General features: G+C 42.9%; 3 protein-coding genes and 1 long non-coding RNA gene across 6 annotated transcripts; all 4 read right to left on the bottom strand.

The window, feature by feature from the left end:
• Positions 1-12,061: 12,061 nt before the first annotated feature.
• On the bottom strand, positions 12,062-14,773 carry LOC128814933 (uncharacterized). Its single transcript, XR_008439509.1, has 3 exons — positions 14,731-14,773; positions 14,199-14,301; positions 12,062-12,159 (listed from the first exon to the last, which is right to left on the bottom strand). It is a non-coding gene; the product is annotated as an uncharacterized LOC128814933 (long non-coding RNA).
• A 17,849-nt stretch (positions 14,774-32,622) lies between these two features.
• Positions 32,623-43,078, bottom strand: LOC128814869 (kazal-type serine protease inhibitor domain-containing protein 1-like). The gene is made up of 4 exons (XM_053991160.1): positions 42,161-43,078; positions 36,576-36,736; positions 35,731-35,875; positions 32,623-34,372 (listed from the first exon to the last, which is right to left on the bottom strand). The coding sequence occupies exons 1-4, from the start codon at positions 42,615-42,617 to the stop codon at positions 34,227-34,229; spliced, it is 909 nt and encodes a 302-aa protein (XP_053847135.1). The 5' UTR covers positions 42,618-43,078; the 3' UTR covers positions 32,623-34,226.
• A 9,168-nt stretch (positions 43,079-52,246) lies between these two features.
• Positions 52,247-72,636, bottom strand: GABRP (gamma-aminobutyric acid type A receptor subunit pi). Its single transcript, XM_053991294.1, is given in 10 exon segments — positions 52,247-52,561; positions 53,464-53,657; positions 54,191-54,343; positions 55,571-55,708; positions 58,016-58,098; positions 58,942-59,159; positions 61,012-61,079; positions 63,524-63,630; positions 64,937-65,032; positions 72,552-72,636. Coding segments are annotated over 9 exon segments (1,338 nt in total). The 5' UTR covers positions 64,999-65,032; positions 72,552-72,636.
• A 5,181-nt stretch (positions 72,637-77,817) lies between these two features.
• Positions 77,818-268,428, bottom strand: KCNIP1 (potassium voltage-gated channel interacting protein 1). 3 transcript variants are annotated; one of them, XM_053991147.1, is made up of 8 exons: positions 268,196-268,428; positions 96,631-96,755; positions 90,453-90,522; positions 88,945-89,015; positions 87,215-87,322; positions 86,185-86,289; positions 85,553-85,615; positions 77,818-78,183 (listed from the first exon to the last, which is right to left on the bottom strand). In XM_053991147.1, exons 1-8 carry the CDS (start codon positions 268,254-268,256, stop codon positions 78,052-78,054), a joined length of 735 nt encoding a protein of 244 aa, XP_053847122.1. In that variant the 5' UTR covers positions 268,257-268,428; the 3' UTR covers positions 77,818-78,051. The 3 variants fall into 3 exon arrangements, with proteins under 3 accessions (XP_053847122.1, XP_053847125.1, XP_053847123.1); XM_053991148.1 differs by lacking the exon at positions 77,818-78,183 and adding an exon at positions 78,760-83,299; XM_053991150.1 differs by lacking the exons at positions 86,185-86,289; positions 87,215-87,322.
• Between the last annotated feature and the right edge of the window lie 19,930 nt (positions 268,429-288,358).

The raw sequence follows: 288,358 nt of genomic DNA, 5'->3' as shown, positions 1-288,358 counted from the left end.
CTAAGCAGCTTGGCCTTGAAAAAATAAACTAATGTCAACAGCTTGAAAGCTTCTGAAGAATCAGATTTCTTCAAAATATCTGTACCAGCCCTACTGTAGATTCCTAAAGGAAAGCTGCTCATCTCTCATGGCTCACCTTACCTGGAAGGAAAGTTCCTAACAGCACTGACCTCTCACCTGGGTCTTTATGAGGGATCCTAGAACTGCAGATGACAAGCCAAATATTCCCTGAGGAGAAGAATGACCCAAGGCAGGTTGGTTTGCCACATGATCTCGCTGAAAGATGCTGATTTCTTGTGCAACACAAAAAAAGGGAAACAATAGAGAGGCAACGGGTTCATTTTCCTTTTCCTGGAGAAGAAACACCGCCTGGTACCCTCTAACACCATACCTGTATGCCCTTTGGCTTTTCAACACTAGAGTCAATCACATAAGCAAAAGTAGCCTTTGTATTTTATTATTTTTTAAGTATTTTCCCAGTTAAACTTGATATTTGAAAACACTTCACAGCTTTTCCTAATGGTACTATAAAATGGGATGAAAAGTACAAATAGTTCAAATATTTAGTAGAAAAAGAAAAAAAAGAGACCAGAGTGCAAGTATTATCAAGATGTTTGGATGAGCCACGAACTGCCACACAAATAGAAACAGAAGTGCTTGCTGGAGGCTCTGTCCTTAACTGACCAAATGCAGTTTCTGCAGAGATTTCTGTGCAGACCTTTCCTGGTACAGTTATTGTCACACAGGTGGAAAAGGAAGGAAGTAGGTGTGACATCTCACCTGCCTTAGAGGAGTCTTTTATCTTTATTCATATCTTCATTCATAATGAAGCATTTTACAGTGATGTGGATGTTTTCTCCATCTGACACTCCAGATTGCAAAACAGAGGAAGTAGCTGAAGCCTCATTTCTATCTCAAACCCTAAAATGTTTCTCATCCTATATACTGGATGTGACTGCTGCTCTGAAGAAAAGAATTCTTAAGAGCTCACATCCACTGACTCTCTCTCCTCTGGAGTGCAAGTGATGCATTGCTGGTCAGGTGACAACAGCTTAACAAAAGACACAAAGGTTTCTGCACATGCTGCTCCATGAACACTTGAACACTGCTCTTTCCATACAGTTACTTGTAAATAATTCTAAAAAGCATGAAAAAAAACCCCAATTAATAGACCATAATAGGAATACAAACTGTCCAATCCTATTTAACTAAAAAAACAGGAGTAGTGATATGAGAATAAAAGCTAAAAGGAGGAACTGCATGTCCTTTGCAATTCTGGATTAACCCACAACTTACAACTGTAACAAAACCCCCAAGTGATGGACAGTGTATTTAACACTCACTTTTTTGTAAGGTCAAAGCCAACTGACCTTGAGGTCACAAAGGGTGAAAGTTTGCACTTTATCTACTCAATTTCACTTTTGTTTCACATGTAAGAATAGAAATCATCAGTGCATGAAGCAACCTGGGAAGATTGCTACTTAGGTAGCAAGTATTTTCTCAGGGAAAAAAAAATTCAATGAACCTAAGTTAGTGCTGTGGAACAATTCCTATTTAAGAATGCTGCCAGACAAATACATATTCCCCTTCATAAATCTAAACTGACAACACTGTTCTAAAGGAAAATCTAGAAGATCATCCAGAGGACTGTTTTTGTAATACACTAATTGCTGGTAACTAAATTCAATTCAAAATTAATTTTGAAGGAGAGGTAACAATGGATCAGGTGAAATCACACAACCCACCCTTTCAGCAGTGCTGGACAGTGCACATCACAAACCCAGGACCCAAACAGAATGGTGGATAACTCACCCAGTATCATCGAGAATTTTCTAACCTCCTGGGATTTTACTGTATTGTTCTTTGCATAATTTTTCTCTTTGAATTACACAAATATGCAATAAGCAATTTAATAATTAACTTGAATCATAAAAATTGCTGTAGTCTAATATTAAAAAATTATTCACTCTGCTCTGAACTCTGATGGTTAATTTATTTATTGCAAGGTCTGTTAAATTAATTCATTAAGCTTCTTAAATAATGAAGATACAAGGCCAATGTACAGCAACAAAACCAATATATTTTAGATGAGTAAGTCAAGTTAGCCTGGGTTGCTGGGGTTGTTTTTTCCCCAATATGCCCTGTTTGCTACTTATTCTTTCTTGCTAAGCTGGTTTTGGGAAATGCAGTACAAGTCAAAATGTCCAGCAGTTAGAGGTTACTCAGAGACGAGAATCTGCTTGAGGTGAAATATATGAATTTTGAAACAAAGAGCATAATCAACATAAAAAATACAAACAATTTAATAAATACAAAGTTATATTTAGTGATGTGGGCAGCAAACATAAACAGTGTCAGAACAACCAAGTCTGGCCATCAAAGACAGAGTAGAGGCTGGAAAGCCACAAAACAGAAACACATGTGAAAGCTGAATCCAAAACAACAGTTGCAAAGCAGAAAGAGGAATTCTCTTAGGTCTACTTGTACCAGAAAAAAATTATTAAGCAATGCAATAGTTCCTCTGTCCTAGAAAAATCTGAAACACACTTGCATTCAAAATAAGATGTAAAATGCTGAAAGACTGATTCTCTTAACATTTACTGCCAAACAGCATTCCCTAACTATCCATTACTGAGACAGGTAACCAAATTAACCAAAGGGGTGGCTATCACTCACATGCCAAGGAATTATAACAGAATATTAATTTACACAAGCACTTAAAAGTCAATTAATATTATGCATATTTTGCATATAAAACATATATCAAAAGGTCACTTAATTACAGATGCAATCTCCACGTGTGGAATTACTGACAGGTGACTTAGACTAGTTTTGCAAACAAACTATCCACCTTATTTCACAGGCAGTTTCATGTTCTGTCAGCAGAAACACTTGAATTTTTCTGAAAGCAAATCAATGCACAAACTCAACTGCATTCCTCTTCAAAACACACTTGTGATATAGAAAAGTCTTTTCCTTCTTGTCCTTTAAGCATGCAGCAGGTTTTTATGTGGTTAAATTGCTGTACTAAATTGTCTGAAATGTAACTCTGAGAAAAATTCATCCTGTTTGCAGCATTTTGTGACACACTGTACCACTATTTTATCAGCATTTTTTTGTCACCACAGCTTCTCTCTCCTCCTGCCACCAGCTCAGTTCATGCTGGGCACTTGCTATTAGAAAAACAGTATTCTCTCTCACATCACAAATTATATTCATATCCAAATAACTCAATAATTTATTTGCCAAACATTTAAATCATCAATAATTTGGAGTGGAAGTTGGATTAGATTTTAAGTCGGCAAGTGATGGAATCAATTCTGAAATGTTTAAGTATTAGTTTACAAATATTGCTTATAGCTTAATAGCATCATAGACGTAACTTCACACAGATATTGGCTCTAGACAGTAATTATACCCTCAGCCTAATGTTGCAGTTAATGGACATACACATTTCAGTGATAATTGCAATCCCTGAACATGATAATGCGCCTTTATTAGCAGCTACAAAATAAAGCTCAGCAACAGTCAAGAGAAGAACTGAACTGTGCTTATTATTTATTGTTAGTATTGCCTGATTCGTGTTATAATATTCTAAAATAAAATAGTGTGGCATTTAAGCCAGTGCTTTAATTGCAAACATGCGAGTAAAGAATATCTCTATAACGATTCATGCAGGTTTAGTTGTCATGAGCAAGGAGTCCAAAGGTAACAAGTGAGAGAGACAAAGGTGTAAGTGACAAAACAGCAAATACACTGCAATTCAGGGGAGAAAAAAAGAAAAGGAGGTTTTAACGACTTAAATGTTTTAAACATCATTGTAATAGAAGGAGGAAGGCAGGACTACATCATGTAAAATTGGAGAAAAGAGAAAGCAGAATAAAAAATTGCCCAAGCAAAGGCAGAAGGGAATGTGCTGTACAGTCCATGAAGAAAAGCATCAATTCACACATAAAACAACCACATAAAAAATGATGGAATTGAGGACATGTAAAATGAAGAACACTTTACAACTCAACCTAATGAGGAACCCAGTGTTTATGATTCCACAAAGTTCTGAGTGTTTGTCTCTATGTCCTGACAGTGTGTTTGCTGTACAGAATTTCCAGGTAATGGAGAAATTCAATAAAGAAATTTCCAAAAGTAGTTAAAGGACCAACATTTTGATTTAAAGTTTGCCAAGGTTTTGTTACTAAGAATTACTTATTTTGACTTCGGTATTACTAACACTTACCTTCCATTTAATTCAGCATGGGCTGTTAAGTGAATTTGGATTTTTCATGGTGGGCACTACTCAGTGCTTCCCTGCCATCCTGTAGCTGGAAAAGCACAAACCTTTTGTGTCTGATAAAGCACAGGCTGGGTTGGGCTGTTCCTTCCTGCACACACCCACAGCAGAAGGCTCTGGGTGCCTCTCGAGGAGAGGAATTGTGCAACAGCTGCTGGAGCTTTCCATCAGCCCCAGAGGATCCCAGACCCACCAAAGCCAATCCTGACTTTCTTTTCCTATGTAAATTGCAGGGAGATTGGATGAGAACAGTGTGGGAGCTATGAAACAGACCAAAAATGAAATTTGGTCCAGTGAATGGAAAAATACCAGTGACAATATTTTTCTTTTGAAACCGTTTTTTATTCTTCCTAGAATATGCCACAGCAATAAGTTGTATCCAATTCTCGCTGTAATATTTCCTTAACAAACTCTAAATGTTAAACTTAAATGAGAGGCATTTCATGCAATCTGAAATATATTCAGTTCAATTAAAAATAATTGATGCATAGTGAAATAATTCTTCCCAAAGCTGCTGTAAGATCTTCAAAAAATAGAGCTACTTAATAATTTTCATCTCCTACAGGCTAGAGAGAAGCATTATTGCATATTAAAATTGGAGTGTGGTTTTCCCAGAGGTAAAAGAAAGTTATTAAAACAACCTATTTATTGTTGATATAACTATCCATTTGTGCTACACAAAAAGTAACAATTTCAGTACATTAAAAGAAAAGCTAATTAAGGCATAATTAGTATTTTCTATGTTTTGATAATTAAGGGTTAGTTGGCGATTTCTTTTCAAATTTCTATTTGAGGTAACCCCAACCATGACTTTAATGAGCAGCTAACACTATTGAATCCCTGATGGCTGAGGAGTTTAGTGACCACTACTACATTACTTTCATTTATCACTGCCTCTTTACGTATAAATTAAAGTAGCCCTGTAGCTATGTTGATCTACTTTATATCAATTTCTTCATCCATATCAGCTGAATATGTATGGCATTAACCTCATTTACTAGTTTGGAAAAGCTGAATTAAAATGAGATCTAATTTCTAGTGCACAGAACAATTTCAAAACTGCCTGATAATTCCCAGCACCTGTCAGTGTTGGATCTTCACCTCGCAGTAATGAAATAAAACAGTGTATGTATTTTACAGCCAGGAAAGGATAATCATTCATAAGGGTTAAGATGTCATTAATCATGGAGATGCCAGGGCCCAGAGCTTTTGCTGAGCCACTCGCAGCTTAACCCCTCCACGCGCAAGGATCCCACTGAAGGCAGTGGGACTGCTGCAGGTATCTGCTCTCGTATTGCACAGAGGAAGAGTGGTCACACACTGCACAATAAGTGTATTTCTCTTTTGTGCTAGGTCATGCTTTGTGTCTGCAGGCAATGTAATCAAAGAGATATACACATACTGAAGAAATCTCAAAATAACAAGTCAAGAGAATGCCCCTTCCAGGTGAGAGGACAAGCCTGTGTTCAGTGCTTGGGTGACACGTGGCTATACACGTCTGGCTTTCAGCTGCTGCAAACACAACCCAGCAAGAAAGCTTTTTTCCCCCCTCCCCTCTAAACACACTGTAGTCTAAATTCTAAACCCTTGAGATACTTTTTTATGATACTGCAGATCTGCCAAGTCGAACAGCCCAGGTTCCCAGACTGTGTGACCGACACCCCTCCGGTGCCAGGTGGGTGACTGCATCTCTCCATGTGTCTGTGAGGCTGCTCCCCAGAAACCCTGCAGCCAGGATTTTCACTCCTGCTCTCCCACCTTGGGTCCCCATCACTGCTATTTAAAGCTGGGGCAAAATAAAACCACGGCTTGCTGGAACACCCCTTTTCCAGGGATCTTCACTTCCCGAGGGTTCTCTCAGGCTGCAGTACCCGGGATTAGCCACCCCAGGACTTCTCTGAACTCATTCAGGGCTACCGCTGGCTGAGAAAGATCCGAGCAGGGAACCGTTAATCGCTTCACAGTAAAGAGCCTGCCTAAGTGCATTTTAATAAAAAAATTAACAGACAAAACAAACACCTCCCTCGCACACGCAGCTACCTGATAGGATTACGGCGACATTTCCAGATCGCCGCGCTCGCCCCCGCTGAGCTCCGGTCCAACAGCGCCGCGCGCTGGGCTCGGCCCCGCGGCCGGGGCACGGCGGGGACGGGCACAGAACAGCGGCATCACCGAGCTCCGCACCGTGTGCACCCGGCAGCCACAGCAACCTCCTCGTGTGTTGCTTCCTCACTGCACTGTTCACTAAATGATTCTGTTTTCAATCACAAAATATTAAACGACTAAAAGCATTCCCCCAGAAAAAACAAAATGCAAAGGAACTAACAATAAAAAGAACTTTCTGCCTCTATGCCTATCATTTCCATGAACTAGAACTATTTTTTACTTCCCAAATAACTCCTAATGCAATCTCGTGAGAAAAATCTTCACCCAAAGCAATCTCTTTTTCTAGTCACTGTGACAGTGTACATGTGGAAACTGAACTGTTACAAGAGTCAGAACTCCCAAGTATGAAGGCACCTTAAACTTGTTTCAAGTTTATGTTTCTAAGTAAACTGAAGAAATTTCAGTAACTACTACCTTCACTCAGTTGCATTTCCTTTGATACATTAATCGGCAAGACTTACCAGTTTTATTGACCTTCAGCAATATCTTACGGGCAGTTAGGGTAAGTCCCAGCCAAACCCTGCCCACCCCACAGGCTGCTGATCTATCTAGTCTGTCCCAGGAGAACCGGGAATAGCTGCACATTAAACTGTTCCAGGGAAGACTACAAACCCCTCCTTTTGCTTTTTCCCCCTCTGAGGGCAAATGTCTGCTTAGCAGCACTGCTTTTCCAGACAACTTTCTTCCTCCTACCCTGCCAGCATCCAAACCAGCAATACACCAAACAGTGACACGGTGAAAACTAAGTCATGCCAGCATTAAAACAAAGTATGTACTGATAGACAATTGATAGACCAGTATTAACAGTCCTGTATGGTACCAGAGAATCCAGTCCAGGATTCAACAGAAATGTAATATGTATATATACATTCAAAGGTCTGTCTGTTCCAAAGCCAGTCAATCTTGATGCATCATTTTTGTACTGCAATGGTTATGGCACTAAAAGTGTATCACAGCATCACGGAAGAAATCTCCGAGGTTTTGCTCTCCTTCCTCAGACAGTAAGCCCCAGTGGGCTGGTTAATAAGAAGGCATTCATTTACCTAGCCACTTCTCTTTTCTTATGATGAGTTTCTTTTTATTACATGCACATGCTTAAGAATATGAGTTAACTATTGAACAAAATTTGCATATTTATATAGAAGGTCTGTTCTACATTTCCTTTAGACTCTTCACCATTGTCTAACTATTTTCTGTTTGTCTGTATGCAAGCATATGAGCAAAGAAAATCATTACAACATGGCTGAAGCATGCAAAATTTCCATTATCCATTCTGTAAATAAAGCAATCCAAGGAATCCTGAAGATTTATATAAATGTGTATTAACTTAGTCATTTGATGTATGTCTGACTTTTCTGCTTCCAAGTGTGAGCCTGTTTATTGCCAGTTTGCAGAGAGGTGCCAGCAGGACCCGTATGTGAGGATTTACAGCCGTGGGGGCAGCGTGCCATCTGCTGCTCTCCAAGCTGCTACAGCAGCACCGGCACAGCAGCACCCAGTGCTGCCTTCTGCTGCCTCTGAGCTGCAGAGTGCACTCAGCCTGCCCGATTGTAAATGATTACAAAAGCACCAAAACAGGGAGCTGAGATGCCTTCACACACAGCATTTGTTAGACAAGCTGGCAATTACTGTGCTCCACACCAAGGGAATCTAGCCCTGCAGATGAGGGGCTGCTGTACCAGGCCTGATAGAACAAAACAAAAATTTGACTGTGAACTAAAGGATACTGGTAAATAATGTAATCAAACCATTGAAAAAAAAAAATCACTTTGAAAATGCATTTGCAATGAACTCTAGTGGTCAAGAGTGGGGCTGGAATTCGGGAACATCCTTTGAATGGTCACACACCAGGAGAGCCTTGAAGAACTCCTTCTGTCCCAGCGTGGTTCCATAGGAGCACATGCCAGGGGCAAAAGCAGTGTATGAAATATGATTTTCACCAGTTTTATTCATGTCCACTGATGGGGTGGGGGAAAAACAGAGACAATGAATCAACACAAAACTGTTTTCTTAAATTCACCCTACAGTATTTCATCACATCCTTATAGTACAGTTTATTTCTTTCTGTTCCAAGTGTTCTTCAATAAATCAGTTGAAAACATTAGTCAGCATTTTCCGCAGTAATTAACTATTTCACCCTCCCTATACAGTGCAGTGGCAGAGCCAGGCTTGTGGTCACTCACAGCACACTGCTGAGCTGGCAAAGGGTCAGCTTGGACATTTTTCCTACTGATAACAAAGCTCCAGGTGCTTAAATATAAATAATGCACTGTCCATTTTTGCTTGCTGCTCCATACACACATAAATGCTTCCTCCAGCTCTCACTAAGGATGGATATAAAAAGCTTGGGATACAATCTCCTACCCAGCCCCTCAGAACACACTGTACAGTGATGGGGCCTCTTCAGGCAGTTACACCCCCACCAGGCAGGATAACAGGTGAAACAGAAACCCTCAATATCGGATAAAGGGAAAAGAGTAATTATAATGGTATAATAAAATAGTTTAGGAATAAATTAATAAAAAAATATTATAATAAAGAGAAATTACAGATCAGAATGACAACTACTGTAGAGCCACACTGCCTTTGAAGTACCATCAGTAGGAATTTTGTTCATGAAAATACCTGGAGCACCACTACACTTTTATGGGGTACCTCCTGTTTCTTAGCAGTAGAGAAGTCCACCAGATTTTAAAAGAACAAGTCAGCTTTGATAACCTAAAGGAACACATTGCTTTAATGGAAAACTAAATCAGTATAGTGCAAAACTTTCTTTTTAATAGTAAGTAATAAAGTTGAAGTACATTTCAAACCTGAAGAGGTAAAAATATTCTGGAGACTGGACTGGACTGTCCATCAGAAAGCAAGGAAGTTGTGCTACACAAGTGAAGCCAAACCTCAGTCACTGTCACAATTCTTGCTAAAGATTTGCTTGAGGCTCCAACAGAATTCTTTCTCACGATCAATTGATCTCATCTTACTGACACTCTCTTTATAACATCTACATTATGACTGTCCCCTACAGTTAAGGTGAATTAACAGCTGCTTCTTCAAAAATGCATCTTACTTTTCCTTCTCCGTATTTAAAATGCAGAAAAGGCAAGTAATGTGAGAAATACAGTGGAAATCACATAAATGAATACCGGTCAAAAGAACAGAACTATTAAAAGAATAAATCTTGTGTACCCAGCTGAGAAATATAACACAATATAGCAGAACCCAGCTAAATGTTTGAAATAAAAATTGAAATGTAAAGTAACCTAAAATTGTTTAATGAACATTGCTGCTAAAATATTAACTCCTTGCATGCCAAAACTCCAAAGCATACATGGTAGGAAGCTGTAAGAGATGGTCAGAAGTTTCCCTCATTTGCCTCACGATCGTCGCAAGGACAGACACTCAGACCCTGAAGACCCTGACAGCAGTTCTGGCCTGGTTGAGGTGGATGCTTGCCAAGTGATTGTTTGCATGTGTGTTTGCTGTGCACTGCTTTGAGCAGGGACTGGCAAGTAGCAGCTTGCTCTGTACACTTACACCTCCTTCACAGAGCAAGGCGTCTCATCACAATAGCCTATGGATTTCCTCATCTCTTGGCCAGATGCCACTCGCTTTAGAGAAAGACTATAAAATAAAGTAACTTTCTGAGGTAACTTTGGTGATTTCCCAGAGAATGAAGACGAATCTATTGGCTGGACCACAAGGATTTCGTCTCTCTATTGGTAGCTATACCCCCCTCCCTTATCTCTCTCCTTTACTTTGTTTTCTTTATATCTCTCTCTCTCCTCTGTCACATAATTGTTGTTGTTGGCACTCAATAAAAGTGCACTGATGTGATTAAACTGAAAGTCTCCTTTGCTGTGTGTCTTTTGCGCTCTGAGATCGGCTGTTGTATTGTGTTTGATTATGTTCGTTTGTATTATTGTGGTTACTCAAGTTTTGAAAATGGTTTGCCCCTGTTGCTCCCCCATATCCCTTTGGTCCCACCCTTGTCACTCCTCCCTAAGCCTGCCCCTTGATCAGCAGAATTGCTGAGTCATTCCCGTGTCCCCTCCCTGGTGCCCTGTCCATCACTCGGCAGCCCATTCCCACCACCTGGAAACTTCCATCAGGGGCGTCGAGTGATTGGATCGGGACCAGGGACCCCTCCCCGACCTTCCCCTAATAGGTTGTCTTCCCTATCCGTTTCCCCGAAAGTCACTCCCCAGTTTAACCCCATTGGCTGTTCTCCCCTTTCACTCCCCCCTTTATAGTCACTGCAGAGGCCCTATCGAGGCTCTCATCGGTCGGCTTGAGTTAGGTGTTGTTGGAGCTCTAGGAGTTATCGATAAAACCTGACGTTTGCCCCCGAGGAGAGTCAGCCTCATTCCTCAGTGGTCTCGCCGTCCCTTCGCTCCTCCGGAGGCACTCCTTGCAAGCCCTTCGGGGAACCCAAAGGGAGTGCCTTCTGCCGTCGTCGTGTTGCCCGGCCGGGCCACTCGAGCGGTATCCAAGTGGACACGACGGCAATCGGTAAAACAAACCATCACGACCCCGCTTGTACTAGTGGATCATGACATTAAATTGGCGTCACAGACAGGATTCCTGCTAGACAGAAGAGGTGCAGGTTCTGTGTAGTCTGTAACAGGGGAAGGATGTTTCACTCCAGCCACACCTAGCCCACCACTCCAAAAAAGTGAGCAGTGTCTAGAAAGCAAGGGAGGTTGTGGATGCCAGCCTGGTCAGGGAGAGAGAAACGGCAATCGTTTCTCACAGTGGCTTGTGAGAATTTTTAGGGAGCTGTAGGAATGTAATAATTTGTTAGTCTAAACAATCTGCAGGTGGTGTTTTTCCACCTTGCTTTTCTGTTCCTCTCAAGGACGGTGTGTGAGAAAGATATTTTTATTAATTAACCAGACAAATAGAATGTATTGTGTCAATCTATTTAAGCCAAAGTTTCCATTCCATAAAGGCCTTCCTTTCTTCCTTTTTATGCCGCGTCCTCATCTGTTCTTGTGTCATTCTTGGTGCAAGGGTGACAGGGGGTGACTTGAATTTCCTGCAAACTGCACATGCCTACGTGAAAAAGCACACACACTCGCTTCAAGGCTCTGTTTTCAGAAATTCACAAAGGATCTCCTAGTGCAAAAGGTGAGACTATTTTGTTTTGTTTTTGTTGTGTGTACGAATTTTGACTCCTTGGTGTAGCGAATTTGCACTGAAGGAGTACCTCCCAAGCAGCTTCAGTCTCTGCACCCACACAGGGAAGTGAAGGAAGACACAGCGAAAGCTGTGTGGTTGTGTAACTTGAATCTATACCTCCCTGTAGTAGTTTTCTGGTCCCTTCACAAAATAACTGAAAGTCCCCTTTGCTGTGTGTCTTTTGCACTCTGAGATCAGCAAAATGAACCATCAAGAACCCTGCTTGTACTAGTGGATTGTGACAGAATCCTGAATAGATGAACAGTAAGTGCTTCCCTCTCTCTCCATCCAGTCATCTTCACCCAGCTGAGCTCAAGAGCTTTTGTGGGTGACATATATTGGCAGGTTCGTTTCTGCACAGACTGTTTGAGTTAAAATGTTGTGGTTTACAACAAGTATTTACCTTTCAGCTGTGCTGAAGCTGGGCTGTCACACTCTGATCCAAGAACCACAGAATTGTCAGTTCTACTTCTTCATTTTTGTACTGGGGTAACTGAGCGTCCATCAAAGAAACTATCTGGAAAACTCTTAATGACACAAACAAACATTTTCAGGAAGAATTCTGAAATGAAAGTATATTGCCACAGCAAATCTCTTTAGGAACCCATCGGCTATTTTTGTTGACCCAGCTTTAAAGTTCTTCTAAGATTTTGTGACAGCTGCAGCTGGTCTGTAAGCTATACAGACAGATTGGCCCCAACAGACACCGCCTGGACCAGCCCAGCTCGCTAGGGAACAGGAGTGAACCAGTGCCCGGGTAAGACAATGATAGGCTGGATTCAAACTCAAACAGGGGACCCTGGCCAATCCCTTTGAACCATGAATGCACCCATTCCATTGGCCAGTGAGCTTGGTGGAGCTAAAACTCCAACCAATCAAGTGCATAAGTGTGGGAAATTTGAAGCCCCTCTAAAAGGGAGGCCCAACAATGAACCCCGGCCACATGTGCTCTTGTCGCATGCCTGTCTCCAACATCAGCAACAAGATTTCATTTTATTTAGATGCTAATTATGCTAATTGGCCATGATTAAACATAAACATCAACATAATGTTTTTCTAATTACTTTGTAATTTGAAATTTCCTCAGATGTATGTGTTATACCGTGGTGAATTTGTAAAAGTGCTTTTTTTTTTTTTCTTGGAGCATCCCTTTCATACTGAAAGAAACAGAAGTTTGAGAAATAGGGGTCTCAAACTGCAGGTGCAGAAGAGCATTTTGGATTCCCAGGACACTGAAGCTCTTGTACTCAGAAATAAATTTACATATGTACCATATAGTGCAGCATCACCGTCACTCCCCCCTCCCTCCACTTCTGTCTGTCCTAAAACATCTGAACAAATGATTTTTCTGCCCTAAATCCTTACCTGGTAAATATTTCCATACTATCAGGATTGAGTTCAAAGAATCAATTTCAGTCTGTGTCAGCCAAGAAACTTTAATTAATTTTTAAAAGGAATATTCCTTTACTTAACCTCACGAGTTCTTCTGCTATCTATTCCTTGAAATCCAAATTCCCTAGCAATTAAAAAAAATAATTCTCACTTTTTTGCCAGGTCTGATATATACAGCCACAGGATTAGAAGTCAGTAGCTATTTCATCTGTAAACCTGTATATTAAAACCTTTCACTTTTAATAAAAAAATAGTGGAAGATTGCTAACACCACGGAACCCCAGGGTAGATTAGGAAGGAAAGAAACAAAGGAGAAAATGTAAAGCTTTTTTTCCACTTCTAAGTTGCATGTCATTTTTCATGTGTTAGCTAGTGGATGGAAAAGAACAGGATCAAACATGCACAAGGATTAAGAAAGTTTTTGCTACAAGAAATTGGTCATTCACAAAAATCCCCTGCTCATTGCAAAAGGAAGACTCTATTATGCACAATTTTAAATCTAGAGCCTTTCTTATTCCAAGCTCTAGTCTAAAAAAAAAGGCTAAATTTCCAGTTGTTCACCAGCAGCTCCTCTGCACTTCTTCACCCACAATAATTAAAGGAAGTACTACAGAAAACAGCAACCAGAACTCACAAGTAATAAAATTTACTCTTGTGGAACACACAAATGAAAGCCCTTCACCCCTTCTGCCAAGGCTCTGGAGAGATTACAGACTTAATTACCCCAAAATGTTACAGAGAGGATGAGGGAACTGCTCAAGGAGAAAAACACCTTACCTTGGCCTGATTTGACAGTGCTACCTTACCACAAGAATTTGTCTTTCTTCTTGGTTTCTCCTAGTTCAATAAAATAATTCTTTTAGCAAATACTGAAATGGTAGGGCCCAGAAAAACTGAGATACAATTAAATTAAGAAAAACATTAAAAAAAAAGACAAGCTCAGAATTTATGCAGCCCAAACTTTATGGCAAGACATAGAGAGATGGCAGAGAGATGGAGAGACAGCAAGAGAGATGTGGAAGAAAGAAGACTGGAATTTTTGTCTTTGAACATTTTTTGATCACTGGAGCTTAATTCGCTGCCACGTAATCCATATAAGCACAGAATTCATCAAGTCAGAAAAAATTAGGGGCAATTATGTGAGCAATTTATGTTCAATAATGAAAAGCCTCACCTCCTTCAAAGGAGCACACAAACACCGGCATGTCCTTCAAAGAGGTGTCAGGAAACGAGGCAGCTCTTTTACAAGGCTTTGCTGAAGGTCTTGAATAATCAATCTAAGAAAAGTAAGGGCAGAACAATGTTCCTTTTTTGCTAAAACTAGATGGATATTTGGCAGATTAATCATTTGACACCAGAAATGAAAAGTATGGCCCAGCACTAAATGCAGGTCTCATCAGGTTCCTAACTTGCCTCATTTTTTTCCTTCAAGGTTGTTCCCCTTTCTGGATGGACAGGTCTGAGCACTTCCTCAGGTTAAGATGGAGGCAAAAGAAACTCACGAGCATAAATACAAGTGGTTGTTCATTTTACTTTAAGAGTTCTGGTGACTGTGATGAGAGAACTGATGAGTACAGTACTGGGCGAGTCCCTGCACTAAGAGTTTCCTGTGTCTCTATGTATTTTTTTCAGAGAAGAAAGGCTAAGAAATATTTCTCATGAAAGGCTTTACCAGCATCCCTTGCAGAAGAAAAAAACATGTTTACCAGATCCATTTCCTGAGTCAGTTCTGAGTGAACCATTCCTGTTACACAATGGTCCACAATGCCCTGTGGGGGAAAAAGACAGGATTGCTCAAACATCAGGCTTTGTAGTTACCATTTTCCAGAATTAAAAGAATCAGATTGTATTTAATATTTTCCAACATTTCTAGAATGAAGAGGAATTGTTAGGCTGAGACTTCCTAAGATGTTTAGAATGCTTTCATGCCAAATTCTATCAACATTAATGGAACTAGATCTTCACATTTCCTAATTATCTCTGAAAAAACCCTCTCATCATAAATTTTAAGAATTGTCTGATAACAAAAATACATCTGAAAACAGACTCCAAGGAACTGGAATCTAGAAATTCACTTCTACACTTTTCTCAGATGTCTCAGAGGTTCAGTATTCTAACACTTGAAAGGCAAGCTGCATGAAATTCGAACCATTAGAAAAAAATAAGCTGTGCACAGATGAAAAAGATCAGAGGGCACTCTCAAAAATACATGCTACCTATAAAAAAAATTAATTATCTTCCCTCCACAGTAGTTTACAAAGCATCGGTCTGAACTGAATGATACATTCCGTCATTGAGAACTTCTGTCTAAAAAGTGATGTAGGGGGTGTTCAATATTCCATGTGAGGATACAATTTCATCATCAGGTCTTAAGACCCTTGGAATGTTTTAAAATCAGATACAATGCAGAATTGTGCAATTAATTAACAACATTTAACTGTCTTCATTCAGCTATGCCAAAGCTCTTATAGAACAATTAAATCTGCTCCTTGCTAAAACAACTAAAACCAGTTGCCTCAAAATCAAATAGGTCTTGCCATTTAATCCGAGGAAGATCTCTATGTACTTTTACAGCTGCAGTTTGCAGCCTCAGCTTTCCTGGTGTCCAAAACACCAAGCCATACTTTTCAATATTTTCCTGCTATTTGCTGCAATCACACTCCCTTTTACAACTCTGAAGATCGCCCAGAGTTCAACTAATGAAAAATCTGGCTATTTACCAAGAGGCCTCGCTTTTCACTGTCCTCTGTTTTGTACTGCCACTTGCATCAAAGCACATAAGGAGAGACCATTTAGGGTCAAAAGTTACATTGCTGCCCTATCTGCCTTTTACATTTCACATTCTGTGAACAGTCCACTGGAATGTTCCTTAGATCACACAAACATGCAAAAAGGGAAAATGCACCCTTCCCTTCACTAGGTGTGGAGCACTGTATGCTGAATTATGAAGGGAGCTGGGAAAAGAACTGTAGACCTGGCTGTTAATCCCTTTCCCAATATTAAATCACACTCAAATTCACACTGGATGAACCTCAATCCGAAATGCTAATGTATTTGAAACTTCTATATGCTAATTATTACATATAGTAGTATTGCTTAGGGATTATTTCTTCAGTTTTTATATAAAATTTAATTCACTAGATCTATAGTTTAATTTTCTTTTCTGCAGAAATTCTTAATTTAACTAAAGAAATGTCTTACGAAACTATGTTTTGTATTTAAATCACTGTTTTTAATGAGCTGCACACTGAAGAGTCTCACTGCAATCATTTTAATAATAAATGCAAACTCCAATTACAGTACATTCATAAAAATAACTGCAAAACGGTGGAGAAGTGTACTTTAGTTTGTTTTTAATAAACAGATTATTGCAACTTATCTTTTATTAGACATTCCCAAAGTAATTCAAAAAGTACATTAACTTGAACAGTATTACAAACAAAGTAAGACTGAAAAGCAAATGAGAACCTCACTGGCAAGAAACAAAAACTGTTAACTTTGTACTTCCTTGTTGAGTTACCAGGATCACCAACACATATACACATGGATCTGGATCATGCTGCAAGTAATTTGCCAAATAGCTTAAATTTTCCCATTGCTTTTTCTCATCAGAAGTGGAGAAAGGCTTAACCTTCACACAGACATGTATCATAAATGTGTTTCTACAGGAGCTGAAGAAAAATGAAGGCATTAAACAGAATGGCCTGACAACAAGGGCTGCTATTTACAACCACACTATAAAGGAGCGCTCTGAAAAAGAATACCAAGAAAAACCCATGACAGCACTATGAATTCTGTGAGGCATCAAACCCCACAACCTCACACAGGCAGCAAACCCACCCTGGTCCTTCCCCATGGGACAATCTGTTTCAAGCAATGCATTTCACACTTTTTCCACTCCAGTGTGAAACCAAGGAACATAACATGCCAGTAACTATAAATGAAGACATCCAAACAAAAAAAACTAAAAAAAATGGCAGAAGTGAACAATTGTTTCTTACCACCAAAACTTTTTTTTTTTGTATCATCATCTCATCTTTTTTTGGTATCATCTCATCATCATCAGCTCATCTTTGAAGATGAGCTGATTTTTCAGCACATTAAGCGATCCTAATTTTGTAATTTTAGAAATGACAAGAGCTTGACAAAAAGAACCAGTTTGGGTTGATAAGCTATATAGTTCAGAATGTAATTTCCTGTAATGAGTCATTTTAAGATTAACAATGCAAGTTTTCTATAAAGAATATGAGCTTAACAGTTCTAATAGAAACTTAAGCCACGGATTTTTTTTTTAAAGAATTCCTATGGTTAGTACAATAATTAACATTAAATCATTAAATAGAGGTAAGCATTTAGCAACACAAAGTACATTATATACACAGTCATTATTCTAGGACACGTGACAGCAGTTTTTGAATTCATAGAACACCTGCAGGTAAAACAGTAATAATTCTTTCTGGTCCCATACAGTAGGCACTCATTCTTTCACTCTGGAACAGCAGCTCTCATAGCCAACGGTATTCAAGTTTCTACAGACAAGAATCCCTATGAATGTTCTCAATTCAGTCTTCATCTTCCCACCGGGTAATAGACTTTGCAGTGGTAGAAATCCTGCTCTAACTAGCTTCAACAGCTGAAAGGTGATTCCTAATTGTGTCAACAGAGATTGTCCAGCAGTCAGATAGATGCTGGCTGCTTTAACTGATTTGGGAGTAGAAATAGACCTGAACAAGAAGTAGCATTTTTGATCACAAAGAACAGGAACTTTTTCTAAGAAACAGATTTACATGCTAATGGAAAACATTAGGTACTGTTCCCCCCGCCCCCCCACACTTGTCATATTCTCATAACACTCAAGAGTAAGCTGAACAAAATTCTGTGGGTAGTTCTAGTCCCACCTCTTCAGCTCCCTGAAGTCCCAGGCATCTCTCCTAGCAGCCTGTCAAAGTACCAAGAACCAGAAATGCTGGAGGCCCAGCTCTGCAGCAGCCCACCAGGCAGGCAGCAATGGAGCCAAGCAAACTGGCAGGAAACCAGGGAGGCTCATAATCGAAGCTTTGCTGACACGGAAAAATTCCCACAAATGTTTTGACTTTAAACACTTGCTGACTGAAAACACTCTATTAAGAAAGTTCAACCAGCTCTACCCAAGAGCAACTTGACAGGCATAACTCCTGAATTGCCACAGTTGAGGGAAAAAAAATTAAACTTAGTGGTCCTTTTATGCGCCATGCCTTGTACTCAAGTATTTCAATAAATGCCAAAAATGACCTCTCTCACGCTGCCAGAGTCTTGCTGCTATCAGTGGAGCAAAGCCACAAGGCATGCCGGGCACATTCCTGACACCTCAGTGGGTGTCTCCCGAAGCCCTTTCCCGTCCCCGCTTCCTTTCCCCGTCGTTCGAGGCCGTTTCAATGGCTGATGTTCATCTCGGACAAGTTCTGCAGCCTCTGGTTTTCGGGTAAGAAGTAGCGCAGGAGCCCAGCACTGCCTTCAGGGAGCAGCGGCACGGAGGAGCAGGTGGGGCTGCTTCCCTCCGGCGTGGAGCCGCCGTGCTCCCAACAGAGAGGAGAGCGCTGGGAGCGGGGCGATGGGAGCACAGGAGCGCCGTCGGTCCCAGCCCCCCACGGCATCCCCGCCCCCGCAGCACAGCCGGGGCATCCCGTGGCCCCTGCCCCGCACCACCTGAGCGCAGAACCGCGGACCTCAGCACCGCCCTCCCCCCGAGCTCTGGCCCGTCCCCACGGACGCCCCGCACCGCCCGGCGCGCCCCAGCGACCGGCCCAGGTCCCGCCGGAACACCCACCTGGACGCGCAACGCGTCCTTCCGAGAGGCGCACCCTTCCGACCGGCGCATCCTTCCGAGCAGGCACCCTTCGGAGCGGTGCATCCTTCCGAGCGGGCGGGCCCTGCGGGGGCAGCGGCAGAGCCGGGGCTGGCCGGGGGTGCGCAGTGTGCGGGCCGGGCGGGGCGGACACGGGCGAAGGCGGTGGGGACACGGGCGGTGCCAGCTCCTTCCGGACCAGTGCGGCTGGAGCTTCGCGATGATAAAGGACCTGAGCAGTTGATGTTTCCCTGTGGGCTTTATTGCCCACATTGCAAAGATTCCCATGTGAAGCCCGGTAGCCCCAAAGAAGGGGCCCACACTGGAAGAATGTTTCTGGAAATGGAAATTGCTTTAGACCTGTAAGGAAAACATGAACTGGCTGTATTTGTTGCTGTATCTTCAAAAGTGAGGTCAAGAAACAATTATTATGACAATTTAATCAGGATAGGAAGAATGGTTTCTTTGTACATGAACTATCACAGTTGAATCACTGAACCATGTGCTTTTATACAAAAAGTCTTCATTAATTATTTGTCTGAAGGAAAATTATGGAAATGGGGTAAATAAATAAATAGTTCAAGAACAGAGTCTGTAGATAGCACTCACACAAAAGTGTGAGTGAGAGCTGGGCCATCGTAGTGTTATGGACAAATTCAATTGGGGAGGCTAATTATAGATAAATCAATTAACAAGAATTTATTAAGCAAGCGGTATTAAGCAAAAAACAGCGCTGGGCGGCCGGGGAGTTTCCACTCTGCCACGGCGTACCTTCCCCCTTTGACCTTTTTGTTTTTATAGTCCCCCCTTTTTTTCGGTTGACGTATTTTCTCTCGATGTACTCTGCGCCGGTGCAATGGGTTGCTAGGGGGTCCTTTTTCTCTCTGCCCTTGGTGGTCATAGGGATGAAGGCTCCTTATCTTCTTTGTCGGTTGTCCTTGGCCTAAAAGTTAGCTTGTATATAGTTAGTTACACAGTCTTCTGTGCTAGCTGCATTTGCACAATTCTTAAGCAGAATACTTGTTGTTTATCAAGCCCCCCCCCCCTTTTTTTCTCCTCTTTCTCTTCTCACAGTCTGAAATTCTCTATTCAGTTTAAATTCTTATCTTCTTTCAATGTTCGTTTTGATGAACAAAGACCTTTTTATTACAATCCCTCCTCTTTCTCTTTACCAATTTGTTCATTAAAACGCTTTAACTCTTGGTGGCTTAAGAGCAGGGTTTCATCTACTTCTGAGTCCCTGGGCAATGCTTCGTACCTCTCCCTAATAAGCATTAGATGAGCTGCCTCTAGTCTTCCTTTTACAATGTCTATGATTTTATTAAAAATGCAAGGTCTGAAAGTCAAACCTAGTAACAACAATATCACAGGACCTGCAATTCCCCATATACAGAATTTCTCCTTGAGTGCCATACCATGGAACTTTGCATCCTTTAGGATAGCATGAGACCTGTAAAAATTTATCTGGATGGGTGACAGCCCAGGCAGTTGCTATGGTTTCACAGCCCCAATATCCACACAGATATTCCCCAGGGTAATTACCATATCCCCTCCCAGGATTGGAACTAGGACACCAATAGATAGCGTGGAAGTCAGGTTTACTCCATCCCCACACAGAGTTCACCAAGTCCTCATTAGTAACTAAAAAAGTAGGAGCTACAGTGGTGGCATTTTGCTTAACAACTTTCCCTTGGTCTATTTTGGTCAGAGTCCAATTAAATGGCTGGTGTGCATAGTCCCCTTGTACAGGCCAGGTACAACATATAACTAATATGTACAGAATTTGCCAGCAAGGGTGGAGTCCAAACTTCCCCAGAACTTGATTATCATTATTTCCCCCTTCCCACTGTTTGGTTTGACATGTTATTGCCGGGCTCACCTTTACCCTTGGGAGATCAGTATCCTTGAGGCAGTTCTTGAAATACCTTTGAATTGTCCCAGTTTGAGGGCTCTTTCCTCCACTGCTTCTTATCCCTCTGCCTCGCTCGCCGACCCGGTTGCTTCGAGCCGCGAGGTGTACCATCTTCTCGGCAGCAAGGATATTCTTCAGGAGGACCCTTACTCTGTTTTTGCTGCCTCTTTTTGAATGATTCCCAATTCTTATCCTTCACTTGCGGTGAATTACACTGAATTCCAGGTAAAGTCTTCTGGCAATTCTCTTTTATAATTTGAACAATTAGGGGAATTGGTTCATTAGAGTGGTAACAACAATTTTCAGGCCTAGCCCCCTTAGTAAACACCTCCCACCACTCTTGGGATTCCCTTGGTAGGGTCCCGTTCTCTTCTCTAATCTCTAGGACTGACTTTGTCAGTTCTCTTTCTAATTGGTAACACCCTTTACAAATACCCCTAGGAGGGGTACCTCTATAACTATGGACCCACCACCGTTCCTGGCAGATTTTACAAATATAGCATACAAAAGGGTAACAATCACAATCCTTATTTGTACAATAGACTCTAAAATCATCAGTTATAGGATATCCATAATCCAATATCTCACTATACCAGCTGGTTTGTACAATTTTTACTGAGTCCATTAAGTCAGTTTAAATGTGACCTTAAGATCTCCGGGTTGGCTGGTTATTCTCCAGGGGTCTTCGGCAGCAGCAGCAGTAATCGGTCCCTTTATTCGGCTCCCATGTGTCCATCCCTTCTCGGCGGTTCTGACTGCAGTTTCTGTAGTAAGTAAAACAACATAGGGGCCTTCCCAGTTTGGGATTAGTGAGGTTTCTTTCCAGGTTTTTATTAACACCTTATCACCTGGTTTTATATTATAAAAGGGCCTTTTTAAATCAGGAAGACTGAAAACCGGTGCATTTACTAATTCTGCCTTGAGGTCCTGTAGTTTTTCCTCATCTTCCCAAGTCCACTTAAGCAAGCCTTCTTTTGTTAGTTTCTCATATAGGAATTTTACTTTCCCGCTAAATCCCTCTATCCATTGTCTACAGTACCCAAACAGTCCTAACAGCTGTCTAACCTCCCGCTTTGTCCTTGGCCCTGGCATAGCTAAGATTCCCTTAACCCTTTCTGGGTCTAGTTTCTTCGTTCCTTGACTCAGTCTATGTCCGAGATACTTCACCTCTTTTTCCACAAATTGTAATTTGGATTTTGACACTTTGAGTCCTTTCAGGCTTAGAAAATTGAGTAATCTTATACTCTCTTCCCTGACAATTTCCTCTTCTTTCCCAGCTACTAACAAGTCATCTACATACTGAATCAGGACAGCCCCTTCTCCCAACTGAAAATCTGTAAGCAGCTGCTCCAGTGCCTGGCCAAATAAATTAGGGGACCCTGTAAACCCTTGTGGAAGTACCGTCCAACGGAGTTGTTGTTTCCTGTGGGTGTCTGGGTCTTCCCATTCAAAGGCAAAATAGTCCCTACAACTTTCTTTAAGGGGACATGCCCAAAATGCATCCTTTAAATCTATAACACTATACCACTGATTTTTGGGGCCTAACTGACTTAATAAAGTATGAGGGTTAGTTACTACAGGGAATCTTTCTACAGTCCTTTTGTTAATTTCTCGTAAATCATGTACCAAACCGTATTTCCCATCGGATTTTTTTTAACAGGAAGGATAGGAGTATTAAAAGGGGACATGCAGGGTTCTAATAACCCTTGTGCTTTTAATCTTTCAATTTCAGGTTTGACCCCTTTCCTTCCTTCATTTGGAATTGGGTACTGCTTAACTCTAACTGGGACTTCAGGATTTCTTAATATTATCTCAAAAGGTTTTATGTCCAATCGGCCTGCTTTTTCTGGGGTATACCACACTTCAGGGTTAATTTTCTGTTCGTCCTCTACCCGAAGAGGACATAATTTAATATTTAGCTTCTTGTCATTTATGTCGATTCCAATTCCTAATTCAATCATCAAATCTCGTCCCAGTAAGTTATAGTCAGCCTCTGGAACTAACAACAGTGACCCTATACCTATTTTGGAGCTGGTTTCAAAAATCATGTCTTTGATTACAGGCACTTTAAAGGCTTCCCCTTTTGCCCCGACTACCTGTATTGTTTCTCTTGATCATTTATACCCTGAGGGAAGGGTTTGAACCGTTATCTCTCAGCTCCTGAGTCCACAAGAAACTCATATTCTTGCTGCTGGGGACCAATTTTTAGTTTTACCAGGGGCTCTGTTTTTTCCTGGGTCCCCAGCAAATAGAGCCCCTGACCCCCTCAATCTTCCTTGAATTGCTTTTCATCTGCCAACCTTTTTCTGCATTCCCGCCGAAAATGCCCTCTCTTACCACAATAAAAGCAGCTTCCTTGTCCACTCTCCTTTTCTCTTCTCCCTTCTTCTACCTTCTGGCCCTTCGGCTTACTTCCCTGGAACTGACTAAGCGTTCCCCTCTGCCCTTCACGTACCACAGCCATCATCACTCTTGCTTGTTTCCTATGTCCTTCCTCCTCTCTCCGTACATACACTTTCTGAGCTTCCCGCAACAATTCATCCAGGCCTCTACCATGCCAATCCTCAATCTTTTCCAATTTTCTCCTAATATCAGGCCAGGCTCTGGCCACGAACTGGGTCTTTAACAACATCTGTCCTTCCGGAGTGTCAGGGTTTGCTCCGGAGTACAGCTGAAAAGATCTCCGGAGCCGTCCTAACCATTCCGTGGGGTCCTCATCTTTCTTTTGACTCTCACAAAAAGCTTTATTCACATTCTGCCCCTTAGGGACTGATTCTCTGATCCCCTGGATAAGAATTGTTCTTAAGTCTGCCATATGTGTCCTATGCAGGGGATCCTGCTTATCCCAATTAGGACGCTGTAAAGGCCATTTAGTATCTGCTTGGGGTCCTGCCTGATGGTCTCTATCCCAAATTCTCAGACCGGCCGTCCTGATCATCCCTCGCTCCTCAGATGTGAATAAAATCCCCAGTATTGACTGCATTTTGTCCCACTTATACACGTTGGGCCCCAGAAACTGATCCACCCACTCTGCAACTCCGAGGGGGTCTTCCAATAGATGTCCCATTTCTTTCTTGAACTCCCTCACATCTCCTGAATTAAGAGGTACCTCCACATAACCTATTCCCAGAATTTGGGCTGGTTGTCCCTGCTGACCAGCATTAGGATTAGGGATCATTCCCAAAGCTACTTCCCTTAATGGATATAGAGCTTGCCTTTCCCTCTCACTTTTCCCCCTTGTTAGGCTACGAGTAACAAACGATTTTCCTCAGGGACCGGTTCCAGGATTTCTACTTCCTGGTTTTCAAAATCCCCCCCTTGATCTAAATTGGGGTAGACTACTGGTCGTGCTGGTGGAGGTGGAGGAGGGGGAGGTATGTATGGTAGAGGGGGTGCAGTTGGAACCTCCTCAGGCTTTTTATTTTTCTTTTTTGTTTTCTCCCTGGGTGCTTAAGGCAAAAAGTTTTGCTCTTGTTTCCCCCACTATCCAGAGAGCAGCGTACTTGCTCTCTTCCATATCAAAAGGTTCTTTAGAATTTACATAAATGTTTAATGCCTGGCAAATCCAGTCCTCGAATCTTCCAAACACTGGCCAAAATAAATTATCACCACAGATTTGTTTCCCTCCCCATACTTCCATACAATAATGTATCATTTTTGCCCTATCCTTCCCTTTTCTTGAAGGGTATTAATCCCAAGATTTTATTATTAAACCTAACGGACTGTCAGGTGGTATCTGGGAACTTTACCGGGGTCCCCGTCCCCATGGAATCAGAGGGCTTGCTTTTCCTCTGTCCCATCTTCCAGGACACCTTCACACACACACACACTCGCGGCCCCCTGTTCGTGGCCCAGCCCCTCTCGGGGTCTGGAAACCGCACTACTTAGAGGTCCACACTTGCCTCGTCCTAAAAGGACGTCTCGTACGTTATGTCCTGGGATCCCAACCCCAACTGAGCGGATTCCCACTTTTATACTCATGCTGTCCTGCGTCTTCACCCAGGCTTCATGCACAAAGATTACGGGGTTACCGGTATCCCTTTTGCTTAATACCGAATTTAGGTTCGTCGGTAAGGGCCCGAGAAGGAAAAGCCTGCACCAGGGCCGCTGAAAAGGCAGCGGGGCGCCTCCCTGATTAGGAATTCCTGCCCGTTTGCCCTTATCCGAGTCACGGCACCAAATTTGTTATGGACAAATTCAATTGGGGAGGCTAATTATAGATAAATCAATTAACAAGAATTTATTAAGCGGTATTAAGCAAAAAACAGCGCTGGGCGGCCGGGGAATTTCCACTCTGCCATGGCGCACCTTCCCCCTTTGACCTTTTTGTTTTTATAGTCCCCCCTTTTTTTTGGTTGACGTATTTTCTCTCGATGTACTCTGCGCCGGTGCAATTGGTTGCTAGGGGGTCCTTTTTCTCTCTGCCCTTGGTGGTCATAGGGATGAAGGCTCCTTATCTTCTTTGCCGGTTGTCCTTGGCCTAAAAGTTAGCTTGTATATAGTTAGTTACACAGTCTTCTGTGCTAGCTGCATTTGCACAATTCTTAAGCAGAATACTTGTTGTTTATCAAGCCCCCCCCTCCTTTTTTTCTCCTCTTTCTCTTCTCACAGTCTGAAATTCTCTATTCAGTTTAAATTCTTATCTTCTTTCAATGTTCGTTTTGATGAACAAAGACCTTTTTATTACAGTAGCATGGGTCCCCGCTGGGTAATAATTAGCATAGACTCCATGATTCCAGAAAATTTATCAATCACTTTATTATATTATACTATACTATACTTCTGGTAGTCTGTTATTTTACAGTTGGTTCTTCTGTAGTAGGTTTTAATATTCCTTGTTATAAGTTTGTAGTGGTTCAGTCTCTGTACCCCATTTGGCTTCCCTAATGGTTCAGTCCTGAGTTGTTTACCACAGTTTTCTCTGCCAAAATGTATGTCAATCCACATGTCAATCCACCTGCATACCTCCCTTATTCCCTTGTCTCACCACTGTCTGTCAAAGACAGCACACTCCTTTGGTTCTGGAGTGTTCCCTGTCTTTCATCCCTTCCTCAGGGCAGAATTGGGTTGTGGGGCTTGCTCCCTTCGCATGTTGGCTTCGATTGGGGAGCCCTTACCCTGCACCCCTCCCCTAATGCCCTCCTATTGGTCAAAGGTTGTGTCCTCCCCGTATTCCCCCCCCCCCCCCCCCCGCCACCTCTATAAAAGTAGCCCCTTCAGGTTCAGATTTGGTTCACTTGCTCTGACCCGACTCTGACATTAAACGTTTGGAGATTCAGACAAGTGTCCTTCCCTTACTCCTTTGCCTCGGTTTCCTCGTGCTCCGTGCCTCTGCTGTGCTACCCATGCCGCAGCAATCTCCGCCACCCGCAACAGTCTCGGCAGAGGCTCGGGGGCGGCCATGCGCATGTCTGCCCTGCGGCCACAAGCGGGACAGCGAGCCGGCGAACCTCCAACGCGTGGCTGCCGAGAGCCAGGCGCATATACTATTAAGAAAAAACCCGTTGCTCTTGCGGGCAGTCCAACACAACTTTGACCAGATCGGTCAATTGAATCCAAACACCATCACCAGTGGCCAATCAAGAAATCACCCTTTGGTAAACAAATCTCCGTAACACATTCCACATGCTCACAACTACAGGTGCAGCAAGTGAAGATAAGAATTGTTTCTCATTCTTTTCTCTGATCTCCTCACAGCCTTCCCCAGGACAATGCCTGGGAAAGTTGTGCCTGTTGCTCTCTGTGGAGAGAGCTGTGGCAACAATTCACCCTTTTGTGTTTAAAGAAAAAAAGTGGTGTTTGTAGTCCTCTGCAGGGCCCTTTGCAGGAAGGAGAACAAACACAGCTCGAGAGGTTCCCCCAGCAATTTGCTGGTTGTCAATCAGAACTTCAATCAGATGCTGACTTAGAATGGTCAGGGAGATAATTTACCTGTAGAATATCTGCTTCTATCATATCATTAAGATAAGGTTTACAATATTAGAAAACCAAACAACAATGCAATGAATGATCATTGTTTCAAAGTCCAAACAGCTGAGTTTCAGGAGAAGGTCTATTGTCTGGAGATGTTGATCTTTTACATCCCTGAATGTCCTTCTTGGTCCTGAAACAGAGAACTGCTGAATCCTGAAACAGAGAACAGCTGAAGAAGGTTACTAACAACTGTTAGAAATTAAGCAGATAATGCACATGATCAATAACATGTGTGACATTATATAATTATCAGGCACTATGACACTGACTGTCATCCCAGAGTCTGCAACAGCTGATGAACCTCAAATTAGTGGAGTTGGAAATCACCTCCAGATCATGATTTTCCAAACTCCCTTTGAAAGTAGGCTCAGCTGTCATATATATGTGTGGTCAAGTTGCCAAGCCAAATGACTGGAATCCTTTGGATGCAGAAAACATCTGGGTTGATTGTCAATCCTCCCCATCCAGGTAGAGTCAGAGCCTGGCCACAGCCAAAGCTCTAATTGGAGGGTTTTCAGGATTACCTTTTCTGTGTAAAACTGTTATCAAATTCAGAGGTACTGAGAAAATCTCTGGAATGCCGTGGCCACAGCCTTTAATTCAACCATTTGAGCCGAGGTTGACTCGTGGCCTTCCAGTACATTGAGCAGTCAGTGAAGACGATAGCTCTTTCTACCTTTTTTTTTTTTTTTTTTCATCTTCAGAAGGCCAGCGCGGCAGCAGGCCATAGGACCCGGCCCCGGTGGGCGGGCCAGGGACCCAGACCTGGTGGGCGGGGTGGGTCGGCCCCGCTGCCAAGCCCAGATTCATTCGGCTTGTTCCCTTCCCCCAGCTTTGCACGGGTATCACTTGGGGCCCCTGGATCTGGGGCCCCTGGGACAGCCTGTGCCCATCCCCAGGGCGATTCTCTTCCGCCCTCTCCTTCACTGCCCGCCCCCACCACACTGCCAATGTCTCGGCACTCTCCCCAGCATTTCGCCCTTCTCCTACCCCTCCCGGGCACGGACCAAGCCACAGCCTCTCAGGAACCCGCTCCTCCCGCCCTGCGAACGAGAGCGGGACACACGGGGTGCCCAAGGCACGGCAGGGAAGGTGCTCGTTCCAGGGCAATGTTGATCTTCAGATTCCGCGGCACGGTCAGGCCGGCGCCCAGCTGCGAGGGCGTACCCCTACTGAGGGACAGGGTGAGGCAGCTGGGAGCGGCAAGGCGGGCTGGGAAACTTCTTCAGCGCCACAGCTCACGTCCTAGATGGGAGCCGGGCTGACTGGAAGCAGTGGAGCCGGCGGGGGGGCATCCACGACCAGCGCTACGGGTACCAGTGCCAATGAAGCGGCTGCCGGCTGCGGTGCAGCGGAGCTGGATGTGCTCTCCAGCGCGGGAGGGCCGGCCACCGTCGCGGAACCGACTGCCTCCCTTGGCGGCGGCGGAGGCGGCTCCGCCCCGTCCTGCGGTGCAGGGAGAAGGACACCCAGCGGCGGGGCCGATCCACACGCCGCACGGGGAGGAGGAGGAGGAGGCCATGGTACCTTTGGCGCTGGCGAAGGCAAAGGGGCAGGAGCGACCGCAGCTCCGGCCGGAGCAATTGCTGACCCTGAAAATGGAGCCGCTGAAGGCATCGGTCCCTCCTGCGCATCCGCCGGGAAGCCCGGAGCGAGCTGCTCTGGCTGCAATGCCGGCTCCCCCCACGGTGCGGCGGAAGGAACCAGCGGGGACTGTCCGGGAAAGGATCGGTCCCCGGCTGGCCGCGGCGGAGAAGTCTGATGGCCACCCGCCCGGGGGAAGTGTTCCTCCAAGCCCGATTGGGATGTGCCCACCGAAGTGGATTCGCTTTCTCATGGGGTCTGGCCCCTTACTACTCTGCAAAGCATTGACCAGATCGGTAGTAGTCAAGGTATTCTCGCACCCCACCTGAGTTTCCCCAAAAGACAGAGACCCAGGCCCGTGGATCCAGGGAGGATTCCTCACCCACGGGGAAACCATGAGTTTTTGCCCAACTGACAAACATGTAGAGAGCCTCTTCTGACACAGGGAGTCTGTGATGACGGTTCAGAAGTTTCCACACTTCAAGGGTTGCCTCTTCTAACATAGAAAATCGAATGCCCAGTTCTGCAGGCATCTCTTCCCAACTGCAAGCCCAAGCCCGGGTTGTAGGCAGTGCTATTCTCGGAAGATCTTTTCCCCGCCTCAGCCTCTAGGCTACGGGGCCAAAATGCGGTCCGAAGGGACAAATCTTCTCCAGAAAGACGCGGGGAAAGGTTAATATTACCTTTCCGGGGAAGCAGAAGGTGTCCGGTTACGAGCGGGCTGCGCGGGGCTCTGCGGGTCCTAGCGGGGGTCCAACAGTGTGCCGGCGAAATCCTGACTAAGTCCCGGCGGGTTCCCAGCGAGGTCGCAGCAGCGTCTCCCATCCGGCGACTCCATCCAACAAACGGCTGCCGGACATGATTTCTGTGAGGGGTCAGCAGATCCCCCCGTATGCAGCCTCGGCTGTGAACTTGGCCAGATCCATTAGAGTCCTGGTTCTTCAGCCTAGGCTCCACCAAGCATCAGGGTTCACCACTTATCATAGCAGGGCATCCCTGACACAGTAATAATTAGCATTGCCTCTATGATTCCAGAAAGCTCATCAATCACTTTATTATATTATACTATCCTATCCTCTTAAGAAAAAACCCGTTGCCCTTGCTGACAGTCCAATACAACTTTGACCAGATTGGTCAATTGAATCCAAACACCATCACCAGTGGCCAATCAAGAAATGACCCTTTGGTAAACAAATCTCCGTAACACATTTCACATGCTCACAACTATAGGTGCAGCAAGTGAAGATAAGAATTGTTTCTCATTCTTTTCTCTGATCTTCTCACAGCTTTCCCCAGGACAATGCCTGGAAAGTTGTGCCTGTGGCTCTCTGTGGAGAGAGCTGTGGCAACACTGGGCTTCCTGCAGGATGAGCCAATTTCCAGCTTGTCTGGAGTGTGTTTGTTCCTGGCCAGAAACGTCTGTCCCCCTGGCCTCGATTTCCTACCCAGGGTGACGGCTGGGCAAGGACAGAAGGGAGAGCAGAAAGCTATTCCACAGGGCAGGCAGGAAGCCCACGCTATGTTCAGCTGCACAGGGCAGCCCTGGCACCTGCTTTAACCATTGCTTGAATCATTCAAATCTCTGGAACACAGATAATTGCCTTTCTATAGCCAATTTCTGTCAGCTATATCCTGATTATTTTAAGGGGAAAAAATGGCTCCAGCTAAAGAATTAATGGATTCCTAGACTAATAGCTGACACAACTTGAACACAGCAAGTAATAATATTAGATTGTGAAAGTATCCCGACCTATGTCAGGGTCCTGCCCAAAGGACCATCTGCAGTGGAATTTCTTTAGTAACTTCTGTACAATTCTTTTCCCTTCACAAGGGAGGGGGAAATGACACAGTGAAGATGCTTGTGTGACAGAAGGAAGCTGTGCCATGAAGTTCAGACGTGCATGTCACAAAGTCTAACAGTCTTCTGTGGAAGCTTGATTAAAGAAGGCTTTAGGTCTGCTTTGCAAAATACAGTACCAGGACTAATACATCATTTTCAGCTCAAGCCTGCCTCATTTCCTGCTGGGTGGAATAAACCTCACTTCTTGAACTTGCTTGTTCCTTTGGGTTATGTGAGCAGATCTGTTGCTACAGGCAATGCATTCACAATGAGATCATTCCAGTCTACTGCTTAAAGAAGACTGAACCTTCTCCATGCTTTTTTAAATGTAATAATAAATCACTTGATTAAAGAATATACACAAAACCACCCATTTGTGTCCCCTCCTACAAAAAAAGAAACTAAGAATTGTTCAAGGTATCAGTGTTCCTTTTTTTTTTTTGCATCACACTGATATTTTTCCTAAAATGCATTTTTCTTACTGAAAGGAATGGCTGCTAATTTACAAGAACTTATTAAATATATATAAAAAATAGATAGAGAAATGCAATGTATTTAATTTAGAATTCTTTGTTCTGGGACTGGTAGCTTTTCTTAAATAGACATACTCCATCAGGACAAACACTTGCTGACCGGTATGTGCTAGAGTTCTGCTGCACATTTTCTCATTCAAACATTCTTTTCTTTCTGTTTTTCATTTTCCATTAACAACAGCAGAAGGCCCTGAAGAATTCTATTTTTTTTTCTATGGGTAATGATTTCAAGATTATTTTCTGTGCTGTATACTATATTATACCAATCTATATTGCCACCATTTAGTGATTACTTTAGTAATCTAATTCATTAATTTGCAATGCAGATTGCAAGTGATCTTGAGGATATATCTGCATATTAAATAGTTCTATAAAAAGTAATCAGTAATTTCTATCAGATAATTTTAAGTTAATATATAGTGGATAAGCAAAAAAGTTATTAACATATCACTAAGAAGACCAGGAAGAGTCCATAAAAACAAAATCAGGACGTAAATATGAAGCCACTTCCTATTCCTAATTAAAACTAATTAATCTTTTTCAATAACACAGTGACACACTTTCTTCTCATAAGCTGACAATACCCCATGAAGCCTGAGATAATTTATTCTTTGGTTGTTTGCTGGACAGAGGTCAATAATACCTCAGGGCAAACACCGTCTATAGTCAATTTCTTAAAGAATTTCAAACTGAAAAGAAAAATCTTCCTGATAGCAAAAAAAAAAAAAAAAAAAAAAAGGGCACAAATAGCACATTAAAAAAAAGAATTTGTGAGGCAGAGTATATGCATTAAAAATCCTACACAGTGTGTGTGTACAGTGCCCTTAAAGGCTCCCTGTCCCCATGAATCCAGCTGGTGGTCAGCTCTGTGTGTGCAGGGATCACTGCACAGGGCTGTGCCTCGGCCCAAGGAGCGTGCTCATACCAAGGCTTTCCCTGCAGATGCCTGAGCTTCTGCTGCCTTAGTTCTGAATGTGTTCAGTAATTTACTGCTGTTCATCGGCCCTCAGCCAGCGGGAACCAGAGGTGTAAGTGCAGGGTTGGTGTTTTCCATTACCCATTAACTCAGAGCCAGCCTTCATATAATTAGTTAACAAAAGCAATTGGAGAAATTTCTCAGGGTGCTCACTCGGCCCTTGGAAGTGCTGTACTTTTGACTCCAACTCCTTTGCTGTCTGGTTCATGGATCAGTTGGAACAATGTTCATGTGTTCTGGTGGTTTGCTGCTCTTTCAGCAGCCTGGCAATGCTGATGGCTCAGGGATAGGGGCAACTTGTTCACAGCCCCAGACAAAGGACAGATCCTGGCTCCTGAGTGCAATTCCTGCGTGTTTGAAGGGCACGCATCGAGCTATAAAGCAGCTGCTGCCTTTAAACTGCAGGAATGCCCACCAACCAGCATCCTGTTCAAGGGGAACATCCCAAACCCTGAAGTTCTCCGAGGCTGCTGGGAGGGAGCCATTGCTGTGGGGAGCAATGCAGGAGCTGTTACAAGAAGGAGCCCAAAGGTGTGCTCAGAGGTTTGAATGCACAAAGAATCTTTTCTGGCTGTGTTTGAGTATTGGCTGTAAAACAGTACTTACTGGCTTTAGACCATGATTGCTTCACGTATCTATTAACAGAACAAACGACGCCGCGCCCCGCTCGCAGAAGGGGGTGGCGCAGGCGGCGAGCGAGCCCCGAGCCCGCTCCCCGCCTCAGCCGCCGGCAGGCACAGGGCAGCGCCTCGGCCGCCGGCTGTGGTCCCTTACTGACAAGAAGGGGCAGGAGAGCGTGCTCCTTTGAAATGCCTTTATTAAAAAGTGACCAGCTCGGGTGGGGGCCCGATACGTTGCGCGCACGCCGCCGCTACTGCTTCCCGGAGTGGCACGGAGAAGGAGGAGGAGGAGGAGTGCAGCTTTGTCCGCTTTGCACGCAGGCAGAGCCGGGGATTCTATCCTCACGGGAGCGGCAGGCTTCCGAAGTCTGAGTTGTGGTTTTGGGTCCTCATTCTAGCCGACATTCTGTTAGAGTGAGAGATTAAAAGGTTCCTGCAGACACTAGAACTAGTTGCTCACCCTTTGCAGTGGCTTAGGTCCTTCAATTTCGTTGTGGCTCACTGTTTTATGTTTTTTTTTGGTGCTGGATTTGGTGTGTTTCTTCATTTGCATACTGCCTTCGATGTCACTTCCTCCTCATAGTCCCAAGTGCCATTTTCTAGGAAGCAGCAGGGGTGAGACCCAACCCGACAGGGAGTGATTTCTAACAGGGGATGAACAACAGGTAATTAACATGGAAGGAACAACAGGTAGTTAACAGGGGATGAACAACAGGCAATTGATTAATAGGCCATTAGGTAACAGTCTATAACCTTTAAGAAATAAGCAATTTCTTATTCATAACATTATCACATAAGAGTGGACCCACGACGAAGGATTGAGGCAAAGGAAAGAGGGAAGGACCCTTGCTCGAGTCTCCGAGCAGTTTCTCCCCAGCGCAGGGAGCAGCACAGGTGACACAGTATTACAGCTCGAAGGGAACGCAGAGGCAAAGGGCGTGAGGTAGAGAAAAACAGCGGCTTTTAAAGGGGGGTCTGTCCCCAGGGGTGGGGCAGCCTAACAACAAATCAAGGGTTAGATAGGAGGAGTATGGGGTGGATATATGTAAACATAAAACCAATAGGGAAGGAGAAGGGGAGAGTGCATGCTTAATATACCAGTGAGTGAAAGGAAATAGCATAACTGACAACGAAGCTTCTAGATAAATGGGTGTAGCAAATAATGACAGACAAGCTGCAGGGGCAGGATTTGGAGGATGGACAGGGAGGGATCTGGAAATAAGGGAGGTATACACCAGGATTGATATGGGGAAAGGTAGGAAAGCAGGTGGAAAACAACTTTGGGGAGAGACTATTAGGAAAACTGAACAGGGGTGAATAGGAACAAACCGTTACAATTATTTTAAACAATTTCTTAAACATAAACTTCAAAATCCCACTACCACAAACATAATCATCCCCCAAAAGACCGATAATTCACCTTTGATGAGACATGGAAAATTTCAAATGAGAAGGAAAATCCTGCTGAAACTTACAAGAAAGCATCAACTAAGGAGATTAAAGACTGTTTTGCAGCCTCCACACTTACTTAGGCTTATTGCCATGTTAACAATCTCTTGATATTTCTTAGTACTTTACAGAAAAAAAAGAAAATTGATACAAAATAAAAATTTTGTTTAACTATTGGCATTTTTGCTCAACAAATTAGAATGTGTGAAAGAAATTACAAGATAATTTAAAAATGAATATAACATTGCATCCCTTTGGCATACTTAGTAGAAAGGTCCATGCTTAAGCATTTTATTTAATAGTCTAAATATATGATGTTACAACTGTTCTTACTTCTGGTGAGTAGCATGATACACTTCATCCAAAGCTGCATTTCAGGAAGGTGGATACACAAATGAGTATGTGTGTTATCAGAGGAGCCATTTACGGAGCAGAGACTACTGGTAAATATAACAGTGTGAAAGGACTTGGACAAGAGATGTATAAAATTATTATTCAGAATTGTTTTCATTATCATAGTTCCCAGATTCATATTCTTCATCATCTTCCTCATCAGAGTTGTCATAATACTCCTGGTATTCAATGCTGTAGCTTGCGCTTCTACTGCCAGCAGTAAATGCAAATGCAGGAGACGGGGCTGCAAGATGTAATTGAATCCAGATTAAATTAGCTGAAGATAGGAACACAGAGGAAGGCATGGGTTTAGATTTGTACAGCAAGCTCAGATTTTCTGAATCCTTGTTATCTATGAAAAGGACAGGGGTTTTAGCCGACAGCTTGACCTCATACCACTGAAGGTCATGAGCAAGTTTCTATATCGAATCATGGAATCCCGGAACAGATTGGTTTGAAATGGATCTTAGACCTCATCTTGTTCCACTCCCTGCCATGGATAGGGACGCTTCCTCTAGACCAGGTTGCTCCAAGTCCCGTCCAACTTGGCTTTGGACACTTCAGGGAGGGGGCAGCCACAGCTTCTTTGAAAAACCTGTGTCAGTGCTTCACCACGCTCTGAGTAAAGAATTTCTTCCTAACATCTAATCTAAATCTTGTCTATTTTAGTTTAAAACTATTCTCCCTTGTCCAACCACTATCTGCCTTTATAAAAGTCCCTCTCCCTCTCTCTAGTACTCCCCCTTTAGGGATTGGAAAGGTGCTGGGATCTCTCCAGAGCCTTCTCTTCCCCAGGCTTAACACCAGCAGCTTGCTCAGCCTGTCTCTAGAGCAGAGGTGCTCCAGCACTTGGAGCATCTCCATGGCCTTCTCTGGACCCACTCTAACAGGTCCACATCTTTCCTGTGCTGAGGACATGTTGAAAATGCATTTAATTCCTAATACCAATAAACTATGGTATCAGTCTTCTGCAACTCCTGTGCATCTGCAAATATTCCCAGACAAAATAAAGCTTTGAAAGTGACTTATAGAAACTGGACAAGTGACAAACTCCCCTAGACCAGGAGGTAAATATGACGATGCATCTTTATCCTGAATTTGCCAGGAAAAAGAGTTCTCCATGGAGGAAGAAGGTTATTGTTCTGCAGGACTGGGCCCAAAGCAAACCAATAGCAAAGCTATTTCTTACATCTTTTGAACCACTCTCATTAAGGAACAACTGTTTGCTTCCTAATTTTATGAAAAATAAACAGCTAAGCAAACCTGCCATGATTCAAAGACTCCCTCAGTTACCCTAGATGTTGTTCTGGGTCCTGCTAACATTAAAGGACTTCTCTGGGATAAGGACAGTGGAATAATGTGTCTTAGCTGTATGGCTCCAATCCACAGCTTTCTGTTTTCTGGAAGCCGGTATAATTTGCAGCAAAATATTACTATATAAATCGTTAGGGGATAAAGTAAAATAAAAGCACAGAGAAGAGTGAAAATATGGGCAGTTTTGGATAATTTCTCCTATACTTCATTTTCATTCCAACAACCCCATCCTTTGCATCCTGCTTGTATGCATTTTTATTTTTTTTACATCCAAATAAAAAAAATTACCATCAATGACTTTCAATCTTGCAGAGGCATATGTTGCACCATGCTTATTTTTGGTGTGGCAGATATAAATGCCTTCATCTGATTTTTTGAGGCCTTGAATCTGCAGCCAGCCTGTCACACCATACTTCTGAGGCCCACCTCTTGCCTTGGAGAAGAAAAGAAATGGTTGAAATTAAGTAGCTAGGAGTCCCTATGATATTTCTCAAAATAATTGTGGATTGATTAAATATCATTACAGCTTTTGCTCTTTTTTTTTAATGCCATCATGCTTTGATTCTGCTTATTGTTGCTGCCTTGTGTTTTACCTTCTTGCTGCTCTGCACCTCTGAGTTCATGCTTCCCCATCTCTGCTCTTTCACCTTCACTACCCTGCACGGTGCTCACCTTCCTGCTCCTCTTCACGCCACTCTTCCCCGTGCTTCTTCTGTCCCTGTCCCAGAACCAGTTGCTGCTTCTTCAAAGCATTCCACCTATGCTCAAGCTCAGGATGAGATGGGAAGTGAGTCTGGGGGAGTTGTTAGGGCCAAGGGGGCCTGCCCAAGCTGACACTCAGCAGCCAGGTTTTATGGGTTGGCACGACATTCCATGGGCACTTTCACACTTCATGACAGTTTCAGCTGGCTTGGAGTAAAGCCTCCTAAAGAGGCATAAGTGGTACCCTGGCTGTTGTTCCTTCTGCTGGGACTGCCGAAGCACTGACAGAAATCATCATTCTTTGCATAGTCACAGGGCCCCTACTGAGAATCTATTTATTGCAACAGTGTTGTGTTCTGTAGGAGGAATTCACAGATTAACCACCCTGCTCCTGCTCCCAAACTTTATGCAAAGGTAAATTCAAGTTTTACCTGAACGGACACATGGGTGTCATCTCCTGGCAGAAACATTTTGTTCCCCTTTTTTTTCCATTCAAGCTGTGGCATAGGATAGGCTGACACCTCACAGCCAAAAATGACATCATTGCCAGTGTAATTCTGGGCATCCTGAGGTGGCATAGAAATAACAGGAGCTGCAAAGAACCAACAGGGTGCTTTAGGAAACAGTACACAAAGAATACAAACACAAAAGGTTTGTTAACATTAATCCCTGCTTTACAGGATACCATCAGATTGTGTTTACCTTTTGGGTCTCACACAGTGTGAAGAGCCACGTGATTGTAAGCATCTTTTAAAGCTCAGAAAACCTTGTGTCTGTACTTTCTAAAAAATGCTTAGGCAGGTCTGGTTTCCCCCTTGCAGGTGATCGTGGAACCCAAGCTGAAATCGAGGGCTTAATTTTGCCCCATGAGCTGTCATTGTGGACCAGGCTCGGGCCCCCCCAGCAGAGCCGCCAGCGCCCGACCTGGGCTTCAGAGGAAACCACAGGAAATTCTGCAGCACATGAGTCACAGAGCGATTTGATTGTGTGACAGCTCTGAATGTGTCACATTTTGGTTAGCTGAAAGCCAAAACACTGCTGTTGCTGGCGTTTTCTGAGTACATCATTGCCTTGAAGCTGCTAAACATTGTCAAGCACTATTACCCACGGAAGTCACAAGTTACAACAGCATTAATGAATTTTACATTTATCCTCAATTGCTACTGATGTCATCCAATATTGGTGTTAGGAATGAAAAAGGATTTTTCATTCAATTATTTCTGTAAGGTTTCATGTAATGCTTATTATACCTGTTACATTTCCACTTGTTTCCTCATGTTCTCGCACTGTCACCCCCTGCAGCGTTTATTGATTGCCTCGGAATTCTGCTTTTTCCCTTTTCCCGAAGCAAAAGCTGCCGGCAGCCACGAGAGGGAGCCAGCCCGGGGCTTGGAGGCACCGGAACCACAACCCATCCCCGGTGTCTCCCCACCTGATCGCGGGCACATCCATCCCCCTGTGGCCGTGTGAACGTCTGCTCATCTCCCGTCTTAGCAGGGGCTGAGGATGTCCGGCGCCAGAGACAAAACAGTGGATTTACTGTCAGCACAGATTTCCTGTGTTGGAGATCTCTGCTTTTTTTTCCCCTGGTCTATTTGTCGACAACAAAAAATGTTTTGCCTTCAAAAACTTTTTTTTTTTTTTTTTTTAATAGACCAGTGCACAAAAAGGAATGCATTTTCTGGGTGATTTGGTTTGTATTGACTTTTTTTTTCCACACATCCCAGATGCTTGAAAATAGAAACTTCAAGTAAATAATTAATATATTTTTACTTGCAATATTTTAATCAGTACCTAGGTGCACCACTTATTCTTTGGCATTTGAAACTAACAACCTGTTCAATGTTTTCAAGCAACAATTTATAACACATTTGTCAATTTTTCAGTATTAGTGTGTGTGCAGAAAATATTAATTGCATCCTGATTAAAATTAATTGCAAACAAATTATACAGAAAACTATCAATATCCCCATTTATAAATGCCTCATTAAACAATCTTACTACTCTCTAAACGTAAGGGTTTTCAAACTAGGAAACTTAAGTCCTTAAATGCTTTTTCTTTCATGAGAACTGTATATTCAGAATTTATTATTTCAAAAATCTGTATTCAAATCAGCATTAACTGAATATCTTGGATGAGATTTATTTTTTTTTTTTTTTTGCCTATGAACTGATCACAGAGGGTCTGATATTAAAATATACTTTTAAATCTTAAAATTAATTGAAACCACACTCCTTTTAATAATATATCCACTATAGTTAAGCCTAAAATGTACAAAAGGAACCAAAAGGCTACACTGACTCACAGGAGTTGTTAAAATTGTTCCCACATAGAGACAGTGTAAAAAACTTTTAAAATAGGCAGATGTTGCCTGTTGAGTATTTTTGTTGTGCTGCTAACTCAGGTGTCCTGTGGATCCCCTGCCAGCACTGACATGTGGCCAAGGACTGGGTCCTGCCTGTGTCACTGTCCCCCAGCCATGTCTCAGCCACCCACAGGAACACATCTGGAGTCTGGAGTACACAAAGGTCTGAATTACAAATCCACATTACAGCTGTCCAGCACTGCCTACCATGCACTAGGATAATTCCACACTAGAAATACCCCTCTTTCCATTAACTGTGAGGAGAATACAGCAGACAGATGGGAAATGTCTGGCCTTGGTCCCAGTCCTGTAGCTGAGTCCAGGGCTGGCCAGGACTGGCATCACCTGAGACCAAACTCACAGCAAGCAGCAGTTCTGATCTAACCAAACTGCCCTTTCTGAATGTCAACACATCACCAGTATTTTCACTGTCCACTCAAACTTCAGAAATAAAATACTACAACCTCACGATATTATTTTGCTGTGTTTTGTGGAAGAAAATTAAAGTAACATTCTGCAATTTAAACAGAAGTTTATAGACTTTATTTTTGAGTGTTTCAGGTTTTGTGTTCAGATGAATTCTCCCATGATATCTGTGTGTATTTTGTTTGCATAACTGATTAGAAACAGAGCTGTACTGTTATGATAACATGTCATTTTGATTCCTGGAGTAGATAAATTTTTGTTGATAGCTAAGGAAAGTGTTCTGGTGTCCTGGCGTCCAGAGCTGAATGGGCAGGAGCTGCTTTTTTCCTTTTACAGTCCCAATCAGTCATGAATTATCCCTCTGTGTTATAGAAGATGTAAACCAGAAGCCAGGCAAAATCAAAATACTGTTTTACCTTTTACAATCAACCTGACATCTCTCCAGACCAATTAATTACATAATGAATAGGATATTTTTTCTCATATTGTATATTATTAATTTTTGCTAATCTATGTCTGATAAGATGGAAATGGCAGAAATTTTTGTGGCTTATTTGTTTTTACTCCAAAATTTACATTTAAAATAAATAATGTGACACAGCTAAATATAAAGAGAATCACTGCTATATTGTTCTGTTAGTTCATTAAATTATCAATGAGAAATGTTTGAAAGTGAATGGGGATGGTTTAAGTGTGGAGAATCTGTATATAATCAATGTACTTAGTAACCTTGGTAAATTATTAGATAAACTGATCAAAACTAGTTTTCAGGAAAAGAAATAATTTTCCATGTTTCTTTAGCGAGCTAGGCCTTTTTTCTTCTCCTTTTTCTAGCAAGAGAAGAAAGATGAAAGGCTGTACTCCTCTGATGAAAGGAGTTTATTGTTATTTATTTATTCATTGGTTGCTGTATACAATTAGTCCATTTGGCATCAAGAGGAAACAGCAGATGCTTTGAAGGAGAAAAAAACAAAACAAAGTACTTTGAGCTGAGTGAAGGTTATATTTATAGCTTGGTACCAAAACCTCACAGTGCTCAGTGTTTTTTTCGCATGCAAATTACCGTCAGGACAGCCCGTGCTGCAGCCTTTGCTGTTCTCAGAGCCAGCTTTCTGCTGCCTTTTGTCACCAGCTGCCCCCGGAGCGGCCGGGATGGAGAGCGGTGCCCTCCCGGCCCGGGCTGGGCTGGGCTGGGGGCTGGGGGCTCCCGGGACAGCTGCGCCCGTGGCGGCCCCTCTGAACCCGCTGCAGCCCCTCCGAACCCCGCCGTGCCCGCTGCAGCCCCTGTGCAGCCCCTCCGAGCCCCGGGCTCCTGCCGGGCTCAAAAGCTTCCGAGCCAGCGTGGGGAGCGGCAGCTCGGTGACAGGAGAAGGGAATCTGTGACCCCGGTCGCTGCCGGCCCAGCACCCTGCCCAGCGCGGGAATGCTCCAGCTGGGCGCTTTCCTCAGCCACAGCCTACTCCTTAACTAAGCTGCGCAGCAGTGACACAGCTGTGAACTTTCCGCAGGCTTCTGTGCAATTCAGTAAGCTGAGCGGTTAGGATAATTCTCTGCATTCCTGGAGAGAGGCTCCAGCTTTTCTGGGGAGCCAGGGAAGCAGTGGGAAAGCGCTGGGGGTGATGTCTGCATGCAGAGCAGAGCAGCCAAGATCCTCCTGCTGGAGGAGCAGCAGTGCGATGCGCCTTGGGGGCTACTGCGGGCTGCTGGATGACACCAGCAATTAAAAATGGTAGTACTTCTAAATTAAAAAAGGTCTCTTGTACGCGGCCAGTTCTGTTAAATTAGTTAGCGGGACCACTGCTTTAAGCCTGTGTGCCTGAGCAGCTGCCACTGCTGCAAAGTTACCGGCACTCGCTAAGGGAGTGGCACTTCTGGCCAAAATCTTGCTGGAGGAGTTATGCCACAAGAACTATTGCTACTGAGTCCCAAACAAAGACTCCTTCCCAAACTAACAGACTTTCAGTTGTACTGCAAGCTGGCGTGCATGTCCCTTTCCTGACAAGCCTCATTTCCTAGGTTAATACCCTGATAGCAAATAAAGGATTCTCTAATAGATCCTTCTCTTGCAGCTAAAGAAAGAGGAAAGAAGCTTGATATTGTTCAGCATTTTTTTTTTTTCAATATCCTTTGTTCATTCAATATAAAACCACAGCATACAGTCTAAGACTGCTAGAGAAAAGCAGGTGAAATATACTGGAGTTACTCACATATGTAGTCCTTTGCCAGAGCAGCAATTTCAGTTTCCTGGAGCTGTGACCCATTTGTGACCCACAGACCTCTTCTACTTACTTGATTTCAGAAAATATTTATTAACTTAAAAACCCACAGTAGTTTCTCATTTAGAAACAAACAAAAGCCTCTTAATATTTTCATTTTATAGTCATGTCTTATGTGATAGATGCCCAGGAGTAATGACTTACAGTACTACAAAGAAAGGGAACAGCATATGAGCAGGGAGCAGGAGTCCCCTGTACGCCCATCTAAGAATCCTTCCACTAACAATGATCAGAGACAACTGTGCACTTTAAGAGCTCTTTAGGGAAATTGTTTCAGCTTGATTCTATTCTACTGTTTGGATTTCTCTTTCATGGGTTAGCTAGATTTTACAATAATTCTGAATTGGATTGTTTTGGACCTTTTTGGTAAAAAGAACAGAGCTGTTAATTAAACTGTATCTTCTATTGCCCCTGTTTCACTGCTTACCATGTATCCTCACAGGTGGATACACACATGCACACGTGTACCTGTGTGTGTATATGTATATACACAGCATATATATATATATAAAATGAGATCTGCTTTACTATCACCACTTTAAAATTCAGTCCTGTTACAATAACAATCATTTGCCCATTCATCTCAGACTATCCTATCTGTTTACCGATTCTCAACTCCACATACCACTTCTGTAGATAAAAAATCCTACTCTGATTATAGCAATCATACTCTGATTATTCAGAACAGACCCAGGCTGTAGACTGATGCATTTTTAGCTACCATGAGATCTAATCCACTAGTCTAATAGAGATGTTTATAACAGACAAGATTAAGTATCAGATGTTGAAACACATGTTTAACACAAAGTAGCATTGTAACAGAATAATGATAATTGTAACAAAAACACAGTATTTGTTCAATGAATTAAGGCTAGAGTAGCTAGTAACACATCTGAAGATAAGAATCAGCTCTTTTTTTCAGTTTGGAAGTGCCTCTGTACACATTACCTGATTCACATGGCCCTTTATGTTTCATGCTGATATTTCTTTTCGCAGCATAATCCTTGTTGAACTGACAGATGTTGTCGTAGGTTTTCCCATCAGGTCCACAGATGCTTTCTTGAGATTTGCACACACACTGGGGTTCAGGGACTTCCCCAAATTTTGCTTCATCAGCATCCAACCTGCACTCGAGGTGATCCCCACATTGCCCATAAAAATGATTGCCCTGGTCCAAGTCACAGATCTGACCTTCCACGTTCCCACATTCCAGACAGCAGCCACAGCGATCCAGCACAGCCCCGGCTGGACAGTCCTTGGGCTCAGAGCAGAGTGCCAAATCACATTTTCCACAACTATCTCCTTCCCTTAGCAGCCTCCACCAGCCTCGGTGGTACAAGGCAGGGAAACTCTGTGAAACCTGTACCAGTGCTACCAGCACTGCTGTAACCATCCGGTACTTCATCTCGAGAGTGTAACAAAAAGCAGAAAAGGTCCTTGGAGTAAAGCCAGGGAGAGGGAAAAAAAGCAAACCAAAATAAAAGCAAGCTAGTGAGAGAAAAACATCACAATCCTGGTTTTGTTTTAGAATATAAGCTGTACTCTGAACACAGGCTTTAAGAAAAAATTAGTATCAGATTCCTAATCTGGAACTGATAATAAAAATGCATCAAAACCCAGCAGCTTTTCCCTAATGCAGTTTGGAATGTAAGTACTGCTTGCACAGAGACCAAACTGCCCCTTCTGACAGCTGAGTTGAGCTCTCTGAAAAGCTGTTTGCTCCATGTCTCATTGAGCCAAATTTGCAAAGCCTTGCATTACTGGAACATTACATTGCAGCTATTGTGGAAAGGGGAACAGGGAAAAGGAGTGTAAAATGAAAAAAAAGTCACTGCTATGAGTGGCCCTCCCCTACATCAGGCAAAATAGATGTTCACAAAAAGATAAGTATGTGTACAAAGTAGCACCCAAAAACCCAGCACCCTGGGGCTTAGCCAATACTCTAGAGACTAGAGCTTGGTGCAACACCATATGTGATCCATTCCTGAACACAGCCAGGGGCTCTGAATTAACACTTTATTTACAGGCTCTATACAAGCAAGTGGCAATCCAAGACAGCTGGAATTGACTTTAAATTCTCAGGTTTATGAAAGTTGCATTAAAGGACCCATTGTTTGTCTCTCCATATATTTTCTGTTGAGTGTTTATGGGTATTTGTGCTTTGCAACACAAAATAATGTGGTCCATGTTTGGCTCGAAGAACACAAGCAAACATGAGCAACCTGCCACAGCTTCAGAAGGAGATTCTGCTGAAGTATTAGATGCTGTGCTCATCCTTTCAAAGCACTTCTTTGCCTTAGTTTCTTAAGACGTGCTTACACTGCAGGTTATGAAGGAAGATGAAAGAGGTAGCTTGGATTTCTTTCCATGCTTTTTCTGTGTCTATATGGCTGCCAGTTCAGGGAGATGGCTTTGCAGGTCGTTTCTCACCAGGTGTTGCACTGTTCTTTCTCCATCTCAGGATTTAGGCATGCACCCTATCTCCTGGCAGAAATCTCCCTTCCTTTGCCCTGCTGCTGATATTTTGTAGCCCACAGGTTGCTGTTACCATTATTCAAACCACGGGCAGCTCACCAGCAATTCATCTTCCTGGCTGTGGGGGTGGAAGTGAAGCACCATGGACATGCAGCCCTGCAAGCACGGCTCAATGCCATGGGTCAAGGATCACCACTACCTACAAAGGAAATATCTGTGGGTGTTAGCTTAAAATAGTCCTACGCACATCACAGTTTGAAGACAAACACATAAAATTAGAACACTGTTAACAAGCTGAAATAAAAGAGAAGTCATGCTGCTTGTGCCTACTTTTCTTTAAATCTTCCACAAGCAGCTTTTCCTCCTCTTTTTTTTTCTTTTTTTTTTTTTTTTTTTTTTTTTTTTTTTTTTTGTTGATGGTGTGTAAATCCTTGCATAAGCTCAGTGAAGGATGCATTTTGTTGTACCAGCCTTCCGCCTTGCATCCTCTGACTGCATTCACAAAGGCAAATCTTTTGAGGTCATAAATTTACTTTTCATCCCAAACATTTCCACGGCTTTTTCTAAATTCAGCTCCCATACCTTCTGCACCATTTGAGATTACCTCTTCCTTTGAGTTAAACAGCAGGCTGCTTCAAAATCACTTCCTTCTGCTGAACAGCACAAAATGCAATTTCCCCCAGCCTACACAGATAATGCTTCTCAAAGCCAGCCTGGAGACACCTGCAGGGCACTGAGTTTTTTCCTCTGATCACTGGGATAATTCATATTCTGTATGTGCAAGTTTTTGCTTTGAACTCTGAATGAGACTGTAAACAAGTAAATTATGTGTGTAATTGATGCTTTTAACATTGAGATTCAGGAAAAAAAGTAACCTCAATTTAATGGGAAATTGATTATTTTGTCTTGTTTGATGTGTTTTATTTCACATTTCTTTATCAAGTCCTAATTGGACATTTAGTTTTGCATTATAGGGTCTAGTCATCACAGTCTATCTCATTATCTGTCTGTACAGCTGTAGGGGATGAGTGCCTATAGGACAAGGATTTGCTAAGGCTCATATGAAGTAAAGGAATGTTTATAGGGGTGAAGCCATATGTGCAAATTGGAGCCAAAGCAGGAAGGAGCTGCAGACCAGCAACACCCCTGGTAAGGGTGAGGTTTATCTGGCATCTCTCAGGAAACCTGGGATCTTAGGGCTGAAAAACAGTGAGTGTATTGCAAGGAAGTACCTCCTGTGAGCTAGCACAGAGGAAACCCATTATAGATATCCTAGAAAGCATTTTTGGCATTTACCTGACTCATGTAATCTGAATTCTTGGTAGGTTCAGACTCTGAATTAAGAACTGGAAGTGCCTGCAGTCTCATTTGAACAGCTGCCACCTGGCAGATGATCTGCAGCTGAGGGTTACTTGGTCACAGATTCCTGAGATCACCTGGAACAAATTGAGGTTAAAGCACTGTAATATGACATGGAGAAATGGCCTGGTAAATCTTTGAATGTTTTTCATTATCAAGCCAGCTCTGACAAGCTGAGGAGAACTCCCCATACTGGGTGGATGTGTGGCAGTCAGAGCAGAGGAGGGGGAGGGAGAGAGAGCAGGTTGAACAGCTGGGTTTGAAGAGGCACATTAACAGTATAGTCCCATCTGCTTCAGGAATAAAACATGCATTATTTCAGGATGTCTCTAATCCCTGAAGCTTGCTTTGGTAGGGAAAAGTGTTGATTTTCAGCACAAACCTTGAATAAACCCTAAGTATATCCCAGAAGGAAACACAAGCAGCAGTGGATGAATGTCACCACTGGAGCTGCAGGACAACCAGGACCGCACCCTGTGCTTTGAGCCAGCAGCCCCCAGGTACTGCCTGCAGGGCAAGGGCACTGGAAGCTCATAGTCCCAGCGAGGGCAGTAGTCTGCAGTGATGGGGAGCTGGCTGTCATCAGCTGGGAAATGACACCTTGGAGAATCATGTCCTGAGCAGGGAGGTGGAGCAGCATTCATGTGCCCTGATCTCAGCAGGAAGGGCTGTGTTGGCTGTGCAGCAATTTCCCCAGCTTTTCCCCAGTATTTCCATATGGCATGATCAGTGCATGTGGAAACACAGGTTGGATGATGGGCAGGGAGGGGACACGGCAAAGCAGCCCAGGGCTGTATTACGCTCAGCTTCGGATTTGTATCACATTGCTCTGGTTTGTATCATAATAGGTAAGGTATGTGGCTGCTGCAATTTGAAATTCTGTTGCTGGTGATTTTTGAGGTATTGCTCCTTCAGACAAAATATAGTTTGGCTCTTTATTCTGTTTTTATTTGTGTCAACATGAGCTTTAAGTAAGTGTAGGTCTCTCAATTCGGCTCCTGCAAGACTTGCAGACCTGGTTCCTACATAGGCACAGGAGTCCTGTAAGGAATAACAGCAAAATACAAAAATCTTCTGCATGTTCCTTCTACCTTCTCTGTCCTGCAATGGTTCCTCTCCTTAAACTGGATCTGGAGTTAAGTTTAGAAACTAGAGTGCTCTGTCTCTCAGGCTGTACTAATTACCTATACTTGAGGTTCCTTAGAAGTAGGAAATCTTGGCTGACTCAGTGGGTTTCTATCCAAGGAATTTTATACTTGTATGATATGCCCAAAAGAAGCATTAAAGAATGTTCAGCCTATTATACTGGGTCATAGCAGGCTACAGGTGGTTGTTGCCAGTGGCTATGTGCATTACCTCCTACTGTACCCATCTCCTAGGAAACTTTTCCCCCCATAGTATCCAGAACTGAGCTTCAGTCAAGGTGCTTAGCTCACCTGAGAGCAGTATTTAATTTTGTTGAAGTGGCAAATGGGGATGACTGATGCTATGTTGCTGGTTCTTCCCAGAAGTGCTGACTGGGGCAGTCCTGGGATCTCCAGACGGGGCCTTTTCTGGGGCCAGTCCAATGTGCTGACACTGCTTTCATCTCACAATTAGTGCTGTAAGCACATGAACTATAAGTTAATCCTACTGTAACATGATTATTAAATCCATTAATCAAAGGCAGGAGATCCATAATTAACTTATTCTCCAGCATCAAGTAAATGATTCTGCTATGAGCTTTAAGAAAGCAATTGTTCCCTAATATGCAAAATATAGTGGAGCTATTAGACTATAATTGTATACTTAAATTATAAATTTTGCATATTTTAATAAGATTTTAATTATTTTCTTTGTAGGTTAAAATGTAGGTTCATTTTTTTAAGTTTTCACATATAATTAAAAAAAAAAAATTAATGTCTGTCCCCTACCTGTAAGATGACCTTTCTCTGAAAGGCTTTGACCAAACTTTTGGTGACTCACCTTGCACCTGTCTCCAACAGTGGCTCACTGTAGATTTCTCCTGTTATGTATTTCATCATATTCATTGTTGGTTACTGCAGACAAATTTTAACTTGAAAAGATGAAAGAAGTGCCTGATAGCAGTGTGCTGGTACCAAATGCTGGGTTTGTTTCAATACAGGCTTACTGACTTGTTGGGGAAGATGAAATAGCAAGGCCCTATAAATATGATGGCCTGGCAAAAGAATCATAGAATACAGATATCGAGATGAAAACAAGGTTTGAAATACCAAACCTTAATCACTGAGCATCTCGAAAACAATAATGCAGCCAAGCTGGAAGCAATCCCCCTTTCTGATAGATCCTAAGGTCAAATGGAATGTCCTGTCTCACCTCCCAATGTATGGTTCATCCCATACCTGTAACCCTCCCCTGAAGTATCAGGTATCTGTAACCCCATTGGCCCAAGTCCTGTCCCAGCCCACCTTGAAGCCCCCTGATAAGGTGTGGCCGAGGGACCGGACGCTCTATCTTGGACCTTCCTGCTGGGACGCCCACCTGGCACCCTCTCTCTCTCTCTCTCTCTCTCTCTCTCTCCCCCCGCTCTCCCTGGGCCTGCCACGAGTTGCGGCTAGCAACTCTAAGCAGGGCCCTTCATCCTTTACAATAAACCATATGCTCTAAAGACCGGGCTTCAGAGATCCTTCACCACCGCCCATCCAAACCGTCCTGGAGCCCAGCAGTCCCCGCACTGACTCCTCTTCCTACATGTTATTTCTTTCCAAAGATATATCAAGGGTTCTTTTCAAGCCTGTGTCTTTTCAGTGTCTCTTCTGTCCTTTAAGTAGACTAAATTTCTGAAAACTCTGCAGTCTTATCCAGAAACACCTGATCCTCCCATCCCAGAACAGAAAGGTGGTGCTGGAAACATCAGCAGCTGTTAATCAAGCATTTCCCTGAAATCATTCTCTTTAGAGGTGAGAGTTGCAGTGAGGAGACTTTCATAGAAAATACCAGGAGGACATTTCAACCATATGCCCTGCCCACATTTCTAGCCTAGTAAATCCAGCCTGCTGCTCTTAACCCTTTTTCTGTACACTTCCATCATGTATTGCCGTATTGAAGCAAAAGCCATCATTGTTCCTCTTCCTGTTGAGAGGAAGCCATGAACTTTTGTCCAGTTTCTGCCTTTGTTTTGGGAATACTTTTCTATGACGTGGGGTTATGGATTGGAGACAGATGCACAACACACTGATCATCATTAGCAAACAGCAATGAGTTTATTATAGCTGCTCTTTTACTGGGGCTTTGAATCTCCCAGGCCCACATAGCTGATTGGATGAGACCTCTCTCCACCCAGCTCTCTTGCCAGTGGTGTGTCTGCATTTAAGTTTGAACAGGGCTGGCTGAGGTCTCTGTTACCTCTTTTCTAGAATGAGCTAGGTCAGCTGAATTGGATTTGTTATGGCCAGATTTGTCTTGTTCAGTTGCAGACTAGCTGTACTGCGACATTTTTCCATTAGCCCTCTATTTTGCACAGACCACAGTACTTTCAGGTGTCATATTTTACTGCAGTTTCATGCAGAGTGTCAAAGGCATTTATGTTTCATTTTTGTGTCAAAGGCAGTTGCTGTGTACATCACCAGTGACATGGGAGTGCTACCAGATACAGCAGAGCTTCAAAGATGCCAGGGCTTGGGGAAAACGCATCAGACCTCAGCCCACAAACCCAGAGAATAAAAGAGCAACACAAGGAAGAGTCTTGCACACGCTGCCAGCTACAAGCAGCAGGACAGAAATGGAGCAGTGGGCAGCAAAGGGTGGGAAATACAGGTAGGGCTCTGGGTGGCACCTACTTACCTCTGCCACCAGGGTGTGGCTGGCATGAAAGTGTCCAGCAACATCCATGTGTGTCCCTTGCTATTCTCAGCCCCTTCTGGGTTCAACATGCAGCAGAATGTTGGAAAACTGGCCTGGCTCCTGCTGCAGACCTGCAACGAATGTGCTCTAAGCATTTGGAGAGGGGCTGGAAGAAAACAAAATAGAAAACCCTGAAGCCACCTGGTTCTGACTTCAGCAATGTTTCAAGGTGCTTTTAGCAGGCAGTCTGAGCAGCAGTGTCATCTCTGGCTGCTGTGGGTGCCTGTCCATCCCTCCCCTGCAGAGGCAGAGATAGGAGGAACACGAGGAGGCTGAAGCTCAAAGTTGACACTGTTGCTGCTACCAGCAAAGTTCTTCAGAGTGGCAAGCACAGTGTTTCCTGGGAAAGTCTAAAGGAAATGGAGATCTCTAAAACTTGCAGACAATGAATACAGAGTAATTTTTCTTGCCAACCTTGATGTTGATGGATAGGACAGTTTGTCTTGTCCAGTTTATATAAGAGCAGCTGATATAAAATTACTTCATAAATGGATATTTATGAGAAGTTTCATTTCAAATAATGTAGTTTTTGCCTCTAGTGGTGCTGTGGTTTAGCCCTATTATTACTGGGAACTAAATCTTTAGGATATTCCAGCTACAAATGTAGGGCCTATCTGTCTACAGAGCAAAGTTAATATTTTTCAAAGCAATGGAAACTTTATAATGGAAAGTCACATTAGCAAAAACTACCTGTCTCTAAAACCAGCCAGGAAATCAGGCACAGAGAAGAAATTTGGGGGATGTTCCTTCAGATGCTCCTGCTTTCTCTCACAGCAATACTGAGTCTTCTCCATGACAGTGAATGCAGAGATATTCTATCTTGGTCTTCCTCTGGGAAAGCGACCAGAAACCAAGCTGTGATATAAACAACATTCTCTCACCTTGTCTCTGCTGCACGTGGATCTTGCATAAACTACTCCTGTCTCTTGAGGGAAATAGGATTCACCCCTGGTGCCAGACCTGAGCCACATCAAAGCAGCAAAATTGTAACAAAAGCTGTGGCTAATGAAAGCAAGCCCTGAGAGCAGCCATCTGCTGAAATCAGGGAATTTTTCAGGTTGGAGAAGGCCTTTCTGGGAAAGCGTCTGTAGCATAAGTCATATGAGGAGCAGCTGAGGGAGCTGGAAAGGGGCTCAGCCTGGAGAAAAAGAGGCTCGGGGGGGACCTCCTGGCTCTGCACAGCTCCTGACAGGAGGGGACAGCAGGGGGGGTCGGGCTCTGCTCCCAGGGAACAGGGACAGGAGGAGAGGGAACGGCCTCAGGCGGGGCCAAGGGAGGCTGTGGTTGGATATTTTGGAAAATTTCTTCACTGGAAAGGTGGTGGCATTGGAACAGTCTGTCCAGGGCAGTGGTGGAGTGCCCATCCCTGAAGGGATTTAAAAGCCATGTGGATGTGGCACTTGGGAACAGGGGCTAGTGGTGGCCTTGGCAGGGCTGGGGGAACAGCTGGACTCAATCATCTTGGAGGGCTTTGTACAAAGAAATTCCTTTTGTTAACATTAATATTTGGTGGCTAGTGTAAAACACATAAGGACATTTTAGTTGGATTTTAAGGAAAGAAACCAATACAGAGAAGAGATAATGATTTTTTTTTAGTAGAGAATCTCTCTGAGGGGTTGTGTTCATATCACAAACATTCACTTTATTGCATTTTATGGAATGGACTTCAAATGCCAGTATATACAAGACAACACTTCATTATTGGAGTTTGTATTTATCCACTTGCCATTGTCAGCCTGTTCCCCTCTGTCTTCTTGTGCTGCTCTTTTTAAAAGTGATGATTTATGAATATGTGAGTTAGATCCCTCAAAGTACAGTGTGGTGAAGTGGTTCAATAAAAAGTTATTAAAGTAAAAAATCTATAGTTTCACATGCTCTGTTCACCTTCTCTAAGAACTCCCAAGAAGAGATCCTTAAGCTAAGCAAACACTGCATGCTGAGACTGTAACATAAGCTACAAACTGTGAGGCCTCACCCAGCCAGAGCTCTGCTGAATGGAGCCACTGCAGGCAATTCCGATTCTGCCCACATAACTGCAGGATTGCCCCCTCTCAGTGATGAAAGCAGCACAGAACAAAAAAGGGTGCAGAATGGGGGAATTTGTCATAAAACGTTCATTTTACAATCAACAAATAAAGACTTCCAGTATTCTTAAGCTACACAGTACTAAACAGCATTTGGTTCTTTAATGTAACTGTGTGGCCACATTTCATTTATCTTTAAAAGAAAATTTTGGCTTCTGCTGGTTGCAGGATAAACAAAGCTGACTTTGGGCAGTTTCCAGAGCCCACTTAGAATATGATTTTTCTCAAAAAAATAACAGTGTTTCAGCCTAAAAGTGAAAGTGTGAGAGTGAAAGGGTGATTTAGACCAGCCTACCCCAACCCTTGCATGTTTTTCACCCAGGAGCACTGTTGACTTGCCACAGCTGCACAGCCATGTAAAGGAAGGGATGCCAAATGGTCACTTGTGCCTATGGCTGGCGAAGGAGTCAGAGCTGCTTGTAGCAGTGAAGGCTGAACCAAACATTCTCCAGGACAAAAAATAATTTGTGAGGAAGATATGGAAAGTAGTAGAATCTGTTCATGTGCAGTACAGCAGGAAGAGTATAAGAGATGGGCTACAAAATAATTTTGCTGCCTCTATTTCATGTTCCCAAATCTCTGAAAAAATGCAGCTCAACAAACAACAACCCTCCATGTGTCTCGGGAATGGAGAACTTCAGCAAGTGAGGGTTATCTCAGTGAGTTACAGATTAAAAGCAGTGAGGCACCACTGTGCAGTACTGAATCACCATCCTGGCACTGCACAACCCAGGACAAAGCAGCGCCATGCACAGGAGCATCCTGCTCTGCTGCACTGCACTGAGCTCCTGCTGCTGCCTCAGGGCTCTCACAGCAACAGAGCAGCTATTGAGACAGCAATCACAGTCCCTCTGTTCTCTCTGGCAAACAAAGAATAACAGTCACGATCTTACACATCCTTTGGGACATCTCAACTTGAAGGTTCCAACCTGCTCCAAGCTACCAAAATAATTCTGCCATCTGTAGTGCTCTGTAGCTGCTAGTGCAGTCCTGCACACCGATCTCCAGCCGGGTGAGGTGTGGAATGAAATGCTGCTATGAGCAGAAGAGCCAAGCACAGCCACTCAGCTGAACAGCTGCTGTCAGAGTCAGTGCTGATGATGCATGCACACCTCACACACTTCTGCTGGGTACCTCAGGAAACACAAGGAAGCTTTTTGTCCACATTGAATTCACTGAGGTTAGGTACCTGGATGCCCACTGGCACAATTCCTCTCCTGCTGAAGTAGGAGAATGAAGCAACTAATTTCTACTAAAAATATAGATAATAAGCCCAATAAAATACATTGACCACCATGAAAAACAAAGGGAAAAGCAATTTGGAGTAGTGGTCCACATTGCCAGGGTTCTGAATTGTGAAATAACCAATAATCCTGCGCATTTTGTTCCTCAAGACACATTTGATTTTCTCATGACTTTTCATGGTCAAATCATGGCAGTTAACATTATCACTGGAAATCTCAATGCTTGTGAAGCTGATTTTCTGTTTATAGCTGGTGATGGAATTTTTTATGATGTTGGTGATATTAACTTCTTCCATTTCTTCAGTCAGTTCATTTGCAGGCCCCTAGGAAACAAGAGTGCACAGTTTTAAGGTCTGTCTTCCCCTGCAGGGGAAGAAGGCCATAACGATAAAGACATAAGAGCATAGCTTCGTATGTGGTCATCCCAATACTCAAACACACCTTTCAGCTGCTGCATAATCCTAGGAGAGCCTGAGGTCCAAGAGATGCCTATTTCCACCACTGTATTTCTAGAGATATTTTTAGATCCTTGAGTAAGTTTTACTATGGGTAATCCAGTATCCATCTCCTACAGGATATCCACCTCTTCCTATCTACACAATAACTTAATGGCTGGGAACTCAGTACTGCACTGAGAAACCTCTTTTTCCCCTGACAGGATCTGGGCCCTTGATGACAACTGGACTACAGTCATACCTGAATATTTAATTTCTCACACTAAAAGCAGAGCCCTTGAACAATTCACTCTCACAATCCCCACAGAACTGTGGGACAGATGTTTGGAAGCATCTTCTGGGAAGGGAGGAAGAAGGGTTCAGCTTTCCTCTGGTAGAGGGAAGTACCTCCTTTATTGGAGCTGTTTGATAGAAGAGTGAAGAGTCGTGTTATACTGGCTCTTCTCTGAGTGCATTTGAAAGGAGCAGTGGTGCTTCCTGCTCACATGAGCTCAGCTCAGGGCTACGGACCCAATCCAGTGCCAGGCCTAAGTGCCTTTCTGGATGTGCTCCTGTGAACCCAAGGCTGCTGCTCAGAAGTCTGCCAGAGACACAGCATTCCTGTGCTATTCATGTGTTTGTTACACACAAAAGTTTAGATTTAGTGCCAGTTAGGAGAAGCATTGTTGATGTATCCATAGCAAGAAGACAATTTGTCTTGTTCAGTTAACGGAGAGCTAATTGCTGCCAGTCCAAGACCACTGGCATTATTAAGGTACGTCGAGCCTTACCTCTTCTGGTACTTTAGCTGCACACTTCTGTGAGGAGCTGTAGTGAGCCACTGCATATTCCACAAGGGCACCAAAGATGAAGCTGAAGCAGATGCCAAGATAAACATCAATGGCCTTAATGAAACAGTTGGTTTTTGAAAGTGAGCTTCGTGAGCCGATCATCAGAGTTGTCATAGAAAGCACTGTTGTAACTCCTTGGAAAACAGAGAGACCGTTTCTTGTGAAAACTTTGGAGAAGTCTTGGCTTACCTTTCTGTTCATGTAGCTCTTTATTGCTAGCTGGTTAAAGCACATCACTTCTTACCAAATCCAAATCATCCATCATAGCAACTGAAATACTTTTGTAGCATTCACTAGCTTCACACAGGCGCTCCCTGCCTTTGGCAGCTTGGCTCCAACAGGCAGTTGGCTCTCTTTTTCATGCTTTCAGTAAAAAATTCCCTCCATCCTGCTTTCTCCAAAGCACACCACAAAGATCCTGTGCCCTGTCCTCTACTCTCTGCAATGGATCTCCTGAGAGCTTCAGCCACACACAGCCCTGCAGGTGGGCACATGTCCCTGCCACAGCATCTCTTCCACACCAGCCCAGCTCTGCCTCAAAGAACAGCAGAAGACAAGCAGACCATTTATCCCTGAGCAGGTAGCTCAAGAAAAGTACCATTTACCCAGACTTTAAAGGCTCCTCTGTCTGCTTAAATCTTCTCCCATTCCTCAGGCAAGAACTCACCAATGCAGGTTCTTGCAGGCACTGAGTCCAGTGTGATCCAAAAAGAAACCCAGGACAACATGACAAGCAGAGTGGAGGGCACATAGGTCTCCAAAATGAAGTAAAGGATGTTTCTTCTCAGTTCAAACTGTAATATCAGTCGTGGGTAACTGCCTGTTTATGAAAGGAAGAGACTTGGTGAATGTGAGGTTCCCAAGGACCCCTGAAGTAAAACTGGGACAGCCCAGCACCAGCCCTTCAGCTGATGGAGCTCAGCAGAGCTTATGCAGGTAACACACCTGACATGGGAGGACACACACAGCACTGACAGGCAAAGAGGCATCTGAACAACCCCATCTGAACAGCACATGCCTTGCAAAGGGGCTCCTGCCCCTGAGCATAGTGGGAATGTTACAGCAGGGCCTCAGCTCCGAGCAGAGCAGGGCTGATGCTCCCACTCTCTCACACTCAGCACAGCATCTTTCCCAACACCTGCTCTGAAGGGCACTGACAGGTTCAGCCTTACCTGATGGCTGAAAAACAGACAAAACATTAGTCTCTTGATGTCAGCAGGCTCTGGCTCACATCCCAAAGCATCCCTGTGCCTTATCATCACAGAGAATGGCTCCCATTTTCATTAGTGATTTGTGATCTTTGATAATGGTATATTTTTGAGCTCTCATCTTTTAAAAACCAATTTGTTGTAAATACTGACATAAGGGTTCTGAGGCTGGATCACTAGTGTTTTCAGGATGTATTTCTGCTCTATAAACAATAATTCCCTTTGAAGTGTAGAAACAAAGTCCATGTTGTTCATGGGCTGTGTAACAAAACAACAAAACATTGTTATTTTTAAAACATTGTCATTCTAAGGAAGTTTTGCCCCCTTTCATACTATCTGTAATTGGAGAAAAGAGTATTTTACACGGATAATGAAAAAGACACTGAATTCTGATCTACAAAAATACGTTATTCCATCATGATAAAATTGTAATTTGCAAACAGATGTATATTTTAAAAATTAATTTTACTCCTCATTACTGTAAACATTGCTCTCTGCAGTATCTCTAGACAGCACACTTGGGTAGAAGGGATGGAGTTTCTTCAGGTATGTGTGGAGGAAAATAGGCAGAAGGAAAAAAAAAAGAATTTAAAATCCATCAAATGAATAGAGTATATTGTAAACTTCCATCTTTCTGTGGATTTCCATCTTACAGAATATCCTGACTGCAGCTAATAGAATGTCAGCACCTTTCTGTTCATCTCTTTTTGTGAGATTAAGATCTGCTAAAGGCTTTACTGGTTCAGGACTGAGTCAAACGATCCTGACCCACAGAAGGAGAGGAGATGGGATGAGGAATATCCAAGAGCTTTTCCTGCTTTTTTCTCTCCTCGATTTACCTGTCTCCTGCTGTGACTTGGAGACCAGGGTGTGGTAGTGCTCCACCGTGTACTGGGAGAGCCGCAGCTTCTCGATGCCCTGCACGGAATTGTTTCCCCTCAGCCAGGTGAAGGTGACATCGTTCTCGTCGTAGCCCCCTGAGGAGAACACAGGCACTGTGTGACTGCTGTGGCCAGGGAGAGCCCAGCTGTGCCCTGCTCTCTGGGGAGCAGAACCCTGAACCCGGCACTGCAGACTGGACAGAGGCCCCTGAGCTGTGTCTGACCACGCAGGGGACATTGGGTGTGCTTCCTTCATTGCCCTTGGTCTGCTGCTCCAAATGTGGACAGGAACACATGCCTCTGGGAATGACACACAATGTGCAAGGCTGCTGAGAGCCTCCTGCAGTTGTTTACATGGGATGCTCATGTTTTCAAAGATAATCCATTGCTGTCATACACAGCTTGATCACACACAATGGGATATTAGTACTGCCGTGGTTAACTCTCAAATACAGTCTCTCTCTTCAGTCTGAGAGGATAGCAGGAGAAACACAGTGGTTAAGAAAGAGAATTCAGATCCCACTGAGCCCCTTACCACAGAGCAGAAGCACATTTCACTGAGTCATCTATTTAAGTGCTTCAGAACATCAGAAAATGCATTTTCAGTTAGTCAGGAGCTTACAGCTGGGACTGCTATGTGGTTATGAACCAGGCTCCTCTGACTGGGTACACATTGTCCAGAAAACCTGTTCAAAAAACCAACCTTTTCTACACATCATTCCTCCTATCCTCAAAGGCATTAAGTTACTGAGGACAAATAAATGCACACAGCATTTAGGTAATACCAAATTCCTGCCTCAAAGCAGTGGGACTCCGTATATGCCATCTGAGTCCATGCCTCCAGGGATGACATAACCTCAGGTTAGACTGAGGGATACCTCAGTCTGAGGGGCAAATCTTGTACTGAGTTGCCAGCCTGACATTCCCTTCAAAAACTTGACTTAATTTAGGAAACAAGTCCATCAGATGCACTGATTTAATTCTTTTATTAAGAGCCCTTCTTTGAGACCATGAGTAGGGATGCTGTGATTCTGATAATAACCCATTTGTCCTGGTAGAAGGAATCAGATGAAGTTGCAGCTCTATTTACATCTAATTGTGTTTTCTTATTAGATACAAATTACCAGAGCTTGGGCGTGATGAACTCCTAAATTAGGTGTCCAGAGCATGAATCCCTGAGTAGAATCCTAAGCATGTGACTTTTCAAAGTTCCTAAGTGGTTTTATAAATCGTGGTTAATCAGGAAAATTTTATAAGTGATAGATTGTTGTTAATTCATCTGGTGTATATTTAAATAACATTATTTCTGGGCACTTATCCTAATGAAATCTCCAGTGGGCAATATGTATGTAATTTCATTGGAATTATACAGCAACTGAGCATGATGTAGGACCCAATCAGTTTTAAACCAGGCCTAAACATGCTCCACTTTAGCAGAAGAGGCCAATCATTATTATTTCAGGAGCTATTCTTTGTAATAAAGTTAACCATGGTGAACTAATATGATTTTAATGTGAAAATAATATGTGCTTCCCTAGGTGCTTCATGCTGCAACCCCAGAAGTTAAAAATCTGGTCTTTTCCATGCTGAGATGGTGGAAGTTTGGTTCTGTGTCATGCAGCAGGAGCTGGCTGCCTGCTCATCACAGGTCTGGAGCAGCAGCACGGCGCTGGCTGAGCTTTGGGGTAACAACACTGCAGCAGCCCACGTTGCCCTGGAGTCTTTCTCAGCCAGCATTGCCATAGGTCAGCTTGTAATCTAACCGAGAGCAGAACTCACTGATAATTCCTGTTCTTGAGACTTCTCAGTCTGAGACTCTTCAGTTGTTGAGGGTCCCATCCTCTGTATCCCCTCCCTAGTGGGGAGGCAGGTATCACAAACCTGGGTTTGGCCTTAATTTCAGCTCATGAATTTGAGAGCCATGTTCAACTCTAATTCTAGTGAGAACCACACTTCCCAATGTCCTTTTACAGTGGAGATTTGGGGGGTGCACGTGTATTAGCTACCTAAAGATGTGAGAATTGTTCCTTCTTGTACTCTATCACAGGAAATTATCCCACAAGTTAGTTTTGAAGAAGCTGTTTGTTCAAAAGAACCTGAATTTTGAAAACCAACCACCATTACTTCATCCTTTCTCTGCAAGACTGAATTATCTACACTTTAATAAATATTCTTCACTACCACTTTTTTGCATAAACTGCATGGTGACAGGAATTTTCTGGGCTGTGGATCACAACACAAACATTTGAAGAATGATGACACAGAAGTTGTTTTCTTTTGGACATTATAATTTGCAGGAATAAAAATCTACTCCAGATAGCCACCGTGCTTAATCCTAATGTTCAAGATGTGTCGTTACTTATGAATAAACAAATTTAGAGTTTTCTATCACATTATACTTACAGCTTTCTAGCTGCAATCGGCACGTTTGTGTGTCCATAGGGTATTTTGAGAGGTCCATGTTACAGGCAACAGTAGTAGTGATTCTGTAGAAAGAGAAAGAACCCTGAAAATTGCAATAAAAGCATGTTTTACACAGCAAACTGAATCACAAAGCTCTGCTCTGGAGAGTAGAGTTAGATTATTGGACCTATGATATGAATTAACTGAGAACCCTCAAGAACAAGCACTCTCAGCAGCCACCCCAATGAAAATGTAGCCCAAGGAGGAATTTTGCGTTGATCTGGTGGGATATAGAGTGAAGATTCACATTTTTTCCCCATTGCTACAATTTGCTCATCTTAAGGAGTCAGCACTTGTGACATGAAGTGCAGTGACTAACTGCACACGTACTCTGGCTTTCTCTGATGTGGAGGTAGGTGAGTTTTACTCCACAGCTGAAGTAACTGAGATCCAGTTAATGCAGGCTAAGGAGAGCACTGTAGGAATTGCTAAGTCAAGTGCTGTGCAGCTTCTTGCAGTTCATGGACAAAAACACTTCTTGGTAAAAAACAGAAGTCATCACTACATGGCACTGGATAAGCAAATGGTTTCCCACTATCAGTTGAACTTTTACTTTGTGATGTCCTCCTTCCATTCCTCCTCTGCCCTCATCTGACTGGATTTTTCCTCAGTGACACCTAAACTCGTGATCTTTCTGAGCAGGCCTCAGGACACAGCATGTATCATGATGGGAGATCCTGATCCTTGACTGGCATTTCCGGAAGCCAGAACAGGGGGAAATGGGGGAAATGGATCACCAGAGAATGATCACAGCTGGCTTGTTGACCCTAAACTCACGGCCTGTGACAGCTGGTACCTGCTCCTGTCCAGGGTAATTCTGGAAATCTATTCTGAGCCAGCAGCAGCAAAGCCAGAGGTCTCTGTACCTTAAGGCATACAAGACAGTGCCATTAGAGAACAGCCTGACGAGGCGGTTGCCCACAGTGACGTCGTGCAGGAAGGACCTTTTTGACTCCACAATGTAGGTGTCTGGCACCCAGAGCAACTCCACCAGGCGAGCATCCAGCGTGAAGCTCTTGTTGCCATGAAAGACCAGCCGAGGGTCTGTCCAGCGCTGCCGCAGGGCGATGGTGGCTGTGTAATCCTGTGGAACAGAGCAGAGCCTGGGGATGCGTGTCCAGGCACCTGCACGACACAGCTGGGGCACACGACACATGTGACAAGGGACAGAACACATCCTTATTCAACCTATCACAGCCAAGCTTCAAGCTTCACTTTCATCACAGTTTTATTCACTCTGTAATATTTCTAACACATTTCCACTCTAAGGTGTGGAGTTTGAGGACTAAAGATTATCCTTACAGTACTTTATATTTTTAATGAGCAGTTATTATAACTGATGCTTTTGTGCCCATTTTGCAGGTAAGAAAACAGATGGGAAGCACACACTTGAGGCCACCACACAAATCATTGACATTACAGATCAGTCATTGCCTAGAGCTGGGAAACTCCACACGTACTATAAATCTGGCCATCAAAGAGGCACTTTGGAGAAAAAAGGGAAGTGAATCCAACCTGTTATGTCACGGAAAAAATATATATATTAAAGAAAACCCCAAACAAGTAAAAAAAAGAAAACTTGTGCCTTCTATTTTAATAGGAATTTTGAGTCTAAGAACACTGGGATTAACTTGAATTTGGCCTGCCAAAATCAACCTGCAGCATTGATTGGAGAATTCTCACAGTCCCCCACCAGAAAAGAATAAGCAGCACCCATTCAGCTCTGAAGCTGATGCTTTGCTGAGCCTTCTGGACACCACAGGCACTGCTGGACTATTCAACTTTCTTCCTCACAAGGGATGCCACAGAGGATTGATTTTTTCTATTTCCACCGGGTCTGATTTCCAGAAGGTGCTGAGTTTTTGACCAGTAGGACTTTTGGAACCACTCTTTTTTCTTGTAAGCCCACATTACTATGGCATCTACACAGTTTTCTTAGGGTGACTATATGATGTGTGTATTCGCAATTGTCTGTTTTGTTTGTGTGGGATATTAAGTTCTGTACCTTTAAGATGAGATTTGAAAGTGACGGGGGGGAAAAGAAGTGTGCAGTTTGTTTTCAGAAACTGCACTTGCTCCCCTGCATTCCTTCTCACAGACTGCATTGTCTGCAGCACAGACAGACAGCAGGACAGAGCTGTCCTTTGCTTTTAGTTAGTTTTTTTACCTAGCTGAGGCAGAGAAGTTCCCTGGACTGTGTGGGGTTGGTTTTTTTGGGTTTGGTTTTTTTTTGTTTTTTGGGTTTTTTTTTTTTTTGTTTTGTTTTGTTTTGTTTTTTTTTGGTTTTTTTTTTTTGTTTTGTTTTTTTGTTTTTGTTTTTGTTTTTGTTTTTTGTTTTTGTTTTTTGTTTTGTTTTGTTTTGTTTTTTTGTTTTTTTTTTCTTTTTCTTGGAACTGTTCAAACCTGCTCTGGACTGAAAACACAGAAAAACACCAGGAGCTCACACCTGTGGTCCACCGGCACCAGGACACAGCATTCCAGTGCCAGAGGGACTGATAGCAGACTGAGTGAGCCGAGCTACAGCCCGTGAAAAGGACTTTCTGAATTTGCCATCTCTTCAGAACAGTAAGAGGCTTTATTGTTTAATATTATTCATTTTTTTAAGCTTGTGAATACTTTGCTTATTAAATAACCAGGTTTTTCCACTTTTCTCCAAGGAAGTATTTTCCTGAACCAGTTGGAGGAAGGGCCACTTGAATCTGCTTTCTAGAGGAACCCCTTTGGGAGTTTCCTCCCAGATTTGCCCTAAACCAGGACAACAGTCTGCAGTCATAAATGAGCTCTTTGTTCATCCCACTGCTGAAAGTGGTCAATATCCCTGAACAGCAAAGCAGTTTCAAAATGACCAGTTCTGTGCTGGGCACACAGCAATACATGTGAAGTCTCTCAGGCATATCCTAATCTTATCTTGTAAAATATAAGGTTTTTTTACTTACCATGTCACTTTCAGATATACTAGAAATACTTGCAATGTCCAGACTCATTGCAATTTGTACAGGTTCTCCTGCAGAAGGAATGAAATGCTTCAGCAGAGAGAAGTGTGGAGGGCACAGTAAAGGCACTCGGGATGCTGTGCAGGGTAGGCACTGTCCTCAGCCTCACTCACTGTCACTAAAACTGTAGAGGCCCAGAGGGTCAAACACAGTTTCAGAGCATTTGGCTCACAAATTCTATGATCCGAAATGCAGTTGTAACTGTTCGGGAGCTGGAGTTCAGTGTTTGGTGATGGTAGCAGGGGGCAAATACCCATTAGCACTGGCTGCAAAGCTCAGCAGTTTAGATCAGCAGCATTTCAGTGGCATTTGCCATTGGACAGGCAGCCAGGGCCACTTTGTCCCTGATCCCAGCCCACACCAGGCACGGAGCAGCTCTGCACAGAGCACTTCCCACATCTCAGGGAGCGCTGGGCAGCCCCGGTTCCTGGGGAGGAGCCACCGAGAGGAGAGAACGTCCCTGATTCCCCAGAGCAGGCACTCCTGAAATGCGGAGGAGCAGCGGTCTCGGCCGGGTCCAGCTCCCACCCGAGAAACATCCGCGAACCGAGAGCCGGCCCCGAGCCGCGAGCGCCAGAAGCCGCCGCGAGAGGGCAGCCCCGGCCGGGACACGGGGACACGGGGACGGGGGGACAGAGAGACACGGGGACGCGGGGACACGGGGACAGGGGGCTAGAGAGACACGGGGACACGGGCACCCCGGGGCACAGGGGTACGGGGACAGGGGGACAGGGGGATACAGAGACACAAGAACACAGAGACACGGGGACAGGGGGACACGGGGACAGGGGGACATGGGGACAGAGAGACACGGGGACACGGGGACGGGGGGACAGAGAGACACGGGGACGCGGGGACACGGGGACAGGGGGATAGAGAGACACGGGGACACGGGCACCCCGGGGCACAGGGGTACGGGGACAGGGGGACAGGGGGATACAGAGACACAAGAACACAGAGACACGGGGACAGGGGGACACGGGGACAGGGGGACAGAGAGACACGGGGACACGGGGACAGAGAAACACGGGGATAGGGGGACACGGGGATAGGGGGACATGGGGACAGAGAGACACGGGGACCCCACGCCAGGCCGGGCTCCGCCGATGCCGCCGATGCCGGGGGAACGTGGGCTCCGAGCGCGGCTCGACGCTTTCCAGCACAGCCCTCTCTGCCTGCGTGACACAGCAGTGCCTTTCCTCGTGGAACTGCTGAAACTCCTGTTCATCATATGAATTACGGTGAGGAATGACCAACGGACACAATTTCTGAAACTCCAGGTGGTTTTGGCTTTGATTGTTTTAAACGGTTCGTAAATATATTTCATTTGCAGAAGATGTGCATTTTTTAAAGCAGCTGTTGTTCACATCTCTGTCTATTCAGAGTCGAGCCCACAGTCCCATTTACTGACCACAGGACACAACTGTGAGGACTCAGCCTCCGGGGAGGTCACACCAGAGTCCTGTCTGGTTTTGTTTAACATTTGCTGCAGATGCAGTGGATCTCTGTTATGTTGTAGAGAAGCATCTGCTCACTGGTGTCACAGGATTTAAAGGAGCTTTTCTAGTCCTGCATCAGGTCAGCCATTCTAGGCAGAGCAAGATGGTAAATTCTGTAGTCTCAGGCGTTTATTACCATGGCCAGAAAAAGGAAGCAGCTCAGGGTTGCCAGTAGCAGCAGGTCCATCTACAATGGGAAATAGCCATGGCCTTGTGAAAGCTGATGGGAAATTTTTCTGTCAAGCAGGGTTTCATTAATGGTTCAGGCACAAAACCAAAATTAATAGAAATAAAAATGGTAATTGCTGTTTCTTAAACTTTCAGTGATACTTTTCAAGTTCTGAATGTCATTCTGAGAAACCTGTTCCTCTGTATGATGACAGGACTCACCTGGAAGGTGGGAGACCTGACACCCAAATTGCTCAATAGCCTCAGATAAGTTCCTAAATTCCTGCCTGCTCCCTACTCCCCAGAGTCTCATTAGGGTTTGAAACAGATTTGTGTCTCAGTGTGAGGTGAAAGCATGTGTCAAAAGTCAATATTCCTGGCAAGAAGAATGGCTTTGTTCCTCTATAGCTGCACAAATAGCTATAATAGCTGTACGTGACCAAAAGGAAAGCAGAAAATCACAAGGGTCAGGCTCTAAACAAAAGCTTGTACAGTTAGAGCAGAAATTAATTATTTAGTCAGGTCTTTCACAGAGATGTTAAAGTTTATAAATTCCCTGCTCTTCACCTCACAGCTGGACCTGTTCCCAAGCCCCACACATACGTGCACCAGCTATTCAAGACAGTAGTGGATGCACAGAAAGGAGGGCAGCCTGGGACACCAACTAATTTCAAAGAAACACAACCTTTGAAACTGCAGCATCCTATAGCAAGGTTAAAGCCTGCTCTCCCCTCCACATGAACGTAATAGACTGATTTTAAATGCTCCCTTGTGTGGAGCCAACATACCACCAAAGTAGGGCCGGAGGTATTTGTTGTACCCCATGGTGAGGTTCTCAAATCCAGGGAGGGACGTTGTGCCCCTGCCATGCAAGCTGGATCCATGACCCAGAGAGCTCCTGGGGACACAAACACCAACTGTTACATGCTGGGCCGGGCACATCTGGTGTGCAACTGCAGCTGCTTCCAGCTTGTGCTCAAACAAGCAAACAAACAGTATAAAATAGTTATTAAAACCAAGTAGATAATTGAAATCACAAACATTTGCTCACATTGCTGTCTTGGCAATGTTATAGCACCTTCAAGAGGTGGGAAAATGGCAAATTGCCTCAACTGATAGCTACAGGTTGAACACACAGTATCTTAAGAATGTTCTTAAAATACCACAGAAAAATCAAGCAAGAGCTGTAGATCACAAGCCTGAGCAATAAACCCCAATCTCCCCTTCCCACTCCTTCTTTTACAGTCTATATAAGGAATATTATTTTCTTTTTTCCTTCCATTTATGACAACCTGAGACAAATCTCCTCCTCTCTAATCTCTAGTTCCCTAAATAAGCTTCATCATCATAACATGTGAGTGTCAGCTTCTACAGCTGCTATCAGGAGTAATACTGGAGGGGAAAGGTGGAGGACTGTGCACTTCACAGACACCCTCTCAGCTCTGTGGGCAGTGCAGCTCCAGCTGCTGGATATACTGAGGGTCCAACTCTAGATTACAATGTCAAAATTTACATTTTGTGGCTGGTCATTGAAGGCAGAAGCTGTGTTATGAGGCTGACAGATCTGCACCCCATACAGACAGTGAGAGGGACAAGGTTTGGACTGTAAAAGGTGAGTGTTAAGGTGCAGGGTGGCACAGCCTCACCTGAGAAAAGTGTAACTGAGTGAAGAGTCAGGAGTTTGTTTGTGCTTTGGGCAGGAGGAGGTAGGAGGCAAAGCCTTTGCTGCTCCCAGTGCCAGGACCCTGCTCTGGGCAGGAAGCAGCCATGGAGTTACAGCTCTCACCAAGGGTTTTTCTTCTGTTTCCTTCACAGCTGGGTTAATAGGGCCTTGGAGCTGCAAGATTTAGATTAAACAGGACCTTACAGCAGAATCAGGTTTTGCACAGTATATATGTTCAACAAATTTGGGACTTGTACATCCAAGGATAGTAATAACAGAGCTGGGAGCCTTGTGGGAAGCATTGCTGGTAAAAAAACTACAACCTGTGCTGGTTCTGAACAGGAAATCAGGGGTTGCACTGTTAATGGGCAATGTAGTTTAGGGACCTATGCAGATTGCTCTCTCCTATACCACATCCCTGACTGCACCCTGCCACCTTTGGATGGGCTGGATAACTGGAAGCGTAGTTTCCTTTTGACCTACGTTATTTATGTGAAACATCATTCAAACGTTCCCTTTAAAACAAAACAAACCCTACACTTACCTTTGGGTTGGAAGGAAAAGACACAGACCAAAGAAGGAAAAATATCTGCAGAACATGTCTGGAGATTTTTTCTGTATTTGCTCTGCTTGTCTGTAAAGAAGAAAAGACAAACAAAGTCTTGTGGTTTAAGAAAAATTATTTTAAGGGAAGGAGACAAGGAGAAGAAATGCTGCACAGTCAGAACCATCACAGAGTGATGTTTAACATACCTGATACGCAGCGGCTCCTGCCCTTTTCCCTGGCTAGTATAATTTTTTAGCATGTTCTATCACTTACCACATAAAAAGCCCCGGTGACAGCTCAGGTCTTGAAGTCCTCAACAAATTCTAGCTCCTCTCCTCTCAGTATGGATGGCAATTAGCTGATGTTGAGAATGGCACCATAGGAATGGATTGATTAAATAGGAAAATGTGTGGGTAGCTCCCAGAACAGACTCTGAAGCCAAGAGAGATCCTGCCCACAGATGGCAGTTTCAGCCTCTTTTAGTCCCAGTCTCCCCTGCCCACCCTCACAGAAGTGCTGTAACTCTGTGCTCCATTGATTGTATGTGGGATAAACCTCTGCTATTAACAGCAACGATGGTAAGCCACTCAGCATGCAGCAGAGCATGAGGTCATTGCACTTCAAAGGGGTTTCGTTGACTTTTCTGGGAGTGGAACCAAGTTTGGCTGCTGGCCCAAGACTCTTCGGGCTTGTGCTGGCCTTGGAGCAGGTGCCACAGTGGCAGCTCTGAGCTGTGCTCTGTTCCACTCCGATCTCCAGCTACCTGCTGGAAGTGCTGCTCCAGTCACACACCTTTTTTTCAGACCTAGCACCTCTCTCATCACACATGGCATTTAGAGCCTCAGCTTCCAATGTGGCTGCACCATAACAACCCAAATATCGTGAGTTTTCTGCTTGGGTTAGATCCTCCCTGTAGTAGCTCCCCACAGCCCAGGGGACACTCTGCCTCCTCAGCCAGATGCACAGCTCCAGTGCTGTGCCATGGGACAAGCAGAGCACCAGGAAATAACAACTTTGCCCACACTGTTGGGCAAACATTCAAAGTACTATGAATGCAGGGCATCCCACTGGAGAAAGGATGGTTTTTTTTCAAAACACAATATGCTCTAATACCAGTCCCACATCTGAATTTCCAACAAAGCTTTGCTCTTCTAGCCCATTCTCTGAAATGGTACTCAGATGTTTCCAGATGCTCTCAAGGGCTCCTCATTATAATGTGAGGATGAAGGACCAGAGAGAGAATAATTTACCCACTCACAGCCATGTTAGAGCACAATTTTGATTGAAAAGAAGGAAGATTGGTCGAGGTTGTTTAAAAACTTGTAGAAAGAAGTTAATTTTACAAATCAGACTTCAGTTAAAGTATGAGACTTCATGAATTTCAGCTGAAGAACCTCTTAAATGAACATCCCATGTTTTGCAAAGGATGACTGTGAAAACAATAAATATACCAAAGACTGGGAGGCAGTGAAATGGAAATCTGTAAGTACTCCTGGGCAAGAGAAAGGTGACACCAGTGCCCAGAGCTGAATATAACCACAGTACTTCTTCACTGCTCAATGTGTCAGTTAATACAATGGCAATTCTGCTGTTATAGGGCAGGAACTTTCATCAGAGATTACCAGTAGTGGGAAGAAATTGTAATAAGGTTGTGTATTTATGTTTCTCTGTCCAGTAAAGGGTTTCATTTTCACAGAAAAATGTAGCCTTAAACACTGTTTGATGACCAAGGGCATAGTCAATACACCAAGAGGCTACAGCAAACACATGGCCACAAAATCCTCAATGAACGTGTCAGAATTTTTCTTCCAAGCTTCCAGGTAACAGGTAAAGCTCAAATAAATGGTGCAGTTCCCCTGGTAATTCAGGATTACTTTCCTTGGTCATCTATGATGGCCATGACAAAGGGAACTGGTTTCCCCTGCAGCCCAGTGCTGGCAGGCACAGCTGGGGAGTTCAGCATTCAGTCTCTGCCCTCACAGTCACTATGTGCCCCGGGGAGGGGAGAAGCAACAGGGACTCGCTGACCTCTCCTAGCAGGAAAGGAGTGATGGACAGGATCGTTTTATTGTGTCTCTACTCTGGCTGAGCACCTGCCACGGCAGCACCTGCCCAGGACAGGAAAGGGGCCAGCAGAGCTGAAGGAAGGGAGTGAGGGTGAAAGGAGCTGCAAGTGACTCATTAACTGAAGGTGTGACAATACTGACTGATAAGCATGTAAAGAAAAAAATAGGAGATGGAGCCTCGAGGAGCACAGCTCAGATACAGTCATTCGTCCTACACTTCTATTAGTCTGTGTGTCTGCAGGGCAGTGAAACACTCCTCACTGCAGGAAGTTTTCGGGGAAAGCCAGCCACATACCCTCCTGAGTACCTCCACAGCCCACATTTACCCAACACATTCATTTTGCTTTGCATGCAGCACAGCAAAAGGTACACTGCAGCTGCATGTCCTTCCATGCCAATATTCAGTTTTCCTCAATAAATACTCAATATCTACAATAAGCACAAGGGTATTTCATCTGGATTGGTTTCCACATTACCCCATTTTTAAAGGCCATTCAGCACCATGTTTCTTAGTGCAATATGGAATTTAATACAGTAGTAAAACAAGCAAGATTTTTTTTAAATTCAGAACAGTTCTCATTTTAAATCACTCAAGCAATAGCATAAATGTGCCCAACTCCTAAGAAAAGAGAAATTAAGGTACACAGAGGTCAAGTTATTTGTCTCAAGTGTCATCAGTAAGACTATCTGTCAAGATGAACGAGCCTTCTGCAGAACACATACCAACAGCTCCTCACTCAGATCATACCAGGCTCACACCTCTCCAAGAAATGCTGAGAGCAGCAGCACTGACAGCCACACGAAGGCACTGCAGCGTTCCCGCTGCTGCTGTCTGAGCCTGGCACTGCAGAGCAACCGCAGCAGCACCCTCCAGATGTGCTCTGCCTTATTTCCCTCCGCATTCTCCACATTACATTCGGATTCACTGTCCCAGACCTTGAGACCCCCCTGCTGGGGCGTGGGACTTGGCCGGGGGCAGACATTGGTCTGCCAAGCACCAGCTTTATTTAACCTAATCCTTCACGCAAGTGACCATCAATAACTGCTAACCTACTTCCTAAAAGACACAGATTAATTGACAGAATATTATAACTCCTTTAAATATTAATGACCTAACAGGGAGACAATTGTACAGGGCCTAGAGACTCTTCCACTATTCGAAATTATGCCCCAGCCTTAAATAAATTAAGTCAATAAGTGTCTTACCATGAATACAAATTCCTGCTTAGGGCTTGCAAATAAAATTATTTAGAGCTGTTCTTTGAGGAAAGATAAGGTGCTTAAACTTGCAAAACAGCAAGGGCGGCCATATTAATTTGTCTTTTGTTTTAAATTAACTGCTTTGTTTTAAACTCAAGGCATTCCTTTTAGAAGGGAGGAGGAAGAATCTGGAAAGTTGTTACATTTCTTATTCTGGGTTGCAGTTTCGGTTCTGCAAAGATGCAGATGTCTGCTCCAAACTCCAAAGGCAGCTCAGGGCCAGGCCAGCTCTGCCCCAGGGGTGCCCAGTGCCATCAGCAGCACATCCCTGCAGCACAGAGCTCCTGCAGGACACAAGGAGGAGTCCTGGCTGGTGGCATTGGCCAGCAATCTGTGCTGCTGCCTTGCTCCCATCGGTGCTGGCAGGATGTGGGCATGGCCACGAGCTCTGAGAAACTCCATCTGGATCCCCGAGGCTGGAGGGAGCTATTTGCCTTGCCCTGAGGTTGAATTTTATTTCAAAAGTGGATGCAATGTTTCTGGTTTTACTTTTCAGTTTGTACATACAAACAGTTCAGAACTGCAAGGTACATATGAAGGACACAATCCAGGATTAAAAAGGAGCCACACTGATTCCACTTGACTGAAACAGAAAGGTTTGTAGAAGAGACCATAGATTCAGCTTATTTCTTTTGCTGTAGATAGAGGGAAATTCCAATGAAAGTTGCACACAGAGACCCTTAAAGACAGAGAATTTTACAAGTGGCTCAAGGAGCTTGCTTCCTCCTTCTCCATGCCTTCTCTTTGCTGCACCAGGTTTGCACAGGTACTTGTTGCATGCCCAAGGGATGTATCAGTCAGCTGCTGAGCTGTTGTTACACAAACCCTCCCAGAAGGAATGCTGCTTGTATGCTGCAGCTTTTACCTACAGCATCTTAATTCCCTTCTGAAGTCCCTGAGGGCTGGGAGAAATTTAATGCAGGTCTCAAAAGTGAGAAATTGACACAAAAAGAGAGTGTGGACAGGGAGAGGGGGTGCAGTCTGCTTGGGAGAGGGGGAGACAAAGCAGTGGCAAGAGTAGTTCTCTCTCTCCTCTCCTTACTGGCCCCCACATCCCCAGGACTGAGAACCCACTGTGGTGCCTGAGCTACCATGGGAACTTCAGGCACCCACTAGCACCTGTGGGGACAATTTCCCAAATCCTGGGTCAGAACTCCCAGCTGCCTCAGTTTCCCCACAGGCCTCACATTTACAGTTGCATGCAGTCACCAGCCCCAAGCTGGACCCCACTGCCCAGTGGCCAATGCTCACCCCTGTACAGCCCACACAGATCCCACCAGCCACCAGCACAGGCCCGTCACATTTAGGGCCACCGAGCTCTTCAGCTCGAGCTGTGGGAAGGTGTACTTGTGCTAAGATGTACTAAGAATGAGTGTCAAAGCAATCTGCAAAAGGTAAGGTGAGAGCAGTGACTTGCCAGCCCCGAGCAGCAGATCACAGCCCCGTGCGAGGGTGGCAGCAATGCTCATCCCTGTCCCAGCCCTGCTGCCACCCCCTGTCCCAGCACCTCAGGGTCCCCGCTCTGTCTCCAGGTGCTGCTGAGCTCAGCTCTGCTGCGATGCAGCCGGGGCTGATCCTCGCTGGGGCAAGGGATCCTGGCAGAGATGATTCCTTAATAGGCTGCTCTGTGTGCTAGCACAGGAACATGGAGGGAGGAATACCTTACCAGCCCTGATCTGGCTTTACAGCCTGCTTGCTGCTTTGGTTCTGCCTCCCAAGAACAGAATTAATTGCTGGGCTAGAAAATGCTAATAAATCAATCAGTTCATAGCACATTTATTTTCTGTAGCTCTGCATTGGGCCCCCAGCAGCTTCAAACAGACGCAACACCCGCTCGTGCTACAGGGAGAGGTGAGGGTAGGGCTCTTGCCAAAGGCTACCTGCAGAAGGGAGCACAGGTAGGGCAAGGTGGGGGCTCAGCATCAGCAGTGACCTGGAGCCAAATACCATCCCAGCAGCTGGCCCACTTCAGCCTTTAAGGTGACTGCCAAGCCAGACCATTATATAACTTATCTTTCTAGATTTTCCAAAATAAATGCCTGAAAGGCTAGAAAGAGGAGGGAGAAAACTGACATTCTGTGAAAATAAATACTGTTTTATACTCCAGACTTAATTACATTGAACTCTGTAACTTGACAATGGTGTCTACAGTAACAGAGAAAAGAAACCACTCAGTCGTTACCAGTATGCTTTTTTTGGGTGAAATGATAAAGCAAACACAGACCTCAAACCAGACTCAGACTGCACAGGAACCACTTTTAGTCAGTGCTTTCCCACCCATGGCCCTCGTCCCAGGCTGCAGTACTGCTCAGCCATCCCCACTGGCTGAGGCCTTTGCCCAGGAATACATAAATCCCTTCCCTTCCCTTCCCTTCCCTTCCCTTCCCTTCCCTTCCCTTCCCTTCCCTTCCCTTCCCTTCCCTTCCCTTCCCTTCCCTTCCCTTCCCTTCCCTTCCCTTCCCTTCCCTTCCCTTCCCTCCCCTCCCCTCCCCACCCCTCCCCTCCCCTCCGGACACACCAGCGCCCAGCCCCATCCCGCATCATTTCTGCTCTTTCCTCCTGCTCTGTAAAAGGGACTTTGGTGTAGCAGGTTCCTACCACAGCTCCCTCAGCTATGGGAGATGCCATTAGTGGGGCTGTATTTTGTCCTGTTATTTACATCATAGATCCAGCATGGCAATTGTTTCTCCCTGCAATTTAAAAACACAAATCCAGCCCTGTCCCTGTTCCTCAAGTGCCAGCCTCACTGCTCATGGAAGGGCAGAGTGGGGGCCGAGCTGCCCCAGCACAGGGGAGCAGGGCTGGGGGTGCCCTCAGCTGCTGTGTTTAAGGAGCAGCCGTGGGCAGCCCTGAGCCCCTCAGAGCCCCTGGGTGCCCCTCAGAGCCCCTGGGTGCCCCTCAGAGCCCCTGGGTGCCCAGCACTCTGCAGCACCCCCCAACACCAGCCACTACCCACGGGGAGGCAGCTCCTGCTCTGAATGCCCTGCAGGTTCCGGCTACTCCTTAAGAAATGCGCGGTGCCCACAGCAAAGTCAGCAAACCTGCTGTGTTCTGAACAAGGCCCACGTGCCAGTGATGCTCATAGCAGAACCAGAACTACATTTCAAGAAAGAGCAAAAATTCTGGACTGATACTGGGGATGTTTTTTTTTCCAATCTGTATTAATTATTTCCATTATGACATTGCCTATGACAACCTGTAAACATTTTATCTATGTGCACATCAGCACCTAGTGTTCATGATTTTAACTCCACTTTAAAGACAAAGAACACAATTTAAATGTAAAAGAAGGTTGGCGTAACCTCTTATCAGATACAGGAATGAGTTTGGGAACTGAGAATTAATTGGACACACAGTTTTAAGTGCTAAGCGTTCCATTATTATCACAGATAAATGCACAATTGTGGTTTTACCTTTGGCCAAAGCGCTTACCTGATATGATGTCATTCCTTTTTCCTCCCTAAGTTGTTAAATAAATATTCCATCCATACAAGTGACTTTGGCTGTCAATTTTAACTACATCAGATTAGGATTTATTGAATAGTTGTGTACTTTTATGTTAATAGGATGAAATACACTCAGAGACAACAAATCAGATCAAGATGTACTTATTAAATGAGCTGCAGTAAGTACTAGTTTCTAGTTTTCATGTTCAAGAGAGAGAAAATTATCTCTACTGATAGTGCCTGCTCTTTGAAACTGTTCTGAACACCATAAACATCAAAAAAAAAAAGCTTAATTAAAGGTTTTCTTTTAGTTTAACTTTCTCCCCAAAGGACCTAGGCCTATATTGTTCTGCCAAGAGAGGGGTGAGGAATATTTTTTAAGGAAAAAAATCCCAAAACACTTTAAATTAATCCATGATTGCTTTATGCTGCTCTGCAAATGAGATGGCAGTGACCAGTGGGATCCATCCCAGGGGCACAGCATTATCTCCACTGAACAGCCACAGTGCATTGGGAGATGAGGTTGCAGCAGGGAGCCCCACAGCTCTCAGCATCTCTCCAAGCACTGCAGCAATATACCCAATTCAAAATCTTTTGGATTCTCATTTTGTCCTGAACAGTCACAGAGTGCAGACACAGACACATCCCAGTGTTTTGCTGTTGAGGTAACTGGATGTTGATTATAGGACAACACTTCCTATTATTATTTTCACTGTCTGAGAATAAGAATTCTTGCTGAGGAGCTCTGGCCAGTGGAAGACTGCAGCTTCATGTTATTCTTGTGGGATATCTGTGCACCCAGCACAGGAGTGAAAGAGCAGATAAATACCTCACCTGAAGCTCTTGTCCTCTGCTGTTACAGGTGAGCACCGGTCCCATGGTGCTTCCCCAGGAGTTCAGGCATGGCAGGCGTGGGAGCTGCTCCTTGGCAGAGTCCCTCAGGCACAGGTTTGTCAGCTGCCAGGTGTGTGTGCTACCTCCCCTGGTAAGGACCTCTTCGAAAAGCTTCCCCAAAGAACGCTTCAGAATTTCAAAGATTAATGTCCAAGGAGCAAGCCTTTCCTGCTTTTGGGTGAAACAAAATGAGGTGTAAAAATCACCGAGGTTCACAAGGGTTTATCCTTCTAAACTTATCAAACAGCGCTGGTAGGTTTGCCAGAAGGAAGACAGCTCTCATTACTTAGCATGGGTTGAGGCGTGGTAGTCTTAAAGATGCCTCAGCAAAAGACAGTGCAGTACAGAAACATATTTTGTGTTTAAAAATAGTCTCCACAGTTGTTAAAAGGGATTAAGCAATGTTTTTTTTTCCTGTATCAGCAAACGGAGCAGTGCAGTCGAAGTAAAAGGGTAACTCTGGGAATGAGGAAATACTGTTTCATCTAATTTACTGCAGCCTGAGGTGAAACATTAACTCAGCTCTGAGCTCTGATTGGGTGTAAATAGCCTGAACAAAAACACTGCTGCACTTGCTTTTGAGGGTATAAACTCAGAGGTCTTCAAAGCTGTGAATGGTATCACAAAACACACCTTTCATTTTACTGAAGCATTCACTGAAAGGTTTACTTTGGAGTAGATTGTTTTGAACACTGTGGAAATAAGGAAAAAGGGAGAAGTTTCCCAAAAAAAACTGTGAAAATATTTTAAAGGGATAAAACCAAATCACTGCAGACTTACCTTCAGGTTTACATCTCAAAGGACAGAAAAAGTCTTTACATCATTTTCCCACAGTTCAGCAGGTGCTACCTGCAGGAATCCCTGCCCCCTGTGTGTGAGGAGCTGGAGTCAGCCCCCCACAGGCTCTGGGCTGGAGTCAGACTGATGTTCCTTTGGCATCTGGGATAGAGCAGGTTTCAGGCCTCTCCTTCTCAGGGTAATCCTCGATCTTGATCTTGACCTGTCTGCCTGTGAATGCAGACACCAAACCAAAAAGGAATCCATAAAAATGGAGGAAAAGATCTGACATTTTCCCTCATGATTATTTAGTTTATGTTTGTTACAGTATAAAGCACCACCAGACCTGGCACAAATAAAATAACCAAAAATTATGGAAACACTTGTGAGCTGATGGAGAATGTGCCCTTGGATATGCGACTGATAATTATCTGACAGGGAGAAAATGTCTGTATCCTTAAAGGCCCTGTAGCCTATTTATTGCTACATCTGTGGTCACGCTACATCATCAGACACCCCTGAGGAAGCTTTGTGTCATCTGGAAAGGTACTGACCAGTATGTCCCCACCGTGGGGACTGGCAGTGCCCTGGCAGAGCCTTGGTATGATTATCACAGGGAATTTTAGTATGCCAGGGCCATATCTCTGCCTGCCAGTGAACTGGGAGATTGGTACAAGAAGGAATAAAGCTGATGTGCTGTTCTGGCCTTGTTATGAGAGGGAAGGAATACCTTATGCACTTATTTATAGTTTGCCTCTGTGCCACATGCAGGCAGTCAGCACTCACATAACAAAGGCTGAGGGGAGAAGCTGCAGCCCTCCAAAACTGCCGTGCAGGTTTGGTTCCAGTCTGGCAACCCTGGTGACCTGTGCTGACATCCAGAGCTGCTGGGCTGTGTCACACGGTGGAATAACAAGTGACAGCAGTGTCCTCAGCTGCCCTCATGGCTCAGATGTCACCCTGGCTGGGGACAACTGGGTCTCTGCAAGGCTCATCCACTGAACATGCTTTGGGAAAATTAAGGGCCACTTTGGGAACACTGCACTCCTCCCTGTGATGTCCTGAAAAGCACAGTCTCGAGACAAATACCTGATGCCATGTCACATTTGCAAGGGAAAATGTAAGTCTAATAAATATTAATTCAATGGGACTTACCACCACATTTTTTCTTGTTGCATTTGATTAAATTTTGAGGAGTTCTGAGCAAATACACAGCCTTTTGTTTTCTGTTTGCCAGGCAGGGACTGTCCAGGGCATGACCAGCATCTGCTCTACAGCAGCAAAACACTTTCACTGGAGACTCCTGTCCTAATCCAAACCCTTTGATCCCCAATGACTTGTAACAGCCTGTATAGCCTGTGACAACAGAATCTGCAGAATGTGTGACATTATCCTTATGCTACAAACATCCATACACATCCATACATCCATACTCATTTGTACACATCCGTACACGTCCACGCACATCTGTACATCCATACACATCTGTACATATCTGTACATCTGTACATATCCACACACATCTGTACACATCCATACACAGCCACACACATCTGTACACATCTGTACATCCGTACACATCCACACACATCCATATACATCCATACATCCACATGCATCTGTACACATCCACACACATCTGTACATCCATGCACATCTGTACACATCTGTACATCCACACACATCCGTACACATCTGTATACACACACATCTGTACACATCTGTACATCTGTACATCCGTACACATCCACACACATCCATACATCCGTACACAACTGTACACATCTGTACACATCCGCACACATCCGTACACATCTGTACATCTGTACACATCCACACACATCCATACGTTCCACACATGCTGACAACACTGGCTGTTTTGCTCAGCTCCATGCAGGGAGTAGGGAGCACTCGGAGGTGTCTCGAGCCACGGGGTGTGTACAGCTTATTCCCCATGGAAGCCTCAGACCATTTGCTTGTTCCCATGTCAGTATCCCAATATCTGAGTGCCAGCTGTCCCCTGGGTTAATTCCCAGCTCTGCCTGTGTGGTGGGTGGAAGCTGAGGGATTGAGAGCTGCCATGCTACTCCTCATTGGCAACAAGGAAGAAACTTGCAGAGCCAGGGACTAGGTGCCCACAGAGTAGAACACAATATCTGGAAAGCACAACCACAGAAGACCAACCAAACACTATTATTGCCACTTCTTTGCCAAGTGAAAAAAAATCTCCAAAAGTCCCAGCACAGGGAGCATGTTTGACCAGCTTGGTCACATTTTTGTGTTCTGTCTACTAACACATACCCAGGCAGGGTTTTGTCCATCCCTTCCAGACTGTGTCAGTGGCATGAGGCACCTCTGGCTCTTCCCCCAGGGCAGCTCCACCCAATGCTGTTGACTTTCTCCAAACAAGGAGATGCCTACAACAAGGCATCTCTTCACTCCATGGACTCCTTCTTGAAGTAAAGGCACAGCTAATGCACAGGGACCCATCCAGTCTGTGAAACACTACCTTAGTTCCCAGCTGTCAAAATACTCTCCCCAGTTCTCTGGCTCCATTCAGCTCCTCCAGGCCTTGCTGGGGCTCTGGGGACACAGGAGCTGGCCAGGTGCTCCCATAGTGTCAGCACAGAGCTCGCCTAAATACTGCAAATTCATACCAAACTCAGAGTAAAGCTGCAGTAAAGGAACAGGCAGCCTTCAACCATGACTTTTATTGTACCTAAAACTACCTGCAGGTCTCTGCAATGTCATACCCATTTCTGCAGTGAAGTCTCTGGGCTGTGCTGAGCAAGGTTGCTCAAGCCCTGGAATGTCCTCTTCACAGGCTGGAACATGATTTCTGGTCCAAATGGGGATTAATGTGCTCTCAGAAAAGGGAATTTTTAAGTTCTGAAATGCTGCTTTTGGACACTTCAAAGCTGCTGAAATCTACAACATATATTCCCATTTTTTATTTATGACATGCACTAAATATTCACTGCTAGAACAGGACAGAAACTAAAACCATTGATATTCTGTTAATTTTATTTCATTGGTGAAATCACTACAAAGTATTGCTGGGATGGAAATCTCTTACCTTCCTTGCATTTCAAAGTATCTCATTTGTTTGTGCACAGCTTGATCATTTGAATACCAAAGGAACCAAAAGCAATTCAGTAACTTGTTTGTAGTAGATGTTCTTCAAGATCTAAGCATTAAGATATCACAGCTTAGTGCAAAATAAAATAAGGCAAATAAAGTGAGATAAATTGTAAAAAGTCTGAAACAAAAATTGAGAAAAAATTAGAAGTATTTTTGCAACTCAGTTTGTCATACACAATATATAGGGTTTTCCAAAAAGTTTTCCTCATCAGTTACAGCACAGACCATGTACCTCCCACCTGTCAATGCTCACCCACCACAATGGGTATTATTCTTCTTAGTTATAACTGGTTGGTGACAAATGCTCTTCCATAACAGCTTGAGCTGTGTGAAGAAAACAAGGTTTTGGTAATTCTTTGTGTTCTGAGTTCTCTAAAATGTAAAAGATTTGTTCAGACAGAAAATGTTGTGCTGACATTTATCTTCGTGTATACTTACGCTGTTATATATTTTCAATTTATATTGATTTATAAGTAAATCAATAAGATAAATAGAACACAAAGGTTGGATCAGTTTCTGTGAAAATGTCAACAAATTCAATTTAACCCTGGGATTGTAAAATCAGTCTTCGATATTTTTTTTAGTCAACATTTTTCAATAACTTATTGTTCTTTTGGTAAATCCTGGATCAGCACTAACATTTCACAGACATTTTAACAAGAAAGTGACTGGACATTACTAGCAGTGGGCCCTTCCCCTGCATCCCTCACAACATCAATGTATTCACTCCTCTGCAATGTAAAGAGCAAACACAGACTCTAAAATGCTGGGGCAGTGTATCCCTGGTGTGCTCCATCAGTCGAGGCAGAGAGAACTAGGGCTGGGTTTGAATATGTCCGGAGGAAAACTGTGCTGCAGGGAAAGGAGCTCACAGCTGCAAGAGCATTCAGGCTCATTCGCATGCTTTGTTATCTGGGTGAGAGCAGTGACCGTCCAGGCCCATATCCTGCAGCCAGACTTCAGAGCAGAGCAGATTCCTGCGAGCAGAACTCTGCAATGGTGCTGTTCCCCTTCTCCATTTCATGGCTGCTGGCTGTGGGTGCAAATCTCAACAAGAAACTTTGGAAGTGTCCCAGGTTCTAAAGGAAACATCCCCCTCTCCCCACCACCAGGAGCCCTGTTCACCCCTTGCAGAAGCTTTTGTCCTGAACAAGGAGTGTGGATCACCCCATACCCCCCAAGCTCCTCACACAGACAGTCTGTGCACACAGACAGGACAGCAGGTGAGTCCCCAGGAGAATGTCCCAGGCAATGTGACAACTCACCCTTCCTGCCGTGGGGCTCCCAGCCAGAGCCCCACAGCAATTCCCAGTCTCTATAAGAACAAATGGAGAAAGAGAGACTTTTCCTCTGCAAGACAACGAGGGAAGTTTTAACAGAACAGGCTCAAAATAACCACATCCACTGGGGCTCTGGAGATTGTCAGTTCAGTACTTCCAACCTCCTGGAGGGTGATGGGGACAGCGGTCCTGTTCATAGAGAACCAGCCTCTTCTGGCCAAGCAGCAGGGGTGGGTCCATCATCAACTCTCCATCACACAGAATTTCTGCTCCTGCAGCTCCCATGCCTGATCCCATACAGTGCAGATCTGATGTGTTGAAAGGACTTCATGTGCCAACATGTTCAGGCCTCCTCCCTTTCCAGTTTGCTGGACCTGCATGGTTAAGCAAAGGTTACAGGATTAATGTCTCAGAAAAAAAAAAAAAAAAAAAGGCTATTATTGGATTCAAAAGTAACTTTGCATGTGCTGAGTTGTGGCACATGCCTGAGGCTCCCCAGCTGTACTCCAGAGTGAGAGATACCCCCTGGGCCAGTGCAGAGTTGCTCCCTCCCCACTGTCCCTCCATCCATCAGGTGCAATGCCCTGGACCCCTGAAGCAGCAGGATGAGATGCTCAGACTGCAATAGTGATGGGCTCAGAATAAAACCAGAGCTGTCCAATATCTTGCTGCAGTAACTCGGGCATCACCAGCCACTTGAACAAATCTCAGCCAAAAAGCGAACAAAAAGCCTACGCACGTGCTTTGAGCCCAAGCCTGCTTTGCCTGACAGCAGCTGGGATACATCCCAGGGAGCGAGAGGTTGAACAGGCAATTAGCACACCTTCTTGCAGAGGGAGCAAGACTTCCAGTCTGGCATTGAACAGAGGGGCCTGCTCTCTCTGGGAGCAGGAGGTGCCAGCGGGAGTGAGTGATGGGCAGGCACTGCAGTGACACCAAGACCACGTTTCACACAGACACCTTTATTTCCATATTTCTGCGTGGATGAATGTTCTTTTTCCTGGGATGTACTGGTAGACAGATAATACCCTACAAAATGGAGTTTAGCAAACATATATATATATATATATATATATATATATATATATGTACACACATATATATAGTCTGGCAAAATTGCTTCTGCATTCCTCAGTGTGTCAGAATGGATGCTTACAATAAACCAAAGCTGAAGGGATACTGATGTTTTGGGTTATTTTTCTTATCTATAACATAAAATAGCGTTTGCAATTTTTTTCAACACGATCGTCTGTTTTCCTGCTTATACTTAAGCAGAATTGCGGAAGAGAAAAGCCATGCCTGTTAGCTTTCAGTTTTCACTACTCTAAGTTACTACCAGTGGTGCAGGTAGAAGAACATTTCTGAACTTTACGCAAGGGCAAACTATCAGTTCAGCATATGCCACCACATCAAATGTAAGAGAACCCCTGAATCAATGATGCAAATAAATCATTGGATTCTTAGCTCACAGCCTCCCCCCACACAGATAAGTTTGAGTCCCAATTTTAAAAGTTTCATTGCAGATTTTTAACCTGACAGTGTCCCTTGAGAAAAAATACATATCTGGTTTAAGAAAGGATGCCCTCCTACAGGTATTTCTTTTTATTATTAAAACCAACATTTTAAAAACCATTCAACAAAATTGAATACAAATTGCCATTGGAGAATAGCATTTGTAACAGTGAAGCTATACATGGCTGATCCATTAACATGGCTTTAGTTATCACAATTTACATTATTTGCACATTTCCTTAGGTCTTTCATGGTACCCTCATAAAGAAGAAGAAAAGTTTGACACACTGCTGCTACCATCTCACCAGAGGCGACCCACAGACACAAGGGTGTTTGTTCTCAACACATATTGCAGTCAGGAAATGCCAATGCCCACGATGCCTGAACCTCAGGTTATTTGTGGCTCAAGCTTTTAGCTTGGCTCATGGTTACTCATAATATTGCATTGCATTCGGAGGAACAGGAAAATAAACAGCCACAGAACAGGCATGGTACTTTTTTTTCTTTTTTTCTTTTTTTTTTTTTTTTTTTTTTTTTTTTTCTTTTTGTATTATCATTTATCACATTCCTATTTGTCAACAGATTGTTACCAAAATGCATGTTAGAAAGGCTTTCTTTTTAAAATGCTGGCATGAAGATGCAAACTAATGTTTGTAACTAGTGAAACAGTCAGAGTCCTGATTCAGACATTATTTAAACATTCATAACTTGCAGGAAATGTGCACAGTTGATAGCACTGCCAGACAATCTGACTGCCTTCTGTTTACTGGCAGGAGGATTGATGAGGGTGGGAGACTGAAGTAGCACAGTGTGTTTTATTTAGAAATCTGTAGCAGTGTTTGTCATAAATATTTCAAGCTCCGTCTATGAGCAAGCAGAGGCTTGGCAAGTTTACAGCAGAGTAACATTCACAGAAAACATGAAAAACAAACCCAAAGCCATTTCCATGCAGAGAGCAGCTCTCTCACAGTCACTGATGTCTCACCTGCTGGCTGGAGCACACCTGGCATGGACAGATGCTGCTGATGGAAAACCCAGAGGCCTTCTATGCACTGGTGCATCCCAGCCTCTGGCTGTAACAGTGGGATCAGGGACAAACACAGGGAAATAATTGCGTTTGCAATGGCAAGGACTCTGCCACAGATAGATTCTGCAATCTGAGTTTTGGGAAAATGCAGCTGTGAGTGACACTTTGCAAGTTCTCCTGTCTCAGCTACTGTGGGCTTCAGGTGAAGCACAGAGCTCAACCCAGGACTGAACATCAGGGGCATGTGGGAGGGGACTGACTCCAGTGGGATCCAAATCAAAGCTCGTTATCCTCTAAGGGCAGATTCAGTGTGGCTCTCAGTATGTCCCTCTCTATCTGATGCACCCTCATTGCTCCTGGCAGTGAAATGCAGGCACAGTGGAGCAGCAAAGGAGATTGTAGAAGTGCAGGGTCAGTACTGGTACCCTGATCAGCAATGCACGTCAGCATGCACTGACAGTGACAGCAGCTGTTTGCTGCTGAGCTGGAGCCACACTCAAGAGAAAACAGTGTCAGCCCTGGTGACAAAGGCAGCTCCCACAGAACTGCTCCCAGCAGGGCCAGGAAACACAGATGAGGCCAAATTCATCACAGTAACTCCAGAAATAAATTTAGCTTCAGGGACTATGGCATCATGCAACTAATAACATTTTCTTTTGAAAAGGGCATATTCCAAACACTTCTGTCTGTATGTGCCATCTCATGAGCACCCTTGAAGCAAGACTATTAGAGGAAAAAGGCACTGTGCTAGCCTGATTCAAATGTTTACTTTCCATTGTCCTGACCATTTCTCCCTCTGCTGAAGTGAACTGCTTAGAATAATAGATTAAGCAGTTTTGGTGGAAGGGAAAACCTGGTAATTATATTAAATGCTGTTATTTGCTAAAGTGATTGTAAGAAGCATCAATAAGGAATGGTGTAAACTGTGTATTATTTCAGCTACAACTGATGTCTTTACGAAGTGCCTGTTAAATAAAGCCTAAATGACCCAACAACTGGAGGAAAGGTATTCTCACAGCAGGGCATCACTCCTGCAAATCCCAGCCCCTCCCTGGAGCTGCTGGATCACTTCTGGGAGGAATTTATTAATGATATTTGTATGAAAGGCAATAAACAAGATAGACTAAGGTGTCATTCCTGCAGACATGTCATTCCTGCATTCACTTGATGCAGCACTTTTGATGACAAGGGAACAACTTAAAGAAATAAAGTTAAGACTACACTGAAGTGTATGGAGGAGCACAGTAAAAGGCGAAAATGCCCCATCTTGGGGAATTTGCATTATCTATATATGATAGATATCTAATATCCTATTATACTAGGACTGACCAGACCTACTTCTGTAATCAGGAATGATTCAATAGATGAAATTTTTATAGAACTAGGGCTACAGAACTGAGGCATTCTGTATATTCTGTATTATAAAAACCTTCCACTTATATAAATTTTTAAATATATCTTCAGTGCTAACAGTTTGTCTGTAATATTGTATGTGATACAATAAAAATAGATGCTTACTGGATGGGAGTGATGCAGCACTATGGCAGGTACTATCCCATCTGTGTAGTTTGAGCAGCTGGAAGAATTGGCTGCTCCCTCCTTCCCTTCACTTCTCAGCCGTTGTCTGCCTGGAGATGGCAATGGCACTCTGGTGGGTCAGCTTTCCTAAAAGGCTTCTTCACAGAAGGCTCTGACATTGCCTAGCTGACAAATCATCCAACCTTGATGTAAAGTCACTACATGACCTTTTCTGTTTTATTAATTAAAAAATCAACCCCCTAAACCAATACTCTAGTTGGCATTAGCAAAGAAATGGGCCTTATACAAGGCGTGCTACCACCTTGTAGGAAAAAAATATGGGGCCTGGGAGCTGATTCTGAGGCTAATAACAATTCAAGAACTCCCAGTGCTGGGCACTTTGTGGGTGCCAAGGTCTGTATGTTGAAACACAGCTGCATCTTTGTTCTCCACTAAGTCAAACAAGAAAGCTTAAATAAGGGGGGGTAAGACCTGACTGTAACATCCAGTGATGAACCTAGAAAGTGTGCGCCAAACTACAGCAAAAGGACCAGAGCATGGCCATGATGCTGCTGAGATGCACAGTGGAGCATCACCTGGTGTCCCTGGGACTCAGCAGGCAGCTGGGACCAGAGCAGGTGTTCTTCTTTCTGTACCAGCCCTGACACACCTGCCTGGTCTCTTGGAAACTTACCATTCCTGAACAAGATTTGTTTTGTCTTTTATATTAATATGTGCAACACATTCTGCTCCTTTCTGACTCACCCTGGCAGGAAGATCACCTGGTTAATATGTTCAGAAAGAACTCCACTAAACTCAGCGTGGTGGCACCAGTGCACGTGAGAGGATAAGCAGGATCTCTGCAGCAACGGGGACACTGGCTACATGGGCTGTCTGTTCAATGTCCCAGCTACACTGACTGTTCATTTTTCCACAGACTGCCCTGGCAGATTCAGGTTTTGTCAAAGCAGATTAACAGCAAAGGCATCCACAGAACATTGTGCCAAACAGAGGTATGGACTGAGCTGTCACTTGCAATAGATGGATGAATAGCTATCAACATGTGTTATCATAGGGAATTAAGCTTTCTAGATTAAAAGCAGGACTTGTGCATAGCAAACAATGCTCTATTATTCATTGAACTTTGAGCAGCAGTTCTCTCTCGTCGGGATTTATTAAAATATTCACATGCTTCCAAAATGAAACAAAAGTCCACCAGCATCTTCCGGGGAAAAGAGGTGGGATCAGTTGCATTCGGTTGTCATTTGGTTGGACATGTCATACAAAATGCTTACACACTGGACATGGCTCAATTGTAAAATCTTTCACCTAGAAAGGAGATCTTTGTTACACAGAAGTCTCAGACTCCTCCAGTGCTCGTCTGGTTACATGACATTCTCAAAGAGCTGTAAGGATCGCATGATATTGTCGTCCTGAAAGCAAGGAGAAGATATTCCCATGAAACCAGCACGGACAAGTACAATTCATAACTCTGCCTCTGCACCAGGGAGTTCTGCAGCTGCTCTGGCAGGCAGCAGCCTTGCTCTGGGAATGTTTTCCCACTCTGTGAGCTGGGGCTCAGTGCCCAGGCCTGATTCAGCACAGCAGCTGGCTTGTGCTTTGGCCCTGGGTTGGTTTGAGGCACACCAAGCACAGGGTCTTCTCCTGAGCCTGATGTCCAGCACAGCTGTGCTGGGCAGGGCACTGGGTTGGTGCCTGTGCTCAACCCTCAGAACCCCTCCTTGACTCCGGGTGTGCAAATGTGCTCTTGGCTAATGTGCTCCACGAGTCCAAATGGAATGGCAGGTTTTGAACCAACTGCCTTGAGGGAGCACTTCCTGCCAAAAATTCCAGTTCAAACCCAAACCACATGCAATCTGTGCAACCTCAACCTCTCTGAGTTTCCTAGAGCCAAATGAGAAAGTTACAGACAGACACAAGGGAAATCCTGGATTACTTCTCCTGAAGTATTGGAATTTTACTTTGAGATAAGAACCAGATTAGTATTCAAAAACATAATGATGGTTTTTCCCCCCAGGAATTCAGTTCAGAACAGCTGTTTGCCTGTAACTGAAAACAATTTTCCACATTGAGTAGCTTAAGAGATCTATTCCACTGCATTCCTCAGTCGTTTTGTGAGGCTGCATCATCCCTGTCACTGCTCACTCAGTAGCAGTAGGAAGCCAATCAACCTCTCCAGGGTCATGTCAGGGCTTCACTGTCCACAAGCCAGAGATGCTGCAATGGCACAGGCAAGCACTGCTGTGCACTGTAGTTTGTTTTTTATAAAGATAAAAAGAATAAATCTTGGTGTTGCAGGGCTTGCTCCTGCCTGCCAGGAAACAGCAGCTGACAGTGCATCAGCCTGCCCAGCTCCCAGTGCCAGGATGGCAGCAGAAGGAACCAAACCCAAACAGGGACAGAGAATTAAACCTCTAACAGTTATGGGTAAAGTAAAGCTGCTTCAATACTGAGACCACTGATCATACACACACCTACAGGCAAGCTACAAACATGCAGAATAATGCACAACACAATTGATTAAATAAAGATGGTGCCAAAAACAAGCCAAACAATCAGGAGGCACCAAGAATGAAGTAACTGAAAAACATTAGCCTTCTATTACGCATCTGCTAAACAAGGATTTGGCTACCTGAAGTCCCTGACTAAGATTTGGATGTGGCCAGAGCCAGATTTGACACCAAAGCAGCAGAAGCCAGCCCAGCCCTCCACAGTGAGCACCTTCCCCTTGCTCAGGGACAGAAGAGCTGTCCAGCTGCAGAACTTGAAAGAATTTTCCAGGCAATCTAAAATGCACAGAAGGGCCAATATGCAATTCAGTGCACCAATATAAACACTCCAAATGGCAGAGGTTACCTTTTACACTGTTATTGTAGTGGTCAAATATTAGAGATATCTCCGAGCAAATATTCACACAGTCAAGGTCTAAGACAATAGACATTAGGCCAATTGCATGTTAACGCAGATGCTTCTTTGTGCCAGTGCTAAAAGTGCCAACAAATCTTAACACAGCCAACCTCATATATGCAATTTGAAAGAGGAGGCTTACTTTCAAAACAGAGGAAAAATTAAAATCATTGCTCTGATGACAGCATTTGCTTTTAATGTTTGACCATGAAAACATCAATTGGTTTTATAACTCAATGTTGTAATTGCAAGAATTTGAGACACCTTTGACTCTGGGCAGTCCCAGCAATGTGCTACATGATAATGACATCTGGGGCAGCACACAAAGACAGCAGCAGACTCTCAAAATGAAGAAAAAAAAACCCAAAAACAAACCAACAAAACCCCAAAACAACTTAAGAAAGTTAAGAGCTTTCTCTACAGTTCTCTGCTTGTCTGTAGAATCAGGCACTCCAGTCCACTCAGTAAAATAAAAGTACTGCACATGAAGACATAATCTCCCATATTCTGCCTCACCCTACCTCGTTATTAAGTCACAGGCTTCACAGGGCATCACAAACTCAGTCTTGAAGCTGTTTTGGTTTTTTGGGGTTTTTTGGTTGTTTTCTTTGTTTGTTTTTTTTTTTTTTTTTTCCCCACAGAGCAAAGAAAACCCAGGATCCTGAGCAGCATCTTGTTTCAAATAGAGTTTATCCAAAGGGAAGCAAATGATGTGACATGAGATAGAACTTTCCTTGCAGTTATAACTTAGTCCTTACCTCCTGACACGATTCAATAAACTCATCTAGAGTTACAACTCCATCTTTGTTTTTATCCATTTTCTGCAAAATAAAATAATGTAAAAATTAGTTTACATTGGTAACACTATTGTTACAGTACAGTATCTTAGTTGATGCAACCTGAATAAAGCTGGGCACTTATCTTAGACCACAGACTAAGTGGCCAGTGGCCAGTGTTGGATTGGCCAACTGCTAAGCACTTGTTTACTCTGGGATTTGGAGCACTTTTGAGGTTATCTCTAACTGATTTCTTGACACACACCAGAACCTCTGTCCTTATTCCATCGTTTATTTATTCACTGCCTGACCAACCCACACCCACATTCCTGTCAGTCCTTAGGGCAACTGAGAGAAGCAGCACAGAAGGCCTGCAACACATGCAGAGGCTTCAGACTTACTGGCCATGGCACATCCCAAGGCAAAGGGTCAGGCTAAGAGACATGGGAGATACCTTTGGAGCCAAGAAATCAGCAGGCATTGCAGTACTAGGCTGAGTGGCTGCTAGGGTTTATTTTGAAATATATAGCGAAGTATAGGCTCAACTTTACAGGAAAGTCTGTCTATCAGTGCCTAGCTCAAGTGTTAAGAAAAACCAATAAAAACCCCGGTACCTGGAAAAACACTTCTACATGCTGCCTTGGTGCATCTTCCTTGAGCACTGGATATGTGTATTTTCCCATCATATCATAAATTGCCTTTACGATATCCATCATTTCCTGCCATGGCAGCATGCCAGCACAAACACAAAAGGGAAATTAAGAGAAATGAAGACCCATTTCTGTCTTGCACTGCCCTATTCTTCACCCTCCTTCTCCTATGACAAACCAGCACCTGGAATGCCCGTGCATGTGCATGGAGACAGATGTACCAGACACACCAACACCTTATAGAAAGAATTGCTTCCCTTTTCCCACACAGTGCCACACGCTCCCAGTGCTCCCTCCCCTCCCCTGGCCTGGCTTTGACACAGCAGGTCCTGGCAGCAAGGGCTGTGCTCAACCCTGTACTGTGGCACCAACCCTGTTCAAAGGGCCTCCTCCAGGGCCAGGGACCCTCACAGCTGGAACTGGGAATCTAGTCCCTCCCCATACCTTGCACAAATTGCCCCACAGCTCCACGACCAGTGGCAGTAACTGCAAACCCTCCAGGGATGCACAATGGGTTTGAGTGGACCAAGTTGTATTTGATGTATATTCAAGGTCACCATGCTCAAAACCAAGACTTCCCGTAACGGGAACAAGCAATACCAGATAAGAAGATACAAACAGATGACAATGCAGGATTTGGTAGCAATGCTGCTTCGGATGACCCCCTCAGTGTCTCCCTGTGCAGAAAGCAAGCCCTTGAGCCTCAGTCACAAAATACTGCCACCATCACCCTCCCCTTCACAAAGCTTATGTGGCTCAGAGCTGTTATCCAGCATTTTACTCCTGGATAACACAATTCATTAAAGGTACCATAATATAGGAAAATATGTCTAGAAAATTATGCAATAAGACCACTATGCACTTTGCTTACACAAACACGAGTCCACTCTGATTTACATTTAATTAGCTCCAAGTATAATTCATTGTGTTCTGCAACAAAACCCAATCAACTCTCCCTTCCAAAATCAACCACATTTGTCAGGAACAGCCCTACCTCCTTGTTTATATAGCCATCCTTATTTATGTCATACAGATTAAACGTCCATCTCAGCTTTTCGTGAACAGTTCCCCGTAGCAAAATGGACAGTGCCATCACAAAATCCTGGTTTGGGGCAGAGAGAGAAGTATGAATTCTCATAACATCCTTTTCTAAGTCACCCTCTTTATACAATGCCAGTCAAAAGATATATTTTTTTTAGGATGGAGCATATGCTTATCAACCTCTTTTGGCTCCCTTTTCCAAAAATGTGTCCTCTCTGACTGAACTCAATGGTTGATGCATTCACTGAGATATCTGGTCTTTAAGAGCACTGCCAGATGCTCCAGTAGTTTTTCTCCTTCCTGCTGTAAGTACCTGTTTCTCAGATTGCCACCACCTGATTAAACACAGCTGGATTGTGCCTGTGGAAGTAGAAGCTGATGCTTTCTTACCTCCTGACCGAGGTGCTGGCAAAGAAGGGAGAGAATCCTATCTGAGAGATAAACTCCTCTGACACAGAGAGCCCTAGATTTTGCTCTCTGGCAAAATCTGCCAGACTGGACCAGATGTGATTCCCACCACTAATTACTCAGTGTGGGACACATAATTTTAATTGGTTTTCTTTGCTTAGGGTAAAGTTACTGCTTCTGATAACTGTGATTTATTAATTATACTGCACTGTGGCTCAGGCACTAGGAATAGCATAGATAGAGGGGATTTTTAGCACAGGCAGAGCTTCAGGATAACAGAGCTATACAGCTCCTGGTAACTCATTTAATAGCTTTAGTCACCTCCATGAGCTCTGCATGGGGCAGTGCAGCACTGCTTAGAAAACCTCTGCTCCTTTTTGCCAAGCCTCTGAGGAATTTGAATTTGTTGATAAAAAAGGGGACAAAAGTCTCATGTTTGACAACCAGTTAAGAGATAGATCTGCCAGGAATGAAAGTTCAGCACTTTCTAGGTTTGCTTTTGTTTGTTTGTTTGTTATTTTAACAGCATTTTCCTGTTCTCAGTCTGTTTAGGTTTCTGAACACCTTCAACTACTGAGGAGCTGCCCCATGCAAACCTCCCACTGCAGCCCTCACCACAGAGACACACAGATACATATAGAAACATCCCCATTTTACATTTAATGAATGGGCACATTTCCCAGTCTTACCTGGAAATTACCAGAGGTTTTGGACATTTGACAGCAAAGGCAAGAGTGCCTATGATTTGTAGTTTTATAGGAGTTTTACAGTCTTCAGAACTATGAAGTTCATCCTCCAGAAATCTATCCCTTTGCTGCACCCCTACAGCTATGGGCTGAGCATGAAGAGAGGTTGTTTGTAGCCACTGCAACAGGCCTTTTAGTTAAAATGTGCATTTAGCTTTCAAGTACCTGAGATCCTTGTTCAACACATCATGCAATGCATGATGACTGCAGAAGGTACAAGATGCAAGTTCTCTATGTCCCTCATCTCATTTAATATAGGACTGTCCTCAGCCACTCCTCTCTGCTGAATAAACCTCTGCACTTTCTCCCTCTGACCCTGACTAGTACAATCTAGATCATTCCTTACTGACATGGAACTGCATCTGTATAAACTAAAGTGAACCAGATTTGAAAACATTGACTGACTTTAGACTGAAACCTCTAATTTTTAATCCAACAAGTCCTACTACTTTGCGATGAAGACTAGACAGAAAAGGTTAAAAACACAAAATTGAAAAAGTGGCATGGAAGGAAGATGCAAATCAATCACCTCGAACTTCACGGAGCCATTCTGTGCAGTGTCGAAGGCATTGAAGAGGTAATGTGCATACATGCTGGCATCTGAAAGGCACAGGGGGCAAGGACTCATCATACACTAATGACTCTAAACAAGTCATGAACTTATTTTCCTTCTGTATACAATTCAACCCTGACGCATTGCCAGGTATTCTATGAACCACTAAATGTTATCATGGACTTACAAAATCCTGGCACCCTCCCTTAAAACAGCCTTGAAGTGCAAAAGCTTTTATTACAGTAGAAACTATTTGGATTTTGGAGCATTACCTGAAAGAATGAGCAGAAAATCCCCACCAACCATGAGTGTCTCCAATTCAAATGGTGGGAAACACAGCAAAAACATAAAAAAATGACTGCAATCTGCAGCATCCTTTCTCTACCTTTTTGTTTTGTGGGAGAAACAGCAGAGACCCCCCAGGGAATGCCCAGCTTCAAAAGGATCTTGCTCCAGTTACTTGAGTTTGACCCATGGCTGCTGGAGAGCAATCTCACCTAGAGGCATATTTTTGTCCTTTTGAATCTTAAACTGGTGGGTTTAGAAAATCACAACAGGAAATCATGCTGACTTCATGCTGAAATTTAATGCAAACCTTTTATAGGTGTATGTCTTTGAGGTCCCACGAGTTGTAAAACATAAGCATGTGTTTTATTTTGACATTTAGTTGAAAAAACACTTGTTAATGACCTTGTTTAAGTAAATGCACATGCACACATACACCCTTGCAGAAAAGTCAGTCATCTTTCCCCAAAGAGAGTGTTCTGCAGCTACTACAGAGTGGGATATTTTGGAAAACCTCAAATCTTTTGCTAAAAAGCCACTTAAATGACTAATTTCTTTCAATTTGAGAACACACATCCCCACAAAACATATCCAATTAGAATATATAGATTCTTGATGTTTTTAAAAGCCAAGAACATGTATTATTTGAGAGATTTAATACAATACCTTAATATGCCCATTCATTACATGGCCCTGTCTTAGTCACATAAACACCAAAAATTATCATTTCAGGTATCCAGGAGTTTACTTATCAACTAAAAACAGCTTTAAGAATTTTAAGGAGGTTTTGATAAATTTTCAGGCCAAAAAGAAGTCTGAGACCCTCCTGTGTAGACACTACATGCCCAGCAGTTCAACAGCAGGGAAGCACAGACACACTGAGGGGAAGCAATTCCATTTTCTGCCAACAGAAAGTCTGAACAGAACAAAGCATCAACCCTCAGTTTCTCTTTTGGACCTGGGGAATGAAGAGATGACATTGAGGGGCAATCTTTATGGGGGTTTTTATATGTGAAATAACTGTTCAAAGGGCCTAAAATTTTATTACCTTGATGTTTGTGTTTCTGTGTAAAACCCCTCAAAGCTTCAGCTTGATTCCCCTTTCTCGCACGGATGACCAGCAGCAGTATTGCAGCCAGCTGGCAGAAGGCAATGTTAGGGCTTCAAGAGCCCTGGCAGGCACAAAGCACTCCACTTACCTCCATGAGGAAAAAACTGTGCATAGATCTGTTTGAATGTTTCTTCATTAACAACCCCACTAGGACATTCCTGTTGGAAAACAAAAGGAAAAAAAGACAGAAAGAGAATCAAGAAAAACACAGGTTTGTAAAGGTTCATTTGCAAAACTCTACAAGCCCAAAGAGAGCAATGAAAGAAATCACCTACCTATTCTCATAGTACTCTGCATGCACAGGCTGTGCAGCTGGAGAAATTAAAGTAATTCAGTCTGCAGTTTCATCCTAAGCATCTCACTAAGCTGGTTCACCATTATTAACATTTCTAAGTGTGTTCTCAGCAGTTTCATTGCTGTTTTTTAATCCTCAGCAGCAGACTGTAGCCAGGCGAACAGTCCATAGCACACTAGTAAGTCCTTACAAACAAACCTCAATAATAAACACACCCCCACCAGCTCAGTGCTGCTATAACATACATTACAGAGCCTTGGACACTGCTACCTAACCATGTGATGTTTTCAGTTAGAGAAAATACTTCCCAGTTAATGGCACTATTCCTCAAATTTGCCTATCAAGCAATTTTGAAAATTAAACCAGAGTAGACCAATAAAATAACCACAGCACTCTGTCCCTGCTGCTAGGAGGTGCTAGAGATGGATTATCTGAGCAGGCTAACTCCCTCTCACCAAACTCACAGAACTGGCACATATAGCCTGGCTTGATGCTTATACTGAGCTGAACGGCAGACTTGGGATCAAGAAAGTTCCTCTGTTCCTGGATTTTACTCACCCCATGCATTCCTCTCTGTGTCATGCTGTGATGCCTGCCTCACTTTAACACAGGTGCTTCAGCCAGGAACTACGCAAAATATAACCCTTTGCACAAGGAACCACCAGCTTTTCATTCTTGGAACATGACTCCTACTACCTTGCCTGATAGTCCCAAACTGCTGTTTAGACAGAGCCAGCAAACAGTCAGTCTGACAACTTTTCTATGGGCCACTCATGATTTTGTAGGTTGCAAGGTTTCTAGTTAGATGAATATTTTTGAACTGTTCCAAAGCTCCTCATAAAACATGTCTGGTTTTCTTATCACAAGAGAAGTGGTTACTTTTTCATCTCTAAAGCAGAAATCATCAAAGGAAGATAATTAAATAGAAGCTAACAGCTACCATAAGAGATTCTCCCAAATATTTCCTAAATATTCATGTTTTCTGAAGCTTGTAAGCTAACATACATTAAATAAATCATCTGATATTTATTTATGGTATCTTTTAATAATTGATCAGACCCAGAACTGTATCCACAGCCATTTTTGGGCAGCAGTGTTCTCCTTGGTCACTGAAGCGCTGTTGCTACAAGATCGCACAGGGTCCTTGCAGAGTATTTCACCAAATTGTCATTCTTTTTAAAACCAAGCCTGGCACAACTGGCCCATCCTTTCCAGCACAGTGCTACATCAAGATTTACTTCCTACTCTCCTCGTCATAGGACAACTCTTATATTATCTAAGAGCCACAACTTCACCTGCTGAAAGATGGTTTGTAGATGAGGGACTGATCATTCTTTTCTCTATGTTTCCCTCAACTGCAGAGTCCCCGAGGTCCCTTCCCTCTGTTTATTACAGAGATGTGCACATGGCTGCCGCTGCTGCTGCCTGTGCTCTCTCACAGGGGCAAGGGCTACCCTGGCAGTTGGGCCATTGGGCCTGCTTAATTTTCTGAATTTCCACGTGATCCTTATTGCTTCTGATGCTCCATCTGGAAGCCAAATGAAAGTTTGCATCACAGCTCTAGGAGTTCTGGGGAGAGGCAGTGCTGACATTGATCAGCCCATTTAGCTCTCTATAACTGGATTGCTTTCAGACACATATGCTACTACCAATTTATTTGCAGTTAATTGATCACAATTTTTGTTTTATAAGGGCCAAATAATGCTCCAGAGGCCTCATTAGTGCTATAGTACTACTTAATTCTGCTGACTCGAAAGAAATCTGTCTTGTGAAACAGAGCAGGTGAGCTTAGTGTCAATTTAAATTCCACTGAAGTTAATAAAGATTCACTCATTCAAGAAAAAATCCTTGTCAGTAAGAAGAACACAGTCCTTCACTGTAGTATTCATAAGGTTTTCTTTTGATAATAGCATTTTAGGTTAACACTTCTCATTTCCTAAACCTAATAATTATTTAAAAATGCCAAACAGTAAACATTTTTTTTTTGGTGTTGTCATCATGCACAGAAAAAAACCCTCATTTTCCCAAGGCTGACTATCAAGCTCTGGCAGCACAAGCTGTGCATCTGAACTTACCCTCTTCTTTTAAATCACTAGATCACAAAGGAGCTGAATCCACATAAAAACCAAACACACCAACCCACAAAACCTAAAGGAAAATAAAACAGCAGTCGCATTTTTCCGCTGCTGGAATCAGAAATAAACTTCACTGATTGCTTTCAGAGATATGCAAAGCAGAGATGCAGGGAGTACAGGGGAGCTGAGCATGCTCTGCCTTTCAGACCCTCCTCAGTTCAGCTGGCCAGAATATGAGGATGAGTACCCAGAGGTAATGTTTTGAAAATTAGAGGTAGTAAATTAGCCAACCACAGACAAACGCACAATCCAGATTTGCATCTCTAAGCTCTCACACATTCCATGTAGTTTGTTGTTCTATGTTCTCCCACTTTGGAGATGTTTTGGGGATTATTAAAGTGTCAGAATATTTCTCCCTTGCTTCTACTGCTCACTTTAACCTCCATAATCCTGCTTAGTTAAAATTACCTTTCATACTACCCTTTGTTACAGATTTGCTAAAATACTCACACTAAAGCAAGGTAAGGATGTCTCCAGCAGCCTCTCAGTCATTTGGGTTGTCTGTTTCCTGATTCAGGAAATTATCCCTTGCAGATAACAAGCATTTCCCCTAACAGCACAAACCTTCCCAAACTGAGCAAAAAAACCTACAAAACCCCCAGTTCTTTTAAATCCATGTACTCGATTCCAAAGAATGCAAGCCATGAAACATGGCCTAAGTAGAAGATCCTGAAATCCTGAATTACCAAGCTCAAATCTCTATATTGTTCGTCACTTCATTAGACATCAATTCATCAATTTTAATAATAAAAATATTTCCTTGCTCTCCTCCCTGTAATTCCATAACTAGCCACCAAACTTTACTCCTCTGGGGGGCAGAAACTTTCTTCTAATTCCAGCCTATGCCTATTCATGGCCATTCTGTTCCTGTGCCAATATTGCTGTTTAGCTCAAACAGTTCTGGTGGTTTTGTAGACAGAAGGTATCACATTTTCTTTTGTTAAGTTGTACCAAGGCAAGACCCACCAGAGGCTCTGATGGATTTGCCTGTAACTTTGCTTTTTTAGAATCCCAACCAAAGAGATGGGACCAAACACCTCATGTTAGTCAGGCTCCAGTCTTACCACAGCTAACACAGAAGTGCAAAGGAGACCATTCACATAAAGTGGGCAGAGACACCTGCTAGATAAATGTGAACTGTTGGTCCTGGAACCAAGAGTTGCTGGAGGGTGGCACCCTCTCACAACTGGAAAAGAAAGCTGAAGGCAAAGAGAGGGGACATTTGGCCAGGCAGCAATAATACAGGCCTGGCTAGCATGCTCAGCTTCTCTGGAGATGAATTTATTGGCAGCCTCTATCACTCTGGGCCAAAAACACCAGGCCAGACTAGTGACACCCTGGGTAAAGACTGAGACGATTTGAAGGGAGGGGGGGAACAGAATTCAGAGACAAAGAAAGAACAGGTTTAAAGGTACTGAGAATTAGGACCCTGGTCAGACAAGCACCAGTCCAGAGGCCAGCCCAGGCTGTGCTGAGCTGCCTTTGGTAGAACACCATCCTGGCTCCTGCACACCAAATCCTCTGCAGCCAGGACCTCCATCCCTCTGTCCCCTACACAAGTTCCTGCAAATGGCTCTGTGATTTTCCAGGTGTTGCCTTGTGATTAAACAGGAACTGTGCAATAATCACTGAGAGCAAACAGTAAGTACAAGCCAGGGAGGAAAATTACTGTATTCCCACAGGGATTTTGAATCTCCAGATGGCACCATAACATTATCCCAATGAACAGACTGTTTGGTACAATAGCAAATACGGTAACAGATGAGCCAGTTTGCCTCCTGTGCATAATTACCCATCCCATTGAAACCAGGATTTGCAGGCTACCAGTGTTAAAGTTGCACTTTCATGTCAATTTAAACCTTACACATGAAACTTTGTTTATATTGTGTGAAGATCAGCTGGATAATAACAGTCTTGGTTTATATCTGGATATATCTTAATATCCACATATAAACCAGGACCTTGCCATCACTGCCAATTAATACCAAGACTTTCAGTGATGTCCTAGGTTTAGGTCACAAGTTAAATGCCCTTGTCTGCCATTATTGCCCTGGGAGGTAATGCCTCTGTAGTGCAAAGTGGTAGCAGAATTGGGAAAGGCAGAGGGTAAATGTCCTGTGTGCTGAGAGTGCTCCAGGTCTGCCTCACTGGTTTGCATCTGGAGCTGCAAATGTCCCCAGCACAGAGCAGAGCTCTTCCACACAGGATTCCCACCTGACAGCAATACAGAAGGCACTGTAGAGATCTTAGCAAAACTGGGTTTAACCTTGTTCTGTAGGCAGTCATGTCATATCAGGGTGTTAATCTGCCAAGTTTTGTCTCAAATCCCTGTGATTTTCTGCTGGCTGGCAAAAGCATAAAGAGATATCAATGTTCAGTTAGGCAACTTTACACATTAAATGACCTTCTGCGTGCAGCAAAGGCTGCAGAAATACGCCACACGCACCAACAAAAATACAGAAAGCTGAGCTGTGCTTTGGCCCACTTAGGTGAGCAGTGAAATAAAGGGTAAAACCACCAGATTCCTTGGAAAAGTCAAATATACACTGGAAATGTAATCTGATCAAATTTCAAAAATCTATCAAAAAGAAAGGCCTTTCTCTAAGTCCTGCAGGTTCTTCAGAATTGCCTGTATTTAAGGTAGCTCAGCTTTCTTTTGACAAGTTTTTACACAATAGACTTGACTGAGAAATGTCAGCATTTTGTTGCAATGGTTTCTAAATGCTGGAGCTGTCCTGCAAGAGAATATAAAAACCATTCTGTGTTCCTTGAGCCAGTTTGATTCTGACCTGTTAATCACCCTTAAAACATGAGCTGGCACAAACCACCTGGGTGACTAAATCCTGACCCTCAGGAAAACATGTAATGAGTACTCATTCTTCAAGGTCCATAAAGCATCTGCTCCATGTAGCCTCAACATTCCCCATCAATTTCTCCTGATTGTGAGGAGCCCCTGGGAGGCAGCAGCAGAGCCAGGCTGAGGCTCAGAAGCTGCAGACTCTGGGCTCCCAGGGAGCCTGGCTGGAACAGTGGCTCACAAGGCTGGGCACGGAGCTGCTCTGCACACTCCGTCATGCCTGCTGGCACTGCTGCCTGCTTGCCCAGAAATCTGCAGCCTCTCTCTGGTCTCCTCAGTCTTAACACACATTCAAGTTTTGATTTCACTTTGGCTCCTGCCACTCTAGCCTTATTCCCTACTTATACAGGACCCTGAAGTCCTAAAGTGCTTGTCGTGGGGACAGGACATTTTCATGCTCATTATCCCAATCGTGGTTTCTGTTCCCTGTCCTCAGTTTGTTTTGTCTTCCTTCCCCCCCCCCCGGCTGGCTGCTGGCTTGCTGCTTGGCTTGCTTGCTGCTTTTGCTTGCAGTTTGTTTTCCCCTAATTTGTCCTAAACCAGGACAACAAGAGCAAGATTTCTGCACCTAGAGAAGGGATGAAATCTCCATCCTGGGCACCTAATCACAAGTGAACAGTACCACTTATATTTGAACATGAAGTGATGACAACAAGGTTTAAATAAGTAGCCATAAAAACATTTTCAGGTTATCTTCAAGTACTGGCACAGATGAGGAAATTGAAGTGCGCTTGCTGACATTTGGGGAACAAGTTTAATGAGAGCATTATGTGCTGAATATTCATTCAAACCCAGTTTTAGGCAGATTGCAGTGTCATAAATATTGGATGGAGAGGCAGATGTGCTCATTTTGCTGTGGTAAGGGAGATCTTATACAAAACTACTAATGCTTTGCAGGGGAACAATACAAAATCGAGCTGAGCAGTTGAGGCTGGTGAGGACATACATATTAGACTGTTCATTGCAGTACTGTTCTTACATTTTTGAATCCTCTGTAAAGAACTTGAAGTTCTCTTTTAGTGAAATTGGTTTGTGCTTCAAGCTGTTCCAGTCCCTCGGGTCTATGGCACACTGTCGTCATTTCTAGTTCATCTTCAATTTTATCTGAAAGAGAACACAGGAAAATATTTATTTTGATTGTTACCTTTGCTCTTTTAACATGATGGAGAGGACAGACTGGATTTCAAGAGCAACAGATCAAAAAGAAGCCACCAACAGAACTGATCTGTGTAACTGTTTTCAACCTCTTGAAAGCAAAATAAAAGACACAGGAGTAAAGCAGTAGCTCACATTTCTTCCTGGGCTGCCAATTAGCTGCCGATTCACAAATCCAAAATGGTGGTGAGAGCAGCAGGGCAGCAGCAGACACATTGCTTCAAAAGGCAACCACAGACATTTCATACCTAAATATTGAGACAGCGTGAAGGAATGGCACTTTCAAAGTACTGGCTTCAGCTTTCTAGCTGTGCAAATATACCTGAGAGAGCAGACATGCTCAGACATATCAGACAATGCCCTTATACTGGGGTTAAACAGTGAGGGAAACTCTTCTGTGTGCTAACCAAAAAGCTTGCTCTAGTGACATTGAAGGTCACTTCAGTCCTAGGAGAAATTCATATTTTGTCCACAGTTGCAGAATCTGGAATCAATTCAGCCTGAATTTAGAAGGACTTTTTGGAGAGAGAGATAAAAAATGAAAAACACTTCTATGCATTTTATTCAAGAGTGTGTTCTTCTACAAGGAAGAAAAATACTATCACATCCTGAATTGCCATAACCTCACTTCATTTTTGATGCATGTTTTCCCCTGCCAAGCCCATCCCCCAGCAGTGTATGCAATGCCCAAATACATAGATATTTAGTGTCTATCAGTTCTCTAAACTTCAAGGACCAGACCCAGCCTTCAGCTGACATGAAAATCCAATCCACATCCAAAAGTTGCTTGGCATAAAAGCAAACACTCCCCTTATTGTCAAAAACTGCACAATTCATATCTTGTAAAAACATTTTAGGTTATTTGGCTCAAGTATAACATAGATATAGATATAGATATAGATATAGATATAGATATAGATATAGATATAATATACATATAATATGTCATTTCTGTTATAAGTCAACAATTTAAATCAAAATTTGCAAGGAAATAGAGTTACTCTGAATAGAGGAAAGGCATGAATTCAGAATCATGAACTCATGAGCAGACTGGCTCAGTGAAAGAACAGACCGGCCCAAAGGTATATTTTCATAAGCTAATTAATTATGCAGAGATATACACACACACACATATATATGTATACATACACAGATTAAATTGAACATTATTAAGGGAGGGCACATGTTAATGGCTCATTTTGTCAGTATTAAGAACTGGTTCAAAATATTGGTGAATTCAGCTATTCTCTTAATCCACCACATCTGCAACATCACAGTCAGCATTTGTAGGCCTTGAACAGATAAAATGTATTCCTAAATCCTGTTCTGAAGGTCCCTTGCAGAGCAGGGGAATAAAGGTGAGAGGCTGTAACAGCAAGGGACAGGAGCAGAGTATCAACTGTTCATGATGAAGAAAAAGGGACTGAAGGCTGGCAAGAGGCCAAAAGAAGCCTGAAGTACACACCTTCCCCACACAGAGGGGAAGAGTCTAGAAATTACAGCTCCTGTTAGAAGAAAGGAAATGTAAAACCATGTCTGCTACAGGAAAAAGTAATTTGAAATAAGGGGGAAAAGCCATTTTCTTTGCAAGAGAATTAATGACACAAAACAAAAGAATGCAGAAGCTGTAAAGAGAGAAAATTGTGAGGAAGAAATTCTTTAAAATGAAGGATGAGAAATGAGTGGTTGAAAAAAGGAGAGAAAATCCACCTCAATAGTCCTCACCCTCCAAAAAGATTTGGGATTTTTTGTTATTTGTTTCCTTTCAGTGCTTGCTCTCAAGTCAGGTCTTTTCAACCTGTTTCTTCCATTCCCTGATACCCTATAAATTAATCACAGAAACCTCAGTGGCAAACCAGGAGGTTGGCACTTCCTCCTCTGCCCTCGCTTTTTATCATGGGCATTGTAGTTCCTTTTATTTGCATTTTCATTATCATCCTGGCTCAGTCCCTCCAGCTCTTCAGAGGTGTCACTGTATGAAATACGAGCTCTTGCATTTATAACAACTACAGTTTTATTAAACTGAAGTTCACTGAGGGTGGTGAGTGGAAGCAGAAGTGTATATACATAAACACATGCAAATTTAAACTTCTGATATGAATGATGTTAAGGTATTTTATCTAATACCACATTCTTCCTCAGTTTTGCCTTGTTTACAGTTTTCTCCTGAGAGATTTGAGTGTAGGAAACAACCTTGCTGCTGGTTTAAAGTTAATTTTCTTCTTCAATTCACTGATGCATGAACAGACCTTGGGACTGACTGCACCCACTGTGAGGGTTGAGTGTGATCACCTCCCCAGCTCAATGACACCTGTACCTGCCTGGTGCTTACAGCATCCTTATCCTTTCCAAGCTGGCAGGACATCCCTGCCCTGCTGATGGAGACAGGCACAGCACTCAGGGGCTGGATGCCATCCAGCTGCTCAGTGAGAGCTTGAAGAGCTCAAACCTTAGCAAAAAAAAAAAAAAAAAAATAGTTTGGTTGGTGATTTTTTTGTTGTTTTTGTTTTTTGGGTTTTTTGAGGGTTTTTTTTTTGTTTGTTTTTGGGTTTGTTTTTTTTTTGTGTGTTATCTGTGCTCACTAATCATGTGGAAGCAATAACTAATGCAGAAGGCTTCTTCTGCTTACAGGTACTGATAAATAGTAATTTATTCTTTTTCTGCTTTTATTTCCAACACTTGTTGAAATCATCCCAGGATCAATCCCTTCCATACCAGATGGCTGCAGTGAGTTGTGTCCTAGGCTGAAGATTGTTTAGCCAGTACAGAGCATTCACTTAGCTGTTTTCCTTACAATGTGTTTTAAAATGGAAGAATGGGATGTAACATTTCTTGAGTTCAGATTTATTTCTGCCCGTATTTTTGTGGCTGCTTTAATAGCAGGATATGAGGTCTGTGTCTGGTAGAATCATCTGTGATAATCTTACTCCTGTGTAGTCCCAGATTAAAACAGTCACTTAGGTTTGTATTTTTGTGCAAAATAGCATCTGTATTTGCTTAGCCCATAGGATATGCACATTTCCTTTCATAATGGAAACCAAACAGTGACTTCACTTTACAAAGAAAAATAATCTTGACACACTTGCAACTACACGTATATTTTAGATTGGTGCTAATGAACAAGACTTTTTCATTTCACTGCTCCCTTCTCAAGAGCAGAGAGCGTATTTTCCTTAAGGCAAATTGATGTTTAAACAGAATACACTTTAGAAGTTACTGAATGAAGCTTGCTTTATTCATCCTTTCATATTTGCTCCAATTTTACCTTTTGTTATCTTTTCAATTTGGGAAGTTCCATACTCAAAGTGCCTGCAAATGGCCCTGCATTTCAGACAACTGTTTGCAATGAAAGGGACCTCAAAGATCGTCTAGTTCCAACTGCCTGCCGCGAGCAGGGACACCTTCCACCAACCCAAAGATCATCTGTGCACCATAAAACAATGGTGTGTTATTCCCCAGCTGCTGCCTCAGCTCTGGGATTGTGCAGCCACGATTCTGAGCCTGCTCATCCTTACTGGCGCCTGCAGCTGCCCCTACACCCCCAGACTGTGCCCAGGGCTGGGTTTGCTGGGCCACACACACTGGGGAAACAAGCATCAAAAAGCACCTAACACCTTCTTCAGGTGCAATCCTGAAGCATTTCCAGCCCACATGCCTGCCAAATGAGCAACAGTGAAGCCTCATACAGTGCTAGGGCTGGCCAAGGACCACCCAGAGTCTAAAACAGTTTAAAGAGTGTAAATGATGATTTTAATAAAAATGTAAATGACGCTGTCCCCTGCATCTGAAGGCTGCAATGTGAAAATGCAGAACACCAATCTCCATGGTTCATGGGAGGACTTTGAAAAGAAGTTGCTCATAATAAATTCACTTTTTGTTAAGGAAAACAGTCAAGGCATAAAGTGCAGCTAATGTGCCCAGTGTTAATTGTAAAACTGACAGGCGTTAGATGAAATGGGTAATTTTACAAATACAGCTGAAGGGGATTAAATTATGTGCAAGAATTATTAGACTGCATCTTACTTTTATTAAACAAACAACAACAACAACAACAAAAAAAGCTATACTTTAGGAGCAAGGACCTCAAGAAAAAATTAACTGTAGTTTACCCACAGTATACTTGAAATTAATCTCCAGACAGTATGTGCTCTTGGGCAGGTCTTGCAGGAGACAGGTCTTGCCTGTGGGAGATCAATTGCAAATATTTGGAAATTTCACGAAGAAGAATAACTCAAGGCCTGAGTGCAAAAGTGTTCATTAGGGCAGGAGCTGGCCAAGAGCTTTGGGGTGTCCCTGGGGCTCTGAGCCTCCCGATCCCCGGCCCCGCTGCCCGGCAGCACAATCCTGTGCTGTGCCCTGTGCTCGCCCCCGGGCACTGTCCCAGCCTTTCAGCGACCCCGCCTGGCACATCCCGCACACCCCTGGAGCCGCGCAGGGACAGAAGTGGCAGCTCAGACTCAGCTATGACCCCGAAAAAGGGGCAAGGAAAATCTGCGCAAAGCAAACAGCAGTTAAAAATGGAACAGAGGTACCTACTGATGTATCAAATATTAAACACAATTAAAGTTGAACACCTATTATTATTATTAAAAATAATTATTAATATTATACTGCCTGGCTGGAGAGATCAGATTCCAAAAGGGACTCTCTCCAGGCAATAAATCAAAAAGAGAGTGGTGTCTCCTTATCCACTCCCTTTTTTCTGATAAGATTTTTTGACTCTTTCAGGTTTATTTTGAGTTAGATTTGATGGCCCTTGTGGGTCTCTTCCAAGTCAGAATATTCTGTGATTTTCACCACTAAACCAGCAACATCAAATTAATTTCACAAACAGCCAAGCTTAGCAGGGTGGTTCTGTCTGTGTGAACCTGCAACACCACCACTTGCTGAGAGAAGATACCTGAAAACCCACCAGCATATAAAATTCTAAGACAAAAATAGCTAACAATAAAAAATATAATTACTAAAAAATAGGTTTTTTAGATTTCTTGCCTAATCCTTACAATGATCTATTCACAATGTATAAATACTGTCCTTTGCCTCTCCTTTATTTAGTTTCACAGCTGTACACAGGGATGCAAAATCAAATTACTGTCTAAAAAAGGAGGCACCAGAATTTTGTGGTACCTCCCAAATGCCTTTTTGGCACACAGCTAAGGTCAGGTACAATGGCTTGCACATGAAATGTGCAATGTGAAATTTTAATTCAGACGTTTCTGCATGAAACACTGTATGAAGTTGACCTGTCATAAGAACTGTTTTTGTTGTGACTGCAACATGTCCCTGCAGTGCACACAAAGGATATGCAGGCAGGAGCCACTGGCATTAAACTGATTTCCCCAGGTAGGAAATGTAGGTTGAGCTGGAACCAAGGCAAGATTATGATTCCAAAGCAGCAAGGAAAAAAAAAAACCATGAGAATGTCAAGCAATCAAACATGATGCTTTTTTAGAAGAACTATCAGAAACTCTTCAGAGCACACATCGTTAAATAGTCGTAATAGACTTCTGAATTATTAATTAAGTAAACCTAATTTTTTTCCTTTTATGGAATAGGTAATTTATTAAAAAAAACTCTGATGAACCAAGAAAATGCATTACAAATGGACTTATTATCTCTGTGAATTATTGCTGTCAGTGTTTCTTTTGTCATTAAAAAGCAAATCAGACACTTCAAGTCCTTGATTTATGAGCGCACCAATTTCTATTTAGACTGGTTTGCTCTAGCTTTGAGTTAGGAAACAGGTTTTGAAAGAACAATAATCAATGAATATATACAATAGGGTGAAATCAAGCAATCAAAAATATTAATTAGTTCAGTGCCTAATTTAAGTACATTTTATCCCTGAGTTATCATGGGGAAAAATAGAATTGTATATTTACATTCATGCAGGTTTTAACTACAATGTTAAACCTAAGGGTTTTTTCTCTCCTCAGAGGCACCTTTTTTGAACAGCTGGGATTACACACACTTGGCACTGGCTGCAGACTTGACAAGAGAACATATAAAACATTCAGAAAAAGAAGGTGAACAGGTACAGAGTGGCACAGAGAAGGTGAACAGGTACTCAGTTTGGCACAGAGACAAACACAAACCACATAAACTCCTTGTAAGGGCACTCTCATTCATGTACAGTGTTTAAGGGCACAATTGCACTGAGGGCCTGGCTGTGCCCTCCCCAAGGCACCCTGAGCAGGGGGAGCACCAAACGCAGATCTGGGGAGATGCAGGAGCAGCCCCAGATGGGGACAGCCAGAGCACTCTTTCAAATTTTATTCCTCGCAAACGTTCACGTAACTATGATACATCCAGAAGCCATCTCCCTCCTGCACCATGTTTGTGGTCAGTTTGTCATAGTCTACTGACAGCACAGCAACTCTTTGCTGTTTTTCTTTCTCAAGTTACCCAGTTCCATATAATTTTACTTCTTCACTGGGGAATTAAGCAGCAAATGATGAGAGCTGTAATACATCCATGCTCATAACCTACACTGGAATTCTGCACAACAGCAATTTCATGCTAAGGATCGTTAAAAAAATAATTAGCTGTTTTTTCTACTTTGACCTTAAATGTTAACTTATGATCAGTTTGTTTGGATTTTGTTGTTTTTTTTAAATGAAGCTTTAGTTAGGGTTTTTAAAACAGAAATATTTATTTTCCCAAGCTGTAAACATGTGGGTTTGCTCACATTTATTAAGGAAATTTGTGTGTGTGTTAGCATACACTTCCTTTCAGAAACAGCAGTGTATGAAACAGAACTTGCCACAGAAATATAAAGCAACAGTGGCAGAATCTAGAAGCAATTTTCCTCTTAAAACAGGTGAACCACTGCATTATGGCAATTCACCTGTGTAAAGACCAGAAAAAGAACAAATTGATTTGGTCCGGCAAAATTGAGGAGAGAAACATCACCATAAATGAGCACTCTGCAGATCCCATCCAAATGAGCCAGTACTTCCCAGAAGATCACTTTTTCCACTTCACAGAACTGTTCAAGTTGAACAGATTGCTCCAAAATGTGAAGCATAATTAAGTAGAACACAAGTACCAATTACGCTCTATTTGCACAGAAGAAACTGCTCAAAAAGTATTGTTCTAACACACATCCAGATGTTTCAGTAAGAGAAAATGTCCTTAAATGTGTGTGGTGCTGTGAGCAAGCTCTCTGCTGACACATGGTGCACACCCGACCAGCTGGGGACAGCTCAGGGCCACCCATTGGGCACAGACTGTACTCTGGAGATGTGCTTGTACGGGCAGCACACCCTCACTTCGGGCATTTAAATGGATCCTGATCTCGGGCAACCAATAGTGCCTGGATGTCTTCTTCGTAAAAACATTCATGTCCCAGTTTCTGGTTTGCCAATAAGCAGAACCAGAAGGGAGGCTTCAGGACATTAAGATAAAAGGACAGTGCCTGAACTCTGCCACCGCCGATGTTCCTTTAAGTGCAGACTACATACTTCTTCCTGACTCACATAAAGCTGCTTTGGTACCTGTACTCAGATTCTTCTCCCAAAGAGCATTTTGAATGCAGAATAAATCAGGTACTGGTTTCTACACATACACACCACTGCCCAGGGTGAGAGCATTCACTTGATGAAACTTTTCATCCAAATAAATGTCAGCCCCTGATGTCAATTAAAAAAAATAGAAAACCCCATCCAATACACTACATTCTTTGGCATTACTAAAAATCCAGTGTGAAAGCAACAAGTTGTTTCGAGATTTCCAACAGTTTATTCCTTACAAGGAATTCCTTTTCTCTTTCCCCAGGACCACACCTAGCTTGTGGTAATGTTCCCAAAAACAGCTGTTTCAGCCAACTGCCTCGGCCACAAATCCTTCCCTATCCTTCATCCCTCAGCTTCCCCCGATGTCTTGCTCCTGGCTAGGAGAGGGTTAACTTTTGCAGCAGGCAGAAGGAGCACACCTAGACCCTGGGGTTATTCCCTCAGGAAGGGACTGATTGGTCAGAGGGGTGTGAATTGTTCCCCTGTCCTGTACACTCTGCTATGAGCATTGTTGTTAGTTTGTTTTCTTATTTCATTGCTATTTCTAGCCAATTGTTCTAATGTCAACCCATGATCTTTACCTTTCTGTCTCCAATTCTCCTCTCCATCCCACTGGAGGGGGAGAGAGGAAGCAAATGAGGGGCACATGGTCTGAGGTGTTTCAGTGGCAGCACCAGAGCAGGGGTGAAACAGACCTCCCTGAACTCCCATGCAAGAGCCAAACCACCAGCTGCTCCAGCCAGGCAGCAAAGCAAAAAAAGGCAGGGAGCTGAAAGCCCAGCAGACAAGATAGAAGAGTTTCAGGAAACAGACAATAGCTTAACAATTTCCTAAACTTGGCCCAGCTAGTGGCACTGGGAACCTTACAACTTTGCTCCTGTGGCAAAAGGTTATTTGGGACAAGCACAAAACTTCCTTCCATTTTTCTGTGTCCTTATTCTCCTTCTCCTGGAAGGCCGATAGGAACAACCACTGTAAGACATTCTACTAGGATGTAAATGCAACCAACTACACACTTGGTGAGTTGCTGTGAAGCCAAAATATTTAGTTATTTAAAACTTTACCATGCTCAGGGTTAGAAGATTTAGATTCCTCTAATCTTCTAAGGATCTTTCTGCTGCTAAAACTCAGTAATTTTCTAACTAGGAAAGGAAGGCCATGAGGTTTAGATCTTTCCAGGCTGGGGTCTGGCTTTGATCAGTCCCCTAAAAGCATTGGCAGACTCAGAGATCTGGTCTGTTTTCGAAATACCACCAACAGAGAGTGATTTGAGACTAATAAACACCAGTGCTTGTAAACACTGGAGGTGTTCTGCCTGACAATGTCTGAGGACTTCTGCGGGCAGAAAACAAATACACAATTAGGAACATGACCAATGCCAGAACCTAGCTTATTAAATTTTCATGCTGACTCTGATTACTTTCATTTAGCAGCACAGATGTTAAACCAGAATGAGGAGATCTAGTGCCCATGAGTACTGGGAAATAGCTGGCAATATGAGCAAGATTTGGAAAAGAGTCATTAGAGCAAATGTTGCACACATGTGCGCTGATCACTCTTACCAGTCAGTTGATTTTAAAGAAGCCACAAAAACATTTGGCTATATTAGATTTCATAATTCTGATTGTTCCATTCTGTTTTAAGGAAGTCACGTAGCAGCTCTAATGCAATCCATAGGAGTGTCATGGCTTGGAATGGGAGGAAAATTCAGAGAAGTGATGCAAAGCTTTTTGTGTAACTGACAGTCTCTTGAACCACTGAGAAGCTGGACACGTCTCTGTGAAACACACATGTTAAAGACAAAAAAACCCGGGAACTCTCTCTTTTCCGGTCGGCAAAGAGGTAACAGGCCCCGGCCCCGGCCCCTGTCTCGGCCAGGCCGGACCGGGTGATCCTGCTGCTGGCCGGGCCTCTTCTCGCTTCCCCGGGCCGCCCGCCAGCCCCCCCACATCGGCCCCGTCCTGCCACGGGCCGGGCTCCCGGCAGCTGCTGGGCAGGAATGGGGGAGGCTGCGGAGCCCAGGCCGGAGCAGGGCTGGCCACGGCTGTGAAGATCTTGCCGTCAGGTCCCCTGCCCCAGAGCGGCTGAGACCAGAGGCAGCTCTGCACCCTGCAGCCCGTGCAGAGTAGCCCTGCAGCTGGAAGTGAATGCAGAGAAAACCAAAGATCAACCATGAGGCCGATCCTGACACAGCCCCAGCCGTGGCTCCTGCCTCAAGTTACCGGCGGGTCAGGTAGGTCCCAGGCGTGATGTTAAGTCTTTCAGTGCTTCAACCCTCCCTCGAGTGAGAGAAAGGAACAAGATGCAAACGTACAAAAAGAATAACATGAAGACATGGAGGTCAGTGAGGAAGAAATTAAGTCTCAGATGGGAGGGAGGAGAAGATACCTTGATCTTGGGGCTGAAATCGTCTTGTAAACTATGGAAGAAACACATATAATGCATGAAACTATGAGGAGATGAAATTGTTCAAACTGATATCAAGCAAAGGCCTCCATGTTAAAGTATGACGATGTTGAAATGGCTGTGATCCCGTGAGAAGTTTGAGCAGAGGAAGAGAGAAGAGTAGTCCTGTGCTTCCAGGAGAAGATGATGAGAACTTTTGCCTTTGAACAGCTCATTTGTCAAACAATACCCCATAAGTTAACATGGCCCATCGACAAGCTGTGGGAAGGCTTGTGAAAATGGGAAGGATTTCATGATAGCAGGGTTCCCTGGGCAGCTGCTATCTCTGACGAAACTGAGAGCCATGAGAGAACTGGTTTTTCCTCTTGTGGGGAAGTCTCCATAACCTTAACAGGAGGTACTTCTCTCCCTCAGTGAGCTGAAGAAAGACTATTTTAGAGGTGGTAAACTGACTGGAGATCTTAGGTTTGGTTTCTTTATATTGTTAGTGGGAAAGAAAAGGTTATGGAGGGAGGAGAAGTGTTCTGAAGGGTTTGTTTTGATTCTCACTACTTTTATTCTTTTAGTCACTATTAATAAAATTTTCTTTATAGCCTCTTAAAGTTGTAAGTCTGCTTTGCCTTTCTCCTAATCCTATCTCACAGCAGGAAGTGAGTGCATTGGTGATCAACTAGCACTGAAACCCACCACACTCTTTAGTGCATTGACTGGGAAATTTTAAAATTGGGGAAATCTTAAATTGGCAAAGCAAAAGCACTACACAAAGGAAATCTGCCAAAGAGCGAGAGGCACAAGGAACAGGTTGAGATGAATGTGCCATCATGGGTAAGCTCATCTCAGAGCTGAACCTTGCACAGAGGAGCCATTTGGGCTTCTTTTGCTTTGGGCTCTGTTATCTGGGTGGGGACCACCAAAGAGAAAAGACAACTAAGACCCACAACCTGTAGTAGGAACTTCTGGCCTAGGAAGTCTAGGGAAGCCTACACCAGTCTGCAGGTACACAGTCCTATTTATTTTAGGGAGGAAGAAAGCTTGAAATATTTTAAATGATGCATGTGAAGAATAAAGAAGAAAAATTTCCTTTTCAGAATGCTTTAGATTTCATCTGGCAATGTCAATACTCCTTTTATTAATCTACATGAAATTTAATTAAGTTTTGGCCTAATCCCAGAATAACAGTGGACAGTGTACTACATTGGCAGTCTCTGTGAGTCTCTCTCAATGTACTACTCAAAGGCAGTCTTTGTGAGCTGCCAGTCCTGCCCTGGCACCTGGGAGCTCTCACTCCTGCCCTGGGGCAGCAGGAGCAGCCCTGAGGTGTGGGCACAGGGCACTGCTGCTCCTCCAGCCCTAGGGACAGGTCTGGCAGCTTCACCTTCACTACAGGACCTTTTGTGCCTAAACCTGTGAGAAATGATGCTCACTTTTAAAATTTCAAAGGTTTTTTAGACTAACAAAATACAACAAAGGATTGAATAAGGAAAATTTACAGCACTGGGAGCGTGGGACTAAACCGCCATGTGCTCACCTGTTGTATTGTGGTTTTTTATCTCTGTTATAGTTCTGTAATGGTTGGTCCCTTCATCCCCCATTTTCTCCCAATGGTTCCACCCCAAGCTTTTCCACCTTTCCCTCAATGCCAATCTCCCTGAAAAGGCTCAGTCATTCCCCTGTCCCCTCCCTGGTACCCTGTCCATCACTTGGCTCCCCGTCCCGCTCTCCCAGAATCTTCCACCTTGGGCATTGAGTGAGTGGACAAGGGCCAGGGGTGCCTCCCTTGAACTTCCCCCATTGGTTTGTGTGTCTGTCTGTCCCTCTGCCTTCCACTCCCCCGAATCCCCCCATTGGCTAATGGGCGTCCATTCCCCTTGGTTACCGCCCCGGTATTTGAGCTGTTGCGGAAGGCTCGGGGGCGCTTTCCGCTGTCAGATACAATGGCATTCGAAGCTCCTCAGAACTTGGATTAAACCTGAGACTTTTTCCCCGACCTTGAGTCGACTCCCTCCTCGGATGCCACCTCTCCTCCTTCCAAGACAGACAGCGAAGAGCTCTGTCTTAGCCGCTCCTGAATCTCATCGAGAAACAGGGGAGCGTCCCCTGCTGCTGACCCTGCCTCAGCCGGGCAGGCGAAGCCAGGGAGCTTCAGGGCAGGCATAGCAGCACTCACCCACAAAATTCCTGCTCCGCCTTTTATACCTATGGTGTTGTGTCAGGTAACCCTAACCCCACCCAGAGTCTGCCAATCAACTCTTCTCTGCCGTCCATTGCTGGAGACTGCTTCCTTGCAACTTCATTGGAGGTCAGGTGTTGCCATGCAGCACCTCCTAGTAACAAGCCTTCCCTCCCCGCGAATGCCTCATGCAAGGGGCATAGGTACACGCCCTCCCTCCACATGTCCTGACTACCAAGGCCATCCCTTAGCAACCATACGGGGGAAAGAGGAGTAGGGAGAGAACAGTGGACATCCAAACAACAAATCACAGTAACATAACTATCCAGCAATAAAACTTCTTAGCATACGCATAATATTCATCCCTTAATTGCGAGAGCCAACCATCGCATTACTCATCTATAACAAATCCCAGTGCTCTCAGGTGCACTCAGCCACAGCAGCCCCTCGCACCAGGTGCAGTGACAGACACCACCACTGGCACTGCCACAGCCACCCATGGGCACATGGCTGCTGCAGGGAGCCAGCGACTGCCACAGTGCTGCTGTCAGGAAGTGTGGTGCACATAAAATGGACAAATTAAATGTTTTACTCTTTCAACTATGTGAAACCTCCTTTTAAGAAAGAAAGAATTAACTTAGGACTTAATTAAGATACATTAAGATTAATTAGGACTTAAATATGATACATTTGGACATGCATCCTCAATTCAAGATTCCCATGTGTGGGTTTAAGAATTGCAGAAGAGGGCTTAATGTAACGTTAGTTATATTCCATTTATATCAACTCTTTATATAGCTATCCCTTTCCAATTGTAAGCGTGTCTAACTCAATTTCTTCAAGAAAAGCAGCCTTATCCTGAAATTTTTGAGGATCCTCTTCAATCAAAAGAAATCTCTCCCTCTACAACCATAAATTTATCAAGCCAAGTGAAATTATTCCAGATTTCAAAACATGACACTTTCAAATAGTTTTCTTGTGGTTCTTGAATGTTTCTGAAAAAAAGGACACAACCACAAAAGCACAGGCAGGTCTGTATCTAGATGAGTGATGCTTCATGTCAGTGAGAATGGGTTCAGCATCAATGGGGGAAGCTGGAGCACAGCTCTCATTTTAAGACTTACTAATAACAGTGTGTCCATGATACTTTGGCAAATCAGTGTAAAAGATGAGCAGTTTTTAACATCTCACCAGAACAAAGCCATCTCTGACACTGCCCTGGGGTTGGTGGAAGGACGTGTCCTCAAAACCCTGATGGGCTTTTCCAGAGTTCACACAGTCAGCTTCAGGTCGCACACTTCTCATTCCTTCCACCTACCTCAGTGCCCCCTTTCCTTCCCTCCCTCCTCCTGCAGGGAGAGGAGAATCTCCTGCCCAAACCATGAACAATTGCTGCTGTGGGGCTGTTCACGTGCTCTCGGGACACTGAGGTGGGCACTGCTCACAGGAGCTCACTGCCGCAATGGGAACAGAAACCATAGCTGACTGCTCCTCACAGGCCAAATGAAAAATTACTAAACACGTCTGTCTGCAAGATTTCAAACACCTTTTGTGTAATGATGATCTAAGTTATCTTTAATGGTACAAGCCAAAAAACTATTTTTTTAACCTGGCCATGTTTCTTTAAAGTGAATGCTGTTTTCATACTATTTAACTTCTACAATTTAAACATGTATGTCAAGCGGGAAAAAGCTCCACACTTATTTTCCTTTCTGCTGCAATAAGAAACCACATTTATTTCATATAAAATTTACCACCATTATTTATTAGCAGGCAAAAAGCTTCTGGGTATAATAAAAATCTGGTACATAAAGCTGCAGCTTGCCTGAGGAGAGGGAGAATTAACTGTAATAAAACTCGTTTAAAGAGCCTCATAGTATCACTTTAGAAATACTAAAAAGAAGAGGGGAGAAGCAAGAAGAAAAATAAAGATTTTTTTTTGGTAAATTACAAAATATTTTCTGTTCTTTCTGCTAAATTGTCATATGAAAAGAAAAGACAAGTTTTCCTCTCTATATTTAAGAGTATACATGGAAGGAATATTTTCTGTTCTACACTTGCTAACATTTTATCTCTTGACAAAGAGCAGTTATGTCTGATGATAATTTCTTCCTGAGTATCAGATTATTACATTCCTATTTTAGAGACTTTTGATGGGCACCACACACAGGAGGGGTCAGCTCTTTAAGTACACCCAACCTTGTGGTTACATGTTGAGGCCAGCTTGCACAGCTTCACTCAGTAAAATAATTCCAGAAACACCTAGAAATGCACTTGTAACGCAATAGCAGGACTGAAGAGACAAAAGATGGAACCTGGGGAGACGTTCAGGACTTGTGTACTCCAGACTGCACACAGGGATAGCACACAGGGACAGCACACGGGGACATCGCTCTTGCCTGGCTGATTGGAGCAGGCAGGGATGCCAATTGCTTTAGTGAGTTATTATCCTTACTGTGTGCATTTTCTATTAGATATTGGCTGTATTTCCCACTATTGGAAAGAAAAATAAACAATCTTCCTGTGAAAATTAAATCCCTTCAGATTATACTTCAGAATTCTGTTTCAGTCTTCAGGAGGTTGGGTCACTTTTTTATTACCTTGTTTTGGAAACACTCTCTCTGCTAAACAAAGTAACCTGCATGGGACTGATGTACAATTCTGCCTGAATCCCTCATCATCCAACAGCTCCTCCTTTCCAAAGTACATCAGAGGAAAGTCTTGCAAGGGAAGAGGCAATAAACAGTGAAAGAACAGAAAGCCAGACTCATCAGGTACAGAGAGTTTGGTCTGTTACAATCAATCACAGACACTGTAATATCTATCAAGCAGCTTGACAGCTGATTCAAGAGCATCGGGAAATCTCTACCCTCCACAGCCAACACTTCCATGATTATAAGTGAAGAGTAACTTGACAGCTACAAGCTCTACAAGGACAAACTCAGCTTCAATGATGCTGCCATTCAGTTTAGAAAATGTTGTGCATGCATTTTTCTTGAACATATTGGCTTTTCCTTAAAACCAACCTCTGCCTTGCAGGCAGTGCAGGTACAAAAGCTTGCACCCTTCTCCCCTCCAGCTGCCTGATGCCTCTACCCCTGCTGCAGCTGGATGGGATGTGGATTCCCATGGAAGAGGGCAGCACCTAGCACCACAACCTGGCTCAAGGAGCTGCACTTCTGCCATGCATGGCCACCTGGATCCTGCAAATGTGCAAGGTGGATTTTAGGCAGCAGTTACAGTCCACAGTCTCTCTTGCAGCTCTAGAAAATGGGTAAAGCATAAGCTCTTCCTCTTCAGAACTATGTTAGATCAGCTTATCATCAGTGCATTTTATCTTGGAAAAAAACAGAAGCCAAACAGAAATTCTTGTAAAAAATAAAACTGAGGATTTCCATCAAGCTTTATTCATCAGTTCAATTCATTTTATTTAAAAACAGTCTACAGAATATTAACAACCTTCTAACAACCTTCTTCCCAGCAGATAAAGTGATGCATATAGGGAGGAAGTCTGAAGGGATAGAGACAAGATGCAAGGGAAGAAACATGCAGGTACAAAATTTATGTACTGTTGCATTTTAATATAAATGGAAAATTAACAGAAGCACAACAATCATGGAATATGTTAGAAATTTTGCTGTGGTATATTGGTATATTCTTTTTGCACGTCTACCATGTTCTTTTAGGAAAGGCCCATTTTAAGTTGTGCTTAATAAAATACCTAATCAAGATCATTATCTAGCTGTTGCATCACTATTACAAAAGTTTGCACTTTTCAAACCATTAACAAACATCTAAATTAGCTTAGCACCCAAGTCCTTCAAACACTGATGCATAAAGCACAATAAGCAGTTCTACTTCACACACTAGTGCACTTTTTATCTTCCCCTCAGCACTCTGCCCATCCCACTAAAAACACATCCCTTTCTTCTCGTGGCCATCTGCTCCAGAATTTCAAGGAAGGCACTTCTATACTTCTAGTCATGATCACTTCCATGCCAGCAATTAAAGAACATGACCTGGGGAAGTGTGGGAGAGGGTGTTGCCAAAGAAGTCAGTCAGATGACACCCCCTTACTTTCAAATTCCTTACAGAGCATTAGTATCTCACTGTAATCAACCCAGAGCAAGGGGTCTGAGGCAGCTGTTCCTGCCCTGCCACGTGCTGCCTGTGGGGAGCTGACACTGCACCATGAACAAGAAGGGAACAGTTCCTCAACCAGAACCTCTGTAAGACAGAGGCTGTGTGGAATGTGAAATGTGTCCCATGATATTCTCATCCTGTTTTTATTCCTAGCTTCCCGGGACTGGTGATCACTGTGTTTTCCCTACGTTTAGGGAACTGGGAGACCAAAGACAGGCCCTTCTATTTTCTCCTGTAAGGGACAAACAGCTAAAAGAGTGGGAGGGATACAGGACTATGTAATTTTTTTCACCTTTCACTTGTGTTCTTGGGAAGTACGAAACAGCCAATGATGCATGGTCACTGAATGGCCAGAACTGCTGGAGAACATTTGTCAGAGTGCATCCTTGTGCAGAGGAGAGAAACAGAGAATGCATTACATCTCCATCCCAGTAATCCTTTTTGGCCCCGTCTCACATATCATTCACTCCTGGAAGCTGGAGAAAAGAACGGTCTATGAAAGGGCCGTGAGTCAGATGGAAGTGGACTTGACAGCTGGGAAGGACTGAGAAAAGGCCTGAAGATTCCTACTGATAGATTTCAATAAAGACAGATGCAAAGGGCTACAAGTTTGACAACAGGGCAAAGCACAGAGGTACAGCTGGAGATCTGCACATGATCCTGAGTCACAAGCTGAACAAAAATGACTGGTCTCAAGAGTCCTTGCAAAGACAGCAAGGACTTGCCCAGAAGAACTCACAGGAACAGGCTTTGCCAGCCAGTTTTTTTTCTCTGTATGGCAGGTTTTTCATTATTAGTATTTTTTATTTAAAGAGAACAAAGGAACTTGGTTTAGGTAAGCCTGCTCCATCTTCAGAAGAAAACAGTTTTAAAAGAAATATATATAGCCAATTGCAGTATCTTATTTTAGTATTATTACGCACAGCTATGAGAACACAGCTGGAATTTCTAGGTGTTTAATAAGGTTTTTATTTTTAATAAGTAAAAGTAGTGATCATTTCTAGTGAATATAAAGTTGTGAGAAATACTTGCATTGCAATGTAAGCATCCACTTTGCCTTTTCCATTGCTGCCACCAGCACATCAAAGAAAACAACTTAATGTCACCTTTAAAGATCTCTGACTTATTGAAATCTGTATTGCATGATATTAACAACCATTTACATTATATTAATGTTCTAATTTCACATATAATGTTCTAATTTTCACATATAAATAATTCTTAGCACAGGAACGGGGTCAAAAGGGAAAAATACAAGCTCATCTAATAAGTACCAAATAAATATATCTTGGTTTCAAGTGAACTATTTTGCAGCCAGAAACATAGATTTCCAATAAAAACTATCCAAATCTGATCAGGTTTATAATACTGTGTTCCTACATGTTGTCAAGCAGCCCATGCAATCAGAGCTCTGCGTACCAGTAACTGTGATCCGTTACAGAGGTAAATGCCACCCCTCCTGCACCTGCACAGATGGAGCAGTCACTGACTGCTGACCATGAACAAGCACAGGCAGAGCCGTTCCATGAACACAACATGGCATATTTGCTCACTTTTACTTCTTTCACCTTCACACAGACACCTTTTTCACCTGTCATATACTTGACTTTGCTGGAGAAACACTGGGGAGACTCTTCTAGGAAAAGTAATTGCTTCAGGAACAGCCACTGGAATTATAGTAATTAGGTCTGCAAAGGAGGTATAAAAACATTCTTGCAGTTAATGCAAAACAAATGCAACAGCAATGCAAATGCCTCAACATTTGACTTGGCACCTATTTTTAAGGTGAGCATTTCTGCTGCCATTATTTGAAATGTATTGTCATTGTTGGAGATCTTAATTTATTTGTAATTATGTCACTGCAATCCAGTGACATTCTAAGAGTAAACTAAAAGCTCCCACAGTATTAATTTTGAAATAAGGAAATCAATCATGTAATAACAAATACATGCTGATTTACATCTCTTAATATAAATAATTCTTAATTAAACAATTTTTAGTATTTTTTCCTAATTCTGCAGGAGGATTTCTAGGATTATGGTGACAGCATTGATTTTACTGTAGCAGGGTTAAAATTCCATTTCCTTTTCTTGATCCAGTAAAACAGATTCAATATATAAATTTTCTTTACTTTTTTTTTTTTAATCTTTTGCCAGCCTGTACTAACGCATATCTTGAAGAAATCTGATTAAAGAAACATAGGTGTTTATGCTAGTATTTTATCCTTATTATTTCCTTTGGTAGATAAACTTGACACAGTGAATAATGGAAGCAAGAATATAGTCAGTGACTTGGGGGTCCTTTTGCTTTAAAAAATACCTCACTTGCATAATGAGGAAGGTATTTTCTTTAAAAATTCAGTGATACCTACATCCCTTTATGAAAAGATGAACCCTAAAGCACACTTAGTTGTTAAAACCCATATGCTTTACATCCAGGAAAACTTGTAATACAAAAAAAAATTCACTACATTCATTTGAGTTCATTACATTGATTCACTACAAGTCAAAGAGAGACCATATCTTCCAGCTGGTGAAAACAGAAATATTTATTCTTAGGTTATTTTGCTGAAGTGTCTGGAAGGGCAATTACAGCAAAATTTTGTTTTTTTCACATTCAATCCATCATATCTTTAATCTGCAAATATCACAACAAAACTCTTGTAGCCAGTTCTGGTTCCATTATCCCAAGAGGGCCTTTCCTTTTTCATGTTTGGTACTAATTTATTTTAAATAGAGAGCAAGAATTAAAAGTAAGAAAAAATAAACTTAGGAAAACTTAAAAAATAATACATAAGGCAAAAACCATCACAGCTTCAGATTCTCTCTGGCTAAGGTAATATATCAAAAGCAAGGAAAAGTCCTCAATAAATCAGAATTGCCTCTTTGCAGCCTGTGTGATTCTTAATAAAGACGAAGCCCACACTGAGAATCCGTGCACTGACAGACACCACTTTCCTCCCACAGCCATCTTCTGCCTACACTGGCTACACTCACATGCATTTAAACACAAGCAAACAGGAGCTGCAAAACTGGAGTTCTCTTACCATCTGACAAGTCAATTAGCCCAAGGTAGTGCAAAAGTTTCAGAGAGGAGAACACCACCACCACAATTCCTAAAGTCTGGAGTCCCTCTGACTCGCCTTTAGTCCACATCCTGCAAGGCACCACACGGACACCACTGGAGTGCCTCCAAACAACTGCCAGGCATCAGAAGCTGAGAAATCCTGTTTCAAGCTTTCCTTCCTGCTGCTCAGCTAAGTGCACAGTACATTCCCCTCTCCCCCTCCCTCTCTTTTTTTTTCTTTCCCAACCTCTCCCCTTCCCCTCTCACTTGCCTTTTTTTTTTTTTTTTCTTTTTTTTTTTTTTTTTTTTTCTTTAACATGCAAACAACTTCTGCATTAAACCATAACCTAAGGTTTTATTTTCTTTCACCTCAGGGTAATTCTCTCAGGAGTTTGCTCTGCTCCAGAACAACTGAGCACCATGCTGCTAACCTCAGCAACATCTCACACCTTTTTTTTTTTTTTTTTTAATACCTGTGATACCAGTTGCATTAGAGATTTTCTCTGTAATTCTGCCAATGCAGATGCTTTTTGCCAATGCCTCTTCTGTACTGCATAAGAGAATAAGGGACACTGTAGAGGAGGAAAGGGCTTTCCTTTTCTGAATGCCTCCCCTTGCCCGCAACATGCTGGGATAAACAAGATCACACTTCCAACATCCACGTGCGCACCCACACCCAGCCCAGGAGCTGCACAGTAATTCTGTCTGTTAGCAGCTGCCCTGGGGTACACAGCTGGACAGCCAGAAGTGCACCCCAGCATCTCCAGTGCAGCCACAGCAGGTGGGCCAGGCTGGCTGAACAAGCCCCCCTTGCAGGCAGCTGAGGCAGAAGAGTAATTTTCCACCGTTTCATCTCAGTGTTTCACCAGGCTGCTGGCACTGTGGGCTGCTCACAAGCTGATTATGTATTTCCCCATTATCACCACAGATGAGAAAACACTTGGCAGAGTGAGCTTTTTATCAGGATGGCAGCAGATGCAATATTGCAACACCAGTAAAAGCTGGGTTTTTCAAGCATGCTATTTGATGCTGGTAGTCCCATGCAGGATGTTCAGAAGAACTGAGCTCACCGATGCCTTTTATTTTACTGGACTCAGAGGCTGCTGCATCCCCACACTCCAGCCCAGTCCAGGCAATCAGTACCTCCCTTTTCCTGCAGTTCCCAGTGACCAGGGCAGGCTGCCTTTCACCCACCACACTGGTCCACAGCCTCTCCTGGTGTTGACTCTGCCTTAAACTGCTGGTGAACACCAACACCAGGTGCAGAATCTCAACAAAATTTTGTGTATCATAGTAACTAAATAGTGCACTTGAATTGCTAAGAGATGCTCATGCTGAGGCCAGGATGGAGGTGCAGAATACTCACAAACACTTGAGTGATCAAGTCAACAAGCAATGAGCAGTTTAATTGTATATGAGCTTTGTTTCTATACACAGGTGGCTGAGGAGGAGAACACACTAGCAAATGTGTTATGAGGGTTCCCTGCCATGGGCATTCACCTTCCCAGAGCTCAGTGGCATCATATCAAAGCCACTTCTCCTGATGAATACTTTAGACCAAAGGACTTTTTAGTGCTCTGTAGCATCTGCCACATTAGGTTTTCATTCCCCTGGCTGTACAACTGGCTATAATGCCACATCATGTTTCATATCTCCCAGATTAACACATCCAGCTTTAAAACTATCAAGGATCTGAAATCACTGTACTGTCAAATCTCTCCCAGATAAAGAGAGAAGAATTTGAAAGAGTAACATGATATGCAGACCTCAAAACATTTAGATAATTCCTTGGTTTGCCATGTCATGTTCCAATTAAAAAAACAAACTACTACTACTACTACTACACAAAACCCTCAAATAAACAAAAAATCATGCCCCCCCATCACATGAGGTTTGGACAGGAATAATGACCACAAAAATAGCCAGATTCGTTCCTGTCTTTGGAAGGAATGTTTGACAGATTTACTGGCTGTCTGGTGGGCTTTGCACTGTTTCTCAGACTCCTTACATTGACAGATCCTAAAGAGCACACAGAATCACAGCCCACTTCACACACTTGTTCCCAGGCACTTTGTTTACTTACAGATACATTTAGTCACAAAGTTTCTTACCAGCAATGCACAAACATGCTACATCTGATTACCTCTAAAAAAAGGGGAAACTCAAAAAATTATGCTATAATGAGTAATGAAACTCAAAGCATCTGGCTCCTCAAAGGCATGTCTTGCAATTCTATGGCTCTCTCACCCTAACATCTTAACTCCACGGCTCCTAAAACCCTCCAGCAGCACCTTAGCAAGAGAAGGGGGGAAGGACGCAGCAAAGTGCGAGTTCCACTGTTAGTGTTACTGCAATTTATGCCAAGTCAAACGTGTTTGATGCTTTAGGCATTCCTGATACAAGCAGCTCCAAAGGACATGCAGTTTTGTTTCCTTGAGTGCTCACTGCTTGAAGAATTCGTGCATGCCAGAAACTCAGAATTCATTTAACAATATATCCAATGCTGTCAAGGCCAAATGATGATTTTTCTGAGGTTGAATCAGTTTTCAAACAAGTTTGGAGGGAATGTTGAATGAGCATTTTCCCATTCAGGACCTTCAGGCTGCTTTGGGATTACCCTGATGCTGGCAGTTCCTCCTGGATGCTGCATTTTCTCTCCCATTTCCCAAAACTACTCAAAATTGTCACTTGGTTCATTGTTCACCTGCTTCTTTGTGTCCCAAGAACATGTTGGGCATGTGTCAGGGTCATGCTGTGCTAACTTTTAATGGAAAATTCTGTTAAGTTGCCTGACATGCAGAGCACCAAGTCCCCCCATCCATCCAACCATCCAGCTTAGAAGGCACCTACTGTTATAGTTTATGATTAACCCAAATCAGCTTTCTGGTGCTCCTTAAGCATTCAAATAATCACAAGTGACTGACTGAAGAGCTGACTACAGATGCGTCATGGGAGGCAAATCCTATGGACCCAAATACTCATGTGCTTTCCCCATAATAAGAACTAATTTCAGCAAGGGATAGAGCTTTCCTCAACAGCTGGACCCATTCCCTACAGTCATTCTTTACTGTAGTATTGAGCTAATGAGAGAGATTGGTTCTGTGATTTAAACCAAAGGAAAGCTATCCAGCTTAGTTTTCCAGTAGAAATCTGCAGAGAAATAGAGGATCATCAACTCTTAAAAAGAGGCAGAAACATTAATCAAGATATTATTAGATATTTTATTTGAGTTGCTTCTGAAGCAATGAGGAAAAACTCAAACCAATGCCAAATAAACACTGTATGTGATTTTTTTTTTTTTAATTTCTACAGAACTCTGCTCTGCAATCTGAATATCATGCTGCATATTCAAGTTTTGGATTGATGCCTCCCAAACATTTCTAATCTGCTGCAAGATACATGCTGTCCTCTTTAGAGAGGGTAGGCAGTTCAAGGGACTATGATTTTACCTAGAATCACACGTGGAATAAACTGCAGAAACTAAACTGCCTGGTTTTCTACTGTAGACACTGATCAACAGATTTTGCAGAAAAGCTGCTGGAAGAATATTTTTCTAGTTATATACAGACAAGGTTAAGCTAACCAATGAAGCAGTAAGCTTTGTTTTTACCAAATTTTAAATGAGGATGTAAAATGCCTAATGTTAAAATACCAGATGTTCTGATAAATAGATAGATGTTCCTGCTAGTGCCTACTGTACACATTTCTCATATGCAGCAAAAGGAGTTGAATGCCTCAATTAGCAGCAGAAAAGGTATGCACAACATGTGCACTCTGAGAATGTAAGTGGGAACTTCATAAAGATCAATCAAAATAACATGTAATGAAAAGTCTTTTCTGGTAATAAAAGAATTGCTATGATGAATCATATAAATTATTTGTGTAATCTATAATCAGCTCTTAGAAGTGGTTAGGGAGAAATAATGTATCAAACAAGTGAAAAATTCACAGCAAAATGGAGAATAATATTCCTCTCAGCAGAAGCTTCTCCAGTGACCAAGCTATTTGGAACAGATTTACACTTCTGAAAGAGGAGGATTTGTCTCCTCATTTTGCATAATACAAATGCAGCATGACATGTTCTCAATACTCATACCTTTAAGAAAACTCAGTGGTATTCTGTGATTTGCCTGGTTTAAAACTCTAAATATTAGATTTTTGTCATTTTGACGAACTATTCCTTTGCTGTTGTGTTATGATAAAGAATAAATAAAGCTAAACATCTGAATGATTCTTCTTGTAGAGTACATTATTTCATACATCCCTAGAACAGCTCTGTTTACCTATCTTCTGACACTCAGCAGTCCTGAACAGTCTTCTCACATGGCTGCTGTCCATAAATCTATTTCCACTGCAGATTTCTGAAGCCCATCCACTTGTGTTTTGTTTTAGATGTGGCATAATGATTCACAGCATGGCAGCATCAAGAGTATGAATTTACTATTCCATACATATTTATCCAATGAGTTCTTTTGTGTGTACATAACGTTAGCTGGTTTTGTTGCTGTTTTGATTTAATGTTATTCAAACCAAAATGAAAACTAGGCCTTTCTTGTGAATGACTTTAACTTACCTAGTCCCAAGCAATGATATTTACTTCTTAAATGGAAGGAATTTTAAAAGCTTGCCTTGGTCACCAGTCATTTCTCCGTCCTGTTCATGCCAGGTGATTAAGCCCCATCCATATTTCTCAGATTTCTCTGGATCTCACTAGCCCCAAAGAATTTGTGTCATCTGCAAATTGTGTGATGAGAAAACCACTTATTGATAACTATTGACTACAATTAAAAAAAAAAAAAAAAAAAAAAAAAACAAAAAAAACAAAAAAAAAAAAAAAAAAAAAAAAAAAAAAAACAAAAAAAACCTGTGAGTAAATTTAGAAGTTTGGTGTTTAAGTAACTGATGATTTAGAGGAGCAAGTCCAAAAAATCTCCACAGTGATTCGGTGCCAATGAGCTCAGGTCCCTGCCCATTTGCACCACTACGATTCCAGCCTGACCCCTCTGCCTGCAAATTAATTGGATTTCATATCACACTGGTATTTCCCAGCAGTTATCCACCTGCTAGAATAATTTTTTAAAAGTCCTGGCTAATTACTACTACTTATTATTTTTGTCAGCAGAGGTACATTCAGTATAAGGATAGATGAACCCCAAATATCTCCTTTGTTAGTTTGGATAACACAGCAATTGGGATACTTTTCTATTAGTGCTACCCAGGGAGCTGGGAATAAAGAACTCAGTTCTTCAGCTGCCATTTCCTCGCTGTGTGAGCACAAGGAAATAACTTGCAGATGAACACTTGTCCTGACATATTATCAATTTTTCTGCTTTAACAAAACCAGCTCTAATTCCTTCAACATTCCCCCCTTAGTTCAGTTCTTCTGATGCATGTGAAGGTGCTGCTATCTTTGTGCTATCAGAATATCCCTGCTTGCTGACAATGGTAGGTGGTTGTGGGGTCCAAGGACCTATGAGGAGAAGGGAAGACCCCTCCTTTCAGAGGACTGTCTCAAGCCAGTGACTCCCAGCCTTCTGTAAGCCTGTTGGCACAATTCACATCATCAACTTCACAACACAAAAGGTTCCAGAAATCTAATCCATCATTTCTGACCTTTTCCAGAAGAGTTGGCAGGACAGCCAAGCACATCCCACCTTGAAGCAAGGGTTTGGCTTTACCCTGGAGCTCATGGTGGCAAAAGTGAGTGAGTGCTAGCAATGCACATCCAGGTCATGAGAAGACAAGCAACTAATAAAGAAACCAGGAAACCTTGAAGGACTAACCTGAGTCACAGTTTACGTGCACAGTCTGAAACTGCAATAGAGGCAATATATAATTAATGAAAAAGTAATAAGAACCTCTCACAACTGTTAAATATCCTTGACAAGCTCTATTTAACTTTTCCCTTATAGTTTTCATCACCCATTTCTCTAGATTTTTATTTGTAAACCAACCCAGATACACAAACCACAGCAGGAAACCCAGCAGCCTCCTCTGAGATCACACATCACTCTCAGACTTGCAGAAATGCAGTGCCTGCTCTCAGGATGGACCCAAGGAAGTTTTCCAGCACCGAACTTACTGTCCTTTCGTGCTGCTGCTGAGGCTGGATGGACTGCTAGCAATCATTTAATGACCTCAGCTGTGCTAGGAGACAAGACAGGGAAAGGCTGCAGGATGTTTCTCATTGTCCTACTTTTAAACAGCCAATGAAAGTTGAAGAGGACACATACTTGAGGAAAAGAGGAGTAGGGCAGAGGTGAAAATTTATGAAGAAACAGGAAAAGAAGATATTTCAAGGCTGAAACAAGGAACAATGCATAAGGGCATGCAATGGGAAGAACAGATCTGTGAGGGACTGGGATGGGACTATGTAGAATATGAAACTGCTCAAAAGTAGAAAACCTGATGTTTCAATTATTCTGGAGGCTCATTCTCCAAAAAGGGAAAATGCCACTGTATGATTGCATGCAGCCGATCTGTGCTGAGCCCCACACCTAGCTGAGCATTTTCCCTGGAACCTGTACTCAGAGGTGAGCACACCTCACCAGCAAATACGCATCACTTATGAGTGACAAGCAGCCAAAAGAAGCTGCCAAACCCCACAAATAACCTGGAAACAGATGTGTTTTGCAATGGCAGTTTTTTTACACAAGCAAGAGGAGATGTGACCCCTCCCTTGCACTGGCAATCACTGTCAGGCTCTGGAAGCACTTAGGCATAAAGCTCAAAGCCTCTGCTATCAACTCAGGCTGCAGTGGGCTCATCACAGCTGTGGTATTTGCCAATCAAGATATCCCCCCGATTTACCCATTTCTCTTTATTTTTAAGAGGCACTTTTCTTAGTGCATTTTAAACTCACACTCTAGTGACATACTAAATTATGCCCTCATTTTTGCATAAGAATTATAAAAAATACTGCCCAGTAAAGGTCATCTCATACATTTTTCTTAGTAACAGCAGGCCTAAGCACTGAAAAACACTCCACTTGAAGACCACTATTTTTTTGTGAGTTACATTAAACTGTTTTCTCACCATTTTTCATGCTGTTCTAGATTTCTTATTTTTAAGTGACCTCAAGAGATTAATACATTTATACAATATTCTAAATAAAACTATATTTGTTTCACTTACTGAACTTCTGTATGAGGAATTACCTTTAAATATTCTTGTTGACTCTGCTGGCATTTCATCTTCATTTTATCATCTATGCAATAGTTGCACTTAAGTTTTTATTTTATCATCTGTAATTTGTGTTCCTATTCTAGACCCAGCTCAAAAGATTTAATTTACTTAGTTATTTGCATAATTATACTAGACAGTGCCACAACTACTAGGAGATGAGAGTAATAAATTCATGAAAGAATTATGAAACTGTATAAAACTAACCATATTTTAGATACATCACAGTGAATTATCAAGTAGTACCACACTATTTTAGATACATCATAGCCTCAAATTACACCATCCCATTTTTTTTTTAAATCTGTACCAAAGAACAAAACTCTCAGCAAACAAAAAGGCCAATTTATAAAGCCAATGTCTGAAGTCAAACTTTCTAAAGTAGTTTGTGAAACATAGGCAGCAAAAGATGAAATTCCAGTTTATGCTGTAGTTCTAAGCACACAGAGAGTAGGAAAACTTTTAGAGGGCTATCTGGAAAGGGGGCTGGCTTTGCTTTTGCCAGCAGTGCTCCCACTATAACGTTATGGCAGCAGCTCCATGTAACCTGCACTCAGTAGAGGGGTCAGCTCTCACAGTTAACCAAACTGTCCCTGATTTATGAATTATAGTTTAACTGCTCCTGTAGTGGCACCACTAGTGAAATTCTACTTCTTGACATGACACAGGTAGGCTGACTTTCATGGAAAAAAAGCACATGACGAGCACATGACAGAAACTGTACTCCAGATGTTAAAGCTAAGCAGCAGCCTCAGAAAATAAACCTCCTTCATGTGTCTTGTGTGTATCCAAAAATATTCCATGACCAAGCATGTTATCATGCATACTTGAGCAGGCAGAATACTCCCCCAGCATTCCACAGTCCTCTTGAATCACAGTTCCATTGCTAAGATGGTATCACAAGTATAGCTGGGTGTGTGTGTGAATTTCTTCAAAGGCCTTCAACATGCAAAACTCAAAGCCTAACATTTTTGCAAAAGAAGTAAGACATTTGAGACCCAGCTTCTTGATAAGAGAAACATTCATCTGCATGAAAAATTCTGGATCTTATTGCAGAGGCACTCATCCTCTGAAGGATATATACACCTCTTAGGCTAATCCCAGCGCTGAATGGGATAAAACCAGGTTCCAGAATTAGGGACAGAGTTCAGCACATCTTAGAAGAACAGGAGCACAGGACTGGAGTGTTTCTGCCAATGTCTGCAGAATACCAGGAATTCCAGAGACTCCTACCCCAGAGCTCTCCAGGATCAGCTGCTCTACAGCAGCACACACCTGACCCTGGCACCGTGAGCCAAGTAGCTTCCCCTGGGTGTCCATATGTAAACGACCATGTGATGAGCATTATCAGTTGTACTATGACATTTCTTGATGAAAATCAAATACACAGCATGCAAAGTACAGAGATGAAAGACCAAATCCGATTGTGAATTGTGCTGGACCAGTTCTCTTGTCAATCTAAATTTTGATCAGTTCGAGTACAGGAAGATCACTGTTCCCCAGGACACTGCAATGGACTACCCAAAGAACATTTTTAAGGAAAACTTGGTCAAATATGTCAATCTCAATTAACTAGATATTTTCATAATGGTCCATACTATTAATTGGAAATTTTAATAAACCTTTGCCTCTATTTAAATATTCCTGTCAATTTGCTGATTGGAACACATCCTAACTAACGGAAAAGAACATGACAGAGGACACTACTTTCCCTGTCCTCCCTCAATTTAATTAAACTACATCTAATTAATTAATTGCATGTTACATTCCCATGCAAAAAGTGCAAAGCTTAATTGCCATCATTATATTACATATCAGTGGATGCATCAGTGCATGCTTTGCTGCTGCTCAAATATATCCCTGCTTAGGCCTGGAGGGCAATACACTTAGATGAAATGAAAGGGTATTTTACTTGTCAGTACTTTTTCTGTTTGGATGTTTTCAGGCAAAGAAAAAACCCAAAATCCAGCAATGATGCCAAATTATGTCCGGAGGTATTGGAGATAACAGTTTCATTAATGTAAAACACGAAACACTCTTCAGTACATTGAAGAATCCTTAGCTTGAGATTTCTCTATCCTTAGAACATTTTACATTCACAGCAAGTTGCTAATTACTATTAATTCTTGCTAGTCATCAGGAAAGCAAGCACTACAATACACTTGGGTTTCTATTAGGATTACCTTCCAGGTACATTTTGAACAAAAGTATTGATATGAATTCTAGAGATATCTCTCTAGATATACCTCTGCTATTTCTAGAGAGAAAAAAAAATAGCATACATCCAAAACACTCTCTACTCAAAAATAAACTACTGAGCAGGATCCCATTTTCTCTGGGCCTGGAGAATTGAAGGATGCTTCCCTGCAGAAGAAAAACATGCAGGCTAACATTTGGGAAATGAAGGCAGGCAAAAATTCTTTAAAGTTTGTGGCAAATCATGAAATCATTCTGACAGTTTAGGCTTCTTGGAGAGAATGATAGCACTTGGGTGATGCAAATGCAAGCATTTAAGCTGCTATATAAAGGTTTAATTTGCTTAAGGGAAGCTGGATGAACTATGATGAGAAAACACCATATTTCCTGCCTGCCATTCCCACTGCTTGTGCAACACCTGACTGTCAGGGGTGGCCTTTACAGACTGGCTATTGCCTACAACCAAACTGGAACAGAGGCTCAGCTGGCAGCATTAGTGTCTTTCTGCTTACTTCGACCATTTCAGCTGTATGGGCTGCTAACAAGAGGGATTGCTTTTAGATTACAAGGAAAATGCATCTGAATCTTAAGGCATCATGAAAATCTCAAACGTCATGATTATGGGAGGTTTTTTTTTTAAAAGATACATAAAAATATTTGTGAATATATGAAGCTTTGTGAGCCTGAAAACTATTTGCAAGCCTCTGAAATCATCCAGTTCTACAAAGTGCACTAATCCTGTTTCAGTTGCTAGCTCCAATATCATCAAAACAGGAAAGTGGAAAACCACTTGATTTCACACTTGGGCAAACTAGCATGGATTCTGCTAAAATAACTGATCTAAACAAGAAGGAATTTTCCAGTTTGTTGCCCAGGTTACAAAGCTGCAGTCTTCTGTGCTAAAACATAGAAAAATCCAATTCCTGTGTATTTCTCCTGGATACCAAGTAGGCAGCCTGTTGTTGTTAGGATATAACCATCAGTAAGCATTAATATTTAGGTTTCTTCAGACCTGGGTATAAACTTTTTTCCAGTGGAAGATATATACATATATATATCTTCCTGAACTACAGAAGAGTGCTATGAGAGTCAGTTAAGAATGAAATAGCATCTTCTCAATTAACATAATCTCAAACCTACTAAAATTTCACTGTTACAGCTCTAGAAGGAGAAGGTGAAGTTGGCATATTTATTCAATACATTCTGCTCAGTTTATACAGTAATTGTGCTCGGAAGGGGCATTAGACAGCACATAGACATGGAAATGCCATACAACGGCTTTAAACTTTAAATGTCAGCTAAGGGTTCTGGTTATTACTTGTTTACGGTGATGTTAACTGTACAGACACTCAACTGACTTTGCTTTGATCTCTGCTATAACTCCAAAGTACAGCAACAGGGGAATTAAGTGTGCCACAAAGCTCATGAGCTTTTGTTTTGTGCTAACAAAAGCTAAGCTGACAAATCTTAAACTGCGGCTGTAGTTGAAAATAAAGCTGCACCTTGGATCATGATGAATTGCAAAGGCTGAGCTGGAGCCTTCATGAGACCAATTCCTCCAATCCAGCTCTTGCTTAGTGTGCTGGAGGGAAAGGATGCAGAGTCTCACCTGCATATCCATGCAGCAGTGAAGCAGGATCAACTCACCACACTCTGTATCGGACACACACAAACGAATCACCAGGGCATCATAGGCACACCGTGACTTGCTGGGGGCTGGCTGGTTGCAGACACACAAAGCTGGCAATATGACCTGGATGGCAGGTATGGGAAGTCCTTTTCTGCACATGTGTATTCTGCTTGACTATCCATAAAACACCTAATTGTTTGGCTTTGTTGGTCACCTTTATTTCTTTATTTGTTTCTATCACCTTTACTTTTCTCTTGGGCATATCTAAGTCAACACCACTTGGACACTGGAATTGTCCTTTTGTTGTTGTTGTTCTTGCCTGGCTGAGGTGTTTTTTGTGTCATCACTGTTACAGTACTCCTCAATTACTTCTAGGTGACTCACACAAATGCCATTACTTGTGTGAAGCAATAACTAATAGGTGGTTGGTGTCAGCCCTTTCTTTTTCCTAACATACTACTGGTGTCACAAAAAGAGAGGAAAGAAACCTTCAGAAACCTAGTTGCTGTGCTGGGGAGAAGTTATGAATCCACAACCAAGTCACAGACACCAAAATGGCCTGGTGTATTCAGGGGCCCACCTGCCCTGAGCTGTGGCTTTGCTCCCCTCTCCCAAGCAGGTAATGGTGCTGCCTCAGAGGGCTCTCCGCATCAGTGTGCTCAGTGCTGTGCAACACTGGGAAGTTACAGCATGGGGCACTCACAGAGCAAATTTCAGTGTGAAACACACAACAGGGCATACCGAAGCCATGAAACAAGCACTGGTATCAGCGTAAGGCTTAGCTCTAGGAAATAACTATATGTCACAAAATATTAACAACCTCTTCATATGAATTTCAGCCTCTCAGAGCTCAGCAACTCACTGCCAATTTCCTCACATGCTGACAAGGACACTTGCCTTCCAGGAAGTCATTTGGGATCAAACTAGATCCCTTCCCCAGGTCTCATTGGCATAATTTTAAAACAAGTTCCTTGAAAAACAGTTCTGGTCTGCTCTACCAACAGATAGGAAATAAATACATTTTCAGCAGACTGCATTCCAGAGAGGTGCTAGGCTGGGGTCCCCTTCATGTAACGGTGCTCAGTAAGACATCAGCTCCTAGGCACATTATCATGTGGGTTTGCTGTGGCTTAGGAAAGGCACATACCAACATTTCCATTTTAATAAAGAGATCAGTTACTAAAAATGCCATCAGGGGAAGGTAGTTCCAGTAATGGAGAATTAACAAGTTTCTGTAATTAACCAATTATCTTAGATATAATTCATTAGAAGCTGCACATTCTCATTTCATTGACTTCTCCTCCTAGCCTCTGCTTTCCAGCTAATTGTAATTGCAGAAAAAGGTGGGAGAGGTAAGACCCAGTAAGACACATCTACTGCAACTGCTGCAGTCTCAAGCACACTCCAGAGCTGACCCACATTGCACAGCCAAGGAAAGCTGGAGGCACTCATGTGCTAGCAGGTTTGCCCAGAGCCAGCTGCCATTACACAGAAGATGGGTAATTTTAAGAAGTAGTCTGAACATAATATTAAACTAGTGATGAACTGGCTCAGATCAAGGCAAGGCCTGGCAGAATAAATGTCTGTGCAGAGTAAGCCTTGTGTATCAAAATATTCAGGATACAGTATTTGGAGGTTTCTTAGAAAGTTTCTCCAAGACCCTGCTCTACCAACAGAGCATGTGCTCAATACACAGCAGAAATCAGCAAAAGCAAAGGGCAGTTACAGAAACCCTTCAGTCACACCTTTTTATTTCCCTGTTGCTGGGTTTTAGCTCAAATATTAAAGCCTGACGTATTCAAGGAGTGTAAGAATAGCAGCTCTTCAGTTCTGCCTGAAAACCACTTACAGAGTGCTAAATTCCCTTTCACAATAATTTTTTTTCTAAGATATCAGTTCAGCTCTCTGCCTCCTTTCCTACTGAGGATTAAAGAAGGGAAAAAACTCATAAGCTGGTTTTGCTTCAGTTTCTGCTTATAAATCAAGCCATAAAACCTGTTTTAACATCTACGTGATCAGCAGAAAACATTCACTAGTTGTTTTAGGAACTGGCACTGCAACTGGAGCTTCTTACAGTATTGGATTATTTCTTGAGAAGCAAAGGTCTCCACTTCACAGCTATAAAGAAATGGAACTAAGTCCTGAGACCTGCACTTTTGTAGTATGTCTGCAGGTATTTTTTTCCAATTCTGGATTATATGGTTTGTACAGTACATTGCTTAAATGAGGTTTAAATTGCACAGCATAATAAAATTTAGCAAATTATTAAGTGTCACACAACCTTTGCAATAAGCAAATAGCAGCAAAAGAAAGCAAATGGGCAAATTGTTTTGGTAGAAATTGATCTTTTGTAAATACCACACAGGAGACAACTATTACTACTATTATAGAACCTTCACCTACAGTTTTGGAATATTTGACAAAGAAAATTCTAGTAAGAAAAAAATGAAAGAAAGCAAAATAACGTTTCCCAAAGCCCTGAAGGAAAGCTAGGGACAGAGGTTAGGTTTCCTGAGTTTTTGAAGCAGCTTAGTTTGGTACTCTATCTTCTTTCTGAACTCCTAAGTTCAAATTATTCAGGCTCAGGTTCATAAACACCTTTGCCTTCATTTTTTCTTTCCTAATTACAATACTGTTTAATACTGTTTTCAATGACTTATTTACTAAAGTCTATTTTCCTTTTGTTCAAAATCACTGATTTGAAAATTCACTTGCTCATTGCTGAGTAGTCTTACCCTTTAGTCAGCCTCAGAACACAAGGCAGAAGAATACACAAAGGGAGGAAAAAAACAAGACAAAAGAAAGAAGGAAACAGTGAAAACTGAGTGATAAATCAAGACTAACAAGAAGAGACTCATCAGACAAAAGCCAGTTTATCAATGCCACATGTGCCAGCCAAACCTATGTTGCTTATTGCCTAATCCTACCTAGAGATGCCTGCCTTTGTTTCAAGAAATGTGTCAATTGACTGAACCAGCCTTGAGGAAAAATGCATTTCAAAGACAGAGAAAAAGTTAAAAATAGCCTTAATAAGCAGCTCAAGACAGAGGATGGATCTAAAGCATTTATCTAAATGCAAATACTTCCACAGATAGAGGAGTATAGCCTAACACCAGGTACTTTTTGTCTAAATCTACAGTACCCATCAGAAGCAATTCTGTTCCCCCTGCAAGTGACACCAGGCACACACAAAAACAGAGCACAGGCCAGCAGCAGGTTCTCCCAGCAGCATTTCATTTCAAGGAGTAATTTTCATAAGCCCATTTGAAATTCTGCTGAACCATGATCACACTTGGACTCAACACTGAGCAAGTCACAGCAGACTGCAGCTCATTAAACCTTACAGACAGTTCTTGAGACCCTTTGCTTTTACCCAAGCAAACATCCACAAAGCCATTCTGACTTACTTTCCAGAAATTAACTGAGAACATCACAGAGCTGGTACAATCTGGGCCAGGAGATTACTAAAAAACCTGGAAGACAACTTTATGGAACAGGTCCTAAGGGAGCCGACTGGGAAAAATGCTCTCCTTGTCAACAGAGCGGATCTTGGGAGCAGAGTGGAGACGGGCTGACTTGGCCATGGCAAGCACAGAGCCATCAAGTTTAAAATCTCTGGTGACAGGAGGAAAAGTGCCAGAAAAACCTCAGCTCTGGACATGAGGAGAGCAAACCTCAGGCTGCTCAGGGAATTAGTAAATAAGGTAACTGTGGAAAATGCTTGAAATGCATAATTTCTCACTGCTCAGGAGAAAGCAATAATTTTAAAAGTGACACAGGGAAAGGCAATCTGTAACAAAAAGGATGCATTTGCATTTTCTGGTCTACCCAGAAAACCATTCATGGGCAGGCATTTTGTAAGCATTTTTCACAAATTATGTCCAGCATAAATACAAATGGACAATTAATTAACATGTGCTTGGAAAGTAACGCTTCTTTTGTGCAGAGAATTTTTTAAAGTTCTATGTAGACAGAGAATAAAACAGCTGTAGCTGAAAAGCTCAGTACAGCAGATTTAATAACCTTCACTCAGACACATTATAAACCTATTAAATGTCTGCCATTCAGATAATTATTGGAGGTTTGCTATATATTTTACTGTTTTCAGTCCAAGACATGAGGAATAGGAGAGGGAGGAAAAACACCAAAAGAGGAGGGTAAGTTAATGGATCCAGCCAAGGAGCTCTTCTCAGTAATTATGCCTGATTGGAAATTTGTCTGCTTCAAAGAACAGAAACCTGAAACTTTATTAGTAATGAGAGATCTCAAGTTTCTAATTAACTGAAAACAAAAGTACCATGCATTTCACATTGTACCTTCCTGTCACACACAGTCATTGTTTTCAAATTACTCTCTGAAGGACTAATTTGTGCATGACATGACAGAGAGAAGGACAGGGAATCCTAAAAATAAAATAATCCCAGTGATTCAGGTAACACAGTTTTGCTTGTCTAGAAATCCTCTAGATCCTCTACCTACCCTAAACCTGCCCAGATTCCAGTGCAGATCGCAGACTTTTTATGCATACCTTCATGTGAGAGGGTATAAACCCAGGTTCACTGTGAGGCAAACCAGGAAAAATATTTGAATTTAGGCTTTTTTTTCCCCATGAGTAGTAAGCTGGAGTGGAAGGCTGAATGGCTGAGGGCTGACTCCTGTGCAGGGTATTTTCAACAGCATATTAACACCCTTTCCCCTTGTACCTCTGGGAGGCCACAAACGCCACCTTCTTTAAGAAAAGAATTGCTTCTTACTACCTCTGCACACTGGGAATAAATGTTGGCAGTTTCCAATGAAGGCAGAAGGCCCAGAAGTTAGAGACCTGCTGCAGACACCATCACATGAGAGCCTCTGCCCACAGAAGTCCAACTCTGAGGGGATCATAACACACACCTACACTTCAGCTTATGTCTGACTTTAGAAGTTTTACAGCAGTAAACATAACTCTTACATGTTGTTGAAGATGGCACTGGTAAGTTTTGCAAAGAACCTCACTACCCAGCAAAGTCTGAACCAGGATATTTCTGTGCTTGATCTCTTTGCTGATATTATCAGCAAGAACATGGACTACATCCAGTTGTGAAAGCAGGGAAGAGCACTCCCAGCCAATGATAACTTGAGTAAGACTGTCTTATTTCACAGATGGTAAATCCAAGTTATTATCTGCTAATGAGAGAGCCAGCATTTAATCTATCATGAATAAGGACAATTGAAACTGGGATGTCTATCTCTACTACATGTCCAGTGGAAACTAATCACATGCAGAGAGGGCAAATCTCATTCCCCATGATAGGCAGCACACAGAATAACAGAAGTTTGTAAACTTCCTTTGCCCCCTGCTAGAACAATCATGAAGTCAATCCTTACACTGCTTATTTCATCAGTCTATATCAGAAAAGCCTGATTTATTCCAAGAAAAATATGACATTTGCTTTAAGTTCTCTTTCTTCCATAAAATACTTGATTTTGCAATTTCATATCCTCATTCCTTTAGTGTATGATTGAGACATTTTTTTCTTACAGAATATCAGAGACCAGCTGATGTTAGCAAGGTGATGGAAAGCACTGTTCAGAGCTGGGTTAACTACAGCAGGGTGGTTTAGAGTCAGGCTTGGGCTATTTCCAACACAGACTCCACAATCCATCAAATCAGCCTGTTCCAGTGTTGGATCTAAAATGTGCTCAAATCAACAAGCAACCTTCTGCTGACTTCAACACCTCGTGTACTCCTTGTGGAGTTACCCTGTACAATGACACTCGTTATTTAGGCTCATAAACACTCTGGAAAGATCATGGAGTTTTTTTGAAATCAAGTGGTTCTGCCTTCTACTTCACAAAACTGTTTGATGCAGTGGTATGGGAAGTGCACATAAATCATTCTAAACAAATTGGAGTCAAACAGCTTGATGTCTTCATATTTATCAATTTTCCATGTCTCATTTGAAAACAAAAAACAATGTAAGTCTCTCAAACACACTCTTATAACTCACAACTTCAAAGAACTTGTTCACTGTTTTATACTGAATTTATCTATATATGCATTGGTTTAAGGACTTTTAATAATATTAAATAAAAAGGCCTTGGCTTAGACGAGATTAAGTGTTACTGTAGTAATTCAGTAAGGCAGTGAAACTTTAAAAAATAGCAGAAAAGCTACACAGTTTATATAATCATGTAATGACAACAGTTTTCTGCAAATTGGCATGGTGCTCTTTCAGCTAACTAAAAAAACCCTTCACCAACTTTTCATTATCTACAACAAAAACCAAGAGCAGAATTTTGGGGCTGGGAAGAGACCCCTTTACTGAAAGGGGCAGCAGAAATAATGAAAAAAAGTCAGAGAAAATTAGTACTTCAAAGCAACAAATTTTGCCAAAGCACCAAGATTTTCTCACCTCCCCCAGCATCACATTTAGATTCCTAAGTCTTGTATACAAGTTGTTTTTGCTGCCCCACCTTCCCCACCCCCAGTGAGTCATAGCTCACACTGGTCCATGCATTTGTAGCATAAAGTAAAACTAAAATTTTTGGCTAAATCCAAGCAGTTTGGATGGTGGAAGTGAACTGTAAGGGCAAAAGTGGCTTTGTGTCCTTTTGCTTCTGTTGAGAGACTGAGGAGACAAGCACAGGCTCCTGGTAGCCCCTGATTCTGCCTGATGAGCCCATCACTCTAAGGGAATCTGCTCCAAGTTTCTGGTGATACAACATATTAATTCTATTCTTTACCCCTTAAAAGGGAATAACTTCTACTGCCTTACAAAAAGGAACTATTATGGGACAAAACATACACTTAAAATGTTCAAATGTGAAAATATCTGTTCTGCAAGGCAGTACCTCCCTCCCTAGGCTCAGGACATTCAGTCACGGGGACAGCAGAAGCAGCATGGCCAGGACAGCCCTTGCATTCCTCAGGCTCTGCTCTGCAAGGCAGGGTGACTCTTGAAGAAAGGACTTGTTCAGACCTTTCCCCCATCCTCCCACCTCTCAAATCCATTCTCTTCCTCCCAACTCCTATTTTACAGCGGATTTTAGATGAAAATTTTGGTACTTTTATCATCCCAGCAGTGTTAATAGACATTATAGCCATGACAACTACAGCAAAACCCAAGTGTAGAAATGAGGTCTGGGGGAGGGGTGAATGAAGAAACACTCACAAGGTTTGACATTCTGTTTGTACAGTTCCTTATTCTTCACTTGGAATCCTCTGAATGCTCAACAATGCACAGCACAGTTTTCCCCCTAATTAAAAACCAAGTGAAAATGGTACTTACCAGACAAATTATGGTTTAATTTAAAGAAAGCATTTCATAACTAAGTCATAGCCATAGAAGCAATTGCACAAACCTTCAGAGATCCCTGAAAGCTATGGTCAGTCTTGTGCAAAGAAGGCTCAGTTTTGGAGTCCTTCAGCTAATTTTATTAGTCAGCTTGAACTTTCTTACACAAGACAATCTGTTCCACTCAGGGAGGACTGCAACAAATAAGTCAACATTAAGCTCACCTGTCCAGTCTGGATAGATCACTTATCTTTTTTTTCTTACCACATCTCATAAACAGCTAGTAAATACACAATACTTTGAAGAGTTTTTTTTCTTTTTTGAGAAAAGTTTTCTGCCTCAGCATGTTCACGCTAATTATTCTGTAACACTCAGGGCTCAGGAAAAACACTCTCACAGTAGCATGATTAAAAGTCAACACAATAATAGTGCGCTGCAAAGCTGTAGCACTAATTAGATTTCTTAATAGGATCAGGTTGAAAAGGTTTAGTTTGGATTTTGCTGAAGGAAAAATAAATGAGAGACAAAATGAGAAAAGAAAGACTGATCCGGATATGTAGATATTAGATACAGGTTTTGCTCCCAGTTTGCCTACTCACCTCACAAGCAACATCAGACAAGTCACTTTTGTCCTCAAGCAGCTCAAACATCAATCCTGACAATCACTTATTCATGCAAAAAAATTCATTTCTCTTGAAGTGATCTTCACACTGTACAGAACTATTGCTAAAACTTTCACTAAATGAGAATAGACTTCAGTTTGCTGTAAGAAAGGCACAAAACCCCAAATGAGACAAGATGCTATAATTGCCAGTAGGTGTGAAGACGTGAGTATAATTAAAAGCTTTAATCTACTAAGTATTGTTATATGGTCCCAGCAGCTATAATGAAACACTGGAGCCACAGTTTGAGTGATCTCTTTTCTGACCCTTTATGTCATCAAGCTGATCTACACTTGTGTTTTTACAGGTAAAATTCCATAGTTCCGGCTTCAAATTGATGGAAACTTGCAGTTTCTCTGTGCAGATCTCAGCTGTCAGTTGCACATCTTGGACTTAGTTGCTTCTTTATTTTTAGATACTTCAGTTCTTTATTACCTACATGATCCTTCTGCAGTTCTTTGTTATCTGTGTCATAAAGGAAAAACAAAACATTGGTCTGAGGACACGGGTATTGCACTTTTGCCATCAATGCATTGCTGTGAGCAACCTTCCTAGGTAGGCTAACCACATATTAAAGATTTGCTGAATCACAATATACTAGAAATGAACAGGCTTATTTGAACAGAAACCATGCTTTATTTCATGCATAATTGTATTATTGATTTTCCTGAGGTCTGTGATTAATTTGAATGCTGAATTATTTGGTGGCACTGAAATGAGAAATCAGGTTGTTTGCTACTTCTGACAACAGATGAATTGGGATTTTGGAATGCTTCCGTCCATTGCTACAGCAAAATAAGCTTTGTTTTTCCTTCTAATCAAGGTTGTATAAAATGTACATTAAATAAAGTTGCATCTTTTGAGGGAACTGCTAAGAAAAAACATAAGTAAAAGCTCTAGAGATTAAAAGTCTTTAATATATCCTCAGAGCAGGCACAAAGAGCACATCTGTGTTGCATTTCCAGCCAGAGCTGCTACCTGCACTATCCCTGCACTTAACGTTTCCCTTGTGAGACTTCTATACCTGCAGTCACTAAGTAATCTGGTACATTATATGTAGAAAAGGTTTTGATACTTTCATTCAGATGAAGACATTTAATAAAAAAACCATGCTTACCAAATCATTAAAGCAAATACAGGACAGATTGTAAGACAGCTGTCAGGTCACTGAAATCAATCCCCCAACTCTGCACCGAACATTGATGGGATTTGGGCATTTTCCTTCCCCTCTTCCTTCACTGAAAACTGTGTTTTTCTTCACAACTTTTCTGATACTACATTGCTGTGATGCAGGGTCTTTTGGTTCATCACTGTAGGAACAGAAACCAGCAGTTCCCATGGCATGACCATCAACTGACATCCAGCAACAGCAAACCAGGCCCTGTTTCACATTCATCACTGCCCTCAGGAACAGCAGTGTAGACGGTGATCAAGAAACTGGTGTTGCAGAGGGAAGCATTTCTGCCAGGTGAAGACCACAAGCATGGGCTTTGTGCTCCCATCCTGGCCAATATGTAATGAGCATTGATGCATGCAATGCATTTCCCAGCTCAACTAAAAACCACACTGGAAAATTATAGGTGCTACTTTCCCACAACCAAAGTATGTTCGAAGAGATGCTCCATATTACAAAAGTAAAAATTTGGAAGTTTGGAATTGATGAGGCTGGTGGGAACCTGCCGTGTTGACTTAACTGCAGCAAGCAGCTCAGCCCCATGAAGCTGATCCCTTGCTCCCCCTCAGTGGGACAGGGGAGAGAATTGGAAGCATGAAAGTGAAAAAAATCATTAATTGAGATAAAAATTTAATAACCCTGGTCAGGGTTTGTCATGGTTTGACCCTGGCACAATTCCAGCGCCCCCATGAAAACGCACCTTCCCCAAATAAATGCTGTGAGATGCGATCAGGAACAGAGCAGAGCAGGCCCAATCTTAATAACAAAGGGATAAATTTTATTAAGCTACTACTACTAAAAGACACACAGAATTCAGAATGAAAACCCTCCAAAACACTCCTCCTCCCCCTACCAATTTCCACCAAAACACAGTGAGACACCACCTGGGATTCCTGATCAAGTTGCCACACTTCAGATAATCAATTCTCAGTCCATCAAGGGAGAGAGGAGTCTCTCTTGCACCACAGACCCCCCAGGAAACATAGTTGCCACCTCTTATGTTTCCATGTCACACATGGCACCGCCCGGAGAAAATCTGCCAGTGTGACACTCTCCTTTCCATGTCATAATGCTCTCACCACCGTGCATGGACAGACTGCCCATAGGGCTCCTTTAAGGATGCTTTGCCAAGGACCAAAAGAAACAATAGTTCAGTTTCTCATTTTGGGACCACAGTCCCCCCCATTTTCTTCCTCCCCTGGGGCCGAGGGTCTCAAGAACAGAGACCATCTTCTTCCTTATGACAGAGGGCATCACCACACCCCCCTCAATTCTTCTCTGTTCACTCCACTCCTGTGTTGGTAGTTGCTGAAGTAGGTCTCTTGGCTCACCATTGCATCCCCCTAAAAAATGCAGTCTCTGTTGCAGGAGAAATTGGTTCATTCTATGGCTAACAAGAAAAGTCCAGCCAAAAGCCACTCCATCATCTCCTCCCACCTAAAATTTCTTCTTCTTACATCTCAGGTCCCAGATTGTCTCTCTTCTCTTTAAAATCAAGGAGGAGTAATATTTCACAAAGCTTTCATTTTCAGGAAAGGGTTAAAAGTCTCCGATTCCCCGGACAGCTGAAATCTCTGCCCAGAACTCCAACTCCCACACTGGGCACCTTCCCCCTCCTTCTCCTTCTCCTCTGCCGGCAAATTCCAGGTGCCATCAGGCTCTCTGTCTCTTTCCCTCTGGGGGGGGAGGGGAACAAAGGCATCTCCATTTCTCTGCACCCTTCTATCCGCAGGGGGCCCGCCTGGTTCCAGTCCTTCAGCCCCTGACCTACCGCCCTCAGGCCACATGGCTTCCCCTCCCGCACCCAGCCTGTGGCTGGGCAGGGGAGAGTCTGCACTGCACTCTGACCAGAACCAAAGAGAGAGTCCCCCTCAGAGTTCTTGCTTTTAACCCCCTGTGTTCTCAGAGGTGTGTCCATACTTTCAGTGGTCACTCCAGGTGCCAATATCCAAACCTGACCACTGATTGGTTTGACCCCAACTTCCTGAAAAAAATTCACTTCCGTGTCAAACCATGACAGGGGTGAATAGTGCTTCCACTTACATCACTTGTCTTGGGGTTAATTTCTTTTTGTTGATTTCTTTTTTTGTTATAGTTTATATTTCTGAAGGATTTCTGACAACACATATGGACCACAGTATACTCAGAAGAGTTCTAATGTATGTTTGTGAAAGCTGAATTATTTTCATTTTCTGTTATACTTAAATGACACTGGGCTTGTGAAAGCTATTAGACTTGACAACTTACATTTTCTGACTTTCACTCATGATAGACAGTTGAACTTTATCCGTCTCTCTCAGTGCTTCAAGAGAACCATTTTTGGTTATACTCACATATAATTTACCAGAATTTCAATTAATTTCCTCATATAACTTATTTCACACACTTCCTAAAACAAATGCTTTTCAGGCTCATGCAAACACACATAGTCAGTAGTCTATCTACCTGCAGTTTCTGTGTCATATGCACCTTGGCTAGAAAAAGGATGTTCTATTCATCTCTGGACAATAAGGAGCACTTGTCACCCTGTGAAGAACCAAGGAATGAGTTTGCTCGGTGATGACTCTGCTGCAGAGTTTGCAATGCCATCTGCAGAAAAGCTTTTCTCAGATCAGACCAACCATCTAGGAGCCAAAACCTTGTATCACTCTGGAAAGGCATTTGGCCTAGAATATTCAAGGGTTATTACATCTGCAGCAAGGAAAACTCAAGAATAGAATATTTTCCCCATGACAGTTGGAGGGGAGGGTTCAGATGTCAATTGTCATTAAAATATCTTTAAAAGCTGTGTTTAGCACAACCATCTGAAATTCAAAAAATAAGACTTCTCTGCAGGAATAAATATTGTAATATATTTTAAAATGGAAGTTTGGGTGGATTTTTTTTTTGTAGCTTCTCATCAAAATCTTCATTCTCTAATACATTCCACAGTTCATTCATGCTGAGAAGTGCTTCTTATCTTCTAAACACCCAGACTATTGGGCTGAACAAAATGCATACAATTTGCTTTTAACTGATTCAGCATATTGCCAGAAAGATTTCCCTGATTGCTGAGAAGTAGCCATTTAAGTTGGAAAATAAAGTATTTCAGCCATTTAAGCTGAAAAGTAAAAGTAAAAATCCAAGTCATTCCACCTTCACTATTATTTTAATCAAAATTAATCAGTTCAATTTGAACATTGTGTTAATGAAGGCTCTCTTTTCTGTCTTTCAACTGCATTACCATGGCAGCTATGGTTTAACCTGATAGGAAATGTAATAAAGACAAGGTTTGGAGAATTTAGAGAAGAGGGACCATGAAGGATTTTGAGCAGAGACAGAAACAGAGCAAGGACAAAGACTTGTTCTATTCTCCTCCAAATCCTCAGTCTTATATAATATGTAGCTAATTTTATAAATGCAAAGAATTCTAAAGATTAAGAAAATATTAAAGAAAATATTTTTACCACACAATTTTTTCCTAAGCAAATTATTGTTTACTTTCACAAAAGACAACCATGCAGCTAAGTTTATGCCTCTGTTCATACTGCTTTGCTCCCCTGCCTTTTCTCCTCCTATATTCTTTAGGAGCAGAACAAGCTGACCTCCCATAGTACACTCAGAGCAGGATGCTAATATTTAGTCTGAAGTGATGTCTACTGCCCACCAGAATTTTGCCTGAAGTCAAAACCAAGCAATGCATTTAGTTCAGCTCCAGAGCACTCCTGCTCTCTGCAAGCCTGATCCACCTGTGCAGCCACACAAACTCCTTGGCAAGCAACTCAAAATTTTGCTAGAATAAAACAATTAGAAAGTCTAATTACTACTAAATAAGCAATAAAAAAAAAGCAATTTACAAAAAACTGTTTCAGAAGCACTCAATATATTTCAAAACCAAAAAGGTTTTTAAAGCCACACATAAAAATCGTTAGCCTGAAGATATGTGGAGAAAGAAACTACTAAATAAATAGTCTTACTTGAAATGAAATGAGACAAACATACCTGAAACAGCTCTACTGAACCTGAGCACTCCTCCATGCTATTCAAGGGTTCTGACCTGGTATCCAGCCCCTCGTGCAACTGTGCTTGCTCAGGTGCTCACCCAGCAGCAAATGCCTCTCCTCACAAGGGGCTATGCTTCATGCAAATGCATTTTTTTCGAAGCAGAAGTGCTGCATAGTGAATGAATCCCAAAAGTAAGACTAACAGTACGTTAGCAAATGTTTAGCAAATATTTACTAGCATTCAACAAAGGGATACATATATCCCCAGATCACACATCACATTGAGACGTGCTGCAACTCAGGTGTTCGTTAACCTCGAATATATGTACTAGATTCAATGGAACCAGCTGCAAATGAACTCTGAACAGGTGGGCTGAGCTATGGGAATTATTTCTCATTGAGTTATTGCTCATTGGCAAACTGGCCTCCACCTCTGCACGGCTCTGCTGGCGGCAGATGAAGCTGGAGGTGAGCGGAGGTGGGGCCGATGAGGGAGCTCAGTGCAGGAGCTGTCCCTGCCCGGGCAGTGCTGTCCCTGCCCGGGCAGTGCTGTCGGTCCCGCCCGGCTCCCTGCAGGAGTTACTGGCTACCCTCCCAGCCCTGCCCCGCCGCGCCCCGATCCACCCCGCTCCCCCCGGCAGCGCTGCCGCCCCTCGGGCCGGGCTCAGCTTGGCCGGGCTTGGCTGGGCTTGTGCCACAGTCCTGAGAAAAGCTCTGCCTCTGAATCCAAGGCTTTCCACAGCACACACAGAATAGAAAAACGTTACATGAGTAAGGAACTGCTGACCCTTATCCCAAACACAGTTTTCTCTTTAAATTCCCCTGCTATGCATGAATTGTGACAAAATGTTGACAGGCTGGGAAACCAAGGCCTACATGAGCAGTTTTCACATTAACCAGATCTTCAGAAACCATCAAAAACCTAAAAGGAGCTGGCACTGTCTGGTGTTGAAAGCTGGAGTTGATTTTTTCAGTTTTGTTTATTGGCTTTGAGGAGGACTTCTTTTCCCTAATTAGGTAGTAGGTCAAACCTGGTTGTTTTAATGAAATAACTTGTCTTTAAGAGGTACCAAAATCCACAAAATTTCTGAAAAGTCCAGGACTTCAGAAAATCAGGTTATTCCTTTTCAGGTCTAGCTATTAAGATGGATCATTTTTTAAAATAATTTTGTTTGAATTTTGTTATCAGCTATTTTAGGAGTGACATTTCATAGTCTGTGCTGACAGTTGATCAGCCCAAATCAGTGTTAAACCTATCACTTTCACCAACAGTACATTCACTCCAAACAGGAGAGTGAGTCTCTTTTGTATTTATTCACCGAGCATAGCTCTTTTAAGGTGATGTTTTGACTTGTGATACAGCAGATGTGCTAGAGATTAACTGAAAACTCCTTTAAAACAATCAATATTCTGTGTGATTGTATCAATGATCAAAGACTCAGAGAAATTCTACTTATTTATTAATAAACCAGGCTTTAAACCACAAATATGGAGCAACCAAAAATAGGGAGCTGTCATTCATGAAACATAAATCAGCATTTTCCATTTCTTTTCACCCAGTTAATTGCAAACAGTAATGAAACATAAAGAAAAAACTCAAAGGCTGTTTTGGGGAAATATTCAATGCCAAAATGGCCTATTTACCAATTGATAGCAATTGTGTAAAGAACATTATCTAAACTTAAATTTTCTGAGCAGTTATTGTAACAGGGACAGCATGAAACTAGGGAGGACGAGAGAAGGAATTCAGGATACTTCTTTTATGGCAAGACCTGCAAGGGCAATAAAAAATCCTAGTCTCACCTATATTGATGCTGATATTTACAGTAGATTCTCCAAGCTGTGTGGTTTTTTTAATACGTATCACTCAGATACAAATATTTACTCTTAATGGACATTTTTCCTTGAAGGAATGATAAAATGTGTACTAAAGCAGAAGGCTCTACATTAATTGCCATTATCATTTCTACTCAATTACTGCCTACACAAGAACAGTCATGCAGTGAAGGCGAGAGAATCAGCACCACTGATGGTGAATTTCCTGGCTTTTATCACTATGTCAAAACACTATTGTTCTGTAATCACAGGCTTTCATGTAAAACGGCTCAAATGGCAGGAAAATCCCAATGCAAAGCATTTTTGAATATCAGTTTAGCAATGGCAAGGAGCAAGATTAAGCACTGCTTAAATTTAGTGAGCAGGTACTTAGAGGAAGTCCCACCCTGATCATGGGCCAGGCTCTCCACAGAATGGGCCCATCTGGAGGCTTTGGAAGATCTGCACTCTGTGCAGGCAGCAGGAGAATGGTGGGGAGGCCCTGTGGACCCGTCCTGTAAGGTGGACCCATCCTGTAACACGGGCCCTTCCCTCTAACAGGCATTCACTGCCATGAAGCCTTTCCTGGAGTTCCTCTTCAACATCTGGGGACCAGGAATCCTGCTGTTCATCAAGAACACACAAACCCAAGTTTAAACTGCTTTCCTGTGCCTCAGGTTTCTAAACTTAAGTTATCCTTGGAGCCCTCTTGCCAAAAGATATCTTCTGCTCTTTGGCCTTGTGAATATTATAATTGTCTCTATTACATGTTGTACCCAAGCAACAATTCTGAAAGAGACCTGGACCAGAGTACCTCTTGGGATAAGACACCTTCTCCTGGGAAAGGGTGTCCAAGACTGAGCACCAAGATGTTTCCTATTACCATCCGAGTAGCAGTTGCATCTGGACAGTTTTCCTTATCTCCTGTTAATAGGCCCATCAATGTCTTGCCTCATGACTCAGAGATAACACTCTCCAGGAGCCAGTTCTGTTTAACAGGTGATTAAGAACACACCTTGTGACTCAAAATAACATCAGCCCATTGTGAGATGCTCCACCCAGGGGGAGAAGCTAGGCATTCCCACCTGGATAAATCCAGGAATTTCTAGACAGAAAAGCAGCCTTTCCACAGGTTTCCAAGAAGACACAGCAACCACATCTGCCACTCCAAGAGGACTGCAGCCACTCCAATTTGGACTGCTACCAGCACACTGGCCAAAGCGGGTGTCGGGTTGTATTCTGACTTTGCCAGTGGTCTTCCTTTTGTATCATTGCGTGTATTTTTTGTCTTTTATTTTTTTTTTCCCTTTTCCCAATAATTTGTATTTCTGACTTGTATTTCTGACTTGGAGTCTCTCACTGGGTTTGCTTTCAAACCAGAACAAAGGGGAACCCACATTCAAATGTCACTTCAAAAAGAAGGAATTTTCCCCCCAAACCAGACTAATGTTCCAGCCTCCTGGACTAGGAGTTTCTTCCTCATGCTCCCCAAATTTAGCTCATAGTTTCCTCAGCACCTGCCAAGACTCAACGTTTAATTTCTGTGAACTACCTCAACTTCTAAAATGAGCTCAAATGAAATGTGTTGTGTATATGTCACTTAAATAATTTATTTTTGGCTAAAACTAGTTATTTAAAGGTGTCAAATTTATAAATGAGTTTGACCATTCTGCTGCATAAATAGTTTAATTTAAAAGATCCAACACCAATTCCACACTTTAAACCCTAGCACAATGCTTCCCTCTGGATCACAACTCATTCCTGAAACACATGAGACATAATAGACAGTGCAGGGGAGAAGACATCCTACTATGACAGCAGATAATTGTTATGAACAGTTTCCAGGTGTTCCCCAGAGACGCTGGCAGGGCTTTCCTAGTTCCCATGGCAACACTAAAAGAAAACTACTAACTCTAGCTAAGTACCGATATTGAAATGCTAATTAGCTAATTGCTCTGTTTGTTTTCTCTAAACTACCTGGCCTCCCACCCCTCCACGCTGCCATTCTGGGACTAACATGCAAATAAAAACCCCTTAGGATCATGGGAGTATTTTTAGGAGATAAAAATGAATATAAATCTAAAACTGAACACAATAGAGGAGTCTAGGCAAATGCCCTAGCTGAGGAAGAGGGAAACACATCCCCTGACTGGCTTTTAACCATCGCCATCACCTAAGAAAGAACAGACCTGATTAGGCTCTGAGAAGCAGGGAGATAGAGACAGAGAGCCCTGGTGCTGCCACCAAGGAAGGGGCGGGGACAGCTGTTGTTCTGGACTTCAGCAACAGACTCTGCACACCACGCCTCCTCATCCTCGGGCCACCGGTGTGCCACAAGGAAAGGAGAAAGGACAGCTGCTGCTCGGGACTCCAGTGACCGACTCTGCACGCTGCCTTCCTTTCGGCTGCCTGGGAAAGCTACGACCGCGGGGGCGAGCTCTGCGTCGAGCCCCCTGCCCAGCTGATCTTTTTAATAAAGAGCTGAACATTAATAAAGGCATTAGCCCTGTTCATTTCAATAATGACCCATCAATGCATTATTACAGCTCACAGTATTACAGTCCACAGCTAACCAAAGCTGTTCCCATTAAAGAGCAGAACCTCTCCAGCTGTGTGTGATCACACACTTCCAGGTACAGACAGTCCTGTACAGTGCTTGCAAAGCACTCAGGTAGGAAGCCAGATCAGTACTTTTAATGACATTAAGGGAGCGCACAGAGTGACCATACCTCTGTTGTGATAATAAGCAATGCAGGGACCCCAGGTAGATGCAAAAGAATGCTCTTTGTTGCCAAAAAACTGGTCTTTTCAAGCAGTTAGCTGGTTATCAGTTTACATAGTTTTATGGCACAACATGCACAAGTCAACTAATCACCATACACCACAATGTGGATATGCAGCAGTCTCTGCAGCACATCTCTCACGTCTCTCTACCCTTGCTCCAGCTGAGCTGCTCTCCCATAGTTTCCTTCTATTTAGCCTAAGTAACAGGCCAGAGCCATGTTACTAGGCCTTCCCTTTATAAAGCCTTACCTGTCGGTAACTATACCTCTGCTCATGTGCAACCTTTACTCCTCACAGGAGGCTCTGTTAACTACCTGCACAACTCTGTGCATGTCCTGTTTAGACTTGTTTCCTGCAGAAAGCACTCCCTGCAGAACTGCACTGAGACACAGGATCACTTCTAAGGAGCAGAGCTGTAGAGTAGCAGAGGTATTTATATGCCTCAGCAGCTCCTTCCCCTCAAGTCACTCACACATGTTTCTTTCTCTTGAAATGAAGCATGAAAGTGTGGGAAGCTATTCACAGCTTGATGACTGCATTTCCTACCAGCCAAAATACTAGGACTGTGTGAATATACAAATCTCATTTACAAATCAGGCTGTTAGAAAACTTGGATCCAAAAGGAGGTATCTGTGTGTTTTCTGTGCTACAAGTAGTCACAACAGGTTGCCTGAAATGGCTTGCTTCCTTAACTAGAGGGCAAGAGTAATTTATGAAAATTATTTATCAGACAGTTGTATCTAAAAAAAAGTACATCAATTTACAAATTGTAGTTTTTCCTGCTTCTGAAAGGAGTTGACACTCCTTTTTCAAGGAGTGTCTCTGGGTCAAACTACAAAACTGTTACCCAATTCCCTGGGTGTGGAAAGCAGAACAGGGGAGTTGCAGTGCTGTACAGCTTCCAGGCTGGGTGCTGGAGCATGGCCATTTATCTTTCAAATGTCAGGATGAGCCTCCCCATCCCTAGCAGTGATAACAGAGGTGTGTGACTGATATATTCCCTACTGCTTTTACAGGCAGCATTGCAATTTCTACAGTACCTGCTGTAGCACCAAAGAAAACCAAATCATACAACCCTAAAAAAGATAATTCAGCCAAATGGCTCAAGTTTTGCATTAAATGCAGCTAAGGAGCAACCTTCCAATTAATTCATGGTGCTTAAAGCAAGCACTACAAAATCCTTGGAACACTCTATACACAACACAACATGAGCTAGGGTTTAGTTACCATCTCTTTAAAATACATAGAACTGACATGGATTTGTTATAAATTGAGGTGAATAATTTGTTCAGCCTTTCGAGAGTCAATCAGAAATTTATTGGTTACAGCAAGCAAACAGCGCTGGGTGTAGCCAGGGAGTCAGCGCTCCGCCTAGGCTCACACCATTTCCCCCTCCCCACAGTCTTTTTATACTCTTTTTCTTGTGTCCGTGGTATCTCTGCGCTTGCGCCCTCTGTTGCTAGGGGGTCTTCTTCTACTCTCTGGTGGTCGTTTGAGGAAGGCTCCTCTCTTCCTTCTCGGTGAAAGTTCACGGCCCTGTAATGATCTTTTCCATATAAGGTTATATGTTATATGCACCTAAGTTCTAGTTGCACAGTCAGCTTAAGTAATCAACATACTATCTAGTTTCTGTCTTGCGGTTTTCTGTTATCTACACAAGGCTTCTCCTTTCTGTCTTGCGGTTTCCTTAATGATGAACAAAGAGTCCTTTCCAACTTATCACAGATTAATTCCCTTTACTGCTTTCATAATCCCAGCTTTTATGTTGATGCTACACAAATTTTAGATGACTAAACAAATATCAAGTCTAAAACCAAGTTTTTAGACTTGTTTTCCCTCACTTACAATGAGATTTTGTCCCAATACTGCATATACTACAGATCTTGGCCAGATAAGTAGCTGGAAGCAATTTTATTGTAAGAACCACCTCTTTGTTTGAATTAATTCTTGGACTAATAAGTAATTTACTTATTATTAGAAGGGATGACAGGCACCAGAGCTTGGGGCAACTTGTCACTAACACCAACAAATGCTTTAGTCCCATTATCTATGAACATTTAAGGCGAATGTACCTGGGCAGAAGCCAGGCTTTCACCGGGAAAACAGTAAAACGTATGTTTTGAGTGGGTCCCTGTAAATACAGGTCTATGCTGGCAGTGTATACTTCTCCAAATTTGGACTTGTCTCAGGGATAAAAAATAACTGAATGACATTGTCTGCACCTTACATTTTAAAAGCAAAAATCTTGAATGGCACTTTTTTTTTTTTTGTAAGTTAACATTACTAGAACAGCAAACATTTTCATTTAGAATTTGATAATGACAAAAGCCTGATAGCTTGCTATGGAATGCCAGCCTGATCTCATGTGTAGTAGATAAGTCAGTGTTAGGCTTTTCCCTATAAACCAGATCCTGTCACCACAACAGCTCTAAATCTTCACATCCCTTCTCAAGCTAAAGGTTTGGGGATTCTGTTCACACAGAGTCACAGACTGCTCACTTGGAAATTATTCCCATACGATGAATATCCCCCGCTTTTCAAGTACATCTCCTTTGGTTGTATGCTAAGGCGTGTTTTGAAATGTACCTTGGTTTTGAAGAAATCAGTGGCAAACTATTGATTAGGAAATTTGAGGATTAATTTGGAATAATTGACACTGAATTTTTCTTCCAGCATTGTATCATGAGTTTAATATTATTTTGTGTGATGTTTATGATGAACACCAACATACAAAAGACTTTATATAATCTTTGAAGTAAGGAAAGCCTGGTGTGTTTAAGACCAGCAAAGAAGAGGGGCAACAGTTTTGCTTTACTTGTGTGCACAACTTCAGGTCTCCATTTTAAACTGTCATTATTTCAATCCAGGAGTTTTCCAGCTTTTACCCTTTTGATTCTCTCCCTGATTCTCCTGGTGGAGGAGTGAGAGAGACGCTGTATGGGCTCAGCAGTTGGCTGGGGTTAAACTACAACACAGATGAATTGCAAAGCTTCTGAGTTAGGGGTAAATCTAAACACTTGGGCTTGAGTAAAAGAAACCTCACCACTCTGCATAACTAAAGAAACAAAGTGAACATAACCATTACATTTGCTACAATACATTGCTGGAATCAAACTTGCTTTATGTTATTAACAAACAATATATGGTGCAGTGTCTGGAAAGAACCACCTTGAGAGAATAATAATTCACAGCTGTTAGGGGGAGATTTGTTTTTAACCCTACTGTTTCTCTTCCACTGAGGTTTCCTGCTCCTGCCTCTGCAGCTGTCACTCTAAGAGTCATCAGGCAGCAAGAAGAAAAGCCTGACTGCAGCTGTGCCCCCCAGAAGAATAGTGGGCACACAACAGGCTTGCAGCCAGGGCACAGTGGCCTGCAGTTTGCATTTGCCAGCTGGGTGCTGGCTCTGTGCTTGGCTATTCCTCCCAGCTCTCTTTTCTATTTCCACTGCCTTTGTCCTGGTTTATAGAGGAGGGTGCTGTCACATCGCTTCACTTTTACTGAGAGGTTGCTTTCTAATTTGCATTCATGCATATTTGTGCAAGGGCACAGCGTGCAGTTCAAAGCTATTTTCTCACTTTCAAAGTAGTCCTTGTGAGTAAGTTGTCCCAAGTCTGATGTGCACCAGGTTTTCACTTTTGTTCTTGATTGAGTACTGCTGTGCTAAATTCTTTTTAAAACTCTAGCTATTTTGGGAGAGGTGCATAATTTAATATGTTCAATAGTTTTCTTGTCAGGCATTCATGTACAACTTCCTTCATCTTGCACTCAGATCTTTGATATTCCACAGTAATTGCATTTGCTACATCTGTGTTTACTTTTACGACCTACAGTAAATGCTGGTTTTTTAGCCAAGGACTGTTAAAGCTTTTGCTGAAGCCTAAAGTAGCCTACCCTGCAGGTTTTCTGAGGCTTGCAATGTCAGTTTTTGAGCAATTCAGAACTCTTTCCACAAGGCTAAATAACATACAAATTAGTATAGCCTGAACACTGCATTAAGCTATGGGCATGCTCTCTGGCCAGATGCACAGCAATTTACTTTAATATTATCACTGGGTCCAATATTCAAGCAGAGACAAGGAAGAAAAGCTTTTCTCAGTGATATTGCTGTGAAGCCCATTCGTAGGCAGAACTGGTCTCATTGAAAACAAAATGAGAAACCTGAAGATACAGTGCAGGCAAAATCTTCAAAACCTTCTGTGGGGTCAGCTCCAATATCCTATGGAACTTGGACACAGGAAACTGATTCAGGACTGCAGAAAACAAACCCTGTGAAGAGGAGAGCTGTAGGGCATCCAAAGACTAGTCCCATCATCTCTGCCTGTAAAACCAAAATCCAGACAAACAACTTCCTTTGTAAGCACAGTTAGACATCTACAGACAAGTAAAAAACTGTCCCTACTGGCATGGGGCATGTCATCCCACAGCTAGGAAAGCAGGCTCTGTGCTTCTGCCAGCTCTGTTAGCTCATTTCTCAGGTCTTTACTTTGGAACCAGTTTCCTAGCCCACAGAATAGATTTGAGAGAATCAAGGGATGAAGGCAGAAGAGGAGAGAGGCTAGGAGTAATCATAACTTAAAAGAAGGACCTTCAGGACACCATTAACAGGCCACACTTTTTTAGTTTGTCTCTGACGTTTACACTGGTGGTACTCAAGTTTCTCCTACAAGTCCCATCACATTTGTTTTCTTTCTTCTCAACAATATGTGCTTGTTGTGTTAGGAGTTGTCTTTTCTGCTCAGGATCAATGGTAGCTCCTTTCAACCTTTTCCTTTCGTATTTAAAAAGCCCAGCTGGGAGTTCTAAGCAGTTGAGCTCAAAAAGTTGCTTTTAAAATCAAGGAGCAGAAGTGCAATCAGCTGCAGGAAGAGCTACTGAAACCTTCAAAAGGTGGAAGGGAGCAGAAATGCTCCAGTACAGCCAGCTGATTCCCAGTGTGTCCATGCAGGATGCGTGTGGCAGGACATGAGTGGCTTGTTCTGAGCAGGACTGACAACATCTTTGCAGGGACAAGGAAGTGTTAGAAACTTGAAGAACCTCACTTTTCTTCAAACCCTCTGTATGCCATTGGAGGTAGCTGAGCTATCTTAGGTGTGATAGGTTCTCTGAGAGCTCATAAGACCTGGCTCAAAGAGAAAACTATCACCTCTGGTCTGCAGGAGTCTCAACACAGGATTCTCAAGTTTTAAAAATAACAGAAAACTTGAGGAAAGCAAGTGTTGGACAGTAAAGGTAAAGGACAGAGGACAGTGAGCAGATGGCCAGCAATAGCCAGTGCTCCTCCTGACATGGAGGAAAAAAGCTAGCATATAGTCCTGCTAGGAAACAAGTTTAGGTCAACTGCAAGCAATGACACATTCATATTCTTTGGAAAAAAAAACAAGAGAAAGCAATTACTGAAACTATTTTTACTTACAAAAGTGAAAACCATCTTAGGCTGTGGTAAAGGAAGTACCTAATTGTTCACATGGCTGGGAGATTTGTGTCTCCTCCATTCCAGTACTGGGTAATGATTTGCTTTTATCATCCTAGCATGTTCTCAAGTAATATTAGACTGGTAGAGCAGCTCATGTGCTGTCCCAGACTGGATGCCCCTTGAGTAGCAATGCATCCCCCTCTGCCAAAGGAAAGCCTCAGCCTGCCTCGTGCATGACCATTGGTCCCACACAGGGAGACCCTTGAGGACTGGCTATGGCGAAACAGGAATGCAGAAGGAGCCCTCTGGTCATACCTTCTCTTTGGTCCACTGAACCTTGACCTGTCCATTCAAAAGGCGTTCTTTAACCCATTGAGAAGCTATAGAAGTGCTTTTTATTCAGACTATTTCACTCCTGGAGGCTCCTCTTCTTCTTTTTTCTGATGCAGGAAGATACCAACTGAAGTGGGATCCTCGAGGCCCTCCTCCTGTGTTCTTTTCTGGGCTACCTCTTTATCCTGTGCTTTTTGGTTCATCTTCCACCCTCAAAAGACAACTCAGATTCTCCTATGGTGTATAACACTGACTTCTAATAGAACCACAGTATGTCATCACTGATGTACATATAAGAACATTATTTTCCTACTTTTTCAATTAAATACGTCAATTCAGAATATATTAACCAAGGCATTGCAAATTACTGACTGCATGTGAGCTGGTGTGTACACAAAGAATTGAAAAATGTGCTATGAAAGCACAATATTTTGAACTATATGATAAATGACAATTAAGATGCATCACATTTTTATGGAGTACCTCTTCTTCTTCTCTTCCTAAAATTATGCATATTTTACAGTAGAATTTCCACAAGAATGAGCTGGGGGAAAAATTCACCTTTCAGAGCATGTCAGAATTAGGTCATCTCAACATTGTTGGGATGTTTATTGAATTCTTATTTTTCTACCATTTTTCAAATGACACAGTAGAAGATTTTTTTAAAGAATGCTAGCAATTCAGAGGTTGGGACAAAAGCCAAAAAGAGGGACAGTTTTGACAACTGGTAAAATCCTTTGAATCCAAGACAACTGAACTAGGAAGCAATTTTAAGCACAGAAGCATTCCAGTTAGGACAAAAGTGGGTCAGGTGTTTCATGGAAAACCACAGATTAAAGCGAAAAGTTTTTTTCCACTCCACAGTACAGCAAACTTGGATTAAATAACAAGCCCAAAGCTAGATGGTTTTGAGGTACAAAAATAAAATTGACATTCTGTCAATATGGACTTAGGATTAGTTAGTAAATAGAGTCCAGGGAGTGCCCCAGAGAGGTTATGTCCACCACAGTGGCTCTGTGGGAATCATGGGGTCACAGAAGCTCCCCTAACCCTTCAAAAAGATCTGAGATGATGAAACTGTAAATAGAGTCACTTTCCTTTTGGGTCAACATGTCTTGCATCCAATTCCGCTGACAGGAATTTTCAGTAACAGCATTTGTGGCACCACCCTGCCAGGGGCCACGCACCATGACTGACACAGGAACAGCAGCTCCATCCACCAGCACAGCAGTACTCAGTACTTGTTTGTGCTGATATCCCTGGGGACACAAACACTACTACTTCCTGCCTGAGAAAAGAAGTCTCATAATGTTGTGGAGCCACTTTGAGCAACCTGGTCTAGTGGATGAGCAGGGGGCTTAGAACTGGATGATCTTTAAAGTCCCTTCCAATTCAAACCATTCTGAGATTCTATGATTCTACAATTAGGGCATACTCCTCCCCACCTGAAAGAACAGGTGCATTCCTCTGCCCTAACCTGCTTTCCTGCCTTTTTCATCTTGACAGCTTATTAGGAATTATACAGTAAGACAGAATCTTACTTTGTCACTTTCCCCATCTGAAGTAAGTGTGTGTGCCTGAGGAGTGCACTGAATGCAAGAAAAGTGCAGCACTGTAATCACCTGGAAAGCATCAAGCACTTTCAGTGGAAAGATTTTTCAAGTGTAGGTGATAAGCAGAGATGTAAAATATCCAGCTGGTATTACAAACTAAGAGTGATATAAGACCAGTGGAAAAAAATTAGGATCCTGATTCTGCATGACACCCACCAAGCCTCCTGTGATGATCTCTCATCCAGCTTCTAAGGTGTGAATTAGATTATCACTACGATGAGCCTGTCAGAAGTGGCAGAACAAAGTCAGAAGTTTATTACATGCACAGCAGTACGTAATAGCACGTGCTGCTAGCAGATTCTTACAGTTTACAACCTGCTGATTCAGAACCTTTCCATGTAAAAGTTACAAGTATTTTAAGGTCAAGGTTAAGCATGGAGGAAAATGGATCTAGTCAGTATTTTTAACTCCATTTTACTTATGCATAAATTATGTAGAGAAAAAGACATTCCATCTGTCTGAGCACCATCTTGAAGAAGTGAGAGGAAAACCTCTTGCACACTCCTGTCACTGTTAGAATGTAGAAAACCATGCCAGATGTTAGCAAACAAGTTTATTTCTGTTCAGAAGGTCCCTGTCCTTTGGTTATTCTTTGCTCATGAAAGTGCTATAGTCCTAGAGGCTCACATGAGTGCACAGAAGTGATTTGTAGGCCAGAGCTCATCTGTAGGTATAAATGCTTTCTATTGAGTTCATCAGCCACTCAAAAACGCCAACAAAAGTGCAAGAATGCAAAAATTCCAAAGCTGGAACGGGAAGATGAGTAGTTGCTCATCCTGAGTCCACATTGAAGCAGACACCCCCAAAGCATGTCCATCAATGACAGCTGAAACTGCCCAGTACCAGATTAATTGTGATAACTTCGTACAACCCAAAGCAGAGGTGCTGACCACAAGCTCAGGCTCTCCTGCGGGCACGCTGTGGAGTGTGTTGTGGGCACATGTGTCAGTGTGCACCAAGTACCAATACGTATGAGCAGAGGCACAGTACACAGCCATGCTGTGACTGCTATGAGAACACAGAGAAAATATTACAGTTCTGATAATGACTTCCTTTCATCCAGCAAGTGTGTGACAGCCAGTCAGGTTTGTCACCTTCTCAAGGACAGCAGTTATCTCTCAGTTCACAAGGGTAAATGTGTACACAGAGCTGTCTTCACTGTTAGTCTGGAAGCTGCAGGTTTGGCGCAGTCTACCCAGAGCCAGTCCTTTATACTCAAGGATAGCTCTCTGAGCTCATGCCAGGGCATTGGCCTGATCAATTTTTTTAAAGATAAAAAGCAGTCACAAATGGGCCAGAAAAAGGAGTAGCAAAGGGAGAAACCCAAGTGTGGGCACCAGAAAATACAAACTCAGGCCTTTCAATCTTACAAACTTGGGCCTTTCAATCTGTTCTCTGACCATATAGTGCTCTTGTGTTTTGCTGTGTGGAAGTGGCCCTGCAGTCTGAGAAGCCCTGCTGGTGCTGACATGCTCTGCCCCATTGGCCACATGCAGTCAGTGGTGGTGCCATCACCACGCTCTGAGAGCTCTGCCACTGGCGCTGCTGAGGAACCTGTCCAACAGCCACACACTGCCAAACAGCCAAGCCACAGCAAAGCAAGGCATGGGAAGTGAGCCAGAGCTGAGACTTAACAAGGCATGCTCTTCAAGAAAATAAAGGAGGAAAAGGAAATAAGAGATTTGAGGAACAGAGAGTTAAATTTCAAGATTATATGGTAGTAGCTCTCAAAGAGATGGGATTTAATATGCAGGTGTTCAAACCAAACTAAGACTATGAAGTGTATATGAAGATTTGAATTGTAGTTGTCAAGAGAATCTTCTCATCATTCTACTTTTCTTCTGTGAGAAACTCCACTCTTTCCCTTTATCCCACTCCCTGTATACCACAGGCTGAAGCTGAAGGACAGCAGGTTTCCCTAGGAATGTCTAGTGTTGAACATTGTTCTCCGCTGCATTTTAGTAGAAGTGGAGGAGATAGGAAATTGCGCAGGACTATATGGGGTTTATTGTGAATATTGGTATGTTTTTCAAAACCAGTTTTGGATAGAAACAAAAGCACAGTTAGGAAAACTCTGATGTCCTCCGCTCTGCTCAGTTACTGACAGATGGTTTGAGCTAATGCTTTTGCCAATAAGTTTATGAGTTTGAGTGCTCTATGTGCTCTATGACATTTAGACAGAGGCCCTTTCTCAGCAGCACAAAGACTCAGCTGGCTCACCTGTCCAGGTGCCCACAAATGTTACAGTAAGAGCAAGAGGCCAGCAAGAGTCAAGGACTTGAACTCCAGCACCAGCATCTTCTTTTATGGACTGTGATCTTCCAGAGAGCACACTTATTACTGCCTGCTCATGGCTAGCTGGAAGGGTGCAGAATTTCAAGAAGTTTTGCCTGTTTCTGCCTATGGTAATTTCAGTTCTCTTCCTCTGCTTAAAAATGTATAGGTTTTATATTCTATATTTGTAAGTCACTTTGAAAGTCTCTCTGTAGAAAGTACTGATGAGTTTGAATGATAATTACAATGGTTTCAACACAGAATTTGTTAGCAGTGTACTTTTGTAAGCTGTTCAGTATAAACAAAGTCCACAACAGTCTGGGGAAACTGAAAGCAGAGCTAGGAGTTATCTGGGCCCAAGGCAAGGTCCAGTTGTTCCAGCTATTGCTGGCTAGCACTCCATATGCAGTGCTTGGGGTTCAGCACACCTTTCTCAACAGCTCCACGGTTAACTTGATACCTGTTTTCTCTTTGCTCAATGAAGTCTGGCAAGAGAAATTTGTTTCTTCTTAGGATAACACACACTTGTGGAATTTACACTGTACTGACAGTGTAGATTCCTATGGAGTATCATGCTCTGTGAATCCTACAGCATTATGCACTACTATTAAAAATAAGGGAAATTAAAAGTAGCTCAACTTTTTTCTCACTAGAATATTAAATATAATTTCTTTGTATAACAACTAACATGTCAGCATTAGGACCTAACCTACTGTAACAAACAGTCAGTAGTCTCTGCTGGAAATTATTGACAGACAACTTCATTCATCTCACCATTACAGCAAAGGAAGCAGCAGATCTTACAAGGACCAGAGCTTCACAAAGTATGTGTATGTTGTATGGTCTTATAAAGGGTGGACATGGCGGGAGAAGCTGTAAGGAAGCCATAATTGTGTACAGATTCAAACTACAGAGTCTGAATACCAGCTTACCGGAAGTTCTAATGTGAAGTTAACCTCATCCCTTTTTCAGCATAATTCACAGTATTTTAATGTAAATTTAATCAGAAATACAACTAGATATTATGATGATTTGCTCTGAGTTATTCAAATATTCCCACAAATATTCCCAAACTTTCCCTCTCCTTAGGAGTCAGCAATGTGCCATTCCCCCCTTACTCATGACATGAGTACAGCTCACAGGTACACTGGAGACTGGGCACTGGGAAGGAGCAGCTACCCAAACCCATGAATTGCCCTCTCCTAAAGCTTCCTTCTTCAATGCTCTATTATTTTTTAACCAAGTTGTTAAATAGAATCTGCCCTTAGATGCATTCAGGCAGACAATAAAAGGATTCCAAAAATTCAGGTGCCCAGATGGACCAATTCATAATAGACTTTGCTAGAGCTGGAGACAGGAAATTACCTGTACGTCAGGTACCATCTAACACCTCTCTGTGACTGGAGCACATAGACATTTGAAGACTCACAAAAGCCAAAATAAATGAATCTTTCTGTTGTCATTCTGTCTTGCTTGCACAATTTGATCATTTCAATAGCCCTGGCAAAGTCAGAGCTGGTAGGTAAAGCACTTGCTATGCAATTTGCATTACTGCCCCAGCTTCAAAATGCTTTGCATCAGTCATCACCAGGTACCTCTTAATTAATGTAAAGATAAAAGTTAGGAAAAATGCTCAAAGCAGCAGGAAGTAGGAAGAGCAAACACATGCATGAGAACTAAAATAAAGCACACAATCATTGAACCAAAAGTTTTATAACTTTTTCCCTCCATTTATAGTTCTTCAGGATTCTTCAAACCTTCTACCAAATGTTGTCAGGTAAATTACTATGAGGCCAGTAAGCTCATCTCTTCCAGGCTGTAATGAGCTCTGAAGCAGAAAGGAATAATTGTTCTCTCTCTGTGGTAGCTGAAGGTTATTTTAACAACAGTGTATTTCTTGCTTACTATGAAAAATGACTCTCAAGTTTCTAAAAAAAGCAGCCATTCAATATTCAGGAATATTCAGGCACACTGTAAATATACTCTCCCTATTAAACAATGACACTGTCTGTACAAATATGCTTTGATTTATGGAGCTCACTGTCTAAAATTCGTCCCTTCTACTTACATTTAATATTTGCATGTTTCTACACAAATTACATTGTTTATAAATCAGAGAGGTAACCAGAATTAAGATATCTTTAGCAGTCAGCACCTTCAAACTATATTCTACAAAGCATATTTACCTCTCAATCAGCAATGTTTTCTTAAAACATACTTGAGAATAGAGAGCAAGACCAAGCAGATCTGTTAAAGGCAAATATTCTAAAATTGATTACGACAGAAACATTCATCCAAGTAAGTTCAGTAAGGTTTTTGGATTTTCTGTTAATAACAGCCAATAGCTAAAAATAAGCCATGACACTTCTAGAAATTAGAACAAATTGAGAGGATATAATGATAAACTTACTAAAATGTAAACCTTTCGTTCAGAGCTTTGGGATGTGAGCTGCATTACTAAAGCACACAAATCTGTATTGAAGTTCTTGAAACAATCTTAAACATAAACAAAGAATGGTTTGAGATTATGTCACATTTATTTTCAGAGTTGCAATGAGAGCTACAATACTATATAGACATTTAAATACGTTTCATTTGCCTAAAGAAAGTATATAACATTATTTCAGCTACCTTTCAGCTCCCCAGATACTCAAATGCTGCACATGCACATACAGTTTAAAGTTAAAGCCTCTGCAGCAACTGGCTTTCAGAATAAAATATTTTCTTAATATCCTACCTTCAAAGTTGTCTTCTAGGAGACCCATATGCTCAAGTGCCTTCACAAATCCAACTATTATTACCAGTACAACAATCATTTCAAGTCCCTCCAAGTTCATCTTGAAAAATTATTTATGTAAAAGCATCTTTTCTTAGGGAGAGACCTGACTTCAGAGTTAGACTTTAATTAAAAAGCCTTCCTAGTCCAAGACATGCCACACAACCAGATAAATACAATGCTAAAGAACCCCAGAATATTCACACCATAAAACATTTCCATTGACAGCAAGATGAACAGAGGAATGTAAGGAGTCAAATCTTACCATGTCTGCATCACTTGCCTGCATGGATACAGATGTTTCAGTCTCTAAGGCAACAGAATATATAGTAACCACTTTGTTTAGCATTCGGTCTCTGTCACAGCCAAAATCCACCAGATCTGTTTGATACCTAGTAAAATTTTTCACACTGAATTACAGCTTTAGAGGGCTCTTATACTTTAACAACACAGAGGAAAAGCTCCAAAACACTTTCTTTGCCTGATAGTGAAGTTTGGAAAACTCAAAGCAAAATAGTTTCATTAAAAAGATGCCCTATTTCTGTATTTTGCTATTGACTGGAATACAGTTACAAAAGGTTAGCTATTTGTTCAAGTAGCTTGTTTTCCCACACTGCAAATACATTCACAGGAACCTAGTAAAATCTGAAATATTATAAGAAGCAGCTTGTTAGAGGGCAATCAGATTAAGTCTGAGGGGTCTATGGGAAGCAAAAGCCTTTCCCTCATGCTGCACAGCCCCGGGGGCTTATGCAGATGTTTAACACCTGCTCTTGGTGCAGGTCAGCTGCTGCTCCCACGGCTATACCAGGTGAGGAAAGCCAACAGGCGTACCCAGGGCCAGCACTGCATGCAGCTGACTCCCCTGGCTCAGGAGGCACTTCTGTGAGCACCCAGAAACACTGAAATTGCTTCCAAGTCCTTGGACATGACAGTTAGTAACAAATTTTCTGAAGGACTTTATTCGGAGCCACCTAATAGCTGCCATTAGCAAGCACTTGTCTGTCCTTCCTACTTACCTTCCCTTCACTCTCCAGATTTGCAACCAGATGTGTATAGAATGACAAAAAAAAACCTGCATCCTTTTGAAAATAGGGCCACTTGTTCGCATAAATTGTGATTACTTGGTCTGTAATGACTAAGAATTCTGTGCACAACATCAAGTACCACACTCATCATTCTTTTAACTCATTTTGGGACAATCTAACCTGGGAAGATAGATAGATAGATAGATAGATAGATAGATAGATAGATAGATAGATAGATAGATAGATAGATAGATAGATAGATACAGGCAAACAGATCTGTGTAAAAGAAAACCCTTACATTACGTTATTAAACTACTGCATTAATAATGCTCCTCTGAAAGCCTGAAATCCAGCTTGCTGTTTCAGTTAGTGGTTTTTTAACCCTTTGTGTACTTTATCTTCAGCTGATGCTTTATGTTGCTATCTCCCAGGACACTCTCGTCCAGCTACATTAAGCACTGATATGATGCTGCGAATCCAAGGCTGTCTGTGTGATGAGAGGGGACTCTCCTGAGCTGCACAGTGGACCCTGTGTTGCTGTTCACAGCAGGATCAGTTCCACATATTCTTTTGAAAGTTGTAAATGGTTTTCTTAATGACTTCACTAAAGCTTTGCTGTGTAGCAAGGTGTCCCTAAAGGCCTGAGTGAAGCTGTTTCCTGTATGAGTATTCCAATATACTAATATTTATTAATATTTTAGAAGTATCAATTCCTTAGCAATATAATTAGCATCAGACATCCAGACCTGAGCTTTTCTCAGGTACCCCCATCAAAAATAAATCTTATACATTTCATTATTGAACTTCACTTGAGTATCTCACAGCCCTTATTGAAATTCTCAGTGAGCCTAAACTCCTGAGAGGAGGTTAAGAATTTACTGAAATATCAAATCCAATTACCATGGAAATCAAACCACTTTTGGGACAGTCCAGACATAAGTTATTGTAATTTAGAGCAATAAAAAATGATTGAGTACAGAAAGTAAAAGAAAGAAACACTACCTGATGGAAATGGACTGGGACAGAGGGTAAAAAGAAGAAAGTAATTTAATCTTATTTTTGGTCAGGTTTAAAATCTCTGCTCCTACTAAAAATGAAATTAGCTGGGTGATGCCAATAAGTGTTGAAATTTACTTTTATTTCTGTTTGGGAAAGGGGATTTCTCACAGTTCACTTTTACCTCTTTTCTGGTTTGCTGCTGCTCTCAGCTGATCTATCAACATAACCAATTAAGAAATACATTATTTCTTTTTCTTGTTAAAAGACCTATTTTGTAGACAATAAAAATGTTCCACATAAATGGATTTTTTTCTTTTTTCTTTTTTTTTTTTTTTTAAGAAAGCTGCATTTCCAGAGCAGCCCAGTTCTTTGACATGCCAAGGCTTCCTCCCCCTCCTCAGAGGGATGGAGCACCTCTTCTATGAGGAAAGGCTGAGAGAATTAGGATTGTCCATCCTAGAAAAGAGAAGGCTTCAGAGACCTAGTTGTGGCCTTCCAGTGCCTGAAGGGAACTTACACAAAAAATAGGGTAAGACTATTTACAAGAGCCTGGTGTTACAGGACAAAGGGGGAATAGGGTCAAATTGAGAGTAGGTTTAGATTAGATATTAGGAAAAAATTCTTCCCTGTGAAGGTGGGGAGGCCCAGGCACAGGGTGCCCAGAGCAGCTGTGGCTGCCCCTGGATCCCTGGCTATGTCCAAGGCCAGGCTGGACACTGAGGCTGGGAGCAGCCTGGGACAGTGGGAGGTGTCTCTGCCATGGCAAGGAGTCTAGAACTACATGCCCTTTAAAGTCTCCTTCCAAACCATTCTATAATTCTGTGACTCTCCCTGCTTGGATTCAAGAAGTAAAGTCCAAGTTCTGCTTTATCCTACATGGAGCAGAGAAATGCCCTTGCTCTGCACACCGGTCCAGTCAGGGCCTCTCCTGCCTCTGGAAAGCAGACAAGGGACTTCCACAGACTCTGCCTTCCCCTTATGACACTTCTGTTACTGAGTTATTGGTTGCTCTGCATCCTGATTCCTAGAGGCTACATGAGGTTTCCTCTTTTTTTTTTCAGGCAAAAAAGAGCAATTTTTTTAAAACTAGAGCACTTCCCAGCTGTTCTCTCAACAGCCCAATCCACCAGTAACAGTGTCTTTGGGGAGAGATGCTGGGAGAGAAAGGGAAAAGAGAACCTACTCCAATAAACTCCAAGCAAAATTTATTTAGCCTGGGCAGGCTGACAGAACAAAGCTGCAGGCTGTGTGTTTCCTGCTCATAACCTTCTCACAGCAATAGATCATATTTGTAACAAACTCTCAATATAATTTTCAGTTGTTCTTTTTCTGAGCCTGAGCAATCCACTTTGCAGGAAACTACTCCTGTCATCAAAGAAATGCAGGAGTGTTCTGGGAGGAGAATATGCACCTACCACTATCCAATTCAGCTATGCACATGCAGAGCAGTAGGGGCACTGCTGCCTGTATTCCTCCTCTCTGTACATGGAGGTGTGGTAGATAGGGACAGGCGAACGGAAGATCTCGGGATGTGACGGAAAGCAAGACCCTTCCCCCCTTCTTCCTGCTATAGTTAATCAATTACCCCTAAAGCATGCAGCCCCTCCTAACTCAGTAGTTTTCCACTCCTTACTAACCCCAGCCAGACCCACCATCCCCTTCTGACGTAGTGAAGCCCCCTTGACTATTTAACCCCATGAGATAAGATAATAAAGGCCATTTGACCATCCACCACATTGGTGTCTGTGCATGTCTGTGGCCCGAGTGATCCGGGCGAGGCCGGGTTGCCGTGCTGTGTCTTAAAACCAGGTCGCCCGCCTTCTCATCAGAAGGCGACATATGGTGCCGAAACCCTCGGGTAGCGGGAATCTCCTGGACGAGAGACAGCGGCCAGAACGGCCAAGCCGATTCTAGGCGGGGGAGACGTCCCCGGACCAGCGAGCCACATGGAGGCCATCGCGAAGGTTGTAAGTTCGATTTATAAGCAGTGGGGAATTAAGTGTAAGCTCAAGGATTTTTACCTCGCTATTGCGAGACTCCTTGAACTCGGGACGATTGAACGTCCTGTGGATATATTACACCCGGAGGTGTGGGAGAGATGTACGGCCGCATTAGCCGAGGAAACAAAAACCTCAGGCAGCGGGAAAAGCCTTAAGGCTTGGGGAAAAGTCGAGCGGGCTGTGCGCGAGGCGTTAGAGGAACAAGAAACATGGAGCGCGGCGAGCGCATGTTTATTAGCTACACCCAAACTGGGGGTAGGAGCAGCAACGCAAACCGCCCCTGACGGCGAGGTACCCGGGAGTGGCGACCCGTAGGGATCGGGCGCGTCCCCCCCCTCCCCGAGCCCGAGCCCGAGCCCAACCCCCCCCGCGGGGCTTCCCGAAAAACTCGTGGACCCCCCGTCCGTTCCTTCACCGCGGATCGGCGACTCGGCGCCGGGGGCGCAGCAGCGCGCGCAGTCCGTTTGGGAGGAACTGGCTAGGGAAGCCAGAGACGCGGAGAGACGAGCAGCAGCGGCGCCCTATCCCGCCGAACATGGCGCCGGTGACCGAGAAGATGGGCGGGGCGCACATGCTCCCTGCGGGAAGACCCCGAATACCCGGATTCTCGCTAGTGCGCAGCCGCGAGGAAAGGAGGAGGAGGGGGGCGGCGGAGAGCGCATGCCCAATCAGGAGCCAAGCTCAGCGCCGCTACCATCTAAGGGAGAGACCTCCCCCTGCGGGCGGCAGGGCAAGCCCAGGGGGCGGGAACGGCACCACCCCCGAAGGGAGGGGGAGGGACAGGGCCGGAGCTGCACGAAAAGGCACTGGGACCCGGAAACGCGCTGGCACTCGACTTCCGGCTCTGAGTTGAGCTCCACCAGCTCCGACAGCTCGGGAGAGCTGACGGACGCTGATGGGGACTCAGAAACGGAAAAAGCGGAGCTGACGCGGTTTGAAACAAAACCAAACAAAGCCTTAAGCCACATCGAAAGGCAATCACAATGCGAACCAGCCCAGTTTACCGACTGGGCTAGAATAAAGATAGCTTGTGCAAAGTGGACTCCCTCAAGGGCAGTAAAAGCCTTCCCGGTGAGGATCACCGGACCAGAGGGAAACCAACAACGGGTATATAATCCGGTAAACCCCAAAGGGCAGCCATGCGCAGTGCTGGACATCAAAGACTGCTTCTTTTCAATACAGCCACAACCCAGGGGACTAACGAGAATTGCGAGTTTCTGTTTACAGGACATGCTCGTGGGTCGTCCCCGTAACGCGTACACCCCGGTTCCAGAGAAAAGCGACGAACCACCAAAATGCCAGACAGCACCCAAGAGTCCTACACCGGTGAGACCCAGACAGCAACGGTGGCACTGTGTGATCTTGCTATTAGGGCTCATCGCCGGGGGGCGAGCCAACCCAGACTATCACCCCCAACAGCCATTCAGGTGGGTCATACAGCATCTTTCAAGTGACAAGGTGTTCAAAGAAATCACCACGGCAGGCACCCCATCCTTCGTGTTCCATATCACCGACCTGTTTCCAGGACGACCAAAACTACGACCCCATCACCCGCACATCATGTACATGTACCTGTCCTACTGGTGCCCAGCCTCCAACCCTGGGAAGAAGTACTGTAACTACCCAGGGTGGGGATATTGCAGGCACTGGGGCTGTGAAACCATTGTCACAGATGCCAGACCATCGGGAGAAGGGTGGGAACCACAAGAGCCCGATAGATTCCTGCAGTTCACCTGGGCACCTACCGGCTGTAAAAAGCCCGCCTTCAAGGGAGGGGTCTATGACAACCATCATACACAACCCAAATATCGGAAGTGCACGGACTATAACATGACGGTTCTGCAGCCAGAACACCCTAGTTGGGCCACAGGCAGAATGTGGACGGTAGTCCTCAAGGCGCCAAAAGAGTGGGTGAACGTGCGAATTATCAGGCTCCAACCACCGGCACCCCGACCGGTGGGACCCAATATGGTTATTAAGGACGTGCTAAAAGGGGAAAACATTACCCATCCCAAACCACTACCCACAAAGGCCACTGATATCCCAACTGGCCATGCAGATGCCTTCCAAATAGGCCGCTTAGCCGAGTCGGACTCCGACCCAGTCTTCCGCATGCTAGAGGCTACCTTTCTATCCTTGAACGAATCCAACCCAAACCTAACCAATTCTTGCTGGCTTTGTTACGATGTTAAACCTCCTTTCTACGAAGGAGTCGCTCTAGACACCCCCTTCAGTTACTCCACAGCCGAAGCCCCTCACCAGTGCAGATGGGACACCCCCCGTAGGGGAATCACCCTGAGTCAAGTCACAGGCCGGGGCAAATGCTTTGGCAATGCAGCCTTGGCGAAGCAGAAAGGCAACCTCTGCACCGAAGTCGTCAAGCCCAACAGAAAGATCAACAAGTGGGCAGTCCCATCCGCATCTGGGATGTGGGTTTGTCAGAAATCTGGGGTAAGTCCTTGCGTGTTCCTTGCCAAATTCAATGACGCTACCGATTTCTGTGTCCAAGTTCTAATTGTTCCTAGGGTCCTGTACCATTCAGACGAGGAGGTGTACCACATCTTCGAGGAGCCCGGCCGACTCCACAAAAGAGAAATAATAACGGGAGTGACTATCGCAATGCTGCTCGGCCTGGGAGCAGCTGGCACAGCCACAGGTGTCTCGGCCCTCGCGACCCGACACCAAGGGCTTGCTCAGCTGCAAATGACCATCGATGAGGACCTGCAGAGGATCGAGAAATCCATCTCCTTTCTAGAGAAATCAGTTTCCTCGCTTTCGGAAGTGGTCTTACAGAACAGGCGGGGACTGGACCTCTTGTTCATGCAGCAAGGAGGTCTGTGTGCCGCCTTGAAGGAGGAATGCTGCTTCTATGCGGACTACACAGGAGTCGTTAAAGACTCCATGGCGGAACTCCGAGATAGACTGGCTCAAAGAAAGAAAGACAGGGAAACCAAACAGAGCTGGTTCGAGTCCTGGTTCAATCAATCACCATGGCTCACCACTCTAATTTCCACCCTAGTAGGTCCGCTAGCGATACTGCTTTTAACCTTCACATTCGGACCTTGCCTGCTAAACAGGCTGGTCTCATTTGTTCAAGCTCGCCTAGAACGGGCCAACATCCTGTTCATAGGCCGGCAACAAATGCTGTGAACCAAAAACCGAGGACGCTGCCAGTCGCAGAGGTTCTCTAAACTTCCCTTGCGAAGATTACTCAGGTTTACCAAAAAACCCTTTTCCCTAATCACATTACAACTTTATACCTCACCTTAGTGCCTATGTTTATAACTACCTCATTCATTAGTAAAAAAGGGGGGGGGAGATGTGGTAGATAGGGACAGGCGAACGGAAGATCTCGGGATGTGACGGAAAGCAAGACCCTTCCCCCCTTCTTCCTGCTATAGTTAATCAATTACCCCTAAAGCATGCAGCCCCTCCTAACTCAGTAGTTTTCCACTCCTTACTAACTCCAGCCAGACCCACCATCCCCTTCTGACGTAGTGAAGCCCCCTTGACTATTTAACCCCATGAGATAAGATAATAAAGGCCATTTGACCATCCACCACATTGGTGTCTGTGCATGTCTGTGGCCCGAGTGATCCGGGCGAGGCCGGGTTGCCGTGCTGTGTCTTAAAACCAGGTCGCCCGCCTTCTCATCAGAAGGCGACATGGAGGAAGACTGGGAGCCTGGCATACTCTGGCATACTGGATAAAGTTTGAACTGCTGCAGAACTGGGCATCAAGATGCTTCTAGCAGGTAATGTGTTGGGCAACACACTGGGGACCACACAGATAAATGGCTCATGCCAGTGCCATCACCTCACTTGTGATCAACACCTCCCTTCTGCTCCCAGCAAACAAGGAGAGATCTCAAAGTGAACTCACATATGCATCAGAAAGTAGGAATCATGATAGCAACAGGAAAAGCACCAAGCAGTATCTATTTGTCGGTTGCATGTTCCTGTACAGCTACCCTTAAAACTGCATCTAAGATTTGGCCCCACAGTGTCTGTTCACAGTGCAGATAAACTGTTCCTCTCATTTCTACCTGTCATTTTGCCCCTATACAAACCTCCTGGATCCTTATCTTTTTCTTTAAACCTTGGAAACTGGACCAAGCCCAAAGAGAAGAAGATGACCCATTTGGTATCACAGCAGCACTCTGACAAGGGCAACAACTGACAGCAAAGTCCCTGATATTGCCCTGCTCTGATCAAGCCAAACCATTCCTGATGGCCTTAGAATTAACTTCAACAACAACTGGAAACAAGGACATTGCTGCAGAAATCCCCAGCACTCACAGGGATTCACCAGGGATGGAAGCAGCACAGCAGGGCTGTAGACCTTCCCTCTGCTCCCTGGCCCTTCACTGCACACCAAAATGAAAAGGACAGTGCCAGCTGCCATAGGAGACTTTTTGAAAGTCAGGGTATTACACAACTGAACAGCTAAATCAGGATTGGGATTCCCAAGCTAGTCCATGTGCTTCTGGTCTTCAGTTCTTACATTGCTTTGCCCCATCTAGACAGTAACCAGGCTCTCAGCTGAGTTCTGTTGCAGCAGGCACTGGCTGATCCATCATTTTATTAATACCATGATTACAATATAAATATTTTATTCCATGTTGTGTGTAGGAGGCTTCATTATGCCTAGGATTCTTCATGTGCATATCCTTTTTAAATACAGCTCTGTTAAGGCAAATGTGTCAGTTCCAGCTCTTTCAATATTTTCTTTAATGTTCTCAGTATTTTCTCAATTGCTGATAAAGAATTAATTCTGGGCCAATTTATTCCATGAAAAAAATTCACACAGAACAATATAATTCTTCTCTAATGGGGTCATACAAAAGGATGCAGTAAGAATTTCATTAAAAATTAAATTCTAAAACCTGATTAAATCTTGCATGGTGCAGAGTTCTGAGGCAGATTACTGGGGCAGATGCTGACTATTTATGGACAGCATTTTTAAAAGCATTCCCTTTTAACTTCTCTCCTAAGTCGTCATCATCTTTTCAGCACCCAGTGGAAGGACTTTATGAACTGAATACCAGTTTCAACTTCAGTGGATCTACAGGAAGTTATTGTTTGTATGTTTTTTTATATTGGAGCTTCTTTCCATAATGCTGCTTATAACTTTGGCTACATTAGAAGTCTATTTTAAAGGCTTTATTTTTATTTGGCAGTATTCATACTTACATCTAAAAACCTTTGAGAGAGGCACTCATACATTTCAAACAGAAATGCTGAAATACAAGTCTGCTTTTCATGGCAATGAGATGTGATGGATGGTATTTTCACATTCAACCCCTCTGTCACTAGTAGTTCCAGAGTTCCTTAAAACACACCACACAACCTTGTTCCACTACAGCATATTTATTACAGTGCAGTATGCCTGGTTCAAAGTGATGCTTACTGCCCTTGGAGGCAATGAATAAATTGTTTAAGGAGTGTAGAAACTGGTCCTTGTCCAAAAGTCTTCAAGCCAAGGCTGATGAGGGATCTAAGGAATGTGAGGGGGAAAACAGCCAGGTACCTAAGTCATGAGCTCAGTACATGATATTTAAAAAGGCACAGAAGTATCACATGTCATGACAGACTCAATGGTACACAGATATATTAGAGGTTGGTAACTGTTGCAGAGGAAAAGAATCTGCTCAGCCAGGTTTTGGAAACCAAACTGATTTTAAAAGCCAAAAATGGATAGCTGGAATCAAAAGGCTGCAAAGGAACAACCCTAAAGTGTAAAACTTCTGTGGTGAATGTCATGGTCTGAAGCAAATGCTGGATGCAAGCTGAGTTATAAAACTGGTAGCCAGAAGGTGCTCAAAAGTGGATGTAAATGTATATTGAGGTTGTTACGTCTAGGATGTCCAAATAGACAGGTGAGCATCACCAAATCCATTGCCATCTTTCAGGAGAAAAAAGTAAGAGACAGAAATGCAGCATATGTGAATCCAGGTACACGTTTTACTGACCTCAACTATCAGCTTCACTCACTTCAGAAGGGAGGCACTCACTAGCCTGGGAAAATGGTCCCTTGATATGCCATGCTCAAAAGGGTAATGGTGATACAGTTGTAAACATATGACTTCTCAGTGGATGAAAACCATCCTAACATCAGTCAACAAAAGGGGAAAGAGAAAGAGAAAAGGGAAAAGGAAAAAGTGGAAAGGAAGAAAGGAAATGGGAAAAGCCAAGCATAAGAAGTTTCTTAGCATTCATGTAACATTTTGCTGGCAGATCTGAATACCAATTGAAACATAACCAAATGCAAAAAATCTAGAGTAATGCAGAAGTAATCAATAATTTGAGGATTGGCAGTAGCTTTTTCTGTGTCTACATGAAAGATGAAGAAAATTGTATTTGGATAGTGAAGAGTTTTAAAATTCCCAAATGACTGCAACATAACATGCCTTGTGTACTATTTTCTGTATACTGATCTTCAATATCTGCAATTCACATTATAATAGCACTGATCTGAAGAAATACCACAACATGGGTGTACAGAAATATTGCTGAAAGATTTTTGCTACTGGTACATACAGAGGCTTCAAAGATGAGGACAAGAGAATCCTTCATAGTATGGATTTCTAAACAAGCCATAGTTTGATTTACAGAGACAACACTAGGATTTGACAGGATGTGAATGTAATTATTTCTGGAGATAATGGGAGAAGAAAAAGAAGGAAGAAGGTTTCAAAGGAAATAATTTTCAATTCTGATACAATAAACATGCCAATGTCTGAATGGAGCTCACTCATTTCAGTGCTTGGAGCTTGCAAGGGAAGCCCTCTTGCTGCTAGCAGCAGTGCCACAGAGCATGGGTTAGGTGGGAAGCACAGCATGCCAGTCCAGCATTTTACTGACTTCTAGCAAGGTCTTGCTGCCAGGTGATTAATAAAAGATAATAATCTCTGAAAGATCCACGAAGTAAGGTTTTCAGAGTATGACCTGTTAACTTGGCCCTATTCAAGTGAAGATACTGTAAGTTTTATATCTGGAAATGGTCGTAGCTAGAGAACCCATCTAAACGATCAATGAAAAAATAGTATAAAGAGTCTTATTACCCTCTAAAATGTCAGTAACATGAGTATTTCATATTGTCCCCACTCAGTTCTAGTTAAAGGATAGACCAGAGAAACAGCAGCCTGCATAATAGCTCCCAGTGCACGTATTTGTTCTGTGACATTGACAGCTGACATGAAGATCTCATTGTGTCTCACAGCCATAGCAATCTACAATTACAGTATCCATTCCATTTTAATTTTAATTTACATAAAGTATTAGACCTCAAAAAAAAAAAAAATTCTCTGAGTTTGGTAACAGGCTGGGACAACTTGAAGAAGGCTTACTTTGTTCACTTACATTCCCAAACTGCACAGTTCAAACAGACCAATCCAGATTTATGTGCAAGAAAACAGCATACAAATCTGGGGTTACAACTTCAAACTTAGTAACACTCTCTCACTGAGGTGTGCAAATAAATAACAGTTCCCTGAAAAAGTTACAGTACTTAGAATTAAAATAACTTTTTATAGCATGATGAATAATTTAACTGTACTTTTCTCCTAGTCCTTAAATAATTAAAAGAGCTTTATTTTAACCTGATAATTTAATTACAAAAATAGTGCACTGCCAAAGGGCAAAACATAATATCTGTTGTCTTTCTTATTACAAAACACTGTTTTGTCTGTTCATTGAGTCTTGCCCTCCAAGCCCAGCATTCCCTTCCACAGCTGCTTTACAATGCAACAGATTTCAGCATTGTTTAAAACAGCATGACTGAGTGCAAGGCTGAGCAGACTGGAAAATACAGAGTTTGCACACTTTTCATTGATCTTTTAAATAGAAGAAAGGTCAAAATCCAACATCCCTATGGTGAACTTCTGTTCCTACCATGGAAGCAAGTACCTGGATCCCAACTATGAGCTGGAGTCGAGTGAGCTGTTATAACGAAGTCCTCACATCAGTCTCCCAGCAGTTTTTTGGTTGTTTTTTTTTTTTTTTGGTTTTTTTTTTTTTTTTTTAATAGAATGATATTTGGTGAAAAATAACTTGAGTGAAATATTTTTCCATTTGCCAAAAGACAGTAAATTTATTAATGGTGGTTTAATAATAATCACAAGAAGAGCCTCTCCCATGCTGGGTGGCAGGCTGCAATTCCAACTGAATTATCCCTCCTCTGGAAAATATCCGGGTTTCCCAGATTTCTAACCCCACTAGCTACCCGATGCACTGAGGTGAGTTAAACTCTACAGTACAGAATGATTCTGCGTCAATTCCCTGGGTGGGAATGTGACAAACGGTCCCACACACAGCCTCTTTTCTCTCCAGGGGACAGTCCCACACTCGGGGTGACAGTCCCACTCCAGGCTCTCCCCTCTCTACTCTACAGGTGACACAATAAAGGCAGCAACTTGATACCGTTGTTTGTGCCAGTGTTATCTACCTTCAGCCTAAAAGGCTCTTATCCCCACCTAGTGGCACTGGCTCCCTGTCAGGTGACAAAAGCAGAGCCGCAGCCAGGCTGCGCCCGGAAGTGCCGATGTCTCCACGCTCCGTTTCCATCCGTTGTGACAGCAGCAGGCTGGCGGGTGCCAGTGCAGCTCCAGCGGGAGCACCGCACATTCCCGGTGTCCCGAGGCAAGGACGAGCTCAGCGCGCTGTGCAGCACAGGCTACCCCGCAGCTTTCACCACTCCACCCGCACCTACCCAGGCTGCTGGGGCTCCCAGCCCGTACCCTGGGGATGGGTTAATGCCGGGAGCCGGTGGGATCCTGCTGCCACCTGCTGTCACCGTGTCACACACACAGGAGCCCACATACCGTGCCCTGGCAGCCCACAACTGCAGGGAATGAGAATTGCTTGAGGAAAGAAAAGAATGGTGATCACTGTACGAGTTTAGGTGAGATTATAAGGAATTCTCCTCCTTTCCTGCTGCATAAATGAGCCTAATTTGTGCTTTACTGACTTCTCACATTAACATTCAAAATTTCAAAGGGGCTTTTTGGGCAACCTTACATTAACATTATTATACTGCATAAATAAACTTGTCTTTGTATGTGCAGTCTTTGAAAAACCTTGCCTTTCTTCCTACAGAAACTTGTACTTATGGCCCAACCTTCAACACACATACATCAGAGTGCTTCAGTGGCTGACAGCAGAGAGAAGAGTGAGATGGGCTGAGCGTAGTCACAATGGGCAAAAGCCAGAGAAAGGGATAGGGAAGCCAGAGCCAAAGAAGCAGCAGGAAGGGCATCCAAGGACTCTCTCTTTTAGCTGTTGTTTTACTTCTTTTCCTAGTTCCTAGCCAATGTAAAGCCCAGATAACAGCTAAAAGTTAGAGTTTAGCCCCACATAGCTCTGGGTGCCACCAAGCAGGAGCAGCCAAGCCTGGCTGGCCTGTGGCTCAGGGAGATGCCAGCCAAGAGCATCCTTTAAGGCTTGTTTGACACCACAGCCTTGCCAGGCTTAAAGTCTAAGCATTTGTAACTTTCATTTAAATGAAATTAATGCATATAAAAACCTGTAAATATGTCATAAGCATTCTATCTTATTTGCAGTATTGAATTGCTGCCCTTAAAAGTAACAACAGGCTGCTGAGAGATGGTAAGAATGTCACAGTGCCTGCCATAGCCACAGGATTGCACCAGGAATAAATGGCTTTATGGAAAAAGACATCTGAGACTCTGCCATGGGAAACCTGGTCTGACTGCGTGTGAGGGGTGTGTAGGAGCAAGGCACCCGTGGGCTCCCTGGAGCTGCTGTTGTGAAGGGGCCTCAGTACCAGCAGTAAAAGTCTCTGGCATTCGAAGCGTGACAGCCAGAGAGTCTCATTAGTCAGACTGGGAAATTTCCTTAATAGGCTTTTGTTCCCCCAGTGTGCACAGCCCACTAGTCCTCTCATTGTCCAGCTCTGAAAGATCCTCACAAAGAGGAAAAATTGGAAAAACATACCACTAGAACAGGTTTTATGGCTCCTAACCAAGCTGATGGTACTCTGCTGCTCTAGATCATCAGGTCAACATCAGAGTGTTTTACACTCCATCCAAGGTGTCCCTACAGCCTTGGTCAGCAGCCCTGTCTTATTCTAGGTGGTGAAAAGAAAAGAGACTGGCTTCCCTCCTTCTCTAGGGCTAGAAGGACAGCTGGCAGTAGGTGCCCTGTTTCCTTTTTCTGTCCCACAGCATGCCCAGCCATATCACAAGGCTTTGCAACCAGGAGACAGATTCCCTGACAGCTGTTCTTTGGGTGCTGATTTCCCTAACTACTGCCATAAAGTATCTCAGGCTCCCTTGGGTTTCACCTGCAGCTCTATCCATTTATTTCCCCAGAGAAGGAGGGTGTTACAGTGATCATTAACTTCCATGCAAATGTCCTTCCTTTTGCAGGGTCTCTGCAGATTCCTCCTGTTGTAATTATATTAGAAAGCATCCCAGACATCCCCTGTGTCCAAGACTGAGCACCAAGATGTTTCCTATTACCATCCGAGTAGCAGTTGCATCTGGACAGTTTTCCTTATCTCCTGTTAATAGGCCCATCAATGTCTTGCCTCATGACTCAGAGATAACACTCTCCAGGAGCCAGTTCTGTTTAACAGATGATTAAGAACACACCTTGTGACTCAAAATAACATCAGCCCATTGTGAGATGCTCCGCCCAGGGGGAGAAGCTAGGCATTCCCACCTGGATAAATCCAGGAATTTCTAGACAGAAAAGCAGCCTTTCCACAGGTTTCCAAGAAGACACAGCAACCACATCTGCCACTCCAAGAGGACTGCAGCCACTCCAATTTGGACTGCTACCAGCACACTGGCCAAAGCGGGTGTCAGGTTGTATTCTGACTTTGCCAGTGGTCTTCCTTTTGTATCATTGTGTGTATTTTTGTCTTTTGTTTTCCCTTTTCCCAATAAATTGTATTTCTGACTTGGAGTCTCTCACTGGTTTTGCTTTCAAACCAGAACATATTTTTGGCGCCCAACGTGAGGCAAGAAGGTACTGAGAAAAGTCAGAATTACAATTTTGTATTGTAGAGGGTACCTATTCATTATGATGCTTAACATGTTTTTTTGGGTCTTATACCTAGCTCTCTATATTTTCCTGAATGTGGGGAATTATCTGGCAGTTGTAATGCTCATGTGTAAACCAGGGTATGGTATGAGAATTGCTTTATTGATCTATTATGTCTATTGCATTATAACCTCTGAGGCAATGAACATGATTTGGAATATGTACTCAATTCTGTTTGCTTGTCTTAATCTAGGCTGCTACGTCTGGGGCCTCGGCAACCACACCCAGCCCCTGGGGGGAGGGGTAAAGATTGATTTTTTTCCAACCTTTCAGGCTTGACACATCAGTTTTTGAAAATGTTAAGTTCCCTCTGGATGCCAAGGACAGCATAATGTTGTTGTTAGTTCTGCTTTGTCTTCTCTGCACAGTCTGCAACATGCTTAGAAACAAAGCACTACATAGTATGGTGCAGCAAAACATACATAGTGTGATGCAGCGTCTTCTTGAGGAAGAAGAAACAAGGAGCAAAGCAGCAATGTCCGTGTCCGTACAAAATGCCACAACAGCATCCATGTCGACGCAGACTGTCACAGAGGAGGAAGGAAGCAAAAGCAAAACAAGTGTCCGTGTCTACGCAGACTGTCACAGAGGAGGAAACCAAAAGCAAAGCAAGGGTGTCTATGCCTACACAGACTGACACAGAGGAGGAAGGAACCCAAAGTGCCATCAGCATCTCCACACAAACCATCACCAAACCAGAGCAGACTGAACCAATAGTAGTTGCCCCTGTTCAGAAGAAGAAATCAAGGAGCAAATCAGTCCGCATAGTGACTGATGAGGACGCTGCAGGACCTTCGCACCTAGCAGAAGAAACAGAACCAGAGATCATCACTCGCTCTCTATCCCTGGGTGAGCTGCGTGACCTGTGGAGGGAATTCACCCGCCAGACAAACGAGTCCATACTGACCTGGCTGCTCCGCACCTGGGATGCTGCAGCCAATGACACCATTCTGGATGGAAGTGAGGCCAGGCAACTGGGATCACTGTCCCGGGATGTGGTCATTGACCAGGGGATCGGGAGAACGCAAGAAACTCTCAGCCTCTGGCGGCAACTGCTCGCAAGTGTGAGGGACAGATACCTTTGTAAAGAAGACCTCCAGGTGCACCAAGGAAAATGGAACACCATGGAACAAGGTATCCGATGCCTGAGGGAATTGGCTGTGTTGGAGATAATTTTCTCAGAAGACGAGAGATTTCCTAAGAGTCCAGACTGTGTCCAGTGCACATCGCAAATGTGGTTGAGATTTGCACGGCTAGGACCAGAGATGTACTCCTGTTACCTGGCAACACTGCAGTGGAGGGAAGGCGAGGACAGGGTGGGCGTCTCAGCCAATAAATTAAGAATTTACGAGGATACTGTCACCGCCCCATTTCGTACCCATGTCTCGTCTGTGGAAACAAGGTTGGCTGAGCAAGTCCGGGACTTGATTGAAGAGAGTCATCAGAAACTAAAAAAGGAACTTAAGGAAGAAGTCTACCATATTTCACCAGAACCAACAAGAGTCTCTGCCATTAGGAGCCGGCGTTCCCAAGCCAAGGAGAAAGGATACACTCCACGAGGAAACCTCTGGTTTTTTCTTCAGGAGCATGGAGAAGACATGAGGAAGTGGGATGGAAAACCCACCTCTTCCTTAGCAGCCCGAGTACGTGAACTAAAAAGAACACCTAACACAAAAAGCTCATCTAGAGTCAATGCTGCTCCAGTCTCTCACACACAGAATTCCAGACAATATAGGAATGATGATATAACTGATCCTCTTGAAGGAACCTCAAGAACCTATTTACAGGAAGAGAGCAACGTGTACCATGACCAGGAATAGAGGGGCCAGGTAGAGGACAGGGACAGGTAGAGGACAGGGACAATCGGATCTATTGGACTGTGTGGATTCAATGGCCTGGCACGTCTGAACCACAAAAATATACAGCTTTGGTTGACACTGGTGCCCAATATACCCTGATGCCATCAAGATACGTAGGAGCAGAATCCATTTCTATTTCTGGGGTAACAGGAGGATCCCAGCAGCTTACTGTATTGGAGGCTGAAGTGAGTTTAACTGGGAATGGGTGGAAGAAACACCCCATCGTGACCGGCCCAGAGGCCCCATGCATCCTTGGCATAGACTATCTCAGAAATGGATATTTCAAAGACCCAAAAGGACATCGCTGGGCTTTCGGAATAGCTGCTGTAGAGGCAGAAGACATCAGAAAGCTGAATACTTTACCCGGTCTCTCAGACGACCCCTCTGCTGTGGGACTGCTGAAAGTTGAAGAACAACATGTACCAATTGCCGCAGCAACAGTACACCGTCGGCAATATCGTACCAGCAGAGACTCTGTGATCCCCATCCATGAAATGATTCGTAAACTCGAGAGCCAAGGGGTGGTCAGCAAGGCCCATTCACCTTTCAACAGCCCTATATGGCCAGTGCGCAAGTCCAGTGGGGATTGGAGACTGACGGTGGATTACCGTGGCCTGAAAGAGGTCACACCACCACTGAGCGCTGCCATGCCAGACATGTTGGAACTTCAGTACGAGCTGGAGTCCAAGGCAGCAAAGTGGTATGCGACCATCGATATTGCAAACGCCTTCTTCTCCATTCCTTTGGCAGCAGAATGCAGACCTCAGTTTGCCTTCACTTGGAAGGGAGTGCAGTACACCTGGAACCGACTGCCCCAGGGGTGGAAGCACAGTCCCACCATCTGCCATGGACTGATCCAGGCTGCACTGGAAAAGAATGAGGCTCCTGAACATCTACAGTATATTGATGACATCATTGTGTGGGGGAGCACAGCAGGGGAAGTCTTCGAAAAAGGAGAAAAAATTATCCAGATTCTGCTGAAAGCTGGTTTTGCCATTAAGCGAAGCAAGGTTAAGGGACCAGCTCAAGAAATTCAGTTTCTAGGAGTCAAGTGGCAAGATGGACGTCGTCAGATCCCGACAGAAGTAATCGACAAGATCACCGCTATGTCTCCACCTACCAACAAGAAGGAGACACAAGCTTTCCTAGGTGCCATAGGCTTTTGGAGGATGCAAATTCCCGAGTATAGCCAGATTGTGAGCCCTCTCTACCTGGTCACCCGCAAGAAGAATGATTTCCACTGGGGCCCTGAGCAGCAACAAGCTTTCACCCAGATCAAGCAGGAAATAGCTCATGCGGTAGCCCTTGGCCCAGTCAGGACAGGACCAGAGGTAAAGAATGTGCTCTACTCTGCAGCCGGGAACCATGGTCTGTCCTGGAGCCTTTGGCAGAAGGTGCCTGGGGAGACTCGGGGTCGACCACTGGGATTCTGGAGCCAGAGCTACAAAGGCTCTGAAGCAAACTACACTCCCACAGAGAAGGAAATCTTGGCTGCCTATGAAGGAGTTCAAGCTGCCTCAGAAGTAATTGGCACCGAAACACAGCTGCTTCTGGCACCCCGACTACCAGTGCTGGGGTGGATGTTTAAAGGAAAGGTTCCTTCCACACATCATGCCACAGATACCACATGGAGTAAATGGATTGCCCTCATCACTCAGCGTGCCCGTATTGGAAATCCGAATCGCCCTGGGATTCTGGAAATTATAACAAACTGGCCTGAGGGGGAGACTTTTGGATTGTCTTCTGAAGAAGAAGAGCAAGTGGCACGTGCCGAGGAGGCCCTACCATATAATGAGCTACCGGAAACTGAAAGACAATATGCCCTTTTTACGGATGGTTCCTGCCGAATCATAGGCACTAGTCGGAAATGGAAAGCTGCAGTGTGGAGCCCCACACGACAAGTGGCACAAGCTACTGAGGGACAAGGTGGATCGAGTCAGCTTGCAGAGCTTAAAGCTGTCCAGCTGGCTTTAGATATTGCTGAGCAAGAGAAGTGGCCGAGGCTCTATCTCTACACCGACTCATGGATGGTAGCTAATGCTCTGTGGGGATGGCTGAGTCGCTTGAAAAAGGCCAACTGGCAGCGCAGAGGGAAACCCATCTGGGCTGCCGAGATCTGGCAGGACATTGCCACCCGAGTAGAGAAGCTGACCGTGAAGATCCGACACGTGGATGCACACATACCCAAGAGTCGGGCTACTGAAGAGCATCACAACAACGAACAGGTAGACCGAGCTGCCGAGGTGAAAATATCACAAGTAGACCTAGATTGGCAGTATAAGGGAGAATTATTCCTAGCTCGTTGGGCCCATGATGCTTCTGGTCATCAGGGGAGAGACGCAACATACCGATGGGCCCGTGACCAAGGGGTGGACCTTACTATGGACAACATCTCACAGGTCATACACGACTGCGAGACCTGCGCTGCAATCAAACAGGCCAAGCGGATGAAGCCTCTGTGGTATGGTGGGCGATGGCTGAAATACAGGTAGGGGGAAGCCTGGCAAATTGACTATATCATGCTTCCCCAAACCTGCCAAGGCAAGCACTATGTACTGACCATGGTGGAAGCAACCACAGGATGGTTGGAAACCTACCCTGTGCCTCATGCCACTGCCCGGAACACCATCTTAGGCCTAGAAAAGCAGGTCTTGTGGAGACATGGCACCCCTGAGAGAATTGAGTCAGACAATGGGACCCATTTCAAGAACAGCCTTATCAACACCTGGGCCAGAGAACATGGCATTGAGTGGATATATCATATCCCCTATCATGCACCAGCTGCTGGGAAAGTTGAACGATGCAATGGACTGCTTAAGACCACCCTGAAGGCACTCAGTGGGGGAAACTTCAGGAATTGGGAAATGAACTTAGCAAAAGCTACCTGGATGGTCAACACCCGGGGGTCCATCAATCGAGCTGGTCCTGCCCAATCTGAACCCTTGCACACAGTGGATGGAGATAAAGTCCCTGTGGTACATATGAAAGGTATTTTAGGAAAGACTGTTTGGATTAATCCCACCCCAGGCAAAGACAAACCCATCAGTGGGATTGTTTTTGCTCAAGGACCTGGTTACACTTGGTGGGTAATGCAGAAGGATGGGGAAACCCGTTGTGTACCACAAGGAAACTTAGTCTTAAGTGAGGACTATGTGGAAGGTTTCATCATGATGCAGATGGAAATAGGAAAAGGGGTGGATAATGTCCAAGACTGAGCACCAAGATGTTTCCTATTACCATCCGAGTAGCAGTTGCATCTGGACAGTTTTCCTTATCTCCTGTTAATAGGCCCATCAATGTCTTGCCTCATGACTCAGAGATAACACTCTCCAGGAGCCAGTTCTGTTTAACAGGTGATTAAGAACACACCTTGTGACTCAAAATAACATCAGCCCATTGTGAGATGCTCCGCCCAGGGGGAGAAGCTAGGCATTCCCACCTGGATAAATCCAGGAATTTCTAGACAGAAAAGCAGCCTTTCCACAGGTTTCCAAGAAGACACAGCAACCACATCTGCCACTCCAAGAGGACTGCAGCCACTCCAATTTGGACTGCTACCAGCACACTGGCCAAAGTGGGTGTCAGGTTGTATTCTGACTTTGCCAGTGGTCTTCCTTCTGTATAATTGTGTGTATTTTTGTCTTTTGTTTTCCCTTTTCCCAATAAATTGTATTTCTGACTTGGAGTCTCTCACTGGTTTTGCTTTCAAACCAGAACACCCTGCTTCCCAGTAGTATTAGAACTGCTCCTCCTCTATCAGAGATAGAAACCAGCCCTGCTGCAAGAAAGATCACACTTGATCACACTGCATGTGATCAAGAATGGGCGAGCACTCTTCAGCTAAACTGAGGTCTCCATGGCTCATGCAGGAGCAAGAAGTGAAGTGGTTTTGTCTGAGTTCATTGACCCTGAGGACTGGCTGGGCTGGATAAAGGCTCCTGGAATTATCATGTCTAAAGAACTACTTCTCTTGGAGAAGGGGAGAACCCTGTGCAGAAAATTTCCTCCCTTTCAGAAAGAAAAATGTTAGCAGTACACTAAAAGCATATTTTTCTTTATGGACAGAATGCATTATCTGAATCTGCTGGACTGAATCATAGGTTGCTAAGTGCTCTTGGCATTCCTATCTGTGGGTACAGCTCCATGCTTGAATTACAGTGTTTTGCACTGTCAAGGATGGCTGGAGGGGCTGGAATGGGGCATTAGTCATAGTGGGAAAATAGCACTCTAAGACGTGATCATGTCTTGCACATTTTGTGGAACGTGCATTGAGCTACATTGCTACTTTTCAGTGGGAGGCCTCCAAGCCAAGCTGCCTTACAGTATGCAGAGCCTTTTGCATAACTCCAACCAAATCTGAAATGCATATACCTGAAATAGGATTTATATAAAATAGTAGCATAGTATTTCCAAATTGAATATCTCTGAAACAGGAAGAGCTGAATATAGAGATCTGGATACAGCTTTTAAACTTAAAATCCTGTTTCAGGTGCTAGGCATAGATTAATACTCTTCCATATCAGTAATGCATTTTATGCAAAACCAGTGATCTGATAACACTCATTAAGAAGAACTGTCATTTCACATTAAGAATGAGATAGTCAAAACAACCATTATGCACACTTCTCCTAAATTATTCTGCAAGATCTGTGGGAGCAGGACTAGGCCTATGCTGATTCTAGATCAATATTTGCACGGTGAGAAAAGAACCTGTGAGATCAGAGGGAAAAAACAAGCATTTTTTTATGCATTAGAGACACGCTTGGCTAAAGCAAATGCAGGAGAACCATTCCCAGTGGCAGTCAATGAAATTCAGGGCTAGTGCTCCCTACTTTGAGCAGGCTAGTGCACAGAAGCACATGTAGAAATCTTCTCAAACCCAGTTTAAACCTAGTTGAAAGCCCTTTCGCTCATCCTAGACCAAAGACACTTATTCCCTTCTTTGTCAGATAACCCCATCAGCCCTGAGCAGATCAGATTTGGCAGAGTGAGTTCCATGGTCTGAGTACCAACCCAGACTATGACACCATTGCTCTAACCATTTGTTGACCTACCAGATTTGTCTGGCCATTTCACATTAGCTGTAGTCAAGCAGAGGTGATACTCATTTATGACGGTATTTCACACAGACATTGATTGGCTGAGATGGATAAAAGCCTTCCATTACAGCTGATGCAGAAGGGAAACACCTGTCAGCATGAATTTATGAAAGGCAGGTCCTGCTAGATGAAACCCACCTGTGACATGGGGAAACCCACCAGTGAATGAGGGAATGGCTGAGGATGTTGTCTGTCTGGACTCATTCAGCCTCCTGTTCCAAGTAACAATTGACTGGACAAGAGGAAATGGCTTCAAGTTGCACCAGAGAAGGCTTAGATTGGATATTGGGAAAGATTTCTCCACTAAAAGGGTAGTCAGGCATTGGAACCAGGTGAGCAGGGCATGGGTGGAGTCACAATGCCTGGAGTGATTTAAAAGAGGTGTGAATGTGGCACTTGGGGACTGGGTTCATGCATGGCCTTGGCAGTGCTGGCAGAATGGCTGGACTTGATGATCTTAAAGTTATTTTACAACCTAAATGACTTTATGATTCTATCTAACCACACTGGATGAATCCTACCTGGGGTTTTCCAAAGCACTCTATGTAGTGACAGTGAGTTTGTGATCCTCCTTTGTGAACTTCCCTATGAAGAGCCAGAGTGGAATGAGAAGTGTTACCAAAATAATTCTGTAATGCTGTGAATGGTTCTAAAAGCTACACGCATACTGAGCTAAGTTAATTTCTGCTGTACCTGACCTGTAGTTGAGGAATGATGATTGCTGGACTGGGAATAGCTTGTTTATTTATCTATAAAATATCGTTACTTAAACAGTGCAGTAAGTTCCTCTGACTTGAGTTTCTTTCCTCTAAAAGGTTTTCTTTATAACTGGAGTTATTGATCACTTTGACTTTAGACAGGAAATCATCACTGTGGTAGCAATCACCAAAATGGTCTTCAGTCCCAAGATATTATTCCTTGACATGTCACTGATCTCAATTTTTTGAACCGAGAATGTTGTTAAATTATTGTCTGATAAAAAGCACTTCAACATGCAATGTATTTTACATTTGTCATTTTGATCTTGCTATAGATGAGCAATGCGATGGCTGACTCTGACAATTAAAGGGCAAATATTATGTATATGTTAAAAGAAGTTCTGTAGATTTATAGTTATGTTTCTCCCCCCTTTGCATTGTTATCACAGGATGGCCTGGGTAGTGGGGACATTTGGGAGGGTTGGCTCATTACTATGGCAATGCCTGACCTCCAAGCAAGATGTAAGAAAGTGATCTCCACCACTGGACAGCAAAGAAGGAGTCGATTGACAAAACTTTGTGAGGGGCCAAAAGGGTTAAAAGGCAGAACATCCATTGTGTGATGAGCACATGGTGATATAGAATCCTTTGCTTCTGGCATGCTGTATTATTTTCTCTCTTCAGTCTTCTGTTGTATTTTTTGATGAGGTTTTAATAGACCTTCTAAATTTTTTGAAAGTGAGTATAATTTCTCACAAATGGGGGCTCTTTCCAGAATATGCAGCTCACCCCAATGACCCTAGGAGTTTTCAAAAGAGGTGCACCCCGCCACAAGTTTGGCGGAGTCTATCGGACCCTCCCAGGACCACTGGTGGTCGCAGGTTGGAACCCAAAAGACACCAGGAGACTGGAAAAAGAAAAAAGGGGAAGGGGAGGTGAGTACCATCTTACCATCACTCTACTTTTGGCCTGATTGTAATTCTGCAATTCTGGTGTCAGCTTCAAACACATAATACATGGGACCGGACTTGGTCTGTTTAAGCTTCAGGATACTGAACGGTTAGAAGGAAAAAACCGGCGGGACTCATGCGGGGAAGAAAATGGGGACTCCATGGACAATGACCCCATGGCCGGCGGGACATGTGATGTTGAAGAATCTGTGGGGACTTGGGAGCAGGGCAGCTGCCAAAGGGTTTGCAGCAGGGGTCACCCATCAGGGAAGACCGTACTTGTGTCAGGGCAGGGAGCCACGGTGGGTTTCCCAGCCTGTTGGGAAGGATAAAAGTTTGACAAGAAAATTTAACAGATATGTATGCCTGGCAGAAACCTCTCTGAATGTAGAACCTGACAACGAAATAGAGATGGAAGCAAGTTTTGATATAGAAGAATAATAGATGTGTAAATTGAGATTTGCTGAGCCAGTCTTAGTGGACAACTAAGAAAGCAAAGGTTATGTCGAGTTGGAAAGAGATTTTATGACTTAGAGCAAAGGATAAGCTGAGCACAAACAAAAAATTTTTTTACCAAGCAGAAAGATACCACAGGCAAACAAGACATATCAATGTGGTAAGTAGAAAAAAAGTTTAAGAATTTTCCACTGCAAAAAAACTGAAAAACAACTTTAAGTTTAAACTGTAACATACTAACTCGTGTGATTGGATAGTATTAACAATAATATGGTAACGATGGTAGTTATGATAGGCTGTAGGTAATATTAAAGGTATTGATTGCTTGTTTATGTATTAAGATGCACAGCAAACAAAAATATATTATGCATTGTAACCAAAATTAAAGGGTCTTCAGGTTTGTCTACAGCTGTAGCTGACAGCTGTATGCATGGCTCTGTCATCCACAGCCCTGGACTGCTGTAACATCTAGGATACAATAAACTGCATTTTGAAGAGCCGCCTGAAGTCCTGCATCTCTCATTCAGGCTCTTACTCCAGCCCACCTGCACAAAGGGAGCCAGTGTACGGCTCCACATGGTGTGGCAGCTCACGCGGCGCTCAGAGCAGGGGCAGCTTCTGGTGCGCAGTCAGCACTCTAATTTCCAAAGCCAGCCAAAGCTGGGCTGGGAGCAGGGCAGCTGCTGAAGGGTTTGAAGTGGGGCTGCCCACAGGGGAGACTGTGCTTGGGGCAGGACGAGGCTGCAGCCCAGTGGAGCCATGCAGGCCAGGGCCACAGCAGAAGCCAGAATGGGCTGGGGGCAGTGCTGCAGCCCAGCGGAGCCAGGCTGGATGGGGAACAGAGTGCAACTTTGGGACCAGAGCATTGAACCAAGGAGGAGAGGAATGGCAGGGAGCAATCCAGTGATACGGAAGTCCCTGGATCATAGGTGTATTTTTACTTTTCAGAAGAGAGGTAAAGTTTTTTTCTCTCTTCCCTTTCCTTCTCTTTCCTCCTTTCCTTGTCTCCTTTTTTCCCCCTCCTTTCCTTTTCCATTCTTAGGAAGGTGGGCCTTGCTAGGAGGGTCTGTGGTTACCTGTTGAGATGGGACTGGGAACAAGTAGGGAATCCCCTGCGGAAGAAGGAGGAAGTGAGGAGGCACCAATAGGTATACACCCAAAATAACCCACTAGCAAGGAAAGTAGCCTGGTGGAAATATGACCCCAATACCAGAGATAAGGATGACCTTAAAATTATTCAGTACTGCATGGTAGCATGGACCAGAAGGGAAATTAGGAGAGATTATGTACACTGGCTGAGATATGGATTGGACAAAGGATGGATATGCTGGGCTTTAAACATCTATGTAAGAGCTAAGAAACCATTCAATCAGGAAGAGAGAGACTACGCTGCCTGCTGGAAGGGGGGAGACTTCACCCTCAAAGGTGAGCATGTTTAAGGTATCAGAAAATAAAGAATGGGACCCATTAGAACACTTGCCCCCTAGGAACACTTGCCCCCTGCACCTCCAGTTGCGCCAACTGCACCTGCCCTGCACCCTGATGGGCATAGCCAAAACACCAGAAACAGAGTGGCACAATGAGCAGAAAGCAGATCGGGGGATGGGAACCAAGCAGCGGGATTATGTCCCCTGAAGGAAGTACCACCGGGTGGGGCGCAGGGAGGAATTGGATTTGTAACTGTACCTCTCAGCTCCTCTGATGTAAGAATGTTCAAGAAAGAATTAAAAGGATTACTATGGGATGTGCCCATGGGGAGGACAGTGTGGGAATGCCATGGGAAACTACAGTCATTTAGCATAAGGCATTTCCCCAGAGTCCTCTGCCCCCCAGTGCAAATAAGCATATGCCCATCACCTGTCAGTTTATGGTTGTCATCTCCCCAAGTTCTGGAAAGTTCCCCGTTCTCGTTGTTTCTAATGGTTCCCTCTGTAAACCACTCCTTCTCTTTTCCCTCATTGGCCCAGTTTATGTTACCCCATCCTTTACACCCTCTTCCCATTGGATCATTTGTACCCTAGTTACTCCTTCCCTCCCCAGTTATATACTCTGGCCCCTCCTTCCCCGGGGCTCTCGGAGTCTGCCTCCCCTGAGTGTGGTTGTCTCCCTGCTCCTATTTCTGACTCCCTCCTCCTTCGATCAATCCTGAATAAACCCACTTGGATTCCAGCAGCTCAGGAGTCCTTCCGTCTTCCAAGTGGGGATTTTAATTACACTATCCATGCACCTGTTGACCAGCTAACTGATGGTTACCCTGTGGGACTCAGTCTGGGGTAGCCTATAGATTACAATTGGATTAGTGGAACAGTTAGACCAGTTTCTGGGGCCCAATATTTATATGTGGGAAGAGATGCAATCAATAATGACCATGTTATTCACACCAGAAGAAAGACACATGATCCAGGTGGCTGGGATACAGACATGGGAAAGGGAGCACATGCAAGGACCTCCGGGACCTGAAAATGCCCACAGTACACCCTAACTGGGACCACAACAGCACTGGCGGAAGGCAAGACATGGAGGAATATAGAAGATTGATTAGAAGAGGTATCAAAGAGGCAGCTCCGTGAAATCAAAATGCTCGTAAGGCTTTTGATGAACAGTAAAAGAGGGAAGAAACCCCAACAGAGTGGCTAGAAAGATTGAGGAGAAATATTAGGCAATATTCAGGGGTTGACCCTGATACAGTGGCCAGACAGATGTTAATAAAGTTAAATTTCATCACTCACACTTGGCCAGATATATGGAGAAAGTTAGAAAAGTTACATGGTTGGCAAGAAAGGGGATTAGAAGGATTTTAAGAGAGGCACAGAAGGTGTATGTAAAGAGGGATGAAGAGAAGGCCAAGGCAAAAGCCAAGGTAACTGCCATTAGGGAAGGAAACCAGCACATAAAGAACAACCCATGTAAGGGAGGGGAACCCTGAATGTGAGAAGATAGATGGAGGGGGGATGCAGCTCCTTGGGACTGGACACAAAAAGGAGAGTTTGGGAAACAGGGGAACCTAGGACCAGTTTGCTTTTACTGTAGAGAGAATGGGTATATCAGAAAGAATTGCCCCCAGAGGGAAAATGACCTAAGAGTCTATGATACTGAGCAAAAAGAAGAAGTGGAAGATTAGGGGTGTCAGGGGCTGTACCTCCTGGGGACAGAATACCATCAGGAGCCCTTGATAACTTTAAAAATAGGTCCCCAGGAGGGAGAATTTGAATTCTTAGTAGACACAGCAGCTGAAAGAACTTGTGTTTGTACAATTCCAAAGAGGTGCAAAAAGGGTCAAGATACTGTGCAAGTAGTAGGTGCAGAAGGGGAAGGGTTCAAAGCCTCAGTTATAAGGGACAAATAAAATAGGGATTGGGGATGTCCTATTAGTTCCAGAGGCAGGGTGCAATTTATTAGGACGGGATTTACAGGTACAGTTGGACATTGGAGTACTCCCAGAGGAAGGGAAAATTGTATTTAAGCTTCTCCAATTAAGAAGATTAAAAAACAAATATCATAAAATGGTATGAGCAAAACCAAAAAATCAAGGTAAATTAAACATGAAACTTATAATAATAAAAATAGTTAATGAAAACCATCCAGTTTGGGTATGACAATACTCACTCTCCCTAAAAGGTAGATGAGAACTGCTGCCAGTGATCCAGGACCTACTTGAGAAGAGGACCTTAGAACCATTATGTCCCCCCATAATACACCCATATTACCAGTAAAGAACCATGTATGTCCCCCCATAATAACCCATATTACCAGTAAAGAAGTCAGAGGGGACTTACAGGCTTGTCCAAGACTTGAGAGCAGTGAATAAAAGAACAGTGAATCGATACCCAGTAGTGCCTAACCCCTATACACTACTGAGTAATATCCCCCCAGTACACCAGTGGTTTAGTGTGATAGACCTAAAAGATGCTTTTTTGGGCTTGCCCACTAGCAGATGAAGGTAGAGATATATTTGCCTTTGAATGGGAGGACCCCGATTCAGGAAGAAAGCAACAGCTTCCATGGACCAGGTTACCCCAAGGGTTTCCTGAATCCCCAAATCTATTCAGTTAAGTACTAGAAGTACTACAACTGTTCTCCATCAAATATGAGAAAACGTATCCAATATGTAGATAATTTTCTTCTCTCAGGACAGGAAGAAAAAGAAGTTTGAGAATCCACCATAACATTCTTAAGTTTTCTGGGAGACCAAGGACTTTGGGTATCAAAAGGGAAACTCCAATTTGTAGAGAGGGAAGTGAACTGCCTAGGACATGTGATTTGTCAAGGGAGCCAGTGACTGAACCCTGAGAGAATTACGGGGATAGTCTCACTTCCACGGCTAAAACTAAGAGGGAAGTTAGAAGGTTTGTAGGCTTCTTGGGATATTGTAGGCTATGGATTGAAGGATACATGCAGGCCATCCAGTTCTTGTATGAAAATTTAGAAGAGATTAGGTGGGAAAAAGAAGATGAGCAACAGCTCGAAGCTTTAAAGCAAAAATTAGTCAGTGCACCAGCACTGAGTCTTCCTGCCTTAGGCAAACCCTTCTATCTGTTTGTAGATATAGAAGAAAGGGTAGTGCATGGAGTATTAGCCCAGGACTGGGGAGGATCCAGGAAACCAGTGGCCTATTTATCAAAATTGCAAGACCCTGTCAGCCAGGGGTGGCCAACCTGCATTCAGGAGGTGGCAGCGAGCGCCCTACTCAAAAGAAAGCAAAAAATTAACCTTTGGGGGGAAATTGAAAATGTATACCCCACACTCAGAAGTATCTTAAGCCAAAAAGCTGAGAAATGGCTCACCGATTCCCAAGTGCCACGAAGCCATCTCAATAGATAATGATTTAGAGCTAATTGTGAGTAACCTACTCAACCCTGCCCAGTTTTTATATGGAAAACCAGGTAAAGAATTAATACATTATTGCCTAGAGGTTATAAACTATCAAACTAAAGTAAGATAGGACCTAACGGATCAACCACTCCAAGGAGGGAAACGATTGTACATTGATGGATCTTCACAGGTAATCCAGGGGCACCAGGTACCGGGGTATAGTGGATGAAGGGTCAGTAGCCATAGAAAAGGGAAAGTTACCTTCCAACTGATCAGCCCAAGCATGTGAGTTATATGCCCTAAAACGAGCTCTGGAAACAATAACACAGAAAAGAGGAACAATATATATAGACTCAAGCTTTTGGAGTAGTGCATACCTTTGGAAAAATTTGGGGAGATAGGGGCTATAAAATTTAAAGGGAAAGGGACTGATTCACAAGAAACTTATTTCAGAAGTGTTAGGAACCTTACAATTACCAGAAGAGGTGGCAGTAGTATATGTTAAAGGACATCAAAAAGCGGCGACTCAAGAGGCACAAGGGAACAATTTAGCAGATTTAGAATCTAAAAATACAGCCAAATCAGGGACAGAAAAACTAATGATGGTATTAACCCCCATGAGAGAAAGGCAAGAAGTCCCTGTATTCAGTGGGATGGAAGAGTAAGGACTCCTTTAAATAGGAGAGAAGAAAGATCACGAAGGGAAGTGGAGATTAGCAGATGGGAGGCAAATGTTGAATAAACCCCTTGCCAAGAAAATGCTAGAAGGCATACATGATACAACACATCGGGGTACACAAGTGCTGAGTGATCAGTACCTAAGGGACTGGGGCTGCACAGGAATTTTTGGAATAGCTAAGCAAGTAACTGAACGGTGTGTGATATGTCAACAAGTGAAAAAGAAAGTCATGAGGAAAACACCCAGAGGAGAGTGAGAACTAGCCTTACGGCCTTTCAGAATATCCAAGTAGACTTTACCGAGCTTTCCCAGGTACAATGGTGGAAGTTTTTCCTAGTGATGGTAGGTAACTTGACTCATTGGGTAGAGGCGGTACCCACTGTTAAAGCCAATACCAATGTTGTGAGTAAAACACTTCTAGAATTAATCATCCCCTGACATGGGATGATAAACAGGATTGATTCAGACCAAGGGACTTATTTCACATCTAAGATATTGCAGAAAGTTGTTCAAGCCCTGGGAGTAAAATGGGAATGACACACTCCATGGCATCCACAGAGTTCTGGTCATGTTGAGAGGATGAATCAAACTCTTAAAAGAACTCTAGTTAAACTGATGATTGAAACCAGATGTAATGGATGAAATGTCTCCCTTTATCCTTGTTAAGAATTACAGCCCAACCCTGGTCAGATCTGGGAGTCTCACCCTATGAAATGATGTTTGGCTACCCTTCTTGACCTCGCCTCAGAAAGTTGCCACCTATGAAGAAGGGGAAGCCAATGCCAAGACATATGTTATGTCTATAGCACAATCCTTAGAAGGGCTAAGACTTAAAGGGGCAATTCCTCAAAATACCACCCTGGATTTCATAATCCATCATATTAATCCCAGGGACTGAGTAATGATCAAGTCATGGAGAGATCAGCCTCTAACCCCTCAGTGGGAAGGTCCCTTTCAGGTTCTGCTCACCACCCAACCAGCTGGGCAAAGTGCAGAGCAGGGATGCACTCATGCTGACAGAATTAAAGGCCCGGTGGAAGAATCCAAAGAATGGAAGGTAACATCCAGGCTGGGTGAAACGAGATTGACTCTCAAGCAGAGACCAAAAGACAACTAGAAAAACAAGATGCTCAAAAAGTAGAGTCAAGCTTCCACCCACCAGCTTGAGAACTGTTTTCCTGTTTTAATGGTGAGAATTACAAGCATCTGAAGTACACAAGGGACCCTAAGAGGTAATGGGGCAGCTTCCTTAAGAACCACAAGTAAAGTTAGACAAGGAATGGAGGGCAAGATCGGGTTGGCCCCTTTGTTCACTACCAAGAAGATTCCATAGCCCTGCTGCAGGTGGCAACCCTGTAGGCCTGGTAAGGTAGGGACAAAAAGGCTATACCAGACTTCTGTTATTCCTCAATTGTCTTTTAATACAAAAGGGACTAGAGGGCAAGACCGAGTTGGCCTCTGTACTCACCACTAAGATACACTGACTATGGGTAGCAACCCCATAGGCAAGGTAGATGAGAGTCAAAGCCATATCGGACCTCTGTAATGTCCTTTTGTTCATTCCAAGTAAGTGTGTCCAGGGAAAACCTGAGATTTCTTTCTTTGGTTGCCACTGTCCTTGCCCACATCAACAGATGCTAGCATGACTCATTCAAGAGAAAAAAAAAATTGAGTTGTTTGAGACAAATGACTTATAGAAAATGGGGGTTTGTGATAGATGAGTAATGTGATGGTTGACTCTCACAATTAAAAGGCAAATATTATGTATATGTTAAGAGAAATTTTATAGATTTATAGTAATGTTTCACCCCCTTGCATTGTTATCACAGGATGGCCTGGGTAGTTGGGGCATTTGGGAGGGTTGGCTTGTTACTATGGCAACACCTGACCTCCAAGCAAGATGTAAGAAAGTGATCTCCACCACTGGACAGCAAAAAAGGAGTCGATTGTCAAGACTTCGGGAGGGGCTAAAGGGTTAAAAGGCAGAACATCCATTGTGTGGATAAGCACATGGTGATAGAGTCCTTTGCTCTTGGCACACTGTATTATTTTCTCTCTTCAGTCTTCTGTTGTATTTTTTGATAAGTTTTTAATAAACATTTTAAATTTTTGAAAGTGAGTATCATTTCTCACAATCTGAAATTTCAAAGTGAGTATGAGTATATTTTCAGAATGTTTCAAACACTTGCTACTACATTCTGCTGCAAAGCAGCTTTCCTTTTTAGAGCTCTCCTTTATATAGAGGAAGACCATCAGGGCAAAGTAGCCATCTCCAGCTCCAATATGCTGGGTTCACTTTCTTAATTTTGCTACAGTAGAGAGGGTGATAGAAGTTCCTGCATTGATGTTAATTTCCTGTTGGTGTCTGCCCCTTTACATCCGACTTCAGCTGGCAGGTCTACCAAAAGATCAGAAGTAGCTAGTAAAATCTGAAATTTTCCCCGTGCAACACTGTAATATTAAATTTCTGTTCACCACATAAATACAAAACAATCTCTCTTGAAATTGTATCATAGTGCTTCTACATTCACATCTTACTGACCAGGGTTGCAGCCACAGCAGCCTGCTTTTGAAGGGAACGTGTTATTTACTCTTCTTCAAACCTGATGTGGAACAGTAGCTACATCTAACAGTAGCTACATTTAACAGTAACACAGTCAGACACTACTAAACCTTGTGCTCTGTTTCCAAGCTTTGGAATGCAGTAGCTCCTCCCAATCTCTATCTCTCAATACAGTGCCAGAGCCAAGAGAAATATGGATTTGTTGGGTAAAAGTACCTATAACTCACATCTTGTAAAATGCTGCAATGCCTTGGTAATATAAGGGCTGAATGCTATTGATGTCAGCACCATGTAGCATAGTGTTCAATACTGTCTGTGGATGCACTGGTGTGGTGGCAGGTTGAAGGACACAGCTGCTTGGATTTGATTCTGATGCTGTATGCAAAACCAGAACCAAAAAAAAAGATTTGTGAAAATCTGCCTGCAGCATCAAACCAGCTCTGAGGGTTTTTTGATGAGTGTCTCAAATCTAAATCAAGAATATATTCGATTGTTTGATTTTTTTTTAATTTTTTTTTTTTTGGTAGGAAATAACATCTCAAAAGTTTTAACATACCTTTACAAACTGTGATGTTATCTGTCCAAGATGAATTTAACAGGCAGCTGAAACATAAGGGAGAATCAAATTGGTTGTTTTCCTGGCAATCAAAATCATACTGAGAACAGATTCCCTGATAGCTCATCATGGGAGAGGAGGGGTTCTCAGTTTGAGGAACAGTACCAGGATAGTACCAGGGCTGCAGAACATGGCTGGGGGGGATGAAGCTCATATGTGTCCAGCTTTATAGCTGTGCACGCATATACATACAGAACACCCCTTTGGGAAATTACTATGTTAAAGGAATAACACGCTAGAACACCTTGCACCTCTGAAAATGGAAACTGCTGGTGCTCATGGCACAAGTTCTCTGTAGGAGCTACCAGTTTGATTCTGGGTAGTGCCTGGGAACCTGACAGAGTCCAGGTCCTCATTGTGCCAGGACTGAAAGGACAAAGGAGGGAAACACCTCTTGCACATGGAAAGCACAGAGCCTTCCAGCAGTGCCTGCCTGTTTTTCAGACTACGTATTTTCAACAATCTCACTGAAGAGTTTTGCTCTAACTTAAACAAACACAACTCCTTGAATCTATGACATTTGCACTGAAAACATCCCACTTGAAAAATGTGTGATTGAGGCACTAATGTAGTGCCCTCTTGAGCTGCAGTTTTATGGAGAACAAGAATCCATGAAGAATGGCTTAGCTTTCACAAAAAACTTCAAGACCTCAAGCGTAATTTCAAATTTGCAGAGCAATTTAAGAAAATGTTATGTGCAGGATTTGACTGCCTCAGCAAGACACACAGTATCAACACCAAACTACACAAGGGCTCAGAGGCTCATAATGGACCCAGTTCAGTATGTCTGGTTGGTGCTATATCTTCTTGCATTGATGACCAGTATTGGCCAGGTCTGTGTAATTCAAAGAGCAGCAATAACAATGATTTTTTTAAAGATATGTCCTAACAAGATTATTTACCAATTTACGGATTTTCTCAGAATCAGCAAATTGACAGTGACTTTCCAATTCTCCAGATCTTCAGATGTTGATATGTGAGAATTCTTTGTGATTTATTTTAAAGCAGAAGCTTTTTCTATGTGTGGTGTAATGAAACAAGCTATACATTAATAGCAAGTGCCCTGGAGTTAAAATAACATCATGATACCTCTAATGTGATGCTGATGTCTTAAGGAAAAATAAACCCAGTAGGGAAATACACATAAGAGCAATTTCACTTGCTTTTATAAAAAGAAAGGATTTTAATGGGACATTTTGTAGGCAGCAAAAATTTCATGAAAAGAAGAAAAATCTCTGTTTCATCTAAATGCCAAACCTGTTCCCACTATCCAACTGCTTTGACCAAATCTGGTATAGTATTTTTTTTTTTTAATTACTATCCTCACTTCATTTTAACATCTCAGTAAACAAATGTAAATTCAAGTCAGCAATTAAAAAATGAAATGTGTCATAATATGCCACCTCCATTAACAGACAGCAAAGTTCTGTAAAATCAAGGCTAAACTTTAGCCTTCCTCCAAGAAAAAAAATGCCCAGCTTCAGACATGGATAACACTAGACAGCACTCTTTATATTTACCTTTTTCTATGTATGCATTATTTTAAGTCTACCTATTAGCAAACAGTTCCTTTCCATAAGCTCTAGATTTATAATTCTCAGCAGAGGCTGAATAAGCCAAAGTCAAGACCCCATTTAATACCTCTCAGGTTTACACAGTAAACCTCAGTAGCCACAATTTGTTTTCATCTCTTAATCAGCTGATAAAAATTCAAGAGCAATTTCCAGTTGTGCTGCGCTATGGAGTTGTAAACATTTATGGAGATGTGAAGAACTGGCCATCAACAACACTAATGTGCAGATTTTTACATCTTACACCATTTCACCCCTGTTGAGGCATCTCTGACAGCTCCCTGGCAAAGCCAAGCTAGGGGAGTAGAGAGCATGGGTAGTTTGTTTGGAGCAGAATGTAAAACAAGTTTAAAACTAAACCACATTTTTTCCAAAATATCGAATTGTCACAGTACGATAGGTTGTATTCAAACCTATACAGGAGACCCTCAGCTAACCTTGTTCATACTTAGAGGCAGGCACACCACTGGCCAGAGATCTGGGTGGAGAGAGATCCCAACCAATCAGCTGTTTTAACCCGGGAGTTTTAATCCTCTGTATAAAGAGTCTTCCACAATAAACCTCTGCTGTTTGTCTCATGATCTTCGGAGAGTTCATGTCGTTGTCTATCTCTGACCAATGACCTTACATAACATAAAATGTAATTTCTTTCACTGAAAAAGGCAGTAGGCTTCTGGGGAGGGAGGGAGGGACAGAGGCTAAGACCTAACCTTGGTTCTTCTCAGCTCAGCAGCTTCAATGAGACATTTGCAACATTAATCAGCATGAAATAACGAGACTATGAGAGGCATTGTGTGACTTCTTAATTTCATCTTAATTATAATTTAAAATTTTAATGTCAGAAATTCGACAAGAGTTTGAGCAAGAGGAATTATTGCTTCAACAGCAATTAACGTCAGGCGGAGAAATATGCTTAATCCCAAAAGAAAGCAACGAAGGTGCCCTGTAACAGCAAGGCAATTCCAATTGTTCTGCCAGTGGCTGACAGAAGCCATGGGCTGGTTCAGAAGGCCAACACTCCTTCCCAAACATGTATCCCCTGTCTCCAGCCAGAAGGAGGCCCTACCACAGGGTCACTTTTAGCAAATGTCAGGCTTCTGGGAAGGGAAGGCAAGATGCACCTATAACAGGAGCTGATATTACCAAGTTGTGATGCATGGGCATGTTCCTGCAGCAGGACACAACAGTGGTCTTTCTGGGAAGGAAGAGGTAAGGAAGGTGCTCCCAGAGCTGGCACAAGGGGTTTCTCTCCAATTCCTGGTCTCACACAGCTGAAGCACGAGGCCCAATAGAGGCCTTATGCCTAAAACATTAGACTGGAGATGTCTCACTCCAGTGGCAAGGAGAAAATGAGGCCCAGTCTGGGCAGTGAGAACAAAACTCATTGCTTGGATTATTCCCAGGACTTGACTCTCATCCCTGTGACTGCATGGGACCATTAAATCTGTGTGAAGCTGTGCTCCTTAAAACATGGGATATCTTAACAGCATGGCCTGAGAACAGCACTGCTCCTTGGACACCTCGGTAGGCTGAGAGCCAAGTGTCACACTGCCTGCTTTTCTCACTTGCAGCACATCATACTCCCTAAGCAATGTATATGTCTTAGAAAACCTCTTATTTTGACCTTATAGATGCCAGGCCACAGTTGTAGCAAGCCAACATTCATTCACTTGGCAGCCATCACAACAATAAAAAAATTCCTAAAATACAGGGTCAGATTTCATAGAGTGTCTCAAGCTTTTGGGAGGAAGGACCAGGCAGTATTGACTGGCATCACATGAAAAATATAGAAAGCATCTCCAAAAGCTATGAGGTTAAGGTTCTCCCAATGCACTACAACTTACAGTATATCAGAGTATTCCTTGTGCTTTATGCTCCTTGATCCTGTTATGGCTCTGCTGTTATTTTAAAGACACTACCCATTAAATAAAATGCTTACTTAAATGTGAAATTACAGCTCCCTTATAGCAGAAACCTATGGAAAATGAGGCCTGCAGGGCTGATTGAATTTGAGCTATTAAACAATTACAGATTTACTGATGATGCACTAGCATGTACTTCCATTAAAGAAACAGAATTTTCAATGAGTCTTTCTTGTTAAGGATGTGAGATAATGACGATTTTGTTGAAATATATTTTTTATATTTTTTATATAGTTGTTTGCTAAAGTTCCAGCAGTGAGATCCCTAAAAGTGAAGCAGTAATTTTCTACGTGACAAATTACTTATATTACCTGTATTTTGAATTTTGAGGTAGAAGACTTTAAAGAATGCAAGAAATTAATCACTCAACATCCGTCTGTCTATTCTCTGTTAGCTAATTGCAGTGAAAAATACACAAGGAGATTACTGACAGGTGGATAACTTGATGGTAAACTTCAGTGCAGAATCACCTACAGACACTAGTAACCAAAGAGTGTGAGAATAAAGCCAAGTGATCTCACCCCTTCCACAGGGCCAGATCCCTCTCTGCATCCTGAGACTCGACTCCTGCAGAATAGTGCTTCTGTCCAAATCACCATTATTCTAATGTCAGAGATAGGCAAAAACTGCAGCGAAGACAGAATGTTCCCAAAAAGATAAAAGAATATGTTCAACTAAAAACTCCATGTCTTTCCATGGAGATTATTCTTTCATGGGATAGAAAACCTGTACTGTAGATTTTCTGACCCTGGGAGCTGTATGGATATGAACTTCAGCACAATAGGTAATGTAAAGTCAACCCAAACTGGGCATAGACTAGAAGAACCACATTTTGCTCATTCTCAAAGAAGTTGAGTTATGGGGCAAGGAAGGGCTCGGAGTGGTTCATAAGTGACATTTTTCACATAAAAAAAAAAAAAAAAGATGCATGTAATTAACACATAAACATCTTTCTCACACAAAAGGGAAATATAATAAAAATGCGGCAAACCCCAGATCCAGGGAAAAAATGATGATTTCTGGCTCCAGATCAGAAGGCTGAAGGACAGCTTTATTAAAATTATACGATATTACATTAATATAGTATAATTACCATATTAATATAATACAGTATAGTTTTAATTTTATATTAATATATTATTTAAAGAGATATTATACTATTCTACATACTTCTTACTTACCTATCTAACTAACAAACTCGTGACTCTCTGCTGAAAGTCTGAGACACAGCTGGATCCGATTGGTCATTGAACCCAAACAACCTTCACCAGAATCCAATCCAGCAATCACTGCAGGTAAACAATCTCCACACCACATTCCACATGGGGAAAACAAAGGAGCAGAGATAAAGATTGTTTTCTCTTCTTCTCTCTGTGCTTCTCCTGAGAGACAGAATTATGTCTCTCTGTCCAGAGAATGTGAGTGTCACAGGGAAGCAAAGAAAGTAGAAAGGTAAAAAAATACTTTGGCACATATGGTATTTCATGAAGCTCTTCTAGTAATTTAGCCTTTTACTTTTCTGTAAGTTGCTTTCATGGCTGTCGTTGAAACACGGCTCCTCAGAAGGGTAAAGTTGATTGAGATAACTTGAGAAGAAACTAGAAATCCTGACATTTCATTTAAAATTACAGGAAAATTGAGAATAGCCTAATTTAGGTGTAGAAAAGCCTTACCACTTTTAAAACATCGCCCTTCCTGGAGAAGGCAGGGCACCCTCTCAGCACTGGAAGCTCACTTTGCCAACAACTCTGGGAATCTCAGTGTTAACTCCCACAGTGGGATAAATCCAGTCTCCCTCCTGAAGCCAGACTTTCCCTTGCTGTCTGCTGTGTTTTGCCAGAGGAGGTCAGTAGCACCCTGAGTCGTTCAAGCTTCCAACTGCATCCTTGAGGAGCAGCACAAAGGCATCTACACAACAGAAACTCCCTTTTGCTAGTTCATCTTAAGTGTTTTAGACCATTCCTGTATTCAACACTGGGGCTGCAGGAAGCACAGCTCTGCAGCTCATGGCACAGACCTCGTGGGAGGGCAGTAATTCTCACACACTTAAACACCCTTAAAATGCTTCATTTTCTTCCAATTCTCAGTGATTTTGATCCTGCCAGAGCATGGTGCTGTTGGTGAGGGGAAGCACAGGAGTGTTTGAGGGGCAGAGCAGGTTAGAGCTGCTGTACATTTTTCCAATGTGTATTTGCATTTCACCAGCTGAGTGCAGTTAAAGAGCTGTTTGTTTGCATAAAGAGCTTACAAACCTGCTTAATTTAATCCATCAGGCATAGTATTAAAAGCCTTTTCCATTTACCACCTACTGTTCCTCCTGTTAGCAAATGTAACAGAGACTGAGAACTATGAGCCACACAAGAAGACATTTTCTCAGATTTGATATGGCTCCAGCCCACCCAATGTCTGTCTCCTCCAAAAGCAGATTGAATTTCCCACTGGCAAGGCAAATCCACCCAAACCAAATGCCTCTCAGAGTCCCTCTGTGTGCCAGCACAGCCGCTGCCTTGGGTTGCCCTTGCAGCTCAGACCACTGCTGCACATGTTTAAAGATGCTTTTAGCAGTGTCAGCTTTTACTTGGGGCTGCAGACAGAAATGGCACAAGACTGACTGCAAAGACTAAGTAACATCTGCCATGAGAATTTAGGCTCCTGACACCTTCAAGTGCTTTTCAAAATGTTTACTAAAATCTTGCCTGTAGAGCATCATCTTAGAGCTGAGATTTACTCCATGGAGAAACAATTCCCCCCACAAGGCGGAAACCTTTCCATCCTGCCTGTCTGGCATAACAAAACACATTCTGCTCTGGTGTCACACAAACTCAAGAGGGACAAAGTGAATCTCTCCACCTTCCCATACTATGTTCACCATGTTAACTCCCATCCTTTGCTGATTCCCATGATGCCACTGAACACAAATTTTTCATTATTAGCCCAAAGTGCCTCTCCATTCCCTGAAGCTCACTCTTGTTTGTGCCCCTGTCAATAATAAAAAAATATTTTTGCTATACATTATTTTTCTATGGCACAAAGCCATAGATGTGTGAAAAATGCATATTTTATGATTGGCTTTTCGCAAATGTTGCAATGGATATTGTATGTGTAATGTTGGAAAGTTATGCTGTATTAATTCTCTCGAGTAATGTGTTGAATGTATTTTTAGGTTATAACACAATGTTAAAATAGAAACTATACTATGCAAGATACTTTTTAACTAGCTCAAGAAAGAGAGGAGATAATCAAGGAATTCTTCGCACAAAGATAACAATTACAGAAACCCCTAAATTTTCCAGAGGAGAGGAATTTATGGCTTTCCTTATCAACAGAAACAAACTTCTTCAAGCCTGACTTAGACTCGAAGGCACCTGGGGATTAACAGAAACTTTTTGACAAGTACCAGACGAATTTCTTGTTTTAAATAAAATATATGCATAATCATGAAGTATGTATGAATATACAACAGTGTATGGCTTTTAAGGTTATTCCTTTGTTCACAAGGCATGCTTGTCATGGCTTAAGTGCCCGAGAGCATCTGGACGTCTATAATTCTTTGCTTTTTATTGTCTTGTAATTGTCCTACCTCTAAATTTTTATTACTCTTAATTGTATTACTATTTTTTATAACCATTTTGTTAGTATTAAACTTTAAAAATTTTAAAAACCAAGTGATTGCCGTTTTTCACAGATGTAACCTTTTTAGAGGCAAGCAGCTGCTTTTGAAGGATACTGCTTTCTATTGCTCAGACCAAGTGGCATGTGACATATCAACAGTACTATCACCAAGTACAAGATGCCAAGCTGCTGCACAGTCTTGAGGATTTTCTTTTGAAGCATTAGCAAAAGAATTAAATATCTGGTGGGCAGGTTGCAGAATACCACTGGAACAGTAAAACAGAAAGGGTTTGACAGTTCCTTACTGACAATGTGGCTGGCACTTTAGGAGGGAGAAGAGGGTGCTCTGCCTCCCTGCATTTACCAAATACAGAGTGCAAAAAGACCTGTCAGAGAAGACACCCACACGATAGATCTGAGAGCTAGATGTAAATTGCATTCCCTGTAAACTGGAAACGACATGATGTATGCAGATTAGTACTTGTCAGCCTCACAATAAATAGGTTTCCAGAAGGGATTTGACTAATGAGTAAATGAAACTCCTCTTTGCAAAAGGAGCTAAAACCTAAAAAGCAAGACTTCCGTACTTTTTAAAGCACAGTATTCCTTTTACTTATTTCTTTGTGAAGCCTTTGCCATTTTTGGTGCCTGAAGTTAACAGCAAAGGCTGGTTTGCCCCAGTGGAGGGATGGCTGGAAGGTGCAGCAGGCACTCTCCATGCTGCCTGGAATCAGGCAGCTGAAGCGGAGGGAACACAGTACTCCCGGCAGAGGAAAGAAGATTACACACTCCAGTAGCCCAAGAGCAGTCTCTGGGGCAGCTGCAGCTGCAGGCAGAGCCTGGGGTTTAGCCTGCCCTAGGGACAGGAGGGGCAGAGCTTGCCTTGTAAGCTGCACTGCAGAGCATCTCCCCAAACTAAAGATAGAAAAGCATTGTATAACTATCTGATTTATGAGACAGCATCATTTGTAAAGTGTAAGGGGGTTGTAAATAAGGAATGTGTTTGCACCATGTGGCAGTAGAGCATCATAGTCTCACAGCTCAGTTTAGTTTCTCCCATTTATCATTTTCTTCTTTATTTTCTTTTAATATCCAACTTCCAATTAGCCTGCATACAGCAAGGCTAATAGCATGACAAGCTTTTCCACTAATTTTTGATCACAACAAATAATTATGTCTAATTGTCTCCTCCTAGAATAGAGAATAGGTTCTGCTCATTTACAGATGGGCTATGAGCTTTGTTAGTTTGTTTTCTTTTTGAAAGACCATAGTTGAAGGGGATTTCAAGGCAGGTGGAGTCCAATTTAGGCTAACATAAGGGATCCAATTTCAGCCCTACATGTGGGTATTTCCCCAATGAGAAGATGCTTGCCTGGAGCACTTTTTTCCCTCGCAGCAACAGAAGTCCACTCATGTGACACCTAATGGTTGTTTTTGCTGCACCAAAGCAGTAACAAATACTAAATCACGACAGGCTGTCACTGTGGCTGACTATCCTGCTAGATATTCCATGAAGCAGTTACTTCAGTGCCAGACTAGGTAGACTCCCAGTAGCAGGAGGTGGACTAGGTGGACTAGGCCAACACCACCTTCAGAGTCTGCAAGAGTTGGGAAAAAGCTGAGCTAAGATCTGCTGAGAAAACATGGCCAGGTTTAACCAGGGCAGGAGAACTTTGCAGCCTGCCCCAACTTGTTAAGTTTTATTAGTGTGAGGCAGCACACGAGAGCTGTTCCATCAGAGACAGGAGCTTCCCTTGTCAGTCACCTGCAGCCCCTGTGGTCAACGCCCAGAGCAGCAGCAGGCAGGTTACCAGAGTTTTATGGCAGGTACCTTTTTCCATATCTCACAGTCATTAAAAGGTCGGCTGACTGTAAATCCTGTGTCTCAGAAAGTCTGGACATGAACACAACTCTTCCAGGAGCCTGAGCAGAAAAAACACTCAGGATAGCAAAATGTGCAGAGAAGGAAGTTCCAGCCCATTTCCTCCATCTTTTGGGACAAGAAAACCATGCTCTGTAGCATGCATAAATCTCACATACGAACACTAAAACTCTCTGACACTCAGCTTCTTACTCCCATTGCATATTGCTTTTCCTCCTCCTGCACCTGGGGATAGGAAAGCAGAAGGCCAAGTAGAGGAAGGAGCATCAGTTGCTGGAAGTAGTAAACAATAGAGTTTTTATCAGCTAAAGGAGGACAATGACAACTAGTCTGGAGCATAGAGGGGGCTATGGTGTTTTAACTGCAAACCATGCAGTGCACATGGCTCTTCTAGGAAGAAACTTTTAACAGCTCATCTGTGAAGCTTGAATGGTGGTCCTGAGACAGAGTGGAAATTTACCAGGGCCTTTCTGTAACTTGCTTAAAAGGATTTAATCTGTGCTCAAGGCCCTGTTCCAAGATAAGCAGGGGCCCCATTACAGGAGCAAAGGCTAAGGCTGCAGCAGGGATGAGGTGACTGGAGAAGCCCTCTGGATAGAGGACAAGGACTGCTAAAAGTTAATTGCAACTTGTAATGCAAAACCAGTAAAATGAACATGCATGAGACTCTATGCATACGTATAAGCAAGGGGGGACAGATAAAAAAGGTTCAGGAATTCTCAGAGGTGTGCATGTCCTTTGAAGGGGGAAGGATCCCCACATGTGCCCAGCACTGCAATAAACATACCGGCTTTACAACTTTTACAAAGTTGTGGAGTTTGATTCTTTTTCCACAATTCAGTTTGAGATGGCTCCCTCATGAAGCAGTACCTGGATTCTTCAAATAAAAGATCAGCATAGGATTTTCTCTTTCACCACATTAAGTTAAATCCCCTTCTATGTGTAACTCTTGCATAGATCAGTATCATTTGCAGTCACAGCTGTGGAAAGAGTCAACTACATGAAAGATCAGGAAAAATCAAAAAACTGAGGCTCTAAAAGAGACACTTCTCTAAATAAAAGTCCTTTGGCAAAAAAACAGTCAAGTTCAGGAATGATCCAAATGAAAATTTTATATCTTAAACTGTAAAGTTTATTATCTCTTAAAAAAATAATAAATGCCATGCTACTGCAACCTGGTCAGCTAATGTCCCGAAGCACATTTCTGCTGTCCAATGTACCAACCTCATGCTCCTCTGGTGCCTGTGAAGGCCATAACCAGGAGGATATGAATTTTCCACCTGCTGTCATCACTACCTGTGTCAAGAAGAATGCCAAGCACAAATGCAATATCCATTTTCCAACAGATATTTGATTTACACTGCCAGCTTATTTTTCATAACTCACTAATGAACAATAAGAGGGAAGGACCTTCCAGCAGCACAGGCAGAGAGCACATATCAAACACTCGTGTAGGTGACTGTAAGTATCAACTTTTCTCAAGATAAAGTGAACACCATATGGGACTGTATACAGAACATCAGCTTGCACCTAGACGTACAGCTGGTAGGACATCTTTGGCCAATATAAATGCAGCCCTGGCCATGGGGAGGGTTCTGCAATTCTCACTCAAATTCATATTGATGCCAAGAGTGCCCAGAGACTTTCGGGCTTGTGAAAATCAGGGCTCTCAAAAAATCAGTGTGTCTCAACTAAAATCAATCAGTTCCCCCACACCAAAATCAAAGAGAGATTGCTTTAAACCTGCTTAGTAATAATTGCTACCCATAGCTATCAGCAACCAAAGAATGATAAAATCAGTATGAAACCCAGTGTGAAAACAGATGGAAAATTCAGAAAACCGAAAACCTGGTCATCTGAATTATTTACGGAAATTTGTTTCTGTTTCACTGGTCTGTGGCACCCAGAGGAGAGTGGGAGGAAGGACCACTGGAGCAAGGTTGGAGCACATGCTGAAGGATCACTCCAGGCCCACAGTGAGTGCACAGTAATTAGGGGAAGGCAGCATGTGGCTGTGCTAATTGTGGCAGCCAGCTGGGCCAGAGTGCTTCCCTGCTGCTCCTGGAGCCACTGATGCTGGCAGCCCTGGGAAGCCTCGAGTCATGTACAAAATGAAGCTATTGATACAGGCTGCTGTTTTCAAAGACATTTAAAAATGAAGTCCCCAACAGGGTAAATGTAATTTATTTCCTCCCTTAATGTGGCCAAACAATTTTCTTTACGATATGGACATTAATGCCATCTTGCAAGCATAGATCAGAATCCAAATAGGGCTCTTAATTGTTTCAGAAAGGCTGGAAGAGATGGAACTATATTAAAAATATTTATTAGATGTAGCAGCACAGAAGTCTCTTGCAGTCGAGCAGTGAGGGGATGCATCTTTGGTCCTGTTGTAGATTTTAAAAAAACCCAGAGGTCCTTAAAAAAAAGCCTGTATTTCTAGGTAAGCACCTGTAGAATGAAATCAAACTGTAATAGCAAATGTGATAGAAATAACAAGGATCAACCATTCTTGAATTGCAGATTAAGATGGGTTTTACTTGACTATCATAATTCACATTTTGTGTCTTTTTATCTTAACTAAGTGACTGAAAGCCAGCAAGAGAAGTCCTGCAGCCAGGTAACCCTGCCCCCTGCCATGATTCCCTGCAGGCAGGAGGCTTGTGACAGCAGTGCCAGCGAGGCAGCACCCCAGGCAGGCTGCGTGGCGCCCGCCGGCACGAAGAGCTGGGCTGTCCCTTCCCCGCGGGAGAGAGATGAGCTGTCCCTGTCCTGTAGAGCAGAGCCCGGGCACGGCAGAGCCGGGCCTCCCCTCAGCCTCTGCACAGGGCAGCTGCTCCAGGAGCACAGCTGAACCCCGGCATGGCACAGAGGGTTTCATTTCCGCGGCTTTCTGCCAGCGGAAACCTCAGCCTGCCAGAGAGTTCCCTGCTGATCTCCCCAAGGCCTCATCAGTGAACACATTCAGGACCTTAAAGAAGACCTAGCTTGTGAACTAGCTGCTGAAGTTTCACTTGCAATTACAATTTGTACAGAAGGGGTTGAGGACCTTGTGATTTCTATGCATGGCATGTCTTAGAAGAAGCCAAATTAAAATCATTATCATTAAGGAGCTGATAGCTCCTGTAATTGCAAGAATCTTTCTGTGTTATCTGGAGGGAGTGGCATGACACACTGGCAAAGAGAAGCAGATAAGTTCATAAAATAGGAAACCTTCTAACCAAAGAGATTTTCTTGAACCATTAATTCCTTTAAAGAAAGTACTAATTTAAAACAAATTGCTTATATAATTTGTGCTGTAATACAAGAACATTCTTCTGCGTTAAATCTTTTTGCCATGTACTGCTCTGACTCACTTTCCTGCCTGCATCCATTCATAACCGAACAGAAAAATTTTATCCCTGAAGGATGAGTCACATCTCTCTACCATCCATCAGGCTAAACCAAGTTTCCCCCTTACCTTACACAGAGTATACTTTTTAAGAGCTGATGAGTTAAACAACTGATATGTAGATCCATTTGACCAGAATAATTTAAAAACAAATATTAAAATATCCTTATCTCAAGCACCTGTCCCCTGTGTGGTGATCATCACTGTGAAATGATGATCTGTCACTTGAGGGAGAAAATCCAGGAGGATACAGAGCTAGTGCAGGTTTAAACAGGATTGTTCACATCTTTTGAGGCCAGAAAAATAAAATTAAAAGATAGATATAATTGCATAATGCACTTAGGGATTGGTAAGTTTTGCAGAGCTCATTTTGTGAGTGCAGTACTAAAATGGGATGGTTTTGATCTAGGAAGAGGCTGCCTAGAGCACACAGCCAGCCAGGCAACCCATTTACCCTAAGCAGTGACAGCCTGAAGCCCATTGACAGGGGAGCAGCCAAGCCCCAACCAGCCTGGTGCAGAGCTCCATTACTCACAGACTTCGTCCAGTTTGGAGAATTCAGCTCAAGACTAAAATTAGTAAGTGGTCTGACTGGATGAGGTGACTCTTCTAGCCTTAGGACTTCTCAGACCAAGGTTTAATACTAACCCCCAGATCTCTCCTTCAAGAGATTTATTCTAATATGGGGATAGTTAATGTGGCTGTGAACTGAAACATCCAGCAGCCACTGCCAGAATTTAAATACCTGCTCTTGCTTCCCATAGGGATTCATAGTAAAGAAAGTATATTCTTAATGCCCTGGAGTCTTTATACTCTTTATATGAGCTCACAGCAGTGCCTGGGAAGTTACACAGCCCAAACAAGAGCAAGAATGAGAAATGCCCCATGTCTGCAGGGGGGCAGGAGCAATACAGGGCCTCAGGAGTGGGATGGGGAGGGCATCTGGGAGGTCCCTCACCAACCAGCATCCTCAGCAGCACCCAGTGTTAGAACTTACAGAGAAAAATGAGTTATTGGAGCAGTTCAGGTGATGGAGTTCGATCTGGGAAAACACCGGAGGCAGAAGACAAATGCAAGCTCTGCTGAGATGGGAGCAGCCTGCACCCGGGAGTAGCAGGATGGCAGCTGATGGCATGTGTGACAAGAAAGAGAGCAAGCACCTCTCACTGCAGCCCTCTTGCAATCAGCCCTCCATCAAGCACTCCTAGATTAAAACACTGAAGTCATTTGAAAGATGGTCACCAGGTTCTTCTTTTACAATGCGTTGCCGTTCAATTAGAATTTAATAATTCAGGAGCAAAGACCCTCCTGAATTGCTGTACAAGACTGGTTTATTTAACAAAGGGAAAACTAAAAATGGATTAAGAAAACTGTTTTTAACAGTAAGATGTCTTAAGATCCGTTACAAGCATGAAGAAGAAAAAGCAGTCTGCATGAAACATAAAGAATTGTACAAAAATGGAAAAGCCATGGAAGTACAAAACAAGTGAGAGCACAGAAGAACAAGCAAGCCAAACTACAGCCCTGTTTGTTACACACATACCTGAATGACAGAGGATACATTTTTCTGAACAATTTGACCCATTAGAGTATTGGTAACTGGAGAAATGAGAAAGATGGCATTTCAGTTGTGTCCAGCTGTGCCTCGCCGGGACTATATTCCCTGTGTGTTTATTTCAGATATTATTTTTTCATTTACATGAGTTTTTTCACCTTTTCCAGGAGGGACTTAGATCCTGGTCCAGAGCAGGAGGAAAAGCTTGGGTTTCTTGTTCTACAGCTGGTGCCATGCTGCCAGCAATGCTATCAGAAGTGCTATTTCCTTGATTAGTTTTCCTTAAAGACAGAACAGCTTTATAAAATATGTCCATCATGCAGGATATAAAAGGGGCAGTTGGCTTGTGTGGCTTAGGCTTGCTGAGCCATAGGCTCAACATCAACCCTGAATGTCAGGCTTATCTCAACACAATCAACATTACTGGAGAACAAATGCCTGGCTAATCTGAAGAACCACAGCTTGTGGAGAGCTTCCATGAAAAACTTACAGAAATATGAAGAAATGGAATAATTGAGATATGGTGATAAGAATATTTGAAAGATATGGTGAATTAGCCCAGCCTTTAACTGGGCTTCCCTGATGAGAGAGTTTGATTCCAGCAGCTACCACTGCAAACTCAGTTGTGTGACATCTTTACAGAACAAAAAAGGGAGTGAGAAAAGGGAGTAGAGATTTAGTAGAGAATATCAGCATTCCAGAAAAAAAAAATCTAGTTTGATATTTTAGGAGTGAAGAGAAATGAACACGTACTATTTTCACATCATTACATACTTAAGCTCTGTGATTTCCATATGATATGCAGATAACACAACTTAAAGAAACTTCATTGATGTGAAATAATCTTGATTAAAATTTGCAATAATGGTAACAAAAGGCATAATAAACTAAAATTAGTCATTTAAATTACTATCATGCTGTTTTGTTGTGGATAGAACTGTTTGGTTAAGCCTGTACTTTAAAAACCAAGAGCTGAATACAACACCTAGAGCTGTGTGGTCTCAGGTATGGTAAGACTCACAGCTTTATATAGTATATTCTGTTTCCAGTGGCTAGGTCTGAGCTAAAAATTCTTTCCTGCTGTCAGTTCACATCTGATTGCTTTTTTAACATGTCCCTGCAGAAGGGATGCACTAAAGATTTGCAAACAGCAACCCAAAGCCTCCCTGCTGCCTGTGATGCTGGCTAAGTGCCTGGCATGGAGGATATTCTTGGGTTTCTGACTTTCTCTTTGAGCTTCCCAATCTCAGGGCTTTGAGTTTAGACCTCCCACAGCTGGAGTGGAGCTGTACACTTTCTCTCAGTGGCTCAGGACATTTTTGTTCTCATCTGCTTTGTTGGAGATGTTGTTCCTTGTGCTGTTCCCTCATGGAGTGGGGACCAGCTTCCTGTGCTGTCACACAGTGCTAGCACTGAAATACTTTGTTAAGTTTTAAAAGAGAATTCAAAACAGCACACGATCCCCAGGGCTGTCTGTGCTCTCCCCAAAGCCACAGCAGCCATGCCTGCCCTCAGGATAGATGATCTGGACCAGCTGCCAGGCACATTCTCCAGGCTCTCAACAAGTATGGGAACTGTAGGCTCTCCAGGACACGGAATGAAGCAAGTACCAGGAAACATCAGTATCTCTGCAAATCCCAGTGCTAGACACCAGCTCCTCACTTACTCGTGCATCTCCTGCTTCATGTGGACAAGGAATCACAGCCAGGCCAGAGCAGGAGTCCATTCCAATGCAAACAAAGAGCTCACTAAAATGGTACCAGGGCTTTTAACATGTACCAATTCTGCTGACAAATCCTGTACAAGCAAACAGCAATTCTGAATTTGCTGGATTCTTGATGAATGATCCAACACAACAGTATTTCATCCCAGACGCAAAGATATAAAGGCTCTTTAAAATAATTTATGCTTCAAATTGTACAGCAAGAGCAACAGAAAGCAGAAGTGCTTATAGTCTGCTAGAGCTTTGCAAACATCACAGCTACTGTCTAATTTTGGGATTGTTTCATCCTGAATATTCACTCTCCTACCTTGCTATCTCACTGAAATGCAGAGGTTGCAGCACAGCAATTTGTGACACTCCAATGCTACTGAAAGTTCAGCTTAACCTGTCTGCCCTGCACACAGCAAGATGTTGCTAAAAGAGGTTCTCCAGAACCTGTTCTCCACTTGAGTCTAGGACAGCTACATGTACTTTAGCACTAAACCCTCCCCAACAAGAGGCTCTTCTCCTGATAAGTATTTGGAGTTCCTGTGAATTCCAGTCCCAGGCTGGCTTTTGGTTCCCATTGTTATGAATGAATTCAGTAAAAGTTACATATTTGTTGTGCCCCCATGTTCATTCCAATTGTACCCCCCCTTGTTATGTCTCCCACTGTGGATGCCTCTCCTTGTTCATTCCAGTTGTGCCCTGGTTGTAATACACCCCGTTTGCTGCTTCGATATGTCTCCCCATGTCCCTTCTAACTGTACCCTTGTTGTAATACCCCCCTGGTTGTTATATGCTCCCCCATGTTCACTAGGGTTGCATAATACCCCCCTGTTACCCCTTGTTAAATCCCTTATTGTTACCCTCATTCAGTCCCTCGGGTATTGCCTTCGCTGCTCCCAAAATGGCGGCCAGAAACAGCCTCGGCAGTATGCAAATGAGGTGAAACAGAACAGAATCCACCAAAAGGGCCTAAAAACACCAAACTAACGTGGAAATTCGAGGAACCAAGTGACTAGACCCAGTGGGAAGAGTCCTCCCATGCCATCAATCGAGTTCTGGAGGTCACCACCACCTGAAGGTAGCCAGACCGAGATGAGGACCCTAGTCTACGAGCCAGTAATTCTCTTCCTAGGCACGCCCTCGAGGACGGAAGCCCCAGTTGTGCTGTGAAGCACAACTGACCACCTCCTCCTCTGTGTCGCCGAAGGGAGCAGCGACGTGTGCGGGACCCCTTGGGCCCCCACCCAGAGCTGATCACCTAATAAAGGCCTTTTCAAAGGAGCTGGTCTCCTGGCCCTTAATTTACATCACCATCACAACAATGCCTCTTCCCCAGCAAGCACCACTACAGAGCTGTTGCAGCTCCTGCTAAGACATAGGAGGACAAGGAGTCTTTCGTGCATTTTTTTATAGAACTTTGCTCCATGGCTTATCCAGGCAATTTCTTATCTATGTTAATTTGGTCTCTTCCAGGCTAATTAAACTTAATGTATAAGACAGTCTCATTAAGATCTTAGCTTAGGCTGGATATTTATATTCTCAGTATCCCCAGCAAATGTAACTGGCATCAGGCACAGACCTGCCTGCAGATATAAGGTTACATTAACCTCCCCCAAAGCAGCAGAGAGGTTATTACCAAAAGCTCAGCATTAAAAAAAATTTGAATTTTTGGTGCCTTTTGCTTACAGGAGGCACTTTTCTGTGCCCAGCATTAAGGCTATATAAGCATGTCATTCCCATTGAAAAAATCCTCCCCTCATTTTGGTGCATACAGAAAATCCAGCTGCTAGGAAATACAAAACGGGTTGTCTGAACACCAAGGAGTGAGAAATGTTGAGGTTTTGAGTAAGAGACTACAACCATACAAATACCTGAAAGCTGACAGTTACAAGGGGCACAGAAGAGGGAGCTGGAGAAATCCCACTGCTTGATGGGGTTTGGAGGGGAGAAATGCACAGGAGAGTTTTGTGATGAAAAACAGGAGGCCAAAATGATGTGGAAACCTTTTGATCAAGTTTTCAAGGTAGAAGTTCAAGATTTCAGATTTTGGGAAATTCTTTGTAATCACGGTGATGCTGGTGAAATAAAACAATCATGGATTGCTAAAACACTACAGGAATATTCTTACTCACTGGAACATTAATCACTGGTTGAGTTTTTTAAAGAATACTCACAAATGTTTATCTTGCATGAATGAATGCTCCCTCCTGTGGAAGCCTGTGAGCCTACTGGGGAGAGGGCAACATGAATGCCCTGGAGAGATGCACCTTAGGCTCTGGGCATTCCTCACAGCTCAAGGTGAGGAAAGAAGCTTCCCCCATAGTGTGCTGCAGCACTATGTTAATTTGTCCCTGTTCTGTCCTTCCTATTGGCCCATTGGCCTCCCCTACCCATTTTACCCTTATATGTTCATGTTCTAGTGAGTTCTCCCTTCCCTCTCTTCCCATTGGTTTGTGTAACCCCGCTCATCCACCCTGGCATTCCCTATTGGTCCTTTCCCTGTGCACCACCCCTGAGCCCTCAGACCACTGGATCCCTGATGCTCCCCTCTGCCCCCTCTTTCCTCTATTTGTACTTTAGATCCTCCTTTGTTTTTGTCTTTGGCTCCTGGACTCCATCAGTGTTGTCTGAAGTAAAGCACAGAGCTCCATGCCCAGACCCTCCTGTGTCTTCACTGCCAAGCTGCTGCATGTGTGTCTTTTGTCTGTGTGTCTGTCTGTCTGTGTGTGCTGGTGCTCTCGTGGCTCCTACCTGTTGGTGCTAGACGCTCTCAGGGAAGGTTGTGTCCACCACCACCACGGACTACAACATCCTTCCGTCAATTTCACAATGAACACTGCTTTACTGTTACCTCTCCGCTGATGTAGCCTAAGATTCCAGAGCCCCATGCAACAGAACAGACATTTCCAGAAAATTAAATGACCCACAATTGCAGCAAACACTGTAAAGCAAACATTCACTGTCTAAAAATCTCTCCTGTGAATGCTTAGGAATAAACAACTGATTTCACTGAAATCAGAACTGATTCACAAGATAACATGAAAACAGAAAAAAAGGGGGCCTCAACCTGAAATCAATAATGGCAGCAGCTCTCTTTCACAACCATTTGGCAGGGAATATTTAAGGAAGTAGCAACTATAATGAAAGATATTCAAAGAAGCACAAGAAACAACAACAACTAAGTGCTATGAGTTATTCCAGGTTTTGAAGGCATTTTTGTTTTCACAAAATGAAAATGTTGTTTATCCACTGCAAAAAACATGATAGCAATGTTTGTGCCTCCAAACAAATGGTGAGAAGCTCTCTGGAAAACACAGTCTGCAGTGAGTGGATGGGATGAGCATGGGAGCTGAGCACACCTGCTGCAGCTCACAGAGATTCCAGTGCTGGAGCCTCTGGGCTCTGCCTTGTTTCTGGTTACATTAGTTGGTCTAATAAAACATGAGACTCCTCCTGTCAAACCTTGTCCACTTGGATCATCTTAGGTAATGGCACTAGAAGCTGCTTTATTACTATTGGTGTTTTGATTGTCCAGGATGTTCTCTAGTTTTAAAGTGAGTAATAACCGGGGTTTATTTAGTCTATAGATTGCTGTCTAGAACAGAAGTCCAATTGGTCATTAGATTTCAGTTGTCACAGTACACATACAGCAAAAGACAGTGTTTTATTGGCTGGATTTGCTTTCCCTCCCCTTTCACATGTACCAGGTTGGTAACAGTGGTGGGCAACTCTAAGTGAGCCAGAAGGGCGGTGATTGGGTTCACTCAGGGCAGGAAGAAAAAAATCTCCTTAAGCCATATGCAAAGCACCTTAAGTCTTGCAAAAGCCTGCATTCCTCAGGGAATGTATTGATACATGAACAAAGGTCAGTGAGGCACCGCATATCAGGCAGTGCCCTCCTCACAGAACACAGAAAACGGATGGATCCTTTTGAATTATCACATTAAGCATCACCTGGAGAAAACAGACTTCAGTCACAGCCTTTAATGATCCTTGTGAGCCCCCATCAATCTTTACTGCTCATTAACTGAATTTGCTGTTTAGCTGATGGTGTGCTGGGTGAGCCTGTGTGTGACACAGTCCTGTTTCATACATTCTTTAAAGCCACAGGAACTTGACCATAAAAACACTGTGGCTGCACTACTTGTTAGGAGACTGAATGGGGGATGAAGACAAGGAGCAAAGGAATGGATGAAAGCAAAGAAAGGTGATTCTGCCTGCAAACTGATATCAAAGGAGCATTTGACACTGTTAGCTGTGGTGGCTTTCCCTTCATGACAAAAGAACCACCCTGCCCTGAATCATTCATTAAACCTCAAAAAGCAAAGGAAGCCTCTGCTCTAGCGAAGATATTAAACAGGACAAAATTAAATGGCACTTGCCAGAAAGTAGAGGTTTCAGGCAGACTGGCTGGTAGACAGCATTTCAGCCTTTCACAGTGGGTCTTCCCAACAGATTCACATCAATGAGAAGCGTCTGGAAGACCTGTGTGGCAAGCACATTTCTCTCTCTCTCTCAGGATTTTTCATTGAGGTGCACAGAGAGAAATGAAAGAGAAAACATTTCTGCTCCTTGTTTTTCTCTTGTAGAATGTGTCTGGAGAATTGTTTAACTAGAGCGAATGCTTGGTTGGATCATGGTGGATTGTTTGGCCCTGATGGACAATCAAATCCACTTGTGTCTGGACTCTCAAGAGAAAGTCACGAGTTGTGAGTTATTTAGATATGATAGTTAGAGAAAGCAGCATGTAGTTTTTAGTATCCTCTTTTATATAGTATATTAATGTATTATAGCATAATTATAATAAAGAAATCATTCAGCCTTCCAAACTGGAGTCAGACATCATCATCCTTCCCATTGGGTTCGCCGACATCTACAAGTAGTGACGCTGAACGTTGGATGAAGAACCAGGACCTGGATCGGTCCACAGCCGTGATTTAACACGAGAAAGGAGGTGAACCCTCTTGAAAAGGCATGTCCGACGTCCCTGCGAAGGACAGGGGAGGTAAGACGCCATGGGAACCCGATCTATAGGACCAGGTGCAGCCCCGAGCAGTTTACCTTTGAAAGGTACTGATTTTCTGATAATAGTACTACCCTGATCTGGGGTGGACTTTAACCTTGGGAAGAGATGTCTGCAGATTTCGACACTGGTTTTTATTGTGTACATGGCCTTATGCTTGCCGTCTGGAGAGATTTGGCTCAGATCTATGGAATTTCTATCCCTGATGATGATTTATTGGAGTTTCTTGAATATGTAGATAGTCGTCGTTTTTTCAGGGATCTGGGTTTTTCCCTGAATCCAGGGGCTTGGAGATACCTGTATTTCCTCATCAGGCAAAGCATCATGCGAGATCTCAGAGCGTTTCGATGCATGAGAGTTTATTTGGAGCTTCTTCCGATAGTCCAGAAATGGACCCCTTTTTCGATAGTCCAGTCTTTGCTGCAGGTGCCCCCACGCGAAAAAGGCGGGGGGGGGGGGGGGGGAGGAGCCTTTGTTCTGGCTCAGACGTTTTCTTCTGCTTCTGCGCAGAGGGAGCTTTTTTTCACCATCTCATCCACCTCCTCCTCCTGCAGCGTGTGAGCCCCGCCTCCACGTCCCTTCGGAGGGTGCAGGGCCGCTCCCGGCGGAGGCGGAGACGCCGCTCCGCCCGCCGGTTTCCCCGCCTGCAGCCATGCCCATGCCTCCGCCTCCTCTGCTCCATTCGAAGCTGAGAGAAACACCCGCCGCTGAGAGCCAACCTGACACAGCCTCGGAGTCGGCGGCCGCGCCCCCTGCGGCGGCAGCCGTCCCTGCCGCGCCGGAGGCGACTGCTCTTTTCGCACGCCACGCCGCGGAGGGCGAGTGCCTGCTGCCTGCGGCGGCTGCAGCCTCCGCTCCGCGACCTGCCTCTGCAGCGGCTTCCCTCTGTCTTTGGAAACCAGCCCCCCTGCGCCGCGGCCGGCAATTGGTCCATCGGCAGGAATGCCTGCGGCGCCGGCCGAGGACCTCCCCGCGCCGGCTCCGCCGCCGACATCGGCTGTGACGCCGGCCTCGCCGCTCCGCCCGCCCGCGCCGGCCCCGCCTCCCGCGGTTTTCGCCGGGCCGCCGGGCGTTGCCAACAGCAGCGAGCAGCAGCAGCCTGGGGCCGCGCTGGAACGTACCCCGCTGCTTCCAATCAGACCGGGGTCCCCTCCCAGCCTGTTCCCTGGTGCTGGCGTTCCTCGGCAGCTCTTTGCAGCTGCCGCGAAAGTTATGAAGTTTAGTGTCTTTCTGGGGAACAGTGTTTTTCTTGGTCCAATTCTTGCTTGGGTGGGGGATTCGCGCCGGAGCTCGAGGCCCCTCGCCCCTCCCGCTCACGTTTGGGGGGCCGGGGGGATGAGTTCTGGAAATGCTGCCGCTGGTCTTGTGCCCGGAGAGCGTGGGGGTGCTGCGGCCAGGAGTCAGAGAGCTGCGTGCCGGCCCAACCGTGCCGCAGGTCCTGAGAATCAACATTTTTCTGGGAAAAACACCTTCTCTGCTGAGCCCTGGGGCAGTTCTTGTGTCATGCCCTCGTTTGAGGGGCGGGGGCAAACGCGTCCTGAGAGGCTGTGGCTGCGGCCACGGCCAGGCGCGGTGCGGGATGAACACAATGCTGAAAGACTTGCCGTGACACTGGCCGCGTGGTGGGGCCGGGCTGTGAAGATGAAGATCCCGCCCCGCCGGTCGGGCTGGGACCGATTGGTCCAGCCCCCCGGCCGGAGGGCACCGTGCGCCCCACACGGCCGGGTTTGGGATCTTGGCTCCGCCCGTATGGACCGGGGCCGCCAGCTGCGCAGGGTCTTAAAGCCTGCTACTTGCTGGGCATTCTGATTCCGAGATTAAAAAAAAAAAAAAAAGAAAAAATTCATTGAAATTAGATTTCAGATTAATTAAATAGACGTGGTTGAAAAGACAAAAAAAACAAGAAAAAAAAGTGGATGATTTAAGAGTTTTGGCCATGACATTTCAGAGATTTTTAAGGGTTTTTTTTTAATTTGGTGATGGTTTTTGCACAAGAAAGGTATGTTTGCATGGTTGACGATCAGCCCAGAGTTGGTTTTATCAGTTGTTGCAGTCTCTGGGATGACATTCAGTGTTTTGGTGTTAGATAATTATATGATGTCACAATTGGTTTTTGTTTATGGGTTTTTCATTGTTATTTGGACTTTGTTCAGTTGTTTTGTTTCAGGATTCAGCAGTTCTCTGTTTCAGCATTGAGAAGGACTTTTGAGGATGTCAAGATCAACGTTTCCAGTCAATGGACACCTTCTCCTGAGAATCAACTGTTTGGACTTTGAAATTTGAGCATTCTTTTTACTATTGTTTGGGTTTTTATGTTGTAAGTTTTGTTTTAGAGATTTGATAGATGTTTTGCAGGTAAAGGATCTCTTTGAACATTCCACATCAGCATTTGATTTGGCTTTTGATTGATAACCAGCAAATTGATAAGGGGACCTCTTAAGAGGTGTTTGCTCTCTTTTGCAGGGCCCTGCAGAAGAATTGCAGGTGCAGGTTTTTTTTGGGTTTTTTTTTTTTTTTTTTTAATGCTAAAACAGTGATATGTGGCAAGCACATTTCTCTCTCTCTCAGGATTTTTCATTGAGGTGCACAGAGAGAAATGAAAGAGAAAACATTTCTGCTCCTTGTTTTTCTCTTGTGGAATGTGTTTGGAGAATTGTTTAACTAGAGCGAATGCTTGGTTGGATCATGGTGGATTGTTTGAGCCTGATGGCAAATCAAATCCACCTGTGTCTGGACTCTCACGAGAAGGTCATGAGTTGTGACTTAGATAGGATAGTTAGAGAAAGTAGCATGTAGTTTTTAATATCCTCTTTTATATAGTATATTAATGTATTATAGCATAATTATAATAAAGAAATCATTCAGCCTTCCGAACTGGAGTCAGACATCATCATCCTTCCCATTGGGTTCGCCGACATCTACAACAGACCTGATCCCAGGATTTGGGGGAGCCACACACACTAACAAGTATGCAACACTGTATGTTCTGATAACTATGAGGCAAAGGCTCAGTGATGCTGAAAGCATCAAAAGGGTACGAAAGAAGGACCAAAGTTCTGTGGATGATGATTAATACTTACATTTGAAACCTTTTCCAGATGCAGCACAGACATATTTGGGAGCTGAACCATCTACATGCACAATGCAAAAATACATGGTGAAAGTGTCTTTCAACTTGTCAGGAATACATGTTTCTGTGAATGAAATAAGAACTTCGTGGAATGTTAAATCTTCTATAACTCCTCATAGGTACAGGCTAAACACAAGATTACCAGTTTTCAGAACAGAAGCTGGGGATTCTTCTTTGCTTTTCTTTGCTTTCTATGCAAGACAGACGTGTTCTTAGAAGAAAAAAATATATTCAGAAACATTTCCCAAATATTTCTTGTTTAAATCTTGTCTAGGTAAAGAGTCAACTATTTCCAATCCTCTGTAGCAAACAGAGGTGAAACCTTCTAAACAGCCCTGCCTACTGTCCGAAGTGTATGAGCCAAAGAAAAGAAAACACAATGTAAGTACTCTGTAGGTATTTGTCCTGTCCCAGCCTGGGATTCCATTAAATATGTTTCTATTTAAGTAGTCTTTTTTTGTTTTTCTTTAATGAACATGGCATCCTGAAATGAACTTGGTGCTGCATAAAATGATGGAGCTCAAAATGAAATTAGAAGATTGTTTTAAAGGCCTATAAATGTGTAATACTATATTTTTCATTGAACTCTCTTTGATAAACTTCTCTATAAATATTCCAGGCATGATTTTTATTATAGCCACATTTCCCCACTCAATTGCTAGATTTCATTTCACCATGAATAAATAACTATCCAGGGATTTTTGGCAGCTTAGTGTTGTTCTAACCCACTGGTCTTGCAATTAGCTCCTAATGTTGTTTTTGTGAAGCCATATTCTTCTTCATGTGTCCTGAAGTCCCCAGCTATCTTCTATTATATTAAGGCTAGGGCACATTCATATCCAAATAGCATTAAACTGCAAAGAACTGATGCTTAGATGTTTTCCAGACACATCTTTGAAAAGGAGAAGTTTTGTTTAAAATATTCTACATCTGTTATCCCGGAAGTGTTACCACCATTTCTCATTGGCCCAGCCTTGGCCAGCAATATGTCCATCTTTGGAGCTGCCAGAGATTGGCTCTGCCAGACTGGAGATAGCTTTCAGCAATTTCTCACAGAAGCCACTCCTGTAGCCCCCCTGCTACCAAAGCTTGGCCATGCAAGCCCAATACAGGTAGGAGTAAGGAAAAGCATTAGATCAGTTAAATATGGTTTACAGCTTCATTTGGGGTTTTCCTTAAAAACAGCCAGTAATAAACCTGCATGAATGGATTCACTTCATAGGAAAAACAACTCCAGCATCCCTCAGGGTAGTTGCTGGACAAGCCCACTGAGTCAGCAGCCAGACTGGCACAGTCACTGCTGTTTGCTATGCTGACACCCAACAGAGGCTGTCTAGCTGCTATCCATGCCTTTGGGCCTTGCCTGGAATCACTATAAAGTTGTTAAACCACTTTAATTTGTAAACCTATTGACAAGCATTTAATGTTAATGAAACGTTAGTGATGAGTAATTCTGGCAGATGAAACACAGTTCATTGTGAATCTAATTTATTTAGTACTAAATGTTTGCCCTGATTTCCTTTACACATGGGAAAGTCAGATTTAGATAAAAACCTTGCATATCAAATAGGGCAATTCTCTGAAAAGTCAGTCAAATTTCTATGTAAATGCTTGTATTTGAGTTTCCAAAATAACTCTCTTTACAGGCATATATCCTGCCATGATGTAAATGGAAGGTGTACACTGCTCCAAGTGCCCACTTACTCATAAAATGCATGATGAAGGAGATTGGAACTATCTCTATCAAACCATCTTAACAAATGCAGTACCAGTGAGCAACTGAAAGAGATCCTACACAACACCACAGGTATGGGAAGGTCCTGGCTGTGCCAGTGCATCAGGAGTAGCCCAGTTTTATCCGCTCTGGGTACTGAATTCAGAGCATCTGTGATATTTGGCAGTGTGACTGCCAGAACATGGCAGCAATTTATTATGTTGCACACAGTGTATTAGTTGTGGTAGCCACTGGAAAAAAACAGACAACCTCTGTGCCAGCAGGGAGACAGATAATGCCCTGTGCAGCAGTGCCGTGCCTGTGCATGAGCCAGTGCTGCCAGAGCTGCCCTGCTCATCCCCCCCATTCCTCAGCATGACTCCACTGTGGCGGCAGCTCCTGACACACAACAAATTAGGGAAAAAAGTCTCATACAACAACTGCCAGCTACCTTTCTCAAATAAATTGGACAGCATTAATATTTACCCTCTGCCCAAAAAAACCACAGCCATAACACTGTACCATATTCCTGTGTTGCCCAATACTGCCCCATCCTTCTACTAGCAAGTGTAATCCTGAGCTCAAAAGACTTTGAAATTGCATTAGTTTCTGAACAACTGAGTAAATCCAGAAAAACAGATGGTGAAGAACCTGCCCTGCTGCAGAGCCCTGCTCAACTGCCTGAGAAGTGTTTTCTGATTTGTCATACCTGTATCTGAGCATGCCAAGCCTCGTGGGGTGGCCAGTGGTGAGGAGGCAGCAGGTTGCAGCCAGGGCCTGAGCTCCTCCGGTGCTGCTCAGGGGCTTTTACAATGCCTGTCGGGCATGGCTCCATGGTGAGGCTTGGCCACATATCCCTTCAAAGCTTCACCTGGTTAAAGCAGAAAGCTGTGCTCTGGGGAGGAGGAAGGCAGTCCAATTGCTGTAATTGCAAGCTGGCAATTTATTCACCAACAAGTCCCTAAAGAGCAATCTATTAATACATAATGTGCCAGCCAGGAGCTCAACTCATCCTGTGTAACATAGGGCAATATAAAGCACTGAGACTCCCAACAGAGAAGCTGGTTTGGAGGGCTCAGCACCTCTTAACAAGCGAGCTCAGCACAGAACAAGCCAGGGAGTCCAGCTTCTGCCGTAACACAGTGGAGCTCCTGACAGCCCCAGTCGGGTGAACAGTGTGGTACCTGGAACACCAAAGCTTGCACCAGTATCAGCACTACAGCTTCTAAGGGAACAAGGCACAGGGAAGACAATGTGGAAGATTTTTTTTAGTACTGTGGGGATGGGATTTGGCTACCCCCACCCACAATCAGCAGTGGGGTTTTTTCCCCTCCCTTTTTGACTTCTCTTCTATTTTAGTTAGGGGAATATTTCATGTACTCAGAATAGCTGGAAGACTTATAGGAGAGATGGACAGCAGGACAAGATATCTGTTCACTGTTGAGAGTGGGAAATAAAAATGACACAGAGTGAAACAATCTGTTTCTTTCTTTTTCCTCATGATGGCCCAGTGGCAAGCAAAGGCTCAGAGGTACATGCTGTCCCAGCCACTGCAGGGATGGAGCAAGCACCCAGGCATGTGGCTGATTTCCAGAAGTGTTTTTGCATTGTTAGTGAAACTTTTAGCTCAAACAGCAGCTAAAATGACATCAAAGCAATAAACTTCAATAACTCTGCCAAGAGAGATACCAATGTTAGGTGGGACTGAGCAGAATTCCCTGTGCTGAGCATGCTTAAAGGCTGGAGGGGAATCTTTCATTATTTCACAATTTCTTTTGTTGAACAGATGTACAGAAAACAGCAACAGCATGCAGGAATCAGATTTGTTCATCTCTGAGTTTCCTTTCATATTCTTCTAAATGCAAAAACCTGAGTTATCACCTTTTCTATATGTCTTGTCTGGGAAATGAAAACAAGGCTTTCTGCAGGTTTTCCCTGTTGATCCTTTTGCTTTCCCTTTTCTTGGGAATGTTTTTGAATGGAAGGTAATAAGGTGCTGCAGAAAAAGCAGTTACAGCCATTAATTCTGTGCAGGCAAATAAACAGAGCGTAACCAAAGAGAAAGAAAGAAGACAAGGAGAGAAGACCCACTGTACTTGGATTCCTCTCATGTTTAATCCCCCAGTGAACTACAATGAACATCTGGTACCACTGTGCCAATACTTGGCTTTTATGATTGACTGATAAGTTATCAGATTTATCTGTTGTCTAGCAACTATCAGTTAACATTTTGATATTGGATTTAATTGATAATGCCTTAATTTCTCTGTTGTTTTCTTCCAGACAACATGTCGCCAGAGATCTGAGTTAGAACAAATAATCCCAGATAGAACAAATAATATTCTTTATCTCTTATCTTGCTATATACCACATGTGTGTGGGGATGAATGTTTTGGCAACACGTTTGTGTTCATATTGTCACAAATACACCCTGTGCCTCGGACAGCCTGATGGCCCTGTTCTTTAAAACATGATCAACTTTGAGAAATCCATTCATGGAAGCTACTGTGGCAGAGAAAACAAGGGAGGTTTTCTTCAAGTGGGTTGTGCACTGCCACTTCATTCTGGAATGTTTTACTGCTGGTGGAGCAGAGTGCCTGTTACAGCTCATCCCTGTGCCAAGATAACTTCAGAGTCACACTCAAAAAATTAACAATGGAGCACTAAGGACAAACCCAGAAGAAACAAGATGACATATGCCATGAAAATATAAATCACACAGACACTCAATTACATCATGGATTAAATCTTTGAAATGAACTTATTTAGGAAGCATACATGGGGCAGGAGCAGTCTGTTAGCACTGCTGGCTGATGCTGCCTGCTGCAGCATCCTCTCATCACTATTCTAAGGTAAAACTTTACAGAATGGGAAACATTTTTCGAACTAATGAATTCTTTTCTTTTTGGATATTTGGCCATAGCAACTCAATTGGTTTAGTAGGTGAAACTACAGAAAATCACCTGTTTTGTTTGTTTGTTTGTTTGTTTTGTTTTGTTTTATTACAATAACTGGACAATCTCTTTAGTTGCTGAACCTAGGCTTTCCTTTCCCTTGGCTACTGATGTATTTTTCCATGTTAGACCTGCATTCTCAGGATTTACAACCAGGATGCAGGTTCATTTTGTACAGAAACCTTCCACCCTAATATCTTTGTGTTTTGAGTGCTTAACTTGGCCGCATTTGTACTCTGCTGATGGGAAGGACCTGCCTGCATAGGATGGAAGATCAAGAAAGCCACTATCTCTGCTAGAACCAGTGGCAGATAAGGGGAAGTGTAAACCATACCCCTTATTTAGGTAATACAGCTGGAGCACAGCTCACAATGATAAAGGAAGAGCACTTTCCCACTAAAACCAAGGATAGGGGAAGGCTGAAAGATTGTTGAGTCAGGCCCTTAGAGCACAAACACAGACTGCTCCTTACTTCAGATAAACTGCATCCAGTCTGTCAAGACCAAGCATCACATGCTGCAGACCAGCATAGTGGAAATGCCACAGGAATCTATAGATACTGCTAGCCCTAAAGAAGTGCTGCTCAGGAAAACTGCTGTGAATGCTTCCCTTCAGCATTCAGGCTTTTACATTTGTAAGCCCAGTTGCTCTGCTTCCCTGTCTGCTAGACCCTGTCATTTACAGAAGGAACCATAATAGCATGGGGAACATATAAATATGCATCACTTCATCCCTAGGAAGCTAAACCAACAGCTGTATGGTGTCAGAGAAAAGATAGAAATTTCATCTCCCTTGTTTCCATTGCCATTTTCTGACAAATGCCATGGGATTTCCTCAAAGTAGTTCCCATGAGCTCAAGCCCAAGGAATGATCTGTGTGACACATTATGAGGACAGCCTTGGAGAAGTGTCTGGAATCAAAACCCACCTCTGCAAAGACCCCCCTAAAAAAGGTACTCAGTTTTGGACACTGGGAAATTCTCTTCTGAACCTGCATACAGCCATTGGATATGGTCACTTCCCTTGTGCTGCCTGGGGCAAAGAGAAGGAACCAGCTGAACATCACACTGGGAACCAGGGTAAAGCAAAGTGTACATAAAGCTATAAGGTGAGTGACATAAATAACCTTTCTAAAGGTCTATGTTCACCAACAGCCACAACCTAGTTACTCCTTACATTTGGAAAAACAAACCACAGTAAAAAATAATTGCAAAATATTTTCAAAATATTGTTCTTTTCTACAACACCACCTAAATCCGATCCATCCAGCAGCACACAAGTTCCTGGCAAGCAGAAACCATGCCTGAGGGAGAAAAGGGTCTGCTGGGGGTGAATATCTCCTTCAGCCCAGGACACAGTGCAGTGAAGTAGCACTTCACACCCAGGAGCCAGAGTTTGCCCTCTGGCCTTGCTAAGGCCAGTAACAGCTTGGCACTGGTCAAGGGCAGCATCAGGGCCTTTACTTTGTGCTGGCCCAGAGAAAGGCTCTTCCCCAATACTGTCAAAGCAGTTTGCAAACGCACAACTAACAAGAGGAGTGAAAGTAGGATTGCTGAACTGCAGATCGCAGAGCTGTGAATGAGATTCACGGCTGTGTTACTCACAGTCATCTTACTCTTTCTTCAATATTTTATTTCAATGTCATAAACACAATTTTATTAATTGTAAAAAATGTTTGGGGTGACGCTGTTGAGCAGGACGGGAACAGAGAACTCCAGATCAGAAGGCTAAGAAAATGAGCTTTCCCTTTATTTCAAATGTACCACTCTATATATAGAGAACATCGAGAAGACTAATTTCATTGGTCTTAGAGTAAAAACATCCCACACCATTGGTGTGCAGTGAATGACCCACAGTAGCAGAACATATCTATAAACAATGTGAATAACAAGATAGATTAGAGAATTATTTACATTCTTTCCCAACTGTTTCCCAGGCTCTTGCCTGGTTAGAAAACCTTTCTCTTTCTCTCTGACTGAGCTGAGAATATCCACATTTGGGGGGAATGTTGAATTATTTATTGTTTGAAGCAGCCAAACAAACTGGTTGTCAAAACAGATTTTAAAACTTAACACAGAGTCTCATGTAATGAAGTGCAGTTTAGAAGGTGCAGGGTGTACCTTCTACAGCTTGAACTCCTCTCCAAAAAACTGGTCAAAGGAGCTGCCTTTGAATGTTTAACTCACGGGTGCTGTTTTTTTTCTCAGAGCAGACATATGCCTGCACACTGCAGTGCTCCCAACTGCTCCCATCCCATCCCATCCCATCCCGAGCAACAAAGGCTCTCCAGCATCCCCAATGCCCTCCCAAAAGGCATGTCTGAAACCTGTGCTGAAACCAGGGGCAAGTTTCACTGCTTGATCTGTCCACTGTCCCTGACTTTGCAGAAGCAATGTGGTATCTTAAACACTAGGTCTGACTATGTCTGTGGGATATAGTTTTGCAAAGAGCTGCCTCAGTCTTTTTCAGTGTGTTAGATTCAAACATCAATTTGCTGGACTGGGAAGCCCAGGACCTGGTGGAGAGCAGCTGTCTCCAGAGAGCTCCAGTGCTAGTCAAGCCCTCACCCACATCCACCACAGCACTGGTGACTCACTGAAAATTGCTTTAGTCATCTCCAGTCTTGTTACAGGTGCTAATGTATACCCCAGCTAATTCTTCTTGCTCTCTGTGGCCTTCCACCAAATGACTGTAATAAAGAGTAGTGTAAGATGAAGGCAAAAAACTTAAGGAGAACTATCATGGAATTTTGCATAAGCCATGCCAGAACATACAGGCAAACTTCTCAATTTCACCAAATTCAATAACACACGTGTTACTTGTGTGCAACACAAGTTGTATAGGCCTCAAAGGACCAACAGGTTCAGGCAAGCAGCAGGTGTTTTTCTGGTTCCTTCTCTGAGGAAATACCAGAGCAGAAATGTTGGTCACACCCAGTGCTTAGACAACCTCTGAGTGTCACAAGTCACTCAGGGTTGTCAGGCCCTGAACGATTGACCCTAGCCACATCGAGATGAGGAACACAGCAACTGCATGGGGGAATACCTGACAGCAACCTGTCTCAGCCACAGGGCCCATCTTTTTTTTATTTGTCTGGGACTGTCCAGCTGCTGCATGTTACCTTAAAGTACCACTCTGCTTAATGCTTATATCTGTAATATTTGTGCTATATTATTCTTATACATTATGTCTCTGGATGCTGAGGTTTTGAAGATTTGAGAGGTTTTGAAGATTTGAAGATAGCAGAGCATCTGCCCAGGAGTGGGACAGATGGTGGCAGCCCTTCCCACAGGATTCACTCTGCGGGAAAGATGGAAATCTGCCCCTGGAGCATGAAATCAAGAAAAAGCACACCAGCTGCTTCACTGAGGGTCTTTGCAGAAAAACTGAGGACAAAAAGTCTGAAGCTCTGCCACATCCACTCCTTATGGCCCTCCTGTGAGCCCACAGCATCCCCAGTGTGAGGGGCCACAACCTGCACCTGCTGCTGCACCACGGCTCTGCATGAGGCCCAAGGTGCTCCCTGAGCACCAGTGAAATTCTACTTTCTTGTTAAACATTCACAGGACACTATTCTTTTCAAAGCATGTTTCAATGTCTACAAGTACATCTAAAATAGCAGAAAACATAGATATGGGATATCAGTCAGGCTTGCAAAACTGCCCCCAGAAAAATCACAGCATCAGCATCAAATACCTTACCTGCTTTTTTACCCGCACAACAATTATTCTGCAGGCTTTTACATCTGTCATTTTAAATTTTATTTAGTTAAGATTTCCAGAGCCATTAAAAAACAAACAAACAAACAAACAAACAAAAAACCTAGGAAGGGTTTAGCATGAAACTGATCCCTGTTTTGAAGATAGGTCAGGTATCAGAGAGTTGATTAAAAAATAGCTCTTTTGCATTTTCCCATTTCCCTCTTGTTACCTTGTTACAACACTCTTAAACATTGTTAAAAAAAATAAAAAAGAAAAGGTATTTCCCTGAATTTTGTTATCAAAGAATTTATTAATTTACTTTTTTGCAATGAAATTATAATATTGACTTTTGCTTTGTACCACAAGGGAATAAGATTATGGAATAAAAGGTTTCAAAGAATTTAAGAACATAAAATAATGCAACAAAACTATGTGAGGAGATACAAAATTACACTTCTCTCTATCAGGAGGTTTGCACACCTAAAAAAAAAGATAAAGAGGCAAAGTCCTCTTTGAGGTACAAAAAATTTGAAATAAATTAGTGAAAAGTGAAAAAAAAAGTCATGACCCTGCAAAATCTGTGTTTAGCTGGATGTAATGTTTCCTCTACTCTGCAGATAGTGGTTTCGCACTTGGGGCTTTTTAGTACATATGGCATGAAAATAACAGCTGTGATTTAACATTACTTTTTGACATGAAGGAAACTGCTTGTCAGTGTGTCTCAACATCTCAGCTGTGTTTCTGTATGGCCACTCACTGTAAGATATGACAACAACAAGGACACATTATACCTTGAAGTCATTTTGATCTCAAATGCATTTTCCTTCACTTTGTTTCAGACTATTTTCTATTGTATACCCAGTCTTGGAATACAGTTGGTTTCAATTATTGTCCAAAAAAGAACGGGAGCTGAAGGTGGCAGAAGCATGTGTTGGAGACCGTGCAATAACATGGAAATGCTTTGTTTGAACTCTAAAAGGGCTTTTTTTTCTAAGTATGAATGTCAGAAATTGTGGGCTCTTCAGCAGTGGCAGGGAATGGAGAGCAGTCTCAGGTTGGTACATGGTCTAGGAACATTTTAGAAACTTTGAGGAAAAAGATAAGTACATTCTGCACCTGGATGAAAAATTGCTCATTGCCAGCTGAGTTTGGAATGAGGAATTGGATGAAGCTCTCCCATATCTCCAACAGGAGTCTGGGCCAGTTGGATGTCTGGTCATGCAAGCTGGATATGTTAAGAGGAGGAAGTAAAAATCAGATAGCCAGCAGAGAGGGCATGCTGGTGTTGCAGAAATGAGGCAGAATCAGGCTCCCTCAACCTGCCAAGTGTTCACTTGCCTAATGGGCTTCTGCCATCATATGCTAATAAAGCACCTGCCTCTATACCACACTTATAAGGGCTCAAAAATTAAACACTTTTTACATGGCAAATTATCAATTTCAGCATTTCCAGTAAACTAATTGACATAAACCATTCCCCCTCCTCTGCCCATCCACTGCCTCCCATCTCTAAGTACTGTTCTCTGCACACGTGGCCTTTGCTGCATCTAGAACTACCATAAAGTACAATTCCTTAAGCTCACTGTAGTTACAACACCGAACACCAACCATCATAGTCCCTAGACTATGATTTTGCCCTATAACACCCAGTCAGGAAAAAAATCAGTTTCTGGGAGGCCCCATAATCCTCCTAAAAGTATTTCCTTATCTTTGTTGTTCACTATTCATCTCACTGGCTGTGTAGTTGATAAATTTCAAAGCAAATCCTTGCCCATTTTGCATGAAGAGAGGATGCTGGAATATCATCTGATAATGACACTGAGGGGGGGAAAAAAGTCATTAGCATTAAATTATCTGCTCCCAGATAATTTCCCAGATGAATCATCATAAAAGGCTCTGAAATGGTCTCTCACTCTTTTTCGTTGCATAACATTTCACTGTACTCTAGCCTTGAGGAGCTATAATTTATCAAGCTTCTATCTGCAATCAGGGCATTTTTTTTTGTCAGAGTCCCTGATCATGGGAGAAGTGGCAATGCCAAGTTTGCAAGGCTGGAGGATTAACCTGTAAGCAGAAGAGGGCGGGCTGTGGATGCCCTGTGAGAGAAAGGGGCTCTAATAGAAAGCAGAGTATTTAGAATGCATTGCTGGTAATGCATGTTACTAACATGCTAGCAACACTCCAATCACCTCATCGGGGCAGCACTCAAGGCTTTTTCCTTTGTGGGTGATTACTCATGAGAAAAGCCCATGGCAAGGAATAGCTTGACCACCATTGTCTGCACTGGACAATGGCAGAACTATCCACCAAGCTCGGAGAGACCACCTCTGGCCCTCTTTCATCAATAAACATAAGCCATCAGTGATTGACGTAATGGGATTTTTTTTCTGAGTCAGACTTCAGCCTGCTGTGCCCTTCTCCCCTGTCCTGAAGCCTGTGCAAGCCCCCTACCAACCCTGCTCCAGCCCTGACCTCTGCACAGCCCCCAGACCCCTCCTCCCTCCTCTGTGGCTCTGTTGAAGGCTCAGGGACTGTGAGGAGAAGGATGTCAGCTGCACCCTGGCCACCTTCTCCTGCACAGAAATGGCCAAGATCCTGGAGGAAGGCACCCCGAGCTGCTGCCCCTCAGTGCCTGCTCCCGCAGCAGGGGATATTCAGTGCCCCAATACCCGCGGGTGCTCTGCGAGCCCATGGCGGCCACACACTGGCTGAGAGGGGACGGTACCCACCCAATTGTTACTTTGCAAGCAGCAGGCCTGGAGGTGCTGGAGTCCAAATCAACCTCCTCAGCCCCTTGCAGTGAATCTGTCCCAAGTCCCCAAGGCTACACTGGGCTGCCACTTCCTCTGGAGACGCTTGTCCTCTCACAGCTCTTGGGGATACCCCCAAAACCAACCCTGTTCCAAAACAGCCATACAGGAATTAAGAACACAAAGTCTTATACCCATAGACAGATGTGAGGATTTTGAAAGAGAAACGCTGCTGTGAGTGCAGGCTGCATATCCTGCAGGAGAAATGTCCCTAATTACAATCTCCCAGATGATGCTAAGTAGCTGCTGCTGAACACACCATGTGAAATTTCAGCTCACTCCCCAGCAAATAGAGATGAGCACAGCAAATCCTTGGCTCCTGCTCCATGCCTGTCATTGGTTTTTTTATTCAGCGTAACAAGACTGCTACAAAATTTACATTTTGCTGCTTACCAAAAGATTTGGTCAAATCAATAGCTTGTGACAAAAGAAAGTAACAAAACCTGTAATAAACCCAAGTGATAAATAGGTATGTGTTAATGAAGAAAAAAGTTTTGTGCAATTCATTATCTCTAATATTCTATCTGATGTGATTTTGGGTGGGGAGAAGTGACATAGTGATAACCATTAACAGAGGGCTTCTCAGATGTGTTTTTCAGTGTCCAAAATGAACATTTGGCTTCTGTTACAGACAGACAGACACACAGTACAGAGTGGCCCATCCTCAGCCAGCACACCTTCAGGAACCAGGAGCAGGAATTCAGGTGTCTGCCAATGGCTCCCAACCCTACACCTGCAGCCAACCAGCACTGCGAATTTTGCCACTTCATGCCCATGCAGTGCCAGTGCCATCTGGCAACAGGTCTTGAACTTCAGTTTCAGTGTTGTAAAAAATAGATGAAGGACCTGTGCAGGTTTGTGAAGGGATTTAACTACCTAAAGACACAGGCAGATGATCCTATATCCCTGCCAGAGGTTTGTATCCAGGCCTGGGAGCAAGACTCTACTCTCCCAGGTATCATTTTACAAGTGTATTTTCAGGCTTGGCTCTCCCCTTTTTTGTAGGGAAACGCAATAATTAGGACCCTTTTAACTCAGAAATCTTACCAATTGTTCTCTCCTATCCAGATGGGAAAGTGATCAAAAGAATAGTAACACCTGAGTCACATGGAAGTATTTTGAAGTGTCAGGAGCTTTTTCAAGCAATTTAGGGTATCTTTTCCCTAGATGTGCCTTCTCCATCTCTGCTACCAGCTGAGCTGACTCCACAAAAGACTGAGTCCTGTAGAGCAGGGAGCAGTAAAGGATAACCCCCCACTTTACAACTCCTCACACATGGGACGCAGCTCCTCCAAGACAGCATCCTTTGAGGGTGACTCTCACTCCCTTGGGACCCCAAAAGCTGTCCCCATGAAGCCAGAGCAAGAGCTCAGCTACCATGTGCTTCATCTGCTTCCATTCATAGCAATGTGTGCCGTGTCTGGCTCCTGTGTTTCAATTACCAGGAATAATACTGAAGCACTTTAAGTGGAAACAGAGAGAATTACTGATGGTAACAGTAAAATTATTTTATCCGCAGAAGTCAGAGACAGCATATACAGTCTATCAGGAACATTTATCCTGCCACAGAGATTAAAATATTTTTGTTAAAAATAGCATCTAGAGCATTATGCAGTTGGGTACAATTTGAATTGATCTGCCATGATAATAAAAATGCTTTCTTCTTCCTGTTTGCCTTCTTAAACTCTGATTCAGTGGAAACAGAGTTTCCCAGGGAGTTCTGAAGTCACTCCTCATGCTTTGCATGGTATCAGGCTCCCAGGGCAGGGAGAGGGAAGCACTGTTCTTCCCAGAGCTCTGTCAAAATGCAGCATGTTCTTCATTCAGAGAGGCAGTGAGCACGCTCTGCACTACAGTCACAGCCCCGAGATAAATTCCAATAATGAAAAAGTCACAACAGCAGAAGAGAACTGCCTCCTTGGTCACAAGGGAGACAAGCTGGACAAGAGAAGAGGTATAAATCAACACAGTTGGCTTGACAACTGTGAGATTACAAACAGCAGATGCTAACTTGCAGTGCAGAGGCACACATAATGCAGTGATCAGGATAAAATAACCAAAACAGCTTGGGATTTCAATCTTTTATTTTTTTACAAGCTGAAATGAATTTACTTCATTTTCCTGAGGGAATGCAGATTGCTTTTGTGCATCATTTGTTCCCCCCTCCAGAGAAGATATCCTTTCTCAAGCCTGCTCTCTTGGTTGAAACAATGCCTCTAATTCAGTCCAACAGATTTTGTGCTGCAGTCAATATCCTCCATAGGTATTATTCTGAGCAAAAAAAAAGTATTAGTAATCTGACTCAGTGGGAAAGTTTAAATAACTGACTAGACTACCTTTGAGTCTGATTCTATTGATTTCCCACTCACCTGAGAGTGCAACCTCTTAGCCACTCCTTTTCAACACACAATATTGTAGTTCAAGACAGTGTGGAAACCTCCAGGGCCCTGCTGTTCCTGCCCTCCTTTGGGTCCCAGACCTGCCATAGGTCCCTCTCTAGAGCAAGTGGTTTGGCCAGAAACCAACCTAGAGCTGAGGGATATATAGATCAGCCCTCAAGTAGGTAAACACTGAGAGTCCTGAGCTGTGGTCCCATGGACTGATGCACAGCAATAAGGGAATTCCAGCTAATACTAACAAAATATTAAATGCCTCAGGCCATTTTGACAAACGTGTTAATATACAGATGAAAATTACCATAAAATATGTAATTTTTAATTGTTCATAATAAAAATTAGCTTCTGGGAAAATATTTTATTTTCTGGGAAATGTGTCCTCACTTCAGAAAATTGCTTGGATGGGAAATTCTCAGCCAGCTCTCTCTCCCATAGGGTTGTTACTCAGTAACACCTCAGTAAGTCTCTGTGCACAGTTGCCAGGGGACCATCACACAGTAAAATGTAAATAATTTCCTAAATGTATCCGTTATATTTTAAATTCACTATAAACAACCCTCTTCTAGACACAGACTGCTGTGTTTCCATTAGAAACAGTTTGCCAACTTTTCCATCATCTGGGAGCTATTCAAGCAGAATGACAGCTATTCCAATACCAAATGGTGGGAAAGTAATGATGAGTGTGAAGTAGACAAGGACAGACTGTGCAACCTTTTATGCCAAATACTGATCTGTGTATCTAGCTGCACAGCTGTTTGGAAATACAACAGTTCATCTGTGATGAAATACCTTATCAGGCCCAAGAAGAAGCTGGGGACCTTGGCTCCAAGACCTTCTCAGTGAGCAGAGCCTGCACAGGTCCTGCCCCAGGGGGGATCAGGCAGCAGCACTCCTGGATAGTCCCATTGCTTTGGATGTGGAAATGCTTGTTCAGAGCTCTTAACTAAAATTGTTTGGGTAAGCGTGGGTTGTAAAAGGAGCAATTATCTTAACTGTATTTGTAAGAGAAAGGAATTTATTGTTATGAGAAGTACTGATGTAGAAATCATATGAAGAACAGGCAGTTTTAGCAGAATATACCCACACCTAAAAGGACATAAGCAATAACAACAGCTGCATCTGGGAGATTTGGGGAAATTCAGCAAGTTTAAGATAACCAGGATGAAAACATAATGATGAAAACATAACTTGGGATTGAAGCCATCCTTCTGCAGCTTGCTGATTGTGCCATCCCAGAGGCATGTGTAAGCCTTCCTTAGGACTAGAGAGGGTTTTTTTTCAGCTGCTCAGATTGTGCTTGACTGGAACAGTTCCAGATTCAGGCACGAGGCCACTGTAACCCATGACTTTCAGCATGTGCTGTGGTGCACAACCATAATGTATTGCACAGCTGAGGACCAGACCAGTGATACCCTGACTGCAGCCAGAAATCACCCTCCTTCCTGCCCTGGTTCTCCTCCAAAACAAGGCACTTGAGCCAGTCTCTGAAAATACCAGTTCCTGAAAGAGTTCTCAGGGCTGAGCTTAGCCAGGATATCTAACATTTATGCACTTTGCTAGTGTGTGTGAGTCATCCAGGTTCTTTCTGCGCAAAGGAGTGAAAAAGCAGTGATTCATCCCCTACCAAAATAGATGCTCAAGGGAGGTGGGATGGAAACTTGCATGGAGCTATTTGTCTTCCAGGGAGCTCCAAGAGCTCTTGCCTCACTAGCCCAGGCACAGCTCAGAACTTCTACATTTCTAATTTATGGAAGACTATTTATGCAGAATTAATACAGTTAACCGTAGCCTTTGCAAATAGTTATTGAAGAGCATCGGAAACCAGAAATAAAACAAACTAACAAAGACAAGGCAACTAAAAATCCACCTATGTTCTAGAACTGAACTGTAAAAAGTTTAGCAGATCCTCCTCTGCACCTGCAAGGATGTGTAGAGCCAGAAGGCAGGGAGGAAAAAGTTATGGTTTTGACAGCATCTACTTTGGAAGCACCTGATATTTTGACTGCTTTTGAGCTAGATTTGGTAAAAGAGATCCTACCTCAAGCTTCAGTAGAGAAATATGAAAACAAAGCTATCTGAGGAGGAGTAACAGGCTCAGAACCAAGGGTAATTCAGTCATGGTCCAGAGGTGCAAATTCTGTGCATCACTCTGATGTCCACTAATATTGCAGAGTGTTTGCAGCAAAAAGATTTCTTGCTCCTTGCTTTACTCCCATGAATTGGAATACATCTGAATTAACTCCCAGATTGGCCTCAGTAGGCCTGCTCCTGAATTACACCTTTAAGATATTCCTTGCTAGTTTGATGGCTGCCCTAGGCCCTTAGCCAGGGTCTAGGTGACAATGGGGCAAAAATCCTGGGGCAAGTCATGCAGAGCCAGATTCATACCCATCTTCCTCAGTGCAGCTGTTGGCCCTGCTCACAAGCCTTGTCTGCATTAAATGCATAAATCCAACCATTGCACAATTGAGAATTTCTCAATTTCATCCAACTCAAACTTAATTTGAATATTAAAACCACTTTTCTCTCTTTTCATTCAGGCATTCCTGTTTTTCTAAATACAGCACTCTGAGCATTTCCCTCACAACAGATGATACTACCAAATTAAAATTATACACAGTTGTTGCTAATAGTACTAATTATTGTTGCTAATTGTAACAAAAAGATGATTAAAAGTATGCTGGACTCAGAGTTCCTTTGAATTGCATGAAACTGATTTACATTTCTGCTTAGCATACATGGCACCAGAGTGAAGAGCTGTATTTTCCTAGTGCTTATGCAAATTATGGGAAAAGACAGGTGCATAGGACGTACTCACTTGCACTGTCAGTGAGAACATGCTTCAACAACTGTGGCAAGTGTTAAAAACAACTGCATGGATGAATAACAACAAATAAATAAAACAAAAAGAGAAATTCAAGCTCCTCCTTTCCAGATTTAAGCTCAAACATTCAAACAGTGGTATGGCTCCCTGCTGTCCTTTCCTTTCCTCTTGCCAACAAATTATCTCTTAGGGTAATTTTGTTAACTAGATATAGATTTAACATTGAGTTAGCACTGTTTTACACAAGGAAGGAATTGCAAAAGGAAGGATAGATCTCCTTCACCTTCTTAGAACCCAACCATGACTTAGGATCCAATATAAAGCAGTGAATTCTATTTGGACATGACACTGAAAAAACTTGAGGGAATAAAAAACAACAATCTCCTCCAAAACCCCAAACAATAAACCATTGTGGATTCTTTCCTCAATAAACAGAGGAAAGTTAATCATTGACATAATTTGAAAAGGATCCAGCTGTTTCATCCTTTGCTATCACATCCTTGTCATGCTAACTCAGTTGAAGTGGCAAAAACCAGTGAGAACAGCAATAGTTGCAAGGCAAGGTATGCACTTTGAAATCTCAAATGGTTATGGGCTGAAATAGATTGTTCTTAATTCCTAATTACTTTGATTTGTTTGGTACCTATCTGTAAGCAGGGAGTGTAGTGCAGTGTGCTTATGCTGTAAAAATGATGGGGACATCTCAGACCAACACCTCACATGACAGCATGTGACAATAATGTGGCACAGATTTCCTTTTACAGAAGGTTTCAAACAAGAACAGATATTTGCCTCTGGAAGGCACAAATAGATTTGTGCTTTTTTGATAGGTATTTTAGAATCAGGGTGAGGAGGATTCTTAGTTGTGTGCTAGCAGGTATTTAGGGCTGGACAGATGGAAACTGTAAGGAACCACCTGCTCTATTTGTTGAGGAAAATTCTTTAACCAAGCAGAAAGACTCCCCCATTAGAAATGTACGCTTAACATTAATTAACTCAGTGAACTCAGTTTACCATGGTGCTCCAGTAAAAAGTAATCCCTTTTACTGCAGCTGGCAGTAAACCTCGATGTACAACAATAATGGCCCAGCAGCACCATTTTCCCAAGGGTGCAGCTTCTCCCCAAGGGTACAGCTGGACTAGCTGACATTATCAAAGTAGTTCACTCAGTGAACTTCAATCGAAGTAGGTTTGGGAAGGCCTATGTTAATTTCCTAGCTCTGCCTGCTTTAGTTTGGGTTTTATATCAGGCTTTTTCTGAGCAGAACCCAAGTGCTCTCCTATGGAAAGGGAACCCAAGATCCTCTTGAGATAAAACAGTTGTTAGAAAATGGAGTTCACAGCTATATTCAATTTTTCCTTTCTAAATTTGATTCCAAACCTCAATGAAGGAAATTAACAATCACATTATTACTTTATTTATTATCTCAGAAAAGAACAGTTTTGATCTAGTTCATGCTATTTTTTTTAGACAAAGCAATTTAATTCATTTATAAAGGATTTCAAACTGTCAGTACCTCACCTAACATCATAATCACACACTTGAAGATAGATCACTTACCGCCCCCCCCTTTCCAAAATGTGCATACATTATTGATTTTTCCAAAGCCTCATGAATAGGGTAGTTTGTAATCATTAAAAATTAAAGAGAATGCTGCTGGCTGGCAAAGAAGAAGGACAAATTTTGCTCTTGGCTCTATTGCTATTCCCCTGCAGCAGAGCGAGGACCTTTTTATTGCAAAAGAGATAGGAAAATAAGGAGCATTGCTTCTTTGTGCAGCAGACAATTGTCCAGGGCCCCTCTGGATTAAGTACTGCTCCAATGGAAGCCACAGGGGTAAAGGAAGTGCCCATCACAGTGCAGCCTCCTGTGCTCAAGCTCTAGGGCTTAGAACAGCTCTGCAAGCTGCTCCCTGTTACTATTCTCTACCATTTTTACTTTGCATTGTATTTGTTTCAGGAATAATCTTTTACACCCACCAGCATACAAGATATTTACTACAGAGGTTCATGCTATGGTCACAGCATAAACTGCTGTGGTCCTTTATTATTTCCAAGCAGATTTTTGCTCAGAAGCAATTTAAATGTTTGGAAAATGTGCCATTTTCATAATTATTCTTGGCAGTATTTCATAAGAGCATCATGGTTCCCCAGCACAATCAGTCAAATCTTCCTCATGCCTGTCCCCACCTGCTTGCACACAGTGGCTGCCCCACCAGTCATTATGAACTCTGTAAGTTATGTAAGTTCTGGAAAAAATTAATTTTAAATTCTCTTTTTGTAGAACAAACTCTGGCAAGGACCTGGAATCACAGTCACATTATCTAGCTATTTGTGAGGCCATTCCAATAATGAAACACACATCCCTCTGGAAATTTCACCAGCTCAAGGCTTTTAACTGACATTAAGATGTCAAGCTACTGTTTTCAATGTTATGGGCATTCCATTGCTCAGCCCAGTTGAAGTATGAACACATCAAATGCTCCTTAACAATCAACCATATTAAAAGTTGATGGTCTTTGGTACCTGGAAAGACAACTACACATGACATGTTTAACTGGGCTGATGATTACCTACCTGATTCTGTTGTATGAATGCAAAACCAAATATATCTTCAGTGGGCCACTGGGAGTCTATCAAAGTAATTACTTTAAGGATAATACCGTCATTCTTTCTGAAAAAGTCCTGTTCCCAGAGTCATAGTGATACTTTTTGCTTTACTTACTGTCTTTATCCTACTCCTATCCTATCCTATCCTATCCTATCCTATCCTATCCTATCCTATCCTATCGTCCTTATCCTTCTGGTATCCTACCCTACCAAGTGAAAACTTGCTCTGCTTATCTTAAAAGAGAGTAGTAAATCATTGTCCACAGCTGTGGGTTTGCCCAGAAGACTGCCAGCAGTGCTACCCCATTTGCAATCTACATTTATTTGAAATGATCCCTTAGACCTGTACATGTAATTCAGAAAGGGGACCAAGTATTAATCTCTCTGAATTAAAGCAATATACTGCATTCCAATAAATTATGTTAAAAGACTTAACAATTAATTGGTCACACTGGGCAAAATCAAGAACACATTTTTCAAAGCTGCAAAAAATAGTCTAAATAAAGTTAAGAGAAGATAATACACACAAAGTACCAAAACCACCTAGGGAGTAATGCAAGATTCAGATCAATATTTGGTGTTCCTAAGCCCATCTCCAGAGAGTCTGCCTTGACTGTTAGAGAGTGAATCACAGTAAAAGACATAGCCATGGTATTTGTTAGCATTTATTAATATTGCATAGTCATTTCTGGCAGCACGTGTAGTGTATCAAATTGTAATTTTCATTAGTCAGATTTGCATTACCGTAACTATTGGCCAAAACCCCAGATTTCTTGAGCTCACCTAGAACTCCAACTCTCCATGCTGGCTACAGCAGCCTTTCACCATACAGCCACTGCTGTGGGGATGGGGAATCAGCTCTGGATAGGACTGATATATGCATCATTGATCCCTGCAGTCTCCCCCTTTGGAGAGGGGCAGTCAGGGACAACCACAACAAGAGTGCACTTCTCTCACTACCCTCTGACACCATCTGTGGAGGGGGTTAGCATTCAAGAAACAATCCTGCTTCTTTATCCACGCCCCTTTGGCCTGACAGCTGGAGTGACTGATGATATGGAAAGACAGCAAGTGCCTCATTCCTGGAGGGTAGTCACTGTGACACCAAACACCTTTGCTGCTTCCCCCAACTCTGACATTTGCAGTCCTTCATTAAAAACATATAGGCTATAATTAAGACATTTAATCTTCCTAATCTTCACTGCTATGTAAACATAACGCCTTCAAATAGGAATATATATGCCTGCATTATTGGGTGAAGGCCTCTGTTAAGATTATTAAGTGTTTAAAGAAGCAAGTCAGACTTGTTTGAAAAAAGGCTGAACTGATAATTAGGAGTTATAAAAAGATGTAACAAATAACTTGGTATCAAGCAGCTGACAGTTCTCCCAGCAATGCTCTTCTTAGAAATGGCAGAGGTGCTGAATTTAAACACTGCTTCCAGTATTGACACTGATAAATAACTATATCATGATGAGCACTGAACCATGCTTCACTGGGGATGTGAACTCTACACATTTTCTACTCTTTCAAGAACTAAATTACTATGTATTGTATAAGATTGAAAAACTATGGAGTAGTCTTTATGGTAGACATCATTTGGCTCCTAGGATTCATTAAAATATCTTTGTATTATAACACAGCTGAGGAGCAGCACAAGCCAACGAATTTAGCAAATTTACCACGGAGTTCCTGTCAATAGCAGGACTCTGCAGTTGTCACATTGATGGAGTTAATAAAATTCATGGCTCGGGCAGAGACAATCACACAGCTGCCATCAGCCACCATCTCAGTTTTGACAAGCAAGACAAGATTATTATTTTGTACCTGTGCCAAAGCAGATAATGAAGTTATATTTTTAATGATTGCAGCTGATATTATGGAATAGAAATGCCCAGAAAATTTATGTAATCTATGCATACACATCACTAGTTCTCTATGTTCTGGCTTTCTTATGAACATACCCTATGTGGAAAGCTATATGTGGTCATTTGAGTTTCTGCTATGAACCTACCCTACAAAATCCCCACATTACACTCTTGCATACTTGCCTTAAGATTTGGCTGGTGTCCTGGCTTGTTTTAACCTGGGCAGTAGAAGAAATTGGTCCTGTTTCCTTCCAGCCCTGGGTACAACACCCAAGGATGCTCATGGTCTCCCCTCTGTCCATAAAACATGAATGGACAGGGCGATGCAATGAGCCTTCAAGCCCTTGGGCAGCTCTGGACCAGCATCACTCCCAGGAGGAGCTGGCACAGGACAGGCATTCGCCCAGGCAGAAACATGAAGGACGACAGGAGGATGTACAAGTACATTCTGCATGTATCACAGAATATCCTGGAGCTGCATTTGCTGCTTTCTGTATTCAAGGTTTACAGGAAAAAATAGCCTGTGCAGGACGATAGTGCACTCAGCCCTAAGAGCTACCGCAGCTGGAGTAAGAGGAGCAGGATCTTTGTGTCCACCAAGCTACTGCGGATTCATTTTTTTACAGATCAGGGCCAATGTGGCATGTAAGCCCTTGATACCGTGACTGCTACTTTCTTGTTGTAGTTGGTTTTCTATTAAAAGGCCAACATTACATTTCAAATCTCTGCTCAATGTAGCACAGAAATAGCTAACACAGTGGGAGTAAAGAATTCCCTGCCTGCAGGATGTTTTTCTATGGTTTGTGCTATAATTCATGCTCCTTCCTCTAAAATCTTAGTGGGAAAATGTATTTAAAAGGAGGTTACACAGACTTCTTTTCCTGAAGCTGCCTGCAAGCCCCAGGATTTGTGCATGGGCCCTCTGAACAGAGTGTGGAGCTTTTTGGGGTGGGAATATACTGCATCCCTTCTCCAAGCACCTTCCTGACCAGAAAAACCAAGTGGCAAATGGTCATTTGCCAGAATGGATAAACAAATTCAGTAGAACTCAAGAGATGTTCCTGTTAATAGTTTCTTTTTCCTTTGATCAATTTAATTGTCATAACGCTAACTTTCTTAATGCTTATAACACTTAGTTATTTTCACAGAAACAACTTCACTCTTAAATGGCAGTTTGGGACTGCAGTTTCCCCAAAATGCCTCTAGTATGGCTATGCTGATGTTTCATACATGAACTATTCCTTATTTTATTCCACCAAAAAATGACACTACAGACAAGCTTTGCTGTTGACTACTGTATTTATGATGATTCTCTTGTTATACACAACTGTGGTGCTGAATCATTGCTGGCTATTGGAAACTTCTCATCCTTCAGCAAGGAATGCCTTTGAATGGCATCAATAAGTACTGTTCAAAACACAAAAAAGAAGTCCAGCCCTTTCAAGAACGGACAACCAATATTTTTCCTCTCTATCTATTCAGGCACACATCAGGACTAATTAACTTAGGACTAGCATAACTTGATAGAGTAAAAAATGATCTAAAAAATTACAAAACTAAAAGAAACCTAGTTTGCTTAACATTAGCATATATATTTTTAAAAATGAAGATTTTAACCAGGGTCAGTATTGACCTTTTATGTCCTTAGTTTTTAAAAACAATCTACCTTTGAATATTGAAATGCAGTGGCTGGCACTAATATTTCAGGCATGTAACTAGGTTACAGATAAATAGATTTCATAATAACCTTCTGTATCCAAGTAATAAGGCTGTGATGTGGAGACATAACAATAAGATAGTAATAATTTTTTTTACTCTCATAAAGCCACAATTTCACTTAGATGAATCACATAATTAATTATACCAACTGCAGAATATCTATTATGCTTTCAGCATCTTAACAGAACACTTTAATTAATAGAGCAACTCTAGCACTTTAGGCCCTCAAACTTCAATGCAGGGAACACTTAGTTTCCACTGAATCCAACAATGACAGAGGACTGTCAACAGAAATTAGAGCCATTAAATTTGACCCTAAGTAGCTTAAATTTTACAGTTTCTTCAAATATAATTTCTGATTTTTTTGCCTTCTAACCTTACAAAACACAGCGACTGAAATAAATTGTACATATTCTGTCCAATGTATACAGTAAAAGTAACAAGCATTGAGAAGTGATCATACTGCACTTGTAATTAGAGCAGGAAACATATAAGGTGTCATGGTAAGTCCAGCACCAGTTTTGTAGCTGCAATATCTTGTCCTGTGTTGACTTTTGCTTATTTCTGTCTCTGGAGATGGGAAGAAAAATAATTGCTTGCACAATGTGCTGTCTCTGTTAATCTAGTTATGCATGCATTGCTCCATATTCTGCACAATCAGTAATCTTCTAATAACATGAGCCCAAAGCAGAGTAGGCAGAAGGGGACAGAAAAGCTCCTCACTATGTGGGCACCATGTCACTGACTCAGACATCTTTAAATTCCCTGGGAAAGATCAGGCTGCCAGTGGTAGACAGAATTGCATTCTCCCTGTGGTCCATCAGATGTATGTATGACACTACTGAAAAGGGGAAGAACTGATTTTTACACTCCCTCACCAGTGCCACCAGTACCCATGTGGTGCTGTTCAGCTACAGTTTCCCTGCACCATAACAAGTGGGATGGGCAACATCAGTCTACTGAGGTTTAGCCTGTTCTTTGGCTGTAAGCCCTCCCGTGGAAAAATCCACCATTTCGTTCTTTGGATATTGCAAAGGATGAGGGGGAAAAAAAGGGAAATGGGCCCGATTTCTTCTGGAAATAAGCCTTCCAGGAGATACTCCTCACTACATGCCTCCCGATCACTCCTGCACCATAAGAACAGCTGCATGTTCCAGGCTCAGAACAACCAATTTAATCTTCTGGTGGGGAAAACAAAAGAGCACTTCTTGAGGAAAGTTAAAAATCAGGTGCCATAAAAATAGGTAGTAGCCACAGGAGTGGTATGAGTAGTAGCCACAGGAGGAACTTGCTGTAAATACCTCCATGGAAGGAAGAGTTCCATTCTCAGAAACTGTTAGAGATTCTGCACAAGTAACACATAGTACAATGTTGTGGCTGAAAGCAAAGCTTTGTTCACACCAGCCCCTTCAGGGACAGCCCACACAGCTTTTTGACCTGCCACAGGCTGGTGTGGCCATTACACAAACTGCAATCCCACCTCTCCTCAGTGCCAGCTCCTGCCGCCATCAGCTCCTCCTTGACGCTGACCTCACCTGTGTCCAAGTGGATCCTGCTTTTCCTCAGGGCAATGAAGTCACATAACCAAGCTAAATTTTGACATAGAAGACTAGTATCCCTGTGAGGTGGAGAAAATTACTGCTGCTGCTTTAGCTCCAAAATAAGAATTATAGGGAGAACTGGCAGTAAATAACACTCATCTGTACTTAAGTTATGGGTTTCAGTCAATTTTATTTAAATCTTTAAAGCACCCTGAGCTGCACTGCAGAGTTAATGGATTTGGCAGAAAGCAATACTGACATGAAAAGCTGAACTCAAAACACACAGCTCTGCTTCTTCCTGATCAGTGGTAACTGTGTTCCGCAGGAGCCAGAGGCTTTGCCCGCGCACACCTCCCACTACACCCAGTGCCAGAACGCAGCAGGCCCAGCCTCCAGCTCGAGAGAAGAAGGCACAGTGAGCCAGCAGGGCTGGCTGGGCTGTTGGCATGGAGAGAGGAGCTGAAACTTAGTGTTTGAGGACCAAAGACAACCCGAGGGGTAAGAGCCACCACTGGGTGGCTCACTGGAGAGCAGAGCTCTCTCAGGGGCTGGGGACATCCTCGTTTCTCTGGGTGCAACACAAAGGTGGGACTTGGCTGCCACATCCCCAGAATCTCAGACAACCTCATGGAGTGGATACTGGTTAATTGACTTTCTGCACATCCCCACATTATCATATGTGCATATCACCCCATTTGAAGCTCACTGGAAAGTTACTATTTTCTGACATCAGTATTTTTAAAACTTTCAGAAATAAAATTGAAATCCATATTGAGTTCACTGTGCTAGTGGCTTAAGGAGTTCCTTTGAATACCACTTAAATGGTGGAAATTGTCCCAATTCCATGGGACTTGCTAATGAACATTTAGTTGCCAGCAGTCCAGTATTTCTGCCCTTGACTCCAAAATCCAAAATCACAGAAAGAATGAAACCCTATGGAAATTCTGCCCAAAGAACAAATGGGCAAACGTTACACAAATTCAAGGTTTCCATTCCAGTCACTTTCAAGGTGCCTGGCAAGCCACTGTGTCGGGCAGCACTGTTTCTGCCTGTAATGATTCAGGTTTCTTTTCACCCGAGGTTAAAAACGATGCAAGATTCCTGCAGGCAGACCTAGTACCTGAGGCCTTAATTTATGTCATGGGAACTGCAGACTTAACAAAGGCTTGCTCACCATGGCAGCATATAGAAGATGATGTATTACATCTTGTCACACAAAAGTTCTTTCCATCTGAAATCCAGTAGAATTCCCAGCCCATATAACAATGTATTCAAAGCACTTCTCGCCATCCAGCACCTCATCCCTTCTGTGAACAGAGTTACTAAGGAAACTGCTTATACACAACACACTGGGAATGGTGTTTACATCTACTGTGTGAGACTGGTGTAAGTCAAATTCTCTACAGGTGGATTTAGAGGACCAGAAATGAGAAGCAGAGCTTCACAGCATCTCCCACCCTGATCCTGGGCCAGGCAAACATAGCAAAGATGTGCTCACCTTCCTGCTCCAGGAGAGACATGCTTCACATGACATGGCCTCTCCCTACTAATCTAACGGCAGATTCCTGGCAAAGCCAGCTCACATTTTGGTGAGGAACTGGAGGTGGGCAGGCAAGATGGTAGTAATGGACTAGTGTCCATAGGTAGTGAACCATTAACATAATATCATAAACATTCATCATCATTAACAAACTGTGCAACACAGTCAGGAAAATAAGTGCTATTCTGAATTCTTAGAAAAATTCAGCCTTATATTTCTAACTGCAGGTGTAAAGGGTCTCAGATTAGTGCAAGGAAGATGTGACATATCTGGCTGTCATCATAATGAAAGATTAAATTCTCTCCTGGAATAGAGATTACAGACAATCATGCAAGTTTAATTGATAAATTCTCCATTACCATACTAAGCTGCTGAACCTGGAATGTGTCCAAACCTGGAATCAAATCCTCCATACAGAGCCCTCAGATTTAAACTGATGTAAATCATCAGTTCCTCACATTTCCCCGTTAATTGCAGAGAAGAATTCAGAGAGAAGAGACGGCTATAGAGGAAGGATGCTGCATCAGGCTGTTGTACTCCACAACACAAAGAAAGAGAACTATTCCTGACAGCATTTGTGTAATTATAGCTGATTCTTTTGAACATTCAATGCATCTCACAGATAATGAGACAACCACACATTGTGGCTTAATGAAAATAACTGAAGGAAATGTACCAAATTATTGGTTACCGGGCAGCTGCTTCATAAATGCTTTCTCCCATCTGTTTTCTCCTTCTCCTTATATCAATTCATTCAGCCTAATGCCTATAAAATGCTGAGCCAAATGTTTCAGGGCATCTCTAAACTCCCCAGCCAGTGTTCATGAGTGACTTCAGCCCCCTTGCCCTGTGTCTTGGTTTGAAAAGACAGGTGTCTGTTAAGGAAGGCAGGAGCCTCCCCTGAACTGGGAAATGTAAACCCTCTCCCTCCAAATTGTTATAATTTTGAAATTAAGGGGGGCCCTCAGGCATGGGAGCAGGCATAACAGTTCTTTATCAGAGAAGAAAATGAAAATAAAAATAAAATAAACTATACAGTAATACAAAACAACACTGACAGAGTCAGAATACAACCTGACACCCTATTGGTCAGGGTATTGGTAGCAGTCTAATTGAAATGATGGCTGCAGTCTTCCTGGAGTGGCAGATGTGGTTCTGTTGAAACAGTGATCGTGTAGAAGGGTGTAGTCTTCCTCTGAAGATCTAGTGGTGGTGTAGATGGGCCTGGTCTTCCTCTGGGAATCCAGTGGAGAAGAAATCTGCTCTTCTGGGAATCCAGTGGAAAAAGCTGTTCTGATGTCCCAAAATCTCAGATTATATCCAGTTAGGAATGCTTGGCTCCGCCCTCTGGGCAGAGCAATGGGATGATGCAAATTTTATCAGTCATGCAGTGACACACAATAGCCCGTTAACAGTAGATGTCTCGCTGGAGGGAGGATTGGTTTGTGGAAGAGATAAAGAAAACTGCCCAATTAACAGAAGATAACTGCCATACCTCTAACAGATGGCAAATAGAATACATATTGCCTTGCAATCTAGGACACCCTGGATTTGATAGCTCCTGTGGCTGCATGGCCAGGAAAGACATGCTCTTGTGTAAACATACCCCACTACACAGGGCCTGATGAGACCAGGGACAGCTAATGCTGCAGTCAGTACCAAATATTAACAATTTAAAAAATTGTTAATTCAGCCCCTACTTATGATGGTGAAACAGGCATATGTGAAGCCTGAAAGAAGGAGGGTTTGGCTACAGAGAGCCAAACCCTGATGAAAACGTAACCAGGCAGCTATTGGTCAGTGAACTGGGTGGTAACCAATCAGAGCCAATCAGGTTTGAACGCGGAGTCTTATTGAATAAGGTATATAAAAGCTGTGTAAGGCATTAAAAGCTCTCTCTGCTGCATGAACTTTGGAATGTCGGGTTGTGTCTCCATCTCCCCTGAATGTGACACCTAATAATAAAATACCTGTCAGTACAGGGTCAAGTTCTCCCACCTTAAGGTCTCTCATTTCCATGGACTGAGTGATCACATGGAGCCACATTCATGAATGCCTCTCACAAGTCTACTCCCAGAGAGTCATCTGACTCAGTTCTTGGTTTTGCAGACAGATAACATATAGAATATTTCCAGCTGGAGCAGGTCCTTCTGCTCTCACGTGAGACCTCAGGCATTAGCCACAGCAAAGAATTGCTGCTGGATTTAGAAGATTAAGGATCTTGTAATGGATGGGTAATGAAATGGTTAGCTCTCACCATTTAGGCATGAATATTATGTATTATGTTTGGAGAAGTTTTATTAATGTAAACTTATGTTATTGTGATATGTTCTCCCCATAGCCCTCTTTCCCCTCCCCCTTGAATTGTTGTCACTGCATGGCCTTGGTAGCCAGGGCATTTGGGGGGCAGGGCAGGCTTGTTACTAGGAGGCGCGGCATGGCAACGCCTGACTTCAAATGAAGTTGCAAGAAAGTGATCTCCACCAATGGATGGCAGAGAAGAGTTGACTGACGGACTTTGGGAGGGGTTAAGGTTACCTGATGCAATACCATGAGTATAAAAGGTGGAACAGCCATTTTGTGGGTGAGCACATGGTGGTTTAGTTCCATGCTCCTAGCGCTGCTCTTTCTCCTTATTCAACCATTTGTTGTATTTGCTAAGGTTTAATAAGCCTTTGAAATTTTAAAGTGAGAGATCATTTCTCACCATCTGATCCAGGATAAAGACCTATTCATCTGCAACTTTTGCAGCAACATGAATAGCAGCAAATAGATGTGGCATGTGCCATGTGCCAATCTGTCCAAAAGATCTGCCATGGAAGCAGACCTTGTACAGAAGCAGCTTGGTGGCACTAGGTCTGGGCTGGGGCTGTCTGAAACAAGTGTGCTCCATGCCCACCCATCTCTCAAGGCATTGTTTCTCCTCTCACACCAGCTGTCATGAGTGGTATTAAGATCAATCAACATTGACAAGATTGCTCAGACACAGGGATGTCAAAGTGATCAGTGGTTGCTGGCTATGTTGGGTAAAATAATTTCTTGAAAATCACACCTGGACAGGCAGCATGCTACCTAAGGAGAGGAAGACACTTCACTTTGCCAGCCATGCTCTACCTCTCACAAGCAGGGCTACCTCTCATCCTGCTGGTCTGGCTTAATCTAATGGAAGAGCAGACAATGGAAATAAGTCCTCCAGCTCCCCAAGGAGAACAGGAGAGCTGGTGTCTGTAGGAGTGCATGCAGCAAGAGCCACCAGCCAACTCCACACTCCCTGACATGGAGCTCAGACCAGTAATTTAGGTCAAATACACACTTATTCTGTCCTAATTTACCAAACTAGCAAAAGAAGCAAACAGATGTATGTATTTGTTTAATTTTGTCTTTTCCCCTTAGCAAAAAGAGTGATTATATTTCTCTTCATTCCCACTAGAGATATCATAAAATATTAACCTCAAGCCATCCAGTTCCACATTATTATTACCTGCAAAAAATTGCTAACAGATATTCTTTTGCCATCAACATGAAGCTGGTTAATCCTCTGGGAACCTCTTTTTAATTAAACACCTAATGCAGTATGATAAACATCGGAAATATGCACCTCTCCCCTATTACGAATGTGGCTTGATTTCCAAAGTGTGCCTAATCAGTTCAAAGGTGGCAGCAAATTTACAGTGGCAGGAAATATTTGGGGCTTAATATTTCAGGTAAATATTGTTTTAGTGGTTCTATTAAAAGAAGGAACAAATGAGCACAAATACAACAGAAAATCGTAATACAGCTTGATATTTAACTCCAGCCTTGAGTTTCCCTTCTCAGCTGCTGACACTGACCAAGCACACAAGTTTGGTGTGCTCAGTTCTGACTTCTCCTTTTCCCTCATAATCTGCATTGGCAGTTTTAGGTAGCAACGTTCTCATCTATAAATGCACCTTCTACCCCTCACACAGCATTACAAGGTCTGTGACTAGCTCATGTAAAGCAAATAGACATTCACAAAACTCTGGCTCTATAGCATCCCCATTCCTTGCCTACATTATCAGTCACATAAAAACTACACAAAACCTGCAGAATTCTGTTTCTGCATTAGCCATGACAGCGGTGACTCCACTTCCATGGCAAACCATGGGCACCAGAGTGACTCTGGATTATAGCTCCTCTGAGAGTGTGGGAGTGCGTACTGAACCACAGCAATTTGTAATAATCATGTATTAACTGAGGGCAATGATAAAATCCCTCCAAAACCCAATAATAATTCAAAAGTGTGTTTCTTACTAATATGTGTGCTTTGGCAAAGCTTTGACAGAAGCAGATTTTGGGGCAGAAAACACAAGGAAACCTAATACATGGTTTCACCTGGGCCCTGCTCTGCAATTTATATGGCTCAAGTAAGGAGAATGGCCAGTGCATATGTGGTGATCAGGCCCACAAAAATAATGTATAAATCATGTACAAATTGCTGGCCTCAGTTTTGTTCCAGGAGTGTGTGATGCCTTTCCCGGGTAAAACGATGCTAACTTCTCCACATTCAAACAATAATCAAGTATTTAATCCTTTGCCAGAAGAGAGCATCAGCAAAACAAACAACAAGAAGAACAAAAAAAGTATAAATTTTTTCACTTAGGTCAACATTTCAAAAAAACCAAAGCTGCCCCAAAGGACTCTGTGCCACCGCACTCATCTCTTCCTGTTGCAAGGACTCATGAGAGTCAAATAAGTGGTGCGAGAGCTGTGCCAACACCAGTTAATCATCCCTGGTCATGTTGTGAGAACAAGTCTTGAAATCAAATTTTTATCAAATTAATGGGTACTCTGGGAATTGTTTTTTTTCTCTGGGAATTAATGGTAATTGGCATGAGGGGATTCACCACCTTGAATCTCATCAGGAGCAGTCAAGAAAAAACAGCTGAAACTTTCTAGGGAAGCAGCACTGATCTCACTCTTGGGTCCTGTAATTGATGACCCAATTCTGCCCACTTTCACATATGGAGACCATAGGGAAACCTAAACAGGACACAACACACAGACCATGGGAGAAATGCAAGCATAATAAAATGAGTTCTGAATTCTGAAGCCAAATAGTCACACAAACATGGACACTGCTGCCACAGCTGCTAAACACAAAGAAAGATAATGTTTCCTTGCTCAAGCACAGCGTTCTGCTATCCCTGCCTTCTTAAAACCACTTTGGACTCCTTCACACCGGTTCCACGAAACACTCTAGTTCCCAATAGATTTAGGAGGGGCAGTTTAACTCAAAACAGTGTCTGCAAGGGAATGTCTTCCCACCCATATAGAACAGTTCTTCCCGACACCAGGACTTTCTTGCAACTTGGGCTTTTGATCAACTAAAGCTTGCACTGAATCAACTTCAGAAAACAAAAAGCTGTCCCTTGTTTCTTCCTGCCAAACCAAGCAAGGGAAAAAACCCTCAAGAAAACCTCAAGTTCTACCACTATCAAGTGCCATATATGAAATTTTATGGAAGGAAATTTTATGGAATCACCTTTTTGTTGGCCTCCTCTAGTTGAGTACTGTTGGAATACACATTTACAAATAAGGCTTTGGTCTTTAAGTTGAAAGAAAAATTGTGATTTCTCTCTGCCTCTTAATTTCCACACAATTAGCTGAGGTTGCAACTCCTAACCTGTGCAACTTCACCAGTTCCTCCCAGAGCAATCATCCCACAGACTTGAATGTCAATGTCCCACTTTCATCCCAAGCCTGATTTTCTGTTTCTTGGAAGGGGTTGAAAATATGGGACACTGTATAGGTTTTAAGCGCTACTCTTCAACCAAGGGAAATATTACTGCCAAAACTAATTCAGTGGCAGGCAGTAAGCACTGGGGGACCCTGTCCTATCTAATTTGCTGTCATCTGCAGTAATCACTGCTATTAATGTTACTGTGAAGAACATGCCAAAAGCTTAAATTCATCACTTAAGCATGTCATTCAGGGAACATGTGCCAGCAGGACTGATTGCTCTTTCCTCCTCAGCCTCTGGTGTTAATATTGAAACCCCAACAGCAGTGCAGTAACCAACATAAAAATAACATCCAAGTGGCTGTGCCAGGTGTATGGCCATTAGAGGTTAGTGATAAATATTCAACAGAGCTCAAACTGGACATGGAGGTCTAGTCCTTCCAGGAACAGCTGCCCATTGTTAAATGAAGGATAGGGAGCTTCTGTGATTCCACAGTACAGACCCAAAGTACAGAGATAGACCAGCCAATGCTCTTCACCTGATGTATAAATTTCCCTTTTTGGTTTGTAATAACAGGAACAATTAGAAGAGAAAGGGAGCAGAGGGTTATTAAACTCACACAATGTAGGAATTGCTGCTTCCCTGACACATTCTCCACTGGAGTCGCTAGGTGTCACAAAGGACACGTGACTGGGGAACAACAAAGAATGGAGAAGGCCCAGCCAGGTCAGAGATGACACAGTGGCACAGAAAGAAGAGGTTTCACTGGCCACAACCTCATAAGACCAAATCCAGGCCTCAGACCAGCTTGGCTGGCAGGGTTTTCCTTGGCACACATGCAGTAAACGTTCTGGTTCAGGAGGAGAAGAGTAGGAGGTGGATGGAGAGCACCGCAGGAATGGCAGCATAGCAGGAGAAAGTGTTCGCTGTCAGGGGAGCCACTCCTGCCCTAGCTTTTGTCTGGCAGCACAGAGGAGAGTAACAGCAATGGTGTCAGGACTCCAAAACCTCTTGCAAAACCCTCCAGGGGCTCCCCCCTCCCCTTCTGTCTGCTCTTGCTGGAGTCATGCTAGCAAAACTGCCTGCACACACAACAATAACCTCTGAGTGCTCTGCAGACATGCTGATAAAATCAGACACTTAGGCCTTATCTCACACCTAAGTGTTAAGCTGTTCTGTGTGTTCTGACATCTCCTTGCAGTTAGAACTTACTTCCTCCAAAGTACACTTTTCATTTGTTCTAATTTAATTTTTCTATTCCTGACTGAATTCCCTGACCTAATAAGACAGCAGTACCTTATAAACAGAGAACAGCAGCTAAATAACGTTGCTGTTCTTTCAAGGAGAACAAACATGAAGAAATTAAAGACAATGAAGAGAATCGGTCTAAAGCTATCTTTGCAGAGTAGCAAATTATTATACGTCAGACACTCTGGACACCATGCCCTGTGCTGGGGACAGAGGGAGGACAATCTCCTGGACCAGTTGTGACCAGAAGCATCTCCTGCCAACATGGGCAACAGTGCTGACAGATGGAATGTGGTACTTGTCAGTACTAACATAGCTGGCAAAGGGTTTCAGCAAGGGATAGGAAATCCACTTCAGCCACTATTCAGTGCTTTTGAATATAATCCAAGAATTATAAGCCATTGCTTCTCTCATGGTGAAACCACACTACTGTGCACTAACCTATCTTTATCACAGAAAGAAAACAGCAAGAAAACTCCCAGCAGAATCCCAGACAGGCCAGACCAGAAAGGCTCCCACCTGTGGCCTGCAAGATAGCTTAGCTCTCCCTGTGAGCAATGTGGGTGCTACAGGGGAAAACGGGCATGGAAAAACCAGTCTGGGAAAAGATACCTGAGATTAACTGAGATCTTTGTTCTGAAGGATTTGAGAGACTGATACTGCACGCTAAGAGTTTTAAGCACTGGAACATTCAGATGGGAGAGAGCTGGGTGCCAATGCAAAGCCTTTGAAGCACATAAACCTCACAATTATGTGCATTCTAGTAGGTGTCACCCAGTACAGACTTCATCCTTTCTGAATATTTGCCATATATTTTAACTTCTAAATTATTTTATCGCATCCTTTCTGTGATATACAATGCACTTATCTCATTGGTCTTGGTGGCTGAGGGCTGCCATTCTGTATTACATTGTGTAGGACTCCCTCTCACCAGTCCAGGGTTTTGGCATGCAGAGAAGTGCTGGCAGGTAGGCTGCACAAAGCAAGCTGGACACATGCCTGGGGGAAGGGCAGTGTGTTTGACTCTCTCATTATTATTTCATATTCTCTTCTGCAGAAAATATCAAACAGCAATTCACTGGGGGAAGGACAGTCATTTTTCAGATACCACATGAAAGAAATATCAGTCTGGCCTGCACTAGATTATGTGGGACAATATTTTATTAAATATTACATTACAATGCTGGCAAGTTAAGACATTGATTTATTTCTTGTATTGAATTTGTTCACAGTAATGAATGTATTGCTAAATCCCCAAAGGCCCCTGCATTTTCTTTCACCTTTACTGATCAATTGTTTATAACTTTGAAACTATTTTAAATCAATTTTTAGTGATTAATGTAATTTATTTTCTAGTCTTAAAACAGCGTAGGCAATTAGCATCTGTAGAGTAAGGCCCTGCCTAGTCAGAAGTCAGAAGTAACACTACTGGAACTGCTACCATTATCTTTTACATTGGTCTATATTTCAGCACAGAAATCAGTAAAAGGGTGAATCAACACTTACTGAAGCACATTCATCTCGCAGAAATACTGTAAAACATGGAGGATGGTCTAAGAAGAATTAATGGCTGCTGGCAAATCTCTTTATAATCTTTAGAAGTGTATGGAAATAACTGGGAAAGTGTGATTCTCAATCAAAAGCAATGAGCATAATTCTTGGCTCCTGCAAGACAACCAAACAATTAACAAAAACTCAGTGGGGTGGTAAAATCATTAAGGAGAAAATCCATCCCCAAAAAAGACAGAGTACGAAACTTCTGTAGCAAACACAAAACATATAGCCTCTTTGTGAGGTTTATGTGCTCCAAAGGTTTTGCACTGGCACCCAGCTCTCTCCCTTCTGAACATTCCAGTGCTTAAAACTTAAGCAGTGCAGAAAATGCTTTTCAGTGGGGGCTTTCAGGAGGAATAAACCTCAATATTGGTGCACAGAGGTAACCTCAGAGGGTTACCCTAACCAGGATCAGAAGGACTTTGCATCATTTTTGATGATTGCTGGGTGTTGAGGAAAGCTGAAATGCCAAAGCCAGGAGACCAGTGGTAGCTGCTGAGTGGGAGCCTAGGGATCACTCTCTCTCAGGTGTAGTCCACCCACTTTCCTTTCAAACCACCTACCTGTGAAAGAAATCCCTGCTGTCTTGAGCAGCTGCAATGGAAGGAGTCACAAGTTACCTCCCCACAGAAGGAACAGAGAAGTGGAAAGATGTAAAAAAGAAAGAGCAAAACACTCAGAGAAAGAAGAGAGGATCAGGAATACAAAAAGAGAAGAAAAGAAGAAGAATCACACAGGAGGAAAAGCAGATATTTGAAAAAAAATGTGTTTAGAAAACAGCAGGATGTTGAAATCAAGAAGCAATTAGAACAGTGCTAAAACATCTGGAGACCAACCCAGAAGTTTTGGCAGCAGGACAGCACCCCATCAGAATCTGCATCAGGAATAACTTCTTCACCAGGGCCCCTTTATTGGCCAAAATACAGCAGTTTTAAAGCTGGATGAGCAGAATGTGTTTGAGAACTTTATTGAAGGCCTCCAGAGATGTCCTATGCAGATAGAAGCTCACTAATCCTAAGCAAAAATTTCAAAGCCTACTAAACCTACAGTAAAACTTCAAAGCCTCACCTGCAGGGTGACTGAGCATTTGCGACACCAAGAGAATCATCCCACGACTCAAAATGCTGCTTTAGCAGCCCACAGCCCATGTCTACATGGACAGTGGCATAGCACTGTCATCCTTCACAGCATCCAGAGACTTTGGTTTTTTATTACTTTCTGAGAAAATGTATGAGCTTTGATGTTGCAGTACAAGCTGACTTGTACTGAACATTAATCCAGTTATAAATAAGAAACCCAGCTTAGTTCCATAAACCAGCCTCTAGACTGACTGACAGAAGCTTCAACCAATAACAACTCTCTTAAAATACAAGCATTTGACTGGTTCAGAGGGTGTGGAGATTAGACCAATGACTGTTTAGAGTTGGGAGCTTTGAATTGCCTATAAAAGTATGCTCCAAACAATAAAACAGGCTGTTTGGCTGATGTACACTGGAGGTCTGTTGTGTGTTCCATCTCAGACGCATGGCCCCACCTGTCATGTGGTGCCCCCAGTGTGAGGACAAACAGTCCAAGGTTTGCCTGCAGGTAGAGTGGAGAGAGACACAGGGCAGAGCCTGCAAAGCCTGTCCCCCACAGTGAAAAGCTGGAAGGAAAGAGGCAGGGAGAGCCCAAATTTGCAGCAAAGTCTGCAAGAATCACAGCTGCAGCAAAAACTGCGAGAGTCACAGCCAAATGGCTGTGTGAAAGAAGAAACCAGAGAAGCTGAAAATAGAAGAAAAATCCCACTGAAGATATGGGAAACTTTATTTCCGCACAGGACTGTCCAGTACTAAAGGTATGGAAACTTCTTCTTGAGGAATGAGACCTAGACTGTGATGAAAAAGCATTATTAGCATTAATAATGTGGGCTAAGAACCACGGATTAGACACAAGTAATTAGACACAGCTGCTTTTGACTTTAATACCTGGGCACGAACTGGTCAAATTATAATCCAAGCAGCTTCCAGAGGTGATAAAAATGCAATAAGAGTTATAAAGCCGTGGAAACTTATTTTAGATCTAATAAGACTGTTAAATTCTGAAGCATATGACGAGGAATGGACACTGGACAGCTGAAGTATTTGTTTCAGTTTTTTTGTGACAGTTTGAACTGTCACCAAGGTTTCCTCAGTTCCCTGTACTTTGCTGGTTTTCCAGCTGGGTAAGGGGATGGTGCTGCACACACTGCACATCAAGCTAAGCAAGGCACAACTTTTGGGTATTACGTCTTTGAAGCTTCATTGTTGACAAATAACTGTGCTCATCCTGAGCATGGTGCACAGGAAGGGAATAAACTAGCAGCACAGGAGAGGAGGGAGCTCTGCCCCGCTACTCCAGCACATCCTCACAGACTCAAGTCACCTTTGAGACTTTGGACAAGAAGAAAATGAGATTAAAAGAGATGTATCTGGAGGATACATGGAGGTGGTTGAACTGAGGAGGAATAGTGAGTGTTCACACTTTTGTGCTGCCAACCACACAGCATCTAAGAACTGTTCTGCATATGCTTGCACATGGATGAGATGGGAAGCATCACTCTAAAGCTCCCACCTAACCCATTCCAACCTGGCTACAAGGGAAACTCTGATGCCAGTTGCTTCTTAAACTGTTTCAGCCAAACTGCATAAAGCCTTCAGTAACACTCCGAGGGCAAAGCTTATCCTTATCCTCTTCCTGCTTTCAGAGACCATCTCCTGCCACCCTCAGGTGCTAATTTTGGTAATAGACAAAACTCAGCAGTTTGTTGATGCAATTTAACTACTGAAAATAGGATATAGGAGCCATGCTCCACAGTCTACTAGTGGTCCAAAGCTGAAGGAATTGGATGCCAGTGAACTTTTTTAGTAGCCTAACAATTGGCTGTATAGCATGAGTTATTTTTTTCACTATCTATTATAGCCACACTTAACTATCAAGCCATGGAAAACAGATTAGGAGGGAGGAGGAGTGGTGACAGAGGAGCACAGATCATTTCTGTGCCCAGAAGGCTGATGCTATGGAGATCCTGCTGTGATCAGTCACTGCCCCCACCTGACCTGTCTCACATGGCTTGTGACAATAATAGATGTCAAGGTTCCCAAAACCCAAACTCTCTCTTTATATAGGGGCAATACAAGAGCCCAGGCTTCATCAGGCATTGCCACCCTAGAGAGTTCCTCACCTCTGGTTCATGAGACAAAGCACTAAGAACAAGGCAGCATGAATAATAAGCAAAAGACTTACCAAATGGGTCACTTTCTCCTCCAAGTGAAATCAAACCTCAGAGCAGCTGGACAATACTTAGTTTATTAGGGCTGATCCAAAAGTTCACACTGACTGTTCTGGCACCTGTCCTACCTGCTTGCATGCTCTTATAGCCTCCTTTGACAGAATCAGATTTTTCTCTCAGCTTTTCTAGACCAAGCTGACAGACCTTCAGATTCCCTTTGCCATCCTGATAACATTGTCTGCTTTCCTCTATTTTTTATTTTTCTTTCTGCATTTTCTTTTTACATATTGATATCAAATAACTCTTCCCTTGACTAAGATTGGGGAACATGCAGAAACAAGCAGACACATGTTGATACTAGAAATTCATGCCATTTTTAATATAAAAAAGTTTGGCTTCTTCCATGGAGTAATTTTGCATGTATCCACAGAAAAATACTGAGTTGGCTTGTGTGGCACTTGTTTCTTATGAATCATGATTTTAAAAATTTAAGATTTTAGCTGATGGTTTGAACCAATTCATATTGAAGTTAGATACACCAATGATAGGTTAACAATTATTAGATGTTTATGCTAAAGCTAATTGTTACATTATGAGCTCATTTATAGAAAGAAGTGGAGCAAGTGAACCATTGTAGGAACATATTGAAACCAGTAGAAAAATGCCCGCTCTATGTCAATCCATCACGAAGTAGGGGGCCTTGGATCATGCCAGAGGGTCATAGAGACCTGATGAAGACCTTCCTGACTTCATCTGTGGGACCACTGACCCAATTCAAGACCACTGACCCAATTCAAGAGAAGAATTGTGCACGCATGAAGGACTAATAACCTCATTTTAATACAGAGCGGGTGTGGGAAGTGCCGGGGTTATGCATATGTATTATTTTGGGAAATAAATAGAAGGCAAAAATCCTTGTGCAGTGTGGTCACACATTTTGGGAACGTCCCCGCCTGTGTCGCCCACTGGCATAATAAACATACCACTTTCTAACTTTGACTAGTTAGAGAGTCTTTGTCCGTGATTTTGGGTTTTAATGATTCACTTATACTATGTTTAAACTTACAAACACATATAAACCCTGGTGAGGTAATCTTGAGTGTCTTAGAAAGAGATTAATATCATACCTAAAAAAATAAACATGTGGGCTCCTGACATTAGCTTCTATACTCATATTCACAGAGATGCAGTTCCTTTGTAATGAATGTTCATGACCCCTTCCTCATTCTGTCCTAACCTCTTACTGTGCTCCTTAAGATTACACCAGTCCACTCGGAGAACACACAGGGCTGTAATTTAGGCTGGAACTTCCTGACCACCCTGTCAGTCATCTCAGTCTTAGTCCCCACCAGTGGCTTCCTGAGACAGGTTTGTGTCTCTGCATGACAGTGAAGGAGTGAAAAAAAAGCATTTTGCCAAAGGCAAAACCATCATTTGCTTTCTCTTCTTTTTTCAGATTCTCCTTGAGGTTTAGGAAGTGGTGAAACAGTGGGGACAGACCATCATACAAAGTAAGACTGGGCCTAGACCTTAGGCTTCTTCTCGAAAGGGCTTAATAAAGTAAACCTTCGTCTTTTGAAGGCTTAATATCTTGCGTTCAGGCAAAATCTAATCTGCTTATTTGAAAAGACAAAAAGAGAAAGTGGAATACTCCAAGACAGGATGAGTACTTCTGAGCCTGGGTAGCTGCAAACTTTTCTCAGTATTAATCACTCCTATTTCTGCCATGCTTGACTAAAGAAAAAAAAAAGAAAAAGCTACAAACTGGGACAAATATTAAAACCATTTGTCACCACAAATGCTATACTACAGATAGATGACATCCTTGAATGAAGGCAATAAAGGTTTTTGAAACAAACAAAAAACTTGCTCTTCACTTTATAAATTTATGACCTTAATTCAATAATCCTTCTCTATAAAATAAGTGGTGCAGTTTCTAAGCAGCACATGAATGATTTTCTGAACTGTATGTGCAATGATTTCATGAAATTCACAATGGTACTAGGGCACTCTGGTCACACCAGGATCCCAAGGCCATTACGAGCAGGGAAGGTAGTTACATCCTCAGGCAATGCTGTTGTTTTGCTTAAGATGAAACTATGTGTGCATTGGTAGTTTGGCAAGGAACAAGAGAAGCTGTGTGCCCATACATCATGTCCTTTGGGGTGCTTTCTACACCATGCTGCTTACAGTGCTGCTACAGAATTGTATATAGGAGAACTGAGTTGTAATCTAGGACACAGTCTACAGTGTATGCCAAAACTATTAGTTAATCATCTGCAATGATTGCATTTGGTACAAACCACATATGAGCACAACAGAACATCTGTAGGTACAATACCTCCACACAGGCACAAAAGCAGTGGGAAAACCCAATTGCTTTCAGTGTGTTTGCCCATAGAGCAAACTGCAGCCCAGCTATGCCCAAGTCTGCAACAATGCGATGAGGAGCACAGCTGGCAACACAGAAGCCAGAACACATAGAGGGCAAGGGAGAACAGAGCAGGACTGAGAGCTGCGCAAGGAGATGTGCATGAGTTCAAAGAAGCAGAGCAAGAGCCCTGTCTGTGTCCTCTTGCAGAAGATAGTTTGATACTGGGCAAGATCAAAAGAGATTTTGCTTAGTGATTTAATGGCTTCTTTTTAACGCAATTTACCCAGTCAGTGGCTAAATTTCTACAGGCTCATGCAGGGAATCTACTAAACACTCACCCTTTAGAAGCACTTGCCAGACACTTTGGAAAAGCAGCTGCACCAAACTCCTCCGGCTTCCACGGGACCTGGTGAATGCAAGAAGTGCAGTTGGAAGGTTTCTCCAAGGAACACCAACCTGCACTTCACACATGCATGCAGCACAGCTGCCTTCAGCAGCCACAATCTCACTGCTGAACTTCACTCTGAATATCTACTGCTATTGGATTTAATTACTCCAATCCAACACTTGACTTTGAATTGTTTGCTTCTCACTTGCCAAAACAGTGGTTCCCTCCCACTTTTCTATGACAAAACAATCCAAACTGTTGCTGCTGACAATAGAACTTATATTTACAAATAATTACCAAAAATATTTTAAGTTTGTAAATATCTCAGTAAAAGATGAGATTTACACATAAATTTACAACAGAAGAGTCATGTGAGTCACAACAGACAAAATTCCTTGGAGAGCTGATATCTACAGATATTTAAATCACTGTGTAAATCATATAGACACTGCACATGCAGAAGCTCTTTTAACACAGCTGATGTGATGATTTCTATTTCATGTGGGAGAAAATAGATACACCACAGTGATACTGTATTCTTCTTCAACCCTGCACAGATGCCAAGACTGATGTTGGGTGATTTATTATCCCATACACTTGCTAAAACTCTTTCAGAAGACAGTACCAGTTTGTGCTGGCTACACTTTATTTTTTCATTGGGCTTTAGAAATGAAATGTGTCTTTCTGAACATTTTCATGGGAAAAAGATGTTTAGGGTTCAGAAGGTTTCAGTCAAGAGAAAATTTGGATTCTCCTTTTTGTTCTCTTTTCCACCAGGGAAAGGATATATCAAAACATGTTTTGTGTTTTACACTAAATACAATATTAGCTGTAATAAAAAATGAATTATATCTAAAGTTTCAATATCTTTTGGCGCTTCATTTTTTGGTGATCTGTATTAATACTTCAAAAGGGCAAAACCCTGTCCTATTTCTGCCTGCCACTCTTGCACAGAAAGACATGTCCTATTTGGCTTTAAAAGAACCTGTGGAGGCTGCTTGAGAAGAAGCTCTTAAGAAAAATGCACTTCTACTCAGAGCCCAAGGCACACACCACCCATTGATACACAAGCCTCTCCCTTGCTTCCAATGCCTATTGTTTCAACAACTCGGAAAAATCAGGTGTGTGGGACCCCCTCACCCTCCTTGGGCACAAGAGGTTTTTAATTGCTCAAAACGTCAATCTCTACCCAAGCTAAAGAGGCACTGTCGCCAGTGCAGACACAGCCGCACTGCCGGGCGAGACAATCCTCCCCAGCCCACACTGAGCCTGCACTGCCACTCCTGTAAGAAGGTTACTGGCACCAAGGGGAGCAAGAGCTTGAGAATTAACCTACGTGTTAATCTGCTCACTACCTCCTGTATTACCAAAGCGTGCAACTCCAGAATAAATGGGAAGGGACTCCCTGGAGAGAGCAGCGTTGGCAGCAAAGCCAGCCCCAAACTTTCCAGGCTGAATTAAGCTCAACAAGATTTGTTTAATTCCTGCACAATTAGTTCATGGCTTCAAACTTTCCTCCTGGACTCAGAGGATGCTGTAAGATCCTCTACAGGATCCTCTACAGGGTAATGTTTTTCTAATAGCTGCTGAAGTTTAAAAACTGAGGCTTAGCTAAAATAAGACATGTAGCAGATTGAGATGTTTGAATTGAGAATCCTAGATATGTTCCAACTGGTGAGCAAGGAGATTTTGAGAGCTGGATTTACAAATCCACATGTCTATTTTATGAAGGTGCCTAATTAGAGTCCTGCAAAAATAAAGCTATCCAACTTATGTACAGTGTTTTCTTGCACTGCCATGTGTCTGCAGGTTTAGCACTCAAGACTGTTAACTAATAAGTCCCTTCTGTAATGTGATCATTAGAGTGAACATCAACAGGAGCCAGTAACACAAGTGATTTTCCTTATATTTGTGAGCAGTTTCATTCTGTAAATATCTCCTTTCCTTTCACCATCCAATAAACATCTCTAAGATGGTAGCAGAAGGCAGATGAAAACTTATCCCTGGTTTTGAGACTGGATTTATTTGCAGGAATTTAAAATCTCTACTCTTGTTCCTCTAAATTCTCTTTAATTCTGCAAATATCTTACTTATATTTTAGATTCTTTGCTTCAAAGCTACACAAGCCTGCAGAGACTCCAGGCATGTGCACTCAGCTGCACACTCCAGAACTGTGTGTCCCAGAAATGCATATGCATGAAACAAAGAATCAAACAGTAGGAAAAACATTTCACTCCATTTTCTGGAATGTCTGCAATTATAAGAAGGAAAGAGAATATTAGAAAAGAGAAGTAGGAAAGAGGTCATTTTGGCAGTGTCTCCACATTTATGTGGACCATGAAATGTAAATCAGGTCAAGGCTCTCTTACTAGTACAAGAAGCATTCAGTTAACAAATGTGCAGTTCTCTGGGAACCAGGCTTAGAAACCACCGTAATATTATCTTTGTTAGAATTTAAGTCATATTCTGCTGTCTTTTCAGCATAGAAACTAACACCTCCATCTCTCTGAGCTGCTCTCTCTCCACTGCAGATACCTTCACACCATCCTTCACAGGAGAGAATGGATTAAAATACAAAATGTTATTTACGGAAAGATCAGACTCAAAATCAGGGAAACAGGAGCAAAATAGAAAATTTACATTACTTTGCCCTTAACAAATGTCACTTTGTTTGATGTAACACAACCTGATGAAGGAAGGGCACCTTGCCCTCAATCACGATAAAGGACACATTTCAAAGCGCACACAGGATTTAAAACACAAAGATTTGAGCAGTTACTGCTGACATCTGTTCACTCTGTACAATATCTTATGGTAAATGCCGCATAGACTCCTCAGGAAGGTGATGTTCATTTCCATGCACACACAGCCCAGCCTAACTCTGTGGGGTTCCAGCTTTCTCTGCCTGCTCTGGCACCAGAGTGGACACACTCAAACATTTTCCATTTGTGGATGATCACAAATGTTCTCACTGGAGCCCCATGATCACTATCTACAACCATTACTGATCTCAAAACACCCCTACGTTGTGGTCTCCGTGCTGACACTGCAAAACAGCACTCACAACATGAATAATGATGCCTTAGCTATGCCCTCCCACTCTCCTAATTCTCACATGATTAGGAGCCAACTCATAGTGCTTACAAAATATAACAAAACTAAATCACAACAAGCAGACCAGTGACAAGCAACTAACTTAGGCAAAACTCTACATCTCTAACAGCTATCACACCAAAAAGGACAGCAAGCTGATGAGGAGGCCCAAAGGCACTAATGCAGCTTGGCCAGCATCATGTCCCTGACCTGTAGACTGGCAAATACAGAGCACCAGGTGCTGTGAAGATGTAGACCTGGTACTTGCACCAGGTCACACAAAAAACACAGATGAAATCAGATCATCTGCAGCATCATTCCCACCTCATCCTCCCACAGCAGTTCAATTTATAAGGAAATGAAGCTTGTTAAACAGATTGCTCTATATTCATGGCTAACAGGACAGAAATATTAAGTAAACGAGTGTGATTTGTGTGGGCATCTGCAAGGAAACCTCCATGGGAACAGGGAGAGGATCAAAGGTGCGCTCAATTGTTTCTGTTTATTCAGGAATTCAGTAGGGTTTGAAACTTTCTTGAAGATGGAAAACACTACCAGACATGCATGTCCCTTGCATTTATTTAAATTTGTTTAACTATTTTAAACTATTGTTTCCACACAGAATTCAGGCATATTAATTGAAAATACAGGCTCTGATATATATAAAATTAAACAGACACTGAACTATACTGACATTTTAGGGCACTAGTCTCCAAACGGGAGCATGTCCCTCCAAAAGGCCAGATGCTGACAAAGGGGAGAAGCAAAACTGTGCCTGTGTTTCACAGCCCTGCAGCCCATGAGCTTGGCCTCGGCTCTGCCACACCCCAGCAGCTTCCAACAACTGGCAGCCTGGTTTTGATCCAGATGGAGGTTAAGAACTTTTACCAGGTCATTCCCCTCATCAATAATTTCCAGGCAACAACTCATAAAGGGACAGTTTTACCAAACACAATGGAAAGAGCCGTAACAAAATTAATTCCAAGTCTAAGCATTTCCACAGTTTCCAAAATATCTCACAAATTCCATAAGGTAAAGAAAAGTTTCAGGTTTGAACCAAACTTTTAGTCTAACAACTGATGGGCTTTGTAGGTTTTACAAACCAGTAGTACGCACAACATGATAATGCATTTGCTTGAACAGATGCAGCCCCATGTTTACTCTGCACAGCATTCACCTGGATGTGATTGGGCTGTGGGTGACACTCAGAATGACACAGTGGTCTCTCCTTGCATTGCTGAGCAGCCACAGCCACCAGCACCTGAGGAAAGTGCACACAGCATGCTCCTCTCCTGCGCTACATGAACTTTTGAACTGCAAGTACTTCACCAATAAGGACAGAGGAAACAGAAAAGACAGCATCATCTACAAGAAATGCAAATGTAGTCATGTAAAGTGCTATAACGGATGGCATTGCCCAGAAAATACCTGATTAGGAAATTCCCTGCTTTTTACTTCATACTTTCCTGAAGGGCTGCAGAGAACCAGGGCAGCCCAGTGCTCAATCAGAGAGGTGATTAGAAATGATGGGGCTCAGCTGTAATGTCTTTAACTCCTGCCAAGCAGAGGATGCCAAATTGCTAATGTAAATAGCCCCTTTTGATGACTTAAGGCCCTGGAAATGAAAGGCATTTTCCTGAAAGATCAGTCTCTGGTTGACTTTCTGTTCCAGTACCAAACCTGCTCTGCATGCAGGTCCAGCTCCTACCTACAATGAATACAGGACCTTGTGGGATTAGATTTCCTTTGCAGAACTGCATATGCTTGCCTTTACCTATTGTTAAGTAGATACAAATGACCACCTAGGCAGAATTTTCCTCATGCCCTAATGCAGCTGTCTCTCCAGTTGTCTGCAGCCTGGCTAATTCTGTATGCACAAGACTGCAAATGAGACCTGCTGTCAGCTCCCATGTTAAAATATTGGTTAAAACAAAAGCCATGTTACAGGGATTCAGCTCCAAACAAGGACATGCCTTCAGTTCCTGGCGTGCCAGTATCACAGTTCAGGGTCATGTTTGACACTCCCAGCAAAGCATGTAAACCAGTGTGCCAATTCAATTACACTGGTTTATTAGGATTAGCAGGCAACAATCCACTCTGCACTGACACAAAAATTTCCTGCTTCCCAGTTCTAATTTTCATGTCCTGCTCCCAGTTCAAATGGCAACATGGTCAACAAGTCCTTTGAACTTTGTGGATTAGGAATGCAAAGAGGTGCTGATGCTCCCCACTGCACCACAAAGTTCACCTGCATGGAATGAAACAGTTTCCCTAAGGGAAATTATCCTTTCCCACAGATGTTTGCTGGTTCCCAATATTTTGCAGCTGGAGAGCTAACAGCATCATCCTTTACATGGCTATGTGTACCCCACAGGGAGCAACCCTCAGTTCATGCAGGCTGATGTGCTAAACAAAGGCCTTGCCTGAGGTTTCAGCTGATTATCAAAAAATCTATGGGGTTGATGTGCAGGATCACTCACTAGAATAGAGCAACAGCAGCTTGGAAAAACATACCTGGGAGCTTGGCCCTGAGCTGCAGGCAGCAAAGTTACAATAGCTGTCAAAATATTTGAGCTGTGCTTCTGAAACCATGCTGTAATTAGGTAAATCTTGTGAATGTGTTTTGTTTCATCCATATTTTTCTGCATAAATTTGACAGGCAGAAACATTTATTTTGTCAGAGCACTAAAAGCCCCTGATGTTCAGCACTGATCTCTGGCAGGCTGTAATTTGGCTCCCCCCTCCCAGTAACACTCTCCTTTTCCACTAAAGAGCCCTCAGTAAAACAATGCCATGGTCTCATGGGTTTCCTAGAAACCTGCCTCCTGCAGCACAACATGTATCCTCACAGTCTTGTTCTCCCTTAGCTGTTCTCAGCCGCAGTATAAAATGTCCTATGCCTACAGACTGTAGCTGTGGCCATCTACAGAAATTTTGGGCACTTCCCAAGCAGCCACCCACAGAACAACTTTGGGAGAGAAGGGTTTTTGTGAGCAAAAGAAAAGCAAACACTGGTGTATGTGAAGAGCCGTGGTTGTTAAATATGTCAAGAAAGTAATGTTTGGATTGAGGAAAGCCAAACAGATGTAGTAGAGCTGTGCCAGGAAAGGATGACTCTGTTACCCTTTTCATTTCTTCCTTAAAACATCCTGGTACCAGAGCCAGGCCAGTTCTCCTCCTGCCTGCTCACCCTCGGCCTGCCTCCAAGTACCAGCTCAGCCCCCCAGGCAACGCTGCTGCCCCACACCTGCCTGCTAGCACACAGTCCTCCCTTGCCTCCTCCAGACTCACACCCTGCCCATGAATCTCTAATCTACTGTGCTTTGTTCAAACTCTTCAGAGCCTCTCTGCACTGAGCAATGCTGGCAGAAGTAAGTAGAGATGAACTGACCGTTATCTGTATCCTTTTCAGTCTGGACAGACATCACCTGACAGTGACAGCCACAAACACAGACTGGAGACATCTGGGCACAGCTGCCTTCAGTTTTGACTTGCCTATTTTGAAAACATGGATGCAGTCTACACTTTTAATAATTTTTTATTTGTTAAGTACAATCCATCTTATAACAATAGTTACTCCCCCTCCCTCTGGCATCGCAAACAAATAAAAGGAGAAAAATTAAATACCTTGCCTGGAATCGCAAATATATTTTGGTTAAAAATTCTGCTGTGCTACCATATAGCTGTTACCTGCATTTCCTAGTTGGTATGCAAGGCCATTGGGCCCCTTCCTGCAGGGATGGTATGAGGTGTCTAGAGCACTCTGCATCTGCTGGAAAATGCCTCTCAGATAAATGCAAAAGCTTCTTACCTTATAAATAGCCATGGTGTGAGCAGCAACAGGACACAGACACCCTGAGCAGATACTCAAACTTTCTGTGTCTCTGTGCCATGACATTCTCTGGGTAATGCTTTTGAATAAGAAACAAAACAGTTAACTGTTGCCCTGATTTTTAAAATTATTCAGTTTTCTTTTATAGTTCTTTTGAAAGTTTTAAAGTTATTTTAAAAGTTTTCTATGCCTTCTGATATTTACATATTTCTACTGGAGTTCTCATGCACTGTTCATGTAAATAATGATTGTTTTGCATTCTTCTTTGTTGAAGGAGAGAATTGATAGACTGTTAGTTTGACCAGTGTAGTTGGAGAGGTGGCAATTTCATCCTCCAATCCACTGTCACTTTTAGAATTCTATATATTCTGAGGTCAAAAATAAAATTGGCTTTTGTTCTCTTTTGAACTTACCAAGCTTCTGTGTACTCATTTCATGTCCAATAGCGACACTTAACATAATTACACAGGTCTGTCACCCACTATAAGGAAGTCACAGTCACACACATTCACATCTAAAACTACAACAAATAACAAGCCAATTTATTTAGTTTGGAAAGTTTCAGGGAATAATTATAACTAATAACAATTTTGAATAATGAAACATTTCAGCTAAAAAAATCCACATTTGAAAAATTTGTAACTCTTTGGTCTTTTTAACAAAGCATAAATAAATATGAAAATAAAGTATTTGAGCAGGGGTTTATAAGTGGAGAAATAAAAGATTTTTATTTTCCTCTCACATTTGACTAAAATCAGAATGACTTGATAACTTGCCTTTGTTCACCTTACCCTGTTTTTTACTTCAACTTTTTCTCCAAAAAATTTGTACAACCCTTACTGACTCTCATTTATATATGTGGTGACATTAACAACTGTAAAGCTAGGAATTACTCAAAACTTCTGCAATGTATTAAGTTTTAAGCTTTTCACATCTACAGCATTAAATATTTTCAGTTGCAAAAAAACCAACTGCTTCTTAATGCCCATTCCAAACATCAAATATACAGTAATGCACACTGGAAGAGGTAGTGATGACAAAGGCTAGAATATTACCAAAAAAAAGTTAAAAGTTAAAAGTTAAAAGTTAGAATGTATTTTCTGATTTACCCTTTGAATTAATGTGGAAAAATATGAAACTTCAAAGCACTAGCCTGCAGAGCTGAAGTCTCTGATCCCCTCTTTTCTTTGTGGTGGGATTTCATGGCTCTGCATAGACATGCTGCATGTACAGAGGCACACAGTACTTGTACCGATGGACAGGAAATCAGCACACATGTATGCTAATACAACATAGAACACTCTGTAGTGAACTCTCCTCCATCGATTTTATGTTATTCCAAACCTCCAAGCTGTGTCTGACTGCAGCATTTCAGGCAGGAGCTGTACGCCTGTGGGAAGCAATCAGGGACACACATAGCTTATTTTAATTTTATCATTGCTATCCACTCCTAAGACCAGCTATTTGAGGTCACTCTGCCTCACTGTTAGGAGTCACTTGAAGGCAAAGGAAGAAATTTAAAGCTAGCAACTGCATGGGAGCTAAAGAAATTTTGGCTGAAAGACGGAGAAATGGGGAATGGAAGCAGTCACAAATCCATAAGACCTCTAACCCCACACTCAGGTGAACCCTGGTTGGTAGGACACAGGGAAGCCGGCTGCAAACAGCTCCCTCACCTCTCAGCCACCCATCATAGGTGCATCAGCCACATGGCCGGAATGTTTGGCTGCTATGACACTGAGCAGCCTCCCACACATCTCTCTGCACTTCAGAGAAACCACAATGCTTCATGCAAAGAGGCATGTTCTGACAAGCATTTATTGGTCGCCACAATTTTTCCAAATTGTTTCTGATTTGAGTGCTTACATCAAACAGTTTTGTTGCTGAGTGCTGTTCTGTACACTCTCTACAAAGGTAATTCCCTCAAAAACCATGCCTGTCAAATCCTCAGTTTTCAGTGCAGGCAGACAACCATGGACTTGACCTGCCAGGCTGTATCAATGACAAACAAAACTAGGGATAGAAAGTGAAGTGTCAGTGCCAAATATTGGCTCTTAGGCACAGCCAGGAGAAACCAGATCAGCCATTTCTTCCATTCTCTCAAGCACCTGCTCAGGTCTCCAATCAGGGGGAACAATACTGTCCTTGTTCTAGAAAGAAAACAGGTGAGCACTAATCTTCTCTCTATTCAGAAAATACCAAGAGCACAGTCTGAGTCTTTAGAACACATGTATTTGTTCACAATAGTGGCAAGCTGTCAAGTTTCTTTCAGGAGCAGAAAGAAAGTAGAGAAGGGGAGCTTTCAAAGCTTTTCTTTTGCAACAGGATGTACCAGGCAAAGTAAATAACGAGGCAGCTTCCCTGCTGAAATCTATCATCTCCATTCCATGGCTGTACTGAGGCTGAAAATGGCTTGCTCCTTGAAACACTACTGAATCACTTTTTCACCTTTTGAGCAGAGAAGCAGGTTGTTCTAACACAGGGAACTGAAAGGGCACTGTCATGACCCAACAACATTGGGAGCTCGGGGCAATCTGATGTGCTTATGAAGATTGCAAAGTCAAGCAGAGTTGGTTACCTGGTAAGTAAACCACTTGAAAATACAGCTGGTCAGGCACAAAAGCTGATAATTTTGGACAATAAGCCATTTCAAAATAAAGCCTAAAAGTTACTCACTATAAAAATCACACAACTGACATGTTAAGCAAAGTGAATTTCTGATGTTAGCTCTAGCAAAATTAAACAACTGTGCCAGACTCCTCTTGCTAGTTTAGGTTTGGGTGGTCTTTGATCAAAACATGGTTGCTCACATTTAAGAGAGTCAGATTACCAACTGAAGATGGTGCTGCTTGCTGCTGCTGTCAGTGTCAGAGCCTGTAGCTCTAATCCAAACAAGATTCAGGTATTGAGAAATATTCAAGTTATATTTCACTTTTGCTGGGGGAGGTAGGGGTGAGTACATATTTAGAGAACAAACAAAAGAACTCAGGTGTACAGAAAGCAGTCAAAACTAGAAAATCCCCCTGCTTTAGCAATGTGCTAATTCAAATGTTTCCATGGCAAATACGGAAATGGCTGATTCTAGCCACAAATTTGGTCATGATTGGATGCAGTCTGTAAAAACATTAAAAATCTCTATTTCTGTATCTAGTTGAAATCAGAGATGCATTTGTGTGTGCATTGTCTGCTGTGCTGGCCCTCTGCTTTTTAGTGCTGTGGTTTTATTGGCTTTTCCCCCCTCATTTATTGATTTATTGCTTATGTTTGCACGAGAATATACAAGCAGCTAGATAGTCTCAAGTCCATGTCAACCATCTGTTTAAGCACTAACTACCAATGTACTGAAGAGAGGACCAAACAGTCAGCTCTGTTGTCATTTGGTTTATAATGAGCTTTGAATGCTACTTCCTGATTCCAATACCTCAAGTCCTTGTATCTTTAGGGTTTTTAAAGTGACAGTAATCCCAGAACCAGAGGGTAGATAAGGTTGGATGGGACCTCCAGTTCCCTCTTTAAGGCAGGGTTGACTACAACTCAGGACTGTATTCACTTGGGTTTTGACTACCTTCAAGCTTGGAGACTCCACAGTCCCTCTGTGGGGTCTCTTCCAGTGTTCAGTCACCCTCACAGTATTTTTTTATTTTTTCTTTATGCTTAAGCAGAATTTCTTTTATTTCAGTTTTTCCCTGTTGCCCCTTCGCCAGCCCCTGGGCACCAGGGAGAAGAGCCTGGCTCCATCACCTCTACTCCCCCCTCTCTCAGGTATTCATACACCCTGATTAAGACTTCCCAGAGTCTCCTCTGCTGCAGGCTGGAAAAACCCAGCTCTCTCAATCTCTCCCCTGTATGTCAAATGCTCCAATTGCTTCATATTTGTCATGGTCCCTCAGTAGACTCAACTTAGTACGTTCTCATCTCTTCTGTCATGGGGAGTCCAGCACCAGACACAGCACTCACCAGTGTCTCACCAGTGGAGGACTATCACCTCCCTCAGTCTACTGAAGAAGCTCTGCCAAACACAGCCCAGCAGACCACTAGCTACCTTTGCTGCTGGCTCACTGTCAGCTTGTCCCCAGGATCTCAGCCAGGCTCTACCAGCATCCCAGGAATGCTGATCTGACATACAAGTGAAACGAACGTGTTAGAAAGAGGTATTATCTTTTAGTAGGTCAACTCAGAATGCTGGAAAAGGCAGACAAGAATCCCAGCAGGAAATAATTCCTAATGAAATGTACAAATAATTGCTGGAACTGTCCTGAGACACTCCCAAAGTGAACAGCACAATCTCACAGACTGTCTGGGGACACGTCAGTGAACACGGAAAGCTTCCGCAGCTTTACTGATAGGATTGCAAGGCTGAGAAGCAAAAATCTTTATCCTGCAGGATAGGGCATGTGGGTCCCAACCTACCAACACAAAATGCCTAATTATATTGGATTAAGTTTTTACCTTTTAGCCAAGTGAATTATGTCCTCCTGTACAAACACACAATGCTGTCCTCTCCCAGAGACAAAGTCTCATGCTTGATGGACCACTGCTCTCCACTTGACAATTTCTGTGTCAATCCTGCCTTTATTGATTCAGGCTCCCCATTTTCAAAATAGGACAAGCTATTTAATCTTGTATTCTTGAACAGTGCTAATATGTCCTTTCCAGCCTTTCTGCTCACAGCTGGAATAACCAAACAGCCCCCAGTCCCACTGCCAACACCCCAGACCCAGCCACAAGTAAGACATGAGGGCGAGCAGCACAGGCAGAGCTGTGTCATGTGCTGAAGCTGGAAGGGTTCAGCATGGGCCATTTGCACCCACTCTGCCCTGACCCACCATGGGCTTCCTGGTATTAACTGATCCCTGGAACTGCCTCATTTTAGACATGACCTGTTTATTTTCTTGAAACAATGCCTGGTTTTTGCTTTTACTTTACTACACCAGAGAATCAGAGCTTCAGACACTGGTGTGAACTGCTCTACTTGGAGAAGCACATACTTGCCTGTATGAGAGGCATGAGAGAGCATTTGTAGAGGTGTGGATCTAGCCCTGTTACAGCTATTTCTGCAGGCCCTCGTTTTACCAGCGGCATTTAACTACTACATAAAGTCCTGAAATATTCAGATAAACACATATATAAATATAATAATTAATAAATAATAATGTGATAATCTAATAATAAAACAAATACTTTACTTGATCAAAGATAAACTTAGCAATAGCCAATGGAACAGTAGTACCCAGGCACCACTAGCCAGTTGCCCTCTGGCAGAGAAGCCCCCACATCAAGCTGCACCAACAGCCACGCAGCAAACACTGGGACAAATGATCCTTTCTCTCTGCTCAACACTTTGACAAGCAAAAGCCAGAGTGCTGGGGCCAGTTTTGGACTCCCCAGATCAAGACAAACTTGAATATGATAGAGCATGGTCAGGATGGTTGAGGGCTGGAGGAGATGCCAAAGAAGATGTGGGCAGCACCAAGGAGTCAAGTCCATCATGTAGGGGTGATTGACTATTTAACTGACAGACAAAGAACAATTTCAGTTTGTGTTCAAGCCCAGCATTAGTGTTTCACTGCTCACAAGGTGAAGTGCTAACAGTCAGTGTAAAACACACCAGCAAACCACACAGATTACACATCAGAGCCAAGAAGGCATAACTCTGGGACCAGAGGTTTTGATAAACATAGCTGAACAACCACTGCCAGCAGGCATCAGCAAGAGTGAATTCCATTGTAAAGGTTAAAATGTATGACCATATCCTGGATTTTTACTGCAGGTGGCCTCCAACAAAAAGCAATGGCTTGCATTTGCTAGAGTGCAGAGCCAATCACAAGACAACAAAGTCTCAGAGAATGGATATGTTCAGCCACAAATTATCTACATTTAGTGGAAATCAGCTCCCAGGTTCCTGGCAAGTGGACAAGACACCCCTTGGTGTCACAGCAACCACCATGCCCAGCACATCCTGTTCAGTTCTTGTGTACTGCAGTGCCTAAGGACAAGTTTCCCAGCTTCAGGTGTAACTCAGTGCTTAGACAGTTACACAGCTATTCTTACATTTTAAGTAATATCATACATGTCCCAGACAACTGCACAATTATGGGGGCATTACAGTAACATAGAAGGGTGAACTGTAAACTATGTATACACACTCCAACTTAAAACATTACTCTACAGGTATCAGAAACACAGACTTTTGCTCACAAACTTGCCACAAACAAATCTCACAGCCCTTGCCCACTTCTCTTTTGCATCATTAATTGGTATTTGATATTTCCTAAGACAGTTTCCTACTTAAATTGCAAGAAAATCCATACCAGCTTGCAGTTCAAAAGCATATATATGAACTGAGCAACAGATCCTGTGGAAATAGAGACCTCCCTAGAAATACCAAGTGACTCTAAAATGCAGAGGTTTGGGCAGGGAATATTTCTAAATAGCACAAATATTGCTTAAGGTATAGAGTTTTCCCTTTTGTTTTCTAAAAAATACTCATTCTGTAAGGTATGGATGTGCCCCTGACAGTGCTTTCAACTTTCTGCTCAGCAACACCCTGGAATCTTCAAATTAACCCTGAAGAAAATAGAGCAAAGCTCAAGCAAATACTACACAAACCAGAGTTCCTGAAAAATCAGCATTTATAGGCAATATTTATGGATTTAAGGATTAAAATCCCTGGAACTGCTATTTATTTTCTCATTTTTATGAGCTCCTGCTTCTCTCTTTTACAAAAACACCCTAAATTTTTCCCCTCTTGCTAATCTTTATAAAACATACATCATTAGTATTGCACGCTTGATGTTGGATTACTGAATAGGCAACATGAACTCTAACAATACTTCCTGAGACAGAAACCCGAAGGTATTGGGAAGAATTTGCTGTATATCTATATTTTATTCCCTCTTCAAAGGGTTTATACAGCATTGAATTTGGAAATAAACAGGTCTCTTCTGCAAGTGCTCTGCATATGATGCCACTGAGTTTCTCTTCCTCATATACGCCTGCATTAAGGATTACAGTATTTCCGATTCTTTTCAACCCCCAAGCCCCTCCACAGCAATTTCCTCATGCCTACGTTTTCTCCACCACCTAGCATCCCCACTCTCCTCTGCAAATTACCCCTCACAAAAACATTGCCAGGTTACTTGCAAGTGGCACATGTTCATTTTCTCCTCCCTTCCCTAAGCAAATGTCTCCCACAGCAAATAAACCAAAGGGACAAGAAAAGCATAACAGGAGGTCTTACCTTTTGATGGTCTTCTTTGTTTTGTTTGTAGAGAAGAGAACGTACCCATGACAGCACCCATTGCAAAAGCTACTCGTGAGTTTTTGGGGAGGATTTCTTTTGGCTAGGATTTTTTTTTATTCCTCTTACCCCACCCCTCCACTGACAGTGAACAAAATCTATGAGAAATGCCCCCAAGAGCAAAACAAAATAGAGAAAGACCAGACAAGAAAGAAAAGAAGGAAGGAGGAGGGAAAAAGCAAAGCACTGCAGCTCGGCATTCAGCAAGCGTTAAGCTTTGAGGGTTTTTTTTTAAGTCAACACACATGCACTGACTCACAGCCAGCTGCACTGTTATTATTCAAAACAGCTCCCCATCAAAATTTAAATGCTAGGTAGATTCCCTTAGACTAGAGCTGGCAGCAGATGCATCAAAATATTTACTGGAGCACAGCCACATAAACATACAGGCTAATTCTTCCTCCTGTTCCCTTATGGCTCCAACCAGCAGCCTGTAGGTCTAGCAAGGGAGCATCAGTGCAGCTCTTCCAGTGAATACTAAACTGTAGTCCTGTAGACACGCTGAGGGTCTCAGGGGAAGCCAGGGCTCTGGGCTGGATACCAACTCGGAATGAAAGGAAATCTTCTGAGTGGGAAGCAAGGCATCAAAGCTCCAGCTGCACTAGCTGTGTGCTCCTGCTAATTAAAAGTCTGACAGAAAGGTAGAAAGCAGCACTCTCCAACAGTCTTCTCAAGCAGCAGAGAAAAATGACTAAGTGCAAAGGGGGAAACAGAAAATTTCACCACAATCCTTTTTCTTCATATCTTTTCTCACACACCAGAAAGACATGCAAGACAATTAACTTCTTTTTCTGCCAAGTATGTATGTGCACATCCTTTTCAAGGACATTAAAACAAAAAGCTGCTGAAACAAAACTCTACAAACATCGAGTGACTAGGAGGAGGTAGAGCAATTCCCAGCATTTTTTCAGTTCTGTCATATTTCAACAAGTCAGCTAGATATGTGGTTATTTTTTCTCAGAAGGTGAAATAGCAAGTGCTTAGGTACAGAAGGTGTTAAATACGCTGAGGCACGTCTCAAACCCAAATGAATTTGTTACTTGCACGTGGTGACTGAGATTAGGGCAGCATCTGTGCAAATACTGTATTTTTCAGAGGAAATTCACCACAGAACAAACCACCTTGTCTCAACAAGTTTTCTCAGCTTTCCTCTAATTTTGCAGTAGATGCCCTCAGATGTAGATCCCAGCACCCCAAATGTTGGTGTCCCTGGAGGTATAACCCTGCCTTACCTGCAGCTCACCTGCTGCCAGCATCTGTCTTTGCATGCATAAGTATATTGCATCCTTAGTGTATACAAGCAAAGAGCTTCCCCTTAGTTTCTAGTTTCAGAAGGCATTGCACAAAATAATTTAATTTTTATTGTTTCATAACTCAAAACACACCAATTGAACTTTTTGTGAGAAATGCCTGGGCGAAGGTACTGTTTAAATACCCAAGTCCTGAAATGAAACACATCAGTTTGCAGGGAATTGCCCAAGACTGGAGGCACACAGGGACCTTTGTAATAGTGGGAGAAGCCTGTCCTGGTTTGTGCAACTTTCCCTGCCTTCCATCCAGCCCCGACTCCTTCCCCCAGGCTGGCCACAGCTAAGGTCCCACTGCCCTTGCTTCTCCAGCCGTCCAGTTCCCACTGGGGGTCCTTCAGACTACGTTGATCTGCACCAGGCACTGAACAGCTGTGTGAGATTCTTAAGATTTTTTAAAAATCAAATATTTATATTTATTTTATTAATATTTTATTTGCATTTGCAGAACAAAATATTACATAGGCTACAGTGTACATGTGAAAAATCACTGTTCTTGGGACTTGTGCATTCAACAAAGGCTGGAGGGTGACCAGAGGCTACAGCCAATGTCTCCAAGATGTCAAAACTGGAATCTTCAATCCAGGCAAACTGTCACTAGCAGAAGTCAAGTGTTGCCAAGGTGTAAGGCCCCAAACAACTCCGCTGATGAGGTTTTTAAAAGGATTTATGGTTGTTTATATAAGCTGAGTTAGACACACAGGAGAAGTGCTGACAAGATATTCTCAAGAGATCAAAACAACAAAAAGAACTTTACTGACATCTTCAGAAAATTGAGGAACTTTGGCAAAAGGTTTAGTGCAACATTTAATCAATACAAAACACTTCTCAAAGAATTAACTGGGCCTATTCAACTTAGCAAGCTTTAAGTCCATTCTATTCTAAATTACTCAAAAATTTGAAGATGAGGGAATTAGGAGAAAGAGAGGAAGACAGAAGAAGTATAGAAAAAGACATACATAGCTACCAGCTCCTGGGTTTCAGTGGTGTCCCAATAGAAATTACAAGAGGAGGTAGGGTCAAGACATATGAGTGCTTCATGCCCTGTGACCTTAAAATACCTCTTGGCCCTTCCCCCAGTTGGGCTTCTGGTCATTTGGCCCCTCAGGAATTGTCTTAGGGGCTGTAGGGGTTGGGTGTGGGGCATTGCATCCAGTGTGCCACAGATTGGCAGCCACTGCCAGGGTGGGGTGTACAGGGCAGGGCACCGCCTTACCAGGGCAAGGCCTGACCTGCCCCTGCCCCCACACATATACATCCCAAAATGTCTTGAGACGTCACTCTTTCCAGTCTCTCACGCAAGGCCACCAGTCACCTATTTCCTCAAGTGCCCCATCTACACATCTTTTAAATATCTCCAGGAATGGTGACCCCCACTTCTACCCTGGGCAGCCTGTGCCAGGGCTTGATCATCCTTTTGGTGGAGTTTTTCTTAATACCCAACCTATACCTCCTCTTGAGGTCGATTCCTCTTGTTCATTCTCTTGTTACTTGGAAGAAGAGACAGACCCCACCTGCCTACAAACTCCTACATCAAAAAGTACCTTGAAAGTAGCTGGTTTCAGGATTCCTTTTGACATCCGTTGGATCTCAGCCATGCAGAAAGAGCTCGGTCTGGGAGTGACAGATCAGGCTGTCCATATGGTGAGATAGCCAAGAAGGAAGTAATTTGGGAAGACAAAATTGCACCCCTGATGCTGCACTGTTGTCTACTTGAAACAGCGTGGCATATGAAGGCAAAGGTCAAATATAAATATTCCATTTTCTCTGAAACTTGAAATAAAATATCTGTCTTATCTAAAAGTATTTACAGATCCCTAGGAAATCATGGGGATAAGCGTTTACACACATTTTTATTTGTGTGACTCAAATATACAAGAATAGGGATGAGAGGAGGGACCATGTCTGTGCCTAGGCAGATGAGCACAGAATTGCAAATCCCCAGTCAAAAAAGCAGACATTTTTTTTCACAGCTGAAAACCAAGACCTCAGAGGTACAGAGGCATTGTAAATACTATAAAACTAGAGTATTTGCCACAGGAGGCAGAAATTCTCTTTCCTTAAAAGATGATCATTCAAATATGATCAAATATGATCAACCTAGAAGAGAACACTTTAAGATGTAATAAATGCTGGTGGACATCCTTTATGTGAGGAGGTGAATATTTTTCAGAGTATTTCCTTTAGAGATAAGAAGCTGCCTGAACTCTGACTCTGATGGTGAAATGCACAGATATAGCTGTGTGGGTACCTAAGTCAGCATCCTGGGTAAGAGATGCTAAAAGAGGACCAAAAGTACATCAGGGTGTACTGAGGCTCTGCCTGTAAACCTGCCTGCGGTAAACTCAGAGTTTGGTTCTGACAAAAAGGTGCACCTGGTTTGAAAAGCCAGGTGTCTGCTAAGGAAGGCAGGAGCCTCTCTTGAAATGGAAAATGTAAACCCTCTGCCTCCAAATTATTTTAATCTTGAAAGAAAGGGGCTCTCAGGCAAAAATATGGGAGTAGGAATAACAGTTCTTTATTAGGAAAAACAAAAATTAAAAAAAAATGCAGTAATATAAGACAACACTGACAGAATCAGAATACGACCTGACACTTTGTGGGTTAGGGTGCTGGTAGCAGTCCAGTTGAAATGGTGGCTGCAGCCCTCCTGCAGTGCCAGCTGTGGTTATGTTGGAGCAGTGATCCTGTACAAGGGTGGAGTTTTCCTCTGAAGGTCCAGTGGTGGTGTAGATGGGCCTTGTCTTCCTCTGGGAATCCAATGGAGAAGAAAGCTGCTCTTCTGGGAATCCAGTGAGAAAAGGCTTCTGCGGTGTTCCAAATTTCAGATTATATCCAGTTAGGAATGCTTGGCTCCTCCCCCTGGGTGGAGCATCTCCCAATGGGATGATGTAAATTTATCAGTCATGCAGTGACACACACAATGGCCCATGAACAGAAGAGATCTCCCCAGAGGGAAGATTGGTTGTGGAAGAGATACAAAAAACTGCCCTACCTGGTTTTAAAAGATGACCCATTAACAGAAGATAATTGCCCCACCTCTAACAGATGGCAGTAGAATACATACCCCCAGCCCCATCTTGCATTTGCAACCTAAGACAGCACCTCAGTACATTAGCATCAGTCTAGCGGATTGCCTGGGAGTATTTTGCTTTGTCTTTATTGTGAATTGAACTACATTGCATCTGTGCAGGATGGAGCAGACTTTGCTGCAGAGTGGACATAAACAGGCTTTGAAGTTCAGATGTGGCACCTGCCCTAAATAGCCAACGAAAACCATATTGTACCTGATACCTCACTATAGCTACAGCAATTCCACACAAAAGCGAGCTTAGGAAGGACAGTTGTTTCCTAGTATCTATGCAAACAATCATGGGAAATTCCATCATCCCTATGGAAACCACAAGGTCTGAGACACTTCTGCCAGCACTCAGTACGCTAAAGTCATTCACCACATTAAAACAAAGACTAAATTGTAGCATAAAGCTCACCACTACAGCATACATATACAAGTAATATAAAGTAAGTGGGATTGGGAACAACTGAGAAAGTAGTACAATAGTGTGATCTATAAACTGAAACCTCCTTCCCACGAGAACAATTGGACAAAATAAGGTTTGTTCTACACTGGGTTTCACAAAAAGAAATAATTTCAGGTAACTCCCAAGCTACTAAAATCACTGACATTTCCACTAAATGTTTTCAGGACTTCTGAAATCCTGAAATCTTAATGGGAGCCAAATTCAACCTTCCTCTGACTAAAGGAAAACAGCATTCTTTTTGGGAAAAAAAAAAATCTGTTTCTTAAGCCAGTTTTTATTTAGATTCAGCTACATTCCTACATGGCAGAACTATGTAGAGCCTCAAAGATATGATGTAAAAATACACTGTTAAGACACTCAAAAATCTTGACAAATCTGGAGATTTCTGCATTTTGCAGAGAATCACCTCTTTTGGAGAATAACTGCAGTGTCTCTGTAATATGAGTCTCTCAGCAATACAAGTGAGTATTTCCATCTGTAACTCCATCTTAACTTCATTTTTGTGAGAGAATTCACATTAAGGTTCCAGCAGATGAAGAATGCTTCCAATAAAAGGGATATATGCTATTCCTCTCCTGCTAGCTGGTGGACTGAATTACTACTGTTACAATTATATAACAACTTTTATCTTGCTGCTGAAGTGCTCCCCGAATCACATTATTGGTGGCAGATATTTTCAAATTCTGTTCAATACACCAATCCTCTGGAATTAATAACTAATTAAAAATTCTCCATTTCATGATGTACCAATGGAAGGGTGGAGACAGCTCTGAGACACATTGTCACACTACTTGCACATCTGACAATACACTAATGTGTGAAATTACCCCAACTAAAGCAAACTCAACAGCATATACTCAGATCACAATGTCTGCACTACTTCTAATTTACTCATTTGAGGGTAAATGCTTCAAGACTGAGCATCAACTTTTTGTAATACATCACCTTTAAAGTGCGAGTTCCAGACCAGGGTGGATGGGGCTTGGAGCAACCTGTCTAGTGAAAAGTGTCCCAGCACATGACAGGGGATAGGAACAAGATGGCCTTTAAGGTCTCTTCAAATCCAAACCTTCTATAGAACACATGATTCTGTGAGTTGAACAAGCCACGCTTATCTCTCAGGCACGGAAGTGCTGACAGGGAAGTAGCCTCCTGCTGTGCTACCAGGGCCAAAGCCTCAGCTGCAGGCAGGAACAGCTCACCACACGCTTCAGGGAGCCATGCCAATTTCACATACACACAGAGGTCAGTCAAATGTTCCCACACGTTGTGCACAGCCCCTAGACAGATATATATGGACAAAAGGAACTAAATTCATCTCTTGTCTATTGAGCACTTTTCACACATGCAGAAAATGTATTAGTTTTTTACTGTTTCCCCCTCCTCTACTGGAATCCAGAATGTATTTCCAAGAGTCCAAGAAGTTGAGCCATACTTAGATTAGTGTAAGTAGTATACAAGTTCTGTTACTTGTTACAGGAGACTCATTTTGACCCACAGACTGCATGGACACCGAGACAGGGTATTTATCTTCTTTGGACAAACCAGGTATCTACCACAACAATCAGGGTTCCCAGCTGCTGTCTGACCTGTTTGGATTTCTTGCAGAGGAGTCAGTGTTTTACTCGCATAATGGAAAACAGGTACTTGATTAGCATTCCATGGATCCCTCCTCAGTAAAACCCTGCTGCTAACCTGCACAGAGTGGGAATTTTTTCATCTTTGCAGAGGAGCAGAGTGTCACTGGGGTGTCTGTCATTGGAAGAAAAGCTACGCAAACCACTGCCATACTATTAACTACCTAGACAACTACAGACTGGCAGTTTTTGCATTAAGCTAATGAATAACTTCTGAGAAGTTACATGCAGATCAGTAAATTCCAGTCAGCTCTTGGTTTTTTTTCAGATTCCCTCCAGTTGGCTTCCACAGCAGACTTATTCCTTGGTTTAGATTTCATTCTTGCCAAAGCAACAACAGCAAAAAAATTAATAGCCAATTTACATGAAACAAATGTTCTGCAATCTTCTCTCATGAAGACTGTCAACAAGATTTCATTAATTCAGTGGGAAAAGCCCTGGAATAAAGCAGCCCCAAGGAACTTACAGGATTCAGGTTGGCTCAGAAGTGGGCAGAGGGCTCTGCAGGGCTCCAGGAGAGAGGAGCACTTATCACTGCCTTTACCCTCCCCAATTTACAGAAGCCCCTGGACACAGCAACCCATACCCCAGCAGAGTCACGAATTGCAAGCAAGTTTGTGTATGAATGGAGCCATAGGGACACAGGCAGATGTCATGTTTCAGCTAAAGCTGAAAACCCTAACTTGACAAACACTGAACAGCATTATCCATTAAGCCATTTTCCCCTATGACATTCAGACTATGGGACCATTTCAAAACCTAAAATACATACTATTTTCTCTTTAATGAGTCTAAATTAGAAAGACTAATATTGCCCTGACCTTTCACATGAAAAAATAAAAATCCCTCCAAATGCACTGAACAACACCAGAGAGAAAAAATGGGAAGAGTCACTGCTTCTGATCTTTGTGGAGTTACTGGCTTCACTTCCGCAAGATACAGACATAAAAACACACAGATAAAGTTATTTGTCCCTGCTGTAGGTATTTTAAATCTAAGACTTACCTGACCTCTTACAATAATTCATCTAGAGGAGTGCACTGACCTTTCTCAGCCTTCTAATATGGGTCTGGCAATCTAAAGAAAAGAGTGTCCTGCAATAACTAGGAACTGTTGCAAATTACTTGAGAAGAGATGAAAAAAATAGGAGTAAAAAGAAAAGAAACCCCTGTTGCACCAGAATAAACCCTACTCTACCAGGCTAAATTCTGAGGAAAGTCACAATGGCAATTTCAAAAATTACTGAAATTTGAAAAAGTGTTACACAAAAATTGAGCATATTCTCTATTTTTTTGGGCACAAATCTTTAAAATTCACTCTAAATATACATTACCGGGAACAAAGTTATTTCCTGAGCCTCCTGATTATTTTTCTCCTTGCTGCCTGAAGACTGAAATTCCAAATTGAAATTTAGATTATGCTTTGTCACATACTTAAGATGCACTGAAACACATGTATAGCCATTGTTCTAGAAACTGGATATAGAGAAACACATGTATACATCCAGCTGCAGGGTCACCCTCGTAAGCAGAGCTCTGGCACAACTGCTCACAGTTCCAGACAGTGAACACAGCTCACATGGCTGCGTGTTCCCAGTGCTGCCCAACATCCACACAGGAAATCAGCTCCTAGCCCCAAAGGTCAGAAGGAGCTGTCTTCAATCTCAAGTTGAAGTTCAATCTGGCTAGCCAGAGTCTTAACAATGAACAGATCCCAGAGGCACTTTTTCCAGCACTGGGCTGATACCAAAGAAGGGCTTGTGCCTGGGCTCAGTCTGACTTATGCTGGAATTCTCCATTTGAAGTAAGAGCCAAGTTGAGAGGGGCTTTGCCACTCATCTCTGATTCACAAGTCAGCTTCATGGGATAGATATTACAAAGGTACAGCTTGATTCATTTTGCAGCAGCAGGGAAAAAAAAAACCCAACTAATAAAATGGAAAGTATTCCCGATAATTTAATTTCTTTTTACCTTGGCAAATACACAAACATTTCTGCCAGTAAATACATGCTTCTTAGAGAACTGATGCACTCTAAATCTACAACGCCAGGACTTGCCTTCTGGTTGTTGTAGAGCCATTCAAAAGCAATTTCTCTGTTGTTTCTTTATTGTAAATATTTATTACAATTATTTTTCAAACTTTCCTGTTACAGACAAAAAAGCTGTGCCTAGCCTTTAAATTACAGCATTCAACAACCTTGTTTATGCAAATTGATACTTAATATATGAACAAGGCATGGATTAGCATAAGTATTCCCACATAAAAATGACTGGTCCAGACAGCAGCAAAGGAGATCAGTGGCAGCATATACACTGGAAATTGTTCCACCGGTACACCCAATCCAACATTAGTAACATCTTTTAAGGAATGTCATATATAAAATATACTGTGCCATGTCAGAGATAAACCTGAGAAGGCACTCTCTGCTCTGGTGGCGAGCAACAAATCTCTCCACTGGATGACTAAATGAAGTTACAGAGATTCATGGTCTACAAGAGTAGAGGACTAACTACTGCTGAGAAAAGCTGTTTTCCACAAAGAGCTTGTATGTCCTGACTCTGCAAGATGATCAACACATTTCAGAAGCTGGAAATGGAAGGGGTCCAGCTCTAGAAAGCAAACTCCATAAGCAAATAAACCATTACAAGCAGCAAACTTGAAACAATTTTAGATAAATTCTACTTATGGATAAATACTCTGTATTTCACATGCACCAATACCAAATCTTTCCTTCTTCATGAATAAGCATCCAAATATCCGACACTAGCTTTATCTTGGGTTTAATCTAGAGCATGAGGTCTAATGCTGCCTCAAGTCCATATTGCCTGTGAGGACCTGCTACTTATCTCTTTGAGCCAGGTCTCATAAGCTCTCAGAAAAAAAGTACGACACTGGAGATAGCTCAGCTACCTCAGATGGCATAAAAGTAGCAGGATGGTTTCTGTGACAGTGTTGGAAACAAAAAAGTTTTAATAAAAGGCAAAATAACAAAGCTCTTTACAGAGAAAAACCGAGCCAGGGCAAGAGGTTCTTGCTCCTGCTAAAACACTTCACAAAAAGGATTACTTCTTTTCTTCTCTTCTTTTTCTAGTGAATTGCTTAGGCGGGACTTTTTGGTTTCTGTCCAGTTGGCTATCCTTAAGTTTGAGGTCAAGTCCCTAAGGTCCTATGAAGAGTCTTTTAACCACATTGAGGAGAGAAACTTCCAGGCTTTTTTCCTTTTTAAGGAGACAAAGGGTAATTTGTTCACTCTGTCAACAGGGGGCACATTCCTACAAGGACCCTGGGGGCATCCCCTAAGTTAAGGAGACACAAGAAGCTTCCCTCAAAGCTGTTAAAACCCCATTGGCTCCTTCCCCTGTTCCTATGTCCTTGAGCCACTTCCTCCCTATTCCCTGATTGGCCCTCATCTTTGTACTGCCCAGAGACCAGGTTCACCACGCCCCCCCTGACCCCTCCAGACGGGTAGGGAGAGTCGAGACGTGTGTGCTGGGGGAACTCTGAACATTTCACTGCATGGCTGAATTAAACATCTGTGGATATTATGCAAAGGCCCTTTCTGCTTCTTTACCCTGGACTTTACTTGAAGCACTTCAGGCTGCTAAAAATGGCACCCGAACATGAGACCTTCCGATTAGTCTGAGACCTCTTCTCCTGGAAAACATCTGCACTACACCACCCCAAGAACTTGAGGCTTTTTTTACCCTAGTGTGGTGAGTTTGAAATTTTGGTTCCTTCCTCTTTTTGCTCTCAGGTGTTGGGAAGAGACTGGGTTAAGATGGAAACAACGTTCACCCGTTCAGAACAAGAAGTTTACCTCCACCTTAAAAAGTCTTTTCTTCAAGAAGAATTTGGTTTTCCAGAGGGGGAGTTGAAGTGTACAGTGGTTATTTACACATTTTCCTTACATTTTGCAGAATGTAGTCCTAACCAATGACCTTTTGGAAGTAGATTGAGAAAAATTAAGAACTGAGGGAGAACTCTAAAAAAATTTATCTTTTTTTTAATATGATGATGATATGCGTTCAGAATCTTGAGGAACAGTTAAAAAATAGTGAACCCCAGCTGAAAACCCCTCCTCCAGGTTCTCCTGTCTTTACTTCAGCTTCCCAAGTTGGCTGTCACTGAAATAGAGATTTTTGGAGTTCACTTAAGTTAACAAAATGAATTAAGCATTTATATTTTAGCTTGTAGAGTTATGTGAATTTTAACCTTTTACTTAGGAAACCTCTGCCTGGTATAAAGGACATAGGAAAATGCAAATTTCTGAAGCCTCTTGCATAAAGAACAATACCGGAGGGGACCAAGGATGCAAAGAACCCAGATAAAGAGGCTCCTCTGTCTCCAAGCCTAACAAGACTGACAGACTTACACAGATAAGCACCAAACGACTGAAAGCGCATGTGCAGAGAGGAAAAGTTCAAAAGTTCAGTCATGAGGAAGACCACAATCTTCAGCCTCAGAAGACCCCTGTGAGACCCCCGTGCAACCACCACAGCAAACCACGTGTGTCCAGAAGGGCATGGACCTATTTAGCATGAGAGGTGAGGACAGGCGGGGCCAGGGTTTGAATATGCATGGGAAAGTTGTGCAATGTATTGCATATGGAATGCCTTTGTGAATAAAGGTGTGGGTCAGACTGAGGCTTGGGGCACAAGTTTTTGGAGAGCTATCTCACTTGTGTCAGGTGCCTACAATACATACCCACTTCATAACTACCCCAGGTTGTGAAGTCTATTTATTCCACGTATCACTTCATCACTGCATGGCCGCAGCCGCATGGTCGTATTCACGTGCTCAAGATGGCGGAGACTGCATGGCAGGAGCCACAGGGTCTCCCCTTCCACCCTCTGGTCCTCAGGGCTCCCCCCACAGTTCCCACGGTCCTGATTCCAGGAGTGAGGGTGGTGAGGTCAGAGGAACAGCCCCTGATTGGCAAATTACGGCTGCACCAGTCTTACTACGAAGAGGAAAAACCCCACATGCGCTTGCAGTGCTGGAAAGGATAGTAAACAAAAGAACAGACGTGTCTACCTCTGTTGCTATAGCACTGCGAGATGCAGCGCGGGTGGCAAGAGCCGTCTCCTATCCCACCGAACAGCTGCCCCCACAGAAAACCCACGGCTGCTCTGCATGGCCAGGGCGAGCCGGCTGATACTCGCGCTGAGCCCAGGTCACAGCAGCACTCGACGGAGGCAAGGGCAGGCAAGCAGCCCCACTGGGGGATGGCTCAGAACCACAGTCCTGGCAGTGAAATAGCCACCTCCTGCCCACTGCCGCTGCTCTGGAAGCCCCGCGCCGGCAACATCCACAGGCACCAGGCAAGACAGACCCCTGGGAAGGAGAAGGGGCCTAGCCTTCGTGCAGCCGCCAGCACCAGGAGCAGGACAAACCCCACACGGCAGCGCACCAGCAAAACGTCCAGCACCACCAACACAAATGCAAACCCACTGGCCAAGGTAAAAAAGTCCTTGCCATGAACATTTTGGGGACAGTGAAATGGTTCAATGTAAAAAACAGATACGGTTTCATCACCCAGCATGATAACAAAAAAGATGTGTTTGTTCATCAGACTGTTATAAAAAAGAATAACCCCAGGAAATACTTCCACAGTCTAGGAGATGGAGAAATTGTGGAATTTAATATAATACAAGGAATAAAAGGCCCCCAAGCAGCCAACGTGACAGGACCTGGGGGAGTTCCAGTGCAGGGTTTTAAACATGCACCAAACTGCAAACCTGCGAAATATTACCCACATCATGGAAGTCCTCCACATTCCTACCAAGGAAATAAAACCCAAAACCAACAACCAAGTCCCAGCAACAGCCTAAAAGCTGAAAGAGCACAGAACACTGATGAACTATCCTCCATCCAAGACTCCACCTCCATAATAAAAGAACTTTCCAGTCCAATAAGTCCCACTTCTTCTAATACCCTTCCCCAATTCCTGTGGCCTCCCTCCCACCTTCCCCTTTTCCTTTCCATTGTCCTATTACGCCTTTATGTTCCCACAAATTCCTACCACCTTTTCCCCCTTTCCATGGCCTCCCTCCACTAGTCCCTTTCCCCAGAGTTCCTTCATAATACCTGAGGGAGTGTAATTGAAAGGGAAAGAAAGGTAAGTTTCCCTAAAGTAACAATCTTTTTCTTAAAAGTTAATGATTTCTATTTGGAGTTTCCAACAGGCACATCACCATCTATACTACCTCGTACAGACTCTGTCAGAGCCAACAACACTGCCACAGGTGATAGAGAACCAGTCCCTACTGAAGGCTCCTGATAACCCCGATTTCCTGATAACCAGTACTAAAAAAAAACGGCTCTAAGAAAATCTATTTAGACATTAGAGACTCAGAATTGTTTGCATTTTGAAAATTGTCTTATGAGTGCTTTTGATTGTTTTTGTCATTTTGTGTTGACTCAGTTGATTCTTCAGGGAAGCTTTCTTAATAATATAAAAACGGGAGTTGTGAGGACCCTGGGCAGCATCCCCTAAGTTAAGGAGACACAAGAAGCTTCCCTCAAAGCTGTTAAAACCCCATTGGCTCCTTCCCCTGTTCCTATGTCCTTGAGCCACTTCCTCCCTATTCCCTGATTGGCCCTCATCTTTGTACTGCCCAGAGACCAGGTTCACCATGCCCCGCCTGACCCCTCCAGACGGGTAGGGAGAGTCGAGACATGTGTGTGCTGGGGGAACTCTGAACATTTCACTGCGTGGCTGAATTAAACATCTGTGGATATTATGCAAAGGCCCTTTCTGCTTCTTTACCTTGGACTTGTAGCACTTCAGGCTGCTACAATTGCCAGTGTTCACTGTGACTCAGTTGCACCCTGTGACCAAGCTCAGACAGCAATGGAACTGGAATTCAACAGGTTCCAAAGCAGCTGAAGGAAGGAACACTGGGCTGAGCTGTAGGACATCACATGGGATGATGAGCAAGATAAATAAAATAACTGAGAGATTTGTTACAGCCAGGCTTTTCCTTCAGTCTCACAATCAGCTTTGCCCACAAATGTAAAAACATGTGAAATACTGAATTAGGGTTCAGAGGGTAAGCATACACACAGTCAAAGATAATTCTTACTTTTTTCCTAAATTAATTGATCCTTGGCCCGCTTAAAGTTAATAGAGCATCACTTCACCACATTTGTCTTCCTGGAACACTGGGAGGCATCACAGACTCGTTACATTTTGGCTGACCTCGAGTGAGCAAAATTTCATCCAGCATTTCCTCTCCTCCTTGCAGCAGGTTTCTATCAAGGTGGTGTCTGGCCTCCACCTTGCTAGGTGAGTGTGAGCACTGAGGCTGAGAACTCATCAAATCTGAGAAATGTCTGCTGCTTTTGTCAACAAATTGCTTCTTGAAGTCCCGCTGAATTTTTCAGTGATCTCTTGTTCCTTCAGTGCCTGAAAAAAAATTTCAAGCTTTTAAACTTTTTCTTCAGCATTTTCTCCCTTCAGTTTTGCTTTGCAGCCTTCTCCTACACTGTGCTCAGTCTTGCTTTTTGATCTTTTGATTTTTTGTAATTGTATCTGATATACCTTCACTCATCCAAACCTTTCCAAAGTTCTTTTGGGAGGCAGAATTTGAAGTACTGCCAGGCAGAAACACATCACTTTCCAGTGAATACAGTCTTGATCAGTAGTAAAGCTGTAACAGCCCATATTTTCCAGCCTGATTGCATATGTAATTAAATATTCACTCTCACTTTCTGTTTAATGATGGTGACTCCAAAGAATTCAAAGAGTTATTTTGGTTCTAATATTTTCTAATTTATTCCCTTGGGAGGTGGAAAGACTTGACCTAGATGTTCTATCACAGCTTCATCACTATTTTGAGGCAGATGATATGCAGCTTCAGATGTACCACAGTTGTGTATTAATACTTCCTTTTCATTTTTTCTGCCATTAATATAACTTTCCCACAGCCTAGTTAAGTGCTGTAGCCTGTATTTATTCTATCACTGATGAGTTACTGAAAAAACCACTACAGCAGACCAACATAACATGTCTTTTCTATAGTTTTAGAACTTACTGCTGAATTCCAAAGTATTTGTATTTGTTTATTATGAGTTAAAGGACTTTCCAGGCCCAGGAGTGCTGGGATTAACACATCCAATAGAGCAACATTGCTGCTGCACAAGGGCTATTAACTTCGCTTACTTTAAAGTTGTTACTTGCTTTCTCTCCAACTTGCCTTTCAGTAAAGCAGCCCTCTCTTGGGTTACTACTCAGATCACTTATCCAGCCCAAGATGAAAGTCTGAACAAGCAAATCACAGACACGACCTTGCTTTCTTCACTGCACAAATGACAACAACAAAGCCTACCATGTTTACAGAAACCAAGCTCGCATTCATCTCTGTGATAATCTGTCGTAAAATAAGAAACACTTCATCTAACCTCACGATTCTATTCTACTAGACTAGACTGGTTGTCTCTTCTGTGCATTTGTCTCTATGGCATCAGCTTTCAGCCAGGTAACAATCCCTTTAGCTTATTAAATTTTAACAGATGTAAAAAAACAGATCAGCTTCTTAGGGACCCAGCTATACCAGAAGTTCAGGTGAGAGGGGTGGAGCAGCCATCATCAGAAGCACACAGTCAGCAGGCCCTTGAGTTTCTGAGACCCATGAATCATGCTCTACTTTAGGTTCAGTTCTGTGGGAGCATGCATTTTCTACAAAACTCCTATTAAGGTGGAATACTTAGGACTCTGGACATCAGTTTGCTTTTAAGCGTTTAATGTCCTAACCTTTTAATCTATTTTCAGAGGGTAAACACAGGCCCAAGATCTGTCACTTTCATAGTAAAAGACCCACTAAAAAGAGGACAGGAGCAGCCACTGTATATGGCAAATGCTGACAGAAACCCTTGTGCTGGTGGCATAAGGATACAACACAAACATGCACACTAAGACTGTACCAGCCAGTGTTCCTGGGGTTGCTGGATTCAACAGGTTCCAAAGCAGATGATGAGCATCTTCTCAGGCATGATTAGGCAGCTAGAGCTTAGACCTGCATTTTCAACTGATGTATTACGAACCCAATATTCATCAAGAGTCTTGGTTCTAGAATCCAGTTGAAAGCTCCTGAAAAGCAAATCTGAAGGTTTTCACTCACACAGAACAGTAACAAATATTTCAAACTAGTCGAAGTTGAAGAATAACAAAGCCTAACACTGGTGCAGTGCAGCTCTGGCACATTATCAACCTCCAAAACAAGGAAAGCTACATATCCATCCATCCAGCCATCACTGAATTATCTCTTAAAAAAAAAAAAATTAAAAATCAGACCTACAGAAAATTTTGTCTCCCCAAGTAACTGCTAACGGATCATCTTCAGGGCTTGCAAAACAAGGTAGAAGCAAACTGCAAAGCCAACAGGGTATGACTAATAACTAACTAATCACATCTCAGAGCAAAGCCTAAGCAAAGAAATATGGAAATTCATCAGTTCTGAGAATGCTGGTAGCCAAAAAAAGTGGGCAATGCAAATTTTATCCTGTATTTACATTAGAGACTTTGGACAGTACAAGTAGTTTGAGTGTAGGGTATACTTTTGTGGGTGAAATATCAACAGAAACCACCTCGTAGTCTTAGACAAGGACTCTGAAATGTGCTGTGTCTTTCTCACTGAAATTACTGCATCTCATTCTTCTCAGGAGAGCAGAATTCATCAGTAAAACATACCACTTTGTCCCAGCTAATGCTGGGACATTTCTTAAAGTCAGTCGTATTTGCAAGAAGTTTGTGGATTTAGCTAGCATTACAAAAAATTTCACCCAAGATACTGCAATATGTCACTAATGTCCTACTACTAATTAATAAATATCCTGACATAGTTACTTACTTTCATTTCTTAAATTTAGTCCATGCTGCTAAAAGCTAAGTGCCGTGCATGTACAGAAACAGCGGGAACAGCCCAGGATATTGCTGAGTCTGATACATTTATCTCAGAATAACTCTTGATAGAAATCAAAACACTTTAGAACCAGAATGACAATGAGAAAAGCTACAGCATTTGTATTTGATATGGTAGCTCAGCAAGGCTCTGCAAGGCACTGCCCAGTTGCAGTGGTCTAACACGAGTGCACTGCACAAGGATGGCCTTGGGCCCTGGTACAGCTGGAATATTATTTCTATGCACCTTCTCTGTAATTACCAACATGTCAGCTCAAAATTGCATGGCAGAATTTCAACTCATTTTTAGTTCTGTAGAAGAAGATTGTGGCTTTTTAAAAGTTCGTTTGATATCAGCCTAGAAAGATCAAATGTAATTAAAATCTTACTGTGGTTATTAGAAGTTTATTCACCAGAAGCCAGTGAAGGAAGCTGCAAATAACACCTTCACTGCCATCAGAAAAACAACTCAGCTGCTCCTGGCACATTGAGCTGGCCCCAGGTTTGATAACGTCTGTACTTTTACAAGTTACATATTATGACTATATGCACATGGAGCTATCACCAGCTGCCCAAAAGCACAAGAAACAAACTATGTCTAACTTGTAACATTTATTTATGTATTTCCACCTCATCAGGTGTTTATGCTCAAAACAAAGTTTTCAACTTGCATAGAAATTACCATAACTGATGCTGCTCCAGACAGGGGTTTGCAACCAGCCGTCAAGAGACTTACATGTTACACTGGCATGACATATCTCTCTAGTTCCTCTTTAGTAATAAAGATTGAAAGGTGTCTGCATGGGCCACATTGTTTTCAAGATATGTAGAAACATTTCTAGTAAAGTAGTAGCTCAATAAAGACAGAAATAAAACATTTGTTATGCTTTTTCCATTTGTAAAAAGAAAGGAAAACAGGAGCAGTCATTGCACCATGTAAGCTTCAGTAGACAAAAAACAAGCTCCATGTGCAGTACGTGAATGAAGCATGTCAGACTCTACATTATAAAATACAGTTTCATTTCCCCCTCCACCCTCGATTTTACGTGAGCTTGTAGAGCATAAGTACCGCCTTGCGGTATCAGTTAATGACTCGTTCAGAAAAGTGTATTTTCAGGAACAGCTGTCAGAATTACAGTGTTTTTTTCATGGTTGTAACACATAGATATAGAGTACTTAAACTGCAGTGAGACACCCAGTGACAGCATTTCTATCTCCAAGCTTTCTCCTCTCTCTTCACTGTTACATGTGATAACCTTCCTTCAGAAATACTTTCTTTTTTCCTAGAATGAAACAGTTCTTAATAGATACTCCTCTTGTTTTTCTCGTGGTCACTGAAAACTCAAATTTCTCTCTCTTCAGCAGGGTTCTAATGCCTTCCAATTTAATACTGCCTGCAAATTTCATTCATGTCCTGTATAACACATCTTCCCAATCAGCAATGAACTTGAATTAAGCCCTGCAATTGATTCTGGCAGCTCTCCACCATGCCACCTCGTCTTCCCATGTCATTGGCCTCCCTTTGTGTCACATCTTTCAGCTAGCCAGCCACATCGCCATGGTCCTACTTTAGGCCAACTGTGACTTTTCATGGAAATCTGAATGAGGAAATATCAACTGAATTATTATAATCAAAATGTATCACATTAGATGCATTCTCTTAATCCACTGAAGCATTTACAATAATAATTGAGTAAAAGTAAATTGGTCAAGATCATTTATAGATAAAACCTTAAAATGCAGCGCAATCCAGCTAAACTACTTCAACAGCAATCGCATAATCAGCTATGCTAGACTAATTATCATTTAAAATAAAGAAATAGGAGGGGGACAAATGTTGTTAGTCAGTCACTATGTGGAGATTCAAGGTGGATCAGGGGAAACTGTTCATCTGGTTCAAGCAGTCAGCATGGCAGCTAGTGCAGAGGCTACTGAACAGGCTTTGGTGATGGAAAGTCCAGAGCAAGCAACCTCCCAGTTCATTACTTGTACACAAACCCAGTATCCGGAGCCTCTTGTCATTGTCTAGAAAAATCACTGGTTGACCCTAAGCACCCCATTTAGTTTCTTCGGGGCTCATTTACATCCAAGCTGTTTTGCATGTCACAGGTTGTGATGCTTAATGATGCAGCTGATCCTTGTTGTGTGTGACATGCAGACTCTGAGTACATCAGGCAAACGAGGGATACACGCAGTGAGTAAAACCAGCTCAGGCCTGGCCCAGCACAAACGCACCAAACTGAGGTCTGACAATTCAGCTGCATTTGCACACCAAGTGTGCAGTGCACCAAGCACCATTTCTGCTAGAAACATGCAGCCACACATCTCTTACCTGAGCTGCACTGATGGCAGAGCACAGCCCAGAAGTGATGGCCAACAGCACTGTGGCCCCAGTGAGTCCCAGGGAGCTCTCTTCTTTGAGAGTGAGCTTCACCTAGTCTCATGATGCTGCAGTAGATTTCCAACAAATGCATCATTACCACAAGTGTTAAGAGATTTACAGCAGCTCCTTATTATGATTCACATTTCACAAACAACCCAAATGGTTTAACAAAAAATTTCCAAAATGTGGGAATTCCCATAATAGGATCTCAAATCATCAAAGCAGCAGTATTGTGAGGCTCCAAGCTCAAAGGCACTGCAAAGGGAAACTTACTTTTGACCCATACGGAAACCCTTACTAACTCTGAACTCCTTCAAGTTCTGCATTGCCCTGTTGTGCAACAAGTGTTTAATAAATGTTATTTTACAATTATCCCTGCTTATTTTGAGTACTTAAAAAAGCATGTTTTGTTCTAATGCAGTCTGTTTTCACTTAGAGCTAGCACTTTAGGAAAGTGCTAGAAGTACAGAATAGCAAACATCAAACAATATTTAAAGATAAGTAGTATTCCAGCTGTTAAAATACGCTAACAAATACTTTTGCATCAATTTCCACCAAAGCTTGACTTAGGTTTTGAAATACATCAGGATGCATCCTACACTGGTATAAGCAAAGTCTTAAAGCCATCAGAATTCAGGGAAGACATATAGCCAGCTGCTCATATTAATGATTTATGACCTGGCTTGGATGTAATCCAGGCTTCTATTATTTTCTACTGGCATATGCTTAATCAGTTTTTCCTAACGTTTCTGCCTGATTTGTAAGGACTATAGAAAGAATATTAAACACAAACTACTACATTTATTTTTACTTGATTTTGTTGTCTTATTTAAGAATTTTATTTGGATTAATACAAGGAAATCTAATGCCTTGCAGCTCTGAAAAGTTTATGGGAAATGACTGGATGTAAGAAGACTTCTCTTTGAAGTGCAATATTTGCATAAAGGCAGCTCTAGCAGTGCCTGTCAGGCAGGCTTCACATTTCACTACCATAAGGTACCAGAGTTGATTATTAATAGCCCATCAAAGACCCTTAGTTACTAGAACTTCATGAACAATTGCTTGTAAAAGAAGGTAGACTGGACTGGGAAAGGAGGAAGCAAGGAGGAAGCAAGGAGGAAGAAAGGAGGAAGCAAGGAGGAAGCAAGGAGGAAGCAAGGAGGAAGCAAGGAAGAAAGGATTTGCTTTTGCTTTGCACCTGTCACTGCTACTACAGGAATAAAAAACTGATGTAAAAATTACCTTTTGAAAATGTGTAGCACAATTTATTCTGTCACTCTAAGAAAGATATATCTGTCCTGAAGTTCACATTATTTACTCACTCTATGAGTGT

This window comes from Vidua macroura, chromosome 15, assembly GCF_024509145.1.
Source record: "Vidua macroura isolate BioBank_ID:100142 chromosome 15, ASM2450914v1, whole genome shotgun sequence".
Classification (NCBI taxonomy): Eukaryota; Metazoa; Chordata; class Aves; order Passeriformes; family Viduidae; genus Vidua; species Vidua macroura.
The sequence above is the reverse complement of the archived record's forward strand: the minus strand, read 5'-3'. Positions and strand labels throughout refer to the sequence as shown.

Bases quoted from the DNA above. Each gene is read 5' to 3' on its own strand.
- LOC128814869 (XM_053991160.1), bottom strand. From the start codon at position 42,617: ATGAAGTACCGGATGGTTACAGCAGTGCTGGTAGCACTGGTACAGGTT. The intron at 36,737-42,160 runs GTAATGTGTACA...GGTTCTTTGCAG, and splicing joins TAAAGGGCCATGTGAATCAG to CTCCTGTTATTTCTATGCCA. The intron at 34,373-35,730 runs GTAATTTTTTTT...TACATCTTGCAG, and splicing joins AAGATTGAAAGTCATTGATG to CCCCGTCTCCTGCATTTGCA.
- KCNIP1 (XM_053991147.1), bottom strand. From the start codon at position 268,256: ATGGGTGCTGTCATGGGTACGTTCTCTTCTCTACAAACAAAACAAAGA. The intron at 90,523-96,630 runs GTAAGAACAGTA...GTTTTCCAACAG, and splicing joins TTTACAGAGGATTCAAAAAT to GAATGTCCTAGTGGGGTTGT. The intron at 78,184-85,552 runs GTAAGGACTAAG...TTAACCATGCAG, and splicing joins TTATTGAATCGTGTCAGGAG to GTCCAGCAAACTGGAAAGGG.